Source organism: Erinaceus europaeus, chromosome 10 (genome assembly GCF_950295315.1).
Source record: "Erinaceus europaeus chromosome 10, mEriEur2.1, whole genome shotgun sequence".
In the NCBI taxonomy this organism is placed as follows: domain Eukaryota; kingdom Metazoa; phylum Chordata; class Mammalia; order Eulipotyphla; family Erinaceidae; genus Erinaceus; species Erinaceus europaeus.
Genome location: NC_080171.1, coordinates 113,331,455 through 113,618,192, shown reverse-complemented (window position 1 = coordinate 113,618,192; position 286,738 = coordinate 113,331,455). Strand labels below are relative to the sequence as shown.

General features: G+C 45.2%; 5 protein-coding genes, 2 long non-coding RNA genes, 1 other non-coding gene and 1 pseudogene across 14 annotated transcripts; 5 read left to right on the top strand and 4 right to left on the bottom strand.

The window, feature by feature from the left end:
• Positions 1 to 12,213: 12,213 nt before the first annotated feature.
• Positions 12,214 to 18,211, bottom strand: LOC103118947 (heterogeneous nuclear ribonucleoprotein A1-like). 3 transcript variants are annotated; one of them, XM_016190856.2, is made up of 3 exons: positions 18,074 to 18,211; positions 14,265 to 14,348; positions 12,214 to 13,858 (listed from the first exon to the last, which is right to left on the bottom strand). In XM_016190856.2, the coding sequence occupies exon 3, from the start codon at positions 13,503 to 13,505 to the stop codon at positions 12,594 to 12,596; it is 912 nt and encodes a 303-aa protein (XP_016046342.1). In that variant the 5' UTR covers positions 13,506 to 13,858; positions 14,265 to 14,348; positions 18,074 to 18,211; the 3' UTR covers positions 12,214 to 12,593. The 3 variants fall into 3 exon arrangements, with proteins under 3 accessions (XP_016046342.1, XP_007529242.1, XP_016046341.1); XM_007529180.3 differs by lacking the exon at positions 18,074 to 18,211 and adding an exon at positions 17,530 to 17,764; XM_016190855.2 differs by lacking the exon at positions 18,074 to 18,211 and adding an exon at positions 17,549 to 17,764.
• Positions 17,274 to 43,238, top strand: LOC132540804 (NUT family member 2G-like). The gene is made up of 12 exons (XM_060198985.1): positions 17,274 to 17,278; positions 17,395 to 17,634; positions 17,825 to 17,989; positions 32,809 to 32,903; positions 33,048 to 33,374; positions 38,538 to 39,240; positions 39,825 to 39,953; positions 40,394 to 40,533; positions 40,683 to 40,823; positions 40,920 to 41,215; positions 41,709 to 41,825; positions 42,468 to 43,238. Exons 1-12 carry the CDS (start codon positions 17,274 to 17,276, stop codon positions 43,200 to 43,202), a joined length of 3,093 nt encoding a protein of 1,030 aa, XP_060054968.1. The 3' UTR covers positions 43,203 to 43,238.
• Positions 19,884 to 19,990, top strand: LOC132541013 (U6 spliceosomal RNA). Its single transcript, XR_009552208.1, has one exon. It is a non-coding gene; the product is annotated as a U6 spliceosomal RNA (small nuclear RNA).
• Positions 43,239 to 47,998: 4,760 nt separating the features above from the next.
• On the bottom strand, positions 47,999 to 69,568 carry LOC103128982 (putative serine protease 47). Its single transcript, XM_060198984.1, has 6 exons — positions 69,513 to 69,568; positions 65,950 to 66,062; positions 64,144 to 64,306; positions 60,985 to 61,262; positions 57,979 to 58,145; positions 47,999 to 48,464 (listed from the first exon to the last, which is right to left on the bottom strand). The coding sequence occupies exons 1-6, from the start codon at positions 69,566 to 69,568 to the stop codon at positions 48,156 to 48,158; spliced, it is 1,086 nt and encodes a 361-aa protein (XP_060054967.1). The 3' UTR covers positions 47,999 to 48,155.
• A 6,564-nt stretch (positions 69,569 to 76,132) lies between these two features.
• LOC132540803 (NUT family member 2D-like) lies at positions 76,133 to 80,475 on the bottom strand. Its single transcript, XM_060198983.1, has 7 exons — positions 80,162 to 80,475; positions 79,449 to 79,577; positions 78,871 to 79,010; positions 78,581 to 78,721; positions 78,189 to 78,484; positions 77,583 to 77,699; positions 76,133 to 76,903 (listed from the first exon to the last, which is right to left on the bottom strand). The coding sequence occupies exons 1-7, from the start codon at positions 80,473 to 80,475 to the stop codon at positions 76,169 to 76,171; spliced, it is 1,872 nt and encodes a 623-aa protein (XP_060054966.1). The 3' UTR covers positions 76,133 to 76,168.
• A 5,266-nt stretch (positions 80,476 to 85,741) lies between these two features.
• Positions 85,742 to 88,936, top strand: LOC132540789 (uncharacterized). Its single transcript, XR_009551928.1, has 2 exons — positions 85,742 to 85,806; positions 87,704 to 88,936. It is a non-coding gene; the product is annotated as an uncharacterized LOC132540789 (long non-coding RNA).
• A 2,913-nt stretch (positions 88,937 to 91,849) lies between these two features.
• LOC103128980 (chromatin accessibility complex protein 1-like) lies at positions 91,850 to 92,845 on the top strand (annotated as a pseudogene).
• An 11,501-nt stretch (positions 92,846 to 104,346) lies between these two features.
• CDK20 (cyclin dependent kinase 20) lies at positions 104,347 to 112,379 on the bottom strand. Of its 3 annotated transcripts, none has more exons than XM_060200543.1 (8): positions 112,163 to 112,379; positions 111,617 to 111,730; positions 108,718 to 108,927; positions 108,410 to 108,531; positions 108,214 to 108,276; positions 106,933 to 107,056; positions 106,425 to 106,580; positions 104,347 to 105,152 (listed from the first exon to the last, which is right to left on the bottom strand). In XM_060200543.1, exons 1-8 carry the CDS (start codon positions 112,235 to 112,237, stop codon positions 104,955 to 104,957), a joined length of 1,062 nt encoding a protein of 353 aa, XP_060056526.1. In that variant the 5' UTR covers positions 112,238 to 112,379; the 3' UTR covers positions 104,347 to 104,954. The 3 variants fall into 3 exon arrangements, with proteins under 3 accessions (XP_060056526.1, XP_007539955.1, XP_060056527.1); XM_007539893.3 differs by having other exon boundaries at positions 108,739 to 108,927; XM_060200544.1 differs by lacking the exon at positions 106,933 to 107,056.
• A 117-nt stretch (positions 112,380 to 112,496) lies between these two features.
• On the top strand, positions 112,497 to 228,329 carry LOC132540939 (uncharacterized). 3 transcript variants are annotated; one of them, XR_009552146.1, is made up of 4 exons: positions 112,497 to 112,591; positions 115,898 to 116,001; positions 168,999 to 169,088; positions 228,256 to 228,329. It is a non-coding gene; the product is annotated as an uncharacterized LOC132540939 (long non-coding RNA). The 3 variants fall into 3 exon arrangements; XR_009552145.1 differs by lacking the exon at positions 228,256 to 228,329 and adding an exon at positions 203,923 to 204,083; XR_009552144.1 differs by lacking the exons at positions 168,999 to 169,088; positions 228,256 to 228,329 and adding an exon at positions 150,711 to 151,122.
• The last annotated feature ends 58,409 nt before the right edge of the window (positions 228,330 to 286,738 follow it).

Here is a 286,738-nt window from a genome sequence, read left to right as displayed (position 1 = left end):
GGATGATAACTCTGGTGAGAATGGGAGGGGGGAGGAGTGACCAAAGCACTCCAAATATCGCGGGGGAAATAGACAATGCCCTGAGGGCACAACATGGTGAAACAGGCACTTGGAGAATGTCCCTCGTAACATGTGGACTCAACCAAGTGCGCCACCACGCGGCCCCTCAAGCCTGCTTTGTTTTTTATTTAATATTTTATTTCTTTATTTTCCTTTTTTGTTGCCCTTGTTTTTATCATTGTTGTGGTTATTATTATTGTTATTGACATTGTTGCTGGATAGGACAGCGAGAAATGGAGGAGGAGAAAACAGAAAGGGCGAGAGAAAGACACCTGCAGACATGCTTCACCACTTGGGAAGCGACTCTCCTGCAGGTGGGGAGCCAGGGGCCCAAACCGGGATCCTTACGCCGGTCCTCAAGTTTTGTGCCATGTGTGCTAAGCGATGCCCTACAGCCTGACCCCGTCAAGCCTGCTTTGTCAACCTACTACTGCAGATGTTCCAAGGTTCCCTTTTTCATTTCTTCCTTTCTTTGTAAAACTGCTATTACTAAAAACAAAACAAACAAAAAATTCATTCTCCTGGAGACAGTTTTTCCATTTTTTTTTTTCACTCTTGTCTTTATCCAAGAATTTCCAGGTTTCCTAATTATTTCTGAAAGGTAATGCACTCATATATTAGGGATTGACAGTTCTTTATTTTTTATTTTATTTTATTTTACTTTTGAGAGATGCAGAGAGAGAAAGACACAGAAATACCAGAGCACTGCTCAGCTCAGACTAAATATATATAGATAATTATAGAAATTATAGTCAACCCACATTTATGACTTTTGGAGAACCACTGCAGTTTCCAATGGAGGGAATGGAGACACAGGACTCTGGTCGTGGGAGCAGTGTGGAATTATACCCGTTCTCATAATTTTGCTCGCCCCCCCTTTTGTTGTCCTTATTATTTTTTTATTGCTATAGTTATTCTTGTTATTGATGTTGTCATTGTTGGGTAGGACAGAGAGAAATGGAGAGAAGGGAAGACAGGTGGAGAAAGACACCTGCAGACCTGCTTCACCACCTGTTAAGTGACTCCCCTGCTGGTGGGGAGCCAGGGACTTTGAACCAGGATCCTTCCCCCATAACTTTGTAATTCAGTATTAAATCACTAATAAAAAATATGGTTTGTATACACACCATATGGTTTATCCTGGAGAATGTGCCATGTACACTGGAGCGGAATGTGTAGTCTGCCTTCATTTTGGTGGAATGTCTTGAATGAATCAGGTGCAAATGACTATTTATAGTCTAATTCTGGCTCTATCTATCCTTACAGATATGGCTTGGCCTATATAACACACAAAACTGAATCTGACATCTGTAGTCATTACTATGGAATTAATCTTTTATTTCTATCTATTTCCCCTTCAAATTTTATATTGTTGGGTATGTATATATTTACGACACGTTTGCATGCGAACCTTTCATCAACATATGCTCTTTCTTAGTCTCTTCTAGATTTTGCCTTGGGATCCCAGCTTCAGTTACCATTTGTATGAATGGTCTCTTCCATACTTTCAGTTTCCTAATGTCACACGTAGCAGCGTTAAAAGCAAAAATAGTGACACCTTAGTGGCTCAGGAAGTAGCACAGTAAATAACAAATTGGACTCTCAAGCAGGAAGTCTGATCACTGAAGTCATGTCAGTGATGCTCTAGTTCTTTTTTTATTATTATTAATTTCTAATTTTTATTAGTAAAAAAATCTTAAAATAAATAAAATCAAATATCCATAAGTAAATGTTGTTCACATATCCTCCCCTTAACTTTAGAGAGCAGGGAGTTTGACAAAGTTTCTTGACTACAACTCTCCTCCCAGTTAAGCAATCCTGCCTTCTAAGTAGTCCTGCATGTGTCCTGATGCAAAGGCCACACCATAGGAAGGGCCTACTCATGGATGCCTCCTGCACCTCTAGCAGCCAAAGGATGAGGAGAGCGTAACATTTCCCTCAGGAAGTCAGGCTGTTCCAGAGTGTCCCTCACTCCCCTAGAGGATCCTTGTTCATTTCAGAAGATATAATTGCAAGGGATCCTGGTATGATGCTCTAGTTCCTATCATAAATAACTCTTTAAATGCTTTTTGGCTAAAGTTTATTCCTTTCAGATTAAATGTGACCTCTGAAAGAGATTTACTCCTGTTATTGAGCCATTTGGATCTTGTATATTGTTTCTCAATTTCCCTATGACTGCCTTTTAAAAATACTTCATCTTTCAGGAGGACCTACTGGGGGTTGCACTGTTATGTGGAAAACTGAGAAATGTACAAACTATTATATTTTATTGTCAACTATAAGCCATTAATCTCCAAATAAAAAATATATTTGAATCACAGTATTGCCCAGCTCTGGCTCATGGTGGTGCTGGAGATTGAACCTGGGACTTTCGGTGCTTCAGGCCTCAAAGTCTGTTTTTTCTTTTTTTGCCTCCTTGGTTATTACTGGGACTTGGTGCATGCACAAATCCACTGCTCCTGGCAGCCATCGTTTTGCATAGTATAGAGAGAAATTGAGAATGGAGGGGAAGACAGAGAGGGAGAAAGATAGACACCTACAGACCTGCTTCACAGCTTGTGAAGCAACCCCCCACACACACCGGCAGGTGGAGAAGGGGAGGCTCAAACCGGGATCCTTGTGCTTTGTGCTGTATGCCCATGTGCTTGGCCCCTTAAAGTCTTTTGCATGACATATATATTTATACTTTTTTCCCTTAGCAGTAACCTTTTGGCTTACCGTTGACGTTATATGTAAACATCAGTCACCTTAGCTTCAATGATATACACTTCTTTTTTATTATTTATTGGCTAGAGACAGCCTGAAGAGGGAAGGAGATAGGGAGAGACACACCTACAACACGTTTCACCACTTGCAGAGCTTCCCCTTGCAGGTGGGGACCGGGGACTCCATCCCAGGTCCTTGAGCACTATTAAGTGTGCACTGAACCAGGTGCGCCAGCAGCCGGCCCCACACTCCATTCCTATCATTTGGAATTCTCACTGCAGGTATCGCAGATTACGCATCTTAAACTATCTCTATTAGCAGACTTAGTAATGGTTTCCAAAATGCTAAGATTCTAGGGGTAGTTTCACACCACACCCACCAACAAAGTGGGATGCTTCCCCGCCCGCCATATCCACTGTAGTTCTCACTTTACTTTTTGTGTAAGTTCATATGCTTTAATTAACTCTATTCCACATAAAGCTCAAGTATCTGGTAGTTGTCGTTCACCTCTTTACTAATTTCACTAAGAATAATTACATTCCAGTTTCATCCATTTTGTCCCAAAGGATTTATCTCCTTTAATTGCAGGGTTATAGTCCACTGAATATATTCCATAACTTTTTTTTTTAAGGACTCATTTATTTCATGAGAGGGAGTGAAGGAGAGAGGGAGGAAAGGGGAGAAGGGGAAGAAGGGAGAAAGAGGCAGACAAACACCAGAGCATCACTCTGGCCTACTGCGGTGCTGGGTGCTGCACATCAAAGCTGGGGCCTTGTTTTCAAGTCCAGAAATTCAATAACCCACCACACCTCCCAGGCTGCCCTGTACTTTTCTTATCTGGATGGCTGTCCATGGGCAAGAGTACGTTGATACATCTACATCCATTAATCTAATTTACACCTTTTGTGTGCGTTTGCCTTAAATTATATAGGAAATGCTAAGTTACAAATCAAGAAGCTGGGTGGTGATACACTTGGTTGAGTGTACACTTTACCTTGTACAAAGGACTTGCTGGGTTCAAGCCCCCAGTCCCCACCTGCAGGGTGGACATTTCTTTCTTTTTTTTTTTTTTTAAAGATTTTATTTGTTTATTCATGAGAAAGATAGGAGAGAGAAAGAACCAGACATCACTCTGGTACATGTGCTGCCAAGGTTTGAACTCAGGACCTCATGTTTGAGATTCCGGTGCTTCATCCACTGTGCCACCTCGTGGACCACCAGGGTGGACATTTCACAAGCAGGGAAGCAGGGCTTGTAGGTGTCTCTTTCTCCCCCTCTCAAGGATGAGGTCCCAAGTTCAATCCGCAGCAGCACATGTACCAGTGATGCCTGGTTTTCTCTCTCTCCTTTCTCATTAATAAAATTAAAAAGGAGATCAAACCAAAAGGATAACACTGCCTAATTTATTACTGGATAGAGAGAGGGAGGTTAAGGGAGGAGAGAGATACAGAGACAAGGAGACACCTGCAGCACTGCTCCACCTAATCAGGTGTGCCACTGCCTGGCCTCCACTTTTAGCCTTGTCTTTAAATAACCTTTCTCTGTTTCCTTTCTTAGAGGCAGAGAAAGAAGGAAACCATAGCACTGAATCTTCCTCAGGGCAATAAAGGCCAGGCCTGAATCTGGGTTGCACACATGACAAAGGATTATAATAACCAAGTAAGCTGCCAAGTTCATGCATTTACATGGTGCTATGGACTGAACTGAGTGTCAAATCAAATTTACTGGGTTGGGAGAATTTACAAGAGAAAGCCTTGAATGAATGGTAATTTAATTTGTATTACACCCTTACCTTTATCTGATTTAGAGGGATCCTTGAATTTTTTAAAAGATATGGGGGCAAGTGACAGTGCATGTGGCAAAGCACACACGTGGGGGATCAGGTGGTGGCACACTTGATTAAGTGCACGCATTAAAATGCACAAGGACCCAGGTTCAAGCCCCCGATCCCCACCTACAGGAGGAAGTTTCATGAGTGGTGAAGCAGGTCGGCAGGTGTCTCTTCCCCTATTTCCCCCTCCCCTCGATTTCTGGCTCTCTCCACCCAATGAATAAATAAATTTAAAACATGCATTATCAAGTGTGAGGACTTTGGTTCAAGCCCCTGGTCCCCACTTTCATGTGAGGGAGGTGGTAAGGATGGGGGGTTTCTTCACAGGTGAAGCAGTGCTTCACGCCTCTCTCCCTTCCCTCACAATTTCTGTCCCTATTTTAAAAAAGGGGGGAGCCACTGGAGTGGTGGTAGGGGGGCAGGGGATAGAGTTTATTTGATCTTTTTTTAAAAAATATTTTTATTCCCTTTTGTTACCCTTGTTGTTTTATTGTTGTAGTTATTATTGTTGTTGTTATTGATGTTGTTGTTGGATAGGACAGAAAGAAATGGAGAGAGGAGGGGAAGACAGAGGGGGAGAGGAAGGTAGACACCTGCAGACCTGCTTCACCACTTGTAAAGTGACCCCCCTACAGGTGGGGAGCGGGGGGCTTGAACTAGGATCCTTACGCTAGTCCTTGTGCTTTGCGCCACCTGTGCTTAACCCGCTGCGCTACCGCCCGACTCCCTGTTTGATAGATCTTGAGAGATCAAAGTACCACTCAGTTCTGATATGTGTTGGAGCCAGGGATTAAACCTGGGATCTTTGAGAATCTCAAACAAGTCTGATGTGCTATTGCTATATGCCTGGTCCTACGTTGAACTTTTAAGCTGCTGGAAAAGTTAAGAAATTGCTGCCCTGGGAGTCAGGCACAGCGGGTTAAGCACACGTGGCGCAAAGCACAAGAACCCACATAAGGATCCCAGTTTGAGCCCCCAGCTCCCCACCTGCAGGGGAGTCGCTTCACAGACGGTGAAGCAGGTCTGCAGGTGTCTATCTTTCTCTCCCCCTCCTCTCTACATTTCTCTGTCCTATCCAACAACGACATCAATAACAACAATAACTACAACAATAAAACAAGGGCAACAAAAGGGAATAAATAAATATTAAATAATAATAATAAAATTAAAAAAAAAAAGAAATTGCTGTCCTGGGAGTCGAGCGGTTTGAGCGAACATGGCACAAAGCGCAAGGACCGGCATAAGGATCCCAGTTCAAGCCCCCGGCTCCCCACCTGCACGGGAGTCACTTCATAGGCAGTGAAGCCAGGTCTGCAGGTGTCTTTCTCTCCCCCTCTCCATTTCTCTCTGTCCTATCTAACAACGACGACGTAAATTATAACAACAATAACAACAAGAGCAACAAGAGAGAAAAAAGGGTGGTCTGGGAGGTGGCACAGTGGTAAAGCTTTGGACTCTCAAGCATGAGGTCCTGAGTTCGATCCATGGCAGCACATGTGCCAGAGTGATGTCTGGCTCTTTCTCTCTCTTCCTATCTTCCTCATAAAAAAAAAAGAGAGAGAAAAGGGAGTCCAGCGGTAGCGCAGTGGGTTAAACGCAGGTGGCGCAAAGCCAAGGACCAGGATAAAGATCCTGGTTCGAGTCCCCGGCTCCCCATCTGCAGGGGAGTCGCTTCACAAGTGGTGAAGCAGGTCTACAGGTGTCTTTCTCTCCCCCTCTCTGTCTTACCCTCCTCTCTCCATTTCTCTATCCTATCCAACAACAAGGGCAACAAAAGGGAATACATAAATATTTAAAAAAAAAAAAAGAGAGGGAGTCCGGCGGTAGCACAGCGGGTTAAGTGCAGGTGGTGCAAAGCGCAAGGACTGGTGTAAGGATCCTGGTTTGAGCCCCAGGATCCCCACCTGTAGGAGTCGCTTCACTGGTGGTGAAGCAGGTCTGCAAGTGTCTATATTTCTCTCCCCTCCTCTCTCCATTCTTCTCTGTCCTATCCAACAATGACATCAATTACAACAATACTACAACAATAAAACAAGGGAATACTAAAAAAAAATAAAAAAAAAATGCTATCCTGTCCAAAAATAGAGGGAGAAAGGAAAAGATGGATGCTGAGAGTGGTGGATTCATAGTACTGTAACACCAAGCCCCAATAACTCTGGTGGCATTTAAAAATAGTTGGAAAACAAAATGGGAGCTCTAATCCAACATGAATGGTACCTATCAAGAGCAAAAAGAGTTAAAGGGAGATAGCTAATAGGTATACAGTCTTCCATGCCCGAGAGGCTCTGAGGTTACAGGTTTAACCCCAGCACTACCACAAACCACAGCTGAAGAGTGCTCTGCAAAAGAAAAGGGGGGAGGGCAGTTGGTGGCACACCTGGCTGAGTGCATGTTACAGTGTAAAGGGCCCAGGCTCCAGCTCCTGGCCCCCACTTGCAGGTGGAAAGCTTTGACTGGTGAAGCATTTCTGGCTGTCTCTATCCAAAAAAGATTAACAGGGAAAAATTCTAGTTCTTAGTAGAAACCAAATTTGCATTTTGACAAACCCATACCATAACATCCTCAGCTTCTCAATGACAGGGATCCTGAAGTGAAGAGTGAAAGGATCGGAGAAAAGTCACTAGAGGAGGTACATTTACTTGGCTTCCTTTGCCCGGACTGTAAATTAGCCAGTTAGACATGTGAATCCTAACGGAAAGCACTCATCCACCTGTAGGGCTTCTTTGTCTCTGATGTGGATCCTCTGACCTTGGGACAGATGTGAGCTACAGAGAAAAGGTTTCTTGGGGACTAGGGAGGCATGCTTGGTGAGGTGTGCATTAATACCTTATGCAAGAATTCAAATTCAAACCCCTGGTCCCCGCCTGCAGGAGGAAAGCTTCACAAGTGGTGAAGCAGGGCTGCAGTTATCTTCTCTGCCCTACTCCCTTCCCTCTCAATTTCTGTCCTATCAAATTAAAGATTTTTTTTTTTAATGTTTCTTACACACTTCACAGCTTCAACTGTCTTAAGCTGACCCAAATCAAGTTTTACTAATATTTTTTTTAAAACCAGGGCACACTGTCCAGCTCTGGCTTATGGTGGTGTGGGGGACTGAACCTGGACTTTGGAGCCTCAGGCATGAGAGTCTGTCTGCATAACCATTATGTTATCTACCCTCCGCCCTGCTAAAGAGATTTTAATCCTTCCCTGTAGCCGATTCCCTCCTTGGCTACCAACTAACAGGAATCCTGTTCAATGTCAAGTCTACTATTAAAAATAGGATTTGGGGCCAGGTGGTGGCGCACCTAGTTCAACACTCACATTACAGTGCACAAAGACCCAGACTGAAATCCTTTGGTCCCTACCTGCAGGGGGAAGCTTTAGTATCTAATTTCTCTTCATCTCTTTCCTCCTACCTTCTCAGTTTCCCTATCCAATAATAAAACAGAAAAAAAAAAATGACTGTTGAATGTAAAATTCCCCAATAAAGAAATTAAATATATGTAAAGATAGGATTCTGGCCTTCAGACGCTGCTCACCTAGAGTGCACGTCAGCTTCATTATGCAAGGCCCCAGGTGTGCGCTCAGTTCCCACCGCACTATTATGGTGCCTTTCCCTCTCTAAGTGAATTGGACAAGAGCAGAGAAAGCATGGTGTCAATGAGATTATAAATTTTAAGTCCCGGGGGCTAGGTGGTGGCACACCTGGTTGAGCGCACATTACTCAAGGAACCAGGTTCAAGCCCCTGGTCCCCACCTGCAGGGGGGAAAGCTTTGCAAGTAATGAAGCAGTGCTGCAGGTTTCTCTTTTCCTACTTGATTTCTGGCTTTCTGTCCAATAAATGCAAACAAAAAAAAAAAAATTAAGTCTTCCCTCCCCCCACTACTTTATTGATGGATTTTTTTTCTTGCCTCCAGGGTTCTTGCTGGGGCTCGATGCCAGCACTATGAATTCACTATTCCTAGAGGCTCTTTCCCATTTCATTGTGATTATTATAGTTGTTGGAAAGGACAAAGAAATTGAGAGGGGGAAGACAGGAGAGATAGGTAACTGCAGACCTACGTCTGTGAAGCAACCCCCCTGCAGGTGGGGAGCCGGGGCTCAAACCACGATCCTTACACTGGTACTTGTGCTTCACACCATGTGTACTTAACTTGCTGCGCTACCACCCGGACCCCAAGTTGTTTTTTTTATCGAGGGGGTTAATGCTTTACAATGCAGTCATGGACATATGCACACAATTGCATTATGGAATAAGCCCCCAGTTTTCTTCACCCCTCCCTTCCTCCCCAGCCCTTTGCTTTAGTGCAATATACCTCCATCCAGTCCATGTCTCACTTTGTGCTTTCTCCCCAGTTCTTTGCTTTGAGGCTAAGTTTTTTAACTAGTACACTCTGGTATGAACTGAGTTTCTAGCTCTGAACAAAATACTTGCCATTCGCACACAGGACTTGTCATCAGAATTTAATACTGCCGTAAGTCCTACTGTATCTGAGGCTTTCAAGACAGATGACTCACTCATTTGTTGCTCCTTCATCCTCAAGTTACTTTCCTGTGCATGAATATCTGAGTGTACACTAACACTTTCTCTGCGCATAACAGACCACCAGATTATTTGAAGATGTTTGAAGCTTTCCTCAGGCACACCTAAGGACAATTCTACTAGTCTAGATCATTTCAGTGACAATAAATCATCCTTCACAAGATGCTTTGTCTCATGTACATTGCAGAATTTACCTTAATTGATCTGCAATTGATTTACTAAAAACCTATGCTTGTCCTGAACCTTTTCTCATCTGGTGATGGAAGCCTTGCATTTTGGTCCAACATGCTTGAAAGCCAAGAAATAGATAAAACTCACAGCCAGAGTTGGGAGGTGGCTCCCTCAGTAGAGTAACCCATGTATGAGGACCTGGCCATCACACAGGAGTACTTGCGTGTGTGAGAGAGAGCTTTAAGAGCAGTTGTCTCTCCTGTTTCTCCCTATTTAATCTTTTATATTTAAAAAGGGGGGGGGGGCAAAGGCTAGGGAAGATAGCATAACGGTAACGGAAAGACCAAAGGTCCCAGGTTCAATGCCCAGTACCACCGCAGGCAAGAGCAGAATAGTGCTCTGGGCAGGAAAAAACATCACCACCCAAACTGCCAAGAGCAGTAGTTGTGCAGGCAGCAAGTCAGTCAAGTTGAGAGCCCTGGGAAAATAAAAATCAGAGCTATTCACTAGCTAAGTTGGTCAACTAACAGTTGCTCCAAATGCTGTCGGATCTGTTCAAGTTTAAGAAAGCAAGCAGGTTCTGATTCTGGGGTAAAGGTTCCAGTCATTCCCCAGCTGTTAAATCACTTAGACAGGGTGCATCTTACTTACGCTGCAAGCCATGAGCAGAGAACACATCTAGGGGATCAATCAATCAAATACCATGTTTTCAGCCCTTTCTCTCCAAGACTGCCAGAGATGTGAATAGCATAGCAAATGTTTGAAAATCATGTGGGTTCTGAAAACATAAGGCAGCTTTTTAAAAAAATTATCTTTATTGGAGACAGCCAGAAATTGAGAGGGAAGCTTTGTAAAACTTGTAAAGTTTCCCCCTGCAGTAGGGACTGGGGGCTCAAACTCTGGTTGAATGCACTGTAACATGTGCTTAATTAAGGTGAGCTACCTGACCCTGGGGAACACTGTTCTTGAATCATCAGTAAGAATGATACAGCTGCTGGTTTTCTTCAGATGTGTTCTTGAGTTAAAATCCCCTGCAACATTATTTGACCACTAAGAGTACGGTATTACTGAATTGGGATACAACATAGATGACCCCCATCATTTATTTTAAATAAAAAATATGGCCTGCAATACCTGGACAGTGCGCCTTGTTTTGTGCACAGACCATTCCAGCCCAATCCCTACCACAGGGCTTCAGTCCTATGGCACCATTCTCCCAGAAAGCTGGCTTTAAGGAGACAGAAAGTCCAGTGATTTTAGGATTTCACCTCAATTTTTTAGTATCCCATGAACAAGTTCCTAAACAAGATGGGTAATCTTGTAAAAGAAAAAGGAGATGGCCTATTGTGTATGAAGCTGTGCCTGTTGTATTACTCCAAAGTAAAAGACTTTGGGGTGGGGTTCAGGTCCTGGAACAAGATGGCACGAGGACCTAGTGGGGGTTGTATTATAGTTTTGTGGAAAACTGCGAATGTTACACATGTAAAAACTACTGTATTTCACTGTTGACTGTAAACTATTAATCCCCAAATAGAGCGGAAAAAAAACAAAGCAGCTGTGCCATCCCCCAGCCATTGGTTCACTACTAATTAATGGCCTATAGGCAATAACCCCCCTTTCTTTGTGATTCTAATTTATATTTTAATTTCTTCCCAGTCAAAGTCCTTGGGCAAAATTTCTAAGTCATGTTGAAGACATACCTTGGTACTTGTTCCAAAAAGCAAGTATCACAGCTCAGGAGAGAGCCCATCTCACATCTTCGCTTGCTCTAGTGCACACTCCCCCTTCTCTCATACCCTGGTACTGAGTACTGAGCAAGTGTAGTGCTAAGGCATTTTTTTTTTCCTTTTTGAAAACTTAAGCCAACAATTATGACTATATTGACATATAACCCTGAAGTATCTAGAAACGTGATTTAAGAACCCCCAAAGAGGGGTAAGCTGGTAAAGCACACAAGATTATCATGAGCGAGGACCTGGGCTTGAGCCCATGGTCTCCCTACCCGCAAGAAAGCAGCACTGGAACAAGTTTCTCTCTTCCTCACACTATTTGTCTTAGTCTCTATCATGGGGTTGAGGGGGTGGTGGTGGTGGAAAGCTTGTTTAAAGGGGCAGGGTAGTGATGCACTTGGTTAAGTGTGCACATTACAATGCTCAAGGACCTGGGTTCAAGCCCCACCCCCATACCCACTTGCAGGGAGAAAGCTTCACAACTTGTGAAGCAGGTCTGTAGGTGTCTCCCTCCAAATTTCTCATTGTCCTATAAAATAGTTAAAAAAAAAAAAAAAAAGTAGTAGGGCAAGGGCAATTGCTCCAGAGTGGCCCAGAGTAGTGAAATCACCCACATGGACATACACACACACTGCTCACTCTTGTCTCCCACTGAAATGACTGGTTATTGGAAAAGTCATGATGCGTTTTCGCTTTGAAAAAAAACAAAATGACACTGTGACTTTTCAGACAGGCCAGTAATATACTAGCTGCTCCTAAAAACCAAGTTTCCAAGATGTATCTATGGCACCAAGTTTTCACCAAACTTAGTGATGGGAGCACTAAGTCCATTGAGAGATCTCATTCACGGACAGATGTGGCTCAGAGCACTCCAAAAACCCCAGAGGCATAGAGTAAGGACAGGAAAGTTAACATTTACGAATGGCAAAGTGAAATAGGAAAAGAGCTTTTCCTGCTGCTCCAAGAAATACGAACTGCATGCACTACACACCAAGATAAGATGAGGCAAAGTTAAAGGACAGCTAGCACTCAATGAGCTCCGGAGAATATCAAAACCGATCAAACTCATCCAAGAACATACAAATCATCAGCCTAATAGTAAAAATCAAGGTCAGATCTTGCAGAAAAAAAAAAAAATCTGTACTTCACATGTCATGGTCAAAGAAAACTAAATTAGCAAAGCTGACACTATTTTTTAAAAGACATTTATTCAACGTTATGATCAAACTACTACATTTAGCAATCAACAGCATGGGTGCAAAAAAAAAAAAAAAAAAAAAAAAAAGGAAAAGAAAAACTACATTAAAATCTTGTTGGAATGCTTTAAACTTTCCATAGAACAGAAACTAAAATAACTACTATACTACTAGTCACAAATACAGTCCTTGAATTTTTTTCCTTACACAAGAATATTGTCTTAAAAAAAAAAACAAAAAAAAAAACACGTCTTCTTTGTAGCAGCTAGGCCCTGCCACGACTGTACTTGTCTGAGTTCACAAAGCTGTTGAAACCTGTAACTTCTTTATCATTTCTCTGGCTCTCCTCTCCTACTAAGCTGTTTTCGGGCGACTAAAACCTTCTGCCACTGCCATAGCCGGAACCGCCATAGCCACCTTGGTTTCGTGGTTTGGCAAAGTACTGGCCTCCACCACCATAAGGGCCGTAACTTCGGCCTCCAAAGCCTCCTCCTTTCATGGGTCCAAAACCTGAGGACTGGTTGTAGTAGCCAAAATCATTGTAGCTCCCACCACCTCCAAAACCATCATAGCCGAATCCATTGTAGCCATCCCCGCTGGCACCGTAGCCACGGCTGCCACCATAACCGCTAAAGTTTCCTCCTCGGCCAAAGTTGTCATTCCCACCAAAACCTCCTCCGCGGCCACCATAGAAATTTCCAGACCCACTTCGACCCCTTGGGCCAGTCATATCTTGCTTAGATAAGGCTTTTCTTACTTCACAGTGGTGGCCATTCATGGTATGGTATTTCTGAATGACTATCTTATCTACAGAATCATGGTCATAAAAGGTGACAAAAGCAAAACCTCTCTTTCTGCCACTGCCTTTGTCGGTCACGATCTCAATCACTTCAATCTTCCCATATTGTTCAAAATAATCTCGTAGGTGATGTTCTTCCGTGTCATCTCTAATGCCACCAACGAAAATCTTATTCACCATCATGTGGGCACCGGGTCTGTGAGTATCTTCTCTTGAGAGGGCCCTCTTGGGCTCCACGACTCTTCCATCCACTCTATGTGGCTTTGCATTCATAGCTGCATCTGCCTCTGCCATAGTGGCGTATGTGACAAACCCAAACCCTCGGGAGCCCTTGGTGTCTGGGTGTCTCATGACCTCACAGTCTGTGAGTGTCCCCCATTGTTCAAAATGGCTCCTCAGGCTCTCACTGGTGGTATCAAAGCTCAGATGCCCGATGAAGAGCTTCCTCAGCTGTTCTGGCTCTTTGGGAGACTGTGATTTAGACATGATGGCAAGTGAAGGAGGGACCTCAGTGATGGTTAATCAGTAGGTTAAGGAGAGACCTCAACGATGCTTATTTAGCAGCGGCGTCCACAGTTAGAAAGTTCTTCCCTGTTGTTACGGTCTTGCACATTAACATTATTTTGTGTGACTGATATAGTTGTATAAAGTGCCCGCTTGGCACTGCTGAGGTGACTAGTAACACGTCCACCTCAAGATCCTCAACAAAGAAAGTCTGTTCCAAGATCAAGTCCACACTCAACTGGTTTTCAGGATTCTCAGGAACTATCTCCTTCCAGTCCCACAAGAGTTCGTGAAGCAAAGGGGGCTGACTATACTGTGGAGATGCCAAGTGGACTCTGTAAAGTAGGGAATGATTAGTAAGAGTAACATTCCATGTTTGAAATGTGGGAAGCCCATTTAAGTGTAAAGCACAGGGTCTGTAAGACCAAATTTATCTCTGCCTCACAAGCTGACAGCAGGACAGCATCCTCTAGGGAGAGAGCGGGTCTATAGGACTACTAGTTGGTTCAGGCTTTGTACGCTAAAGGACCCAAGACTCTTGGGGCTAAGTGCCACATTCCCACAGGTATGTCTCTTCCTCAATTCTTCAAGTCTAATAAAGGTTCCAGCTATAAGATGGGTCATGTGTCCTAGATTAGATTAGAAATAAATCCCCAGAACAACCAAGGTGGCACTGGGATAATAAAAACTATTGGGTGAGTCTTGCAAAAGTTAAGGTTAAAAAAAAAATTTCAGACTCACCTTGCTCCTGGTTCTACGGGGCCCTGGGCCCATACTCTTGGTTTCCTGGATGCTCTCCCAAAGATGCTTGATGCCCGAGCAGATCTGGGGAAAGAGAAGACAAGTTAAGAGGGGGTCCTGGGAAGAGGAACTCTCCATCCAGCCTCTCACTTCAGCAGATGTTAAGAAAGGCATGAAATGTTAGCAGAGGGCATCAGCCCCTCCCCCCATTCTGTAAATAAGGCACACTGGCCAGTTTGTATCTCTGGTTGTGAAATCAACCACTCCCACTACCCAGCAGCTAGGTAAGAATGTCAGGGTGGGGAACCTAATAGGAAAAAGCCTTCCAAGCACCAGAGCACCACTTTGAGCAAGTCATGAGCTGGGGAGATAACACAAAGATCATGCTAAGGACTCTCACCCCTGAGGCCCTAGCTTCCCCCCAAGGCAGTGGTGGTGACTGAGCACAGCATGTTGGAACCTCAGGCATGAGAATCTGTTTGCATAACCATCATGCTGACTCTCCCACCCAGGACCTAGTTTCAATCCTTGCACTGCCATAAACTGAAGTTGAGCAGTAGCTCGGTTTCTGTTAAAAAAGAGACACACCAACCATGGTGAAAGAATGGAGATACTTCACAGCAGTCCACTTACAGCAGCCAAGTCCAAGACTAGGGCTCAAGAAATTTCAAACAGGACACCACAGGACTTCAGTGTGACGGGCGGGCGGAGGGGGATAGGGATACGTGGAGGTATCTCATGGAAGACATGATCTGGCTGTACTCCCCCATCCAATACTGTCAAAAAATGTTTTCTCCAATTTGAAAAGTGACCTGTCTCATGTGAATGTTTCATAAATGAGTTAGTAAAAATGGAGAAGCTTCACCAGCGGTGGGGCAGCACTCTGCTTCCTGTCTTTCTCCCTCTAGCAAAGGAACTGTGCAGGCACAAAGCCCTAGTAGCAAGATTTTTTTAAAAAACAGTACCAGGCATTATGGATCCAACTGACGTTGGTTCTATGCTATAGGCGAGCACAGAAGGCAATTAACTCAGGATGAAATGATCTGTGCTACATTTGAATGGAACCTGAAGAAATCAAGTCGAGTGAGATGATATGAGTATAAAAGCATCTTAAAAAACCACACACCTCAGAAGCTACAAAGCCTTGCCAACAAGGCCTCTGAATCTTAAAAAATTCCAGCCTTTAAAACGGTGAGAAAATTTCCGTTAGAAATTTTGCCAGTATGTGGCAACCCTAGCAAATAAAAACAGCAGTGAAAGCAGTTCTCGAAGGGAAATCTATCACTCCAAATGAGTGCCCCTGAAAGGTCAAAGTTTTGAAGCTCCCACCTTAAAAATGAGTAAGATAGAACACACATGTAATTTAAAAGGCCAAAGTTCACCTGCAAACAGCTAACCCTCAGATGTGAATCCATGAAACTAGAATGATTAAAATGACAAAAAAAAAAAAAATACTGAGGTCCACAACTCACTTCGCTGGCGCTCACCCTGCTTCTAAAGGAGGACCGCATTCCGCGGCTCTCCGGTTCTGCCTCGCAGCTGAGGAGTGACACCCTCAGCACAGCCGGGGAAAAGCAATCAAGGCCTGACTTCCTAGGAAACCACTTGTAGCTCTCCTCCCCTCAAGACAAAGACAAGAACTCTAGCGTTGTGGATAAAGGTGGCGCACACACTTCAGCAACTCAAGGCGGGCGGCTCTGGGGACAGTTACGGTTTGAGATGCCTGTACTGGCGCCCACGGTCCCTCTGTGATCTCTGGCGTCTCTCCCTGTGGACTCGAACAAATCTTTTAGCACCCTGGGAGGCGAGCGGCAGGTAGATGGCTGGACTCTCAAGCACGAGGCCCAGGTCCCATCCCCAGCAGCCCGCGTGCCAGAGCGATTGATGCTCTGGTTCTCTTCCCCCAGCACACACGCGCGCGCGCGCGCGCGCGCACACACACACACACACAATGGCCCGCGGACTAAGCGCCGCCGCCCAGCATTAAAAGACCTGAGGCCCCTCGGAGTCCTCTTTTAAAAGGCACTTTGAGGGCTGGAGCCTGGCACGAAAGAGTCGCTTCCAGCCGCGGGGTCGTCGCCCCCTCCCCCGTCCGCGTCTCTCTGCCCAGAGCACCGCTCGGCTCCGCTTGTGGCGGTGCGGCGGCCTGAACCCGAGGCCTCGAAGCCTCGGGCATGTGTCTTCTTGCATAACCACTCGGCTATCTGCCCCCGCCCTCGCTTTCCGCCTGAACTCCTAATCCTGCACACTTCGGGATCTCCGCAGGCTAAGCCCCAGAACCGGGCAAATAACGGGGCCACGTGAGGGTCTCGCCAGCCCGCGAGGCTCGGAGGTCAGCCTGGTGACGACCGAGCACAGCACTCTTGTGTGTGCCTGTGGGGATCGGCAATCACACAAAAGGGCAGGGCCGAGCGGCACCAGGACGGTTATGCCGAGGCCCTCCACACAGCCGAGGTGCCGAGTTCAATCCCTGGCAAAGGGCTCGGTCCTCTCGCTACTAAAACAAAGCAAAAAAAAAAAAAAAAGTAATAATAATAAGTGGCAATAAAGGGCCGTCACCGAGCACCTAGTGTGTCTCAGACAAGTTTATCTCTGCGCTACAGCTGATCTGAAGAGGCTCGAAAGGAGCGAGCACGGGCCCGGGCTCTCCAGACCCAACCCGCGCGGACAAACAGGCCCCGCGGCGCCGCTCTCGAGGCTGTGGGGGGCCCGGTGGGCGGCGAGTCGCCCGGCACCTCGAGGCCGCCCCGGGCGCACCTGTGCGGTCGCCACGCCAAACGCCCGGTCGGCGGCCCGGCCCCGCGGCCCCCGAACCACACGGGCCCCGCAACAGCCGCGATGGCGGAGGCCCGGCCGACCAGGCCCTCGGGGGAAACGGCGTCTGGGGCCGGCGTTGCTAGGGCCCGGCCCGGGCCGCCATCATCGGGACAGGGCTCCATGTTTCGTCCCAAGTCGGTCGGCCCTTCCCCCCCGAACCCGGGGCCCGCGGGGCGCAGCGGCGCCGCCGCCATGGCGCGAGGAGGCGGTTTTGCGCGGCCGCGTGGCCCCGCGACAGGCCTGAGGGCTTTTCAGCCCGGGAGACGCGGCCCCGTTGAGCACAAAGGCGCCGGGCCCCAGACCCCGCCTTAAGGCGCGCGATCCCAACGGAAGAGCCGAACCCCGGGCTCCACCCGCACCCCCTGCCTTCCCCCGGCGTCTCTGGGCAGCCGGCGGCGGTGGATGGGTCGCTCACCGAAAGCGCCGAGGACGATCAGGCCGCACTTACCGAAAAAGGCCGCACTTACCAAGGACGCAAGAGCGCGAAAGAACGCTATCCCACAATGCACCGGGTCTCGGGACTAAGTTACCCAGCATTCCCGGGCGCGCGAGGGTGAAGAGACCTCACCTGGGCCGACTCCCGCGAGACTACGAGGCCCGCCTTGTACCCGGAGGCGGGACTGCTCCCGCCACAAAAGACTCAAAGGCCCACAGTGCTCCGGGGCGGGAACTCCACCGAGCCGGCGGCCCGAACTCGCGGGACTAGAAAGACCTACAAGGCCCGGGGGATCCGTTACCCACAGTGCCTCGGGCTCCCGCCGACCCCCCACCCGCGCCCCCGCCCCCGCCCCGTTGGACCAGGCCCCGGGCGCCTTCGGCGGAGGGTTATGGCGCGAGCGCGGGGAGGAAGAAGGGGGCGGGGAGGCGCACGGGGCCTCGGCGGCCGACATGGTCAGCTACGCAGACGCGTGCGGGTGGGGACCAGAGCCCTAGAAGCCAGTTAACGTCGCTAGTAAGCTCTCTAGAGAGGTTCAAGCTCGGGGCTAGCTCACCCGCGCAGAGCACACTTCCCCAGGCGCAGACGCGGCTCGCCCGGTTGCTGCAGCGTCTCGTCTCCCGTCTTTGAAAAAAAAAAAAAAAGATGAAAATGGCGGCTGGGCGCGAATCCGGCGCCCCGCCCCCGCGGAGGGAAAAGTAGTCCGCGGCGCGCGGAGGGATCGCGCGGGAGGCCGCGTGGCGCCCCGTCCCCAAAGGGCCTTTTGTTCTGTGCGCGCCCCGCTCGGCGCCGCCGCCCGCAGCCTTCGTGCTGCTTTTCCCCCTTTTTCTTGACCAATTCTCGAGCTTTCTCCGCTTGCTCCCCACCCCCAGCTCGGCGATCTTCCTGTCGCCATACTTGCCGACCAGAGGCTTCTCCGCCCCAAACTTGCTGGACTTTTCTTTGTGTGAGAGCCGATTTCCCCCCACTCCTGGACGGGGGGGCTCGCAGTTCCCCAGATACTGCGTCTCCCCTCCACCTTCCCCAGGTTTCAGATGAGAAATCAACCTTTAGTGCTTTTTAAAATTTTTTCTCCTTGTGTTTTTTTACACAAATTTTATTAAAATGCATGTTCGAATTGTTTTGGATTTGTCCTGGTATCAATTTGAAAGGTTTTTGAAAGAATTCAATCTGTCATGCTTATTGTCAAATACTTTGCGAACTCTTATTCGATTATTTATTCAAATAATATAAGAACTTAGTATTTTTTAAATGTTTTATTTTATTTTAATGAGAGATACAAGGACCAGAGCCTTGCTCAGCTCTGGCTTATAGTGGTGCTGGGGTTTGAACCTGTGCGCACAGAACCTCAGGCATGAAGTCCTTTGCATAACCAGCTGTGCTGTCTCCCCAGCCCTAATAAATATATATATTTAGTAATAATGATGATAATAATGAGACAGAACCAGACATCACTCCGGTATATGTGCGGCCTGGGACAGAACTCTGGACCTCATGCTTCAGAATCCAATGCCTTAACCACTGCAGTGCCTCCCAGACCACTCTATGTTCTTTATTGCTCAAATTGTGTGGCCACTATTGATCTTTTATTGATTGTACACTTTCACCTATAAAAGTGAGCCCATGTAGTCCCTCCTCCCCTCCCTTCTTTTTCACCAGAACACTGCTCAGCTCTGGCTTCTGGTGGTGGTGAGGGTTGAACCTGGGACCTTTGCTGCCATCAGGCATGGGAGGCTTTTTACATAAGCATATAACATGTGCACTCAAACAGGTGCACCACAGCCTGGCTCCTCATAAAAATTATTTTTTGTTTACTTATTTATCCATTGGATAGAGGCAGAAATTAAGAGGGAAAGAGGAGGCAGAGACAGAGAGGGGGGAGAGGGGAAGAAGAAGGAGAGAGAAGAGACAGAAACACCTGTAATACTGACCACTCATGATGCTTTCCCCGTGCTGGAGGGGACCAGACCTTTGGACCTGGGTCCTTGTCCTCATAAGCATTATGCTACCAGCCTCTACCTAGTCACCCTTTGGTTGAACTTTTCAGTCATATAATTATTTCATTTCTCACCGTGTGTGTGTGTGTGTTTACTCTGGATAGAGATAGACAGACTGAAGAGGGAAGGGGAAGAGGGGGAGAGAAAGGAGGGGGAGGAGGGAATGATGTGTAATATATATATATCATATATATATGGGGGGGAGAGAGAGAGAATGTTAGTCCTACAGCGTGCTTCACCACTTGAGAAACTACCCTGCTGCAGCTGGGGCCTGCGGCTTGAGCCTGGGTCCTTGTGCATCGTAATGTGTGTACTCTACCAGACGCATCCCCAGCGGGTCCCTCGTTTCCTCTTTTTAAAGAAGTAGCAGTGCTCGCTTCGGCAGCACATATACTAAAATTGGAACGATACAGAGAAGATTAGCATGGCCCCTGCGCAAGGATGACACGCAAATTCGTGAAGCGTTCCATATTTAAAAAAAAAAAAAAAAAAAAAGAAGTAGCATAGTGGTTATGCAAAAGACTTTCACATCTGAGGCTCCAATGTTCAATCCCGGGTTCAATCTTCTGTACCACCATAAACCAGACCTGAGCAGTGCTCTGGTCTAAAAAATAAATTTAAGGGAGTCAGGCGGTAGCGCAGCGGGTTAAGCGCATGTGGGGCAAAGCACAAGGACCAGAGTAAGGACCCCGGTTCAGCCCCTGGCTCCCCACCTGCAGGGGAGTCACTCCACAGGTGGTGAAGCAGGTCTGCAGGTGTCTATCTTTCTCTCCCCCTCTCTGTCTTCCTCTCCTCTCTCCATTTCTCTCTGTCCTATCCAACAACAAAGGCATCAATAACAACAATAATAACTACAACAACAAGACAACAAGGGCAACAAAAAGGGAAAATAAATAAATAAATAAATTTAAAAGGATGTATTTATTTCTTAAGACAGAGATCAGAACTCCACCAGGACATATGCAGTGCTGGGTATAAACCTAGGCCTCAAATTTGCAAAGCATGCACTCTACCCCCCCAAAAAAAAAACCCAAAAAAAAAAACCTTCACAAGCAGTGAAGTAGGTCTGCAGGTGTCATTCTCCCTCTCTATCGTCCCTATTTTTTTTTTTTAATATTTTGTTTATCAATTAATGAGAAAGGAAAAGACAGAAAGAACCAGATAGCAACTGGTACATGTACTGCCGGGGATTGAACTCAGGACCTCAAGCTTGAGAGTCCAGTGCCTTATGCCACCTCCCAGGCCACTTATTTCTTTTCTTAATTATTTATTTACTGGATAGAGACAGCTGGAATTTGAGAAGGAAGGGAGTAATAGGGAGAGACCACTTATGAAGCTTTCCCCCTGCAGGTGTGGACCGGGACTTGAACCTGGGTCCTTGCTCTTGGTAACATGTGCACTTAACCAGGTGTACCACCACCCAACCTGCCCCACCCATTTCTCTTTGTATTATCCAATTAAAAAAAAAATGGAAAAAAGGCCACCAGAAGCAGTGGATTTGTAGTGCCAGCATCGAGCCCCGGCGATAACCTGAAGGCAAACAACAACAACAAAACATAGAAACATCAGGCTGAGAGGTGGTGCCATGGATAAAGCATTGTACTCTCAAGGCTGAGGTTCCAAACTCAATCACTGGCACTGCATATGCCAAAGTGATGCTCTGATTCTCTTTCCCTCCCTCCCTCTTACTTCTCCCGTTGGTTAATAAATAAATGCTTTAAAATAAAACAAAAAGGTATTCTTTCATATTTTGTCGATTTCAACTATATGGTGGATTTAGGATTTAAAGTAGAACTGATGAAATTTCAGCACTGCAGCAGAATAATGATAACATCCAGCTTACCACCTCCTCACATGCACAACAAAATATGTAAAAGCAACAGTTCCTGAAAAAAGACAGGAGTAATCTATTAATCACATATTTTTTAAAAATGGAAAAAATAAAAACTACACAAGCAAAAAAAAAAAAACTGGATGACTGAACAGTCAGCATTTTCACATGGAAAAATGATGACAGAAAAAAAATCACTGATGGAAGGATAATTAATTACTTGTTATGCCACTGGGGTGTCACAGCCCCAGTGAAGGAGGGGATAATTGTGTAAGGATACTGTTTTGGCCACTCAAAAGCTCTTATCCACATTAGAGACGCTAGCATTAGTGAGACAGGCACACAACTAGATGAAGAAAATGGAGAAAAAAAAAAATTACAGGGGTAGACAGATACCAGCATGGGTGAATGCTCTACTGCCAGAAAGTGAACTATTTTTCACCCCTACATCAGCGTGCTTAACACCATCAGCCCATCTCTGACACTAGTCAAGCACTTGTCCAGGTTTGAACCTACAGCTACTGTGAACAGCAGCAGCCCTGGTTTCACATCTGTGGAGACCTCGTTAGTGGAACTTGTGGGAGCTAAATGAGGTCCATCTGCAGCCTTCCCAGGAAAGGGTGTTCTCCACAACCGGCTGCTGTTGTTCTGTGAAGGACCTGTCCCACCACCACCCCCAGTGCACCATCAATGGGAATACTGGACGCTTTTGCTTCCAGGGTTACTGCTGGAGTTCGGTGACTGCATAATGAATCCACTGCTCCTGGAGGGCATTTTTCCCATTTTTGTTGTTCTTGTTGTTGGATAGGACAGATTGAGAGAGGAGGGGAAGATAGAGAAGGGTAAAGATACCTGCAGACCTGCTTCACTGCTGGTGAAGCGACCCCCGCCCTTCAGGTGGGGAGCAAGAGGCCTCGAACCTTGTGCCCTGTGTGCTTATCCCACTGTGCTCCCGCCTGGCCCCTGGGAGTAGTTAACTAGAGTTTTAATGTCTCTAATCAGACCTTAAACCACTCAGGCCTGGGGAAAGCTCTGTTCCTGAAAGGTGGTTTAGACAGAACTTGATCTCAGCTTCCTTACAGGTCACAAGCTCTAAGAGGATTGGGAATGGCCTCCAAGGGGGCCGGGTGGTGGTTCACCTGGTTAAGCACACATATTACCAAGCTCCAGGACTCGGGTTCCATTCCCAACTCCCCACCTGCAGCAGGTTCGCTTCATGAGCAGATCTACAGGTGTCTATCTCCCTCTCTATCTCCCCTCCTCTCTCAGTTTCCCTCTATGTAGCTAATAAAAATTAGAGAGAAAGCAAGGAAGAAAGAAAAGGAGATATGGCCACTGGGAGCAGTGGATTTGCAGTGCTGACATCGAGCTCTAGCAGTAACCTTGGTGGCAATAAAAAAAAAAAAATTTAAAGAAGAGAGAGAATGGTTTTCCAGGGAGGTATCCTTTTATATAAGGTGTCCAAAACCCTGAGAAACACCCAATCACATCTGCAACATCTCTGTTGAGACAGGGGCCTATCTGCAGTTTAAACCCATGAGCTCCCAAATGTCTCTTCTGCTGCGTGTACCCCTGGGGGGTGGGGGGAAGAGAATGCCGGATGTAGCACTTTCAGACTAGAGCTATGGGGCAGCTAAGGGGTAAGTGGTAGGTAGCCTGTGGCTGTTGCAAAAGCGCTGATACAGAGAAAGGGCTAGAGTTTAACAACACTAGAGTTTAAACTCTTTTTTAAAAAATTTTTTTTATATATTTAATTTATTTATTCCCTTTTGTTGCCCTTGTTTTATTGTTGTAGTTATTATTGTTGTCGTCGTTGTTGGATAGGACAGAGAGAAATGGAGAGAGGAGGGGAAGACAGAGAGGAGGAGAGAAAGATAGACACCTGCAGACCTGCTTCACCGCCTGTGAAGCGACTCCCCTGCAGGTGGGGAGCCGGGGTTCGAACCGGGATCCTTATGCCGGTCCTTGTGCTTTGCGCCACCTGCGCTTAGCCCGCTGCACTACAGCCCGGCTCCCTAGAGTTTAAACTCTTAAGACTCTCCAGCAATACAGCAATACTTGCTTCTAGTTGCCTCGTTTCCCTTTTTTTTGCCACCAGGGTTATTGCTGGAGCTCAGTGCCGGCACTACGAATCCACTGGTCAGTTCTGGTTTATGGTAGTGCAGGAGAGTGAATTTGGGATTTAGGGTCTTCAGGCATGAGAGTCTCTTTGCATAACCATTATGCAACCACCAACCCCCAGCCCCTCCCCTGTTGCCTCATTACCTATTCAGTCTCCACTAAAGCTCCAGTCATCAAATCAGTGGTAGATGCATGAGATTCTAAAGCAACAGAAACCCTAGATCTTAGGCAAACAATTAAACTCACCAAGGACCCAGATTCAAGTCTCCAGTTCTCATCTTGGGGGGTGGGGGAAGGATGCTCATGAGTGACCAATCAGTGCTGCAGGTCTCTCTCTCTGTGTCTCTGCAGCAACACGGATGGAACTGGAGATGACTATTCATCATGAAGAAGGGAAAAGTCAAGAAGTGAAAGACAATTACCCACATGTTACAGTGCTCAAGGACCTGGGTTTAAGCCCCCTTAAAGTCCTTAGTTCCTAATGTGAAAATTTATTCAAATTCTTGGTCAGCCAATGTACACATTTATTTTGCAGTTTGGGGAAGTATATGCATCCTCATAGGAAATGCTTTGATGAGAAACAACCATCTATGAGATCAAGATGGTTTTCTTGTCTCTGCAAACATTTAAAAGATGCTTTAATTTTAAAATGTAAAAATTTTCCCTCAAGACTCCCAAGTATCTTTTGAATTTTTACATTTTAAAATCAAGGCTGACTGAAGTTAAATAGATTTATTTATAAAGGTTTATGAATAATTATTTCTTTGTATAGTTCATGTGCTTTAAAATTTTTTTTTCCCTTTTGTTGCCCTTGTTATTTAAGGTTGTTGTGGTTATTATTACTGTTGTTGTTATTGATGTCATTGTTGGAACAGGACAGAGAGAAATTGAGAGAGGAGAGGAAGACAGAGAGGGGGAGAGAAAGACACCTGCAGACCTGCTTTACCACTTGTGAAGCAAACCCCTGCAGGTGGGAAGCCGGGAGCTTGAAGCAGGATCCTTATGCCAGATCCTTGCATTTAACCCACTGCACTACCGCCCAACCCACCCTTTTTAAAAATTTTATTTACTTATTAATGATAAAGACAGGAGGAGAGAGAAAGAACCAGATGCCACTCTGGTATATGTTGCTGGGGATTGAACTTGGGACCTCATGCTTAAGAATCCAATGCTTTATCTACTGTGCCACCTCCCAGACCACTAGCATGAGTTCTGACACAAACCTAGAATTTAAAATCTTCTGTGTTAAAATAACATTAAATAAAACAAAAAAAAAACATAAAATAAATTTTGTTTTTTTAAATAAGGATTTTATTATTATTTATTTTCCCTTTTGTTGCCCTTGTTTTATTGTTGTAATTATTATTGTTTTTGTTGATGTTGTCATTGTTGGATAGGACAGAGAAATAGAGAGAGGAGGTGTGAAGACAGAGGGGGAGAGAAAGACAGACACCTGCAGACCTGCTTCACTGCCTGTGAAGCGACTTCCCTGCAGGTGGGAAGCCGGGGACTCAAACCGGGATCCTTATGCCGGTCCTTGCACTTTGTGCCATGTGCGCTTAACCCGCTGCACTACCGTCCGACTCCCAAAATAAAATTTCTTATAGCATTGGCCTACTTTTAGTGAAAGATTATAAAAGGTTTTACTTTTATGCAATCTGCCTAGGAAACAAAGTTGTGTTTTCATTTTTCGGTTGTTTGTTTTTGATATTTGCGGAGCCTGACCCTTGTGCATGTGCAATTTCCCCAGTCCTGGGCCAATGTTTTCATTCAGAGGGAGAAAGAGAAGCAGCACAGCACTGGAGCTTACCCCAGTGTAGTGGTACTCGGGTCTGAAACAAACAACAAACATTTTCCTTTTCTGAAACAAGGATTCTATGACTTACAAAAATAGTCCCAGGGCTGGGAAAACAGCATAATGGCTATACACAAGACTTTCATGCCTGAGGCTCCAAGGTTGTAGGTTCAGTCCCCAGCACCACTCATAAGCCAGAGCTGAGCAATGCTCTGGTATTTCTCCCTGTATCTCTCATTAAAATAAAAAATAGAATGTATTTAAAAAAAAGAAAGGAAGAATGAAAAGAAGGTCTGTTGTTCAAGTTGTTCTTATCACATCTTTGAATATTATTTTGAAAAACTGAATCATTTCAACAGACAATTCCTAAAACTGTTATGTCCTAGTGTGATGCTACTCATCAAATTTCAGGTACTCAGGGCCAGGTGGCAGTGCACTTGGTGGAGTGAATATATGACCTTGCATAAGGACCTAGGTCCAAGCCCCTGGCTCTAACTCTTGGGCAGGAAGGGAAGGGGCTTCACAGGTGGTGATGCAGTGCTGCAGGTGTCTCTCTCTTTCTCTCTCTCTGCCCCTTCTCTCTCTATTTCTATCTCTATCCAGTAAATAAATACTTAATGAAAGAAAGAAAGGAAGGGAAGGAGGGGTAGGCTGAGGAGAAGTCTGAAATGGGGTTGACAATATCTAATAAAAAATTTTAAATATTTTATATCACAAACAAAAACTGTCAGCTTATTAGTGTGTGAGTGAATGTTTGTGTATAGGGGGAAGTGTGCGACGTTTCACTAGCCTTGGTTATGTTTAAGTCTGTTGTTTTCTAGTTATTGTCTTGTAGTCTGTTCTTTCCTGAAAACATGCATAATCAATTGTAGATAAAAGTACTTCATCTTCCATGAAATCCATGGGAAGAGACTGATAAATATTCTAAAACATAGCTTTTTAAAAATAATTTTTAAAATTTATTTTCCTTTTTGCTGCCCTTGTTTTTCATTGTTGTAGTTATTGTTGTTATTGATATCGTCATTGTTGAATAGGATAAATGGAGAGAGGAGGGGAAGAGAGAGGGGGGAAAGAAAGATAGACACCTGCAGACCTGCTTTACCGCCTGTGAAGTGACTCCCCTGTAGGTGGGGAGCCAGGGGCTTGAAAGGGCATCCTATGCTGGTCCTTGCGCTTTGCACCATGTGCGCTTAACCCACTGTACTATTGCCCAACTCCCTAAAACACAGTTTTTGATAACTTTAAGATCAGGACACTGAATTGGTTAAGAATTTCTAAAACTTGGGGCCAGGGGGTGGCACACTGGTTTGTGGGGCCTTAAGCCAGCCCCCCCCACCCCCCCTCCATCCTCCATTGCTGATACTATGGTCTATTTACATAATCACTGTTTTGCCCGAAAGATCCCCACCTTTGATCTATCTTCTTTCTACCTTGAGACCCGCCCTGACTGCAGGTATTAATTAATCCCACTGGTTAAAAGCTTCGCAGCAGTTGCTAAGGGAGTTTCTACCTTAGCCTGCTCTTTCCTTTTCTCCACCCCCTTTCCTAGCCATTTCCTTTTCCGACTTGCCACTTCCGGTTCTAATATCTAAAAGCTTGTCTCTGATCAATAAAGAGACATTGCGTTCCCTCTCTGCCACGAGTTCCTGGTCTCTCTCCTGCGTCCAGCCCAGGTTGGCTCCAGTAGAGTTCTCTCCAACCCAGAGAGCATGTGCCCAGGAAGAAACACTTGCGACGCAAGCCCAGCATCGGTTAAGCGCACATAGTACTAAGTGCAAGGACCCCACAAATTTCAACCTGATTGATTTACCTGGTTTGGAGTTCGACTACCTTTGATGATGTCATCAGGTATTCTGTTGGACTTTTTTGAGTTGTCTATATACTATATACTTGAGTTGTCTATATACTTGCCATTCTCATTCCATTCTTAAGATGGTTTGAATTTAAATGCACCTGCACATAAACGACATACCATTAGCCCCATTAAATAAGAATCCACACAGCCATATAAGCACTGATGATTACTGAAAATCATCAAAACAACAACGCAAACTTACAGCGTGTCCTGAATACATACAAACAAACCCTCTACATCTTTTTTTTCTTCTTTTAAATTTTTTTTATTATCTTTACTTATTTATTGGATAGAAACAACCAGAAAGTTGAGAGGAAGGGGGAGACAGAGAGGGAAAGAGACAGAGACACCTGCAGCCCTGCTTCACCACTTGCAAAGCTTTCCCCCTGCAGGTGGGGACCGCGGGCTCAAACCTGGGTCCTTGAGCATTGCAACATGTGCGCTCAACCAGGTGCGCCACCACCCGGCCCCTACATCTTTCTTTTTCTTTCTCTCTCTTCCTTCCTTCCTTCCTTCCTTCCTTCCTTCCTTCCTCTCTCTCTCTCTCTCTCTCTTTCTTTCTTTTTGCCTCCAGGGTTATCGCTGGGGCTTAGTGCCTGCACTACAAATCCACTGCTCCTGTGGCCATTTTTCTCCCTTTGTTGTTGTTGTTTTTGTTGTTGTGGTTGCTGTTATTATTATTGTTGCTGCTGCTATTGTAGTTGGATAGGGCAGAGAGAAATCAAGAGAGGAGGGGAAGACAGAGAGTGGGAGAGAACGACACCTGCAAACCTGCTTCACTGCTTGTGACACAACCCCCCTGTAGGTGAGGAGCTGGGGCTCCAACCAGAATCCTTGCGCCAGTCTGCGCTCTGCACTTTGTGCGCTTAACCTAGTGCGCTACCGCCTGGCCCCCACCATTTCCATTTTATTGGGTAGGACGGAGAAAAATCGAGAGGGGAGTGGGAGATAGAGAGGGAGAGGGAAAGACAGACACCTGCAGATGTGCTTTACCACTCATCAAGTGTCCTTCCTGCAGGTGGAGCACCAAGGGCTTGAACCCGGATCCTTGCGTTTAGTATTATTTGTGCTTAGCCAGGCGCACCACCACCCAGCCCCAGCCCTCACAGTTCAAAAACAATACATATCACACAGGTCATGAACCAAAAGTGAGGCACACAAGTATACATGCAGATTTCCAATGTATACATACAGCTAATGCTTTCAAATTCACCAATACACACTTCCAACATCCAGGGGTAAAACACACACAAACATCCCCAAATACAGAACCACAAAATCTTGAGCCTATTAGAATGATGTCTCAAAGCCTCTGTATAAACTCAACCCCGTCCTCTCTCACAAAAAAAATACACATGGGATTCACTTAACCCCAAGCATCCGCACAGACATCACCAGTCCACACATACAAAAAACACTGATCGGGACTGGGTGGTGACGCACATGGTTGAGTGCACATATTACAGTGCTCAAGGACCCGGGTTCGAGCCCCCGTCCCCACCTGCAAAGGGAAAGCTTTGCAAGTGGTGAAGCAGGGCTACAGGTATCTCTCAGTCTCTCTCCCTCTCTTATAACCCCCTACCCTCTCGATTTCTGGCTCTCTATCCAGTAAATAAAGATAATAATAATAAAAAAACACTGATCAGATTCCTAACAACTAATTACATATACAAATAAACCTCTAAGAGACAAACTTGCATAAATAGATTTCTAATATACTCCCAAGCAATAACACATAAAAAACACCACTACACATTAAGTCTATAGGCCCCAGGAGATGTACAAGTAGGCATTTGCAACATCTCATCTTCAGATATACATGACCACACCACAACTTTGTCTCCAAAAACAAGCACACAATCCTTTTTTTTTTTTTTTTAATATATATATTTTTTATGGTGGTGTAGGGGAATTGAACATGGGACTTTGGAGCTTCAAATATTAGTCTGTTTTCATACCCATTATGCTATCTACCCATGCTAAGCCACAAATGCATATACTGACAAGAGCATAACAACCTGTACCAACTCACTATAGACTGTGTTTGTCTATATATCTGTGTACACAGGCTTTTTTGGTCACCAGGGTTATTGCTGAGACTCAGTGTTGGCTCTAGAAATCCACTGCTCCCAGTGGCCTTTTCCCTTTTCTTTCTTTCCTTCCTTCCTTCCTTTCTTCTTCTATTTTATTTGATAGGACAAAGAGAAACCAAGAGGGGAGGGGATGATAGGCAGAGAGAAAGACAGACATTTGCAGACCTGCTTCATTGCTCGTCAAGTGTCTCCCCTGCAGATGGGGAGTGGGGGGCTGGAACCCAGGTTCTTGCACCTTGTAATGTGTCTGCTCAACTGGGTGTTCCACTGCCTGACCCCCAAATCATTATTTTTAATAATATCATGGCTATGTGGCACAATTCAGAAGTAACTGAAAATACACAACAAGGGGTAGACTATATATATATATAACACCAGCACAGCTCAGCTCTGGCTTATAGCAGTGTTGCAGGTTGAACCTGGGATTTCAGAGCCTCAATGTATAACCATTATGATGCTCTCTCCCCAGCCCACACTTAATGCCTTTATTTCCCTTTACGTCTGCTGACTGAAAGCAGTCATTGTTATGAAGCAATTAAAAGAGATTTGTTAGTGAGATTATTCAGAGCAGAGTTCAAACCTGGAAAGAGCCTCAGATTTCTCTGGGTGCTGATCTCATCCACTCTCAAGTTTTGTTCTCAGTAAGAAACAGTTAATAAACGTAGGGTATGTGCATAAGACTAGACACGTAATTTAAAAAAATTTTACATCTTTATTTATTGGGTAGAGACAGTCAGAAATCAAGAGGGAAGGAGGTGACAGAGAGGGAGAGAGGCAGAGAGACACCTACAACACTGCTTCACCACTTTGCAAAGCTTTCCCCTTACAGGTGGAGACTGGGGGCTCAAACCCAGGTCCTTTCACATTGCAACATTGTGCCCAACCAGGTGCACCACCACTCAGCCCTCATAATTCTTCTACCAGATATGAACTGAAGAAAAAACCTCCTGTCCTACTGCTCATCTGAGACTCCTCACTCAGGGAAACTGCTGAGTTGGTGACTGCAGAGGACTCTTATCAACAAAATGAACAAACAGTTTGCTATGAAAATGCCATGCACCAAGGCCAGCAGCCCCTTTACTATGTTGCAAACTGCTGGCATAAGGAACCACAAATAAGCTATACAGCTTTGTCTTCAGGCTTCAGAAACTCCTTAGGATAAGAAGAGATACTTCAAAGTCACAGTCACAGTCCTTGTGCTAGTCCCACAGTTGATAGGAAACTAATTTTAATGCCATCAAGGATGAGTAACAGTTTACAAAAAATTAGAACTGTACAGCACTGTGATAAGGAAAAGTATAATCATTTATTCAGTGCCACAAATATAATACCTAGAGAGAACAGAAAAGTAAGGGATGGGAGACTGGGAGATAATAAAGGATCAAGAAAATGGGGGCCCAGCAATGGCACACCTGGTAGAGAGGACATGTCACCACGTACAAGAACCCTGGTTCGAGTCTGTGAGCTCATCTGCAGGGAGGGGGGATTCGGGAGTGGTGAAGTGGTGTCTCTCTAGCTACCTCTCCCTATCATTACTCCTTCCCCATTTCTCTTTCTCTATAAAAACAGTCGGAAAAGGGAGTTGGGTGGGGGCGTCTGGACATGGCACACCCAGTGAAGTGCACATATCACTATGCGCGCGGGCCTAGGTTAGGGCCCCTACCTGTGTGTGTGGGAGGGACATTTCACAAGTGGTGAAACAGGTCTGCAGGTGTCTTTCTCCTTCTCTATCTCCCCTCCCCTCTCAACTTCTCTCTGTCCTGTCAAGCAAAGTAGAAAAGAAGAGAAAAGAAGAGAGGAGAGGAGAGGAGAGGAGAGGAGAGGAGAGGAGAGGAGAGGAGAGGAGAGGAGAGGGAAAAGTGGCTGCCGGGATCAGTGGGTTTGTAGTGCTGGCTCCAATCCCAGTGCCCTATAGGGCAATACAAATAAATAAGCCAGGTGTAAGTGTACTTTGCACACATTACCATGTGCAAGGACCCAGGTTCAAGCCCTGCTCCCCACCTGCAGTGAAGTAGATCCGCGCAGTGAAGTAGGTCTGCAGGTGTTTTCCTCTCCCCTCTCTATCTCTCCCTCTCCTTTTGGTTTTTCTCTGTCCTATCAAATAAAGATGGCCGGTAAGAGCTGTGGATTCATAGTGCCCACACCAAGACCCAGTAATAAGCCTGGTGGCAATAAAAAAGAAATTGAAAAAAAAGAAAGACTAATCAAAATGAACACACAGAACCAGACAAATAGCAATGGCTATGTATCTAAGAAGCAGATCTGGGAAAGAGCTTATAAAGTAACACAACAGGGATTATTCTCTATACTTACACAAAGGGACCCCAACATAGCAGAAATGCAGAGGTCAACTAATTTAATTGCAGAAACACAAGAAAGGTTACTTATGAAACACCCACAGAAAATCAGGGCTCGGACCATGTGCTGGCACACCTGGTGGAACATACACATTACAGTATGCAAGTTCAAGCCCCTGGTGCCCACCTGCAAGGGAAGAATTTCACCAGATGCGAAGCAGTTCTACAGAAGTGTCTCTTTCTCCCCGTCTCCCCCTCCCGATTAATTTCTCTTTGTTTCTATCCAAAATAAATTAATTAAAAAGAAGAAAAAAGAAAATCCAGAGAAAGGGAAACTATAACTATTAAAATAGTTATTATATTCTGACAACATTAGTTTTTGAATCCAAATCTAAAATTTCCCATTATACAGCTGGCAGGGATTTGACAAATTCATAACTACAAGGAGTTGATGGGCTATGCTACTAGGCAATGCCACTTGGAAGTTCATATCATTATTAAAATGTGAAAACAGAAAACGGGTTTAGTTATGTCCACAAACTGGGATTCCAATTGTCACACATATATGACCCATAACCACAAGTAATTAAGAAAATAACATACAGTACATAAAGATTTTGGTGGTAAGGAATTAAATGACTTTTATGTCCAGTCACAAAACTTACTTCTAAAGGCACTATTTAAATCAAACCGGAATATGCTGTATCCTGGACACGTAGGCTTCATAAAACTCCCTGGCATAAATAAAGCACATGTAAATGCAGATGTTGATAATTCCATTAATGGAGTATCACACCGGACCCTCATTCCTACATAATTAATATGAAGACTAAGTGGCCCGAAGAAAGTTTCAACTAACTGATGAGTAATGGACACAACTTATTCTTAACAACAAAATCTATTCACTACAGGCTGCTAATAAAAACTGAGCGGGGGAAGGGGTAAAAGGCAAAAGCTAAATTAGAATAGAATATGCACTAGGTACACGTATATTTGAAGCTTTTTGAAATTACTGTAAAATGTGTCCCTTTTAGATGATTTAAGTACTGCGGTATAAATAACTCCAAGTCAACTTGACCAGTAAGACTGTAAGATTTGTCCTAGCACTGAGCCAACAGAATAGAAACACTCAGCAGCACAAGCTAAAACAGGCAGACTCTCCGGTAGCTACTTGCTCAAGTGGAGCTAGGAGGGCGGGCTCCAGAGCTCCGTCGAGTTTACTCATCAGCTAATCAATGAAGCGAGCAGCTTCCCGCTCAAGGGGTAACGCTTGCGAATTCGTCCTCATTCCTCTCTGCCCAGCGCAGACATAGGCGTGTGTGCAGCCTCGCCTCCCCGAGCTGACACGGAGCTGACGTGCACCGGGTGCCCAGGCCCCGGTGCAGACGCCCCTCAAAGTGAGATGTGGGTGTACCCCTCACTGTCCTGGGTCTCCACACACAGACAGGGGTGGAAATAACACGCACTGTGCGCTACAGGACAAGGCACGGAAGACACTTCCGGAACCGAAAAACACGCGCTCCCACCGCCGCCATCTTTAGGGGCTCCAGCAGGAAGTCGTCATCAGCGCCCCGCCCCCGCCGGAGCCACCGTTAGGGACCCGCCCTCGAGGCTCAACCGCTTGCGCATGCGCACGTCTCCCGCGGTGAAGCGCGCGGTGGGGGACCGCAACGGATCCTGGGAGCCGTTGGAGGGCGGTGAACTCGCGCTCGCGAGCCCCGCCCCGCCTGCTCAGTGGGCGTGCGCATGCGCAGGCTGCCGCGCGGGGAGGGGCGGGGCAGGTCTGGAAGGAGGCCCGGGCGGCCTCTTGGAGAAGGCGAACAAAGAGGCGATGGTGTCCCGGATGCTCCTTGTGCTACGCGAGCACTGTGCGTGCGGCTGCGTGCATGTGTGTGTGTATGTGTAGGTGTGCATGTGTGTGTATGTGTGCATGTGTGTGTATGTGTATGTATGCGTGTGTGTATGTGTATGTGTGCATGTGTGAGTCAGGGGGTCCTCTCCAGGGTGTGTGTGTGTGTGTGTGTGTGTGTGTGTGTGTGTGGTAGGTGAGCCCAGGATTTAACAATGATAATCGTAAAAAAAATTAAGTTAAAAAAATGATGATGGGGTGCGGGTAGATAGCATAATAGTTACGCAGAAAATTTTATTCCTGAAGCTTCAAATCCCAGGTTCAATCCCCAGCACCACCATAAGCCAGAACTGAGCAGTGCTCTGGTAAGAAAGAAAGAAGGAAAGAGAAGGAAGGAAGGTAACCGTGAACCGGCAGTTGGTGCACCTACTTAAACACATCCATTACCATGCACAAGGACGCAGGTTCGGGTCCCCGCTCCCCACGAGACAATGTTGGCAGGTGTCTTTCTCCCTGTCCTCCCCCAATTTCTCCTTTTGCTGTGCAATAAATAAATAAATACAATAAATAATAAATGTTAAAAAGACACCTTTAAAAATCACAATCGTGTAACTTCATTCATTTGCCACCTAATGAAAGAGTTTTGGCTAGGGCTACCGGAATCACAATATCCTCAGATCTGTAAAGATGTTTTCATATCCTCTGAATTACATGCCTTTTGAAAAGGGCCGAACAAAAACAATGGTGAATTGAGCTGGATAGTTGTTCCACAGTGCAGTCTTGCCACCCATGGCTCTGAGAAGACTCAACCTCTTCCCAGCGCCCGAGTGAGACTCTGAGAAATAACCGAGATAACTATTGTGTCTGGAGACTGGTGGTGGTGCACCTGGCTGAGCGCACATGCTACAGTGTGCAAGGATCCGGGTTCAAGCCCCCCAGCCCCACCTGCAGGGGGAAAGCTTTACAGGTGGTGAAGCAGTGCTGCAAGCGTCTCTCTCTCTCTCCCCCTCCTTTCCTCTCTCTCTGTCTGTCTGTCTCTCATATCCCCCTTCCGTCTCAATTTCTGGCTGTCTTTATCCAGCAAATGAGTAAAGGTAATACAAGTAAAAGTTTTGTATTGAACCAAAGTAAAAGACTCTGGGATGTGCTGAGGGGTTCAGGTCCTGGAATATTGATGGCAGGGGAGAAAAACCTAGAGGGGGTTGAATATGTGGAAAACTGAGAAATTTTACACATGTACAAACTACTGTCATTTACTGTTAACTGTAAACCATTAAACGTCCAATAAATAAAAAAGTTTCCATCAATAAAAAATAAATAAAAGTAATTGTTGTGTGTCCTCATCTAGCTAATATAAGTTAGTGGTTCTTCCCTTCCTCTTTCAAATAAATAAATAAATAAGTGGGTCAACAGTGAATTTAGTGAAATAGGAGGTGGCACAGCAAATAACACATTGGACTCCCAGGCATGAGGGCCTGAGTTTGGTTCCTTACATCACACATGCCAGAATGATACTCTGGCTCCTGTCATCTCTCTATCATTAAAAAATAAATTTAAAAAGTTCATGCAACTATACTTTTTTGAGTATTTTTTTTTCAAGGACCAAAATTTTGTTCATTTTCAGTGAAAACTCACAGCCTGAAAGGAAGACATCAGTATCCCAGTTAAATGTAAATTTCAGATAAAAAGATAAATAGTGAAGAAATTTGTAGAAGATCCTGTCCCAAATATTACATGAAACTTAATTATGCTAAAAACTAACTTATTCTTCCTCTGCATTTCTCACTTTATTGGGAATCTGTTTTTTTTTTTTTTTTTTTGATACACCATGGTCCCTATTCTCTTTGATACCTTGAATTTTAAGGGATTTTAGAAGTTCATGGGCTGAGAATCAGGAATGCATAAATTAAAAGAGCATCCAGGGAGTGGGGCAGTAACGCAGCGGGTTAAGTGCAGGTGGCATAAAGCACAAGGACCGGCCTAAGGATCCCGGTTCGAGCCCTCGGCTCCCCACCTGCAGGGGAGTGGCTTCACAAGTGGTGAAGCAGGTCTGCAGGTGTCTATCTTTCTCTCCCCCTCTCTTCCCCTCCTCTCTCCATTTCTCTCTGTCCTATCCAACAACGACAACAACAATAATAATAACCACAACAACAATAAAACAAGGTCAATAAAAGGGGAAAAATGACTTCCAGGAGCAGTGGATTTGTGGTGCAGGCAAAAAAAAAAAAAGAAAAGAAAAGGAAAAAAAGCAACCATGTAAGCAGTATAAAGAAAAATTGAAAATATACTGAAATGGGGCCAGGTGATGATGCACCTGGTTAAGGGCACATTACAGTATGCAAGGACCCAGGTTCAAACCCCAGCTCCCCACCTGCAGGTAGAAAGCTTCATTCTTGCTTTTCTTAGTCTCCAGGGTTATTTCTGGGACTACAAATCCACTGCTCCTGGTAGACTTTAATGTAATTTCATTGTATTTTCTATTTTACTGGGTAGAACAGAGAGAAATTGAGAGAGGAGAGGGAGATATAGAGGGAGAGAGAAAGAGAGTCACCTGCAGACCTGATACACCAACTGTGAAGGGACCCCCTTGTAGGTGGGGAGCCAGGGGCTTGAAGCCAAATCATTGTATTTTGCATTATGTATGTTTAACCTGGTGTGCATCACCACCCAGCCCCTAAAGCTTCACTTTTTATCTCCCCTTCCTTTCTCACTTTCTGTCTCTATCCAATAATAGATAAATAAAATGTGAGAAATAGAGAAAATAATTAAAAAGCCCAAGTATACTGGAACACATATCAAATTTTACAAAGATGGGGAAAGTATTTTTAGAAAATCAAAATGATTTGCATGTGCTTTTTAGTTCTATAACATGTCTCTGAAAAGGCTGAAATGGAACAGGCAACTCTAGCTGGCATAACAGACAAGACTGGACTGATAGGAAGAAAAGTAAAAGTAGGGAACGTCACTGATGTTCCATTTGCATCATTTAACTATGAACCACAGAAGTGTCCTATAAAAATAATAACAAAAAGAAAGAAAAAGGAGTCAGGTGGTAGCGAGTGGGTTAAGCGCACATGGCGCAAAGCACAAGGACCAGCGGAAGGATCCCAGTTCGATCCCCCGGCTCCCTACCTGTAGAGGAGTTGTTTCATAGGTGGTGAAACAGGCCTGCAGGTGTCTATCTTTCTTTCCCCCTCTCTGTCTTCCCCTCCTCTCTGCATTTCTCTCTGTCCTATACAACAACGACAAAACAATAATAACTACAACAATAAAAAACTACAAGGGCAACAAAAGGGAATAAATAAATAAATATTTAAAAGAAAAAAGAAAGAACAACAACAAAGAATTAAAGTGAAGAGAACATAGGTGTGAGACCTTTCTGCTGTGACTGAAAGACAAAGTCCAAATTGACTGGAAAAGCCATGTCCACTGTGGAGATGCTGAGTAGTTTCAAAGGGAAGTCTGGCTCTTGCCTACCTGCCAGAGACCTCCCCCATGGAATGTCCCCCCACACCCACCCAGGACCACCTGCCAGTGCCCCTCCCCCACCACAGAATGTCCGAGCTCCTGCATTCTGCAGTTCAAATTCAAAACTACACAACCTCAGTTGGATGCTGAGCATCTATCTGCCTGACCTGATCAGCTTGTTCTCTGGGTCGTGGACTTGACTGTCGCTCATCGAGGAGGCTGCCAGGCAGCAGTGGTCCTTGGCTGAGCCTGCGGGGATGGCTTCAGAGGGAGGTAAGTAAGTCTCTGAGGGGTGGGAAATTGGAGGCCCTCCTGCCCTCGAGACCTTGGGCTTCCCAAGTGACACTTGTGCCGGGGACCCATGTTTGGGTGGAGGAGAGAAAGGAGAGGGCACGGGACAGCCAGGACATCTCACCTGGGAGGTCGGGAAGCCCAGGGAAACCGGACACAACACTGGGGAGCCGGTGCTGAGAAGTGGACCTGGAGGACTCCTGGGAGGGCAAGGCTGCTGTCGTGAGAAAGGAAGGCAGCAAGCACTTTGTTGCGTTCGAGAGGGGAGACAAGACACCCTAACCTGTATGTGCAGGGAGGCCTGGTACTGTCCATGATGGTGCACAGCAAGTTCAAGGCGAGTGCTGAGTCCTGTGTCCCGTCCTCAGGCAGCTGGAGCTGCCCTGAGATGTCTATCTCACTCTCTAAGGGACTTGGACGGGGGGTGAACTAGGTGTGATGGGAAAGGAGGAAGCTGGGAAAACGGTCTGTGTCAGAAATGGACGTTGTAAGGCTGCATGTGGTAGTGACACATCCTCTTCAGAACGAGGCCTGAGGGGGCTTTGATGTGAGTGCTCAAGCAGGTGCTCCCCCACTCCCCCAGCCGCGCCTGCTCCCCGAGTGGCTTCCACTGCCACAGCCAGAGCTTCTCTGCTCCTTCCAGCCACATCTCACTCTCCCGGCAGGACAGAAACTTGCATCTTGACAAAATGAGAGCAGGACAACCAAGTCAAGGGCTTGGATCCCTGAGTTGATCTGGATTATTCTCACTGCTCTGGAAACTAGTTTCTGCACACTTATTGCCCCTACCCAGCAACTAACATCGCAACCTCGGCCTGTTTTTTCCTGGATTGCTGAAATTTTGCTTAGCGTTCACATCACTGGTTCACAGTGAACACTGATGCAGATGCTTAGGCTTTTCTGGTGAAATCTGTGAGCAGGGTTTTGTTCTGTTCTTTTAAACATTTTTTATTATCTTTATTTATTTATTGGATAGAGACAGCTAGAAGTTGAGGGGAAGGGGGGAAGAAAGGGGAAAGAGACAGAGAGACACCTGCAGTACTGCTTCACCACTCCTGACGCATCCCCCGGCAAGTGGGGACGGGGGCTTGAAACCTGGTCTTTCAGTATTGCCGCATGTGCTCTCTGCCAAGCGCACCACCACCTGGGCCCTGGGGTTTCATTTTGAAAGAAAGCAGGCAAACAGTTGTCTCAGCGATGAGCACAGGAGCCGGATCCTGATAGGTAGGCAAGTCTCCAGGGAATAACTGCAGCTGGAGCTGAGAAGGCCCAATGGTGACACCAGGACAGGCGCATATTGTATCTTCCCCTTCAAGTGCCCCCACCTGAAGTCGCATCCCTGATCCCAGGACTAAAGGGACCAGGGCTCTGTCCCCGTCTGCCACATCACCTCGCACATTCCCACCTCACTTTGTCTCCACAGCAGCTCCGGTGCTGGGACCAGATGAAACCATGAACCTTGCGGCCTCTGGGACTCCATTCAGGACTCTGCCTTTTGCCCCTGCTGCCCCCCTCCACCCACCACCCTGGGAGCAGCCCCCAATCCAACTCAGGGCCCAGGCCTGCCCTGCTGGCAGTCCTCTGATGCTGATGGCCTTCCCCAGGGCACCTCTGGTGGCAGGAGAGGCTGGCCATGGCCCCCAGGGGACAGGCCCTTGCAATGTCCTGATGCATATTGGGAAAGAGGGGGAGCCGGTGGAGCCACCCCAGTTTCACACTGTGCCCCTAAAAAAGACTCCACTGCACAGCAGTGCTCCAGGGGGCCTCCCTGGGAGAGCTGACTGTCCTGTGGGCTCTGTGGCAGAGGCCACAATGCCCACTCCAGCTCTGAGGGAGACCCTGGCTGGCAAGGGAAGCTGGGCACCAGGTCTTCCACCCCGAGCTCCAGCTACACCTGCCTCTGCCCCGCTGACCCCCATCACCCTCTCAGTGAAGGCTGTGCCTCAGCCACAGGGGCCTTGCGGGATGGGTGGCCTGACCATCTGGCAGCACACAGCCCCACCCGAGGACTCCTGTCACCCCAAGAGTGTGTATGAGAACTTCCGGCGCTGGCAGCACTTCAAGTCCCTGGCCCGCAACTACCTGCCCCGGAGTCCAGACACAGAAGCACTTTCCTGTTTCCTCATGTGAGTTGCGCCCAGGAGCCCTGGGGCTCATCTGAGACTCCACATGGGGGAGCCTGGGAGGACACGCAGTGAGGGTGTGTCAGGACTCTGAAGCTGGATGGATGGCCTTGCCACCATCACCCCACCCCTGGGAGGGCACATGCTCTTACAGGAATCCCACCCCCAGTGGACCAACACTTCAAGTGCCAGGGCTCCGCTGACCTGCACCCGGCTGTTACTGTGTGTGCCCACCGCCCCAACACACCTGAGAGCATTTTCACAGCCACCTGCCAACCTGGGTGGAAGTGGGAGCCATGCCACTCGACTCAGTAACCACTGAGAAGAGTCAGTTACGTTGATGCCTGAACTGCTCCCACTGTAGAGCAGCAGCTGGTCCTAGGGGCTGCCCAGCTCCTGGGAGTCCCGAAGTCACAGGCCCAGCCTTTTCATAGGGGTTTACACCATGGCAGCTGGAGCTGGTGTCTGCCTGAGAAATGCCAACCCTGGGCAGGAGGACTGGGACAGCAGGAGGGAGGTCACAGGAAGGGACAGGGTGGTGAGACACAAGGTAGGTTATGACTCTGACTGCCTGTGGGGGCTTGCAGCCCAGTGCTTCGGTCCCTGGCCCGCCTGAAGCCCACCATGACGCTGGAGGAGGGCCTGAGGAGGGCCCTGCATGAATGGCAGGGCAAGAGCAACTTTGACCGGATGATCTTCTATGACATGGCTGCAAAGTGAGTCAGGGAGCCTGCTGTGCACAACGGGGATGAGGCTACCTCAGGGCAGAGGCTGCTGGGGGTGCCAGCTACTGAGGTTGTGGCAGGGGGCTGTGGCAGCACAGGCACCCCCCCCCCCCCCAGTCCTCCCTTGAGTGCTGGGCCCTGCTCTCCTGCTGGTCCAGACCCTCAGCTAGTCAGCTCACAAGCATCCTTGGCAGGGAGACCCAGGGGATGGACCCTCGATACCAGACTGACTGTTCATGCTCTGGCACCCGGGGGGGGGGCTGGGGTTGTCTCCCCCCATCCCCCAACCCCAGCCTCACACACACACATGAGCCTTTGATTCCTTGGTGGCTGGGCCATCATCCCTCTCCAAGGTCCCGCCTCGCTTGGCCCTCCTCCCATGTCCTTGCTGAGCCAGGCTCCCTCAGCGTGGCCCTCCTCACTCACACCAGGTTCATGGAGTTTGAGGCCGAAGAGGAGATGCAAATTCAGAAGCTGCAGTGGCTAAAGGGGCTGCGGGCTCCCCCACCCCAGGCCCCACCCAAACTGGACACTCAGGCTTCCACTGCTCAGCGGGAGGGCTACCAGCCAGGTGAGGCAGACATGCTCCCACAGTGCCAGTCATGAGCCCTCAGTGGGGTGCCCTCACCCACCATCCAGACCCGGGAGCTGCCCACCCTCGTCACCATGCTTCTGCTCCTGTTTCCCTGCTTTGGGACTCCTCCAACCTCCTTGCCAAAGCCCCCAAACCTCAAAAGATTGGGCGATTCAGTGACCTCAAGTTCCTTGTCCTGAAACCTCAACCTGGCCCTCCTAGATGCCCCCTCAGCTCTCCTGCCCCTCCTGTGCTTGGGGCTCAGGAGTCTGAGCAGCTGCACCCCTGTGAGTGTTCCCACAACACTGCCCCCATCGCTGGTTCCCTGTGGGATGGAAGCCAGGGTGACTCAAGCCCCCTTCATCCTTGCTCCCCACCCCCAGTGTGCACCCCCAGGAAGGCTGCTGGCCTCAAGGCCCGGGCAGCCCACACAAGGCCACACAAACCTCAGTGTCCCCCCAAGACCAAGGCGCCCAAGGAGATCCCTGTAGAGGCCGTGCAGGAGTATATGGCCATCATGGAGGGGCTGCTGGGCAGCCCCCACTCAGCCTCAGGGGAGCCCCAAGGAGAGCAGGAAGGGGCTGGGCAGGAGCAGCTGGAGCACAACTGGCCCTGGCCTGACCCGGCACTCCTGGACTACATGGACGCGCTGTGCTCCCAGGAGGACTTCATCACCAAGGTGGGTGGTGAAGCTCACTGTGTCTGGAGGCCATGGGGGAGGCCTGGCACCAGATCTGGGCTCTGCAGGCCAGAAATGAAGCTTGCTTCTTAGTGCCTGAGCTCTGCCTGTGTGTGTGTGTGTGTGTGTGTGTGTGTGTGTGTGTGTGTGTGCTCCTGTACATGGGAATGTGAGTGTGTGTGCACATGTGTGTATGTCTGTGCAGGATCACATGTGTCTGTGACAGGCATGTGCTCTCTCTGTGCCTTTGTGTGCGGCCTGCATTCAAGTGCATACATGCGGGTACATGTTAAAGTCTGAGACTGAATGAGTGTGTCCTGCCTTGTTGTAGATACATGTGCACCCATGGTGGCCGATGTGTGTGTGTGTGTGTCTGAAGCAGCCCTCCCATGCAGGCAGGGGGTGGGTCTCAGCAGCTCTCTCCTCAGGATCTCTGGGCCTCTAGAGACTCCTGCAGGGCCCCTCACAGCTTCTGCTTCTGCTTCTGCCCCAGGTGGAGGCGGTCATTCACCCCCGCTTCCTGACAGAGCTGCTCTCCTCAGAGCCAGAGCTGGACCTCGAAGCCCTGGCTGAGGAGCTGGAGCAGGAGGCAGGGCTCAGCCCCTCACAGGTGAGCCTGGGAGCCACGTGTCCCAGGGACTCAGGGGAGGAAGCTGCCCAGCTCACTCTGCAGATGGGGTTCTCATTCACATCACAAGGAAGGGCCCCCAGGAGAGGCAGAGTCAGAGGCTCCTCAGGTGAACTCTTGGAGGAGACCTTGAATCCAGTGAGGCAGGTGCCCTGAACAGAGTCCTGTGTGAATATGTTTCCCCTTCTGGTTCCTGGGATGAGTGCAGGACAGGGGAGTCAGTTCTGATGTTCAGAGAAAGACAATGACTCCTGGCAGGAAAGGGAGGATGAGCAGGAAGAAGTGAGGAAGGAGGGCTGTGACAGTGCCTGACCTGTCTCTCAGCGCAGTCCAGGGCATTCGCTTCTTTACCCACAAAAGCCACCCCCCACACGCACGCACTTACGCATGCGCGCGCACGCGCGCGCGCAGCGCTGCGCGCGCACGCACACACACACACACACACACACACACACACACACCACACACACACACACACACACACACACACACACACACCACACACACACACACACACACACACACACACACACACACACACACACACACACACACACACACACACACACACACACCCTGTTGCCAATCCTCCTGTGAAACTTGCCCTGTCACCTCCCTGTGCAGCTGGTGGACAAGAGACTCCTGGCCATGAAGGAGAAGGGCCGTGTGCAGGCACCTGTGAGCAACAGCAGAGCCCAGATGGCCTCACGTCCTCCCCATCCTGACACCAGCCAGGATGCCCTGAGATGTGAGCAAGGCCCCCAGGCAGGGGTCAGCGGCCGTGCCAGGGCCCCGGACATGGAGCATGAAGCTCCGGGGAGGTGCGGCCATGCACAAGCACAGCTCCCTGGGCACCGGGCCTTGGCCCTCTCCCCAGGAGGACAGGAGCCCTCTCCACCCAGAGCTGGACAGCACCCCTCCCCACACCAGGGGTGCAGAGGTCCTCTCCAGAGACCTGGCAGCCGGGACACCTGCTTTCAGGGGGAGACCACTCCTGCGGGCAGGCTGCAGGGGCCCACAGATGTGTCCAGTGAGGAGGAGGAGGAGCTCCCCAGCCTGGCCTTCCTCCTGGCCTCTCATCACAGCCTGCTGCCCTGGGGGCTGGCCCTGAGTCCTGGAGCTTGGGGGACTCCCCAGTCCCCACCCCAGAAGAGGAGGCTCCTCAACACGATGCCCCCTCCTGCTGCCAAGGCGAGGAAGCACCCTCTGTGCAGCAGCCCAGGCTCTGATGAGCAGGCGCCCCTCTCTGGGAGTGGGAGGCCTTCCCTGGCACTGGGGCTGCTTGGCCCCTCAGCCCCTAAGAAGAAGCGGTGCCTCCCTTTAGTAGCAGAGGGGATGCAGCAGCACAGCAGCCAGTAGGGAGCCCCAGGGCCCCTCCTCAGCCAGCCCTGGAGAGCCTGGGCCGCACTGGCCTGGCCTGCCTCTCAGGTCCGGGGCTCCCCTCATCACTGTGGGTCTGTGTATTCCTGGTGTGGGTGGGGAGGGAGGGAGGGAGGGAGCAGGTTAGGGAGGAGGGTGGGTGAGAGTGGGGCAGCCCCTTGTTAGCAGGGGGTCTCAGCTGTAATAAAGATGATATTGTAGGCAGTGCTCCTGGCCTGCTGTCTTTGTATTCTTGCTTCTCTGAGAAGGGTCTAAGAGGAGGAGGAGGAGGAGGAGTGATAGTGGAGTCACAAGTCTGTGGGAACAGTGAGAACAGTCACTCCCCCTAGAGGGAGAGCTGCTGGGTCAGCTGGGGAGCACTACCCACACCAGAAGCCTGAGTGTCAACCCTTTGCTACTTTGCCTTGGACACTTTCCCAGCTGACCTGTCACCCACTTTTGTCCAGTTATGTGATTTTGTTCGTTTTTTGTTCCATAAAATTTTATTTCTTTTTTATTTTATTTATTTGTTTTCCATTGTTGCCCTTGTTGTCTTTTTTTATTTTTTTTTTAGTTGTTGTTATTGGTGTCGTCAATGTTGGATAGGACAGAGAGAAATGGAGAGAGGAGGGTTGACAGAAGGGGAGAGAAAGATAAGACACCTACAGACCTGCTTCACCGCCTGTGAAGCGACTCCCCTGCAGGTGGGGAGCCCGGGGCTGGAAAAAGGTCCTTGCACTTTGTGCCACATGTGCTTAACCTGCTGTGCTACCTCCTGACTCCCTGTTTTTATTTATTTTTTTAAACATTATTTATTCCCTTTTGTTTCCCTTGTTTTATTCCATAAAGTTTTAAATTAGGTATTGGGGAGATGATATAATGGTTATGCAGAAGACTTTCAAGCCTAGGCTTCAAAGTTCCAGGTTCAATCCCTCACACCATTAGCCAGTGTTGATCAGTTCTCTGGTCTCTCTCTCTGTATTTCTCTCACTAAAACAAATATATGTGAATATGAATATATATATATGAATTTTCACCTTTGCCATGATTTACTTTCCTCTTAAACTTTTTATTTATTATTATCTTTATTTACTGGACAGAGACAGCCAGAATTCTAGAGGGGGGGGGAAGACACACAGAGAGACACCTGCAACCCTGCTTCACCACTTGCAAAGCTTTCCCCCCTGCAGGTGGGGACTGGGGACTCAAACCTGGGTCCTTGTGCATTGTAACATGTTCTCTCAACCAGGTATACCACCATCCAACCTCTCCCCAATTTCTTTTCTTTTTTTTTTTTAAAAAAAACTACTAAAATTTATTTATTTATTTATTTATTCTTTTTGTTGCCCTTTTTATTGTTGTAGTTATTATTGATGTCATTGTTGTTGGATAAGACAGAGAGAAATGGAGAGAGGAGGGGAAGACAGAGAGGGGGAGAGAAGACAGACACCTGCAGACCTGCTTCACCACCTGTGAAGCGACTCCCCTGCAGGTGGGGAGCCGGGGGCTCGAACTGGGATCCTTACGCTGGTCCTTGTGCTTAGCGCCACCTGCGCTTAACCTGCTGCGCTACCGCCCGACTCCCCCCAATTTATTTTCAAGCATTTTTATCACTTTAAAAAGAACCCACACTCTCAACTTATCTTTGTCTCCTCAAACATTATCTTCTAGTACTCCAACCCTTAATAACCCCCCTGCCCACCCCACCCCCACATAGTTTTGGTCTTGGAATCATACAGTATGTGCACCTTTGTGTGTGTCTACTCTCAGTAAGAATGACGTTTTCCAGGCTCATCCATGTTAAGACTTACCTGGAGTTTAAACCTTTGTATTCTGGAAATATATGCCAATGTATGAAACCATTCAATTGGTTAAATTCACTCATTTGGTTGTTTTTTACACTGTGACTCTTGGAGAGTCGTATATGAACGTTTGTGTACAAGTTTCTGTAGAAGATGGATGTTTTCATTTCTCATGGCTTTATACTAAATAGTAGCATTGTTTGATCATGTGAACACTGTGTGTGGACATTGAAGGAACTGCTTGGTTGGTTATGTCATGGTGCATGAAAGTTCACTCATCGCTACCTTCTAGCCAATACATGTCGTTATTTGTCTTGAATAGCTATGGTTCTAAATTGGTGTCAGACTCTGCTTTTGAATTACAGGTCCTCGTGTTGGGTTTCTTTCCTTTCTTTTGTTTTCTTTTATTTATTTTGATTGCCTATTTGTACATCTACTTTGAGCAAATATATCTACATTTAAAATTATTTTGTCTTTTATACTGGGTATGTAATAATATTTCTTTTTTTAAAATAAATGTTTTATTTAATTTTTTATTTTTTTATTTATTTTCCCTTTTGTTGCCCTTGTTTTCTGGGTTTTTTATTGTTGTTGTTATTGATGTCATCATTGTTAGATAGGACAGAGAGAAATGGAGAGAGGAGGGGAAGACAGAGAGGGGGAGAGAAAGACAGACATCTGCAGACCTGCTTCACCACCTGTGAAGCGACTCCCCTGCAGGTGGGGAGCCGGGGGCAAGAATCGGGATCCTCATGCAGGTCCTTGCGCTTTGTGCCACCTGCGCTTAACCTGCTGCGCTACTGCCCTACTCCAAATTTTTTATTTTAATGAAAAATAAAAATGAAAAGAGAGAAGGAAAAGAGAGAGAGAGAACACTGCTTATGTCTAGTTTATGGTAGTCTGGGGACTAAATCTAGAACCTCTGAGCCTCAGACGTGAAAGTCTTTTGCAGAACCATTATGCTGCCTTCCTGGTCCATAAATTTTCTTCATATATTCTGAAGAAACTTTGTTTTTGTTTTTGTTTTTTATCAGAGTCCTACTCAGCTCTGGCTTATGGTGGTGTGAGGGATTGAACTTGGGACTTGGGAGCCTCAGGCATGAGAGTCTCTTTCCATAACTATCATGCTATCTACTTCTGTCAAAAATGTTTCTTTTCAAGGATTTGATTTGCAAAACAGTCTCAAAGATTGTGTATTTTCTACTATTTATTAACAGTGTCCTTACAGTGTCAGCAGAATTGTTCAACTGGACAGGATTGTCATGAGAATAACTGTCTTGGCAGAAGCTTTAATGCTGTAGTCTCCTATACCTCCTCTCCAATTTCTCTATCTTAAAAAGTAAGCCCAGGGGAATCATACGGTAACGCAGTGGGTTAAGCTCATGTGGCGCAAAGCGCAAAGACTGGTTAGGATCCTGGTTCAAGCCCCTGGCTCCCCATCTGCAGTGGTGTTGCTTCACAGGCGGTGAAGCAGGTCTGCAGGCGTCTCTCTGTCTCTCTTCCTCTCTATCTCCCCCTTCTCTCTCAATTTCTGTCTCTATCCAATAACAAATTAATAAATAAATGACTAAAAAAATAATAATAATTCAGCCTGGAGGGGGCCGGGCGGTAGCGCAGAGGGTTAAGCACACATGGCTCAAAGTGCAAGGACCGGCGTAAGGATCCTGGTTTGAGCCCCCAGCTCCCCACCTGCAGGGGGTTGCTTCACAAGCGGTGAAGCAGGTCTGCAGGTGTCTATCTTTCTCTCTCCCTCTCTGTTTTTCCCTCCTCTCTCCATTTCTCTCTTCCCTATCCAACAACGACAGTAATAAAAACAACAACAATAAACAACAAGGACAACAAAAGGAAAAAAAATAGCCTCCTGGAGCAGTGGATTCTTAGTGCAGGCACTAAGCCCCAGCAATAACCCTGGAGGGAAAAAAAAATTCAGCCCGGATCAGTGAAGCTCTCGTTATAACAAATTAAAGAAAAGGAAAAGATGAGACCATAATGTAACTCAGTGGTAGAATATATGCTTTGCATGTACAAGGCCCTGGGCTTGTCTCTGACAATGCACACACACACACACACACACACACACACACACACACACACACACACACTCCACATCTACCTACAGTCAGTCCTCCCTTCCCCCAAGCCCCAGAAACGATAGTTCTTTGAGGCAGAGGCTTTACTCCCCTTCATTTAGACAACTAGAAAAATGTAGTTTTTGTTATGCTGGAATCCTAGTCACCAGGATTTCAGGATGTGACTGTGTATAGAGACATGTTTTGTTTTGTTTTGCTTGCCACCAGGGTGGCTAGGGCTTTATGCCTACACAAGGAATTCCCCATCACTCCCTGCGGCCGTTCCCTACCCCCATTCTCCCTTCTTTCTTTCTCTCTCTCTTTCTTTTCTATTTTCTAGGGCAGAGAGAAATTAAGAGGAGAGAAACCTGAAGCATTGCTTCACTGCTTGTGAAGCTTCCCCTGTAGGTGGGGAACTGGGGATTGAACCGGGGTCCTGGTACACGGTGATGTGTGTACCACTGCCCAACTCCTAAAGACAGGGCTTTTAAAAGAGGTGATTAAGGAAAAATTTAAAACCTTGAGTTGGGCCTTAATCTAGCTTAACTGACTATACTTATGAGAAAGAAGGAGAGAAAAAAGCCCGGCCTATAGGCAAGGAGAGAGGCTTCTGGAGAAATCAGACCTACCTACCTACCTACCTACCCTGGGGCTGGGACCTCCAGTCTACAGAACTGCATCGCCATTGTCTGAGCCACCTCACCTGTGGCACTTGTTATGCCAGCCCCCGTGAGGGACACATTGGCTGGGACAGCAGTGAGTCTTTGAGTGCAACGCAGCCCACTCTTGCCCCAGCTGGCAGCTGGCTGACTGCCTTGGCGTCCTCCCTAGACCTTCCTCCAGGCACAGGCTCCTGGTCAGGCCCATGTCCCTGCCCCAGGGGCCAGAAAACCAACCACATAGGAAGAGGCAAGAGTGAAGGAACAACAGGAGCAGCATTTTGTTTCTGTTTTGACTTTTCAGGATTGGACTGGGAGTGCAGCTTGTGGGTGAGAAAGTCACAGAAAAAGGAGACTGAGAGTTGAGGGGAGTGTGGAAGGTTCTAGCAAGAACACAGGGTACTGAGGCTGAGGGCTCTTGGGTTACCACAGGGCCTGCCCTGGGCCCCTGTGCACCATCAGCAGCAGTAGCCAGGGCCCAGAGATTGTACAGGGGCCCGGAGAACTGGCAGCCTTCATAGGGTGACCTGGAGGTGGGGTCTGAGAAGGAGTAGCTGAGAGGTTGGGAAGAGGCGTGAGCCTCTGGGTCTCGTTGATCCAGTTGGCAAAGTAGGTGACCCTGGTGAAGATGCTGGGATAGATGGGGTGCCGGCAATCCAGGCCCCAGCTGGCCAGCCCCATCAGGAACCAGGTATTGCCAATGCTGCAGACGAGGGGCCCCCCAGAATCACCCTAAAAGTGAGAAGGAGGTTAGTGTCAATAACAGAGCCAGGCCCAAGAACACCAGGAGACACTAGGGGCTCTGGAGGAGTCACTACCCAGGCCACTCCTCTGTGAGTCTCCACACCAGCTTCCTGCTGCCACCCTGCTCCCTCTCACTTCACAGGCCAAGGGCAGCATCCTGCTTCAAAAGGCAGAGTGGAGGGGGTTGGGCCTTAGCACAGTGAGTTAAGAGCACATGGAGCCAAGCGCAAAGACAGGCCTAAGGATCCCGGTTAGAGCCCCCCGGCTCCCCACTTGCAGGGGGAAGCTACTTCACAAGTGGTGAAGCAGGTCTGCAGGTGTCTTTCTCTCCCCCTCTCTCCATTTTCTCTCTGTCCTATCCAACAATAATGACATCAGTAGCAACAATAATGATAACCACAACAACGACAAAAAAAAAAATCCGGGGCGCACTAGCATGATGTGAACCAGACTTCTCTGGACAGACAACCCCACCAATATGTCCTGGAACTCTGCTTCCCCAGGCGCCCTCCCCACTAGGGAAAGAGAGAGACAGGCTGGGAGTATGGATCTATGGATCGACCTGTCAATGCCCATGTTCAGCAGGGAAGCAATTACAGAAGCCAGACCTCCCACCTTCTGCATCCCATAATGACCTTGGGGCCATACTCCCAGAGGGATAAAGAATAGGAAACCTCTCAGTGGAAGGGATGAGATACAGAGTTCTGGTGGTAGGAATTTTGTGGAGTTATACCCCTCTTATCCTATAGTTTTGTCAGTGTTTCCTTTTTACAAATAAGTTAAAATAAAATAATAATAAAAAAAAAAGAAACCCAGGTTCATTAAAAAAAAAAAAAGGGTAACAAAAGAAGAAAAAAAATAGCCTCCAGGAGCAGTGGGTTCGTGGTGCAGGCACCGAGCCCCAGCAATAACCCTAGAGGAAAAGATTTTTTAAAAAAATTTAAAAAGATGCAGAGTGGGCACCTGGGATCTAAATCTATCAATACACCCATCCGCCCTCTGCGTCTGCACCCAGAGAGTTGGCCTGGAGCAATGCACTGCCCATGGCTGACAGGGGACATCTCTCCCTACAGTGGCACCCACCTAGGTGACTCTCCCCCAGCTCTCTAAGGTAGGAGGAATTTTGGTCCCTCTCCAGGGCAGTGGTCACTGTCTAACGTTCAAGTCCTCAGCCCTGACCTACGGGGGGAAGTTTCACAAGTGATGAAGCAGGGCTTCAGATGTGTATCTTTCTCTCTCCTTCTCTATCACCCTTCTTTCTCCATTTATCTCTCCAAAAAAAAAAAAATCATGACACTAAGCCTGTGTGCCTTCCCATATAGTAGGACATGGCAGAAAAAGACTGCCAGACTGTTACAATTCAAATGTCCAACAGCCGATTCAGGCACTCCCTGAAGCAGCATATATATCTAGCAGCTGACGCCTATCTTGAGTACACAGGAGCATACAAATGAATTCCTAAAAGAAAAAGATAATTAGCAGCCCAGGAATTGGTGCAGTGGACAAAATGCAGGACTCTCAAGCATGAGTGAGATCTCAAGATCAATCCCCAGAATCACAAGTACCACAGTTGTGATGCTCTTGTTAGTCTCTCTCTCTCTCTTTAAACTTTTTAATATATCTTTTTATATTTATTTATTCCTTTTTGTTGCCCTTGTTTTTTATTGTTGTAGTTATTATTTTTGTTATTGATTTATTTATTCCTTTTTGTTGCCCTTGTTGTTTTTTTATTGTTGTAGTTATTATTATTGTTGTTATTGATGCCATCATTGTTGGACAGGACAGAAAGAAATGGAGAAAGGAGGGGAAGACAGAGAGCGGAGAGAAAGACAGACACCTGCAGACCTGCTTCACTACTTGTGAAGTGACTCCCCTGCAGGTGGGGAGCCGGGGCTTGAACCGGGATCCTTACGCTGATCTTTGCGCTTGCGCCACCTACACTTAACCTGCTGCACTACCACCTGACTCTCTCTCTTTTTTTCTTTTTTTCTTTTTTTCACCAGAGCACTGCTCAGCTCTGGCTTATAGTGGTTCAAGGGATTGAACCTGGAACTTTGGAGTCTTAGGTATGAGAGTCTGTTTGCATAACCATTATGCTGTCTACTTCTGTCTTCTTATTTCTCTTCTCTCCCTCTTTCTCTCTTTCTCTCTTTCTCTTTCCCTTTGCTCCTTCATGAATGAAGAAATAATACCACAAAAAATAAGTACATAGCTGGTGGGAATGCAAACTGGTGCAGCCCCTTTGGAAGGCTGTATAGGGAGTTATTAAACAAATAAAAATAGAGGGCCAGGCCATGGTGCATTTGGTTACACACTCACATTACAGTGCTCAAGGACCTGGGTTCAAGCCCCTGGTCCCTACCTTCAGGGGGAAAGCTTTATGAGTGGTGAAGCAGGGCTGCAGATGTCTCTCTCTCTCTCTCTCTCCCTTTCTATTTTCCCCTCTCAACTTCTGTTTCTAACCAATAATAAATAAATAAATAAAATGTTAAAATTAAAAAAATGTATTGCACCAAAGTAGAAGACTCTGGGATGGGGGGGGGGGCTAGATTCAGCTCCTGGAACATCGTGGCAAAGGAGGACCTAGAGGGGGTTGAATTGTTATGTGGAAAACTGAGAAATGTTACACATGTACAAACTACTGTGTTTTACTGCTAGCTGTAAACCACTAATACCTCCAGTAAAGAGAAAAACAAACAAACAAAAATAAAAATGGAATTACCTTATGATCCGGCAATGCCACTCTTAGACATGTAAAGACTGACTGGAAGGGACACATGCAGCCCTGTGTTCATAGCTGCACTATTCACAACAGCCAAAAAGTGGAAACAGCCTAAATGCTCATCTACAGAGGACTGGATAAGGAAGTTCTGAGACATATAGTCCATGGAATACTACTCTGTACTCAGAACAAGATGACAGTGTACCCTTCCGGACAAAACATAAACTGGAGAGGATTGTGTTCAGTGAAATCAATAAGGAGATGAAGGACAGCCATCATATGGTTTCACTCCTATGTGGAATCTAGAGCTCTGATACATATGAACTTGAAGGGGGGACCAGAAGCAAGCAAAGTATAAGACTTGTCAGAACTGTGGCGCTTATCTTTGGGAGGCGTGAAGGTGGGGATGCACAAGTTTGGTGGTGGGTGTAGTGGGGAACTATACACTGCAACCTTACAATCTTGTAACCCACTATAATCACAAACAAACAAACAAACAAAAAGAAGACAAAGTAAGTAAAAAAAATAATTCAGGACCAAACCGTGGTGCACCTGCTAACAGCACACACACTAAAGTGTGTAAGGTCTTGAGTTCAAGCTCCCAGTCCCCAACTACAGGGAAGGAGTTTCAAGAGTGGTGAAGCAGTGCTGCAGATGTCTCTCTCTTTCTCTCTTATTTTAAACATTTGATTTATTATTTATTTATTAATGAGAAAGATAGGAGGAGAGAGAGAAAGAACCAGACATCACTCTGGCACATGTGTTGCCTCATGCTTGAGAGTGTCTTAGCCACTGAGCCACCTTCCAGACCACTCTCTTCCTCTCTTTCCAGCTCCCTCTTCCATCCCAGTTTCTCTCTAACAAACAAATAAATAAATAAAATTTATTTTAAATAAATAAGTCCAAGGTGGGGGAGACAGCATAATGGTTATGCAAACAGACTCTAATGCCTGAGGCTCTGAGGTCCCAGGTTCAACTGCCATAACACCAAAAGCCAGAACTGAGCAGTGTTCTGATAAAAAATATTAATAATAGTAGTCTGGGAGGTGGAGCAATGACTAAAGCATTTACTACTTTAGTACTTTCAAGCATGATGTCTTGAGTTCAATCCCCGGCAGCACATGTACAAGAGTTATATCTGGTCTTTCTTTCTCTTCTATCTTTATCATAAATAAATAATAAAATCTTTGGGAGTCAGGTGGAAGCACAACAGATCATGCGCACATGGCGCATTGCTCAAGGACCGGCATAAAGATCCCAGTTCGAGCCCCCGGCTCTCCACCTGCAGGGGAGTCGCTTTACAAGCAGTGAAGCAGGTCTGCAGGTGTCTATCTTTCTCTCCCCCTCTCTCTGTCTTCGCCTCCTCTCTCCATTTCTCTCTGTCCTATCCAACAACAACAACATCAGTAACAACTACAACAACAATAATGACAAGGGCAACCAAAGGGAAAATAAATATAAAAAAATTTAAAATCTTTAAAAACATTAATAAAAAATAAAAGGTAATTCTCCTGAAAAATGAGAGAGAAAATAAACTTGAGGGGAAACTTCAGAGAAGAAGCTATGCAGTGACAGTAAATAAAAATATACTTAATTAGTTATCAGGAAGGTATAAAATTAAAAACACAGGGTTGGGGAAATAGCATAACGTAATAGACTTTCATGCCTGAGGCTCAAGCTCTCAGGTTCAATCCCCAGCACCATCATAAGCCAGGGCTAAACAGTGCTCTGGTTTTTCTCTGTGCCTTTCTCTATCTCTCTCACTAAAATAAAATAAATATTTAAAAAACACAATATGATAGTAGTATACATCAATTAAAATTAGTGTGATTTTAGTAGTATACATCAATTAAAATTAGTGTGATTTTAATTGTGTACTTCAGCCAAGATGTAACAAGTTATTAATAATTTAGACTGTAGTCCCAGGAAATTTTTTAAACAAAAAGCCTATACTGCTCTCTGTGAAACAGTGGAGGTGGCATTTTTGTATACCAGGACTTCTTGGAGTTTCAGAACGGGTTTACATGACTACTTTTTTTTTCTTTATTGGGGGGATTAATGGTTTACAATCGACAGTAGAATACAGTAGCGTGTACATGTGTAACATTTCTTGCTTTTATTTTAATTATCTTTATTTGTTGGATAGAAATAGAAACGGGAGTCAGGAGATAGTGCAGTGGGTTAAGTGCACTTGGCGCAAAGCACAAGGACCGGCATAAGGATCTCAGTTCCAGCTGCCAACTCCCCACCTGCAGGGGAATCGATTCTCAGGCAGTGAAGCAAGTCTGCAGGTGTCTATATTTCTCTCCCCTTCTCTGTCTCCCCCTCCTCTCTCCATTTCTCTCTCTCCTATCCAACAACGACATCAATAACAAGAGCAATAATAACTACAAAAAAAATGGCAACAAAAGGGAATAAATAAATAAATATTAAAAAAAGGAAATTGAAACCCAGAGGAGGGGGGGAAGATTGGGAGAAAGAAACAGAGAGACACCTGCAGCACTGCTTCACCACTCGCAACGCTTTCCTTATGCAGGTGGAGACTGGGGACTCGAAACTGGGTCCTTTTGTAATGTAACATGTGTGCTCAACCAGTTGCACCACCACCCAGCCCCCATTTGTAAAATGTCTTAGTTTTTTTTTAATTTTTTAAAAATATTTTATTTTCATTTTATTTATTATTGGATAGAAACAGAGAAATTGAGAGGGGAGGGATAGGTAGAGAGGGAGATAAACAGAGAAACACCTGCAGCCTTGCTTCACCACTTGTGAAGCTTTCCCCCTGCAGGTGGGGACCAGGGGCTTGAACCTGGGTCCTTGCTCACTATAATGTGTGCGCTTAACCAAGTGAGATACCACCTGGCCCCAATTTCTTAGTTTTCAACAAAACCCCTTCTAGGTCCTCCTTTGCCATCAGGTTCCGGGACCTGTAGTTTTAATTTATTCTACTGGTCTTTTAAAATACTTTATTTTGGGAGTCCGGTGGTAGTAGCGCAGCTGGTTAAACGCATGTGGCGCAAAATGCAAGGACCGGAGTAAGGATCCGGGTTGGAGCCCCTGGCTCCCCACCTGCAGGGGAGTCGCTTCACAGGCGGTGAAGCAGGTCTGCAGGTGTCTGTCTTTCTCTCCCCCTCTCTGTCTTCACCTACTCTCTCCATTTCTGTCTGCCCTATGCAACAACGACGACATCAATAATAACTACAAAAATAAAACAACAAGGGCAACAAAAGGGAATAAATAAATAGATAAATAAATAAATAAATAAATAAATAAATAAATAAATAAATACAAAGCACAAGGACCGGCGTAAGGATCCCAGTTCCAGCCCCCGGCTCCCCACCTACAGGGAAGTCGCTTCACAGGCGGTGAAGCAGGTCTGCAGGTGTCTTATCTTTCTACCTCCCTCTGTCTTCCCCACCTCTCTCCATTTCTCTCTCTCCTATCCAACAATAACAACATCAATAATAACTACAAAAAAACAAGGGCAAAAAAATATTTAAAAAACAAAATAATAAATAAAATATTTTATTTTAGTGAGAGACAGAGACTGGGGCACTGTTTACTTCTGGTTTATGGCGGTGGTGGGAATTGTTATTCTATTGTTTTTTTTTTTTTAATATGTATTTATTCCCTTTGTTGCCCTTTTTGTTTTACTGTTGTAGTTATTATTGTTGTCGGATAGGACAGAGAGAAATGGAGAGAGAAAGGGGAAGACCGCCCGACTCCCTTGTTTCTGTTTTTAACAAACTCTTATTGGGAGTCGGGCGGTAGCTCAGTGGGTTAAGCACACATGGCGCAAAGCACAAGGACCAGCATAAGGATCCCAGTTCTAGCCCCGGCTCCCCACCTGCAGGGGAGTCGCTTCACAAGTGGTGAAACAAGTCTGCAGGTGTCTGTCTTTCTCTCCCCCTGTCTTCCCCTCCTGTCTCCATTTCTCTCTGTCCTATCCAACAACGCCATCAATAACAACAATAATAACTAGAATAAAACAACAAGGGCAACAAAAGGGAATAAATAAAAGAAAAATTAAAAAAAAAACACGCTTATTGTTGCATCGACCCCTCCACTGTATCATAGCTTTACTGCCCTTGTAGTACTTAAAAAATATTTACTTCTTTGGGGGTTGGGTGGTGGCGCAGTGGGTTAAGCGCACGTGGCGCAAAGCTCAAGGACCCACGTAAGGATCCCAGTTCGAGCCCCCAGCTCCCCACCTGCAGGGGAGTCGCTTCACAAGCGGTGAAGCAGGTCTGCAGGTGTCTATCTTTCTCTCCCCCTCTCTGTCTTCCCCTCCTCTCTCGATTTCTCTCTGTCCTATCCAACAACAACAATAACAATAATAACCACAACAAGGGTACAATAACAGGGGAGTCACTTCACAGGCGGTGAAGCAGGTCTGCAGATGTCTGTCTTTATCTCCCCCTCTCTTTCTTCCCCTCCTCTCTCCATTTCTCTCTGTCCTGTCCAACAACGAACAGCATCAATAATGGTAATAATAATAACCACAACGAGGCTACAACAACAAGGGCAACAAAAGGGGAAAAAATGGCCTCCAGGGGTGGTGGATTCATGGTGCAGGCACCGAGCCCAGCAATAACCCTGGAGGAAAAAAAATATATTTACTTCTTAAAAAAGAAAAAAGGGAGGGTCGGGTGGTAGCGCAGCGGGTTAAGCGCACGTGGCACAAAGCGCAAGGACCAGAGTAAGGATCCCGGTTCAAGCCCCCAGCTCCCCACCTGCAGGGGAGTCGCTTCACAGGCGGTGAAGCAGGTCTGCAAGTGTCTGTCTTTCTCTCCTCTCTGTCTTCCCCTCCTCTCTCGATTTCTCTCTGTCCTATCCAACAATAACAATAATAACCACAACAAGGCTACAACAACAAGGGCAACAAAAAGGGGTGGGGGGAAATGGTCTCCAGGAGAAGTGAATTCATGGTGCAGGCACTGAGCCCAGCAATAACCCTGGAGGCAGAAAGAAAGAAAGAAAGAGAGAAAGAAATAAAGAACAGAAGAAAAGAAAGAAAAGAAAACATTATGTGAGTCTAGGTGGTGGCTCATCAGTCACACACATTTAGGAGTGAAGCTTTACAAGAGGTCGAGCAGTGCTGCAGGTGCCTCTGTTTTGTAAAAAAATATTTTTCTTTATTTATTATTGGATAGAGACATAGAGAAACATTGAGAGGGGATGGGGACATAGAGAGGGAAAGAGACAGAGAGACACCTGCAGCCCTACTTTACCACCCATGAAGCTTCCCCCTGCAGATGAGGACCAGGGGCTTCAACTTGGGTCCTTGTGCACTGTAATGTGAACAGTTAACCAGGTGAGCTACTGCATGGCCCGCAGCTGTCTCTCCTTTTCTTTGTCTTTCCCTCCCTCTCTCACTCTGTACAGAGAGACAGGGGGACAGGAAGAGGAAGGAGGGAAATGACTGCCAGGAATGTTGGAGTCATGCCAGTACCAAGCCCCAGTGACAAACCTGACTAAAAAAAGGAAAGGGAAGGGAAGGGAAGGGAAGGGAAGGGAAGGGAAGGGAAGGGAAGGGAAGGGAAGGGAAGGGAAGGAAAGGAAAGGAAAGGAAAGGAAAGGAAAGGAAAGGAAAGGAAAGGAAAGGAAAGGAAAGGAAAGGAAAGGAAAGGAGACGAAAGGGTAAAAACAGCGTGGCTGGGGAGACAGTATAAGGTTACACAAAACAACTTTCTTTCTTTTTTAAAAAAAAAAAATATTTATTTATTTATTCATGAGAAAGATAGGAGGAGAGAGAGAAAGAACCAGTCATCACTCTGGTACATGTGCTGCCGGGGATTGAACTCAGGACCTCAATCTTGAGAGCCCAATGCTTTATCTACTGCGTCACCTCCCAGATCACAACAAAACAACTTTGATGCCTGAGGCTCTGATCTCCCAAGTCCAATCACCAGGACCACCATAAGCCAGAGTTGAACAGGGAGTCGGGCTGTAGCTCAGCGGGTTAACTGCAGGTGGCACAAAGCACAAGGACTGGCATAAGGATCCCGGTTCGAGCCCTGGCTCCCCACCTGCAGGGGAGTCGCTTCACAGGCGGTGAAGCAGGTCTGCAGGTGTCTATCTTTCTCTCCCCCTCTCTGTCTTCCCCCCCTCTCTCCATTTCTCTCTGTCCTATCCAACAACGACGACATCAATAACTACAACAATAAAACAAGGGCAATAAAAGGGAATAAATAAATAAATATAAAAAAATTAAATTAAAAATTAAAAAAAAGAGTTTTAAACATTATTAAAATTATCATTAAAAAAAAAAAAGTCAGAGTTGAACAGTGCTCTGGCTAACATTTAAAAAGATAGATAGATGATAGATAGATAGATAGATAGATAGATGAATAAATCAGAGCAGGTGTGTGTGTGTGTGTGTGTGTGTGTGTGTGTGTGTTTGTGTGTGTGTAAACCCGAAAACTGTGCTCGTGACAGAAAGGAGGTCTGAGAGGAACATTCAGGATATTTGGTCACAGGTGTTAATATGTGATAACTCATCTAGCCATGCTCTTTTGGGTTATATGTCTTCTGTATACATGCCATATTTCAATAGTTTAAAGTATGCTTCTGAGAAATGTGCTATGTGAGGGTCCTGCCAGCATACACTTCCATGTGGGATGAGCTTAGGGGATGCTGCTGAGTGGGTCTGAGGAAAGAAGACGGAGTGAGGAAACAGGAAGTCCGGGGTCTCCACAGAGAGGCAGCATCCCCCTCCCATCCCTGGGAAACTGAGGCTCTGAGAACAGACAAGGGAAGAAGAGAAGTGGCCTCCCTCACCTGGCAGATGGCCTTTCCTGTCAAGATGTCACCGGCACACAACATCTCCTCCTGCACGATGCTGATGTCGCCTTGTCCAGACCTTTCTCCATATAAGATATTACACACTTTGTTCTCAATGATGTTCACCTTACTCTCCTGAAGAGGGAAGGGTGGGGGCAGACGAGCTGCAAGGGTAAAGAGATCGGGGACAAGCTCAAGCTAGACCCACAAGCCCAATCTCTCCTGCATCCTCCACCCCCCAAGCCCTCCTCTGGCCGCTGCCACCAAAGTGGGTGGGCTTGCAACTCAGCTTCAGCCTTCTCCTCACTCTGATGAGCTTCTCTCCTCCTCAAACCTTTTTTTTTTTCTTTTCTTTTTTTTTTTTAACTCCCCCCCCCCCCAGGGTTATTGCTGGGGCTGAGTGCCTGCACTATGAATCCACTGCTCCTGGAGGCTATTTTTTCCCTTTCTGTTGCCCTTGTTGTTTATCGTTGTTGTTATTATTGTTGTTATTGTTGCCTTCATCGTTAGATAGGACAGAGAGAAGTCGAGAGAGGAGGGGAACACAAAAAAGGAGAGAAAGGGGAGTCAGGCGGTAGCGCAGCAGGTTAAGCGCAGGTGGCACAAAGCGCAAAGACTGGCATAAGGATCCCAGTTCAAACCCCCGGCTCCCCACCTGCAGGGGAGTCGCTTCACAAGCGGTAAAACAGGTCAGCAGGTATCTGTTTTTCTCTCCCCCTCTCTGTCTTCCCCTCCTCTCTCCATTTCTGTCTGTCCTATCCAACAACGATGACAACAATAACTACAACAATAAAACAGCAAGGGCAACAAAAGGGAATAAATAAATATTATAAAAGAAAGAAAGAAAAGTAGAGAAAGATAGACACCTGTGGACCTGCTTTACTGCCTGCGAAGCAACCCCCCTTCATGTGGGGAGCCGGGGACTCAAACTGGGATCCCTAAGCCAGTCTGTGTACTTTGTGCCATGTGCGCTATTTAACTCGCTGCTCTACCACCCAGCCCCCTCCTCAAACCTTTCTAAGCCCATTTGATTTATTCTACCTCACCCAAAGAAATAGACCACTAAAAAAAGAGAGAAAGAGAGAGAGAGAAAGAAAGAAAGGAAGGAAGGAAGGAAGGAAGGAAGGAAGGAAGGAAGGAAGAAAGAAAGGAGGTCAATCCCATAAACAAATGTTATTCACTGGGCCTCAGCCACTGCTCACCAACTCACCTACCCTTCATAAACCCTTTAATCCATCTGTGTCTGACCTTCCTCCAGCATCCTTCCATTAGTCATTCTTCCACCCAGGTACCTTTATCTCCTCATGCCCCAGTCTTTCATCCAGTGCTTATTCACCCATCTCTCCCCTCATTCCTCCACTCTTTGGCAATCCATCCTCTATTGGTATACTCCCCATTACACTATTGCCACCAGGTACCATCTGCCACTCCATCCATCCACTAGGCCTCCACCCGCCCTCCCATCCACCCTCTCAGCTAGCTCCTCATCTGGCCTCTATTAGGTTTCTTTTTTTTTTTAATATTTATTTATTTATTCCCTTTTGTTGCCCTTATTGTTTTATTGTTGTGGTTATTGTTATTGTTGTTGTTGTTGGATAGGACAGATAGAATTGGAGAAAGGAGGAGAAGACAGAGAGGGGGAGAGAAAGATAGACACCTGCCGACCTGCTTCACCACCTGTGAAGCGACTCCCCTTGCAAATGGGGAGCCAGGGCTAAAACCGGGATCCTTACTCCGGTCCTTGCGCTTTACACCACCTGTGTTTAACCACTGCGCTACAACCTGACTCCCCTCTATTAGGTTTCTTTTAGGCACTGTAACACAGGAAGACATTTTCACTTTAGAGAAATGGGATAAGTGGAGTAAATACATAGATGATTTCCTCTCTAGTAAGCAAAAAGAAGCAAAGTGGGGGAGATATGACAATTGGAGGGAGTTGTTTTAGCTCACTTCATCACGGAAGCCAAGACTGTGCTTTCTTTCCACTACTCAGGCACAGGGCAGGGCAGTGGCATACCAGGTTGAAAGCACACATTATCCCTGTTCAGACACACTGTCAGCGGCAATGTGGAATCAGGATATTTGTGGTGGCCTGCAATGGCTGGGGCCCAAGCATCCACTAAAGTAGAATCAAGTTGGGGGCCAGATGGTAGCACAGAGGGTTAACCACACATGGAAAGAAGCACAAGGACCAGTGTAAGGATCCTGGTTTGAGCCCCCGGCTCCCCACCTGCAGGGAGGTCACTTCACAGGCAGTGAAACAGGTCTGCAAGTGTCTATCTTTCTCTCCCCAATCTTTGTCTTCCCCTCCTCTCTCAATTTCTCTTTGTCTTATACAACAACAGCAATAACAATAGCAACACTAGAAACAACAAGGGCAACAAAAATGGGAGAAATGGCCTCTAGGAGCAGTGGATTCATAGTGCAGGCACTGAGCCCCAGCAGTAACCCTGGAGGCAAAAAAAAAAAAAAAGTATCAAGTCACACAATCCCCAGCAATTAGAATTTTAAAACCATGGGCTGGGTGGTGGTGCACCTGGTAAAGTGCATATGTCACTATATGCAAGGACCCAGACTCAATTCCCTGGTCCCCTCTTGCAAGAAGGAAGCTTCATGAGTGTTGAAGTAGTGCTGTAGGTATGTCTCTGTCTGTCCCTCTCTCACCTTTGCATTTCTCCCTGTCTCTATCAATAACTAAACAGAATTTTAAAACAAAGTTTTTAAAAAGTCTTAGTACTGAGAACCAAAGAGCCTTAGAAAAACCCAGATTCTTGGTTTCTAAAGCCAAAGATTCACAGGCTTTTAGAGCTTTGGACTCAGGGAACTCAAACTCTAGAAACAGGAACTTTTCAGAATTAAGACATGGAATGGTCCAGCTCTCTGGAAATGAGATGCAGAGGGTCATGGGCCAGCGGCCTCTTTACCCGGGAGCTGCTCTAAATGAGCCACACCACCCTCTCCTCCAGTCCCGCCCTCTGCCCAGCTTCTCCCCCAGCCCCTCACTGTCCTCGGTGAGCATTCCCCAGCCAGTTATCCAGCAGGATGTGTCCCGGGGCAGCCGCAAGTCAGGGGTTGGGAGGCAGGCAGGGACAACGTAGGAAGTGGATTTCACAGGCAGGTACAGTTGCAACATGGCTATGTCACTCCCGAAAAAGTGGAACTTCTCAAAGTCGGGATGGATGACAATGCGGCTGACAGCCATCTTCTGGGTGTGCTGGGTGTGCTGGTAAAGCTGAGTGTCTCCCAACACCACCCAGTAGTCCATCGGGGCCTGGGATTTGCTGGAGGAGGAAGGGTGTCTGTTGCCATCATCTGAAGGTGGCTATCTCTCCCCCACACTCTCATCGGGCCACCCACGTCCCTTGGGATGCCCTCCAACCCACATGGTACCCCATCCCTAACCATCGGGAGCCTTGCTTCTTGGAGCTGGCAGCTGTTCCCCTCACCAACTCAGTACACACCCACAGTTGGAGGAAAAAAGACACGTGGGCCAGGTGCTCCTCAGTGAGGCTGTAGTAGTCTGACTTATTTAAAAAAAAATTTTTTTTTTAACTATTTATTTTTTTACCTCCAGGGTTATTGCTGGGGCTCAGTGCCTGCACCATGAATTCACTGCTCCTGGAGGCCATTTCCCCTCCTTTTGTTTTAGCCTTGTGGTTATTGTTATTGTTGTTGATGATGTCATTCATTGTTGGATAGGACAGAGAGGAATTGAGAGAGGAGGGGAAGACAGAGAGGGGGAGAGAAAGACAGACACCTGTAGACCTGCTCCACCACCTGTGAAGTGACCCCCCTGCAGGTGGGGAGCCGTGGGCTTGAACCGGGATCCTTAAGCCAGTCCCTGTGCTTTGCGCCATGTGCGCTTAACCTTCTGCTCTACCACCGACTTCTTAAATTTTTTAAAATTATCTTTATTTATTTATTGGGTAGAGATAGCCAGAAATAAAGAGGGGTGGGGGAGATCAAGAGGGAGAGAGGCAGAAAGACACCTGTAACACTGCTTCTCCTCCCGCAAAGCTTTTACCCTATAGAAGGGGACCAGGAGCTCAAACCCAGGTCCTTGTGCATTGTAACATGTGTGCTCAACCAGGTGCGCCACCACCCGGCCTCAATATTCTGACTTTTTAAAAAATATATATTTTATTATTTATTATTGAATAGAGATAGAGAGAAATTGAGAGGGGAGGGGGTTGTAAAGAGAGACGGAAAGAGACACCTGCACCTCAAGAAGCTTTCCCCCTACAGGTGGGGAACCAGGTATTCTGACTCTTCATACCTACAGGAGCACTGCAGCCATCTGAGCTCAGATCTGGCCCTTGCCAAGACTCCCCGTGGCATTCTTTCTTTCTTTCTTTCTTTCTTTCTTTCTTTCTTTCTTTCTTTCTTTCTTTCTTTCTTTCTTTTTAATATTTTATTTTATTTATTTATTCCCTTTTGTTGCCCTTGCTGTTTTATTGTTGTAGTTATTATTGTTGTTGTCGTTGTTGTTGGATAGGACAGAGAGAAACGGAGAGAGGAGGGGAAGACAGAGAGGAGGAGAGAAAGATAGACACCTGCAGACCTGCTTCACCGCCTGTGAAGCGACTCCCCTGCAGGTGGGGAGCCGGGGTTCGAACCGGGATCCTTATGCCGGTCCTTGTGCTTTGCGCCACCTGCGCTTAACCCGCTGCATTACAGCCCGACTCCCCGTGGCATACTTTCTTTTTTTTTTAATATTTTTTTAATTTATTTATTTATTCCCTTTTGTTGCCCTTGTTGTAGTTTTATTGTTGTAGATATTCTTGTTGTCATCGTTGTTGGGTAGGACAGAGAGAAATGGAGAGAGGAGGGGAAGACAGACAGGGGGAGAGAAAGACAGACACCTGCAGACCTGCTTCACCACCTGTGAAGCGACTCCCCTGCAGGTGGGGAGCCAGGGGCTCGAACCGGGATCCTTAGGCTGGTCCTTGTGCTTTGTGCCACGTGCGCTTAACCCGCTGTGCTACCGCCCGACTCCCCGTGGCATACTTTCTAATCCAAACTCATTTCCTGCCCATTTCTGTCCATGGGTGGTTTATTTATTTTGTTATAAGCCCCCCCCCCCCAAAAAAAAAAGGTTTGCTAAACAAGTAAGTGGGCAAAGCTTCTCTGGTTTTCTGGCTGCTAGGCATGATGCTTCCTCATTACTTGGTTCTGTGTCCATGGCTTGGCCACCTTCAAGGTCGTTCCCACACTCTCCATATATGAAACCTCCACACCAGCTGGGCAGCAGAACTTCCAGTCTGCATCCAAGCTCCAGCTCCCTCAGGACCCCTCTCCTTTGCTTAGAAGAACTTGCCCAGAGGAACTGGCTAGAGGAGTTAGACTCCAGAGCAGCCATGCCATGCTCCAGGTCACAGAGCCTCCACGTGCCCCATACATGCAGCCTGGTGCTGGGCAGACAGGTGCTCATGGCACCCCCTAGTACATGGTGCAAAATGCAAGGACTGGTGTAAGAATCCCGGTTCAAGCCCCTGACTCCCCACCTGCAGCGGGGGGGCGGGGTTCACTTCACAGGTGGTGAAGCAGGTCTGCAGGTATCTGTCTTTCTCTCCTCCTCTCTTGTCTTCCCCTCCTCTCTTCATTTCTCTCTGTCCTATTCAACAACAACAACATCAGTAACAACAACAGTAATAACCACAACAACAATAAAACAATAAGGGCAACAAAAGGGAAAAAATAGCCTCCAGAAGCAGTGGATTTGTGGTGCAGGCACCAAGCCCCAGCAACAACCCTGGAGGCAAAAAAAAAAAAAAAAAAGCGAAAAAAGAATCACTCGGGGCTGGCTTTGCATGTGGTTCCGTGTCCCTGTCTGAGTCTGAAGCCCAGAAATTCAGGGACATTGAGAAGCCACAGTGTGACAGCAGAAAGCCAGGCCATGCTGCATGGTGGCTGGGACAGAGACTGCCAATCTCCCTGAGCATGTCTGGGTTGGGGGAGAGGAACAGGCATGGAGGATGGGGAGGATTTGCATGGGTGAAGGGTTTGTGCATCAGAGGCAGGAAGACATACCCTCAGAGGCCAGGCATTGCCTCAAGGAAAGCCCTAAGAACCCAGCATGGGAAGATCACCCCCTTTCTTGTCTCCCCTGTCACCCCTGCCCTTGTGAGTCCATCTGCTGGGGTCCCAGAAGGGAAGACTTACTTGGCAAAACAGTGGGCGGTGGTAACTAGCCAGCGGGATCCGATGAGGACAGCTCCGCAGATATGAGAGCCCTGGTACAGCAGGCTGGCCTGCCATGGCCACTGACCCGCCTCTGCCTCCTGGCCACCGTAGATCCTCCCCATCACCATGGGTTTCCCGCACACTGTGGAGACACCCATGCCTCGCCTGTGGTCCACTTAGGTGGAACCCTGCAACTCCAGTTCCAAGGAGGCCCTCCTTCCCTTCACAGATGGGAATGCCAAGGCCAAGGGTCTAACAGACCAAATGATAGAGCTAGTTTGTCTTGGCTTTCAAGGGCTTCCTCCCAGGAGAGAGCAGCGATACACAAATCCTGAGGGGAGAAAGATCCAGGGGGCTGGTGACCACAGCTCCAGGGAGGCACATTCCCTAGTGAGTCTGGGCAATCCCAGACTCCCCTTCTGCTGGCACACACATTACCCACTCTGCAGGTCTCATAGGGCACTTGTGTTTAGGGTTCAAGGTCATGGCTCCTAAGTATCTGTGCTCCTCACTTCAGCCTGCTGTCTCAGGGAAGGAGGCTGTGGTGCTGTGTGGCCAGGGGAGAGCCACTGGCCTGCTCTAACTCAGTGCTCTCCATTTCAAAAAGAGGATAGAGGGGGCCCGGCAGTGGGTGCATCCAGTTCAGAGCACATAAAACTAAGTGCAAGGACACACACAAGGATCAGGGTTTGAGCCGCTGCTACCCATCTGTACTGGGGAAGCTTCACAAGCGGTGAAGCAGGCCTGCAGGTGCTTCTGTCTCCCTCTCTATCTCCTCCCCCCAATTTCTCTGTCTTATACAATATAATGGGAAAAGGGCCACCGGGAGCTGTGACTTCATTGTGCTGACACCAAGCCCCAATGATAACCCCGGAGGCAAAACATATAATAATAGTAATAATAATGATGACGATGATAAGAGATAGTTAAAAAGATACACAACCAGGGAGTCAGTCAGTAGCGCAGTGGGTTAAGCACACTTGGCGCAAAGCGCAAGGACCGGTATAGGGATCCCGGTTCTAGCCCCCGGCTCCCCACCTGTAGGGGAATCACTTCACAAGCGGTGAAGCAGGTCTCTTTCTCTCATCCTCTCTGTTTTCCCCTCCTCTCTCCATTTCTCTCTGCCCTATACAACAACGACACCAACAACAATAACTACAAGGGCAACAAAAGGAAATAAATAAATAAATATTAAAAAAAAAAGATAGACAACCAAGGGTCGGGCAGTAGCACAGCAGGTTAAGCGCAAGTGGCGCAAAGCACAAGGACCGCATAAGGATCCCGGTTCTAGCCCCCGGCTCCCCACCTGCAGGGGAGTGGCTTCATAAGCAGTGAAGCAGGTCTGCAGGTGGCTATCTTTCTCTCCCCCTCTCTGTCTTCCCCTCCTCTTTCCATTTCTCTCTGTCCTATCCAACAACAATGACAGCAATAATAGTAACAACAACACTAATAAACAACAAGGGCAACAAAAGGGAAAAAATGGCCTCCAAGAGCAGTGGATTTGTAGTGCAGGCACCGAGCCCCAGCAATAACCCTGGAGACAAAAAATAAAATAAAATAAAATAAAATAAAATAAAATATAAATTATAGACAACCCTCCTTCTAGAGCTCAGCTCTGGGGCGGGGGGGGGGGGGTCCTGGTGCCTGGCCTGTGCTCTGGGCTGCTGGTTTCTGCTCAGGGTCCTCATCTAGTAGACCTCCTCCCCCCTGACCCCAGGGTCAGCTACAGGGCATGGTCCTGGGGCAGTTGCCCTACAAAGACCTGAGTAGGGGTCCCAGACCCACCTGTGCTAAAGGCTTCTCTGGCTGTCAGGTGAGGAGGGGAGAGTGGAGACCAGATTAGAGACTGGAGTCCTAGGTCCCAGGCCAGGCCGTTTCCAGCCCACCCGCACTCCCACCTGCTTGTTCACCGGAACGTATGGCTCCCTTGGCCAACCGCTGAGCTTCAGGGGCCGGGGTCAGTGGGTCTGCCCTTCCTCCTCTCACCCCCGTGGTCAGGATCGTGGGCAGCAACAAGCAAACCAGCCATCCTGACGGCCCCCGGCCTCTGCAGACCTGCATCTGTGAGTCCATAGTCAGGACTGTTAACCCTCCCCAGATCCTGCACTGGCCACGCCCCCCACCCCAACCCCTACCGTGACCCTGACCTGGCCACACGCCTTGTTGATCACTCCCGGGGGTTCGGACCCTACCCAGAGCAGGGCCTTCGGCTCCTTCCACCCCTCCTTGAAACAAGCATCAGTCCATGGGGTTGCTAGACCTGCAGCAGCCTGGACCCCTCCCCAGCACAGGCTTGGAAAGGTCTGAGTGCAGTCTGGAACACAAATCAATCAACTGCCCCTACGAATCGACTAGAAAGACTCTACATGAAATAATGGGCAGGAACATGAAAAGATAATTCATACACTACAGTGACCAAGAACCCGGGTTCAAGTCTCTGGTCTCAACCTGTGAAGCAGGTCTACAAGTGTCTGTCTTTCTTTCTCTATCGCCTCCTCCCGCTTTCAGTTTCTCTCTGTCCTGTCAAATAAAAATAGAAAAAGGAAAGAAAACTGCCGCCAGAAGTATTGAATTCATTAGAGCTGGCACTGAGTGCCAGTGATAACCCTGGAGGCAAAAATAAATAACTAATAAATAAATAAATAAATCTTTTAAAAATGTCTATGTGGCCAGGAGATAGTGCAAGGAATAAAGCAATGGGCTCTGAATAGTGAGGTCCTCAATTCAATCTATGACATCAAATGTGCCAGAATAATAGTTCTATCTACTGCTTCTCTCTCAAAATAAGTAAATAATTTAAAAAAATATTTCTTTAAGAAAATTTATATCCCACAAAACATATATGGAGAGATTCATTTAGGAAATAGAAATACCAAAGGATTCATTGGTTAATGATGAGATGTAGGAAATTGTAGCTTAAATATACAATAGCACTTTATTTTTAATTAAAAGATTGGAAGTTTGGATATGTATTAAAATGGACCATAACACAATTCTAAATTAACAGATAGATAGAAAAGGCCACGTGATGTATGATTCAGTGTCCATGAAACCTATAAGAGGAGTGAATTGTGGGAATGGGTGGTGGCGCACCTAGTTGAGGACACTTGTTACAATGCTCAAGGACCTGGGTTCAAGCCCCCAGCCCCCACTTGCAGGTGGGAAGCTTCTAAATGGTGAAGCAGAGCTGCAGGTGCTCTCTGTTTTTTTTTCCTCTTGATCTCCCCCTTCCTCTCAATTTCTGGATGTCTCCATCCAATAAAAAATATGTAAAGATAGTAAAAAAAAAAAAAAAGGAATGAATTGGTTAGGATTGGGATAATGGGGGAGCGATGGCTGAGGAGAGTATATTAAGTGTGGAAACTTTTTTAGGGAGATAAAAATGTTTGAAAAGGGAAGTCTCCCCACCTACAGGGGAGTCACTTCACAAGTGGTGAAGCAGGTCTATGGGTGTCTCTTTTTCCCCCCTCTCTGTCTTCCCCTCCTCTCTCCATTTCTTCTGTCCTATCCAACAATGACGACATCAGTAACAACAACAATAATAACTACAACAGTAAAACAACAATGGCAAAAAAAGGGAATAAATTTTTTTAAACAAGTATCAACTTTATTTATTATTATTTTTTAAATTTTATTTAATTTATTTATTCCCTTTTGTTGCCCTTGTTGTTTTATTGTTGTAGTTATTATTGATGTCGTTGTTGTTAGATAGGACAGAGAGAAATGGAGAGAGGAGGGGAAGACAGAGAGGGGGAGAGAAAGACAGACACCTGAAGACCTGCTTCACCGCCTGTGAAGGGACCTGCCTGCAGGTGGGGAGCCAGGGGCTCGAACCGGGATCCTGGCGCCGGTCCTTGAGCTTAGCGCCACCTGCGCTTAACCCGCTGTGCTACAGCCCGACTCCCGGAATAAATATTTTTTAACTGTTTGAAAACAAGTTGTGCAAGCTGAACATTCTATGAACACACACACACACACACACACACACGTACACACAAATCAAAAGGGGCCAGGTGGAAGTGCACCTGATTAAGTGATCACATTACAGTGCACAAGGACACAGGTTCAAGGACAGGTCACCCACCTGCAGGGGGAAAGCTTCACAAGTGGTAAAGCAGGGCTGCAGGACTGTCTCTGTCTCTCATCCACTCTATCTCCCACTCTCCTCTCAATTTATATCCGTCCAATAGTAAATAAATAAAATTATTAAAAATAAAATAAAAGACAGGACACATGAAATAGGTGATTGGTCAGCTAGAAGAGTGTCCAAGACAAAGTAGCAAAGGGTTGACACTCAGGCTTCTGGAGTGGGCAGTGCTCCCCAGCTGACCCAGCAGCTCTCCCTCCAGGGGGAGTGACTGTTCTCACTGGTAGGGACCAGGGGCTTGAACCCAGGTCCTTGAGCACTGTAATGTGAGTGTGTAACCAAATGCACCATGGCCTGGCCCTCTATTTTTATTTGTTTAATAACTCCCTATACAGCCTTCCAAAGGGGCTGCACCAGTTTGCATTCCCACCAGCTATGTACTTATTTTTTGTGGTATTATTTCTTCATTCATGAAGGAGCAAAGGGAAAGAGAAAGAGAGAAAGAGAGAAAGAGGGAGAGAAGAGAAATAAGAAGACAGAAGTAGACAGCATAATGGTTATGCAAACAGACTCTCATACCTAAGACTCCAAAGTTCCAGGTTCAATCCCTTGAACCACTATAAGCCAGAGCTGAGCAGTGCTCTGGTGAAAAAAAGAAAAAAAGAAAAAAAGAGAGAGAGTCAGGTGGTAGTGCAGCAGGTTAAGTGTAGGTGGCGCAAGCGCAAAGATCAGCGTAAGGATCCCGGTTCAAGCCCCGGCTCCCCACCTGCAGGGGAGTCACTTCACAAGTAGTGAAGCAGGTCTGCAGGTGTCTGTCTTTCTCTCCGCTCTCTGTCTTCCCCTCCTTTCTCCATTTCTTTCTGTCCTGTCCAACAATGATGGCATCAATAACAACAATAATAATAACTACAACAATAAAAAAACAACAAGGGCAACAAAAAGGAATAAATAAATCAATAACAAAAATAATAACTACAACAATAAAAAACAAGGGCAACAAAAAGGAATAAATAAATATAAAAAGATATATTAAAAAGTTTAAAGAGAGAGAGAGAGACTAACAAGAGCATCACAACTGTGGTACTTGTGATTCTGGGGATTGATCTTGAGATCTCACTCATGCTTGAGAGTCCTGCATTTTGTCCACTGCACCAATTCCTGGGCTGCTAATTATCTTTTTCTTTTAGGAATTCATTTGTATGCTCCTGTGTACTCAAGATAGGCGTCAGCTGCTAGATATATATGCTGCTTCAGGGAGTGCCTGAATCGGCTGTTGGACATTTGAATTGTAACAGTCTGGCAGTCTTTTTCTGCCATGTCCTACTATATGGGAAGGCACACAGGCTTAGTGTCATGATTTTTTTTTTTTTGGAGAGATAAATGGAGAAAGAAGGGTGATAGAGAAGGAGAGAGAAAGATACACATCTGAAGCCCTGCTTCATCACTTGTGAAACTTCCCCCCGTAGGTCAGGGCTGAGGACTTGAACGTTAGACAGTGACCACTGCCCTGGAGAGGGACCAAAATTCCTCCTACCTTAGAGAGCTGGGGGAGAGTCACCTAGGTGGGTGCCACTGTAGGGAGAGATGTCCCCTGTCAGCCATGGGCAGTGCATTGCTCCAGGCCAACTCTCTGGGTGCAGACGCAGAGGGCGGATGGGTGTATTGATAGATTTAGATCCCAGGTGCCCACTCTGCATCTTTTTAAATTTTTTTAAAAAATCTTTTCCTCTAGGGTTATTGCTGGGGCTCGGTGCCTGCACCACGAACCCACTGCTCCTGGAGGCTATTTTTTTTCTTCTTTTGTTACCCTTTTTTTTTTTTTAATGAACCTGGGTTTCTTTTTTTTTTATTATTATTTTATTTTAACTTATTTGTAAAAAGGAAACACTGACAAAACTATAGGATAAGAGGGGTATAACTCCACAAAATTCCTACCACCAGAACTCTGTATCTCATCCCTTCCACTGAGAGGTTTCCTATTCTTTATCTCTCTGGGAGTATGGCCCCAAGGTCATTATGGGATGCAGAAGGTGGGAGGTCTGGCTTCTGTAATTGCTTCCCTGCTGAACATGGGCATTGACAGGTCGATCCATAGATCCATACTCCCAGCCTGTCTCTCTCTTTCCCTAGTGGGGAGGGCGCCTGGGGAAGCAGAGTTCCAGGACATATTGGTGGGGTTGTCTGTCCAGAGAAGTCTGGTTCACATCATGCTAGTGCGCCCCGGATTTTTTTTTTTGTCGTTGTTGTGGTTATCATTATTGTTGCTACTGATGTCATTATTGTTGGATAGGACAGAGAGAAAATGGAGAGAGGGGGAGAGAAAGACACCTGCAGACCTGCTTCACCACTTGTGAAGTAGCTTCCCCCTGCAAGTGGGGAGCCGGGGGGCTCTAACCGGGATCCTTAGGCCTGTCTTTGCGCTTGGCTCCATGTGCTCTTAACTCACTGTGCTAAGGCCCAACCCCCTCCACTCTGCCTTTTGAAGCAGGATGCTGCCCTTGGCCTGTGAAGTGAGAGGGAGCAGGGTGGCAGCAGGAAGCTGGTGTGGAGACTCACAGAGGAGTGGCCTGGGTAGTGACTCCTCCAGAGCCCCTAGTGTCTCCTGGTGTTCTTGGGCCTGGCTCTGTTATTGACACTAACCTCCTTCTCACTTTTAGGGTGATTCTGGGGGGCCCCTCGTCTGCAGCATTGGCAATACCTGGTTCCTGATGGGGCTGGCCAGCTGGGGCCTGGATTGCCGGCACCCCATCTATCCCAGCATCTTCACCAGGGTCACCTACTTTGCCAACTGGATCAACGAGACCCAGAGGCTCACGCCTCTTCCCAACCTCTCAGCTACTCCTTCTCAGACCCCACCTCCAGGTCACCCTATGAAGGCTGCCAGTTCTCCGGGCCCCTGTACAATCTCTGGGCCCTGGCTACTGCTGCTGATGGTGCACAGGGGCCCAGGGCAGGCCCTGTGGTAACCCAAGAGCCCTCAGCCTCAGTACCCTGTGTTCTTGCTAGAACCTTCCACACTCCCCTCAACTCTCAGTCTCCTTTTTCTGTGACTTTCTCACCCACAAGCTGCACTCCCAGTCCAATCCTGAAAAGTCAAAACAGAAACAAAATGCTGCTCCTGTTGTTCCTTCACTCTTGCCTCTTCCTATGTGGTTGGTTTTCTGGCCCCTGGGGCAGGGACATGGGCCTGACCAGGAGCCTGTGCCTGGAGGAAGGTCTAGGGAGGACGCCAAGGCAGTCAGCCAGCTGCCAGCTGGGGCAAGAGTGGGCTGCGTTGCACTCAAAGACTCACTGCTGTCCCAGCCAATGTGTCCCTCACGGGGGCTGGCATAACAAGTGCCACAGGTGAGGTGGCTCAGACAATGGCGATGCAGTTCTGTAGACTGGAGGTCCCAGCCCCAGGGTAGGTAGGTAGGTAGGTAGGTCTGATTTCTCCAGAAGCCTCTCTCCTTGCCTATAGGCCGGGCTTTTTTCTCTCCTTCTTTCTCATAAGTATAGTCAGTTAAGCTAGATTAAGGCCCAACTCAAGGTTTTAAATTTTTCCTTAATCACCTCTTTTAAAAGCCCTGTCTTTAGGAGTTGGGCAGTGGTACACACATCACCGTGTACCAGGACCCCGGTTCAATCCCCAGTTCCCCACCTACAGGGGAAGCTTCACAAGCAGTGAAGCAATGCTTCAGGTTTCTCTCCTCTTAATTTCTCTCTGCCCTAGAAAATAGAAAAGAAAGAGAGAGAGAAAGAAAGAAGGGAGAATGGGGGTAGGGAACGGCCGCAGGGAGTGATGGGGAATTCCTTGTGTAGGCATAAAGCCCTAGCCACCCTGGTGGCAAGCAAAACAAAACAAAACATGTCTCTATACACAGTCACATCCTGAAATCCTGGTGACTAGGATTCCAGCATAACAAAAACTACATTTTTCTAGTTGTCTAAATGAAGGGGAGTAAAGCCTCTGCCTCAAAGAACTATCGTTTCTGGGGCTTGGGGGAAGGGAGGACTGACTGTAGGTAGATGTGGAGTGTGTGTGTGTGTGTGTGTGTGTGTGTGTGTGTGTGTGTGTGTGTGCATTGTCAGAGACAAGCCCAGGGCCTTGTACATGCAAAGCATATATTCTACCACTGAGTTACATTATGGTCTCATCTTTTCCTTTTCTTTAATTTGTTATAACGAGAGCTTCACTGATCCGGGCTGAATTTTTTTTTCCCTCCAGGGTTATTGCTGGGGCTTAGTGCCTGCACTAAGAATCCACTGCTCCAGGAGGCTATTTTTTTTCCTTTTGTTGTCCTTGTTGTTTATTGTTGTTGTTTTTATTACTGTCGTTGTTGGATAGGGAAGAGAGAAATGGAGAGAGGAGGGAAAAACAGAGAGGGAGAGAGAAAGATAGACACCTGCAGACCTGCTTCACCGCTTGTGAAGCAACCCCCTGCAGGTGGGGAGCTGGGGGCTCAAACCAGGATCCTTACGCCGGTCCTTGCACTTTGAGCCATGTGTGCTTAACCCTCTGCGCTACCGCCCGGCCCCCTCCAGGCTGAATTATTATTATTTTTTTAGTCATTTATTTATTAATTTGTTATTGGATAGAGACAGAAATTGAGAGAGAAGGGGGAGATAGAGAGGAAGAGAGACAGAGAGACGCCTGCAGACCTGCTTCACCGCCTGTGAAGCAACACCACTGCAGATGGGGAGCCAGGGGCTTGAACCAGGATCCTAACCAGTCTTTGCGCTTTGCGCCACATGAGCTTAACCCACTGCGTTACCGTATGATTCCCCCGGGCTTACTTTTTAAGATAGAGAAATTGGAGAGGAGGTATAGGAGACTACAGCATTAAAGCTTCTGCCAAGACAGTTATTCTCATGACAATCCTGTCCAGTTGAACAATTCTGCTGACACTGTAAGGACACTGTTAATAAATAGTAGAAAATACACAATCTTTGAGACTGTTTTGCAAATCAAATCCTTGAAAAGAAACATTTTTGACAGAAGTAGATAGCATGATAGTTATGGAAAGAGACTCTCATGCCTGAGGCTCCCAAGTCCCAAGTTCAATCCCTCACACCACCATAAGCCAGAGCTGAGTAGGACTCTGATAAAAAACAAAAACAAAAACAAAGTTTCTTCAGAATATATGAAGAAAATTTATGGACCAGGAAGGCAGCATAATGGTTCTGCAAAAGACTTTCACGTCTGAGGCTCAGAGGTTCTAGATTTAGTCCCCAGACTACCATAAACTAGACATAAGCAGTGTTCTCTCTCTCTCTTTTCCTTCTCTCTTTTCATTTTTATTTTTCATTAAAATAAAAAATTTGGAGTAGGGCAGTAGCGCAGCAGGTTAAGCGCAGGTGGCACAAAGCGCAAGGACCTGCATGAGGATCCCGATTCTTGCCCCCGGCTCCCCACCTGCAGGGGAGTCGCTTCACAGGTGGTGAAGCAGGTCTGCAGATGTCTGTCTTTCTCTCCCCCTCTCTGTCTTCCCCTCCTCTCTCCATTTCTCTCTGTCCTATCTAACAATGATGACATCAATAACAACAACAATAAAAAACCCAGAAAACAAGGGCAACAAAAGGGAAAATAAATAAAAAAATAAAAAATTAAATAAAACATTTATTTTAAAAAAAGAAATATTATTACATACCCAGTATAAAAGACAAAATAATTTTAAATGTAGATATATTTGCTCAAAGTAGATGTACAAATAGGCAATCAAAATAAATAAAAGAAAACAAAAGAAAGGAAAGAAACCCAACACGAGGACCTGTAATTCAAAAGCAGAGTCTGACACCAATTTAGAACCATAGCTATTCAAGACAAATAACGACATGTATTGGCTAGAAGGTAGCGATGAGTGAACTTTCATGCACCATGACATAACCAACCAAGCAGTTCCTTCAATGTCCACACACAGTGTTCACATGATCAAACAATGCTACTATTTAGTATAAAGCCATGAGAAATGAAAACATCCATCTTCTACAGAAACTTGTACACAAACGTTCATATACGACTCTCCAAGAGTCACAGTGTAAAAAACAACCAAATGAGTGAATTTAACCAATTGAATGGTTTCATACATTGGCATATATTTCCAGAATACAAAGGTTTAAACTCCAGGTAAGTCTTAACATGGATGAGCCTGGAAAACGTCATTCTTACTGAGAGTAGACACACACAAAGGTGCACATACTGTATGATTCCAAGACCAAAACTATGTGGGGGTGGGGTGGGCAGGGGGGTTATTAAGGGTTGGAGTACTAGAAGATAATGTTTGAGGAGACAAAGATAAGTTGAGAGTGTGGGTTCTTTTTAAAGTGATAAAAATGCTTGAAAATAAATTGGGGGGAGTCGGGCGGTAGCGCAGCAGGTTAAGCGCAGGTGGCGCTAAGCACAAGGACCAGCGTAAGGATCCCAGTTCGAGCCCCCGGCTCCCCACCTGCAGGGGAGTCGCTTCACAGGTGGTGAAGCAGGTCTGCAGGTGTCTGTCTTCTCTCCCCCTCTCTGTCTTCCCCTCCTCTCTCCATTTCTCTCTGTCTTATCCAACAACAATGACATCAATAATAACTACAACAATAAAAAGGGCAACAAAAAGAATAAATAAATAAATAAATAAATTTTAGTAGTTTTTTTTAAAAAAAAAAAAGAAAAGAAATTGGGGAGAGGTTGGATGGTGGTATACCTGGTTGAGAGAACATGTTACAATGCACAAGGACCCAGGTTTGAGTCCCCAGTCCCCACCTGCAGGGGGGAAAGCTTTGCAAGTGGTGAAGCAGGGTTGCAGGTGTCTCTCTGTGTGTCTTCCCCCCCCCTCTAGAATTCTGGCTGTCTCTGTCCAGTAAATAAAGATAATAATAAATAAAAAGTTTAAGAGGAAAGTAAATCATGGCAAAGGTGAAAATTCATATATATATATTCATATTCACATATATTTGTTTTAGTGAGAGAAATACAGAGAGAGAGACCAGAGAACTGATCAACACTGGCTAATGGTGTGAGGGATTGAACCTGGAACTTTGAAGCCTAGGCTTGAAAGTCTTCTGCATAACCATTATATCATCTCCCCAATACCTAATTTAAAACTTTATGGAATAAAACAAGGGAAACAAAAGGGAATAAATAATGTTTAAAAAAATAAATAAAAACAGGGAGTCAGGAGGTAGCACAGCAGGTTAAGCACATGTGGCACAAAGTGCAAGGACCTTTTTCCAGCCCCGGGCTCCCCACCTGCAGGGGAGTCGCTTCACAGGCGGTGAAGCAGGTCTGTAGGTGTCTTATCTTTCTCTCCCCATCTGTCAACCCTCCTCTCTCCATTTCTCTCTGTCCTATCCAACATTGACGACACCAATAACAACAACTAAAAAAAAAATAAAAAAAGACAACAAGGGCAACAATGGAAAACAAATAAATAAAATAAAAAAGAAATAAAATTTTATGGAACAAAAAACGAACAAAATCACATAACTGGACAAAAGTGGGTGACAGGTCAGCTGGGAAAGTGTCCAAGGCAAAGTAGCAAAGGGTTGACACTCAGGCTTCTGGTGTGGGTAGTGCTCCCCAGCTGACCCAGCAGCTCTCCCTCTAGGGGGAGTGACTGTTCTCACTGTTCCCACAGACTTGTGACTCCACTATCACTCCTCCTCCTCCTCCTCCTCTTAGACCCTTCTCAGAGAAGCAAGAATACAAAGACAGCAGGCCAGGAGCACTGCCTACAATATCATCTTTATTACAGCTGAGACCCCCTGCTAACAAGGGGCTGCCCCACTCTCACCCACCCTCCTCCCTAACCTGCTCCCTCCCTCCCTCCCTCCCCACCCACACCAGGAATACACAGACCCACAGTGATGAGGGGAGCCCCGGACCTGAGAGGCAGGCCAGGCCAGTGCGGCCCAGGCTCTCCAGGGCTGGCTGAGGAGGGGCCCTGGGGCTCCCTACTGGCTGCTGTGCTGCTGCATCCCCTCTGCTACTAAAGGGAGGCACCGCTTCTTCTTAGGGGCTGAGGGGCCAAGCAGCCCCAGTGCCAGGGAAGGCCTCCCACTCCCAGAGAGGGGCGCCTGCTCATCAGAGCCTGGGCTGCTGCACAGAGGGTGCTTCCTCGCCTTGGCAGCAGGAGGGGGCATCGTGTTGAGGAGCCTCCTCTTCTGGGGTGGGGACTGGGGAGTCCCCCAAGCTCCAGGACTCAGGGCCAGCCCCCAGGGCAGCAGGCTGTGATGAGAGGCCAGGAGGAAGGCCAGGCTGGGGAGCTCCTCCTCCTCCTCACTGGACACATCTGTGGGCCCCTGCAGCCTGCCCGCAGGAGTGGTCTCCCCCTGAAAGCAGGTGTCCCGGCTGCCAGGTCTCTGGAGAGGACCTCTGCACCCCTGGTGTGGGGAGGGGTGCTGTCCAGCTCTGGGTGGAGAGGGCTCCTGTCCTCCTGGGGAGAGGGCCAAGGCCCGGTGCCCAGGGAGCTGTGCTTGTGCATGGCCGCACCTCCCCGGAGCTTCATGCTCCATGTCCGGGGCCCTGGCACGGCCGCTGACCCCTGCCTGGGGGCCTTGCTCACATCTCAGGGCATCCTGGCTGGTGTCAGGATGGGGAGGACGTGAGGCCATCTGGGCTCTGCTGTTGCTCACAGGTGCCTGCACACGGCCCTTCTCCTTCATGGCCAGGAGTCTCTTGTCCACCAGCTGCACAGGGAGGTGACAGGGCAAGTTTCACAGGAGGATTGGCAACAGGGTGTGTGTGTGTGTGTGTGTGTGTGTGTGTGTGTGTGTGTGTGTGTGTGTGTGTGTGGTGTGTGTGTGTGTGTGTGTGTGTGTGTGTGTGTGTGTGTGTGTGTGTGTGTGTGTGGTGTGTGTGTGTGTGTGTGTGTGTGTGTGTGTGTGTGGTGTGTGTGTGTGTGTGTGTGTGTGTGTGTGTGTGTGTGCGCGCGCGCGCGTGCGCGCGCGCGTGCGCGCGCATGCGTAAGTGCGTGCGTGTGGGGGGTGGCTTTTGTGGGTAAAGAAGCGAATGCCCTGGACTGCGCTGAGAGACAGGTCAGGCACTGTCACAGCCCTCCTTCCTCACTTCTTCCTGCTCATCCTCCCTTTCCTGCCAGGAGTCATTGTCTTTCTCTGAACATCAGAACTGACTCCCCTGTCCTGCACTCATCCCAGGAACCAGAAGGGGAAACATATTCACACAGGACTCTGTTCAGGGCACCTGCCTCACTGGATTCAAGGTCTCCTCCAAGAGTTCACCTGAGGAGCCTCTGACTCTGCCTCTCCTGGGGGCCCTTCCTTGTGATGTGAATGAGAACCCCATCTGCAGAGTGAGCTGGGCAGCTTCCTCCCCTGAGTCCCTGGGACACGTGGCTCCCAGGCTCACCTGTGAGGGGCTGAGCCCTGCCTCCTGCTCCAGCTCCTCAGCCAGGGCTTCGAGGTCCAGCTCTGGCTCTGAGGAGAGCAGCTCTGTCAGGAAGCGGGGGTGAATGACCGCCTCCACCTGGGGCAGAAGCAGAAGCAGAAGCTGTGAGGGGCCCTGCAGGAGTCTCTAGAGGCCCAGAGATCCTGAGGAGAGAGCTGCTGAGACCCACCCCCTGCCTGCATGGGAGGGCTGCTTCAGACACACACACACACACATCGGCCACCATGGGTGCACATGTATCTACAACAAGGCAGGACACACTCATTCAGTCTCAGACTTTAACATGTACCCGCATGTATGCACTTGAATGCAGGCCGCACACAAAGGCACAGAGAGAGCACATGCCTGTCACAGACACATGTGATCCTGCACAGACATACACACATGTGCACACACACTCACATTCCCATGTACAGGAGCACACACACACACACACACACACACACACACACACACACAGGCAGAGCTCAGGCACTAAGAAGCAAGCTTCATTCCTGGCCTGCAGAGCCCAGATCTGGTGCCAGGCCTCCCCCATGGCCTCCAGACACAGTGAGCTTCACCACCCACCTTGGTGATGAAGTCCTCCTGGGAGCACAGCGCGTCCATGTAGTCCAGGAGTGCCGGGTCAGGCCAGGGCCAGTTGTGCTCCAGCTGCTCCTGCCCAGCCCCTTCCTGCTCTCCTTGGGGCTCCCCTGAGGCTGAGTGGGGGCTGCCCAGCAGCCCCTCCATGATGGCCATATACTCCTGCACGGCCTCTACAGGGATCTCCTTGGGCGCCTTGGTCTTGGGGGGACACTGAGGTTTGTGTGGCCTTGTGTGGGCTGCCCGGGCCTTGAGGCCAGCAGCCTTCCTGGGGGTGCACACTGGGGGTGGGGAGCAAGGATGAAGGGGGCTTGAGTCACCCTGGCTTCCATCCCACAGGGAACCAGCGATGGGGGCAGTGTTGTGGGAACACTCACAGGGGTGCAGCTGCTCAGACTCCTGAGCCCCAAGCACAGGAGGGGCAGGAGAGCTGAGGGGGCATCTAGGAGGGCCAGGTTGAGGTTTCAGGACAAGGAACTTGAGGTCACTGAATCGCCCAATCTTTTGAGGTTTGGGGGCTTTGGCAAGGAGGTTGGAGGAGTCCCAAAGCAGGGAAACAGGAGCAGAAGCATGGTGACGAGGGTGGGCAGCTCCCGGGTCTGGATGGTGGGTGAGGGCACCCCACTGAGGGCTCATGACTGGCACTGTGGGAGCATGTCTGCCTCACCTGGCTGGTAGCCCTCCCGCTGGGCAGTGGAAGCCTGAGTGTCCAGTTTGGGTGGGGCCTGGGGTGGGGGAGCCCGCAGCCCCTTTAGCCACTGCAGCTTCTGAATCTGCATCTCCTCTTCGGCCTCAAACTCCATGAACCTGGTGTGAGTGAGGAGGGCCACGCTGCGGGAGCCTGGCTCAGTAAGGACATGGGAGGAGGGCCAAGCGAGGCGGGACCTTGGAGAGGGATGATGGCCCAGCCACCAAGGAATCAAAGGCTCATGTGTGTGTGTGAGGCTGGGGTTGGGGGATGGGGGGAGACAACCCCAGCCCCCCCCCCCCCGGGTGCCAGAGCATGAACAGTCAGTCTGGTATCCAGGGTCCATCCCCTGGGTCTCCCTACCAAGGATGCGTGTGAGCTGACGAGCTGAGGGTCTGGACCAGCAGGAGAGCAGGGCCCAGCACTCAAGGGAGGACTGGGGGAGGGTGCCTGTGCTGCCACAGCCCCCTGCCACAACCTCAGTAGCCGGCACCCCCAGCAGCCTCTGCCCTGAGGTAGCCTCATCCCCGTTGTGCACAGCAGGCTCCCTGACTCACTTTGCAGCCATGTCATAGAAGATCATCCGGTCAAAGTTGCTCTTGCCCTGCCATTCATGCAGGGCCCTCCTCAGGCCCTCCTCCAGCGTCATGGTGGGCTTCAGGCGGGCCAGGGACCGAAGCACTGGGCTGCAAGCCCCCACAGGCAGTCAGAGTCATAACCTACCTTGTGTCTCACCACCCTGTCCCTTCCTGTGACCTCCCTCCTGCTGTCCCAGTCCTCCTGCCCAGGGTTGGCATTTCTCAGGCAGACACCAGCTCCAGCTGCCATGGTGTAAACCCCTATGAAAAGGCTGGGCCTGTGACTTCGGGACTCCCAGGAGCTGGGCAGCCCCTAGGACCAGCTGCTGCTCTACAGTGGGAGCAGTTCAGGCATCAATGTAACTGACTCTTCTCAGTGGTTACTGAGTCGAGTGGCATGGCTCCCACTTCCACCCAGGTTGGCAGGTGGCTGTGAAAATGCTCTCGGGTGTGGTGGGGTGGTGGGCACACACAGTAACAGCCAGGTGCAGGTCAGCGGAGCCCTGGCACTTGAAGTGTTGGTCCACTGGGGGTGGGATTCCTGTAAGAGCATGTGCCCTCCCAGGAGTGGGGTGATGGTGGCAAGGCCGTCCACCCGGCTTCAGAGTCCTGACACACCCTCACTGCGTGTCCTCCCAGGCTCCCCCATGTGGAGTCTCAGATGAGCCCTAGGGCTCCTGGGCGCAACTCACATGAAGAAACAGGAAAGTGCTTCTGTGTCTGGACTCTGGGGCAGGTAGTTGCGGGCCAGGGACTTGAAGCGCTGCCAGCGCCGGAAGTTCTCATACACACTCTTGGGGTGACAGGAGTCCTTGGGTGGGGCTGTGTGATGCCAGGTGGTCAGGCCACCCACCCCGCAAGGCCCCTGTGGCTGAGGCACAGCCTTCACTGAGAGGGTGATGGGGGTCAGCGGGGCAGAGGCAGGTGCAGCTGGAGCTCGGGGTGGAAGACCTGGCGCCCAGCTTCCCTTGCCAGCCAGGGTCTCCCTCAGAGCTGGAGTGGGCATTGTGGCTTCTGCCACAGAGCCTGCAGGACACTCAGCTCTCCCAGGGAGGCCCCCTGGAGCACTGCTGTGCAGTGGAGTCTTTTTTAGGGGCACAGTGTGAAACTGGGGTGGCTCCACCGGCTCCCCCTCTTTCCCAATATGCATCAGGACATTGCAAGGGCCTGTCCCCTGGGGGCCATGGCCAGCCTCTCCTGCCACCAGAGGTGCCCTGGGGAAGGCCATCAGCATCAGAGGACTGCCAGCAGGGCAGGCCTGGGCCCTGAGTTGGATTGGGGGCTGCTCCCAGGGTGGTGGGCGGAGGGGGGCAGCAGGGGCAAAAGGCAGAGTCCTGAATGGAGTCCCAGAGGCCGCAAGGTTCACGGTCCCATCTGGTCCCAGCACCGGAGCGGCTGTGGAGACAAAGTGAGGTGGGAATGTGCGAGGTGATGTGGCAGACGGGGACAGAGCCCTGGTCCCTTTAGTCCTGGGATCAGGGATGCAACTTCAGGTGGGGGCACTTGAAGGGGAAGATACAATATGCGCCTGTCCTGGCGTCACCATTGGGCCTTCTCAGCTCCAGCTGCAGTTATTCCCTGGAGACTTGCCTACCTATCAGGATCCGGCTCCTTTGCTCATCGCTGAGACAACTGTTTGCCTGCTTTCTTTCAAAATGAAACCCCAGGGCCCAGGTGGTGGTGCGCTTGGCAGAGAGCACATGCAGCAATACTCAAAGACCAGGGTTCAAGCCCCTGTCCCCACTTCCGGGCGATGCGTCAGGAGTGGTGAAGCAGTACTGCAGGTGTCTCTCTGTCTCTTTCCCCTTTCTTCCCCCCTTCCCCTCAACTTCTAGCTGTCTCTATCCAATAAATAAATAAAGATAATAAAAAATGTTTAAAAGAACAGAACAAAACCCTGCTCACAGATTTCACCAGAAAAGCCTAAGCATCTGCATCAGTGTTCACTGTGAACCAGTGATGTGAACGCTAAGCAAAATTTCAGCAATCCAGGAAAAAACAGGCCGAGGTTGCGATGTTAGTTGCTGGGTAGGGGCAATAAGTGTGCAGAAACTAGTTTCCAGAGCAGTGAGAATAATCCAGATCAACTCAGGGATCCAAGCCCTTGACTTGGTTGTCCTGCTCTCATTTTGTCAAGATGCAAGTTTCTGTCCTGCCGGGAGAGTGAGATGTGGCTGGAAGGAGCAGAGAAGCTCTGGCTGTGGCAGTGGAAGCCACTCGGGGAGCAGGCGCGGCTGGGGGAGTGGGGGAGCACCTGCTTGAGCACTCACATCAAAGCCCCCTCAGGCCTCGTTCTGAAGAGGATGTGTCACTACCACATGCAGCCTTACAACGTCCATTTCTGACACAGACCGTTTTCCCAGCTTCCTCCTTTCCCATCACACCTAGTTCACCCCCCGTCCAAGTCCCTTAGAGAGTGAGATAGACATCTCAGGGCAGCTCCAGCTGCCTGAGGACGGGACACAGGACTCAGCACTCGCCTTGAACTTGCTGTGCACCATCATGGACAGTACCAGGCCTCCCTGCACATACAGGTTAGGGTGTCTTGTCTCCCCTCTCGAACGCAACAAAGTGCTTGCTGCCTTCCTTTCTCACGACAGCAGCCTTGCCCTCCCAGGAGTCCTCCAGGTCCACTTCTCAGCACCGGCTCCCCAGTGTTGTGTCCGGTTTCCCTGGGCTTCCCGACCTCCCAGGTGAGATGTCCTGGCTGTCCCGTGCCCTCTCCTTTCTCTCCTCCACCCAAACATGGGTCCCCGGCACAAGTGTCACTTGGGAAACCCAAGGTCTCGAGGGCAGGAGGGCCTCCAATTTCCCACCCCTCAGAGACTTACTTACCTCCCTCTGAAGCCATCCCCGCAGGCTCAGCCAAGGACCACTGCTGCCTGGCAGCCTCCTCGATGAGCGACAGTCAAGTCCACGACCCAGAGAACAAGCTGATCAGGTCAGGCAGATAGTTGGATGCAGATAGCATCCAACTGAGGTTGTGTAGTTTTGAATTTGAACTGCAGAATGCAGGAGCTCGGACATTCTGTGGTGGAGGAGGGGCACTGGCAGGTGGTCCTGGGTGGGTGTGGGGGGACATTCCATGGGGGAGGTCTCTGGCAGGTAGGCAAGAGCCAGACTTCCCTTTGAAACTACTCAGCATCTCCACAGTGGACATGGCTTTTCCAGTCAATTTGGACTTTGTCTTTCAGTCACAGCAGAAAGGTCTCACACCTATGTTCTCTTTTCTTTCTTTGTTGTTTTTCTATCTTTTTATTATTTTTGATAGGACACTTCTGTGTTTCAAAGTCAATTTATGCAAATGGAACCTCAGAGATATTCCTTACTTTTCCTTTTCTTCCTATCAGCTGAGTCTTCTCTCTTATGGAAGCTAGAGTTGCCTGTTCCATTTCAGCCTTTCTAGAGATGTGTTAGAGCACTAAAAGCACCTGCAAATCATTTTGATTTTCTAATTTTCTTAGCATATTTTCTCCATCTGTATAAAATTTGGCTTGTGTTCTAGTGCATTTGCAATGTTTTCTTTTCAAAGTTTTTTTTTTCTCTTTTTATCTTTATTTATTGGATAGAGATAGCCAGAAGAGTTAAGAGGGTGATTAAATAGGGAGAGAGACACCTGCAGTTCTGCTGTAGCACTCTTGACGGTTTTCCTCCTGATGGTGGGGACCAGGGCCTTCAACCGGGTCCTGGGCCATTGTAGCATGTGTATTCAGCCAGGTATGCCACCACCCGGCCCTGATTTTTTTCTTTCTTATTGCTAACATGAATACTCTTTTAACTTATGATTCCTTATTCTTAGTTCATGAATCCCTACAATTTCTTAAAATTAAGGTATCTGAAAGAATAGTTACCCTGGTATAGCAATAATAAAAAAAAAAAGAAAGTGAAACAAAAACTGGTGGCTGAGTGAGAAATTCAGAAAGACCAATTAGGCTTTGTTTGTTTCCCTTCGCTGGGGCTCAGTTCCAGTACGAAGAAATCTACTGCTCCTGGTGGCCCTATTTTTTGTTGTTGGATAAGACAGAGAAAATAACAGATGGGGAAGGTAGATAGGCAGAGAGCAAGATAGATACCTTCAGATCTGCTCTACTGCTTGTGAGGCGACCACCCTGAGGGTAGGAGCTCAAATGCATCTGTGTGTTGGTCCCTGTGTTTCATAGTATGTGTTTAAGTGGGTACACCACCGCCCGACCTCCAAAACCAAGTAGTTTTAGCATGGTTATGTTACATGTAATATTTAGGACATACTTTTCTGTAAAAATTTGTGTTTATCTGGGATTTACATTTACCTTGAATACTGTATTTGTTCCTGGCTGTGAGCTTTCACTGAAAATGACACCTATTGGTGATAAAGAATTTTTTTTTTGATTCTTCCAAGAAAAAAAAGGTATTGAAATAGTTGAGATGCATGAAGATTTAACAAGTCATGCTGAGAGACCTGGTTTCTTCTCCCCCTTTTTTGCTAAATTTGCTTAGGAAAATAATTGTTGAGGGCCAATGGAGCTAGCAAAACAGTTATGCCAAAATATTTTCATGTTTGAAGCTCCAGGGTTCCAAGTCCACTCCCGACCACCTTAAACCAGAGTATAGTAGTGTTCTGGGAAAGAGAGAAAAGGATAGAAAAAGTCATTGTTTAACGCTGTGTTTTCTAGTAATTTTCAAGTATTTTCCATCACTCAACCCAAAAGGGTCCATTGAATGTTTATAGGCAGTATTTCACAGTAGTCACTGGGGAGTGAGTGACCCATAGTGATATGGATTATCGCTCTCTCTACAGCACATAACAATAGTTTTTCATTTACCAATATTTTATATTTGTCAAACAGCTATTCTGTGTACACGACGTGACCTTAGGTGAGAACCATTCAGCCAATATTACCATGAAACATTTCTTTCTCCAAATTTACTGTCAGGGATAGAAAAAACAAACAAGCCAGAGACATTTCTCAGACTGTAACTTTTATTATGGGTAAGTTATAAAGCATTTTTAGCCAGTAACTTTATATGTTAATTTAAGTAAGTAACCCAGTTATTTCAGAATCTCAGGCCCCGGTCTAGGCTGAATCTTCCCCGCACCAAGGGTATAAAGACTGCACTGTGGAACAACTATCCTGCTCAGTTCCCAGCTGTTTTTGTTTACCCCTTCGCAGAAAGCATGAACAAGGAGCAAGGGCTTTTTGTTTGGTGGTAGTGCACCCAGCTGAGAGTACAAGCCACCACGTGCAGGGCAGGGATTCTGACCCCGGCTCCATCCCAGGGGGAAAAATACACAAACGGTGACACAGGGCTGCAGGTCTCTCCTTTCCCTCTCAATTCCTGTCCCATCAAAAAAAAAAAAAAAATACACACACATATATACACACATCAGGCAGAGGGAAATCAGCATAATGATTATGCAAGAACCTCTAATGCCTGAGGCTTCAAAGTCCCAGGTTCAACCCCCATCAGCTACAGTTGAACAGTGCTCTGGTTAAAAAAAAAAAAAAATCCTAAAGACATGATTCAGAGGATATGAACATATTTTTTTCCAGATTCAAGGATGTTGTGATTTCGGGAACCCCAGCCAAAACTTTTTATTAGATGGCAAGCATATCCTTTTTTAATTTAATATTCTACGGTCATCCTTTTAAAAAAAATACGTTTTTTTTTTAATTGGTGAGAGACAGAAACTGAGAGGGGGCTAAAGAGGCAGAGACACCTAAGCTTCCCCCCTGCAGGTGGGAGCAAAGGGCTTGAACCTGGGTCCCTGTGCATCGTAAGTTGCGCGCTCAACCAGGTGCGGAGCGCCGGCCTCACCTGTTACCTGTTATCTTTTTCAAATCCTGGGCTCACCCACCAAGCCCGATTTTAGGTTGGGTGTCGCTACACGCACATGCACACATACACATACACGCACATGCACACATACACACACACATGCACGCAGCCGCACGCACAGTGCTCGCGTAGCACAAGGAGCATCCGGGACACCATCGCCTCTTTGTTCGCCTTCTCCAAGAGGCCGCCCGGGCCTCCTTCCAGACCTGCCCCGCCCCTCCCCGCGCGGCAGCCTGCGCATGCGCACGCCCACTGAGCAGGCGGGGCGGGGCTCGCGAGCGCGAGTTCACCGCCCTCCAACGGCTCCCAGGATCCGTTGCGGTCCCCCACCGCGCGCTTCACCGCGGGAGACGTGCGCATGCGCAGGCGGTTGAGCCTCGAGGGCGGGTCCCTAACGGTGGCTCCGGCGGGGGCGGGGCGCTGTGACGACTTCCTGCTGGAGCCCCTAAAGATGGCGGCGGTGGGAGCGCGTGTTTTTCGGTTCCGGAAGTGTCTTCCGTGCCTTGTCCTGTAGCGCACAGTGCGTGTTATTTCCACCCCTGTCTGTGTGTGGAGACCCAGGACAGTGAGGGGTACACCCACATCTCACTTTGAGGGGCGTCTGCACCGGGGCCTGGGCATCCGGTGCACGTCAGCTCCGTGTCAGCTCGGGGAGGCGAGGCTGCACACACGCCTGTGTCTGCGCTGGGCAGAGAGGAATGAGGACGAATTCGCAAGCGTTACCCCTTGAGCGGGAAGCTGCTCGCTTCATTGATTAGCTGATGAGTAAACTCGACGGAGCTCTGGAGCCCGCCCTCCTAGCTCCACTCCTGGATTCCTTCATAACATAGTCACTACACTGTCAATGTAGCGAGTGACTTTGTGAATTAATTGGCCTGACAGACAAAAATGTGATGAATTGTAGGCATATTTTTATTTTTATTAGGCAGACAGAATTGAGAGGGGAGAGGATATACATATATATATATATATATATATATATAGAGAGAGAGAGAGAGAGAGAGAGAGAGAGACCAGAGACACCTGCAGACCTACTCTCCCACTCGTGTGGCTTTCCCCCTGCGGGTGGGGACCAGGGGCTTGAACCCAGATCCTTGTCCACTGTAATGTGTGCGCTTAGCCAGGTGAGCCACGGCCTGGCTCTTGTAAGCATAGATTGGCTACGGATAAGAAGAGTTCAGCAAAGACCAGCAAAAGCATTAGGGAAGAATCATTAGGATATATGGAATTTATGATGGACAGTAAAGGATCAGTTATTAAAAAACTTCTTGCTAGCTGAAACTGGAGATACGTAGATTTATTTATTAATGAGAATGATAGGAGAAGAGAGAAAGAACTGGACATCACACTGATACATGTGCTGTTGGGGGTTGAACTCAGGACCTCGTGCTTGAGCGTTCAGTGCTTTTATCTACTGCACAACCTCCCAGATCACGAGATATATAAATTTTTTTTTTTTCCTCCTCCAGGGTTATTGCTGGGCTCGGTGCCATGAATCCACCGCTCCTGGAGGCCATTTTCCCCCCTTTTTGTTGCCCTAGTTGTTGCAGCCATTATTGCCATTGTTGACGTTGCTTTGTTGTTGGATAGGACAGAGAAATGGAGAGAGGAGGGGAAGACAGAGAGGGGGAGAGAAAGACAGACACCTGCAGACCTGCTTCACCGCCCGTGAAGCGACTCCCCTGCAGGTGGGGATCCGGGGGCTCGAACCGGGATCCTTACGCGGGTCCCTGCGCTTTGCGCCACGTGCGCTTAACCCACTGCGCCACCGCCCGACCCCCGAGATATATAGATTTAAGTGAGTTTATTAAAGAACTAAATTTGGGGGCTGGGAAGATAGTGTAATGGTTATGGACTTTCATGCCTGAGCCCCCAAAGTGCTTGGTTCAGTCTGCAGCACTGTCATAAGTCAGAGCTGGGCAATCCTCTGGTCTTTTTCTCTCATTAACATAAAGAAAAAAAAAAAAACTAAACTAAGGAATTGAGCTGAGCCTAGGAACATTCTTCAGATAGTTCTGAAAACCTCCAGAATTGGGTCCTGGTGTAAATATTTTATAGATTGTGTGTAGTTGAGGTTGCAGCCAGCTGCAGACCTGCTTGACAGCTTTCGAGACCACCCTCTCTGTAGGTGAGGAGCCAGGGGCTCAAACCCAGATGCTTGGGTGGGTCCTTGCGCTTGGTGCTATGTAACAGGGTCGCCAGCGCCCGGCTCCCTGCAAGTGTTTTCTAAGCTATTTGTAGCTACTAGCTACTATACTTGGCACCACCGCTGTTGAGCACCTCCATTATTTTAGAAATCTCTACTAGACAGCCCTGTTCTGTGCCTGGATTGTTCGTATTTACTTGTATCTTATTTCATGAACATAGCAGGAGTAAGTCTCCATGTGGGCATGAAATTTAATGAGTATACATTCCAGGTTCTGTGCGGTATTGCGGAGATAAACAGTAACTAAAACCTAGAAATCTAGTGGCGTGTATGACTACAGAACGAATTCAGTTGTATAACAGAGGCATGGACATTCATCTTAGCAATGTAAGAAAGGAGCTGCCGAAGACCCGAGAAAGCTTTGCTGGGACGACAGGCGGCCCTTCCCCAGTCTAAAGAGAGCACGAGGGCAGGATAAGACAGCAGGCTAAGACGTGGCATGTGCGGGTAAGAGAAGTGAATCATCTTGAGCACAACCAGTGGAGCAGCGTGCACTGTGACTAAATCTGGCGAGTTTGAGAAGGGCGAGTTTGAGCAGTGTGGTAGGGAATAGAAGTCATGGTTGAAGGGCAACAAAATAAAATAAAATATATTAAAAAAAAAAAAGGGAGTCGGGCTGTAGCGCAGTGGGTTAAGCACAGGTGGCGCAAAGCACAAGGACCGGCATAAAGATCCCGGTTCGAACCCTGGCTCCCCACCTGCAGGGGAGTCGCTTCACAAGTGGTGAAGCAGGTCTGCAGGTGTCTATCTTTGTCTCCTCCTCTGTCTTCCCCTCCTCTCTCCCTTTCTCTCTGTCCTATCCAACAGTGACAACAACAACAACAATAATAACTACAACAATAAAACAAGGGCAACAAAAGAGAATAAATAAATAAATATTTAAAAAAATAAATTAAAAAGAAGAAGAAGAAGTCATGGCTGAGCACCACAGAGAGAAGTCTCTCAGGCTGCGGTAGTAAGTTGACAGGGAAAGGGAAGTGTCGAGGCATCAGTTTGGGAATAACAGTGGAGAGCTAGTCATGGCATACTATGTCCGGATTGGCATCTATCTGGGAGTAACTGGGTAGATTCTGAATGCAGTCGCAGGTGTCTCTTTTCTGAGAACTCTGTTCTCTTTGTGGTCTGAGGGGGAGAGAGTGAGTCCTGACCTAGTTGTTGGGGTCTGCTTGGCCCCGATTCAGGACCAGCAGACATTCCGTAAGCCTGAGTCGAGTTTCCCTGACGGGTCACTAACTTCCTCAGAGTGACACAGCATTTCCTGTAGGCCGTGCCTGAATTCACCTCTGCCCTCCAGCTGATGATGTGTAAAGCGCATAGGCCCCACCGATGGTGACGCCACCTCACACCACCTCTAACGTCATCTCACCCTACCTCTCCATCCCTGCCTCTACCCCCTGCCTATAAAAAATGGCCTTTTCCTCAATAAAGCGAGTCACTGCCTTGACTCCCGACTTGGTGTGGTGTCTTTTCTCAAGTCGTCGACACTCTCCCTCCCGCTCAGCCCTAGAAGGGGAGTCCGGCTGGTCCAGATCTCCACTCCTCGCGACTACCTGTCGGGGAGAACCCTAGTGACATTAGATAGAGTGTAATTCAGGTAAAACTCAGTAAATATTATATTTAGTATCTTGTGGAAAAGTAGCCAATATCCTTCCAGGCTATGGATTGATTGATTGGTGTCCTTCTCTGTGTGTCCTTCGGTTTTGCTGAATCATTCTAAATCCTGGCAACATAAAGTTTCCAGGAAGAGCTAATCTGAGTAGAATTCACCTGTATGTTACCTCTGTAGAGGACATTTTATTAATTTAAAATAAGTATCTATCTACTATTTATGAGAAAGAGAGTGTGTGAGAGAATCAGAGCATCACTCTGGCATATACATTGCTCGGGAATGAATTCAGAACTTCATACCTAAGAGTCAAACACTGGGAGTCAGGCTGTAGCGCAGTGGGTTAAGCGCAGGTGGCGCAAAGCGTAAGGACCGGCATAAGGATCTCGGTTCGAGCCCCCGGCTCCCCACCTGCAGGGGAGTCACTTCACAGGCAGTGAAGCAGGTTTGCAGGTGTCTATCTTTCTCTCCCCCTCTCTGTCTTCTCCTCCTCTCTGCATTTCTCTCTGTCCTATTTAACAATGACAACATCAATAACAACCATAATAATAATAACTACAACAACAATAAAAGCAACAAGGGCAACAAAAGGGAAAATATATATATAAAAGAGAATCAAACACTTTGCAGTCCTACCTCCTGTTCAGCATGTAAACGATTTATTATTATGTATTTATTTTTATTGCCACCAGAGTTACCGCTGGGGCTTGGTGTCAGCACTATAAATCCACTGCTCTAGGTGGTATGTCTTCATACCACTTCTAAAGCTAAAATGAATTGAATCAACTTTCTTTTTTCTTTGCCTCCAGGGTTATTGCTGGGGCTCAGTGCCTGCACTACAAATCCACTGCTCTTGGAGGCTGTTTTTTTTTTTCCTTTTGTTGCCCTTGTTGTTTATCATTGTTGTTGCTATTGCTGTTGTTATTGTTGGGTAGGACAGAGAGAAATGGAGAGAGGAGAGGAAGACAGAGAGAGGAGAGAAAGATACAGACACCTGTAGACCTGCTTCATCGCTTGTGAAGAGACTCCTGCAGGTGGAGAGCTGAGGGCTTAAACCGGGATCCTTACGCCAATCTTGCACTTCACATCATATGCGCTTAACCCACTGTGCTACTGCCCGACCCCCTCAATTTTCTTTTTAAAAATATTTTTGGGAGTCGGGCTGTAGCGCAGTGGGTTAAGCGCAGGTGGCGCAAAGCACAAGGACCGGCATAAGGATCCCGGTTCGAACCCCGGCTCCCCACCTGCAGGGGAGTTGCTTCACAGGCGGTGAAGCAGGTCTGCAGGTGTCTGTCTTTCTCTCTCCCCTCTCTGTCTTCCCCTCCTCTCTCTGTTTCTCTCTGTCCTATCCAACAACAACAATAATAACTACAACAATAAAACAAGGGCAACAAAAGGGAATAAATAAATAAAATAAATATTAAAAAATAAAAAAAATTAAAAAAAATTATTTTATTTTATTTATTTAATATTTATTTATTATTGGATAAAGTGAGAGAGAAATTGAGAGAGGAGGGGGATGGAGAGGAAAAGTGATAGAGAGTTACTTGCAGACCTACTTCATCACTTGTAAAGCTCTCCCCCTGCAGAGAGGGACCAGGGGAAGACCACCCAGACCTTTGAGCCAATTTTCTTTTTCCCTGTCTATAAACATTCTAGTCCATGTTATTAGTTCTAACATTCGATTTTAAGCACTAGCCTAAAATGGCAGCAGGCATCCTGACTCTAATCCATTGAAACATTCATCCCTGTTTCTAAACTAAGAATATGTATATATTTAAAAACTTACTCTGGGGGGCCAGGCGGTGGCACACCTGGTTAAGCACACACAGTGCACAAGGACCCAAGTTCAAGCTCCTAGTCCCCACTTGCAGGGGGAAAGCTTCACAAATGTTGAAACAGGGCTGCAGTTATCTCTCAGTCTCTTTCCCTCTCTATCTCTTCTCTTCTCAGTTTTGCCCTGTCTCTACCCAATAATAAATAAATAAATACATAAAATGTCAAAAATAATTTCTTCTGGTCATTAAATATAAGGATTTCCATATCTCTCTGATATCACTTAATTCCAAGATCCTTTTTTTTTAAATTTATTACCTTTACTTTATTTTTTGGATAGAGACAGCCAGAAATTGAGAGGGAATGGGGGATAGAGAGGGAGAGAGACAGAGAGACACCTGCTTCACCACTCGCAAAGCTTTCCCCCTGCAGGTAGGGACCGGGGGGCTTGTACCTGGGTCCTTGAGCACAGTAACGTGCGCTCAGCCAGGTGCTGGACACCACCCGGCCCCTAACTCCAAGATTCTATACATCTCTGTTTCCATGGTATCTTGGTTCAAACATTCTACACTGTAGGAGAATACTTTATTGAGCCTTTACTGGCAGCCTCGCCTTTCTTGTCGTGAACCTCTTCTCCTGAGGTTTGAACTTAACCTCTTCTCCTGAGGTTTGAACTTAACCTCTTCTCCTGAGGTTTGAACTTAACCTCTTCTCCTGAGGTTTGAACTTAACCTCTTCTCCTGAGGTTTGAACTTAACCTCTTCTCCTGAGGTTTGAACTTAACCTCTTCTCCTGAGGTTTGAACTTGGGAGCAATGGGTTTCAAAATGAAGCTGAGCTTCCTAGCCATAGGAGACCCTGTACGCATGCGCAAGGCCCTGGTGAACAACACTGCAGAAGATAAGAGGATGGCACTGTACGTCCAGAAACTGCAGAAGGGTTTAACTATTCGCCTCAGGGAAATAGATAGGGAAGCGGCAGGTTTGCAGGTGTACTTAAAAAGGCTACATAAGACCACCGGCTATTTATCTCAAACGCCAGTACACCGTGTGTGACCAGTGCAATTCTTGCTGAAGAGTTTGTGGCAAAGTTTCGATACAAAACATACCTGTGGACAACGATGGCGGCCATGGTCGTTGGCCGAGGCAAGTGCGGAGAACAGCGGCTCATGTCGTGTCGTGTCGTGTGTCGCTGCCCCTGTCCCGGGTCATCAGGAAGAAGAGCTCCCCTGAGGTTTCCAGCATCAACCGGGAGGCACTGGTGCTCACGGCCAAGGCCACGGAACTCTTTGTTCAGTGTCTAGCCAACCTGTTCCTACAGAAATGGCAGTGGAAATGAAATGAAAGCCCTCACTTCCAGGGACTTATCTGATACTGCAGAGGAATCGGAGACTTTTCAGTTTCTTGCAGATATATTACCAAAGAAGATTTTAGCTAGTAAATACCTGAAAATGCTTAAAGAGAAGAGGAAAGACAAGGTGGAGAATGGCAATGAAAGTGATGATGACGAAATAGGATCCTAACCCCCAAAAGAAGTGCTGTTAGACACACTGCATGACTCAGACCCCCCTGGATAAGCCCCATTGCTGGGATGGAAGTGCAGCACTGTGACTCCAGCCTTTTTCCTCTACAGAGACTTTCCCCTTCTTTCCTGGCTGAAGTAGTTCATCTCATGCCCCTGCACCACTTAGATCACAAAAGGAAAGTCCCCTGCCTAGCAATCCCCTCTCTGTCAGGCCCAAGCAGCAGTCCACATGTATCAGAAAAGAGCTGCCTGTGCTAGCAGCCACTGCTGGGTCACCTGCAACAGACATAGGTTGTTAGTTCTGGCTGACTTTTTTAACATTACAGATTTTGTTATCAGTTGTGTAGATTTATATATGTATATTTTGAAATGAACCCTAGTAAACAGTTAAGTCTAGTTTTAGCAAGATAGTGTATGGGCAGAATGTTACATTTGAATTGTTGTATTTCAGTAAGATTCTTTACTAGTTTTGATGCCCTCAGTTCTAACACCTGGCATATTACCAGAAGCTTTTGTGAAATTGAAAAAGCAAGCATCTCTAGCATGTTCTGCTAGAGAACATTTTCAGGTCAGTTAATTACAGGAGAAAATGCTATTTTGCATAAGTATATTTTTCTTAAAAAGAAAAAAAAATTGTATATTGACAATATCTTATAGGTTCTTAACATGCTTAGTAATTGCTTTTTAGTATCCAGAAGACAAAACCCCTTATTTCACATAGGGTAAAGTTTGCTTTTTATGTTTTTGTCTCTCAAAAAAAAAAACCTTATAATTTGTATTCAGTAAAATTGTCCTTGAATGTACAAGCTGTTAACTTTGTAACTGATCAATATACTAGTTCTGCCACTACAATATTTATCCCTACTTATCCCCATACTGTATTCCTCAGCCAGCCACTGAAGTTTTCTGCCCTTCTTGTTTATTTTAAAATAAAATGTTAAAAAAAAACATACCTGCGTTGTCTTCTCTCATAGCTGTGTGACTCAAGAAACTGGTGAAAGAAAACACAGGGACGGGAGTCGGGCGGTAGTGCAGCGGGTTAAGCACAGGTGGCCCAAAGCACAAGGACCGGTGTAAGGATCCTGGTTCAAGCCCCTGGCTCCCCACGTGCAGGGAAGTTGCTTCACAGGTGGTGAAGCAGGTCTGCAGGTGTCTTTCTCTCCCCCTCTCTGTCTTCCCCTCCTCTCTCCATTTCTCTGTCCTATCGAACAATAACGACATCAATAATAACTACAACAATAAAAAACCACAAGGGCAACAAAAGGGAATAATAATAATAAAAAAACAGGGACAAGATTTAAAAAAAAAAAAGCTACACAAAGATAGAAATGGAGTGTATATAAGAAAATCGACTATGTCTCCTATAAAAGAGAGTGATTTTTTAATTGAATTTATCATTTGAATGGTAATACATAGTGTATATAGAATTTCCATTCAAATTTTGACTGACATAAGAATAAAGGTGAGCTATTGTAGATTTCTTTCTGGTATTCTGACATATTTGCTTCAATCCTGTTATTTTCTCATTTATATTGTTTTTCAGATGGTTTTGATAACCTGGAATTTCCAGGTAAATATTAGCTGGAACATTTTAGGAAAAGAAAGTATAGATTTTTGAGTCTGTGAGAAAAATTGTTTCAAATCTAGGTTTTTGCTACATATTACATATGTGATTCTGGATTTGGAAACTTTCATCTGAAATGGAGATAATTACACCTGTTTTAAAAGATTGCTTTAAGGGTTACTTTATCCAGGGCATATTGCAGGCATCCACTACTTGGTAATAGTACTGTAATAGATTTTTTAAATTATTATTTACCACTGTGTAATAGAACTTGAGTTCTTTTCTAAGCTCATCTGCTAACAGTAGATCTTGAGGCAAGTCTGTTTCCATTCATAGACTCTAATGTTTGTAAGTTGCTTAGGTGAGAAGTGGGCATAATATCCCAAAGACCTCCTCCAGCTTTCAGTTCACTGTTGTGGAAACTCCGTAGTTCTACTTTGAAATGTTCAGCACAGAGAAAGGATTCACACTTAAGACACTCCAGGATGAGATCACCAGTTGAAGATCTACTTGCTGGGGTAAATTTTTTGTCCAGTCTTGATCATAACCAAAATCGTGCCTACAGTGTCACTTGTGATGAGTTTGAAGATTTGGGGAGGGGATGTTAATCTAGGAAAAGGAAGTCCTTCCCAACAGGGGTCTTTAAGAGACAGCAGCACATCTGGGAGTATTTGTCAAGAACAGTTCTATTCTAGTCCTACCTTCTGCACCCCAAAAAGAATTTTGGTTCATACTTCCAGAGGGGGAGAGATGTTAGGGGAAGATGACTAGGCTCTGAAACCTAGTTCCACCAGGACCCAGAGAGAGAGGAGGAAAAAAAAAAAAAGGGAAGACATCCAGAAGTAGTAATAGGTGTATGTCTGACTTAAATGGACGAGAAGGTAGGGCCATAGGAAAAAATGGGCAAAACCCATTACATATAGATAGACAGATAATTATAGAAATGATGGTCAACCCATACCTGTGACCTAGGAGAGTCACTGCAGTTTCCAGTGGAGGGATGGGGACACAGGACTCAGTTGGTGGGAATGGTGTGGAATTATTCCCCTTTATTTTCTAACTTTGTAAATCAATGACAATAATAAAAAAGGACAATTCTAGGCAATTTTTTTGCTTTGTTTTGTCACCAGGTGTGTCAATGTTGGAGTACAGTTGTGTCTGCACTGCTTCACCTTTCCCAGGAGTATTTTTCTTTTTTTTTTTTTTTCCCTCCAGGGTTATTGCTGGGCTCGGTGGCTGCACCATGAGTCCACCGCTCCTGGAGGCCATTTTTCCCCCTTTTTGTTGCCCTAGTTGTTGCAGCCTCGTTGCGGTTGACGTTGCTTTGTTGTTGGATAGGACAGAGAGAAATGGAGAGAGGAGGGGAAGACAGAGAGGGAGAGAGAAAGATAGACACCTGTAGACCTGCTTCACCGCCCGTGAAGCGACTCCCCTGCAGGTGGGGAGCCGGGGGCTCGAACCGGGATCTTACGCCGGTCCCTGCGCTTTGCGCCACGTGCGCTTAACCCACTGCGCCACCGCCCGACTCCTCCCAGGAGTATTTTTCTTTTCTTTTCTCAGACTGGAAGTTGAGAGAGAATAGTAGAGCAACAGAGAGAAGAGACACCTGCAGCACTGTCCCACCTTTTGTGAAGCTTCCCTCTTGCAGGTGAGGACAGACCTGTAAGAGCCTGAGCCCAGGCCCTCATACATGGTAACACGTGCATTTTACTGGGTGGACCACCACCCACTCCCTTGTTTAAATTTGCAGCTGCCTAAGGCAGCAGACAACAGTTAGGGCAAACAGTAGAGTAGCCGAATAATATAAGGAAAAACTGGAGAAAGAGATGCACTGGGGGGGGGGGAGGAGGGAACTGAGAAGTTTCTAGAAATCTAGATCACTAATGCCTAAGAATAATAAGGAAGAAACAAACAAAACAAAACCTCTCCCATTCTTTGCAGATTGATTCTGGATCAGGGCTCTTACTTTTCAATCCACTTAAAAAAATTTATTTATTTATTTTTCACTAGATTTTTTCTCAGTCCTGAAACTAGGTCAGTCCACTTAAGAGCTGTGACCTGTTCCTGGAGGCAGCTTGAGAGGAGGGTCCCCAAGTTTAGCCAATACCATACATTTCCCGAGAGTCACAGCTACACAAGGGAGTGGCCATGACACTTACATGTCACAACATTTTTTTTTTTTTTTTGTACCAGAGCACTGCTCAGCTCTGGCTTATGGTGGTGCGGGGGACTGAACCTGGGATTTTGGAGCCTCACAGTCTACTTGCATAATCATTATGCTATCTACCCCTTCCCCAATTACAACATTTATATGTACCTTCACTTCTTGTTTGTGCTGAGAGATCAGCCAGAGATGAACCATGACTGCCCAGAGCACTGGTCAGATGAAGAAATACTACAGAGGGGACTCTAGGTTTCAAATGATAGTCAGCCACTACATATGGGCTCTAGTTAGACCTTTATTTATTCTCCAGGAGGGCCTGGGGACAGAAGCATCAGGACCAAGTAGGAGGTTGTATTCAGTAGGAGGAAATGAGTGGCACTGTCTCAGGACATAAAACCTATAATCCTCTTCAAATTCCCTCAGCCACGGCACTGTGTCACGTTTGGCACCATACCTGTACCAGGCTGCTCCCACTTATGAAGCTGACTAAGGTCTACACAGTAGCTGTATTATGTAAGCTAAAAGTGCAGAGCAGTTGGTCTCACACTGGGAGAATCTCAAAAGAACTTGACTCCCAGAGTAAAGGAGATAAGCAACTAGGTGCCCCCTCTCTGCCAACTTGAAAGAGTAACAGAGTCAGTCATGATGTTGACCAGAACAGTGAATGGGGAGGGGCACTGAGGCAGCTGGGTATGAGAATCACAGATGGGTCAACACGACTGCAACCCAGACCTTGAAGAACATAAACTTCATGGCGAACAGGGTGGAAGCAGCTTCTGTTGCTAGGGGCAGGGATGTTTGTGCTTTAGGCCTACACACCTTGAGAACTGGTGATGTCGCCAGCAGCAGGGCTGCGGCTAGTCCAGCAACAGACTCTGGTAGCTGCGTGCTGCCCACTTTCCTTTGTTTCATACTTGTTTCTCCAACTTTCACAGTGACCCATTGGGTTGCTCCTGTTTCCTTCCAATAAAAGTCCTTCTTCCCCCCTTTGTGTTAGCCAGCTTACTGTTCCTGTTGCTTCCAATGAAGACATCTGAATGAGGTGGCTGGGCGGTGGCCCACTGTTAAGTGCACATAATAAGAAGTGCAAGGACTCGAAAAAGCTTCCAACTTGCCACCTGCAGGGGGGTTGCTTCACAAGCAGTGAAGCAGGTCTGCAGGTATCTTTCTTTCTTTCTCCCTCTCTTATCTCCCCCTTTCTCAATTTCTCTCAGTCCTGTCCAAGAAAATAGAAAAAATGGCCACAGGAGCAGTGGATTTGCAGTGCCAGCACTGAGCCCCAGCAAAATTCTGAATGACATGCCCACTAAACCAACCAGGGCTTCCATCCTTCTGGATGCTGGTCTAGGGCTCCACTGTCAGAACAGAATGGTGTCCCCTGCAGTTAAACAGCCCTCCTGCTAACAACAAGAACCATGCATCTGCATGCCTAAAGCAACAAGGAGACTAGGGAGACTAAAAAAAATCTTCTCTCTCTTTTTTTTTAAATTTCTTTATTGGGGAATTAATGTTTTACATTCAACAGTAAATACAATAGTTTGTACATGCATAACATTCCCCAGTTTCCCATATAACAATACAACCCCCACTAGGTCCTCTGAATCCTTCTTTGATCTATATTCTCCCCACTCACCCACCCCAGAGTCTTTTACTTTGGTGCAATATGCCAATTCCAGTTCAGGTTCTAGTTGCATTTTATTTTTTTATCTTGTTTTTCAACTTCTTCCTGAGAGTGAGATCATCCCACATTCATCCTTCTGTTTCTGACTTATTTCACTTAACATGAATTTTTCAAGGTCCATCCAAGATCTGCTGAAAATGGTGAAGGGTCCATTTTTAGAGCTGAGTAGTATTCCATTGTGTATATATACCACAACTTGCTCAGCCACTCATCTGTTGTTGGACACCTGGGTTGCTTCCAGGTTTTGGCTATTACAAATTGTGCTGCCAAGAACATATGTGTACTCAGATCTTTTTGGATGGGTGTGTTGGGTTCTCTTTTCTCTTTTTCTTTTCTCTCTCTCTCTCTGTCTCTCTCTCTCTCTTTGCCACCAGGTTTATCCCTGGGGCTCAGTGCCTGCACTGTGAATCCATTGCTCCAGGCAGCCCTTCCCCCCCCCCCCCCATCTTATTTGATAGGACAGACAGAAACTGAGAGGGAAAGGGGAGATAGAGAGGGAAGGAGAGGGGGGTGGGCAGTGGTGTACCTGGTTAAGTGCACATAGTATAAAGCACAAGGACCCAGGTTTGAGCCCCCAGCTCCCCACCTGTGGGGGGAAAGCTTCACAAGTGGTGAAGCAGGTCTGCAGGTATCTTCCTCTCTCCTTCTCTATCTCTCCTCCTCTCTCAATTTTTTTTCTCTCTCCTATCCAATAAAATGGGGGGGGGGTGGCCGTCAGGAGCAGTGGATTTGTAGTGCTGGCACTGAGCCCCAGTGATAACCTGGAGTAAAAAAAATGAATGAATGAGTTAAATAAATAAAAACTTGAAAAAGAGAGAGGAGGTGGGGCAGGCGGTAGCATACCTGGCTAAGTGCACACATTACAGTGCATAAGGACCTGGGTTCAAGCCCATGGTTCCCGTCTGAAATGATATAAATGGCATGTAACATCATATTCTTTTTTTTCTTTAAGAAAAACAAAGAAGGAAACCATCTGAACAGTGAGTTGGCTTGAGCCTCCAGTTGGCAAGGGGCAGGTGGGGTTAAGACCTCCCCATCCCAGTCCTACTCTTTTCAATGACATTCTGGAAAAGGTGCTGCTGGAGACACAGTGAGCCCATTTTGTAGGGCAACTGAAGGGAAAGAGAAATGCTTACAGGGCCAAGAGGGTGTTGCACCCAGTTAAGTATACACACTACCGTCTACGGCCACACCACCCTGAACACGTCTGGTTTCATCTGATCTCAGAAGTATACACATTACCATTCACAAAGACCCAGGTTCAAGCCTTTGCTCTATGCTTATAAGGGGGACACTTCTTGAGTGGTGAAAGAGGTGTCTCACTTTCTCCTCCCCTCTCTCTTTTTAAAATTTATTCAAATTTAAAAAAAACTTATTGGACAGAGAGAAATTGAAGGAGGAGGTGATAGAGAGGGAAAGAGGCAGAGAGACACCCGCAGCTCTACTTCACCACTCACGAAGCTTCCCCATTGCAGGTGGGGACCATGGGCTTGAACCCAGGTCCTTATGCACTGTAATGTGTGCACTTAGCCAGGTATGCTACTGCCTGCCCCACCTCCTCTCTCTTTTTCAAGTTTTTATTTATTTAACTCATTCATTCATTTTTTTTGACTCCAGGTTATCACTGGGGCTCAGTGCCAGCACTACAAATCCACTGCTCCTGACGGCCACCCCCCCATTTTATTGGATAGGAGAGAGAGAGAGAGAGAGAGAGAGAGAAATTGAGATAGGAGGGGAGAAAGAGAAAGAGAGAGGAAGGCGCCTGCAGACCTGCTTCACCACTTGTGAAGCTTTCCCCCCACAGGTGGGGAGCTGGGGGCTCAAACCTGGGTCCTTGAGCTTTATACTATGTGCGCTTAACCAGGTACACCACTGCCCACCCCCCTCTCCTTCCCTCTCTATCTCCCTTTCCCTCTCAGTTTCTATCTGTCCTATTAAATAAGATAGAGGTGGGGGGAAAGGGCTGCTTGGAGCAATGGATTCACAGTGCAGGCACTGAGCCCCAGGGATAAACCTGGTGGCAAAAAGAGAGAGAGAGAAAAAAAAAAGAAAAGAAAAAAAGAAACCATTACCTGGCCCATTTGTGGGACAACCCCCGCCCCAAGCAAGCAATAGCAGCTTTCAAGGACAAGAAATTTATTTTCCTTCTTCCACAAATTGATGTTCAAGGAGATCAAAGGAAGAGGTGAAGACTCAGTCCTGGTCCTTGAAGTGAAAAGCCAAGCCAGTCAGGAGCAGGTCCTGGGAGGTGAAGGGGGAGGACACACGGTGCGGTTACTCTAAGAAACAGAACACTTGTCGTGATGCAGGTGGGAACCAAACTCACCACCCACAAGGCCGTGACGGGTCGCTGGTGGTCTTTGAAGAGTGCCAGCTTCAAGCCACAGATAGTGAAAAGCAGCAGCCCTTCCTGTGGTGAACAGGCATCATGGTGAATGGCAGGAGGAAACAGGCAACATCTTGTACTTTTTGAAATAAAAACACACATGTTGGGAGTCGGGCTGTAGCGCAGCGGGTTAAGTGCAGGTGGCGCGGGGCACAAGGACCGGCATAAGGATCCCGGTTCGAACACCGGCTCCCCACCTGCAGGGGAGTCCCTTCACAGGCGGTGAAGCAGGTTTGCAGGTGTCTGTCTTTCTCTCGCCCTCTCTGTCTTCCCCTACTCTCTCCATTTCTCTCTGTCCTATCCAACAATGACGACGACAATAATAACTACAACAATAAAACAACAAGGGCAACAAAAGGGAATAAATAAATAAAATAAATATTTAAAAAAAAGAAAAAAACACACATGTTGGCGTCTCTCAGTAGCAGCTGGGATCTGGAGCACACAAGCGCTGCCTAAGATGATGTCGTGGATCTGAAAAGCAAAGCCGCCCTTTCATTTCCATCTTCGTTCAGTCTTGACCACACACAGATCTCTGTAGCTCCGAAGCACTGTGTACGACGCCTTACCTAGGAGGTGCTGTAACTAACACTCAAGGCATTATCATGTGGAGTGACAGCACCTGACAAGTGAGGCCATCCAGGGGACAGGTCTCTACCCACCACTCTAGCCTTCCTATCTGTGGTGGCTTATGGAAGAAATGGAGGTTGGGGTGAGGGTGCACCCAGTTGCCACGCTATGTGGAAGGACCTAGGTTTGAGCCCCTGCTCCCCACCTGCAGGTGTCTCTCTCTCCACTCTCAATTTCTCTCTGTCCTATCCAATAAAATAGATAAAAAAAATGGCTGCTGGGAGTAGCAGATTTATAGTGCTGGCATTGAACCCCAATGATAAACCTGGTGACAACCAGAAAGAAAGGAAGAAAAGAATGGCGGGCTAGGTGGTGGCACACCTGATTTAAGTGCACACATTACAGTGTGTGAGGACCCAGGTTCAAGGACCTGGTCCCCACCTGCAGGGGGAAAGCTTCATGAGTGGTGAAGCAGGGCTGCAGGTATCTCTCTATCTCTTCCCCTCTCTATCTCCTCCTCCACTCTCAATTTCTCTATCTAATAAAAAAAAAGGAGGAAGCGCAAGCTAGGTGAGAACTATGATATTTATGGCATCAGCCAAATACTATTGGTTTTGCCACTCCACACCTTCCTTGTTTTACGGAGTTTAGCACCAGGAGAAAAGCTTTCTCTCAAATCAGACAAGTGCTTACACTGCACTTCTTACTTCTCTTTCTTCCTCAGCTGCTAGTAAGTTCAGGGTGAATTAAAAAAAAAAAAAGTTTACTTATTTTCTTTTGTTGCCCTTGGTTTAAAATTGTTATTGTTGTTGTTGATGTTGCCATTGTTGGATAGAACAAAGAGAAATGGAGAGAGGAGGGGAAGACAGAGAGGGGGAGAGAAAGATAGACACCTGCAGACCTGCTTCTCCGCCTGTGAAGCGACTCCCCTGCAGGTAGGGATCCTGGGGGTCGAACTGGGATCCTTAGGCTGGTCCTTGTGTTTTGTGCCACATGCGCTTAACCCACTGCGCTACCACTCGACTCCCTCAGGGTGAATTATATGGTCAGTTAATGATATGAGAACAAATGAGAGAGAGAAAAAAAATCACTAAGGATCAGAGGGATGAGGAGTTTGAGACAGGAAAGAAGGTTGTGGGTTTTACTTCCTACAGAACTTTGAAGACAGTACTGATTGTAGTTTTTACTCATCCTTGTGTAGATTCAGTGCTGAGAAGAGTGTCTTTGACTCCGAGTAGACTCCGAGCTGCCGGGCCCGCCTCCCTCCAGGGCTCCGGGCGCATTACCTTGTTCACCTGGGCCACCGGGACAGGTCTTGTGCTGCCCCAGCTGCCCTGCCATCACACCTGCTGCCCCAGTGCCTCCACACCCACGTGCAATAGCCTGTTAGCCCTGTCACCTGCCCCCTGACCTTTGACTTACCCATCCCCTCAAACTTTTAAGCTGCTCTTAGCCCTTATTTTATGATTATTATTTTAAAAATAATTATACACAGCCAGAAATAGAGAGGGAAGAGGGAGATAGGGAGAGAGAGAGACACCTGTAGCTCTCTGCTTTACCACTCACAAAGCATTTCCCCTGTAGGTGGGGACCAAGGGCTTGTCCGGGTCCTTGCACATTCTAACATGTGCGATCAACTAAGTGTGCCACCAGCCGGCCCCAGCCCTTCTTGTTCTTGCGTAGTGACCCCCTGCAGGTGGGGAGCCGGGGCTCAAACCGAGATCCTTAGGCCAGTATTTGCGCTTCACACCATGTGCACTTAACTCGGTGTGCCACCACTCGGCACTCTTCCCCTCTTGTTCTTTACTTTCCCTGACCCCATTCTGTCCTCTGACATTTTGTATGATTCTTCTTTTTTTTTTTTTTAAAGATTTTATTTATGAGAAAGATAGGAAGAGAGAGACAGAAAGAACCAGACATCACTCTGGTACATGTGCTGCTGGGGACCGAACTCAGGACCCCGTGCTTGAGAGTACAGTGCTTTATCCACTGTGCCATCTGCTGGACCACACCATTTTGCTTGATTCTCACACTATACTACTGCCCCAGCCCTTGAAGCCACTCATGAATGCACTTAGTCCTCCACCTGGTCCTCATCCCTACCCTCTCACCCTGCTTCTAACTTAGACCTCTTCCTTGCCTGGTTCTGGTCTGAACTTCACCCCGATCCTGACCTTCCCTCACTCTTGCCCTGATCATCACTCACCTCACTCACATCTGTCATGCTCCCTTCCCCTTGTTCCTACCCTCACTCTCACATTTAGTAACCCTCAGCTTCTCCCTTAAGGCTGGCCCTTGCCCAGATCCTGGCCCTAAATCTGCTGCCTCCTCCCCCAAGCTGCCTGCACTGACCTTTACCTTTGCAAAGCCCTCACCATAGTTGTGGCCTTGACCCTGTACCTCATTCAGGTGTTGGTCCTGGTGACTTTTCCAATCAGTTAGTATAAAAGTGAAGACCAGGGGGGCCCGGTGGTAGCGCACTGGGTTAAGCATTCATGGAGCGAAGTGCAAGGACCAGTGTAAGGATCCTGGTTCAAGGCCCCAGCTCCTCACCTGCAGGGGGGTTGCTTCACAGGCAGTGAAGCAGGTCTGCAGGTGTCTTTCTCTCCCCCTCTCTGTCTTCCCCTCCCCTCCAGATTTATCTCTGTCCTACCCAACAACAGTAATAGTAATATTGGGAGAAATGGCCTCCAGGAGCAGTGGATTCCTAGTACTGGCACTGAGCCCCAGTGATAACCCTGGAAGCAAAAAAAAAGTTCGGGGGGCTGGGCGGTAGTGCAGCACATTAAGCACATATGGTGCAAAGCACAAGGACCAGTTCAAGAATCCTGGTTCCAGCCCTCCGCTTCCCACCTGCAGGGGGGTCGCTTCACAAGTGGTGAAGTAGGTCTGCAGGTGTCTATCTTTCTTCCCCTTTCTCTTTATTTCTCTGTCTTATCCAACAACAATAGCAATAACAACAACAAAAAAAAAAAAAAAAAAAGGAAAAAAATGACCTCCAGGAGCAGTGGATTCGTAGTGCAAGCACCGAACTTAAGCAATAACCCTGGAGGCAGAAAAAAAGTGATCAGGGTGAAGGGGTTAGGTTTGGGGTCAAAATCATGAAGATGTCAGAGTCACGTTCAAGCCAGGTTTTGGTCAGGATGATCATGAAGTTGGTGACCAGGGCCAAGGTCAATTCAAAGTCAGGGTGGGTGTTCTGCAATTGTTGCTGGAATGAGTTATCTATTACAATGAGCCAACTGCACAGTCAAGGGTGGTATTTTCATCACAAGATCTATGCCCTTCAGCACATCTGCAGGTGAGAACACACGCCAGAGCTGGATGGGACAGAGTAATGTTCCAGCTCAGGGCAGAGAAGGCAGGTTAAGTGCTAGTTTTAGACTGGGCATCAGGCTCAGTGTTCAGGTAAGGACAGGCTCAACAGCAAGGGCAGGGTGAGGCCAGGTTTAGTGTTTATGTAGGGGGGTTGGCAAGAAGGCTGGTGGACAGGATGTGGGTAGAGGATCACAGTCATGTGGAAGTGGGAAAACTGAGCTAGACTGGAGTTTAGAATCCACACATATGGTTGGAGAAATAAGAGGTCAAATTTGAAAAACATCTTTTTTAATTAAAAAAAATTTAAAATATCTTTATTTATTTATTGGGTGGAGATAGAAACTTAGAGGGAAGGGGGAGACAGAGAGGAAGAGAGACAGAGAGATACCTGCAGCCCTGCTTCACCACTTGCAAAGTTTTTCCCCTGCAGGTGGGGGCTGGGGGCTCTAACCAGGGTCCTTGTGCACTCTTAGCACGGGAGCTCAACCAGGTGCACCAACTGCCCGGCCCCGATTCTAAAAGCATCTTTAAAGATATGTCGGAGTCAGACCTCTCCCTGTCCCCATGTGGCTCCATCAGAATGGCTCCGAAGCAGGAAGGCTGTGTCTGAGGAACCAGCACACACAGGTCCTGCCCTTGGTTTGAGTGGTCTCTGCGCAGAAGCAAGCTCCCTCTTCTGACCGGCAGTGGAACAGGCAGGAAGCTGCATGTGCTGCTTCACTGGGGTCCGATGCTGTCCTGGTCTGGCTGGGAACAGGAGTGGGAGCAGGTACAGAGGGAGCAGGTACCACCTTGGAGAAGCCATGGATGGTCCAGCCAGACAAAGCAGAGGAAGAGAAGTCCTATGGTCCTGAAGGCAGGTACGAGGGTCACCTCAACCCTCTGGGATGAAGGGCCGGATCAGTTCTGGATTTAACAGCGATTCCTCGAGTGGTCGATTCACATGGAAGTCACGGACATGTGGGGGGCCGGGGTGGGCCTTGGGGGCAGGTCCTCCTGGGCGCTGGGGTATCGGCAGCTCTGAGGGGTGTGCAGGCAGGGGTGCTGTGAAGAAGTACTGGTGCAGGAGGGCCTGGTGATGTTCGGGGAGGGACACAGAAGGGACAGCAAAAGGCTATTATAACTCCTTGTCCACCTCAGCTGACCTCCCTTATGGAGTCAAGAATCTCTTTCAGAGACCCCCCTCCTTCACCTGCTGACCCACCCAATTGATGGACAACCTACAAGCCACTCAGAGGCTGGGACTCAGCAATGAGTGAGACAGACAGAGCTCTGCTTCCATGGTTTTCATGTTGTGTTGGGGGAACATGGTCAGAAAAAGAATGTGCAGTCTATTATCTTCCGTGGAAGAGCATGAATGGGAGCTGGAGGCACCACAGGACTTTCAGAAAAGATGAGGGTGGAGGGAGTGGCACTCTAGCAGACCATCGAGGCGATGGGTGAAGAAGCCGGGCCCACAGCTGGTGGTGAAGAGCCTTCTGGTCCAGGGACAAAAGTGGATGGGCCCCGGGGACAGGCCTTGGCGAGCTCAGAGGCGACAGTGTGGGGTTGTGGGACTCTGTGGACACTGCACGGATTTGGGCTTCTCCTGGGGCAGAGGTGGGAGGGCCAGAATGAGAGTGAGGGCAGCATTTCACTCATGATGGAATTCTAGGTCATGCTCCGTGAGAACTGCCACTGTCAAGGTAAAGTCAAGGTCATGCTGTCAGGAACAGAGCAGTGGTGAACACAGATGAGTGTGTTAAAGTGAAGGTGAGGGGTCTAAGTGCACAAGATGCTCTCTGAAGGGTGGCAGGGACAACAGTGCTAGATTCTAGGCCAGGCACTGTGGACATGGTGGCTGCCTGGGGGCACCTGTGGGCTGGGGAGTGCTCAGGTGGGCCTGGCGTGCCCTCAAGGGGCTGCTGACACGGGCCTAGGTGGCAGCATAAGAAACACGCTCCTGGTGCTGACAGCTATCACCCAGGTCCCCCTGCTTCCCTGCTTGCCAGCCACAGCCGCGTTCCCATGCTGCACCTCTCTCTAGGTCTCTGCTCATCATCTCTGGAAAAACCTGACCCTGTGTATAGACCTCCACGTCTCCACGAAGCCCGACGCACGTCGCAATCTGCCTTCCTGACAGACCACCCTGCCTCACCACAGCAGGGGAGACTCCACAGGGGCAGCGCAAGCACAGCACCTGCCAGAGGCCGAGTGACTCAAGGAAACACTTGAGGGGTCAGAGGCTTATGTGTCCCATGTCCCTCTGTCCCTGTGTGTTCCCGGTTCCAGTCCCTACCAGGTTCTGAGAGGCCCAGACTTCTTTGGTTCTGGGTCACGGGGAGGAAGGGCAGGGCTGTTCTACCTGGGAGGCAGCAATGCGTCTGCGAGAGGGGTAGAGGAGGAACTGGGCCAGGAGGTCCAAGGCCTGGGGAGAGGCGTCAGGCAGCACCTCGTGCAGGGGCACGGGCGCCTGCTCCTTGAAGGAGATCTTGTTGTAGTCGGGCAGCTCTGTGATCTCCTGCGAGAAGGAAACATCAGGTCGCCCTCTGCTCCTCAGTCCTCCATCACTGTACACACTGGCCTCCAGCCTGTGCCAGTCTTACACCCATCACCTCTGCCCTCACAGGAGCCCACGCAGCCCTTCACCTTCACCCCTTCATCTGAGTGTCCACTCCATGCTGGGCTTGGGGAGGGCCTTGTGTGTGCGCTGTGGTGAGTGTGAGGGACTTGGGGACAGAACCAGGCCCTTCCACCTCAGCAGGGTCAGGAGGACAGAGGTCTAGAATGGCAGCGAGGAACGGGCCCATGAGAGACAGGCGCATGCTGTTGGGTGGGTGAAGAACACTGCCCCCCCCGGGGCCCCTGCAAACCGGCCAGACTTGAGGGCTGGGGGTGCCCAGGATGCGAAGCACACAGCAAAGCTGTTCGATGTCGTTCTCCCCTGGGAAGAGGGGGGATCCATTCAACAGCTCCCCTAGGATGCAGCCCACGGCCCTGCAGACACAAACGCAGTACCTCAGAGATCTCCTATCTGTGACTGGTTTGTCTCCTCACACTAATGTCTATACCTTACGCTGTGGACACTCCCCACACCTGCTCCATCACCACCTAGCACAGAAACACATCTCCCTGTATCAGTACCCACGCCTCACACTGGATTAAACGCCCCACAAAGCAGTCCAAGTGTTGTGACACACCACGGATTTTGGGACGTCATTAGCATACAGCTGACATCAGGCTGATGGGCTTACGTAAACCAAGTTACATAACCGTGAGCCTGCCGGAAGTCGGGCTCTCTTCCTGCACTCCGCTCTTCAAGCTCCCTGCTTTCTTGTATGTTCTCTGTACCCACCAGGGCTGCTCCTCCCAGGACGTGTACTATGTGTAGCTGAAGCCTGGTAACTGACTTACAGACTAATGGGCCCAGCTAGTCCAATGCGTTACCCACTGCGCCACAGAGCCCTGGGCCCAGTTTTATATTTGCTGACAACTGCCTATTTTTCCTACCTAAATAATAGTTCTGTACCGCTGTGCCAAGACGTAAAACTTTGTTGGTTTTAAACCTGCGCCAAGTCACGCGCCCTGAGTCTTTTTTTTTTTTTTTATTACTATATCCAAGCACTTCCAGGGATACAGACGCACACTCTGGTCACACTCACAGGCCCCGTTCCCTCTGTCCATCCCTTCTTCAAAAGCTCCCAAACCTAACACTTCACTATGCGACTCCCCTCCCCTTGTTCTGCAGAAGTTCTCCAAAATTCTCTTAGGTGCTCTCTAAATTACTCGGGAAAAAGCCCCAGAGCCTTCACACAAGGGACCCAGTACTCTGGATAGCTCAGGGTCATCTTATCTTACAGGACTCGAACACCTGCACTCCAGCTGCAAGCGCCACTGCTCAGGCCACCTTCCCGACCCCATCCAGAAGCCTCCCACGGGAATAGCCACTTTGGTTAATAAATCACCTCACTCCCACTTAGCTCAAAACTGTCATGGAGGCATTGCCCTGCTCAGAGAACACCCATGCCCCCCACCCCCAGATGGAGGAAAATTCTTCAAGGCAACCCAGAGCTCTCAGTGGGTGAATGCCCCTCCCCCCAATGACTTAAAGTCTCAACCTACACCACCACCCCAGCCAGGGACAGGAGTCTCACCAAAGGTCCACACCCTGGTCATACTGGCGGGCACCATACAGCAGCTCTGGGGCTCGGTACCACCTGTGAGGGGAAGGGCAGGAGTTACAGCGAGGTCACCGGCTTGGCAGTTCACCCTATTCAGAAAGCACTGTCTGTGCAGAGCGGTTCTTCCCCAGCAAGAGGACAGGGCCCTGCGGGGAACTGGCTTTCATACCTGGTGGCCACTTGGTGTGTGTAGAGACGGCCGCCATCTGGGGAAAAGACACGGGCCAAGCCAAAGTCTGCGATCTTGAGCTGGCCTGAGGCACTGATGAGCAGGTTGGCAGGTTTCAGATCCTGGGGGCACCAGAGGTGGTCTTGGTTTTTCCAGTTGCAGAGGAGATGGGAGAACACACAGGCTATACGTCCAGGTCTGCCCAGGCCCCCACCTCTTCTAGGGCCACACCCACAGGCTCCATCCCGTGTCCGTGCCTTCTTCAAGAACTACCCCGTCCTTAGCCACCCAGTCCCCCAGTCCCACACCTGGTCAGAGCTGGTACACACCCGATGCACTATGTTGTTGGCATGACAGAAAGCGACACCCTTGAGCAACATCTGCATATAGCTCTTGACCTGAGCTTGGGCCAGTGGCCTTTGCGCATGGCGCACCACCTCAGCAAGGTCCGACAGCATGAACTCAAAGGCCAGCACAAATCCCGCACCGTGCGGGAACACAGCCTTCAGCTGGACCACCTGCGGGAGGGGGGGCAGCCCGTCAGCTTCCAACTCACAGGAAACATACCCAGGGGACCTCCAGTGCAGAGGTTTCAGGCAGGCAGAGATGTGACATGGAAGCTGAGCTCAGAATCAGGGAGTTTGGGGCAATCCCTGTTCATCTCTCCGGCAGAAGCTGGAGACCACTGTAACCCACCCATTCACATGGGAAGGAGGTCTGAGGAAGGCTCCTTAAGGCAAAGCAGCTCTCCCACCTGGCCTCCCACTGGAAAACCACTTGGACAGGTAGAGAGAAACAAGCCTCCTCCCATTCTTTAAAAAAGTTATCTTTATTTATTTATTGGATAGACAGCCAGAAATCGAGAGGGGAGGGGTAGGCAGAGAGGGAGACAGAGACACCTACAGACCTGCTTCACCACTCGCAAAGCTTTCCCCCTATAGGCGGTGACCGAGGGCTCAAACCTGGGTCCTTGTATGTGCATTGTAACATGTGTGCTTAACCAGGTGTGCCACCACCCGACCCCCCTCCATTTTTTAAAAAAATAAATAAATGTCTTTTTAAAACTATTTATTTGTTATTGGGTAGAGACAGAAAGAAACTGAAAAGGGAGGGGAAGGAAGGAATGGAGACAGAGAGATATCTGCAGCCCTGCTTCACTGCTTGTGAAGCTTTCCGCCTGAAGGTGAGGATCAGGAGCTTGAACCCTGGTCCTTGAGCAATGTAATATGTGCACTTAGCCAGGTGCGCCACTGCCTGGCCCTCTGCTCCCATTTTTTCTAGTGAGAGGCACCAGCTATCACAAATCCCCATGGCTGGGACAGCTAGACACACGCCGTACATGCTTCCAGACGCTGCAAAGCAGAAGCAAGACTGCAGGACACAAGGGACAGACAACCTACAAATGAGTGAACACATGACGGGGTATGTCTAGGTTCTGGTGAAGACAGGAAGGGAACAGAGATGGTGGGGCTGGCTACGCAAGGCCAGAGGGAGCAGATCTGGTAAGGCCAGACTCAGCAGGAAGGTGGCTGAAGGGACATGAGCACAAACAGTTCTTCAGAAGAAAGCTGTCCACTCTGTCCTACACTCGTGGAGACTAACCAGTGCTCGTCCCGGGAGAGGTGTGTTACCGGTATGTTGTATGGATAAGCAGAGGGGCTGGTGGCAGGCAGGAGGAGAGGGTAACAGTGCTTTTAGTGAGGTTTCTCCAGGTGAGAAGCTTCATGAACATTTTTTGATGGGTCTGGGGGGCAGTAGGGAGGCTGCTACAGTCATCCTGGTATGGTCACGATGGCCTAGCCTCCAGCCAAACTTGAAATGTCTTAGCACTGGATACTGACTCACCCCATGTAGGACCATGTTCTCACCTCCTTCTAGATGCTTCCACTCAACCCTCGATGGCCTGATTGGTGTATTTGCTTTTTAGGTAGCACAGGAGTTTACAGATCTGAACACAAGAATACACTAAGATAACACACAAAATTATATATATATGTGCAATATATATATATATCCCAGTGGGAGTCACTCTTAGAGTATGTTCTATCAGACTCTACAACAGATACACTCCAGATGTATGTTTTCACACAAAAGCCAGGATGTCACAGATAGTTTTTTTTAAAAAAACTGCTTCACACTTAGTTATTTATTTTGGATAGAGACAGAAAGATTGAGAAGGAAGGGGAGAAAGAGAGGCACCTACAGCACTGTTTCACCACTTGTGAAGCTTCCTCCCTGCAGACAAGGACCGGGGACTTGAACCTGGGGCCTTGTAGACTATAACGTGTGAGCTCTACCAGGTGTGCTATCACCTGGCTCTTCCCACTTATGATTTTATAATATACTTTTGATGACCAACATCTTTTTTTTAATAACTTTTCTTTTTTTATATTTATTTATTCCCTTTTGTTACCCTTGTTGTTTTATTGTTGTAATTATTGTTGTTATTGATGTCGTCGTTGCTGGATAGGACACAGAAAAATGGAGAGCAGAGGGGAAGACAGAGAGGGGGAGAGAAAGACAGACACCTGCAGACCTGCTTCACCAACTGTGAAGCGACTCCCCTGCAGGTGGGGAGGGGGGGATTCAAATCGGGATCCTTACGCAGCTTCTTGCGCTTTGAGGAGGACCAACATCTTGATGGATGTCTGAGAGGATAAGGAACAATTCAAAGTATCCCAGAACTCAGTCCTGTCATGAGAGGGAGGCCAGGTGTTGTTCCAGTCTGCACAGTCCCTCTCAGTCTCACCACATCATGAAGCAGGCCAGGTGGCCCCTGTGCCTCTCTCTGTCTGCCCTACAGCTAAGTTCTCCGGATTCCTTCAGATCAGTGTCCAGCTCAGGGAGGACCTATGGGAGGTCCCAAGGTTGGGGCATCAGAATTCTCGATCAGGCCCTGACCAAAGCCTCCCCTGACCAGCTGTGATGGCACTGGGGAGGGGGGCTGAAACCTGCCTGGTAGACTCATGATGATAATGTCTGTGAAGTGATAAACCCAACCTGCAAAACAGAATGGCTTAGCGACCATCAGTAGAAATCAGTTTCAAGAAAAAAAAAAATCAGTGAATAAGCGAACAAAGTAGAGAGAAGAGAAACATGGGTAAGAAGTGGGGGGGGGGGGTCAGGCTATCTGGGAAAGGTCCTACTGTGTGGCTGTGAGTGGAGGCTGCCCAGCCCCAGCCCCAGCCCCAGCCCCAGCCCACTCACATACTGGTTGTCCTCAATCTCCTGCAGGGCCTTGATCTCCCGCAGTGCCTGGTTGGGGATGCCATCCTCCAGCCGGCGCAGGGCCACCTTCTTCAAGGCCACGATCTCTCCAGTCTGTGCGGGAAGAATGCAGGCACTGCGGGTCACAGCCGGGAGGTGGTGAGGAACTAGGTGCGTGAAGTGGAGGGGCAGGGATTTGCTCAGGAGGAGCACTGCTGGGAGCACTGCCCTGCAGACCCCCCACCCCCAGCGGGGCAAAGTCAGGCATGCACACCTGCCTCTACGGAGCAGGGCAAAGGTGCAGACTTGGAATGGGCAGACCTCACACAGGGGTGCTGGAGATGCAGGGCAGGGTGGCACACCTGCTTAAGCGCTCATAGTACAGTGTGCAAGGACCGGGGTTCGAGCCCTTGGTCCCCACCTGCTGGGGCAAAGCTTCATGAGTGGGGAAGTGGAGCTGCAGGTGTCCCTGCCTCTCTCCCTCTGTGTCAGCCCCTCCCCTTCTCAATGTCTCGCTACCTAATCATAAAGAATAAAAGTAATTACCTCCACGTGCTTGGCCTTGAAGACTACGCCGTGCGCGCCCTCGCCAATGTGGCCCAGGATGTAGTACTGATCCATCACGTCAGGATCCAGCCCAGATCCTGCCGCCGCTGCCTAGCAACGGGCCTCCTCCGCACCACGTGACCGGGTGGCCACAGCTGGCCGGGCCTCTCCCAGCTCGCGCCGCCCGGTGGTCCTCACGTCTCACGTGCGCAGCCGCGAGCAGGGGGAAGGCTCCGGAAGCCGCGGCCTTCCGTGTGTCTGACGTCACTCCCGGCGAGACGCCTGGGCGCGGATGGGGGCGGGGCCACGCAGGCCGGGGGCGGGGCCGAGTCAGCTTGCCGAGCGGTGGGCGGGCTGGCTGCGGTTTCCACTGGGCGGCTTCCGCTCATCGCACGCAACCGGGAGGGAGCGTCTAGGGGGCCTCCCCTGGTCAGTTGGTAACAACTTAAAAAAAAAAAAAATAGAGAAATTGAGAGGGAAAGAGAAGACGGAGAAAGATTGAGAGTTAGAGATAGAGACTGTTATGCCCGGAATTTTCAGATCCTATTCCCACAGAGTGGAGGCCAGAATCACATGTAAAAGCAAAGAGCCTTTATTGAAGCCCGCTTCTTCTTCTAGCGTTTGCCCTTCTTCCGTAGCCAGTCAACAGCGTCAGGTTGAGCCTGATGTCAAGTTTCGAGACCTCCTTTGAATCTGGAGAGGTGGCAGTCGTTGACTCTGTGGGTCATAGTCTGTCTGGAGCCGCAGGGGCAGTTCGGGTCATCTCTGGCTCCCCAGCGATGGAACATAGCGGCGCACCGGCCATGGCCTGTTCGATAGCGATTGAGGAGGGCCCGATCATAACGTGCTAGGTCAAAGCCGGGTTGACGCTCGCAGGGGTCTGTGATGAGGTGTTTGTTCTTTACCTCAGCTGACTGCCAGCTCTGTTTCCAAGAGTCTGGAACAGAGAAGTTCAGTGTAGGCGTAGGGGACCAGATTGGGTGACGAGACGTCAAGCGTTGAACAGGGTGGGCGAAGATATCCGCGTATATTGGCAGGTCCGGTCGAGCGTAGACGTGGGAAATGAACTTAGATGATGCCGCATCCCGACGAATATCTGGAGGGGTGATGTTGCTGAGAACTGGCAGCCATGGGACCGGGTTGGAACGGATGGTTCCAGAAATTATCCTCACGGAGGAATATAATTTGGAAGCCCGCTTAAGCTGGGCTACAGGCACTTCCCAATGTGAGCCCCGAAGAGAGGCAGACAGATTATTATTTTTAAAAAATTTTTTAAAAAAATATTTTATTTTTATTTATTTATTCCCTTTTGTTGCCCTTGTTGTTTTATTGTTGTAGTTATTATTGTTGTTGTCGTTGTTGGATAGGACAGAGAGAAATGGAGAGAGGGAGGGGAAGACAGAGAGGAGGAGAGAAAGATAGACACCTGCAGACCTGCTTCACCGCCTGTGAAGCGACTCCCCTGCAGGTGGGGAGCCGGGGTTCGAACCGGGATCCTTATGCCAGTCCTTGTGCTTTGCGCCACCTGCGCTTTAACCCGCTGCGCTACAGCCCGACTCCCAGACAGATTATTTTTATGCACATCAGGAGGGGGGAGCTTGGGGGGGGGTCACCTAAAAGTTCAGACTTGCTTGTCATGGAGTCTTTGACCATGCAGTCCTTGACTGCAGTCCAGCAGTCTTGTCTGTTGAGAAAATTTTGGGCTTTGGGGTTGTCATGACCTTCGTTTACAGAACTATTGCTGATAAGTAAAAACACTGAGTCTGGTTTCTCAAGGATAAGCTCTGCAGCTGCAACTTGTTGGGTTACAGTATGGAGGAGCTTCAAGGACAACAGGAAGTAGCAGTGGCCCTCACAGAGACATATAGAGAGAGGCTGGGGAGACAACAGGAGAGTCCTGCAAAACACTTTTATGCCTGAGGCTGAGGTCCCAGGTTCAATCTCCAGTACCACCATCAACCAGAACTGAGCAGTGCTCTGGTCATTCTGTCTCTCTCTCTCATTAAAAATAATATAAAATATCTTGAAAAAAGTAATGAAAGAAAACTTGAGAACGTAGCATGTATGCTCAACTGGGTGTGCCAATGCTGGCTTCCCTTTTCTTCTTTTCCCTCCCCTCCCCTCTCATCCTCTTTTTTTTTCTTTCTTTTCTTTTTTTTTTTATTCACCTGCTGATCTGCTTCACCACTTGTGAAGCGACCCCCTTTGCAGGTGGGGGGGGAGGCTCAAACTGCGATCCTATGCAGGTCCTTGCGCTTTGCACCATGTGAGCTTAACCCCCTGCGTTACTGCCCGGCCCCCCTTTTCTTTTCTTTTTTCCTGGAGGGTGAGTGACAGAGAGGAGAGAACTGCAGTACTGCTCCACCACTGGCTAAGCTTCCCCTCTGCAGGTGGGGAGCCCAGGTCTGTGTGTGCGCGCTCTGCCCAGTGAGCCAACACCCAGCCTCAGAGATGGCTTTTTGAAAGTGCAAACTCTGACCCAGATACACTGTTTTCTGAGGAAACATTTTAAGGGATTTCTTTTAAAAGACTTTTTTTTTTTTTTTCCTCCAAAGCTATTGCTGGGGCGTATCCACTGCTCCTGGAGGCTAAAAATTTCCCCTTTTGTTGTCCTTGTTGTTTTATCGTTGTTTTGGTTAATATTATTCTTGTCATTGATGTCGTTGGATGGGACAGAGAAATGGAGAGAGGAGAGGAAGACAGAGGGGGAGAGAAAGACAGACCTGTTTCACTGACTGTGAAGGGACCCCCGTGAAGGGACCCCTGTGGAGGGATGGGGTCTCGAACCGGGATCCTTATGCCGGTCCTTGTGCTTGACACAGTGAGCGCTTAATCTGCTGCACTACTGCCTGACTCCCCTTTTAAGGAATTTTTAACCCAAGTGTCCCCCCCCACCCCCAGTGGTTGCCAAGGGTTGGGGAGAGGGACATGGGAAATTATTATTTAATAGGTATAGTTTCAGTATTGCAAGATGAAAAGTTCTATTAGCTGTACAGCCATGTGAAAATACTCAACATTATTTAGTTGCATACTCAGAAACCTTCTGAGTATGCAACTAATTAACCAAAAAGTTAATTCTTTTTGCCATAGTTAAAACATTTTTGAATAATTAAATGAAGAGTTTAAGGGACCCACAGGGCAAAAACAATGAGTTAATAGTTAAGAGAGGAGAAGGAATGTGGAGCTGAAAAATATTTGACTAAATAAGACTAAAATCTTTATATATGGGAGTCGGGCGGTAGCGCAGTGGGTTAAGTGCACTTGGTCCAAAGTGCAAGGACCGACATAAGGATTCTGGTTCGAGCCCCTGGCTCCCCACCTGCAGGGGAGTCGCTTCACAGGCAGTGAAGCAGGTCTGCAGGTGTCTGTCTTTCTCTCCCCCTCTCTGTCTTCCCCTCCTCTCTCCATTTCTCTCTGTCCTATCCAACAACGATGACATAAATAACAACAATAATAACTACAATAATAAAAAACAACAGGGGAACAAAAGGGAATAAATAAATATTAAAAAAATAAAATATATATTTGGAGAAAGGCATGCCTACAGATTTAAGAAGTTGAGTGAAACCAGAATGGAATGAACCTAAAGCAAGTAATACCCAATAATACCTCAATAACATCATACTCACATTTCTGGGGGAAAAAAAAACCAGTAAAAATCCTTGAAAGCATCAGAAGAGAAATCGCACACCCCTTGCTGAGTAATAGCGCCTCTAACTTGTGATTTCTCAACAGGAAATCTTAGGGGCTGGGAGAAAGTCACACAACATTTTCCCAAGCGTTACAAGAAGGGCACCGTTAACAGGATTCTGTGTCCAGTGAGAATGCTGCTCAGGAAGGTAAGTGACATGAAAACGTCCTCAGAAGAAGGGAAATTGAATGTAATCTAAAGAAGTGCTCAGGGAAGCTGCTGAGACAAGGGAAATGATAGCAGAAGGAAACTGAATGGAATAGTGGAATTGAAAGGTTCAGTATTTGGTGAGTTTAATATATTTCTCCACTTGAGTTTCTAAAAATCATAGCACTCTTTGAAATGGTTTTCAGTGTATCCACAGGTAATATTTAAAACAGGAAGTTAAGAAACTGCTTTATTTATTTATTTATTTATTTATTTTTTAAAGGGACTCAGGAGGAGTCAACCATTTGGGAATGGCTGGGCAGTGGCACACCCAGTTAAGCGCATGTAGTACTAAGCACAAGGACCTGAGCAAGGATCTGGGTTCGAGTCCTCACTCCCCACCTGCAGGGGGAACGCTCCACAAGCTGCAAAGCAGATTTGCAGGGTCTCTGTTGCTGTCTCTCCCTCTCTATCTTCCCTTCCCCTCTCAATTTCTGTCAAATCCAATAAAATGGAAAAACTGTCCACTAAGTGCAACAGATTCGGAGTGCTGGCACTGAGCCCCAGCTATAACTCTGGAGGCAAAAAAAAAAAAAAGTTTGTTTTGGGTATTCTGGGTCCATTACAAGGCTTTCCCTTGGGTGCGTTTTTAGATAAGACCCCCATGTAATGCCCAGACCCTATGTGTGTTTTTTTTTTCTTCTGGTTGAAGTGATTGCTCTGACCTTAACCTGGGAGCCCTGAAGCATTCTACCTGAGGGCCCCAACGAAAGACTGTGCCCAGGTAGATGATGTTTTATTATGGGTGGCTTCAGAGATGCTTTCTAGAAAGATTTGCAAATGACCTAACCATCACAGAATTTATAATGGAGAGAATGAATCATTGCCTTGCTTAGTATTCAAGACCTGGCCAGTTGGTGTTGAGTTACTTGGCATAGTGTATAGTCTAGGAGCGTATTTGTGACTTGGCACAACTGCCTCGTTCTACAAGTTGTGTAGCTAATGGACTCACCATCTAATCTGAACAATGACAAAATGGTGATTTCATGATTTAGGGGAAAGAAGCTGGGACAACGGCAGTTCCGGTTCACAGGTGCGAGTGGTGGTAGCTTATCTCGCGGCATGCGCGTGTCCGTGCACACCAGGAACATCGAATAGCATCACAGACTGCTCATCAGAATCATGGGTCTCATACCCTTCCGGAGGACCAGTCGAAACAGGACTTTCCTCCTGAGATGCCACATCTACTTGTGGGGTAGGGACCTTGGGGGAGTGACAGTACTTGCTGATTGAACTTGATTGAGCCGCTAGTCAGAATGGAGGTAAATAATCGCCCCCTTTGCTTCCAAACAAAACTCTGCTAGCCTCCCAAGTGGACGATGTGCCCTGGGGTGATATAGTTCCTACTGGCTTTGGCAAATTGGTCTTGACTCTGCTGCCCTCTGCTGGATCCAAGAGGTTTGCATCTGTCGCCTCTTCCTTCGCTGGACACGGGCTGCCTCTCTCTGCAGCAATCTGCTGCTCCCCATCATGTCACCTCCTTAATGAAGAAGGTGCTTATGCCTTTGCCTCACCACACAGCATAGATTCAGTTACCATCAGCTTTGTGGGTATCACTGTGGGTAGACGTGCTTTATGGTGGCTCCCTACGAAGGGCACCCATCTACCTCCTGGGCAGCTCTCATGCTGAGGCTGTATATCTTTCTAGGACGCACAGCCTTGGAGATGATTCTAACCTGAGCTAGTCTCAGTTGAGAGCGTCTGCGTCTCCGTCTCCGTCTCCGTCTCCGTCTCCTCCTCCTCCTCCTCCTCCTCCTCCTCCTCCTCCTCCTCCTCCTCCTCCTCCTCCTTCTCCTTCCTTCTACTTCTCCTTCTCCTTCCTTCTACTTCTCCTTCTTCTTTTAGGATTGAAGAGTTCTAGATTGTGTCCTGCTTTTCCCCTGTGCAGGGACAGGCCCGGTGGAGTGCACCCCTGAGTCCCTGGCCTGCAGAGTCAGAGCCTGCTGTCCACAGAGTGCACAGAGCTGGGGTTTCCAGTGGGCTCTCAGGACAGCTCCCACCCAACTTCTCAGGCCTTTACTTACAAGCCTGTTTCTTTGTTATTAATATCATTCAGCTCTGCATGGACTTCAAAAACAAAAAAACCCTCTCTTCTTGGTTTTTCTGAGGCAATCCCAAGAGGATGTCCCCATACATTAAAAAAATTATTAATAACTTGGGGAGTCGGGCGGTAGCGCAGCGGGTTAAGCACATGTGACGCAAAGCACAAGGACTGGAATAAGGATACTGGCTCGAGCCCCCAGCTCCCCACCTGCAGGGGAGTCGTTTCACAGGTGGTGAAGCAGGTCTGCAGGTGTCTATCTTTCTCTCCCTCTCTCTGTCTTCCCCTTCTCTCTCCATTTCTCTCTGTCCTATTCAACAATGATGACCACAGTAGTAACTACAACAATAAAACAACAAGGGCAACAAAAGGGAATAAATAAAGAAAAATTTACAAAAGAAAAATTTTATTAATGATATTGATTTACAAAATTATAAGATAACAGGGATATAATTCCACACTGTTCCCAGAGTTCTGTGACTCCATTCCCTTCATTGGAAGCTACAGTGGTTCTCCCAAGGTCACAGATATGGGCAGACTATTATTTCTATAACTGTCTCTATATATATTTACCAGATTTTTTCAATGGTCCCGTCTTCTTTTCCTTTCTAACTCAGACCCACATCTATTACTACTTCTGAATGTCCTTACTTTTCCCCTCCTCTCTCTCTGGATCCTGATGGAGTTGGAGTTCAGAGCCCTCTCTTCATCTTCCCTTTATCATTTCTCCCTTGCTAGGAGTATGGATCAAAATTCTTTGGCAAAGGGTAGAATCTAAACTCTGTGAGTGACCTCTCTTGAAAATTTATCATGTTATAAAGCCAAACTGAGAAGTTAAAGAAAGGACCACAACAAATCTATCACCTGTGAATTTACAGAATCTATTTAAAACAGAAGTTCAACTATTGTTTTTAAAAAATATTTATTTATTTATTCCCTTTGTTGCCCTCGTTTTATTGTTGTTGTTATTGATGTCGTCGTCGTCGTTGGATAGGACAGAGAAATGGAGAGAGGAGGGGAAGACAGAGAGGGGGAGAGAAAGATAGACATCTGCAGACCTGATTCACCACCTGTGAAGAGACTCCTCTGCAGGAGGGGAGCCAGGGGCTCGAACCGGGATCCTTATGCCAGTCCTTGTGCTTTGTGCCACCTACATTTAACCAGCTACACTACTGCCCGACTCCCTTTGTATCACTGCCTACCCCTTAGAGGTCCTGGATGGGTCAGAGGCTGCTAGAGTGACATGAACTTCCACAAAGGGCTTGCTTTGTGCCCGCTGCGTCGATAGGCATTTTATTTATCATTACTGTCTTTACATTTTTAAAATAGATTTAATAATGATTGACAAGACCGTAGGGTAAAATTCCACACAGTTCCCACCACCAGAGTTCCATATCCTATCTCCTTCATTGGAAATTCCCCTATTCTTTATCCCTCTGGGAGTATGGACCCAGGATCATTGTGGGGTGCAGAAGGTGGAAGGTCTGGCTTCTGTAATTGCTTCACCGCTGAACTTGGGCATTAGTACGTCGATCCATACTCCCAGCCTGTCTCTCTCTTTCCCTAGTGGGGCAGGACTCTGGGGAGGTGGAATTTTAGGACACATTGGTGAGGCCATTTGTCCAGGGGAGTCAGGCTGGTGTCATGGCAGCATCTGCAACTTGGTGGCTGAAAAAGAGTTAAGATATAAAGCAGAATGGGGAGTCGTGCAGTAGTACAGCGGGTTAAGTGCACGTGGCGCAAAGTGCAAGGACCAGCATTAAGGATCCCAGTTCGAGCCCCCGGCTCCCCACCTGCAGGGGTGAAACAGGTCTGCAGGTGTTTGTCTTTCTCTCCCCATCTCTGTCTTCCCCTCCTCTCTCCATTCCTCTCTGTCCTATCCAACAATGACAACATCAACAACAATAATAACTACAACAATAAAACAACAAGAGCAACAAAAGGGAATAAATAAATTTTAAAAAAAGGTACAAAGCAGAACAAGTTGTTTAATAATTAGGAACCTAAAAGTAAGAGTATAGCAGATGAGATTTTGGGGGTCTCCATTTTGGAAAAAAGCTAGTAGGCTGACATTCTTAAATTACTTTTCTTTTCTTTTTTTCTCTGCCATCATGTTCCAGGACATGAACCCTCTCCCCACCACCACCCCAGAGTCTTTTTAAAAAAAATTTCTTTATTGGGGAATTAATGTTTTACATTCAACAGTACATACAACAGTGTGTACATGCATAACATTTCCCAGTTTTCCATATAACAATACAACCCCCACTAGGTCCTCTGTCATCCTTTTTGGACCTGTATTCTCTCCTCCCACCCATCCCAGAATCTTTTACTTTGGTGCAATATGCCAATTCCAGTTCAGGTTCTACTTGTGTTTTCTCTTCTGATCTTGGTTTTCAACTTTTGCCTGAGAGTGAGATCATCCCATATTCATCCTTCTGTTTCTGACTTATTTCACTTAACATGAATTTCTCAAGGTTCATCCAAGATTGGCTAAAAATGGTGAAGTCACCATTTTTTTTATAGCTGAGTAGTATTCCATTGTGTGTATATACCACAACTTGCTCAGCCACTCATCTGTTGTTGGACACCTGGGTTGCTTCCAGGTTTTGGCTATTAAAAATTGTGCTGCTAAGAACATATGTGTACACAGATCTTTTTGGATGGATGTGTTGGGTTCCTTAGGATATATTCCCAGGAGAGGAATTGCAGGGTCATAGGGTAGGTCCATTTCTAGCCTTCTGAGAGTTCTCCAGACTGTTCTCCACAGAGGTTGGACCAATTGACATTCCCACCAGCAGTGTAGGAGGGTTCCTTTGACCCCACACCCTCTCCAGCATTTGCTGCTGTTACCTTTTCTGATGTGTGACATTCTCACAGGAGTGAAGTAGTATCTCGTTGTTGTCTTGATTTGCATTTCTCTGACAATCAGAGACTTGGAGCATTTTTTTCATGTGTTTCTCAGCCTTTTGGATCTCTTCTGTGGTGAATATTCTGTCCATGTCCTCCCCCCATTTTTGGATGGGGTTATTTGTTGTCTTGTTGTTGAGTTTAGCAAGCTCTTTATATATGTTGGTTGTTAAACTCTTCTCTGATGTATGGCATGTAAAGATCTTCTCCCATTCTGTGAGGGGTCTCTTGGCTTGGGTAGTAGTTTCTTTTGTTGTGAAGAAGCTTTTTAATTTGATATAGTCCCATAGGTTTGTGCTTGCATTAGTCTTCTTTGTAATTGGATTTCTTTCATTGAAGATGTCTTTAAAATTTATGTGGAAAAGAGTTCTGCCAATATTTTCCTCTAAGCATTTGATAGTTTCTGGTCTAACATCTAAGTCCTTGATCAACTTGGAATTGACTTTTGTATTTGGTGAAATATAGTGGTTCAGTTTCATTCTTCTGCATGTCTCAACCCATTTTTTCCAACACCATTTGTGGAAGAGACTCTGTTTTCCCCATTTAATAGTCTGGGCACCTTTGCCAAAGATTAGATGATGTCCATAGGTGTGGGGGCTTACTTCTGGGCTCTCAGTTCTATTGCACTGGTCAGTGTGTCTGTTCATGTTCCAGTACCAAGCAGTTTTGATGACAATGGCCCTATAATACAATTTGAGATCTGGGAGTGTGATGCCTCAGTTCTGTTCTTTCTTCTCAAGATTGTTTAGGCAATTCTAGGTCTTTTCTGGTTCCAGATAAACATTTGTAGCATTTTTTCTATTCTCCTAAAAAAAATGTGGTTGGGATCTTGAGGGGGATGGCATTAAATTTGTAGATGGCTCTGGGTAGTATATTCATTTTGATGATGTTAATTCTTCCAACCCTCAAACATGGAATATCTTTCTACTTCTTTGTGTCTTTTTCTATTTCCTTGAGTAGTGACTCATAATTTTCAGTATACAAGTCTTTCACATCTTTGGTTAGGTTTACTCCTAGATATTTTATTGTTTTTGTTGCTATAGTAAAAGGAATTGATTTCTGGATTTCAACGTCTTCTAACTTAGTGTTTGCATAGAGGAATGCCACTGACTTTTGAATGTTAATTTTGTAGCCTGACACATTACTGTATTGCCTGATGATTTCCAAAAGCTTCTTTCTGGATTCCTTAAGTTTTTCCATGTATACTATCATGTCATCTGCAAATAGGGAGAGGTTGACTTCTTCTCTTCCAATCTGTTTTCCTTTAATTCCTTGCTCCCGCCTGATTGCTATGGCAAGAACTTCCAACACTATGTTGAATAGTAATGGTGATAGTGGGCAGCCTTGTCTCGTACCTGATCTGAGGGAAAATGCTTCCAGTTTTTCACCATTGAGTATGATGTTGGCTGTAGGTTTGCTATATATAGACTCCACTATCTTGAGGAATTTTCCATCTATTCCCATTTTCTGTAGTGTTTTGATCATAAAGGATGTTGTATTTTGTCAAAGGCTTTCTCTGCATCTGTTGATATGACCATGTGGTTTTTGGTCTTGATGTGGTGGATCACGTTGATTCATTTATGTATATTAAACCAACCTTGCATCCCTGTCTTCAATCTTCTGGAAAACTTTTAAAAGTAGAGGTATTAGTTCTTCTTTGAAGGTTTTATAGAATTCATTTGTAAAACCATGTGGTCCAGGACTTTTATTTTTGGGGAGGTTTTTGATAACTTTCAATTTCATTAGCTGTGGTGGGCCTGTTCATGTTATCTAGTTCCTCTTTACTTAGTTTTGGAAGTTGGTAGGTATCTAGGAAATTGTCCATTTCTTACAGGTTCTCTAGCTTGGTAGCATATAGTTGTTCATAGAAGCCTCGCATAGTATGTTGAATTTCTGCGGTGTCTGTTGTGATATCTCCTCTTTCATTTACGATCCGCTTTATTTGGGCCTTCTCCCTTTTTTGTTTTGTGAGTCTGGCTAAAGGTTTGTTGATTTTGTCCACTCTTTCAAAGAACCAACATTTACTTTCATTTATCTTTTGTACAGGTTTCTTATTTTCTTTTACTTTTCTTTTTATCTTAATCATTATTGATTTTGAATAGAGATGGAGAGAAATTGTGATGGGAGGAGGAATAGTGCAGAAGAGAGGCAAAGAGAAACCTGCAGACCTGCTTCACCACTCGTGAAGCTTTTCCCCCTGCAGGTGGGGACCAGGGACTTGAACCTGCATCCTTGTGTATTGTAATGTGTGCACTTAACCAGGTGCACCACTGCCTGGCCCCCGTTTTTTTTTTTTTATTTTTATTTTCAGTGTTATTGGTTTCTGCCCTAACTTTAGTGATTTCTGTACTTCTGGTTGCTTTAGGGTTCATTTGTTCTTCTAGGTCTTTAAGATGTGCAGTCAGGCTGTTTATTTGTGCTTTTTCTTGTTTCCTAATGTGTGCTTGTATGGCTATGAATTTTCCTCTCAGTACTGCCTTAGCTGTGTCCCAAATACTTTGATAGCTTGTGTCTTCATTTTCATTTAAGTCTTGAAACATTTTGATTTCTTCCTTAATTTCCTCTTTGACCCAGTAGTTGTTATGGAGTGTACTGTTGAGCTTCCACATTTTGGGACTATTACTAATCTTTTGTTGATTGTTAAGTGTTAGTTTAATTCCACTGTGGTCTGAGAAGATACTTGGGATGATTTCAATGCTCTTGAATTGGCTGATGCTGTCTGTGGCTAACATATGGTCTATCCTTGAGAATGACCCATGTGGACTTGAGTAAAGTGTGTATTCCAGTTTCTTGGGATGAATGACTCTGAAAATGTCCTATAGTTCTAGTTTATCTATCTCCTCATTTAGCTCCTTCATGTCTTTATTGATTTTCTGTCTGGAAGATCTGTCAAGTTGAGAGAGTGGGGTGTTGAAGTCCCCTACTATGACTGTGTTGCTGTTAATATATTGCTGTAGCTCTTTCAGTAGATATTTGAAGTATTTAGATGGCTTCTCATTGGGTGCATAGATGTTAATAATTGTTAAGTCATCTTGATTGCTTGATCCTCTGAGCATTAAGTAGTGTCCATCTCTATCTTTTTATTTTTTTTTTTATTTTTTTTATTTTTTATTTAAGAAAGGATTAATTAACAAAACCATAGGGTAGGAGGGGTACAACTCCACACAATTCCCACCGCCCAATCTCCATATCCCACCCCCTCCCCCGATAGCTTTCCCATTCTCTATCCCTCTGGGAGCATGGACCCAGGGTCACTGAGGGTTGCAGAAGGTAGAAGGTCTGGCTTCTGTAATTGCTTCCTCGCTGAACATGGGCGTTGACTGGTCGGTCCATACTCCCAGTCTGCCTCTCTCTTTCCCTAGTAGGATGGGTCTCTGGGGAAGCTGAGCTCCAGGACACATTGGTGGTGTCTTCAATCCAGGGAAGTCTGGCCGGCATCCTGATGACACCTGGAACCTGGTGACTGAAAAGAGAGTTAACATACAAAGCCAAACAAATTGTTGAGCAATCATGGACCCAAAGCTTGGAAAAGTGGAGAGGTAGTATTAGGGAGGTACTCCCTGCAAACTCTAGTATACTTCTGCTTTCTTACTTTGGTGCCATACTCCAAACTCAGTCAATTTCTGCTTTGCGTTTCTACTTCTTTTTTTTTTTTTTTTACATGCATAACATTCCCCAGATTCCCATTTAGCAATACAACCCCCACTATTTAATTCATCATTTTTCATGGACCTGTATTCTCCCCACCCACCCACCCACCCCAGAGTCTTTTACTTTGGTGTAATACTCCAATTCCATTTCAGGTTCAACTTGTGTTTTCTTTTCTAATCTTGTTTTTCAACTTCGGCCTGAGAGTGAGATCATCCCATATTCATCTCTATCTTTATTAATTTTATTTATTTGAAAGTCTATCATGTCAGATATGAGAATAGCTGTTCCTGCCCTTTTTTGTGGGCCATTGGCTTGTATGATAGTTTTCCATCCTTTCACTTTGAATCTGTGTTTGCCTTGTGGAGTTAGGTGGGTTTCCTGTAGACAGCATATTGTTGGGTTATATTTTCTGATCCATCTTCCTACTCTGTGTCTTTTAATAGGTGCATTCTGGCCATTGACATTTATTGATATCAAGGACTGAAGATATTTTAACGCCATTCTTGTAGAGTTTTAGAGTGTTCTGATATATGACATATTTATGGTGGTCTGTTTATTGGAGACCTTTCAGAATGTCATTCAGGGCAGGCTTGGTGATAGTTGATTCTTTCAACTGTTACTTGTCTGAGAAAGTTTTTATGCCTCCATCTAGTTTGAACGACAGTCTAGCAGGATACAGTAGTCTTTTTTTTTTTGGTTTATATTTATTTATTTATTCCCTTTTATTGCCCTTGTTGTTTCATTGTTGTAGTTATTATTGATGTCATTGTTGGATAGGGCAGAGAGAAATAGAGAGAGGAGGGGAAGACAGAGAAGAGAGAAAGATAGACACTTGCAGACCTGCTTCACCGCTTGTGAAGTGACTCCCCTGCAGGTGGGGAGCCGGGGGCTCGAACTGGGATCCTTATGCCAGTCCTTGCGCTTTGCGCCACATGCGCTTAACCCGCTGTGCTACCGCCCGACTCCCAGGATACAGTAGTCTTGGTTGAAAGACTTTCTCATTGAGCACTTGATAGATATCTTGCCATTCTCATCTGGCCAGTAGTGTTTGTGTGGATAAGTCTGCTGCTAATATTATGGGTTTTCCTCTGTATGTGACTCTTTGTTTTTCTCTTGCAGCCTTCAGGATCCTTTCTTTATCCTTATTCTTTTCCATTCTAAATATGATGTGTCTTGGTGTCTTTAAGTCTGAATTAATTCCGTTTGGGACCCTCTGGGCTTCGTGAACCATTATGTCTTTTATGTTGTCCAGATTAGGGAAATTCTCAGCTATTATGTCCTGAAGAATGCTTTCTTCCCCTCCCTCTCTTTCTTCCTCTGGTAAGCTAATGATGTGTATATTATTTATTTTGAAGTCATCCCATAGGTCTCTGTTGTTGTTTTCAGCATCTATTAATCTCTTTTTGAGATCTCTTACTTCTTTTTTAGTTGTCTCTAATTCGACCTCAATCTTGCTAATTCTGTCTTCAGCCTCATTGATTCTATTCTCTCTGCCCTCTACTGCTTTCTGTAGTTCATCTATTTTGTTATCCTGTTCTGATACTGTTTTAGCTTGTTCAGCTAGTTGTGTTCTTAGCTCAGCTATTTCAGCTTTGAACTCTTTAATAACCTTGAGATAATTAGTGTTTTCTGCCAGAGTCTCATTGGTTGTTTCTGGATTTCTGATGACAATTCCTTCAAACTCTTTACTCACTCCTCTGATTATTTCCTTAACTAGCGTTTGGATGTTGACCTCATTATTTTGTGCTTCAACCTTTGGGGACTTTTAGCTGGACTGTTGTCCTGGTTCATTTCTCCAATATTTCTTCTTGTTGGTTTAACCATTTTATATAGTATGTTATGAGGTCTCTCTCTCAGTACTTTTCAAATTACTGATCACGCTTGCCTGGATTGACCTGTGTCCAAGAAAGGCAATCACAGGGTTCACAGTTGTGGAAATTGACAATTGTTTCAATAGTATTTTAATCCCTGAGTTGGAGCACAGTGCCTTAAAAGCCTTTTTTGTTATTTTTCTTCCCTGTAGGCTGTGGGCGCCTGAGGGCTTTTATACTATAAGAAGGCTTCTTAGTTTAATCACTGATTTCTGACCAAGAGATAAAGCAGGGTGGGGCAGAGATAATCCAATAGTTATGTAAAGAGACTCTCACAGTCCCACCGAGGTAGAGATCTTCTCCTGAGTTTCCTCGTTAGTTCTCTGTCCCCTGCTGTCAGCACAGGGTCTCCCCTCCGCTACTCCAGCTTCTGAGGGCAGCAGCAATGGAGACTCACAGTTGCATTCGGTGAGTCCGGGGGGAGTCCTCTCCTCCCTTCAGCCGTCCCTTTGTTTGTGAAAGAGACTGGAGGTGGCGTCTCGACTGGCAAACTGCCAGGCTGTTAGCAGCCGCTCCGTCTCTCCTTAGGCTTCTCTGTGTCCGTGAGCCACAGGCGTTTGCACTCGCCGGTGATTTGGTGGGTTCGGAAGTCATTCCAGTCCTGCCTTGTTGCAGTCCCAGGTGGTCTCCTTGGTATTCCTAGTTGACCCAGGAGAGGAGAGAGGCCTTAAATTACTTTTCGAAGACTAATTTATTTATGAATGAGTGAGAGGAAGAGAGTGAGGCGTAAGAGAACCACAGTGTAACTTTGCAGGCACGAAGCCCCAGTGATGACCCTGGTGGCAATTAAAAACAACCACCACCACCTTCTGGGGGCCAAGAGATAGCTTACCAGGTAGAGTGCACACTTCACTATATGTAAGCACCTAGTTTCAAGCCTCCAGCTACCACATGGGAGCACCGTGCAAAGGGGAAGCTTCTGAAGTGATGAAGCATGTGATGTGATGTCTCTCCTCCTCTCCCTCTCTCTGTCTCTCACCCTCTTTCTGTCTGTCACCCTCTCTCTGTCTCTCTCCCTCTCTCTGTCTCTCACCCTCTCTCTGTCTCTCTCCCTCTCTCTGTCTCTCACTCTCTCTGTCTCTCTCCCTCTAACCCTCTATCTGGAAAATGAAAAAAAAAAAGTACAACTGAGACTCGCAAGCCTGGGGCCCTGGTTCTACCATCGGCATCACCTGTGCCAGAGTGATGCAAAGATTCTCTTGTCTCTTTCCTCTCTTTAGTTTGTGAAATACATCTTAATTATTTATGTATTTTTGCCACCATTTTATCATGGGGACTCTGTGCCTGCATGATGGCATGGTTCCTGGCAGCCATGTTTTTCATTCTTTTTGGTAGAAGGTGAGGGGGGCAGAGGGCAGAGACAGAAAGAAGGATTGATAGCTGCAGCACTGCTCCCCTGCTCGTGAAGCTTCCTCCCTGCAGGTGGGAAGCCGTGAATGCCTCTCCAGTCTGCTCAGTTCTGTTTGTGTGTTTCCATATAAACCTTGTCTATTCCCAGATAAGTGATTGCTTTTGTTTGATGTGAGCACCACAAACCAAGTAATAAATTCCTATTTAAAATCACTATGCCTTCTTTTTTATATATTTATTTATTTTCCCTTTTGTTGCCCTTGTTGTTTTTCATTGTTGTTGTAGTTATTGTTGTTGTTATTGATGTCATCATTGTTGGATAGGACAGAGAGAAATGGAGAGAGGAAGGGAAGACAGAGACAGGGAGAGAAAGACAGACACACCTGCAGACCTGCTTCACTGCTTGTAAAGCAAATCCCCTGCAGGTGGGGAGCTGGGGGCTCCAACTGTGATCCTTACGCTGGTCCTTGTGCTCTGCGCCATGTGCGCTTAACCCGCTGCGCTACTGCTCGACTCCCATCACTGTGCCTTCTTTAGAGAAATACTTTGGGGGGCTGGGGGAGAGAACAGAATTAGAACTTGGGACTTACATGCCTGAGACCCCAAAGGACCTAGGTTCAGTTCTCAGCTCTGCCGTATTCCAGAGCTGGGCCCTGATTTTCTCTCTCCAAATAACACTTTGGGGGTTGGGCTGGGCAGTGGTGCACCGGGTTGAGCACACACCTTACTATGTGCAAGGACCAGGGTTCGAGTCCCCACTTCCCACCTGTAGGGAGGATGCTTCACAAGTGGTGAAGTAGGGCTGCAGGTGTCTCTCTCTGTTTCCTTTTCTTTTTTTTCCTATTTATTTATTTATTCCCTTTTGTTGCCCTTGTTGTTTTATTGTTGTAGTTATTATTGTTGTTGGAGAGGACAGGGAGAAATGGAGAGAGGAGGGGAAGACAGAGAGGGGGAGAGAAAGACAGACACCTGCAGACCTGCTTCACCGCCTGTGAAGCGACTCCCCTGCAGGTGGGGAGCCGGGGGCTCCGACTGGGTCCTTGCGCTTTGCGCTCCCTGCGCTTAACCCGCTGCGCTACAGCCCGGCTCCCTCTGTTTTCTTTTCTATCACCCCCCCCCCCCGTCCCTCTCCATTTTTCTCTATCTCTATCAGATAAAAACAGCAAACAAATAACTATTTAAAAAGAGATCAACACTGAAGCATATGTGTTAGATTTGGGAATGCCGTAACTCTCAAATACTGAGTGACTGATACAAGAGAAATCATGTCCTCCCTGTAATGGCTGTTGGAAAGTCTGAGATCACGGTGTCTGCAGGGCTGGTTCCCCCTAAAGTGCGTCTCTCTCTCTCTCTCTCTCTCTCTCTCTCTCTCTCGCTTTTGTTTTTGCTTCCAGGGTTATCGCTGGGGCTCTGTGCCTGCACTACAAATTCTTTGCTCCTGATGGTCATTTTTCCCCATTTTTTTTTTATTGGATAGGATAGAGAGAAATTGAGAGAAGAGGGGAAGACTGATAGACAGCTACAGACCTGCTTTATGGCTTGTGAAGTGACCCCCCTGCAGGTGGGGAGCCAGAGGCCAGAACTGGGATTGTTGTGTGGCTCCTTGTGCTTTGTGCTTCCTGTGCTTTACCTGGTGTGCTATCGCCTGGCCCCCTAAAGCCTCTCTCCTTAGCAGATGTGGTGTGTGTGTGTGTGTGTGTGTGTGTGTGTGTGGCATTTTCTGTCTTCCTACTGTGCATGCCCTAATCTCCAATCATGCTGATTAGGAAGTACTTGTAGGACCTCCTTTGAAGCCAACAGCTCTTTAATGATCTTCTCTCCCAAATGCAGTTACATGGGGGTTAGGACTTTAACATATGAATTGGAAGGGAGCAGTTCAACCCATAAGATGGTGTCACCCATAATATTCCTCACTGAGCACTCTGTTAGGATTCAAACTCCCAAGCAACCACTGTCAGACCTGCTCCCAGAATTTTTTAAAAAATTTTTTATTTGGTTATTTATTTATTCCCTTTTGTTACCCTTGTTGTTTCTTTTTATTGTTGTAGTTACTATTGTTGTCATCATTGTTGGATAGGACAGAGAGAAATGGAGAGAGGAAGAGAGAGAGACAGACACCAGCAGACCTGCTTCACCGCCTGTGAAGCGACTCCTCTGCAGGTGGGGAGCCGGGGGCTCGAACCAGGATCCTTACGCTGGTCCTTGCACTTTGCACCATGTGCGCTTAACCCGCTTGCGCTACTGCCCAACTCCCATATTTTTCTTTTTAAAAGTTTTCTTTATGATAGTGAAGAAAGAATGAGAGAGAGAGAGAGAAAATGAAAGAGGAGGGATGAAGGAGGACCAGGGCATTGCTCAGCTCTGGCACAAAGTGGTGCCAGGGATTGAATCTTTGGCCTCGGGGGCTCCAGGCATACAGGATGGCATTATGACAAACTAAGCTGTCTTCCCACCCCATCTCCGATTTTTCCCCCCTTGAAAGAGTGGCATTCTTTCCCTGTTGGAAGATTTGAATCATTTTTTAAAACCATTTTATTTTATTTTATTTTATTTTATTTATTATTCGATAGAGACAGAGAGAAATTGGGGGGGTAGAGAGGGAGAGAGACAGAGAAACACCTACAGCCCTACTTCACCACTTGTGAAACTTTCCCTCTGCAGGTGGGGACCAGGGGCTTGAACCTGGGTCCTTGTGCACTGTAATGTGTGCGCTTAACCAGGTGCACCACCACCTGGCCCCAGATTTGAATCTTGGAACTATCTATATAGGTATTGGGCCTCTATCTAAATTTCTGGCCTCTGTTCAGAAGAACGCACCAGTTCTCAAGTTGACACTAGTGCCACTCGGTTTGTTAGCACAGAAGCGACTGGGATCCACTCCGAGAGTTTCTGACCCCCTACTGGTCTGGTAAGGCCTGAGAATTTACATTTCTGACTTCCCACTCACCGGTTATTGCAGAGACTTGCCACTAGGTGGCGCAGTGGGCGCACCACCAAAAGGGCGTTGGGTTCAGCTCTGGGTGAGAGGTGGGCACCAGTGAACATGGATCTTGTCTCTCTACCTGCCCACTCACACTTCCTAGAAGGATTTTTGCCTTATTTTTTTTCAAATCTTTTTTTTTATTAGTGATTTAATAATGATGAACAAGACTGTTAAGATCACAGGGGTCCAATCTCACACAGTTCTCACTACCAGAGTTCCGTGTCCCATCCCCTCCATTGGAAGCTTCCCTATTTATTTTTTAATATTTACTTATTTATTCCCTTTTGTTGCCCTTGTTGTTTTATTGTTGTAGTTATTATTGTTGTTATTGATGTCGCCATTGTTGGATAGGACAGAGAGAAATGGAGAGAGGAGGGGAAGACAGAGGGGGAGAGAAAGAGAGACACCTGCAGACCTGCTTCACCACCTGTGAAGCGACTCCCCTGTAAGTGAGGAGCTGGGGGCTCGAACCAGGATCCTTTTTTTAATATATATATAATTTAGCTTCCAAATGACATTTCAGACTTTAAAAATGTAATAACAACATCGTAAATGAACTGATAATAATGACTAAATCAGTAAGTAATGAACTGTAGTTCATAAGAACACTTGTGGTACCCAAGTGATCAGCATATGCAGAACAGAGCAGAGGAAGGTGAAGGGGTCATACTCTTGCTTTCATCTGGTCACATTTGGTCTGTCACATTCAACAGAGCACCCATTCACTTGTGAAATTAATTTCCTAACCACTCGCCAGTCTTCACCCTTGAGTCCTCATATTCTGCAATCTGAGCCGTTTCTACTGTAGCAATGTCCTTAATGGGCAGTGAGACACACGTCAGGATCAGTGTGAGTTGGCTGGGTGAATCTCAGTCACTGTCAGTTACTGACCGGAGAAAAGGGAGGGGAATTATGTAACTAATTGGACAGAGGTATGCATATATATATGAGAAAAATGATATAATGAAATCGTAATATTGAGTCAGTGCAATGATTAAAGGCTGGTGTTATGAATATGTAAATAGAATTAAGTTAAACTAACTGTAGGAGAAACTGTATGACTAAATTCTTCAAAAATTTTGTGACAAGCCTATTTATGTGTGAAGCCAGTGAATCTGCCTATCTGTGTATGGATGTCTGTCTAGTGAATGTGGTGTAATTACATTATAAGTTAGATCTATGTTCTCCAGCAGTTTTCCAAGGGATGTGGAGAAATCAGTGATCAAAAATGCACTTCTGAGGGGCAGGGGAGACAACATAATGGTTATGCTGTCTCATAAAGGATTCCCATGCCTGAGGCTCCAAAGTCCCAGGTTCAATCCCTGTATTCCCATAAGCCAGAGCAATGTTCTTTTCTGTCTCTTTCATTAAAATAAAACAAAAAAAATTTTTTTTTTAAAAATGCACCTTTGCAGAGGGGAAAAAAACATCCAGCTCTACTAGAGGAAATAAAAGACAGAGGGAGATACATCAAATTATTTTGGTACAAGCAGATTTTCAAATACTTGAATAACAAAGAGTGCTTACCAGGAATCTTTTTATTTATTTATTTTTCTGTGTGTCTCCAGTCTGGGTGAGCCTTCCTCTGTTCCCTCACTGAGGGGTGCCCGTCAGCCCCTGCCGCAGCCAGCTCACAGAGCACCACTGACAGATGATTCTGAACCCCAGATGTTCATGTCTTACAGTCCTGGAGGCAGGAAGTCTAAGGTCAGAGTGCAGCTTGGTGGGTGCTGGCGAGGACTGTGCTTCTGCTTGCAGACCTCTCACTGTGTCCTTGTGGTGCAGAGAAAGGGCTCTCTGGTTTCTCTCATGACTTTTATGTGATTTGAAAAATACTTATATATATTTATATTTTAATTTTTATTGGGAAGTTAATGGTTTATTTATTTTTTTACATTTTATTTATTTATTATTAGAGACAGAAATTGAGAGGGGAGGAGGAGATAGAGAGGGAAAGATACAGAGAGACACCTGCAGTCCTGCTTCACGAACACTCATGAAGCTTTCCTCCTGCAGGTGGGGACCAGGGGCTTCAACCTGGGTCCTTGTGCACTGTAATGTGTGTGCTTGACCAGGTGTGCCCACCTGGCCCCTTTCATGTGACTTTTACAAGGACGGTAGGTTAGGGCTCATCTTTTTAAAAATTCCTTTATTGGGGGGATTAATGTTTTCTAGTCAACAGTATATACAATAGTTTGTACATGCATAACATAAACCCCCCACTAGATCAGTTGTATTCTTATATGGAAAACTGGGAAATGTTATGCATGTACAAACTATTGTATTTACTGCTGAATGTAAAACATTAATTCCCCAATAAAGAAATAAAAAGGGGAGTCGGGCTGTAGTGCAGCGGGCTAAACGCAGGTGGCGCAAAGCACAAGGACCGGCATAAGGATCCCGGTTCGAACCCCGGCTCCCCACCTGCAGGGGAGTTGCTTCACAGGCGGTGAAGCAGGTCTGCAGGTGTCTATCTTTCTCTCCCCCTCTCTGTCTTCCCCTCCTCTCTCCATTTCTCTCTGTCCTATCCAACAACAACAACAACAACAACAATAACTACAACAATAAGACAACAAGGGCAACAAAAGGGAATAAATAAATAAATATTAAAAAAAAACACCCACTAGATCCTCTGCCATCCTGTTCCAGGACCTGAGCCTCCCCACCCCCACCCCAGAGTCATTTACTTTGGTGCAACACACCAACTCCAGTTCAAGTTCTGCTTAGTGCTTTCCCTTAGTGCTTTTCCCTTAGTGCTTTTCCCTTTTCCCCTTGTTTTTCAACTTCTCTAGGGCCGATCTTTATCCTCTCACTCAGCCTTAACTCACCTCCCTAAGGTTCATCTCCAGATGCAGTCACAGCAGAGGTGAGGGCCTCGACATCTGGAGTCTCTCTGCCCAGATACCAGAGAGACTGACGCCACCCCCGAGATCAGGCCACGGGCTGCTTTCAGAATTCCTCTGTGGAGTCTTTCCCTATAGACTTCCACTTGGATTGTGTTGGAGATGGCTCACTCAGTAAACTGTGCACTTTACTGTGCTTGAGGAACGGGGTTCAAGCCCCTGGCTACCACATAGGAGCACTTTGAAAAGGGGAAGCTTCAGAAACAGTGGAGTAGTGCTGTGGTGCCTATTAGTGTGTTTGTCACTGTAAAAAAAAAAAAGGAAAAAATGAATACATGGGGAGCAGAGAAATTGTCTAGGCACAAAACCTCAGTAAAAAAATCTCTGGTAACATAAATAAAGAAGGAAGGAAATTCTAGGGCTAGTAAGAGCACATATCACAGGTGTCGTGGAATCATGCCAGGGCAGGGGTCCTTGCGTGACAGTGGCTTTAGACTGAGAGTTGAATTATGAGCTACTCCTTGAAAGACATTCAGAGCAGAGGAAAAGGCATATGGGAAAATTCAGGAAGGTCCCGAGTGGGGCAGCAAGAAAGACCTAAGCACACGGGATCCCCGGGGCCAAGCTGAGTATCTGTATTTCTGGATCTGAGGAATTGAAGGCTGATGAGAAACCAATGAGGTTTGAGCCCTGCCTGGCTTCAGAGTGAGGAAAAGATCACACCTGACATGCACACAGTGAGAAGCATGTCCAGGTGTGTGATGAAAGGCAGAGAAATGCGTTCAAGGGCATCTAGGAGGTCAAATCCAGAGCCTGTGTGAGATTCATGACAGTTTTTTTAAAAAAATTATTTATAAAAAGAAACACAGCCTTGAAAAAATCATGTTGAGTGAAATAAGTCAGAAACAGAAAGATGAATATGGGATGATCTCAATCTCAGGCAGAAGTTGAAAAACAAGATCAGAAAAGAAAACACAAGTAGAACCTGAAATGGAATTGGCATATTGCACCCAAGTAAAAGACTCTGGGGTGGGTGGGTGCAGAGAATACAGGTCCATGAAGGATGATAAATGACATAGTGGGGGTTGTATTGTTAAATGGGAAACTGGGGAATGTTATGCATGTACAAACTATTGTATTTACTGTTGAATGTAAAACATTAATTCCCCAATAAATAAATAAATTTAAAAAAAAAAGGAAACACAGACAAAAACCATAGGATAAGAGGGGTACAACTCCACACAATTCCCACCACCAGATCTCTATATCCCATCCCCTCCCCTCTGGAAGTATGGACTCAAGGTCATTGTGGGGTGCAGAAGGTGGGAGGCCTGGCTTCTGTAATTGCTTCCCTACTGAACATGGGTGTTGACAGGTCGATCCATACTCCCAGCCTGCCTCTGTCTTTCCCCAGTGGGGAAGGGCTCTGGGGAAACGGAGCTCCAGGACACAGTGGTGGGGTGCCTGCCCAGAGAAGTCCGCTTGGCATCATGGTAGCATCTGGAACCTGGTGGCCATGACAGCTTTAAAAATGGCTGCAGTTTCACTGCAACTGCTCTCACGGAGTGTGTGGGGGTCAGTGCTCACTCACTGTACTTGGGCTGGTAGCAAAAGGTTGTGGGACCCTGTGTGCCTTCTGCTATTAGATATAAAGGGTCCTGAGGTTCCTGCCTTTGTTACTCGATATTCATCTGCAATGCCTGGGGCTGGAAGGGAGAAAATGAGTACAAAGCGATCGCACCTGAGGTGGCCGTGTTGGAAGGAGGCCCGGGTTTCATAGGGAAGCTGTGTGTTTGAGTCCCAGAACTGGCAAACCCAGTCCTAGGGTCACGTGGGGACGTGAACCAGCAGATGTCAGTCCTGACATTTGAGTCCTAGGAGGGTGTCAGACTTCATGAGGAGACAAGGCTGCAAGATCCAAAGGCCGCCATAAAGTAGGCGCTGTTTGTTTTACCACCAGTGGGGGTGGGGGGTGTAGCATTTTCCACCTGCAACAAGGAGAGAGAGGGGGGTGATGTTGGGGGTATCCACAGAGGAGATGGGCGATGGCTGGCCATGGCGTTAGGGCGAGCAAGGTCACAGGAGTGCACAGTTACTCCCTCCATTCTAACCATGTAACGTGGCTTTCTTCCTCCTTCCCTCCCTTTCTCCCTTCCTCCCTTTCTCCCCTCCCTCCCTCTCTCCCTTCCTTCCTTCCTGCCTGCCTTCTCTCCTTCCTTCTTTCCCTCCTTCCTTCCTACCTTCCTCTTTCCTCCCTCCCTCCCTTCTTCCCTTCCTCCCATCCTTTCTCCCCTTCCTTCCTTCCTTCCTTCCTTCCTTCCTCTCTACCTTCCTTTCTCCCCTTCTTTCCTTCCTCATTTCCCCTTCCTTCCTCCCTTCCCCTTCCTTCTTTCCTTCCTTCCTTCCTTCCTTCCTTCCTTCCTTCCTTCCTTCCTTTTCTTTTTTCCCCCTATTTTATTCGACAAGACAGAGAGGAATTGAGAGGGAAGGGGTGAGAGGGAGAGAGAAAGAGAGACACTTGCAGCCCTGCTTCACTGCTCATGATCTGTCTCCACTGCAGGTGAGGAGTGAGGATTCAAACCCGGGTCCTTGCACATGGTAGTATGTGTGCTTAATCAGGTTGTGCCACCAGCCGGCCTGGCTTCTGTGGAGCATGCGGGATGTCAAGAATGATGTGAGGGGGCAGGCAGTGGCACACCAGGTAGAGTGCACACATTACCATGCCTGAGGACCCTGGCTCCATCCTTTGTTCTTCACTTGTGGGGAGAAAAGTTCATGAGTCATGGAATGGTGCTGCAGGTGTCTCTCTGTCTCTCCCCCACACCATTTCTCTCTGTCTCCATCATAAAAATAAAATCAAATAAAAGATGTGAGAAACCAGGAGTTCATTCCAGTATTGCATTAAATGGCAGACAGCTTGGGAGTCTGGAAGTGGCTCACCTGGTTAAGCGCACACATTACAGTGCACAAGGACCCAGGTTCAAGCCCCTGGTCCCCACCTGCAGGGGAAAGGTTCATGAGCAGGGCTGCAAGTGTCTCTCTGTCTCTCTCCCTATCTCCCTCTCCTCTCCCAATTTCTCTCTGTCTCTATCCAATAATAAAATAAAAATATTTTAAGAAATGGCAGACACCTTGAACATTCACTGAAAGCAGTGAGTGAAGTAACTCAGCGGACCACTGCCTAGAGCAGTGGGCGGAGGCAGCCCAGAGCTGTGGGAGAAGACTGAGGCCATTGCCAGCTGTCCTTGACGCAGTGTGGCAGGAGTCAAATCTGTCCTGCAGAGTGCAGCAGTATCAGCTTCGACATGAGAAGGTGCTCTGAGCTCCAGACAACAAACAGGTTCCTTTAGGAAGAACAATATAGCCCACTAACTTGTTTTTTCTTTTCTTTTTGAGGGGAGTGGATATTTATCCTTCATTTGTCTTTCCAAATTAGTAATGACCATTTCATTTCCTTTTTAAGAATTCATCATTTTAATAATGTTGCTCTTTGGAAATTCATGGCTGAGTTTCTAGGGGGAAGAAAGGTACATGCCTGAAAGGGCTTTGCTCCTGTTAAAAATGTGTGATTAGTGGATTACCCACAATGCTCTGCTCTGCATCTCCCCCTTAGCTCTCATTACAGCTGTTTCTTCCTCAGCAGGTTCCATAATTATACAAATGTCTTAGTCTTTCAAGTGTTTCATATGCCTTTGTTACTCACCTAAGCCTGTCCAGCTGCAGAGATGGCTCAATGCACTGATTGTGAGTTTAATTTTTTGACTTGGGTCTTTCATGTTCACTAGGGAAGATGAAAGACAGCATTTTGTGTCGCGAGTTTCCATGCTGGCAGACCCAGCTCTTATTCTTTATCATCTGTATGTGTGAGTCTCTCCTGTACGATCCTTGATTCTTAGTTGCACTTGGCTTGTAGCATCGTCATAAGCAGTTTTGCCTGCCTGAAATATTGTACTTATCATCATTGCTTCATTTAAGAACTGTCTCCGTCTCTCTCCCATCCTCTGGGTCTCATTGCCTATGCATTCCATCTGCTTCTGTGTAGTCATTCTGTAAGGAAAGATTTAGTAAAACCCATTTCTGAATCCTAATTTCCAATTATGAAAGTTGCTCATGTATAACTTTTGAAAAAGTTATACAAAACTTCCCAAGCACTATTTAGTTGTGCGCTTAAGGGAGGATAAATCAGTGATGTTGAGTGGATAAAAACGATAAACTCATTTGACAAACAACAACTAGTAATAGTTTAACAGGATTAACCACCAAGCCATGCAATGATCACTTAGAAGTGCTCAGAAATTCAGATGCCTATGGAGGTGAGCAGATCTGAGGCAGTCGGGAAGGGGGTGAAGCTGGGGTGTGTAGGAGAATAGAAGGAAGCACAAGCTATAGTTGTATCAGACTTAAAGGCGGGTCACCTTTAGAGACTGACTAGTTTTTCATCCAGTAGAATTTTCTTGTACTTTGTTGCAAAACTGATAATTCCTATTGAATATAGATTTTTGTGTGGACATATGTCCATTTCTCTGGAATATATATCCAAGCGTTTATTTGAAGTTGATGTTTAGTTTCGTAAAAACAGCTACACTGTTTTCCAGAGTGGTCATACCAATTCACATTCCCGTCAGCATGTGTGGTTGGTCCACTTCCTCTGACTCTTCACTAGCATTTGTGTTGTCAGCCTTTCCCCCATCAGTCATTCTGTGAGTTCTGTAGTGATATCCCTTTGTGGCTTGTGTGTGCATTTCCCTCATGGGTATTGAAGGGAGCTTTTCATGTGCTCACTTGCCTTCTGCATATAACCTCTAGGGATTATCTGCTTGTGTCTTTCCCAGTTTTGTTGTTGTTGTTTTATAACAGAGCATGAAGGGGTTAAAAAAAAAAGTCTTTGGGATAAATTGGAAATACTCGTGTATCACTTGGGACTGCTTGCTTCTCTTTGGGGAAAGAGAACAGACTCATGAACTAAGTCACCTGACACTAAGCATCTGATGTGCAGTCCTGCCTCCGAGCCTGGAACGTCTAAAACCAGCCATGAAGCAAGTGTGTGTATGTGTGTGTGTGTTGGTTTGCGGGGTGGTGATTTGAGGAACAAGTGTCCTCATTTCCCTTGTTGTACTGTTTACCAGGTAAAATGGCTTAGAAGCTACAGCTACTCCAATCCTTGTGACAATCAGCAAAAAATTGAATATTAACACATGGAAGTTTGTCCTTTCTTCTTCTTTCTTACCTTTCCTTTCTTTTTCTTCCTTTTCACCATACTACTTAGCTCTGGCTTTTGGCAGTGTGGGAGACTGAACCTGGGACGTTGCAGCCTCAGGCACGAGAGTCCCCTTGCCTAACCGTTCTGCTGTCTACCCCTGTTCACACACAGAAGCAAAGATTTTTATTGCAGTGGAGTAGACAATATTATTCTCACAGAATGAGAGTAGTCAGGAGAGGGACTCCGAGATACAGGACTGAGTGTCACTAAAGAAAAAGTTTGAGAGGAGTTTGAGATGACATCATTGATTGGTTGGGGCTTATATAATCAATAGTGCTCTGCATGTGTGCTTACCCAGAATGCACATAGAACTGAGGAGGGAGCATGTCCTGATTCATGCATGACCTGCTTAGAACATCTCAGAGACTAAAAGACTCTAACGACTGGATCAAGAGGTGATGGGAAATATGCTCCATGGAATACTACTTTGCAATTAAAAAAGATGATGTTGTATCCTCTGGGACAAAATGGATGGGACTGAAGGTGATTATGCTTAGTAAGGAGGTAAAAGACAACTAGTTGATGTTTTTTTTTCTCATATGTGAAATATGGAGAATTCAAACACATGAAATTGCAAAAAAAAAAAGTTGGCAAGCTGTGTCTAAAACTTTCTGAAAACTATGGTGGTTGTGGTTGGGGTGGGGAGCACTTTGGTGATGGGTGTGTCGGGAGTAAACTACACTCCTGTAACCTTATAAACCATATTAACTCGCTAATAAGATGTAATAGGTTTTTTAAAAAAAATTTGTTTTTTTAAATTTTTTTATTTAGTTTCCCTTTTGTTGCCTTGTTTTTTAATTTTTATTGTTATAGTTATTCTTGTTATTGATGTCATTGTTATTAGACAGGACAGAGAGAAATGGAGAGAGAAGGGGAAGACAGAGAGGGGGGAGAGAAAGATAAGACACCTGCAGAACTCCTTCACCACCTATGAAGCAATTCCCCTACAGGTGGGGAGCCGGGGCTTGAACCAGGATCCTTATGCCGGTCCTAATGCTTCGCGCCACGTGTGCTTAGTCTGCTGTACCGCCTGACTCCCTTAAAAAGGCATTTGAACCTTTTTCTCTTAAGAAATTTATGATGGAAGTCGGGCTGTAGTACAGCGGGCTAAACGCAGGTGGCGCAAAGCACAAAGACCGGCATAAGGATCCCGGTTTGAACCCCGGCTCCCCACCTGTAGGGGAGTCGCTTCACAGGCAGTGAAGCAGGTCTGCAGGTGTCTGTCTTTCTCTCCTCCTCTCTGTCTTCCCCTCCCTCTCTCCATTTCTCTCTGTCCTATCCAACAACAACAACAACAATAACTACAACAGTAAAAAAACAAGGGCAACAAAAGGGAAAAAATAAATAAGATAAATATTAAAAAAAATTAAAAAAAAATTTATGATGTGCTGATGAGTTTGCAATGTGCTTGATTTAATAATCATTGACTATACCCAGAGGGGGGAAAACGTCATTCTTCTATGGGATGATCTCACTCATAGACAGAAGTTGAAAAATAAGAACAGAAGAGAAAACACAAGCAGAACTTGGACTGGAGTTGGTGTATTGCACCAAAGTCAAAGTCTCTGGGGGGCTGAGGGGTGAGGGTTCAGGTCCTGAAACATGATGGCAGAGGAGGACCTAGTAGGAGTTGAATGGGAATGTGGAGAACTGAGAAATGTCACGCATGTACAAACTACTGGGCTGCACTGTTGACTGTAAACCACTAATCTCCCAGTAAAGAAATTAAAACTTGTTTGCCCTTAGCAAATGGACCCTTAAATCTAGGGCTGGTGTTTCACATGGCCGAGAAGAGTAGATGTTTCCTTCTGTTCAGATCTTCCTGTCCCTGCTGTGAAGGTCTGGGAGACAGGGGAAAGCACATAGAACCTCCAATTCCTTCTTGCCCTCCTACTACTGAAAAAATTTCCCTTTTATCCAGAATTGTTGCTCAAGTGAAATGCCCTGGGGAATCTGTGTTTTCAGGAAGCCTCTAGGTCATGCTTATCTTCTCCTGTTAGGAAAACAAGGTCTTTTCTTACTCCCCATGCAATTGGTTACTCCTCTGAAACAAAATTTCACCTAGTGACATTGAGCTCTGTGTCACTAATGCATCCATCAGCACCCCCCGCTTCAAAATGTTTTGTTGGAATATTCATGGACATCTGCATGAGGTGCTCATGCACCCTTTCCCTCTCTTTCTTTCTTTCTTTCTTTCTTTCTTTCTTTCTTTCTTTCTTTCTTTCATTCTTTCTTTCTCTCTCTCTCTCTTTCTTTCTTTCTTTTGCCTCCAGGGTTATTGCTGGGGCTCAGTGTCTGCACTACGAATCCACTGCTCCTGTGGCCATTTTTGTTGTTGCTGTTGGATAGGACAGAGAGAAATTGAGTGAGGAGGGGAAGACAGAGAGGGAGAAAGACAGACACACCTGCAGATGCTTGTGAAGCAACCCCTCTGCAGGTGGGGAGCCAGGGGTTGGAACTGGGGGCTGGAACTGGGATCCTTGCACTTAGTGCTATGTGTGCTTACCCAGGTGTGTTACCGCCCAGCACCCTCATGCGTTTTTTTCTTAAATGACCCATGTCCTGCTTGTCTCACAGAATTGAACTTTTTGCTTCATTCTTCCGTATTGCATTACACTCACTTTATAAACATAAATTTGTGGGCCCCAGTGGTGGCACACCTGGTTGACCGCATATGCTACAGTGCGCAAAGACCCAGGTTCAAGTCCCGGTCCCCACCTGCAGGGGGGAAAGCCTGTGAGTGGTGAAGCTGGTCTGCAGGCGGCTCTCTGTCTCTCTCCCTCTTTCCCCCTTGATTTCTGGTTGTTTCTATCCAATAAATGAATAAAGGTCATAAACGTGAATTCACTGGGAGAGGGACACCTTGGCTTTGCTAATACCGGAAAATGTACAGGCTTTTTAGAAAAGCATTTATAAAATAATTCATGTGAGATGACAATCAGGAATCCTGCCCCAGAAAAACAAAGATACTCTTACACCATAATCAATCCAAATCAGAAAGACTGCTCCTTACTCCAGATTAATCTGTAGTGTGGTCAGTTTTAATCATAGACTGTTAATCATGTCTACTCTAGACGGGGTCCTTGAAACTTGACCTGTCCTGCCCCCATCTGGTATTTTCACTCCCAGAGCCGGGATGGGAGAAGCAACATTAATCAGCCTCAGCTGTGAATGGTGGCGGGTTAAAGATGAATCCCCTCATCTGCTCATGACCAGCCTTGAGAGGTCTTGACGTGCTCTCTCCCTCTCTCAGCTGGTCTCTCAAGACTTTGTCGTATAGAACGCAAACAGGTTCAAGGAGGAGGTGACCAAAGATCTGTGTGAATGTCTCAGGCCACGTGGAGGCAGGGCCCTCTCCAGACACTCCTTAGCCCTGGGAATGAAGTCCCCCCCGCCCCCCATGCAGGAACCTCCCCTGGTTCAAGGTGAAGGAAAGAAGAGTTCAACACGTTTGTGTCTGAGTGATAAGGCTGCATCTCCCCAGCGCAGTCCCCTATCATTCAGATTATACACCGTGTGAGTGCTTCTGTCGCAGTTCCACAACAAAGGCGTGTACACAGGCACTCCAGCGTTGTTAGAACTCACATTTGGCTTGGCTTTACATAAGACGAACGTGGCCGGGGACCAGATTGGAGCTCACATCATCACAGATGGCGACCCTTAGCCTGAGCTGTTTCACAGAGCAGCTTCTGATTATTTAGCGACTGAGCTCTGCCATGTGACTTGACTAACTTTAGGATGAGCTGTAGGCATGAAATACATACCCAAGTCTGAAGGCTTCTAACAACAACAAAAAAATAACTCTCATTAAAGTTCTTTGTGTTCATGACATTGTCAAAAGAATATCTTGGGTATAATGGAGTAGATCAAATTTTAAATTAAATGAGTGTTGTGATATGGAGAGACAGTGAGTGAACATGTAAAATCAGAGGTGTCTTGTGCTGGCTTCCTTTGGACATGCTGCTGTAAGTTCCCTTCTCCAGTTCTCTGCCTACACTCTAACTTGTTGGGAGCCAAGGTTTTATTTTCAGATTATTGTGCAGCTCTGACTTGTGGTGGTGTAGGGGATGGGATCGCGGGCTTCGGAGCCTCAGGCATGAAACTCTTTTGCATAATCGTTATGCTGTCTCCTGCACTCTCTCCTAAACTCTATTTTGATTTTTGATTTCTTTTTCTTTTCTTTCTTTTTTAATTTTTTTTTATTGTTGTTGGATAGGACAGAGAGAAATGGAGAGAGGAGGGGAAGACAGAGAAGGGGAGAGAAAGATAGGCACCTGCACACCTGCTTCACTGCCTGTGAAGTGATACCCCTGCAGGTGGGGAGCTGGGGGCTCGAACCGGGATCCTTTTGCAGGTCCTTGCAATTGCGCCACCTGCGCTTAACCCACTGCACTACCGCCCGACTCCCTCTTTTTTAATTTTTAAAAAATATTTATTTATTTCCTTTTGTTGCCCTTGTTTTATTGCTGTAGTTATTATTGATGTCATTGTTGCTGGATAGGACAGAGAGAAATGGAGAGAGGAGGGGAAGATAGAGAAGGGGAGAAAAAGACAGACACCTGCAGACCTGCTTCACCGCCTGTGAAGCGACTCCCCTGCAGGTGGGGGGCCAGGGGCTCGAACCTGGATCCTTCCACTGGTCCTTGTTCTTTGTGCCTCGTGCGCTTCACCCACTGCGCTACTGCCCAACTCCCTTCTTTTTAAAAATTTTTGAGCATTGTTCAGCTCTGGCTTATGGTGTTGCAGGGGATTAAACCTGGGACTTTGAGGTCTCAGGCATGAGAGAGAGTCTCTTTGCATAACCATTATGCTATCTACCCCTGCCCTCTCTTTTGATTTCTACTATAGCTAACATGGATTCTTCTGGTTATCAGTGTAATCAAACATAACACACACACACACACACATACACCCCTTTAAAAAAATGAAATGATGCAAAGATGAATCTGTAACTCAAAACTCAGTCCTTCTGGTGCTTGAAAGGGCCTGGGCTGCTCCAGACATGAAAACGTCCACTGTGACCGTAAGCTTTCGCGTGCGCGAGGATGTTGTCATGTCCCACATTCGCCTCTAGCTGTTATCACTGACCCTTGTCCCTGCTTCTGTGAAATCACAGCTTAGTTGCCAGCCAGGGACTAGTCACTCCAGCACTGATAAGGATACGCTACATTTTATTTGCTCTTTGACTCTCCTCCCCACTTTTTCTATTTTAAGTACCTGTAGCTATGGCCATTTACTAAATCTGAAGAGTGAGGAATTTTAGTCAGCTCTGGGGGCTTGCTCATGTTGGCATGCTTGACAGATACCTACTTCACGTGGGTCTGACTTCACTCCGTTTCTTTTCTTTTGCCTCCAGGGTTATTGCTGGGCTCAGTGTCAGCACCATGAATCCACTGCTTCTGATGGCCATTTTTTCCCATTTTATAGGATAGGACAGATAGAAATTGAGGGAGGAGGGGAAGAGAAAGATAGACACCTGCAGACCTGCTTCACTGCTTGTGAAGCAGTCCCCCTGCGGGTGGGGAGCCGGGGGCTGGAACCAGGATCCTTGTGCTTCTTACTATGCATGCTTAACCCCATTTGCCACCTCCACGCCTCCCACTTGATTTCTCAAATGGTTTTAATATACTTGATTATGTTTTTGTAGTCAGCAAGTCAAATATTATGATCACAGGCAAGGATGACTTTCAAAAGAGACACACTTCATTCTCTCAGTTACCATCAGCAAGATTTTTCTGCAAAGAGCTAGATGGTAAATATTCCAGGTTTTATAAACTTCTGTTGTAACTACTTGGTTCTACCACTGGAGTAGGAGCAGAATTAGGGGCCATTTATAAGTGGGTGAGGATGTCCGTGTGCCAATAAAACTTTGTTTTTGTGCATTTACTAGAGACACTGAAGTTTGAATTTCTAATGATTTTTATGTGTCACTAGATATTGTTTTTCTTTTTCTACCCAGCCACTTAAAAGTGTGAAGACTGTTCTTAACTGACAGGCCATATGAAGAGTGAGTTCATATGGTGGGTTGTAACTCCTTGCTTCCTGCTCTAAATTGGCTGTGGTCAGCACCAGTAATGACCACAAATAACTTTGGTACAGTTATTAACATTCCCCCCAGTGACTACAATGGCTAAATGTTTTAGGAAAAGGATCACAATTCTTAGAAAATTTCTCCTCCACAAAGCTAGATAAATGGGGGAAAAATTAGAAAGTTTGTTTAAAAATGGAGGGCCTTGGAGGGTATGATGCTTAATGAAATAAGTCAGGTGGAGAAAAACATACATGATTTCACTTACTACAGTACAGAAACAAATTAATCCCTCCCTCAGTGAGCTCAAATATAAATAAACTTTTGAACTCTAAGATCAAATTAGTGAATCCCAGAAAGCAGGGAGGTGGGTATTTGTGATGAAAGGGGTAAATTGCAAAGGATAGATTTGGACTTTTAGTGATGAATTTAGTGTAGTATGTATAGACCTTGACTTGCAGTGATGTGTGTTTGAAAATTACATGCTGTTAAGATTCAGTATTCAAGAAAAAACTATCTAGAATCTAGAGTTAAAAAAGCTAAGCAAATCTGTCTAGAGGGCTGGGGAGATAGTGTAATGGTTATGCAAAAGACTTTCATGCCTGAGGCACTGAGGTCCTAGGTTCAATCCTTGACACCCCATAAGCCAGAGCTGAGCATTGCTCTAGTCTCTCTCCCTCTGTGTATCTTTCTCTTTCACCAAAATAAAATAAAATATATTTAGAAATCTCTTTAGGGGCCAGAGGATGGTTCACCTGGGGGAGGGCAGTCTGCACCAGTGATCGGCCTGCTTAATTTATTTACTTCGTGTGTCAAGGTTGGCAGTTGGTATGCCTCTAAGAATGTGTCCATTTCTTCTAGGTTGCCAGATTTATTTCCATATAGATGTCCATAATAGTCTTGCATGATCTAAAACAATTTTTTACGGAACACATTATGAACATCTCACAATACACTCATTAAAAAGAAAGAAATATTGTAATTTACATAAATAAGGTGCATTCTCTGTAAAGTACTGAAGGTGCTGTAAACAGACCTCAGAAAGTCCTTACAAAGCTGATACATATATATTTTTTTACTTATTTCCTTTTGTTGCCCTTGTTTTATTGTTGTAGTTATTATTGTTGTTGTTGCTGATGTCGTTGTTGTTGGATAGGACAGAGAGAAGTGGAGAGAGGAGGGGAAGACAGAGAGGGAGAGAGAAAGACAAGACACCTGCAGGCCTGCTTCACCACTTGTGAAGCAACTCCCCTGCAGGTGGGGGGCTGGGGGCTCGAACCTGGATCCTTACACCGGCCCTTGCGCCAGTCCTTGCACTTTGCACCACGTGCACTTAACCCGCTGCGCTACCGCCTGACCCCCTCAAAGCTGATATTTTTAAGAAGCACCTTTTGGTGTGCAGCTTATATTAAAGTAAAAATTCAGGCCCTCAGCAGGCCTTGAATCATCCACTCTCTCCCACACTTCAAGTCAGTCCTTACCCTTGAGAAGGAAACTATTGTGAATTTCTCTTCCTTCCGTTCTTTCTTTCTTTCTTTCTTTCTTTCTTTCTTTCTTTCTTTCTTTCTTTTTTTTTTTGTTTTTTGTTTAAGAAAGGATTAATTAACAAAACCATAAGGTAGGAGGGGTACAACTCCACACAATTCCCACCACCCAATCTCCATATCCCACCCCCTCCCCTGATCGCTTTCCCATTCTCTATCCCTCTGGGAGCATGGACCCAGGGTCATTGAGGGTTGCAGAAGGTGGAAGGTCTGGCTTCTGTAATTGCTTCCCCGCTGAACATGGGCGTTGACTGGTCGGTCCATACTCCCAGTCTGCCTCTCTCTTTCCCTAGTAGGGTGGGTCTCTGGGGAAGCTGAGCTCCAGGACACATTGGTGGGGTCTTCAGTCCAGGGAAGCCTGGCCGGCATCCTGATGACATCTGGAACCTGGTGACTGAAAAGAGAGTTAACATACGAAGCCAATCAAATTGTTGAGCAATCATGGACCCAAAGCTTGGAATAGTGGAGAGGAAGTGTTAGGGGGGTACTCACTGCAAACTCTAGTGTACTTCTGCTTTCAGGTATATATTTTGCAGTAGTTTACGGATACGTGTGAACATAGGCTCTCTCTCACAGAAACTGGTGTATATCTAGGTTTTGGGACTTTGTTAGAAAGTGAACCTCCTGAGATGGAATTAGAGTATACTATGAAAGGAAAGGTCTCACCTGAGTAATGAAGCTGAAGGGTTGTCATTCTACACGTGAAGACTCTGGACACAGTCTGAAGTGAAGCATGCTGAGGTGGCAATCGTTGCGTTGGTTAGGTTGTGATCGGCAGATGCAATATTATTTGATATGGATTGGGAGAGGCATATGGGAAAGTGGGCCCTATCCAAGGGTTCCAGGACTGAGGGAAGTAGAGACTCTATAGTGGAGATGTGAGGTTCCTGCTGTCTTAGGGTTCAAAAAGACAATCGATAGTTAATGTTATCATCACATTAATTGGTAATTGGGTTAACTTTGAAAAGTCCTTTTGTTAGGGTTTGCAGTACAGTACCCAATATCTTGTATGTAGCTGTGCTATTGGTTGCTTCTGATCTACTTGGTCTAGGCTTTTGAGAGAGTCTGCATATCAATTACACAGCCTATATATTAAAAAGATTCAGTTTGTGTTTTGAAAAACTTTGAGACATACAATTAATTTTCCCCCTCTCATATTAATTAACTAGTGATTTATATGACTACATTTTACTAGGAGTGTACATAAACACCAGTCCCACCACCAAAAGACTGTGACCCATCCCTCCCACCCACTCCCACCCCCCACTGGCCCAGGAAGTTGCATGTCTACCCCTCACCACAGGGTTTTTACTTTGGTGCCCTAGTTACAATTTGGTCAGGTCCTGCTTTTAGTTTCCCTTTCAGATCTTCTTCCTCAACTTCTGTTGATGAGTGGGATCATCCCATACTCATCTTTATCTTTCTGACTTAGCTCACTTAACATAATTCCTTCTAGCTCTGTCCAAGATGGATCAGAGAAGGTGGGTTCATTGTTCTTGATAGCTGCATAGTATTCCATTGTGTATATATAGCACAGCTTTCTCAGCCACTCATCTGTTGTTGGGCACCTGGGTTGCTTCCAGGTTTTAGCTATTATGAATTGTGCTGCTATGAACATAGGAGTACACACCTCTTTTTGGTTGGGTGTTATGGAGTCCTTGGGGTATAACCCCAGGAGAGGAATTACTGGATCATATGCAAGGTCCATGTCTAGCCTTCTGAGAGTTTTCCAGACTGCTCTCCACAGAGGCTGGACCAATTTACATTCCCACCAGCAATGTAAAAGGGTTCCTCTGTCTCCACAACCTCTCCAGCATTTGTTGCTGCTGTCCTTTTTGATGTATGCCATTCTTTCAGGAGTGAGGTGGTATCTTAGTGTTGTCTTAATTTGCATTTCTCTGACAATCAGTGACCTAGAGCAGTTTTTCATATGTTTGTTAGCCTTTTGGATCTCCTCTGTAGTGAATGTTTTGTTCATATCCTCTGCTCATTTTTGGATGGGTTCATTTGCTTTTTTGGTGCTAAGTTTGCTGAGCTCTTCATATATTTTGGTGATTAGTCTCTTGTCTGATGTATGGCATGTGAAGATCTTCTCCCATTCTGTGAGGGGTCTCTTTGTTTGTTTAATAGTTTCTTTGGATGTGCGGAAGCTTTTCAATTTGATGTAGTCCCATTGGTTTGTTTCTGCTTTAGTCTTCCTTGCAATTGGGTTTGATTCATCAAAGATGTCCTTGAGGTGTAGGTGGGAAAGTGTTTTACCAATGTTTTTCTCTAAGTATTTGATTGTTTCTGGTTCTTTTTTTCTTTTAACCAGAGCACTGCTCAGCTCTGGCTTGTGGTGGTGTGGGGGGATTGAACCTGGGACTTTGTAGTCTCAGGCATGACAGTCTCTTTGCATAACCATTATGCTTTCTTCCCTGCCCCTCAAAGGCACATTTTTGAGAATTGCTTTCTCCTTACCCCTTCCGCACACCCTGAGCACAGAGTTTTACCTCTCATTTTCCTAGCAAAACGGATACACTTCACTGTCTCCCTCCATGCATGAGACTGTAGTTTGGTTTTTTTTTTTTTTTCTTCCTTTGCTGACCTTTCTAGTGATACTGGGTTTATCCATCCGGTTTAAGAATACCTCAGGGAGGTGAGGATTTCCTTCCTCATCTCAACAGGTACCACCATGTGACATATTTTGTCAAGTGCATATAGTTTGAAACCATTGTCCTTAAGCTAGGAAGCAGTGCCACCACCACAGTATCCCTGTGTCCCTGCAGTTCACGTCCACAGCCTCCCCCAGTGCTGGACACGTCTACAACAATCCCTCTGACTGTGGGGTTCCTTCCTGTCCTAGAACTGTCTATAAATGGAGTCATATACCACATGCCTCCTGATGGCTGTGAGACCTACCCATGCTGTTGTTTGTATCAGCAGTGGAGAGTCATTTTCCTTGCTGAGGAGGAGTTCATGGTATGAATATCAGTTTTCCTATTGGTAGATATTGGGTTATTTCTTGACCCTGGAACTTTTCAGTTCAAATTTGGAAAAACGCTGATGCGAAGTTCACGGTAGAGTCACACACATACACTCAGGCCCCCTTCTAGCAAGGATCCTACTGGGAACAGACAGAAAGCGTTCGTTTTCAGTGTCTCTTTCTTTTCTGTACAACAGTGACGGGCTGGTGGAATACTCACTGGGTAGTTTGCTGCTTTGCCGTGTGTGACCTGGGTTTGAGACTGGCCTCCACCTCATTGAAGGAAGCCTCAGTGCTATGGTGTCTCCCCCCCCCCCCGTCCACCCCCATCCATATTCCTGCCTCTGTCTTAATAGATAAAAGCCAAAACAAACCAACAAGCAAACAAAAACCCTGCTCTTAATTATAATTAACTTAAAAATTGTCATTAGGGGCCAGGTGGTGGCACACAGTGCACAGGGATTCTGGTTCAAGCCCCTGGTCCCCACCTGCAGGAAGAAAGCTTCATCAGTGGTGAAGCAGTGCTACAGGTTTCTCTCTCTCTCTCTTCCCTTTTCTACCTCTCTTTCTTCTTGATTTCTCACTATCGCTATCCAAAAATAAATCAACAAAAACTATCATTAACATCGATATTTTAACTATAATAACCTCCACTTAGTAGCCATCAATGGCCAAGAGAGAGATTTTATAACCGAGAGAGTAGATTTTTTTTTATTTATTCCCTTTTGTTGCCCTTGTTGTAGTTATTATTGTTGTCGTTGTTGTTGGATAGGACAGAAATGGAGAGAGGAGGGCAAGACAGAGAGAGGGAGAGAAAGACAGACACCTGCAGACCTGCTTCACTGCCTGTGAAGTGACTCCCCTGCAGGTGGAGAGCTGGGGGCTCGAACCGGGACCCTGACGCCGGACCTTACACTGAGAGTAGATACTCTTAAGGCAGAATCTCCAAATATATAGTATATTCATTCAGTTTATGTGGATATTTTTTTCCTGAAAAAAAAAAAAGAGCCAACATTCTGTTTTCCACACAGGCTTCTAAAAACACATAGATGGTTTACAGCAAAATGTATGTTGAATAGAATTGGACAGTTTGAGAACCGAAAAATTAAAACAAGCGAAGGAGAGGGCTAGTACGTAGAGCAGAGGCAGAGCAGCGGCCGGGAGGGGCTCACTCATTCACTGATTTCCTATGCTTCTGCTTGAGGATTTTTGCTGTTCTGAGTGGCCATTCCCTCAGGATCTCTGCATTTGCTAACATCTCTCTGGCCTGCTGAGTATTCTACCTTCAGAAATAAAGGAACACCTGGCTAAAGAAGTTAAGAGAGACACACTCCGTACTACTCTGCTATCAAAAAAAAAAAAGCAATATTGTGTCCTTTATGACAAAAATGGATGGAGCTGGAGGTGATTACGCTGAGTGAAATGAAGAGATCAAAGATAACTACTGGATGGTTTCACTCATGTGGAATCCAGAGAACTGATACATATGAACTTACAAAAAAAACAAAACAAGCAAACATTTGTAAAAAATTTATTGTGGGATTAATGGTTTACTGTTGACAATACAATACAATAGCTTGTACATATATAACATTTCCCAGTTCTACACATAACAATTCAACCCCCACAGAGGTCCTCCTCTGCCATCATGTTCCAGGACCTGAACCCTCCCCTCTCCAGAGGCTTTTACTTTGGTGCAATACACCAACTCCAGTCCAAGTTCTGCTTAGTGTTTTCCCTCTGATCTTGTTTTTCGGCTTCTGTCTGTAAGTGAGATCATCCCATATCATCAAACTGTTTCTAAGATTGTAAGAACTATGGTGGTTATCTTTGGGAGATAGGAGGGTGGGGACACAACTTCTGTGGTGGGTACAGCGTGGAACTTGTAATCCACTGTTAATCACAAATAAAAATTGAGGGGAAAAATTAAGTAACATGCAGAGACACCCCCCCACCCCCGAACCCTCGGAGTCTGATGTAAGAAGAGCAACACCACCGAGCCTCATTCCCTCAGCTTTTTAATATATCACTGAGTGAGAATCTGGGGTCTCGGAAATTAAGAGGTTTTTGTTTGATGGTGCTACAGCTGCAGGAACTGTTAAAGTGCCCGGTGTTTAGTAGGTGCCTATTTACTATTTACTAGAACGAGCAGCTTTGCCCTGCCCTTGCTTCCAGTGGGCGGAGCAAATGGAAGACGCTGCAGTGATTGGAGACAGCAGCAGATGGCGCTAGAGGGACAGGCGTGCGAATCTAAAGTTGGAAAAAGCTGATTAAATAAGAGGATCTGAGATAGCTTACAAGGGCGGGGGAAGGGCTCCTGCTTAGCCATGTGCGCGACCCAGGTTGGAACCCTGGTACATTCATGGTAGTATTTCGGCCCTGAAGAAAGCCTCAGTGCTAGGTGTCTCCATTAAAAAAAAATTATATATAAAATATATAATATACTATATATTATATATAAAATATGATATTATATATATATTCAGTCAAACACAAAGTCTTGGAAAATTGAGGAAGAGCCTTAAGGACTGCTGGTCTGGGGACGAGGTGGTGTAGCCCTGGGTTAAGCACACATGTTACCGTGTGCGTTTAAGGAAGAGTTTCACGAGCTGTAAACCATGCTGTAGATGCCTCTCTTTTTCTCTCCCTCTCTCTTTCTTTCCTCTCATGCTCTCTCTGTTTCTATCCAATACTTAAAAAAAATAAAACAAATAAATATTTTCTTAAAAGATAACTTAATCTTTAAAAAAGGGGGGGGGGCGGCCGGGGGGGACTGCTGGTTTCGTAGGAAAAAGTAACACTTTCTCTAAGATTTGCTACCTCTGCCTCATCTGTCTTTCCCTCTAAACCACTGCAAGTCCTAGCATGAAAGAGTTCATTCAGTGACCAGGAAAGCAGAACTTCTCCCACTTCCCACACTTAGGCTGATCATAGCATCAGCCTTCTCCCTGGGTGTGCTGTAAAGAATGATCTGGTGTGTGGGGGAGGAGGCGGTAGTGCAGCGGGTTAAGTGCACGTGGCACAAAGCTCAAGGACCGGTGTAAGGATCCCGGTTCAAGCCCCAGGTTCCCCACTTGCAGGGGAGTCGCTTCACAGGCGGTGAAGCAGGTCTGCGGGTGTCTATCTTTCTCTCCCCCTCTCTGTCTTCCCCTCCTCTCTCCATTTCTCTCTGTCCTATCCAACAGCAGCGACATCAATAACAACAATAATACCTACAACAAGTCTACAACAAGGGCAACAAAAGGGGAAAAAAAATAGCCTCCAGGAGCAGTGGATTCAGCACCGAGCCTCAGCAAATACCCTGAAGGCAAAAAAAAAAAAAAAAGAAAGAAAAGAAAGATCTGGTACCTTTGAAGGGGGCTGTCTGGGAGAGGTCTTACCCTAGGAACTCCACCCAAGCCGTCAGGAAGGTGGAGACAGAGAGGCTGATGTCACAGAGTCTTAATGACAGAGGTGTTTAGGTCACAATCTAGTTTTTATTTCTATAGCTGGTCTCTTTGGGGACAAAATGAGGGACTAGTTTGGGACGAAGTTCTCCCATTTTGTAAAAGTGTTGCTTCATAGTGTTTTAAAACAATTTTATGTGTTTTATCCAATTGGAGAATCAAGTGTGTGTGTTCGTGTGTGTGTGTGTGTGTGTGTGTGTGTGTGTGTGTGAGGAATCTCCAGAGATAATGAGCCAACTGGATGTGTATATACAAAGAAAGAAACTCATTCCGGGGGACTGGCTCATGTGATTATGGAACTTAAACCAGCTGTGCTGTGGGCATGGCTGCCTGGAGACCAGGTGAGTGAGGGGTGACACAGACCAAGTCTGGAGGCTGCCTGCAGCACAGTCACCTCTTACTATTGGGAAGTTGTTGTTATATTTTAATTTATTATTATTTTATATTTTACCAGAGCACTGCTCAGCTCTGGTTTATTGTGGTGCAGGGACTTTGAAGCCTCAGTCATGAGAGTTTTTTGTATAACCATTTATGCTATTTCTCCCACCTGTTACGTCACTTTTTTTTGCCTCCAGGGTATTGCTGGGGCTCTGTGCCTGCACTACAAATCCACTGCTCCTGGAGGCCACTTTTCCCATTTTGTTGTCCTGGTTGTCATTATTATCATTGTTGTTACTGATATTGTTGTTGTTGGATAGGACAGAGAGAAATCGAGAGAGGAGGGGAGCAGAGAGGGGGAGAGAAAGACAGACACCTGCAAATCTGCTTAACTGCCCATGAAGCAACCCCACTACAGATGGGGAGCCAGGGGCTCAAACCAGGATCCTTACCCTGGTCCTTGTGCTTTGCGCCATGTGCGCTTAACCTGCTGTGCTACTGCCTGATCCCTGGTCACTTTGTTTTATTCAGACCTTCAGTTCACTTCACAAGGCCCACTCATATTAGAGAGGGCAATCAGCTTAATAATTTTTTTAAATATTTATTTATTGATTTATTCCCTTTTGTTACCCTTGTTTTATTGTTGTAATTGTTGTTGTTATTGATGTCATTATTGTTGGATAGGACAGAGAGAAATAGAGAGAGGAGGGGAAGACAGAGAAGGGGAGAGAAAGATAGACATCTGCAGACCTGCTTCACTGCCTGTGAAGCGACTCCCCTGCAGGTGGGGAGCTGGGGGCTCGAACCCGGATCCTTACACCGGTCCTCGCGCTTTGCCACGTGTGCTTAACCCACTGTGCTACCACCCAACTCCCTCAGCTTAATAATTTAAATGAGTCTCATCCAAAAATACCCCAGCAGAAACACTCCAACAAGTGTTTGAGCCAACATCTGGGCACCCCATCACTCAGACATGTTGACACATAAATTAACATAGTGGAGTTGGTAGGACACGGATACACACAGTGTAAGCGGCTAAGACACAGTGAAGCACAGTGAAAGACTCCCAGAGGGAAAGAAACAATAAGTAGCAGTGTGGGTATGGTATTGAGCAATATGGTGTTAAGTTGTGATAGAACGAGTGAGGAGAGCTGAAATGACCCACCTCTGGGCTTCTGTGGTTTTGTGTAGGACTGTTCCAGCTTTAGCACTCACTTGACAGAGCATCATGCGAACAGCATTTAGAATGTTAGACGATGACAGGGTCCTGAAGAAGCAGGAACTCTAATTTTCTGGTGGAAGAATGAATTGACAGGGCCACCTAATTGCAGTTGGGCATTACCTACCGTTAGATGTGTCCTTTTCTTTATGAACAAGAAGGTAACTGAAAACCATTTTTGCGAACACTCATTAAAATTCAAACTTTGTTCATAGCAACAATACTATTCACAAAATGGAGAAAGGAATCCTTGAAAAGGTCAAAAATGTCTACAACAAGAGCTAGACAAATCGATGATATTAATGAGATGGCATGTTATAGATAAATGACTGAGATCCACTTCATCCATGTATACACATCTTTGTTTTTAAAATTTCTTTATTCTATTTAATAGGACAGAGAGAAATGGAGAGGGGAAAGGATGGAAAACTATCATACAAGCCAATGGACCTTAAAAAAAGGCAGGAACAACTATTCTCATATCTGACACAATATACTTTAAAACAAGTAAAATTTAAAAAGATAGGGATGAGTATTACTTAAGGCTCAGAGGATCAGTCAATCAAGAGGTCTTAACGACGATTAACATCTATGCACCCAATGAAAGGCGATCTAAATACATCAAACATCTACTGAAAGGGCTATCTGTAGCAATAAGTTAGGAGCAACACAGTAATACTAGGGGATTTCAACACCCCTTGGATGTTAGACCAGAAACTATCAAACACTTAGATGAAAATATTGGCAGAACTCCTTTCCATCTAAATTTTAAAGGCACTCTCAATGAAATGAATCCAATTAAAAAAAAAGTTGAACAATAAACACAAAGCAGAACTTGGAATGGGTTTGGTTTATTGCACCAAAGTAAAGGACTCTGGAATAGGAGGATAGGCAGAAGTTGAAAAACAAAATCAGGAGGGAAAACTAGAAGCAGAACTTGGACTGGAGTTGGTGTATTGCACCAATGTAAAAGACTCTGGGGTGGGAGTGGAGGGGAGGGTTCAGGTCCTGGAACATGATGGCAGAGGACCTAGTGGGGGTTGTATTGTGTGGAAATGTTATGCATGTACAACCTATTATATTTTACTGTTGACAGTAAACCATTAATCCCCCAATAAAGAAGTTAAAAAAAACCAAATAAAATGGATAAAAATGCACTTTGAAAATGAGACACACAGCAGGATATCATTTATGCAAAATTCAAAGCAAACTTTTTATTGAAACCAAGCAAACATAACATCTTTTTGCAAATATGTACAAGACCAAAAGAAAATGTACCAGATCCAGGGAACTAACTGTGGAGACTGATGGTGGGGAACAGGCTCAGAGTGCCATACAGGGAGAATTTAGTTCGGATTGCCCAAACCCTCATGCTCTTTACACACAGCAGAAATAAAATGTCTAGATTTTATTCTGTGTAATGGGTCCAAAGATGAGGGAGAGCGAGTGGAACAGAGTATCTCATCCAGGGAGAACATTTTCATCCTTCAAGGTAGTTAGCAACCTACATGACTTCATCAGGGTGGAATTTAGACAGAGGAAATGCTTCTAAGCTTAAAGGAAACGAGAATGAGCAAGAACTAGCAATAAAGAAAGGATGCTGGCTTTCCCCAGAGACATTATTGGAAGCGTTCCAGGCAGATCTGTCCACATGGATAGTCGTGAATGGAAAGGGAGGTTCTGCAACAAAGTTCTTATTTTAATAAAGAAAATCATAAAGTTTTTGGTTTCCCAGTGCACATAGAAGTTGGGTTTAGAACTAGGAATACCAAAGGAGACCACTTGGGACCGAAACAAGACAGGACTAGAAAGACTACAGGAACCCACCAAATCACTGGTGAGTGCAAACACGTGTGGCTGGTGACAGAGAGGAGGCTAGGGAGAGACTAAGTGGCTGGTAACAGTCCGGCGGTTTATCAGTTGAGACACCACCTCCAGTCTGTTCCACCAACAAGGGGACAACTGAAGGGAGGAGAGGACTCCCCGGAGACTCACCAAGTGCAACTCTGAGTCTCCATTGCTACTGTCCTCAGAATTTGGAGCAGCAGCAGGGAGGGACACCAGGGGACAGAGATCTAACCAGGAAACTCAGGAGAAGACCTATACCTCGGTGCCATAGCTGTGGGGCTGTGAAAGTCTCTTTGCATAACCACTGGACTATCTCTGCCACACCCTGCCTTATCTCTTGGTCAGGAGTCAGTAATTAAGCTAAGAAGCCTACTTATAGTTTAGAAGCCCTCAGGCTCCCATAGCCTACAGAGAAGAAAAGAAAAAAAAAAAGAATCTTATAAATCATTGAGCTCCAACTCAGGGATTAAAATACTATTGAAACAACTGTTAACTCCCACCACTGTGAACCCTTTAGTTACCTTACTTAGACACAAGTCAATCCAGGAAATAGTGATCAGTAATTTGAAAAGTACTAAGAGAGGGAACTCATAACATAATATATAAAATGGGTAAACCAACAAGAAGAAATACTGGAGAAATGAACCAGGACAAGAGTCCAGCTAAAAGCCCCCCAAAGGGTGAAACACAAAATAACCAAGTTCAACATCCAAACATTAGCTAAGGAAATAATCACAGGAGTGAGTAAAGAGTTTGAAAGAACTGTAATCAGAAATACAGGAACAACAAATGAGACTCTGGAAGAAAATACTATTTCAAGGTTATTAGAGAGCTGAAAGCTGAAATCGCTGAGCTAAGAACACAACTAGCTGAACAAGCTAAAACAGTATCAGAACAGGGTAACAAAATAGATGAACTTCAGAAAACAGTAGAGGGCAGAGAGAATAGAATCAGTGAGGCTGAAGACAGAATTAGCAAGATTGAGGATGAATTAGAGACAACTAAAAAAGAAGTAAGAGATCTCAAAAAGAGATTAAGAGATGCTGAAAACAACAACAGAGACCTATGGGATGACTTCAAAAGAAACAATATACGCATTATTGGTTTACCAGAGGAAGAAAGAGAGGGAGAGGAAGAAAGCATTCTTCAGGACATAATAGCTGAAAACTTCTCTAGTCTAGACAACATCAAAGACATAAAGATTCAAGAAGCTCAGAGGGTCCCAAACAGAATTAAGCCAGACTTAAAGACACCAAGACACATATTTAGAATGGAAAGGAATAAGGATAAAGAAAGGATCCTGAAGGCTGCAAGAGAAAAACAGAGTCACCTACAGAGAAAACCCATAAGATTAGCAGCAGACTTCTCCACACAAACACTACAGGCCAGAAGAGAATGGCAGGATATCTATCAAGTGCTCAATGAGAAAGGCTTTCAACCAAGAATACTATATCCTGCTAGACTGTCATTCAGACTAGATGGAGGCATCAAAATCTCAGACAAGCAGCAGTTGAAGGAGTCAACTATCACCAAGCCTCCCCTGAAAGAAGTTATGAAAGGTCTTCTATAAACAGTCAGACCATCATAAATAGGCCATATATCAGAACACTCTAAAACTCTACAAGAATGGCGTTAAAATAAATTCAATCTTTGATATAATAAATGTCAATGGCCTGAATTCACCTATTAAAAGACACAGAGTAGGAAGATGGATCAGAAAATACAACCCAACAATATGCTGTCTACAGGAAACTCACCTAACTCAACAAGACAAACACAGACTTAAAGTGAAAGGATGGAAAACTATCATACAAGCCAATGGTCCACAAAAAAGGGCAGAAACAGCTATTCTCATATCTGACACAATAGACTTTAAAATAGATAAGATTAAAAAAGATAGGAATGGACACTACTTAATGCTCAGAGGATCAGTCAATCAAGAGGACTTAACAATTATTAACATCTATGCACCCAATGAGAAGCCGTCTAAATACATCAAACTTCTACTGAAAGAGCTACAGCAATATATTAACAGTAACACAATCATAGTAGGGGACTTCAACACCCCACTCTCTCAACTTGACAGATCATCCAGGCAGAAAATCAATAAAGACATAAGGGAGCTAAATGAAGAGATAGATAAACTAGAACTATTGGACATTTTCAGAGTGATTCATCCCAAGAAACTGGAATACACATTTTACTCAAATCCACATGGGTAATTCTCAAGGATAGACCATATGTTAGGCCACAAAGACAGCATCAGCCAATTCAAGAGCATTGAAATCATCCCAAGCATCTTCTCAGACCACAGTGGAATTAAACTAACGCTTAACAATCAACAAAAGATTAGTGACAGTCCCAAAATGTGGAAGCTCAACAGTACACTTCCTAACAACTACTGGGTCAAAGAGGAAATCAAGGAAGAAATCAAAATGTTTTGAGAGTTCAATGAAAATGAAGACACAAGCTATCAAAATATTTGGGACACAGCTAAGGCAGTACTGAGAGGGAAGTTCATAGCCATACAAGCACACATTAGGAAACAAGAAAAGGCACAAATAAACAGCCTGTTTGCACATCTTAAAGACCTAGAAGAAGAAGAACAAAGGAACCCTAAAGCAACCAGAAGGACAGAAATCCCTAAAGTTAGGGCAGAAATAAATAACATTGAGAATAGGAAAACCATACAAAAGATCAACGAAAGTAAATGTTGGTTCTTCGAAAAAGTGAACAAAATTGACAAACCTTAAGCCAGACTCACAAAACAAAAAAGGGAGAAGACCCAAATAAATCGGATACTAAATGAAAGAGGAGAAATCATAACAGATACCGCAGAAATTCAACATATCATGCGAGGCTTCTATGAACAACTATATGCCACCAAGCTAGGGAACCTGGAAGAAATGGACGATTTCCTAGATACCTACCAACTTCCAAAACTGAGTAAAGAGGAAGTGGATAACATGAACAGGCCCATCACAGCTAATGAAATTGAAACAGTTATCAAAAATCTCCCCCAAAATAAAAGTCCTGGACTAAGTGGTTAAAAAAAAAAAGAAGTTGGGTTTACAATATACTGCAGTCTACTAAGTATGTGATAACATTATGTTTTTAATAGTAAGGGACGTCATTTAATTAAAGTGACCTAGAGACATTAAGTGAGCATATGTTACTGAAAAGAAAAAAAGAAGAAGAAGCTCTGAGAGACTTGCTTGGCACAAGGTTCCACGAGCCTTTAAACTGTAGAAATGTAGTGTCTTTGAAGTGCAATAAGATAAAGCATATGCCTGTAGTTTTGAGATTTGTTCCTAACTGTGGATTTTCTTTTTCTTCTCTCTTCCATGCAGTCTCCTTCCACCTTCCCCTTCTTCCTTTCTTCTTTCTCTTTCTTCTTTCTCCTTTCCTTTTCTTCCTGCACACCCCTTTGTCCTTTCATGTCAGAATCTTCTCTACTTAAGTGCATTCTGAATCCTAGTGTGTCTGAACCTATAACAGGAAGGAGACCAGTACCTAGATATTTCTTTCAATTTATAATGTGAGACAAAGAAGGTAGATCCTTTATCAAAAAGTCCTGAAAAAAAAAAAAGCTTTCCTTATTTTCACTACAGAGGCTATTTTACTATGAAATTCACCTCTTTTGTGATTTGATCCATTTATTGATGAAAGTTAAATGAATATTCCTAGTATCTCTGAGATAGTTTAAAGAAAAATAACATACGTATATTATTATTATTTTAAAGATTTTATTTATTTATTAATGACAAAGATAGGAGAGAGAAAGAACCAGACATCACTCTGGCACATGTGCTGCCGGGGATTGAACTTGGGACCTCATGCTTGAGAGTCCAAAGCCTTATCACTGCACCACCTCCTGGACCATGTATACCTATATTATTATTTAAAAAATTATGAGAGACTGAGAGAGGAGAAAAACCAAGACACTGTTTAGTTAAGACATAAGGTGGTACTGGGATTGAACCAGTGCCTCTGGGATCCTGGGTGTGTAAATTCTGTGCTCTAACAGGCTAAGCAATCTCTCCATTCCTGTGGTGTGATTTTTTTTTTTTTATTTATAAAAAGGAAACATTGACAAAACCATAGGATAAGAGGAGTACAACTTCACACAATTACCACCAGATCTCTGTATCCCATCTTCTCCCTTGATAGCTTTCCTATTCTTTTTTTAAAAAATATTTATTTATTCTCTTTTGTTGCCCTTGTTTTATTGTTGTAGTTATTATTATTGTTGTTGTTGTTGATGTCATCATTGTTGGATAGGCCAGAGAGAGATGGAGAGAGGAGGGGAAGACAGAGAGGGGGAGAGAAAGATAGACACCTGCAGACCTGCTTCACCACTTGTGAAGTGACTCCCCTGCAGGTGGGGACCTGGGGGCTCGATCCTAGATCCTTATGCTGATCCTTGAGCTTGGTGCCATGTGCGCTTAACCCGCTGCGTTACTGCCCAACTCCCAGCTTTCCTATTCTTTAACCCTCTGGGAGTATGGACCCAAAGTCCTTGTGGGATGCAGAAGGTGGAAGGTCTGGCTTCTGTAATTGCTTCCCCGATGAACATGGGTGTTGACAGGTCGATCCATACTCCCAGCCTGTCTCTCTCTTTCCCTAGTGGGGTGGGGTTCTGGGGAATTGGAGCTCCAAGACACATTGGTGGGGTTGACTGTCTAGGGTAGTCTGGTCGGCATCATGCTAGCATCTGGAACCTGGTGGTTGAAAAGAGAGTTAACATACAAAGCCAAACAAACTGTTGAACAATCATGAACCCAAGGCTTGGAATAGTGCAGATGAAGAGTTGGTGGGGGGGGGGTCCTCCATTTTATAGATAGCTAGTAGGCATATTTTAGCTGTATTCCAAAGGGCCTTTGGCTATACTAGTTTTTTTTTTTTTTCCCTGAGCCTGAAATTTGATATGTAGGTGGATCCAAGTTATTGTCTGGGGAGATGATGTCATGACTGGAAAAGGACCAGAAAGCTGGATCAGGGAAGAGAGTAGCTCCCTAATATGGGAAAGGTGTATAAATATTATTGACTGTAAAGCCCATCAATTTGATGTGGTCTGGGGCCCATATTCAGCTTAGGAGCCTATGTGACCTCTGTATTCCTGTAGGTCTGAGCTCACACCCTGTGGTCATGAGTAGGAATGTCCCAAGCTGCCCCAATATAGACCCATCTTCCTGAGGTGCAGCATAGAGTATGTTGTCCATCCTCCCTTCGGAGGATGGGACATTCTCTACCATTGTTGATCCAAGTTGAGGGCAAGGTCCTGTGGAGGGCCCTGTGTTGTGATTTTTAACCATAGATAATTTCATGATATTTTCCATCAGCTAAATTGTCTCAATACTTCTGTTGTGGGTACATTTCATAGCATTCCATGTAAAATACCACTCAAGAATTTTGTGTATGAGTGTGAATGGAGGTTTGGATGTCACAATCCAGAGGGTACAATAGGTAGAAGAAAAACCAAAAAATAAATAGGTGGTTGGGGCCAGGTGGCGCACCTGGTTGAGCGCACATTTTACAGTGCACAAGGACCCAGGTTCAAGCCCTCTAGTCCCCACCTGCAGGGGGAGAGCTTTGTAAGTGATGAAGAAGTTTTGCAGGCGTCTCTCTGTCTCTCACCCTCTCTATCACCCCTTTCCTTCTTGATTTCTGGCTGTCTCTATCCAATAAATAAATTAAAGATAATAATAATAAAAAATAGGTGGTTATAAAAGCACAAACCTTCCTACTCATGTTTGAAAACTGAAATGCTACCCCCATTTTATTTATTTTTATTTCTTCCAAAGTTTTGTTTGCTTTTTTGTGTCTTGAAAGGGGGGGGTGGTGGAGAGAGAGAGAGAGAGACGGAGACCAACCGACTACACTACTGCTTTGTCACATGAAGTGCCTGACCAGATTCAAACCTGGGACCTCACATGTGCCAGGAATGGACTTGACCTATGGAGCCACATGGTTGCTCACACTCATTAACAAGAAAGGAAAATAAAAAAAGAAAGAAAGGGAGGAAGGAAGGAAGGAAGGAAGGAAGGGAAAAAGAAATAGTTGATGTGGCCAAGTGAGATAAAGCCCCCATTCTCACCCTACCCTCTCCTCATCCCCATGCAGGAACAGATCAGCCTGCTTCATACTTTACACTGGGGATTGGCTGAAGCGGCAGAGCAGGCACACATTCAGGACACCCAGATGGCCAACCTGAGGAGGCTAAGCACTGATGTGGGGTCCTGGGAACTCCAGTGGCTGAGGGAGCATGCAGCTCCAAAAGAAGCTTCCTGATTGGGGGCCAGGTGGTGGCGCACCTGGTTAAGTGTTCACATTCAGTACAGAAGGATCCAGGTTCAAGCCCGCTGGTCCCCACCTTCAGGGGAAAAGGTGAAACCGGGCTGCAGGTTTCCGTCTCTCTCGCTCTCTATCTCCTCCTCCCCTCTCAATTTCTCACTGTCTATATCTAATAGTAAATTAAAAAATATGTATATAAAGAAAAGTTATGTTCTTTATTAATAATAATAATAAAAAAAGAAGAAACTTCTGATCCTATCCTCCCGCCCTAGTGGGAGCGGACTACTTCTTCTAGCGTTTGCCCTTCTTCCGTAGCCAGTCAACAGCATCAGGTTGAGCCTGATGTCAAGTTTCGAGACCTCCTTTGAATCTGGAGAGGTGGCAGTCGTTGACTATGTGGGTCATAGTCTGTCTGGAGCCGCAGGGGCAGTTCGGGTCGTCTCTGGCTCCCCAGCGATGGAACATAGCGGCGCACCGGCCATGGCCTGTTCGATAGCGATTGAGGAGGGCCCAATCATAACGTGCTAGGTCAAAGCCGGGTTGACGCTTGCAGGGGTCTGTGATGAGGTGTTTGTTCTTGACCTCAGCTGACTGCCAACTCTGTTTCCAAGAGACTGGAACAGAGAAGTTCAGTGTAGGCGTAGGGGACCAGATTGGGTGACGAGACGTCAAGCGTTGGACAGAGTGGGCGAAGATATCCGCGTATATTGGCAGGTCCGGTCGAGCGTAGACGTGGGAAATGAACTTAGATGATGCCGCATCCCGACGAATATCTGGCGGGGCGATGTTGCTAAGAACTGGCAGCCATGGAACCGGGTTCCAGAAACGGATGGTTCCAGAAATTATCCTCATGGAGGAATATAATTTGGAATCGACCAAGTGGACATGGGGGCTACGGAACCATACTGTTACCTCAGAATGGAAGACTGTTACCTCAGAATGGAAGGCAACTTTATTTAAAGGGGTACCTAGTTGACTAGGAGTTTTATGTGGTTCACGATCTGGTCCACAGTGGCGGATGAGTGAAAATTTGATTACTTGGCACCTTCGCTAAGAACTACAGCTAGAGTGTTCAGATTAGCTCCAGCTCTGGCTAGAAGGGACCAAGCTTTTCAAACCTCTAGTTGTGGTCACTGGCTCCCAATAAAGGGCAACATTTCTCACCCCGACTCACTCCCCCAGCCATGGTGGGGCCACTCTTCCAAAGTACATACAGGATCCATCATTCTGGCTTGATTTATCTCCAGAAAAAGACCAGACATGATTTTATCTGCAAGATGGAGAGGAGAGGAGAAAGCATCGTTATGTCTTATACTATTCACAGGAACCAGACAGGTTTTATTTCAAATCATAATTCATTTGAGGACACAAAGAAAACTTTGACCTTAACCTATTTGGTCTGATTTTAAAAGAACAAGTATCTCCTGCTTCCTTTGAAGGTATTTTTTTAAACCTGTGCTCCCTTTGAAGGCTTTTTTTTTTTTTTTTAACTTGCTCTTCCTTTGAAGGTATTTTTTTAAAATAGACTTGGTCAAATGAGACGTTTGTTCCAGAGGGGGGAAAAATCATTTTGGAGGGCAGGATGAATTAGAAAATAATACAGCCCTGGGCTTGATTGTCAGTCCTGCAGCTTGCATCTCTTATGTAACCTTGGTCTAGTTGTATCTTATTAAGTTTCAGTTTCTTTATAAAACAAGTGTCTCCACAGTTTTGGTGTCCTTGATCTTGTCCATACTTCTGCAGGTAGTCCTTTCACCAGTGTACTGACTTCAAACCTTTTTCAGTTCAGTGAAATTTCCTGAGAAACTTGGTCAGCTTTCCCCACACCCCACCCCCAGTCATGGGCATATGGGAAATCAGCTGATTCTATGGGAGGTCCTGGTTAAGAATTATTCTCAAAGTCCTTCAGTTAGAACTCTGATATGAATTTATTTTTTTTCTTGGATCCTGGATACTGATATCAGTTCTAAAAGTTATCTCCTGTGGTCCAGGAGGTGGTGCAGTAGATAGAGCATTGGACTCTCAAGCATGAGGTCTGCAGTTCAGTCCCCAGCAGCACATATACCAAAGTAATGTCTGGTTCTTCCTCTCTCTCCTCCTGTCTGTCTCATTAATAAATAAATAAAATCTTAAAAAAAAAAAAAAGAACTCTTGCATCCATTCCTGTTCCTTGTTGTGTGCCTTACCTGTCAGACTCTAGGGATATTTCTGTGTGTGGAGACACAAATTCATTGGAATTTCCCACTTTAAAAAATGTTTTGAAGGTCAGGTGGTGGCGTACCTGGTTAAGCACAGGCATTACAGTGCACAAGGACTCAGATTCAAACCCTTGGTCCCTACCTGCAGAGGGACAGCTTCACACATGGTGAAGCAGGGCTGCAGGTATCTCTCTGTCTTTTCCCTTCTTAATCTCTTCTCCTCTCAATTTATCTGTTTCTCTCCAATAATAAATAATTAAAAGTACTTTTAAGAATGTTTTAACTAACATAGAGAATTTATTTAGAACTTATACTCAAGCAGCATAGGCTTCAGCTGATGCACGTCATTCTCTGTGACCATATTTGTTGATGTATAGTACAGACTATCCTAAGGCAAGTGGAGAAACTCAAAAGGGTATTGATGGGGTTGGAAGAAATAAGACTGTTTTTGTTCACAGATATTATGATTGTCTATGTAAAAAAATCCCAGAAAGCCAAAAAACTAAAATGCCAAGCCCCTGGAAATAAATGATCACAACAAGGTTTAAGGATACAAGTTTGCATATAAAAGTCAGTGTCTTTCCTACTACCAGCAGTTGGTAAATAGAATTTGAAATTAAATGCACAGCATCATTTAAAAAAACATTTGAAATGATGGCTATATTAATTAATTTGATTGAGGTCACATGAGAAATGTATAGTCTTTTTTTCCCCCCCTCCAGGGTTATTGCTGGGGCTCGGTGCCTGCACCACGAATCCACTGCTCCTGGAGACCATTTTTTCCCCTTTTGTTGCCCTTGTTGTTTTATCATTGTTGTGGTTACTATTATTGTTGTTGCTGTCTTTGGATAGGACAGAGAGAAATGGAGAGAGGAGGGGAAGACAGAGGGGGGAGAGAAAGATTTACACCTGCAGACCTGCTTCACCACCTGTGAAGCGACTCCCCTGCAGGTGGGGAGCCGGGGCCTCCAACCGGGATCCTTACACCGGTCCTTGGGCTTTGTGCCACGTGTGCTTAACCCACTGCGCTTACACACAACTCCCGAGAAATGTATGCTCTTAACATCAAGCTGTGCAACTCACATATGTACAATTTGTCTTTGTTAATTGTAACTGAATAATGTTGGGGAAGATACAACAACATTGGTATTAGTATCAAAAAAGAAAAATAATACTTTAACATAAATCTAATAAAAATATCCACAAAATACATGAAGGTAAATCACAAATCTCCTATGAAGAAATTGGGAGAATAAGGGGCTGGGTGGTGGTGCACCTGGTTAAACGCGTGCATGACAGGTTCCCCGCCCGCAGGGGAAAAGCTTCACAAGTGGTGACAGAGCTGCAGGTGTCTCTCTGTTTCTCATCCTCTCTCTCTCCTTTAATTTTGTTATTTGAATATTTATTTTCCCTTTTGTTGTCCTTGTTTTTATTTTTATTCTTATAGTTATTGTTATTGATGCTGTCGTTGTTGGATAGGACAGAGAGAAATGGAGAGAGGAGGGGAAGACAGAGAGGGGGAGAGACAGATAGACACCTGCAGACCTGCTTCATTGCTTGTGAAGGGACTTCCCTACAGGTGGCGAGCCGGGGGCTCGAACTGGGATCCTTGAGCCGGTCCTAGCGCTTTGCACCACATGCGCTTAACCCGCAGTGCTATCGCCGACTCCCTCTCTTCCTCTCTTATCTCCTCCTACCCTCTCAATTTCTCTCTGTCTCTATCCAATCATAAATAAACAAAAATATTAAAGTAAAAGACACTGAAGAATAAGTAAATGGAACAAATTCATGTTCATGGACAGCAAGTTCCAATATTGCTAAAGATGCCAGTTCCTTACAACTTTATCTATAGATTCAACATAATTCCAATTTAAAAGCATTCCAGTTGCACAAAAGCAAAGATCTTGGGAGGGGGTAGGGGCTGGGGTGGAGAGGATGTTGGGGTCCTCCAGCATGATGGAGCAAAAGGACCTGGGCCTGGGATGATGGGAATGTTTTGCAGAGGCCAGTCAAGGGGATATGTAATCGCACCCAGGTGTCAGCGACTGTAAGGCAAACCATCACCCCCCCCCCCAGCAATTAAAATGAATTCCAGGGGGGTCAGACAGTAGCACACCAGCTTAAGTGCACACACTATGGTGCACAGGATCTGGGTTCAAGGCCCTGGTCCCCACCTGCAGGGGGAAAGCTTCACAAGTGGTGAAATCAAGCTGCAGGTGTCTCTCTGTCTCTCTCCCTCTCTTTCTTTTCCCTCTCATTTTCTCTCTGCCTTTATCTAATAATAAATACAATTAAAAAAATTCCAGAAAACTACTTTGTAATTGCCCCAAACCAAACCAAAAGAAACAAAAAACACCAACTCTGATTTTAAATGGACAGATTCAGAGTGACCAAAACAGCAGTAAAGTACCAAATCTTAGGACTGATTTTACTTCAACTTCAAGTCTTATTCTGAAACTCCAGTAATAAAGGCAGTGTGATGTGGGTGAAAGATAAGACACAGAGGTAGGTGAAATAGAACAGAGCACTGACAAATATAGTCACACAAATGGAATAGCTGACCTGTAACAAAGGAGCCACATTGAACTGAATGGAGAAAAGGAAAGACGAGTCCTCTGAACAAAAGGTTTTGGAGCTAGTGGAGTTTTAGATTCCAAAAATTAACGTAAGCACCGACATTACACTGCTCACAAAAATTAACTCAAAATGGACCATAGACCTTACCTGTAAAACACATAACTATAAAGCTTGTAAAAAAATAGCATACAGTTATATATGATCTTGGACTTAGCAGTGTGCATGAATATATTACACCAAGGGCATGATCCATGAAAGAAAAAAAATTGCTAAGCAGGGTTTTATTAAAATAGAAGTTTTCTCATCTGTGAAAAGATTGAGACACAAGTCACTGAGTGGGAGAAAATCTTTGCAAAACACACATATGATAAAAGACTGTTGTCCAGAATATACATGAAAACCACAATGAGAGACAAACAACCTAGTTAAAAATGAACAAGGCTAGTGGGGGTTGTATTGTTATATGGAAAACTGGGAAATGTTATGCATGTACAAACTATTGTATTTACTGCTGAATGTAAAACATGAATTCCCCAATAAAGAAATTTAAAAAAATACACTCAAAGGAAAGAAAAAAAATGGACAAGACATTCGAACAGACACCAAAGAAGAAGGAGCCTGGCAGTGGGCACCCAGTTAAGTGCACATAGTACTAAACTCAAGGACCTGTGCAAGGATCTTAGTTCGAGTCTCTGGGTCCCCAACTGCGGGGGGTGTGGGGGAGGTCATTTCACAAGTGAAGCAGGTCTCTGCAGGTGTCTTTCTCTCTCCCTCTTTATCTCCTCCTCTCTCAATTTCTGTCCTATCCAATAAAATGGAAAAAAATGGCCAACAGGAGCAGTGGATTCATAGTGTAGGCACTGAGCCCGTGGAGAAAAAAAAATAATATACTGACAAATTTAAATGCTGGTAAGGATCAATAGGTAATTCAAAAGATGCTCAATAGCGCTAATCATCAGGGAAATGCCAGTCAAAACCATGGTGAGATAGTACCTCTCATCCTTAGAAAGGATACTACCCAAAAGACAATAGATAGCAAATGCTGACGGGGCTATGGAGAAAAGGAATCATGGTGCACTGCTGGGGAGGATGTAACTTGGTGCAGCTGAAAGAATATGGAAGAATACAGAAGTTCCTCAAATAATTGAAATGAAATTACCATGTGATACGGTCACCTCAGTTTGGGGCACTGACCCATTGAAAATGAAGTCATTACCCTGAAAAGATAGCTACAAAGCATTATGTACAATAAAGTACTTTCCCCCCAAAAGACAGGACTAACCTAAGTGTCCATCAATGGTTCAATGAATAAAGAAGTTTGAGATCACGCACGCACGCTCGCACGCGTGCTAATATAAGCCCATTATAAAAATAAGGGCATCCTAAACTGGTGGGCAGGCACCTGCTTTGCCTTGCCCTTGACCCAGGTTCAAGTCTTTAGCCTCCATGACTCGGGGGGGGGGGAATCTTGGTGCTGTGGTGTCTCTCCCTTGCTCTCTATTAAAAAATAATTAAAAAAAATTATTTGCTAGAGACAGCAAGAAATTTACAGGAAGGGAAGATCGAGAAGGAGACAGACACCTACAGCACTGTTCACCGCTTGTGAAGCTTTCTACCTACAGGTGAGGTCCAGGGGTTTGAACCCAGGTCCTTGTGCATTGTGTAGCATGTGCACTCAACCAGGTGCACCACCAGTGACCCTGGGATTTTTTTCTTTCACCAGAGCAACAATCAGATCTGGTCATGGTGATGCAGGGGATTGAATCTGGGACCTCAGAACCACAGGCATGAGAGTCTGTTTGCAGAACCATTATGCTGTCTACCCCCCACCCCTCCCTTGCTCTCTGCCTCTCCTTTTCTTTTTATTCATTTTATTTTTTTATTTATAAAAAGGAAGTATTGACAAAGCCATAGGATAAGAGGGTTACAAGTCTACACATTTCCCACCACCAGACTCTGTATCCCATCCCCTCCCCTGATAGCATTCCTATTCTTTTTTTTAATATCCTTTATTTTATTTATTTATTTATCCCCTTTTTGTTGCCCTTGTTGTTTTTATTGTTGTAGTTATTATTGTTATTGATGTCGTCATTGTTGAATAAGATAGAAATGGAGAGAGGAGGGGAGAATAGAGAGGGGGAGAGAAAAACACCTGCAGAACTGCTTCACCACCTGTGAAGCGACTCCCCTGCAGGTGGGGAGCCGGGGCTCGAACCGGTATCCTTAGACTAGTCCTTGCGCTTTGCTCCATGTGCGCTTAACCTGTTGTGCTACCGCCTGACTCCCCTGCTATCCTATTCTTTATCCCTCTGGGAGTATGGACCCAGGGTCATTGTGGGATGCAGAAGGTGGAAGGTCTGGCTTCTGTAATTGCTTCCCAGCTGAACATGGGTGTTGACAGGTCAATCCATACTTCTAGCTGCCTCTCTCTTTTCCTACTGGGGCAGGCCTCTGGGGAAGCGGAGCTCCAGGACACATTGGTGGGGTTGTCTGTCCAGAGAAGTCTGGTCGGCATCTGGAACCTGGTGGTTCAAAGAGAGTTAAAAGCCAAACAATGTGTTGACCAATCATGAACCTAAAAGCTGGAATGGTGCAGATGAAGAGTTTGGGGGTCCTCCACTTTGTAGATAGCTACTAGGCATATTTTAGTTATATTCCAAATTGCCTGTGGCTATATTAGTGTTTTTTTCCTTTTTCTTTTTTCCCCTGAGCCTGAAATCTGCTATGCAGGCGCATCCAAGTTATTGTCTGGGGAGATGACGTCATGGCTGGAAAATACCTCTCCCTTTCTACCTGAACGAGTTTACTGGAATGTGAAGTCCTTATGACAATCATAAAAAATAAAAAAATAAAATAAAATTTTGCCATTTAGCATATAGATGGACCTTACAAATATTATGCTAAATGGAATAAGTCAGAAAAAGACAAACATCATATGACCTGACCAAAATGTGGAATCTTAAACCAACCAACAAAAACAGAACGAACAGAAAATGTGATCCAGTTGTTTATGGTTACCAAAGAGGTAGATGGGAGAGAAAGGGTGAAAAAGAGGAAGGTAGTCGAAGGCATAAAAGTTCACTGAAAATACAGTAATTGCTTGGGTATGGGTGTTGGCATACCTGGTTGAGCACACACATTACCGTGTGTAAGAACCCAGGTTCAAACCCCCAACCCCCACCTGGAGGGGGAAAGCTTCACAAGCAGTGAAGCAGTTCTGTAGGTGTCTCTCTCTTTCTATCTCCCCCTCCCCTTGCAATTTGTCTCTATCTATATCCAAATAAACAGATAAAGCTGTGTTTGTTTTTTTTTTTAAAGACAGTAATTACTAGACATGTAATGTACAGCATGAGAGTTAGTTTGCACTGCTGGACAGTGTAAGCTGTATGGTATGCAGGGCAATTATTGAGAGAGTATCAAGAGACAAAATTCTACACAACGAGAGTCTTTCTTGATTTTTGCACTGATGACAGGTGCAAAGTCACCTGACAATCTCAGAGCATTGATAGAAAGTTTAAAGTTGGCCTTCATAAAGAGGAGGTAAAATAATTTTTTGGGAGAGGTGGTCCTATTGGAGTGTCTCCAGACTATTTTCTTCAAGTGAAAACAGGGCACAGGGGGAGGGGAAGGTAATGTTTTGGAAAGCCTCTCATTCAAATTATAAAAATCTTTGACATTCTGGGGAACACTAAGAACAAGAACGAAAATACATATTTCTGAGGCAATTTGTGTCAAAATTAACAGTAATCACTCAGGAATGGAATTTAAAATTTCTCGGCTGATTCTTGAGAGGCAGAGTCAACAATCCTGCAAAAGGTTGGGTCATGGGTAATTTAGGCTTCTGAGCCAGTCTGTCACATCTGTTCACCTCTGGTTTATCGTAGGAAACATCTTAGCCTGCTACCACCTGTCTAGAAGAGAAAGGGTTAGACGTTCGTTGCTCATGGGAATGGACATTGCCTGAATTGTCCAGTAGAGCCGTGAATTTCTTAAAAAGCTCTGGGTCAATATGCCGATTAACTCGAGCCTTTGTATGACATGAATGCTAGTTTATCAACTGTGATTTGTTATAATGGAACAGGGAGGTGGCATCTTAGGAAATATTTTTGAATCTGTGTACTTAAAAGGAAGCAGAAATCAATAATTACAGATGGACATCTTTTGTGATCTGAATGACCCAAATCAACCATTTCCTCCTTAGTATCAACATTAAGTTCACTCCCCTCCCTACTTCTTTCTGCTTTGACATTGGGCTTTTAGCTTAAACGTCTCCCCCTGGCAAGAACAGGGCAGCATTAGGGAGATGAAAGCTTCCAAGCGACAGATGCTCTGGATGAGGACTATTCTCAGATGAATGAGTTCAGTCCCGTGTGCCCAGGAAGTATTGAAAAAGTGCAAATTTTGACCTCTTTTAAATAAAAAGTATTTATTTTTAATTTACTGTTATTTTTGAATATTTTAAAATGTTATTTATTTATTTTGGACGGAGACAGAGAAGTTGAGAGGGAAGGGAAGATAGAGAGGGAGGGGGAGAGAGATAAAAGACTTCCTGCAGCACTATTTCATTGCTTGTGTGAAGCTTCTCCTCTGCAGGTGGGGACCAGGGCCTTGAACCATGGACCTTGCACTTTGTCACACGTGGGCTCTACCAGGTGCATCACTACTTGCCCTCTCCTTTATTGCACCAGGGTTTATATTCCTGGCAGCTACTTTCCCCCCTCCCTTTGTCTCTTTCTCCCTCTTTCCTTCTGTCTATCTTGCTCCTTTCCTTTCTTCCTTCTTCCTTTCTTCCTTCTTTCTTTCTTTCTTTCTTTCTTTCTTTCTTTCTTTCTTTCTCCCTTTCTCTCTTTCATTCTTTCATTCATTCATTCTTTCTTTCTCTATTCCTTTCTTTCTATAAAAGGTGAAAAACCGAGACAAAGAGATTTTTTTTTTTCCTTTTCTCGAGCACTGCTCAGCTCTGGCATGTAGTGGTATGAGGGATTGAACATGAGACTTAGGAGCCTCAGGCATGAGAGTCTCTTTGCATAAGCATTATGCTTTCTACCCTGTTCATGGGAGACAGAGCACTGTTTTACCACTTCTGAAGCTTCCCTCCTGCAGGTGAGGACTGGCAGCTTGTAAACCCAGGTCCTTGCACATAGTATGCTGTACCAGGTGAGCTACCATTCAGCCCCTTCAGCCTCTTTTTAGACACTTACTCTTGTGTGTGTGTGTGTGGTGTATAAAGAAATCTGTGCACTGTGCCGCGACTCTTCTTCTTCAGTCCTTCCCTTGTCCCAATGGCTATGAAGAGAGGCTGCACAAACACAGATAGGACAGGGGTCCCGTCTTCCAGCCAGAACAGAGAAAAGAACATAGAGGAGAGAAAACCTAACCATAAGCCGTTGCGCAGAGACACCCATTACACCGCCCCTTAGCCCAAACACAGAAATACAGCAAGGTGGTAAACACACTGAAGGCGCAGTCATAAGGAATAAAATTAAAGGAAGGATGTTCCCTCTGCTTGGAGTACAGGGCCAAGAGGAGGGAGTGTGAAGTCTGGGAGGGTTCTGCCCCACAGGGGGCACTGGTGAGTTACAGCAGATGGTTCTTGGTTCCATCTCTAATTGCTGTAAATGAATAAGAGTGTTTTACCCTTTAAAATGTTAAATTCTGTCTTGTAACCACCATATGGACCCTTGTCATGTGCATAGCTATCTGTCACTGGAGCAATGACTTATTTATGATATCGCAAAAATATTTGCATAGTGAATAAAGAATTGGTACTAGTAGAAATTCTAGAGTTCTGTTTCTGGAAATGTCTGCTTGGTATCCAGGAGCTTCACTTTACATCCTTGAAACTCACAAAGGCAAGGTTTGTTATAGTGCAGAGTTTAGAGTAGACATTTTCTTTTTTTTTTCTTTTTTTTTTTTAATTTTATTTTCTATCAGCTTCGTGACTATATTTTGTGCTGATTCACCCCCTCCACACACACACACACCAGCATTTTTGCAAACATTAAAATGAACCTTTCTTGTAATTATCAAAGCTCATGCCATCTGCTTATCCAAGCAACTTTGTACTCTTGTTACTCTGGAAGTCAGTGACTATTGTTTGAGTTTGTACTCTGACCCCTATGGAAGGGTGCTAGGTTCTTACCAAGAAAGCTATCTATTTATCATTCAATATTTGTTGTTACACATTTGTTGTCTTTTTTTTTTTAATGTGTGTGTGCTCTTTCCCTTGAAGATAGGTGTATTCAAGAAGGGGGGTATTCAAAAAAAAAGGGGGGTCTTCCTGGCTCAGATCCATAGCAGGGGTGACTGTTGTTATGAGCACTACATTAGAAAATTAAAGTGAGCACTGGGTCACCCAAGAAAGCAAATAAAATTTGACCTGCTTTTGCCAACATGGTGCAGACGGAGTTGTCCCCAAACTGACCCAACACTCCCTTTTTGCCCATTTGATGAATGGAGGAGTGACTTCAACTCATTGTCCTTTTGTAGGCTCTGACCTGGGCTGTTTTTACTCACTGACTGACTACAGCTGTAGCTGTGTTCTGTTACTGCATTTATTTGCATAATTGGGTTTCTCTGTTTCTCTTTGAGGACAAGGTAAAAACAGGAAGGAAAAGGAATCACACCAAATGCTGAGTTTTTCTCAACTCAGTCAGGAAGATCTTTTCAGGCACAGAGCAGATTTTTTTTTCAAACTTTCATTTTAGTAACATGGATTTATAATATTACACAGCTGAAATGTTATATAGTAACATTTAACACTGAATAAATTTTATATAAATAAATTTAATAACATTTAATAAATGTTATATAGCAACATTTATTAACATTTAACACTATATTCTGATGTCTCTTGTTTTCTTCATTGATGGCCACCTCCAAAAATCTAATTTCCATCTACCATCATACATTTGGTTCCTTGACACATTTTGCTTTGCCTCTTTTCCTTCTGTGAGCTGCCATTCTACTTTGCCTGAGTCTAAGATTTGTCAGAATCAACGAGTGTATTTTGTTTTATTTATCATCTATGCTTGAATCAAATTGTGCTATATTTGCCTTTCTCTGATTTATTTTACTTAGCATAATACCTTCAAAGTATAGTACTCATGTTGTTATAAATGGCAGAATGCAATTATTCTTTCTTTTTTTTTTTCAGGAATTTTAAGTTTTATTCAGGAAAATTGAGAACATTCACACACTGGAGTACATGTGGGGAGAGAGAGAGAGAGAGGAAGAGAGAGAGAGAGAGAGACCCTGAAAGTCCTTAAGCATATGATGTCAGGCTCACCTAGGTAGAGAGAGCAAGCCATGCCCATAGGTCTAACTTCTTCTTCTTCTAGCGTTTGCCCTTCTTCCGTAGCCAGTCAACAGCGTCAGATTGAGCCTGATGTCAAGTTTCGAGACCTCCTTTGAGTCTGGAGAGGTGGCAGTCGTTGACTATGTGGGTCATAGTCTGTCTGGAGCCGCAGGGGCAGTTCGGGTCGTCTCTGGCTCCCCAGCGATGGAACATAGCGGAGCACCGGCCATGGCCTGTTGGATAGCGATTGAGGAGGGCCCAATCATAATGTGCTAGGTCAAAGCCGGGTTGACACTCGCAGGGGTCTGGGATGAGGTGTTTGTTCTGGACCTCAGCTTACTGCCAGCTCTGTTTCCAAGAGACTGGAACAGAGAAGTTCAGTGTAGGCGTAGGGGACCAGATTGGGTGATGAGACGTCAAGCGTTGGACAGGGTGGTCGAAGATATCCGCGTATATCGGCAGGTCCGGTCGAGCGTAGACGTGGGAAATGAACTTAGATGATGCCGCATCCCGACGAATATCTGGCGGGGCGATGTTGCTAAGAACTGGCAGCCATGGAACCGGGGTGGAACGGATGGTTCCAGAAATGATCCTCATGGAGGAATATAATTTGGAATCGACCAAGTGGACATGGGGGCTACGGAACCATACTGGGGCACAGTATTCTGCAGTGGAATAGCATAATGCCAGAGATGATCGTAGTGTGGAAGCACTCGCGCCCCATGAGGAGCTGGCCAGTCTTGCAATGATGTGATTCCTCGCGCCCACCTTTGCTGCAGTTTTTATGAGATGTTTGTAAAATGACAGAGTGCGATCGAGAATAATGCCAAGATAGACTGGCTGGGCTTCATGCCGGATTCTCGTATCGCCAAGCTGCACATTAAGCTCACGCGAGGCCGAGGCATGGTGTAGATGGAAAACAGATGATACCGTTTTTTGCAGTGCTAGGGATTAGTCGCCATTTTTTACAGTAATCAGATATCAGAGACATGTCTTTCGTGAGTGTTTCCTCAAGGATGTCAAACTTTGATGCCTGAGTTGCACAGCAGATGTCATCAGCGTAGATGAACTTCCTTGAAGAAGTTTCTGGGAGGTCATTGATGTAAATACTAAATAGCGTAGGAGCCAGAACAGAGCCCTGGGGGACTTATAAACATCCAAGCCCCACCTTCACCTCCTTTCTAAGCCAGACCTGTTACCACCCCCACTTCCTGTGCAACAATTTCCTTCCCTCAGGCACACAGGTGTGCCTGGGGAACATGTCTTCTGGCATGGCGCAGCAGTATCTGTGTTCCCCTAAATGCTTCCTATTATTGTGACCTTACCATTTCTCCCTCTGGGAATATGGACCCAAAATTCTCCCTGGGGTCCTGAAGGGCATAGTTTTGTGATTCTGTAACTACTTCGTGCTGAGATGGGCTGTAGTCTGGTCAATCCATACTGCTAGATAGACCTGTTCTGTCACTAATCTTTCTCTGGTAGGGTAGGGTTCTGGAGAGATGAAGTTTCTGGATACTTTGCCATGTAGTTGAGAATGCCATCTTTCTTTTGTAGCTGAGTAGTACTCCCCTAGGGACATCTAGCTTTGAGTCTGATGTGAATGATGAATAGAACTCTTTCATTGACTAGGTTGAGAACAGGGCAGTTATGGGAAAGGAATAACCCCTTGGGCATATCTAGAAAATAATATTCAGATGAGATTGAGTGTGTTCAGGGTGGTATGGCTGTAGGCGAAAATAATATTCAGAACTTGTAGGGAAAGATGGCTGCAGTCTCTACCAAGACCCAGTGACAAGAATATGAGAAAACTGAAGTGGCAGGCAGCCCACAAGGAGAAGGGAATGGAGAAATCATGACCTGTAGCTGAGAAGTGATGATCAGAGAGGTAACGGGGGCAGCAGTGAACCACAGCAGCCAGCACAGATGGTGTGTGTGTGTGATTTGGAGTGGAGAGGACTCCCCAGGCAGGTGGAAGGAAACTGCTTCAAACTCAAGCGCAAGTCCACAGAGATGTGGCACATGATGTAGCCAAATGACTGAAGTGACAGGAACCTGAAGTATCTCTGGCCACCTGAGCTGCTCCCTCCTGAACAGCCACACCCAGAAAGGTGGAGGGCAGAAGGTGGAGGACAGAGGGGTCCTGCCCAGTCCTTGCTGGGAGCAGGCAGCTTCCAGGGGAGGTAGTGGGAAGGCAGATGCAGGGCTCCATTTCAGAGATTAGAACTGCCTCATGAAGCCAACAAAGTGGAACTTCTCAGACCCCTGTTTTCTCTTAAACCTCAAGAAGGGGACAATGAAACTAAGTACAGAAATAGGAATCCAGCTTAAGTAACACTGAGAGAACACTTCTTTTCTTTTTCTTTCTATTTTATTTGATAGGACAGAGAGAAATTGAGAGGGGAGGGCAAGATAGAAAGGGAGAGAAAAAGACACCTGCAACACTGCTTCACTGCTTGTGAAGTATTTCTCCTGCAGGTGAGGAACAGGGCCTTGAACCAAGGTCCTTGTGCATGGTAAAGTGTGCACTCAACTGGGTGTGCCACCAACCACAGACGCTTTTTTGTCGTTGTTGATTTAATAATGATCCGCAAGACCAGAGGATAAGAAGAGTACAATTCTACACAATTCCCACCTCTAGAGTTCTGTATCCCCTCCCCTCCATTGGAAGCTTCCCTAATCTTTGTCCCCCTGGGAGCATAGACCCAGAATCTTTATGGGGTACAGAAGGTAGAAAGTCTGGCTTCTGTAATTGCTTCTCTACTGGACATGGGTATTGGTAAGTTGATCCATGCTCCCAGGGCTGTTTCTTTTTCTTTTCTTTTTTTTTTCCTCCAGGGTTATTGCTGGGCTCAGTGCCTGCACCATGAATCCACTGCTCCCAGAGGCCATTTCCCCCCCTTTTGTTGCCCTTGTTGTTGTAGCCTTGTTGTGGTTATTATTGTTGTTGTTGATGTCGTTTGTTGTTGGATAGGACAGAGAGAAATGGAGAGAGGAGGGGAAGACAGAGAGGGGGAGAGAAAGATACCTGCAGTCCTGCTTCATCGCCTGAGAAGCAACTCCCCTATAGGTGGGGAGCCGGGAGCTTAGAACTGGGATCGTTACGCAGGCCCTTGTGGTTTGCACCACGTGCAGTTAACCTGCTGCGCCACCGCCTGACCCCCTCCCAGGCTGTTTCTGTCTTTCCCTAGTGGGGTAGGGCTCTGGAGAGGGGGGTTCCAAAACACATTGGTGAGGTCATCTGTCCAGTGAAGTCATGTTGGCATCATGGTTGCACCTGCAACTTGATGACTGAAAAAGCATTAAGATATAAAGCAGAACAAATTGTTTAATAATCAGGAATCTAAAGGCAAGACTTTAGCAGATGAGATTTGGGGTCTCTGTTTTGGAAAAAGCTATATCGTCTATTTTAGGTATATTCCAAGGGGCCATGACTTTACTGATTTTTTTCAAGGACACCTCTAGTGCCAGACCTTAGTATCATAGAAGCAGGATGGTTAAAAGCAAAGGATCCAGAATCCCTGTGAGAATAAGACAAGAGCAGACCTCACATGCAGCGTGGAGAGCAGGAAAATGGGTCAAGATAAGCCAGTGTTTCTTCCGGTGTGTCCACCAGCAAGGCCTGTTTCCCAAAAGCATTTAATGAGAAAACCTTAGAGGATACAGTTATGTTGATATATGTTCTTTGAAGAGTCAAGCACGCTGAAGACTACTGTGATTAACAGCAGAAATGATGAAACCAGTACTGTTTTTCTTTCAGTTGCCATGGGAGCTCACTGAACCGAGAACTAGCCAAGTGGGGCCTGGGTTCATGTACAGTTTAACTGCCATCTTATCTTTAATGTTTGCAAAATAATCTCCGTGGTCAGTGGCCTTCAACCTCCTTTGTTCTGGACCATCCATAAGAAACATTTTCTATCACACACGCGTTTGTATTACTAAATTTTTTTCATTAAAAAAGAAAACACTCTTATTACATATGGCCCATTTAAATGTTTTCTCCTTCCTTCCTTCCTTTCTTTTTGCCCTCCAGGGTTATTGCTGTGGCTATTATGAATCCACTGCTCTGTTTTTTCTTTTTTCTTTTTTTTTACTGGTAGGACAGAGAGAAATTAAGAGAAGAGGAGGAGATAGAGAGGGAGAGAGAAAGATAGACACCTGCAGACCTGTTTCACTGCTTGTGAAACAACCCCCCTGCATGTGTGGAGTTGGGGGCTTGAACCCAGATCCTTGCTGGAATCCTTGGTACTATTGTGTGCACCTAACTGAGTGCCACTGCTCGGCCCCAACCACAAATATCCTTAAGCACACATTGAAATACAGAATATGGTTCCATGAGCATTTACAAAATAACCTACTCAGAAGAGCCATTTCAGATCGAGCTCCTGATAAACCAGAAAAAAGAAAAAAAAAGAAAAAAACACCTGAAAAATCAACAAAATACAACTAGGATCTAGAAACTCACTAAGCCACAGCCACCAAGTTTCAGGCTCTACTACTATTTTATCCTGACTTCCCTAGGCAGATGACCTCACAAGTGTGTCCCAGAACCTCACCTTTCCAGAGTCCTTCCCCACCAGGGAAAGATAGAAATGGGCTGGGGGTATGGATCAATCTGCTAACTTCCATGTCCAGCAGACAAACAATTACAGAAGGCAAACTTCCTACCTTCTGAATGCAGTGCATTAAATTGCTTGGCCATCCTGATGCCATTCCTTCCACCTTCTGCATCCTAAAACGAATTTTGGTCCATAGTCCTAGAGGGGACAATGTTAGGGAAAGATGACTAGAGGGCTTGCAGGGCTCTGAGCTCCAATTCCATCAGGACCCAGAGAGAGAAGAGGGGGGAAAAAGAGAGGAAAAGAGAAAGAAAGAAAGGAAGAAAGGAAGGAAGGAAGAAATAAAGAAAGGGGAAAAGAAAGGAAGAAAGAAGGAAAGAAGGGAATAAAGAAAGAAAGAAGGAAAGAAAGAGACTCTCAGAAGTAGTAGATATGACTTAGAAAGGAAGAGAAGGCAAAGGGACATATATACTAGTCAACCCATATCTGTGATCTTGGGAGAACTAATGCAGATTCCACTGGAGGAAATGGGGACACAGAACCCTGGTGGTGGAAATTATACCCCTATTATCTTATAATTCTGTAAATCAATATGAAATCACTAATAAAAAATACTCAGAAATGACTTTAAAGTTTTTTTTATTTATAAAATGAAAATATTAACAGGACTATAGGATAAGAGGGGTACATTTCCACATATCATGGTAGGGTCTGGAACCTGGTGGCTGAAAAAGAGTTAAGATATAAAGCAGAACAAGTTGTTGACTAGTCATGAACCTAAAGGCAAGAATATTGCAGTTGAAGATTTGGGGTCACCATTTTGGAAGCTAGTAGGTCTATTTTAGGTATATTCCAAGGGGCCCATGACTTTACTAGTTTTTGCCTGAGCCTGACATCTAATATGCAGGTGGACCCAGGTTATTGTCTGGGGAGATGGTGTCATAGCTGGAAAAAGGACTAGAAAGCTGGATCAGGGAAGAGAGTAGCTCTCCCGCCGGTTTGATCTGGGGCCCATATTCAGCACAGGAGCCTGTGTAGCCTCTGCATCCCTGTAGGTCTGAGTTCGCAGTCTGTGGTCACGACTAGGAACATTCCAGGCTGCACTAATTTCAGCACTCATCTTCCTTGGGTAGTAGGTAGAGTATGTTATTCAACCTCTCTTCAAGGAATGGAACATTCCCTACCATTGTTGATCCACACTGAGGACAAGGTCCTATAGGGACCCACAAAGGGGTCCATTATTCCTGATGAAGATGACCAATGACAGTGGCAAGAGAGATCTGTTAGAGGTCTAGGCCCATCATGTCTGTGTGGGAATCCCAGGACTCTCTGACTATGGCCCCAGGTGATGGGGTGACCTGGTAGCAACTAAAGTGTGCTGATCTCTTTCCCTTATCCAGCTTTTGTAGTCCTTACTTTGTCTGACAAGGTTAGCTCTGGAGTGATTGAGGGATGTGTAATGGGAGGTAGGTGAGGAGGGTATCTAGGTCTAAATAGAAACTGTTTCATTAGGTACTTTAAGGTATAAGGTATCCTTTTAGGTCTTTCTACTTGCTTGCTTCATTTATTGACTCACTGCAAACTAGTATGCACCTTTGCTTTAAGGTATATGTATTTCTCCTAACTTATGGATGCATGTATATATGCCCTATTTCATGGGCCCTGGTCTAAAAGCTTAGACTAGGGAGAACAGAAGCAACTGGTGGCGGGAGAACAGGAATGACTTTTTAAAAAAATATTTATTTTATTTATTTATTCCCTTTTGTTGCCCTTGTTGTTGTTATTATTGTTGTTGTCGTTGTTGGATAGGACAGAGAGAAATGGAGAGAGGAGGGGAAGACAGAGAGGAGGAGAGAAAGATAGACACCTGCAGACCTGCTTCACCGCCTGTGAAGCGACTCCCCTGCAGGTGGGGAGCCGGGGTTCGAACCGGGATCCTTATGCCGGTCCTTGTGCTTTGTGCCACCTACGCTTAACCCGCTGCGCTACAGCCCGACTTCCAGGAATGACTTTTAAGAAAGCAGGCTTGAACAGAGGAATTGGAGCACAAGAATGAATTGTAAATGCTGAATACATTTAAAAGTAGACTTACAGTTTTCCAACAAAATATCAAAGTTGTGAAAAAAAAAGAAAAGGAGAAGTAGCAGAAAAGATAGAAAGTATTTAGATTCACTACCTCATCATCTTGTATAACAGGTGAAATAAAAATATTTCCAAAGCTGATAACTAAAGGATGAAGGAGGAATTTCTCTACAGGTATGTGAGTAAACAGAAGGATAGCTGTGAACCATAATCAAGACAAACATGCAGTAGGAAGGAGGAATGCTAACTAGGGCAGCTGGGAAGTGAGAGGAGAGCCTCGATTGCTCCAGTGTCCATGCAAACACACCTGTGTCTTGTCAGTGATGTTCTAACAAACAGTGTGTTGAGTAATTAAATACAGTTTTTTTATTCATTTATTTTCCCTTTTGTTGCCCTTGTTTTTTATTGTTGTTGTAGTTATTATTGTTGTTATTGATGTCATCATTGTTAGATAGGACAGAGAGAAATGGAGAGAGGAGGGGAAGACAGAGAGGGGGAGAGAAAGACAGACACCTGCAGACCTGCTTCACCGCCTGTGAAGCGACTCCCCTGCAGGTGGGGAGCCAGGGGCTCCAACCCGGATTCTTACATGGTCCTTGTGCTTCGCGCTACGTGCACTTAACCCGCTGAGCTACAGCTGGACTCCCTTAAATATAGTTATAATGGGAAAACTGTAATTAAAATTAAAAAAATTCCAGGTTACCCAAAGCACCACAAATAACATTAATGCATCCAAGACAGAAAAAAAGGAAAATGGAAGTCATACAGGAGAGGCCGTTCTTTATTTATTTATTTATAGAAAGGAAACACTGACAAAATGATAGGATAAGAGGGGTATTTCCACACAATTCCCACCACCAGAACTCTGTATCCCATCACTTCCCTGATAGCTTTCCTATTCTTTATCCCTCTGGGAGTATGGCCCCAAGGTCCTTGTGGGGTACAGAAGGTGGAAGGTCTGGCTTCTGTAATTGCTTCCTGGCTGATCCATACTCCCAGCCTGCTTCTCTCTTTCCCTAGTAGGGTGGGTCTCTGGGGTAGTAGAGCTCCAGGACACTTTGGTGAGGGAGAGACCATTCTTTTAAAAGAGCAGTACACAAGAAAGCTTATCATAAAACATCAGGATAGAGCTGACACCAAAGATATTTGCCATATTGTTTAGTGTTAGCAAAACAAATTAATTCTCTTAACATCTCAGACCAATAGAAGGAAAATTAGACATCCACATGCCAAAGAATGAATTGGGGGGGGGGGAAGGAATGAATTTGGACCCTTTACCCCATATACAAAATTTAGTTCAAAATGGATCAAGCAGTAAGGCATAATAGTTTAAAAAAAAAAAGATTTTTAGAAGAAAACATAGGGGAAAAAAATCCACAAAAATGGACATGTTGGGGGGTGGGGCGGTAGCGTACAGGGTTAAACGCCCATAGTGCGGAGCAAGGGCCGGTGCAAGGATACAGGTTTGAGCCCCTGGCTCTCCACCTGCAGGGGAAATATGGCCTACAGGAGCAGAGGATTCGTAGTCCCTGGAGGAAAAAAAAAAAGGACATGTTAATGATATCTTGAATAAAATAACAAAATCTCTTGCAACTAAAGAAAATATGTAAATTCATTATATCAAAATCCAAAAAAAAAAAAAAAAGCAAGAAACATACAAACTTGTATGCATCAAATAACTCAAGGGAGAAGGCAACTTAGGAAATGAGAAAAAATATTTGCAGCTCATATATATGAGAAGTGAGTAATACCCAAAGTATATAAAGAGCTCTACAATTCAACAGCAACACAATCCAATTTTAATAATGTTAAAGAGGGACCAAGGAGAGGGGCTGGGTGGTGGTGCACCTGGTTGAGCGCACATGTTACAGTGCACAAGGACCTGGGTTCGAGTCCATGGCCCCCACCTACAGGGGAAAGCTTCACAAGTGGTGAAGCAGGGCTGCAGGTGTCTCTGTCTCTCTCCCTCTCTATCTCTCCCTTCCCTCTCGATTTCTGGCTGCCTCTATCCAAATAAATAAAGATAATTTAAAAAAATTAAAAAAAAAAAGAGAGACCAAGGAGGTGGTTGAGCATGGAGAGAGAAAGATAGACACCTGAAGACCTGCAAGGACCCCCCCCCCGCTGCAGATGGGGAGCCAGAGGCTTGAACCTGTATCCTTGCATTTCGCACTATGTGCACTTAACCCAGTCTCTCTCCTCTCTGCCTTTCCTGCTCTCATCTCTCTCTCTCTCTCTCTCTCTCTCTCTCTCGCTGCTGTGTAAAAAAAAGAAGAAGAGGGAGTGGGGAAGAGGGAGTGGGGAAGAGGGAGAGGAAGGGGGGGAGGAGGAGGAGGGAAATAAGAACGGCAAGATAGCTCACCTGGACAGCATACCTGCTTCGACATGACTACAACCCAAGTTTGAGAGGGAAGCTTCAGTGCTGTGGCATCTTTCCCTCTCTACCTCTGTCCCTTTCTTTCCATCTAAGAAAGTTAGACCTAGAGTGAGGAAGCCCTAATAATATATAAAAAAATAACGACTGAAAAAAATATATTAAAGTCAAATAAATTTATAAGAAAAAGTGAAAGAAAATAAAAGATGAATATGACCAAAGATGTTGAGATAAGATTTGATAAAATTAGACGAAAACAGATAAACATTTATTCCTCAAAAACTCTTAGAAAAGAATGAAGAGTATTTTCTTTTTCTTTTTTTTTATATTTATTCCCTTTTGTTGTCCTTGTTATTTTATGGTTGTAGTTATTATTGATGTTGTTGTTGGACAGGACAGAGAAATGGAGAGAGGAGGGGAAGACAGAGAGGGGGAGATAAGGATAGACACCTGCACACCTGCTTCACCGCCTGTGAAGGGAATCCCCTGTAGGTGGGGAGCCGGGGGCTTGAACCAGGATCCTTACGCTTAACCCACTGCACTACCGCCTGACTCCCAAGAGTATTTTCTTAACGGTTGGCACAACATTCAATATCAAGTTTAACGAAATGACTGAAAGCTTATGAATAAGTGAGAAATAAGGCAAAATGATGACCATATCCTACCCTTGTTTTATAATACAAGATGATGAGAGACTTTTCAATAAGGATATATATATATAAAAGACTGATGGTAACATGAAAAAGTCAGTGTTGGCCTGGGGGAGACAGCATAATGGTTTTTTTGCAAAAGGACTTTCATGCCTGAGGTTCTGAGGTCCCAGGTACAGTCCCCAGCCGGTGGATAAGCCCAAGCTGAGCAGTGTTCTGGTCTTTTTCACTCAAAATAAAATAAAATGTCTAAGAAAGAAAAAAAAAAAAAGCAATGGTTTGAATTCTAATTACAAATACAACTCATGATATAGTTTTCTTTTTTAAAAAAAGTTATTTCGTTTATTTTATATGAGATAGGAAGTTTCAAATGTGAGAAAAAGGGACAGAGACCCCTTTGGTACAGTGCCAGGGATTCAACTGGGAGCTTCAGGAATGCAAGTCCTGCACTCTCCCAGCTGAGCGAGTTCCTTGGCTTCTTGATGTATTTCTCTTAGGAAAGAAAAGCAATTCAATTTCTTCCTGACTTTGCTCAAACATAAGCCTAGTAACAACCATCTACTCAGATTTAAGGTGTTTTCCTAGTTCCTAGATGTGGTCACTGTTCTAATTTCCTACTTCAGTCCTTCTGGGCTCTTTGAGTAGAAGGTCGGTTTCTGGTCAGGGGCAGAAATGACCTGAAACATCTTATCATGGTGCACAGCAGAAAAGTAAAACTGTGTCAAAAAGACTCAGGAGTCATCTTGAAGACCAACAATGAAGCAATACAGATAGAAGCACTACAAATGTGGTTTAGACACTTTAATTATAATAGCACTAAATACATAACAATATGAAATAGTTAAACACACCAAGCTCTCTATTACCTTAAAAAAAAAAAGGCAAAAGAATGAAAAGTCATTAGTCACCATTGGAAGACTCTAAACAGGAGAAAGAAGGTCAGATTTTCAATTGTTTATCTTACTTTCATGATATTTGATGATTGAATAATCTCTGTCTGCCTCACAACCAGTGACTGATTATTCACAGATTCTGCTCTGGCTATTGGTGGGGGTGAAGCTCAAATTTGCATTGGACTTGCACGTGAGAAGAAAATTTGAGCTTCACCCCCACCAATAGCCAGAGCTGAGTGGTGCTCTGAAGAAGACAAAAAAAAAAAAAAAGCGGGGGGTGGGTGGGTGGGTGGTGTTTCCTGTTCAGTTGATAAAAACAAAATGAAGTATTAAAAATACATCAACAATTTGATGACAGGAAAAAAGTTAGGTCTGATCTAATTTTTAGTTTATCCAATTAAGATTCTTGTCTAAGTTTGAATTGAGGGTTTAAAATAATTCATTTTTTTCTAGCAAAGAGAACAAAAACAAAGCAATGAGGCTACATCAAGTTGAAAATCTCCTGTACAACACAGGGAACTATCATCAAAACAGAAAGCATCCTATAGAATGAGAAATCTTTGCACACAACACATCAGATAAAGGACCAATGGTCAAAATACATGAAGAACTCTGCAGAAAAACCAATCAGCCAAACAAACAACCTCACTAAAAAAAATGGAGAGAGGACATGAGCAGAATCTTCACCAAAGAGATCCAGATGGCCAACAGACATATGAAAAAAATGCCCAAAGTCATTGATTATCACAGAAATGCAAATAAAGACAACGAGGAGATACCACTCTCTACTTGTGAGAGTGTCAGACATCAGAAAGGAGAGGAATGGCAGTGTTGGAGAGGTGGGGGTGGGAGGGTGGTGGGTGGTGGGTGGACCCCTTCTACACTGCTTTCGGGACTGCAAATGAATCCTACCTCTGTAAAATAGTCTGGAGATTTTTCAGCGATGCTGAGGAGTTATTCTGATGCAGTCTCCGCCCCCAGGTTTTGCTACACCCACGAAATCCTAGCAGTGCCCCCTTCAACCAATCCTGGCCCTACATGTCACCCCTGGTTGTCGCCCAATAAAAAGCCCCCTCACCCCCCCCCCCCTGGGCTCTCAGCTCTACCTCTCTGAGATCTCGCCCCCTGCTCTTCCCCCATGGTCAGGTAGTGGGGACGGCCATTGCCCGCTGGCCCCACGTGGTCTGAACCAACCCCCCCCCCATCCTATAATAAAGATTTGTGTACCCCTTTGCTCTGGACGTCCACTCTCTTCTCGGCGGTGAAGCCCGACACCAGACCACCACAACAACACTTCAGGACACTAGAAATGTATCTACTCTACGACCTAGCAATTTCTTGGTGACATTTTCAAAGGAAACAAGAACACCTCTCTGAGGAGATCGAGGTGCACCAATGTTAATTGCAGCACGATCTGTAACAGCCCAAATCGGAAAGCAACCCAGATGCCCAATGAGAGATAAGTGGCTAAGAAAATTGGGGTATTTTTATTGTACATGATGGAATCATACTCACTTTTTAAAACTGATGAAATCCTATTAGGTGAGACAAGCCACAAAGAGAAGGACAAATAATGGATGATCTCACCTACAGGTAGAACTTGAGAGACAAGGACAGAAAGGGGAACATAAAGTGAAACTGGACTGCGTGTGGTGTACTGCACCAAAGCAAAGGACTCTGGGGAAGGCGGGCAAGGGAGGGAATGGAGAGGCTGTGCAGGTCTTGATGTAAGAAAATGAAAAAGGATCTAAGTTAGGGATGACAGTGTGCTGCAGACACCTATCACAGGAGATGAGGAATTGTTCCCGCATGTCGACAACTCTACTGTCATCCATTAATCTTGCAATAAAAGGATAAAAAAAAGAATTGATTTTTTTCATATTTATTTATTCCCTTTTGTTGCCCTTGTTGCTTTTTTATTGTTGTAGTTATTATTATTGTTGTTGTTGATGATGATGTCATCATTGTTGGCTAGGACAGAGAGAAATGGAGAGAGGAGGGGAAGACAGAGAGGGGGAGAGAAAGATAGACACTTGCAGACCTGCTTCACCGTCTGTGAAGTGACTCCCCAGCTGGTGGGGAGCCAGGGACTCGACCCAGGATCCTTATGCTGGTACTTGCGCTTTGCGCCATGTATGCTTAACCCACTGTGCTACCGCCCGATTCCCCAAAGAACTGATTTTGAAACAGATTTCTTCAGTTACTGGGAGACGGACCAGAACACTGCTCTGCATATCTGATACCAGAGATTGGACAGGAGTCCCTCACATATAAACCCTCTATACTTTATTGTTGACCTATTTCACAGGCCACAAGAATTAATTTCATAGTTATTTTTTAAAAACTGATGAACTATACTGAAAATAAGTGGATTCTACATGAGACTGTTGTCATCATCATCATCATCATCATTATTATTTAGCCTCCAGGCTTATCACTGGGGCTGGGTGTCTGCACTATGAATCCACTGCTCCTGGAGGCCATTTTCTCCCCTTTTGTTGCCCTTGTTGTTTATCATTGTTGTTGTTATTATTATTGCTGTTGTTATTATTGGATAGGATAGAGAGAAATTGAGAGAAGAGAGGAAGACAGAAGGGGATAGAAAGGCAGATCCCTCTGCAGGTGGGGAGCTGGGGGCTTGAACTGGGATCCTTATGCCAGTCCCTGCATTTTGCTCCATTTGCGCTTAACCCGCTGTGCTACTGCCCGGCCCCCAGTATTATTATTTTTTAATGTATGGGAGATTGAACCCAGTGGCTCACACATGCAGATTCTAAAAATAGAGGAAAGCTGAGCTTGAGATGCAGAAGCCCGGTGTGAAGAGACAGCTCACTAAATCACTGAGCTTTGGACTTCTCCTCTGAAGAGATGATTCACTAGCAGCAGGTGGGTCCTAGTGCGTCAGTTCTTTTCCGTGAAGGACAGTTTATATCCTGGCTCTCAACCTCAGCTACATGGGGAGGGGGAGGGCTGGGAGACACTAGGAAGTCGTGGTACCCACTCACCCCTCAGAGTGTGAGGGGAGTGTCTGGGGATGAAATGTCATTCCCCCATCTCCCACATCTGCTTAAAATAGGAAAAGAGCCAGTGAACTAGTTCACTTGGAGGGGTAGATCGCATCATGGTTGTGCAAAGAGACTCTCCTGCCTGAGGCTCTGAGCTTCTAGGTTCAATCGGCCGCACCACCATAAGCTAGAGTTTTTCTGGTAAACAAACAAACAAAACTCACTTGGGTGGTGTGCTGCTTTGCTATGTGCATGACCCAGGTTCAAGCATAGCCCCTACTATATTGAAAGAAGCTTTTTAAAAATTATCTTTATTTAATAGAGATAACCAGAAATGGAGGGGGAAGAGGGTAATAGAGAGGGAGAGAGACAGAGAGACACCTATGGGACTGGGGGCTCAAATATAGGTCCTTGCGCATTGTAACATAGGCATTCAACCAACCAGGGGCGCCACCACCCATCCCTCCCTCCCTCTATCTGACAACAACTGAAAAAAATAATAAATAGGGAAAGTGCATAATAGTTATGCAAAAAGGCTTTCATGCCTGAGGCACCAAGGGTCTTTGATTCAGTTCTCAGCAGTATGAAAAAGCTGGAGCTGAGAAGTTCTCTGGGAAAGACAGGCAGAGGGTGAGGGAAAGAGAGGGTGAGGGAAAGTGAGAGGGGGAGGGAGAGGGAGAGGGAGAGGGTAAGAGAGAGAGAGAGGATAGAAGGAAGGAAAGAAGAAAAGGAAAGGGGGGAAAGGATGGAAATGAGAGCTGGAGTGTATCAACCTATGAACTTGGTAGCAAAGATTTCGCTGGTGAAGTCACATGAACTGTCTGTCTGTCCTGAAGGAAGCAGTCACTGTGGAGCTGAACCAGCACTCTACACCAGTGGCCCTGCGGCCCTGTGCCCTTCATTCACACAGGCTCATAGTTTGATCTTGTTTCTACCACTTGTTTTTTCTCCAGTCTTTCTGCTAAAAAATAGCCACACAGGTTTTGCTTCCTTTTTTTTTTCATTTAATGAAGTAAAAAAAAAAAAAAAAGGATGCTTTCATGAGGCAGCAAAGGCATAAAAAAATAAATTAAAAAAAACTGGAGTTGTTGTATGTTAGGCACACATAGATACCTGTTTATGGAAAAAGAACAAAAGATGTATTGCCTTCTATCTCTCTAAAAATAGTAAGCAGTTAAGATTGGAAATACAGGCGGGAGCCAGAAAGGAGGCACGTGGCTGGGGACACAGGTGCCTTGAGTCACTTTCATTTTGAAATGGAACTGAGCAGGGTTTAGAGAGGGAGGAGGTGGAGAAACAAAGAAACAAAACAAGCACCTCGACAAGCTGTGATTTACCCACTTCTATGTTTTTAACGACTAAGCAAATGATTTAGGAAACTGTCGAGGTCTTTCAGTCTCACAGCTTGGACATGCTTCTAAATTGAATTTCCAGTGAGATGCTCTAAAATAAATAAGGACTGTGAGCCCCTATATCACTCGCAAAAGAGTCACCATAGCTTCCCCTGCTGTGATGGCGTTTCTCCTCTCCCTGTCTCTCTGGAATAAAAAAGTTGGCTCTAGGAGAGGTGAAATCATACCTGTATGCAAACTCAGCTCTTAAAGAAATACAGGGGAGTTGGGTGGTGACGCAGCGGGTTAAGCACACAAGTGGCGCAAAGCACAAGGACCGGCATAAGGATCCTGATTCAAGCCCCTGGCTCCCCACCTGCCGGGGAGTCGCTTCACAGGCGGTGAAGCAGGTCTGCAGGTGTCTGTCTTTCTCTCCCCCTCTCTGTCTTCCCCTCCTCTCTCCATTTCTCTCTGTCCTATCCAACAACGATGACACCAGTAACAACAACAATAATAAGTACAACAATAAAAAAACAAGGGCAACAAAAGGGAATAAATAAATAAATATTAAAAAAAAAAAAAGACAATCTGGGAAGGTAACAGAGGAGTTATGCAGATTTCCTGAGGCACTAATGGTGCCAGGTTCAATCTCCAGCACTACCATCAACTAGATCTGAGTAATGCTCTATTACATAAACAAATAAATTAAATAAACTGGGCAAGAGAAAATGAGTTGGAAGGACATCAGTGGTAAAAAAGGCAGGAGGAAGTTTGAGAAAAACCGCTAAGTCAAGGTTGATAGGTTGGATAAGGTGTTTGGAATTGGTAGGTTGGCTTCCATATTTTCATTTTATTGTCACTGGGATTATTGCAGGTGCTCAGAGCCTGGACAATGAATATACTGTTCCCAGTGGCCATTCTCCCCATTTTATTCTTCCTTTTTCCTTACATTTGATAGGATAGAAGGAAACCGTGAGAACAAGGAGAGTAGTAGAGGGAAAGAGAGAGATACCTGCAGCATTGTTTTTGCCACTTGTGAAGCTTCCTCCTATAGGCAGGGCCAGGGGATTTGAAGTTGGGTCCTTGTGCAGGGTAATGTGTGTGCTCAACTCGGAGACTTGGAGGTTTCCACATGGAGTGACATGTGGAAATGCTCAAGCCAGGGCCCTCAGGAACTGTGGAGTGAGGTTGAGGGGAGATGAAAGAAATGGAATTGTGAAGCAGTTTTGGAAACATGGCTCCAAAGGAAACTTCAATGCTGCAATCTCTTTCACTCGCTCGCTCTCTGCTTCTGTATTTTAAATTCCTGAAGATAGTGGAGTCTGTATATAGCAAACCTACAGCCAACATCATATTCAATGGTGAAAACCTGGAAGCACTTCCCCTAAGATCAGGTACTAGACAGGGCTGCCACTATCACCATTACTGTTCAACATAATGTTGGAAGTTCTTGCCATAGCAATCAGGCAGAAGCAAGGAATTAAAGGGATACATATTGGAAGAGAGAAAATCAAACTCTCCCTGTTTGCAGATGACATGACAGTATACATAGAAAAAACTAAAGAATCCAGCAAGAAGCTTTTGGAAATCACCAAGCAATACAGTAAGGTGTCAGGCTACAAAATTAACATACAAAAGTCAGTGGCATTCCTTTATGCAAACAGTAAGAAGAAGAAGAAATCCAGAAATCAGTTCCTTTTACTATAGCAACAAAACCAATAAAATATCTAGGAATAAACCTAACCAAAGAAGTGAAAGACTTGCATACTGAAAATTATGAGTCACTACTCAAGGAAACAGAAAAAGACACAAAGAAGTGGAAAGATATTCCATGTTCGTGGATTAGAAGAATTAACACCTCTCAGGCAGAAGTTGAAAAACAAGAGCAGAAAAGAAAACAGAAGTAGAACCCGAAATTGAATTGGCATATCGCACCAAAGTAAAGGACTCTGGGGTGGGTGGGGAGAATACAGGTCCATGAAGGATGATAAATGACATAGTGGGGGTTGTATTGTTAAATGGGAAACTGGGGAATGTTATGCATGTACAAACTATTGTATTTACTGTTGCATGTAAAATATTAATTCCCCAATAAAGAAATTAAAAAAAAAAGAATTAACATCATTAAAATGAATGTACTACCCAGAGCCATATACAAATTTAATGCTATCCCCATCACATTTTTTAGGAGAATAGAAAAAAAAATGCTACAAATCTTTATCTGGAACCAGAAAAGACCTAGAATTTCCAAAGCAATTTTGAGAAGAAAGAACAGAACTGGAGGCATCACACTCCGAGATCTCAAATTGTATTATAGGGCCATTGTCATCAAAACTGCTTGGTACTGGAACATGAATAGACACACTGACCAGTGGAATAGAATTGAGAGTCCAGAAGTAAGCCCCCACACCTATGGACATCTGATCTTTGACAAAGGTGCCCAGGCTATTAAATGGGGGAAAGATGAGTCTCTTCAACTAATGGTGTTGGAAAAAAATGGGTTGAAACATGCAGAAGAATGAAACTGAACCATTACATTTCACCAAATACAAAAGTCGATTCCAAGTGGATCAAGCACTTGGATGTTAGACCAGAAACTATCAGATACTTAGAAGAAATTATTGGGAGAACTCATTTCCATATAAATTTTAAAGACATATTCAATGAAACAAATCCAATTACAAAGAAGACAAAGGCAAGAATAAACCAATGGAACTACATCAAATTACAAAGCTTCTTCATAGGGGGTTGGGTGCTAACCCCGCTAGGGTTAAGTGCACATGGCAGGACGCACAAGGACCAGCATAAGGATCCTGGTTCAAGCCCCGGATCCCCACCTGCAGGGGGGTCACTTCATAAGTGGTGAAGCAGGTCTGCAGGTGTCTATCTTTCTCTCACCCTCTCTGTCTTCCCCTCCTCTCTCTATTTCTCTATGTTCTATCCAACAACAACGACATTAATAACAACAATAATAATAGCCACAACAACGATAAAACAACAGGGCAACAAAAGGGAAAAAATAGCCTCCAGGAGCAGTGGATTCATGGTGCAGGCACTGAGGCCCAGCAATAACCCTGGAGGCAAAAAAACAAAACAAAAAAAACCTTCTGCATAGCAAAAGAGACTAATACTCAAACAAAGAGATCCATCACAGAATGGGAGAAGATCTTTAAATGCCATATATCAGACAAGAGGCTGATAACCAAAATATATAAAGAGCTTGCCAAACTCAACAACAAGACAACAAATGACCAAGTCCAAAAATGAGGAGAGGACATGGACAGACTATTCACCACAGAAAAGATCCAAAAGGCTAAGAAACACATGAAAAAAATGCTCCAAGTCTTTGATTGTCAGAGAAATGCAAATAAAGACAACAATGAGATACCACTTCACTCCTGTGAGAATGTCATACATCAGAAAAAAGAGTGTATCATCATTATTTATGTGTGGGGGTAGAGAGCATAATGGGTATGCAAAAAGGCTTTCATGTCTGAGGCTCTGAAGTCCAGGCTTCAGTCCCTTGAACCACCATAAGCCAGAGCTGATCAGTGCTCTGGTTAAAGTTAAAAAAATAAAGGAAAACAGAAGTAACCCCAAGAAAGTGAGGCACAGTGGTTATACCAAAAGACTCTCATGCCTGAATCTTTGTAGCCCCAGGTTCATTCCCTGGCACCTGTAGAAGCCAGAGCTGAGGAGTGCTCTGGTTAAAATTGTTTTAAAAAGTAGATTTGAGGAAGAAGTAGTCCCAAGAAAAATGAGCCTTTAGTACAAAAGAGGAATTTTATTATAAGCCCAATAAACATTCCAGTTTAGATGGATATTGCATTAGTTTTTGTTTTAAGATATAATCATAAAAGTGGTCTGTAGGGAAATTGTGAGAATGTGGTAGAGCTTGGCAGGGCTTGACCTGAGGGGTAGGCATTCATCCTATCAGTCTCTCTCTCCACTGAGAGGTCAAGCAAGGAGGGACACAAGAGCCCCCCAAGGTTTGCCTTGTCTTGTCATGTTGGTATGTTCCCTCCCCCCCGCCCCCGACCTCTGAGAAGAATTGGTTTGCCCCTTGCTAGTTTCACACCCCGCTTTCTCCCCGCCTCCTATGCTAAGGATGGGCAGAGTCCCAGCAGCAGCAGCGAGAGAGGATGATGGAGAAAAGCACATGGTGTGGTGATTTGCCCGTTCGTGAATAAAGATTAAACTGCGTTCTCAGCCCAGCTGTGTGTCTCTGGTCGTCTCTGTTACCCACCTGTGAAGCCAGCCCGGATAAAACAACATTGTCAGACTCCCTGCCTCACAAAGCACCCTGCATTTTTCTGCCTCCAGGAGCCCGACATTCCTTAAAACATTAAGCCAGCTCCCCCTGCTCCACCCTGCATTCCTTGATACTATGGCCCGCCTTTTTATTATCTACATGTCAATCTTCTGCTTTGTCTTACAAATGACTTAAGGTCTCCTCCCTAATTCCTGCAGGGGATTATTAATCCTACAGTTAAACCACCCCCAGCAACAGTTGCTAAGGAAGTCCCTACCTTTCCCAGCCCCTTTACCTTTCTCCGCCCCTTTCCTAACCATGTATGGTATTGTCAAGCCACTTCCAGGTCCAACTTGCCTCTTCTGTGGTCTGGCCTTCGAGGAGCACTCGGGCAGACCGGGTGGCTGACACTGGCCATGGCCATTGTGGTTTGCACCACGTGGCTTAACCAGGTGTGCTACCACCTGATTCTGGGGCACTCGGATGAATAAAGATTTGAATTGCCTCACCACCACGAGCTTGGTTCCTGGGTCATCTCTCTCTCACGCTGGCTAGCCCGACAGTGGTCTGGGAGGTGGTGCAGTGATAAAGCTTTGGACTCTCAAGCAAGAGGTCCTGAGTTCGATCCCCGGCAGCACATGTGTCAGAGTGCTGTCTGGTTCTTTCTCTCTCCTCCTATCTTTCTCATTAATAAATAAATAAAATATTTTTTTAAAGATATAATCATAAAAACCAAACTTATTAAAAAGTAAATAATTGCTAAAATAAAATAGATCAACAGATGACATAGCAGAATGGACCCAGCTAAAGACAGAATTGATAAAGGACTGACATTTTCCCATAGAGGGTGTGGCAAACAGAACTCTGGTGGTGGGGACTGTATGGAATTATACCCTTATTATCTTCCCATTTAGTAAATCAATATTAAATTGCTAATGAAAGATAAAATTAAATTAAAGAGAAGAAAAACAGGAACTGGGAACCAGCTCAGAGTTGGTTTGCAGGCATCATCATCTCTTTACTTATTCCAAAGATTGATGTCTGCTTCCTCTCCTTCCTTCTTTCCATCCTTCTTTCCTTCCTCTCCCTTTCTCTCTCTCTCTCTCTCTCCTTTCTTTTTTCTTATTGCTACCAGTGTTAATTGTACCTGCATGATGAATCCACCACTTCTGGCGGCCATTCTTTCTTTTAATTTTTTTTCTTCTTTATTTGATAGGACAGAAATCAAGGGGGTATGTGGAGACAGAGAGATACCTTTAGTACTTGTTTCACTGCTCAAGAAGCTTCCCCCTTATAAGTGGGGAGCAAGGGCTCAAACCCGGGTCTTTGTATATGGTAATGTGTGTACTTAACCAGGTGAACAGGGAAGTTCTAATTCTCAATCTATTTGTAGGTTTCCAGAAAGCAAGGCTTCTAGAAATACTACTACTACTAATGATAATAATAAATCTGTCAAGAGTTCTGTGTTTTCTTATAACTCTGGCCAATGGCAAACATTTCCCAGTTGCTTTCAGACCTGGAAAGATATTTTCCAAGGGCACCAGTTAAGAGTCTATCAATAGTCTGGCCTTAGGACATTACTCCCATTCTCCCCCTCAGAATTGTAAACAATGTACTTCAGAGAAAGAGAACAATCTTGCAGAAACTGCTAGCCTAAGATATTCCTTTCTGTCAAAGTTTTTAAAGGACCAGTGACTTTTTTACTATAACACTACAGCGTGTCAAGCCTTTTTTTTTTTTAAAAAATTATTTATTCCCTTTTGTTGCCCTTGTTTTATTGTTGTAGTTGTTATTGTTGTTGTTGTTGGATAGGACAGAGAGAAATGGAGAGAGGAGGGGAAGACAGAGAGGGGGAGAGAAAGATAGACACCTGCAGACCTGCTTCACTGCCTGTGAAGTGACTCCCCTGCAGGTGGGGAGCCGGGGGCTTGAACCAGGATCCTTACACCGGTCCTTGAACTTTGCGCCACTTATGCTTAACCCACTGTGCTACCGCCCGGCTCCTGTCAAGCCTTTTTAAAACCCTTGTCTGTTTCACTAATCTACCTCAAAGGGACCAAACCAGAAAGTTTGACTCTGAGTCACCAGGTAAAGTGGAAGGGATGAAGTTTGAACTTAAAAACAAGGAAATTGATAAGAGGTGTATATTCCTCTACCCAATTCTTATAAATTTCCCAGATTTCAGAGCCTTTATATCTTTATTTTAATGAGAGAGAAATACAGGAAGAAAGACCAGAGCACTGCTCTGACCTGTCTTATGGTGGTGCAGAGGATTGAATCTGGGACCTGGGAGCCTCAGGCATGAGAGTTTGTTTTCATAACCATTATGCTATCTACCCCACAAGCCTTTACATCTTTAGACCTTTCTACCCAGGATGAGAATGAAGTAACCTCTTTGGAGAAAACTAGTGAGCTCTGAGATGCTAACCGGGGGTTACTGCTGTATATTATTGCTGCCTGAGACCACCTTCTATATACAGTAACAAAGATCCCAGATGACAGAAAGATCTAGCTTGCTGCCCCGTGCTCTTCCTTCCGTTTCCTTGCAGAAATACCAAGCAACTTTCAGGCATGTTACTCCCAAATATTAAACAACATTCAAATGTAGGGGGAGGAAAAAAAAAACAACTCTTTTTCTTTTCACTTAGATTCTGTGATGTCTGCTCACAAATCAAACTGATAAAATACATTTGTAAAAGGAAAAAAACCAGAACTCTTTTACTTGTGTAATGTTCATCTATAAGGGGGAACTCAGTGATGATTAAATCAAAGGGATGGTTAGAATTTGGGGCTTATATACCATCTACAAAAGAAGTGACAAGACCAAGGACAAGGGGTGTGGGCTTCCAGGGGAGCTTACTTGTAGAATGGTAAATAGATGAGGGGGGGATAAGAGAAGATAAGGGATGTTTTAGTAAATTCTGTTTGTGCAGGCTCAACTTGCACTGACCTTCCTTCTGCAGTGCAAGTTGCTGGTTGCAGTAAGAATCTCCTTCTGCACAGGAGAGGGCAGGGGCATCTGTACAGAAAGGCAGAAAGGGGGGAAAATAGAGGCTTTTCCCAGAACTTATTACTTCTCAGTTGGCTTCTGTTCAAAATAATTCTTATATCAAAGTGACCTCTGCTGTATTAGAATATATGGTATATTCTAATCTTTTCACCAGGTTAACCAGATACTTAAAAAGAAAGCAGAGAATAAAACTGTCGTTCAGAACAAAGAAAGAGATACAATCAAAGACACCAGATATGAACAGTAAAAGACAACTTAATGAAAACCCTGCAATTAATTTGTCAGGGATAAGGGCTGGTGAAATAACTCACTTGGGTAATGAACTGCTTTGCCATGGGCACAACCCAGGTTAAAGGCTGGCCCCCATAGCATTGAAGGAAGCTTCGGCTCTGTGATCTCTCTCTCTCTTTCTCCTTTTGTCTCTGTGTAAAAAAATTTCACAGGGATAGTAAAAGACAAGAATCTGAACTTCTGGGGACATGACCATGGAGTAACAGTAATAGAAAAATTATGCTCAGAAACAATCAGATAAAGCAATGAAAAACCATCTGGAATATTACAACATTGCAACCAAAAGTTTTGGAGAAATCATGGAGTCACAGGGGCCTATACTTCATGGAATGGAAGCTTTGGTAAATTCTATAAAGATAATTTGAGTCAGGAGTTGGGCGGACGTGCAGCGGGTTAAGCGCAGGTGGTGGTGCAAAGTGCAAGGACCCGGTGTAAGGATCCTGGTTCAAGCCCTCCCCCCCCCAGCTCCCCACCTGCAGGGGAGTCACTTCACAGGCAGTGAAGCAGGTCTGCAGGTGTCTCTCTTTCTCTCCCCCTCTCTGTCTTCCCCTCCTCTCTTGATTTCTCTCTGTCCTATCCAACAACAACAGCAACAACAATAATAATAATGATGACAACAAGGGCAACAAAATGGGAAAAATGGCTTCCAGGAGCAGTGGATTCGTAGTGCAGGCACTGAGCCCCAGCGATAACCCTGGAGGCAAAAAAAAAAAAAAAAAAAAAAGATAGTTTGAGTCAGGAGTCAACACCAGGAAGCCAGAGCCATTTTGAGTTACAGGGAAGAACTCACAGGCTCTGCTTGAGAAGCTGAAGAAGAGCAGGGCAGTTATCTGAAGGAAAAGCTGTGTACCCTGCTCAAATGGTAGAATCAGGCTGCCAGAGTCCAGAATAAAGTCTGAAATATGGCACTAAAACTCACTGCCTAAACCCACACAAATGAATCTGAAAGATTCTCCTTTCTCCCTGCCCCCCCAATGATAGATATCTATATCTATATCTATATCTATATCTATATCTATATCTATATCTATATCTATATCTATATCTATCTATCTATCAATCATCTATCTATCTATACACACACATACATACACACACACACCACATTTAAGCAAAATATGGAAGAACAAAAGGATTTGGAAAATATGCCTGAGTCGGCCAGGGGTATGGATCAACCTGTCAACGCCCATGTTCAGTGGAGAAGCAATTACAGAAGCCAGAACTCCTACATTCTTCTCCCCAAAAACAACCTTGATCCAGACTCCCGGGGGGGGGGGGGGAGAAGTGATAGGATGAAGATAAAAGGGCTCTGAACTCCAGCTCCATCAGCACCCAGAGAGAGAGAAGGCAAAGGGGAGGGACATATGGAGGTAGCTACGATGTCATGAGTGGCTTGGAGGGGAAGTGGGACTGAATCAGAAAAGAAAGGGGCAACTATGTATAAATGTGGACAGATAGTTGTAGAGATGATGATTAGCCCATGTCTACAACCTTAGGGGAACTGTGGTGGATTGCAGTGGGGAGAGTGAAGATTCAGAACTCTGGTGGTGGGAATGGTGTGGGTTCAAACCCCCGTCGACATATGGTTCTGTAATCTAAAAATAAATAAATAAATAAATAAATAAATGAAAAAAAAAAAAAAGAAACTATGTCTGAGTCTAAGTTCAGAAAACTTATTATGAAGGCAATTCAAGACTCCAACCATAACTTATAAACACAGACTCAGGGTCTCAGAGAACATTTCACCAAAGAGCTATAAAATCCACAAAGACAAGTTCAGACGGAGATACATGAGGTGAAGGATGCTCTGGGGGGGAGTTAGAGTTTATATAAGAGGCCAAGTAAATAGAACAATTCAGTCAGAGGAGAAAATATCAGCACTAGAAGATAAAACCGCCTTGCACTCAGAGAGTGGAGAGCAGGGGCTTGAACCCATGAACACCACCACCTAATGACTGCTAGTTATCTGACACCCTTCTTTCATGTTTTTTTTCTATTTGTCAGAGTTTGTTGTCACTACTACTACTACTATTTGTTTACGTAGGAATTCACTTTAGGCCTGTAAAAGTGTGTATTTAGTACACATGGCCACAAAGGTTCCTGCCCTGTTAACACAGAAGTCAGCCAGTCATTGGACTAAGAGGATCTTAAATGCCATGAGCCAATTAGTCTTCTAGTCCAGCCTTCCCTGCAGGGTCTGTGTGCATTGGGGCCTGCTTTTAATGTTCCAGCAGACGTTTCCTCAGCTCTTCCCTAGTCTTCACTGGTTCTTGTGAAATGTCTTGAGGTCAAGCAGAGGTGAGACACTAAAGGATTTTTAAGTTGTTCTTGGGTTTGCACATGGTTCTGGTTTTGTATGTGACCGTCCAGAATTTAAGGGTTGTGTTGGGAGTTTTCAAAGTCCCTGTAAACATCCCACTGACTAACCTTTCATTTTTCATTTGTTTTAGTCATCTTCTCGTTCACCCCAACTTTTATCCAGCTTTGGAAACTATAATGCTAAATAGTCACTGGATTTGTGAAAATTACCCAGAGGAGGGAGTCGGGCTGTAGCGCAGCGGGCTAAGCACAGGTGGCGCAAAGCACAAGGACCGGCATAAGGATCCCTGTTCGAACCCCGGCTCCCCACCTGCAGGGGAGTCACTTCACAGGCGGTGAAGCAGGTCTGCAGGTGTCTATCTTTCTCTCCTCCTCTCTGTCTTCCCCTCCCTCTCTCCATTTCTCTCTGTCCTATCCAACAACGACAACAACAATAATAACTACAACAATAAAACAACAAGGGCAACAAAAGGGAATAAATAAATAAATATAAAAAAAAAGAAGTTCTTTAAAAAAGAAAGAAAGAAAGAAAATTACCCAGAGGAAAAAGCTTTCTTGCAGTAAACAAGTTTTGATGCAGGTTGAATCATGTTAAACCCTGTTTGGGGGATTTCCAAGGATCTGACAGGCAGGTGAAATAATGTAAAGTTTCTACAAATGGAGTTTTTTTTTTTTTGGGGGGGATTCCAAAACACTCTGGCCTCCTCCACTGTCTGCTGGGATGTCAGTTTTCATAATTTCTGTGTTTGTCAGACTGTTGGCTTTTAAAGCTACAGTAGAGTCAGAAGAGCAGGTATAGAGGACAGGGCAGGATCTCACTGAACTTACTAAAGTTCAGTCATTTTTCTTGAATGAATTCTCTAGTTGTTGAAAGCCTTTGATTAAATTTTGAGAGCTATGGAGAAGTTGATTTCAATTACCTTTTGCAGGTGCTCTCACTGTTTTTATAGAGAGGAATGGGTTTTTCAAGGTCATTTTCTTGTCATTTTGCAAGTATCTTCAGTTTTAATTTTTAAAAGCATACACATAATGATAATAATCATTATCTTGCAGAGTAGCAGTAAGAATTAGATAAAGAGATGGTCATAAAGCCTCCAGTACAATCTCTGGATTATATTATTGGAAAAAAATAAAAGAAATGTATGTAGGTCCACACTGGTGAGTACATCTACATATGAATACAACTATATATCTGATTTACTAGCAGTCTTGAGATATTTCTCCCTGTGACAATTTCTGTTTATAAAATGAATTTTTTAGTTATGGAGATCTGATTATGGGTTTTATTTTATTTTTCTTTCTGTATTTCTTGCCTCTAGGATTATCCCTGGGACTCTGTGCCAGCACTGCAAATCCACTGCTCCCATTTGCTGAGGGAGAAAGAGAGATGCCTGTAGACCTCCTTCATTGCTTGTGAAATGTCCCCATCGTAGCTGGGGAGCAGGGGCTCGAACCCTGGTCCTTGTGCATAGTACTAAGTGTGTTTAACTGAGTGCACCACCACCTGGCTCTCTATTTGGTTTCATTTTTATTGTATATCAATCTCTGAATTGAAATGACACATGCAAAAACATTATCAAATAACTTAAAGCATAGTTTCCTTTTTAAAATTTTATTTATCTGTTATTGGATAGAGACAGGGAGAAATTGAGAGGGGAGGAGGAAGTAGAGAGGGAGAGAGACAGAGAAACACCTGTAGCTCTACTTCACCACTTGTGAAGCTTTCCCCCCTGCAGGTGGTGACCAGGGGCTTGAACCCGTGTCTTTGCACATTATAATGTATGCGACTAATTAGGTGTGCCACTGCCTGGCCCCCAGTATAGTCTTCAACACATAGGCGCAACCTCTCATCTCACCCTGACTAGTGTTTAGGAGACACATCAGGATCATCTTGGGGTTTTAAAATAAGGCACAGAGGTTGGTGGTGATTCATCTGGTAGAACACACATTATTACAGTGTGCAAGGATCCAGGTTCAAGCCCCTGGTCCCCACCTGTGGGGTTGGATGGGGGGGAAATCTTCACAAATGGTGAAACAATGCTGCAGGTGTGTATTTCTCCCTCTCTATCTATCCCTTCCCTCTCAGTTTCTCTCTGTCTCTATCAATCAATCAATCGATAGGTATTTAGAAAATTAGGGCAGTGATTTGTATTCTAACATTGAATGTAACTTTGTGAGTGGTGTGTGCAGTGTGTTTGTGTGTGGTCTAAGAGTATGAGATGTGTGAGTATATTTTGTTAAATCAGTGGACATATGTGTGTGAAGGTGTGTGAAGGTGTGGGACATGTATAAATGTGAGTGTGTGAGTGTGAGAGAATGTATGTGAGTGTGGGTAGTGTGTGTACGAATGTGTGTCATGTTTGAGCAAGTGTGCGGTATACTCTAGTATGTATGGTGTGTGCACATATATGCATGCATGTGGTGTGTGACTGTGTGCACATGTGTGAGTGTGTGCATGGCTGTGCCCATAACCTGTATCAACTTCACAAGTCTGCAGCTTGAACTGCAACACTTCCATTCTTGTTTTTGTTTTTGTTTTTTGTTTTACCAGAGCACTGCTCAACTCTGGTTTATGGCGATGCAAGGGATTGAGCCTGGGACTTCAGAGCCTCAGGCATGAGAGTCTCTTTGCATAACCATTATGCTATCTACCCCCTTCCCCCCAACATTTCTGTTCTGGATGTTTCATAGGTACATAATTTCTCTCAAAATCTTCTTGGTTCACTCTACCTTGGGAGATGAAGTCATTCATTCATTCATTCATTCATTACCAGAGCACTTCTCAGCTCTGACTTATGGTGGTGCGGTGGTGGGAGTTGGAAGGGTGGGGGTTGAAACTGGGACTTTGGAGCCTCAGGCATAAGAGTGTCTTTGTATAACCATCATGCTCTCTACCCCTCACCAAGCCATTTTCTTTTTCTTTTTTTTTATTCCCTTTTGTTGCCCTTGTTGTTTTATTGTTGTAGTTATTATTGTCGTTTTTGTTGGATAGGACAGAGAGAAATGGAGAGAGGAGGGGAAGACAGAGAGGAGGAGAGAAAGATAGACACCTGCAGACCTGCTTCACTGCTTGCGAAGCGACTCCCCTGCAGGTGTGGAGCCGGGGGCTCGAACCGGGATCCTTACACTGGTCTTTGCGCCACGCCACGTGCACTTAACCTGCTGTGCTACCGCCCGACTCCCCTAAGCCATTTCCTTTAAGTGCATATGAGGGATCTGTCCAGTCAAAGCCAGAATGGGTCGTTGCTTGAGCCGGCTTTCCCTCCTCGCACAGTGATGGCCGCCTGCAGTTTGAGAGTCGCTTGAGAGTCCCTTCTTTGATAAATGGCCTGTTGTCTCCTGCACTTGGCAAGTGCATGTTCCTAAATTCCTGAAGGAGGGGAGCCCAGCCAGGCAAAGATGTGCCCCCAGGCACGATCTCCGTCTAGAAAGACTGGTATATCCGTGTTCCTGTTTATTAAACAGTTTGTTTAATTTGTTGCCTGATATTTTGTGTTTTAATTGTCATTTTATTTAGTCTGCTTTGTGGGTTGTTTCAGTCCAAAGAGGAAATCTGGCCTTTATTATACCATCTCAAACAGGCTTAGAGGGTTGTTTTCTTAATTATTGAGGTGCAATTGACATATAGCATTAGCTTTGAGAGCACAACAGTGATTTGATCTACTTGCTATCCCACCCCATACATAGTTACAAAATTTGAGTGATAAGAACTTTTTAAAAAGATTTTCTTTTTTTCTAAATTTTTATTTCCTTTTGTTGCCCTTGTTTTATTGTTGTAGTTATTGATGTCTTTGTTGTTGGATAGGACAGAGAGAAATAGAAAGAGGAGGGGAAGACAGAGGGGGAGAGAAAGATAGACACCTGCAGACCTGCTTCACTGCCTGTGAAGCGACTCCCCTGGAGGTGGGGAGCCGGAGGCTTTAACCAGTATCCTTATGCCGGTCCTTTCGCTTTGTGCCACCTGTGCTTAACCCTCTGCACTACTGCCCAACTCCCAATAAGAACTTTTAAGGTGGTAGCCCGGGAGGTGGCACAGTGGATAAAGCACTGGACTCTCAAGCATGAGGTCGTGAGTTCGATCCCCGGCAGCACATATACCAGAGTGATGTCTGGTTCTTTCTCCTCCTATCTTTCTCACAAATAAATAAATAAAATCTTTAAAAAAAAAAAAAACAACTTTTTTTTTTACTGGATTCCAAAGTTTTTTTTTTTAAATTTATTTATAAAAAGGAAACACTGACTAAACCATAGGATAAGAGGGGTACAACTTCACACAATTCCCACCACCAGAACTCTGGCACCCCCAACTCTTCATCTGCACTATTCCAGCCTTTAGGTCCATGATTGGTCAATAATTTGTTTGGCTTTATATGTTAACTCTCTTTTCAACCACCAGGTTCCAGATGCCAGCATGATGCCGACCAGACTTCCCTGGGCAGACAACCCCACCAATGTGTCCTGGAGCTCCACTTCCCCAGAGCCCCACCCCACTAGGGAAAGAGAATAAAAAGAACTTTTAAGGTGGTTGGGAGGCGAGGTGGGGGTGGCGCTGTGGACAGAGCACTGGAGTCTCAAACATGAGGTCCCAGAGTTATGCCCCTATAGCACATATATACCAGAGTGATGTTTGGTTCTTTTTCTCTCTCTCCTCCTCTTTCATAAATAAATAAGTCAAAATATTAAAAAAAAAACATACCTGGTGAGCCCACATTTGAAAATGCAGAACACATTTTTAAAGAGATAACTTAAAAATATTTTATAGATTTTGCATTTATTTTAGATAGAGCCAGAGAGAAATTGAGAGAAAAGAGAGATGTAGAGATAGAGATAGATAGATAGATAGATAGAGACCTGAAGCATTGCTTCACTGCTTGTGAAGCTTCCCCCCTGAAGGTGGAGACCAGGGACTTGAACATGGATTTTTGCGTATGGTGGAAGGACCCTTAAAGAGAAAAAAACTTTGTTTTTAACATTTCTTTGTTGGGGGATTACTGGCTTATAGTTGACAGTAAAATACAATAGTTTATACGTGTGTAACATCTCATCTCTCAGTTTTCCACATAACAATTCAACCCCCACGAGGTCCTCCTCTGCCATCATGTTCCAGGACCTGAGCCTTTCCCCCTACCCCAGAGTCTTTTAATTTGGTGCAATACACCACACGAGAAAAAACTTTTAAGATTTACCCTTAGCAATTTTAAAATATGTAGTGTTTACTATTATTTGTTGTAAACAAAATGTGGCTCCATTTAAGGTTAAACAAAAGAGGTTTATTCATAAAAATCACTGTAAATGTGAGAGGGAGAAGTCTAGTTAAGAAAATAGGCAAACGTTCAAAGGCCGCAACTAAGCTACCCAAGATCACCACGTGCAGAGATCAGGATCTATTTGCAGCCACAGGGACAGGAGAGGGCCATGATGAAGGTGATCCCATCAAGAGAGCATCTGCTGCAAGTCCTTGCTGATACATATTCCCTGGCGAGTGTGTTCCACCTCAGGCTGACGTCATTCATATGCTAATTGCCCCAAATTCCTGTGGGGGGGTCACAATTATTTTTATTTATTTTTTATTTTAAAAATATTTATTTATTCCCTTTTGTTGCCCTTGTTGTTTTTTTATTGTTGTCGTTGTTGTTGGATAGGGCAGAGAGAAATAGAGAGAGGAGGGGAAGACAGAGAGGGGGAGACAAAGATAGACACCTGCAGACCTGCTTCACCACTTGTGAAGCGTGGGGAGCCGGGGGCTCAAACCAGAATCCTTTTGCCGGTCCTTGCGCTTTGCACCTCATCCCTTAACCCGCTGTGCTACCACCTGACTCCCTAAACTTTAAAAAAAAATTTTATTTATAAAATGGAAATATTGATAAGACCATAGGATAAGAGGGGTACAACTTCACACAATTCCCACCACCAGAACTCCGTATCCTATCCCCTCCCCTGATAGCTTTCCTAGTCTTTACCCTTCTGGGAATATGGGCCCAGGATCGTTGTGGGGTGCAGAAGATGGAAGGTCTGGCTTCTGTAATTGCTTCCCCACTGAACATGGGTGTTGACAGGTAGATCCATACTCCCAGCCTACCTCTCTCTTTCCCTAGTGGGGCAGGGGTCTGGGCAAGTGGAGCTCCAGGACACATGGTGGGACTGTCTGCCCAGGAAAGTCAGGTTGGCATCATGGTATCATCTGGAACCAGGTGGCTGAAAAAGAGTTAAGATATAAAGGAGAGGGGGTTGGGTGGTGGCGTAGTGGGTTAAGTGCATGTGGAGGCAAAGCGCAGGGACCGGCTAAGGATCCCAGTTCGAGCCCCCGGCTCCCCACCTGTCCCTTCACAGGCGGTGAAGCAGGTCTGCAGGTGTCTATTTTTCTCTCTCCCTCTCTGTCTTCCCCTCCTCTCTCCATTTCTCTCTGTCCTATCCAACAACGAACAACATCAACAGTGGCAATAATAATAACCACAAGGAGGCTACAACAAGGGCAACAAAAAGGGGGGAAAATGGCCTCCAGGAGCGGTGGATTCATGGTGTAGGCACCGAGCCCAGCAATAACCCTGGAGGGAAAAAAAATTAAAAAAAAAAGATATAAAGGAGAACATTGTTGACTAATCATGAAGCTAAAGGCAAGGGTATTGCAGATGAAGATTTGGGGTCTCCGTTTTGGAAAAATCTAGTAGGTCTATTTTAGGTATACTAGTTTTTGCCTGAGCCTGACATCTAATATGTAGGTGGACCCAGGTTATTGTCTGGGGAAAACTCTTTATTTATTTATTTATTTATTTATTTATTTATTTTGTATTTTTCTTTTCCTCCAGGGTTACTGCTGGGGCTCAGTGCCTGCACCATGAATTCACTGCCCCTGGAGGCTATTTTTCCCCTTTTGTTGCCTTTTGTTGTATTATCGTTATTGTGGTTATTATTGTTGTTCTTATTGATGTCATTGTTGTTGGATAGGACGGAGAGAAATGGAGAGAGGAGGGGAAGACAGAGAGGGGGACAGAAAGACAGACACCTGCAGACCTGCTTCACCGCCTGTGAAGTGACCCCCCTGCAGGTGAGGAGCCGGGGGCTCGAACCAGGATCCTTACGCTGGTCCCTGTGCTTTGCACCATGTGCACATAACCTGCTGTGCTACCGCCCTACCTCACCTCTTTTATTTTTTTAGTTATGATAGGTACTCACGCTCAGGTAAGTACTAGTGGCTGACCTCAAGTGCCCCGATGGCAAGGTGTAAAGTGTTTGACTTTCCATGGCTCCTTGCTCAGTTGTTAGTTGTGTGGCGCACGTTTTTGCTGGCATCTGTCTGCTCGTTCAGTCACATGTCTCTGTTCCTCAGTTTCCTATTCTCCAGAGAAAGTCTCCTTTGCCTTCCATCCCTGATGTGTGCGCTCTAACCTTTAATGAAGTCCCTAGGTATCAGTGCCCCTGTTATCCAAAAATGTAAATAATACAGCTATGGACATAGGGAGCAGATATCCCTTTGAATTAGTGGTTCTGTGTCCTTTGGACATATGCCTGGGAGTGGTACTGATGGATCATAAGGTATTTGTGTTTTTATTTATTTAAGGGACTCTGCATATTGTTTTCCAGAGGACAACATTAGTTTGCATCCCCACAACAGTATGACAGAGTTCCTTTACTCAACACCCTCACCAGCATTTGCTGTTACCTGTTTTGTTGATGTAGGGAAGGGAGAGAGAGGCAAAAGGCTTGCAGCGCACGCAGTGAATAATAATAATAGTAATCATTATTATTTACCTCCAGGGTTATAGCTGGGGCTCTGTGTGAGTACCATGAGTCCACTGATCCTGGTGGTCTCTCCCCCCTTTTATTGGAGAGGACAGAGAGAAATTAAGGGAGGAGGGGGGAGATAGAGAGGAAGAGAAAGATAGACACCTGCAGACCTGCTTTACCGCTTGTGAAGAGACTCTCCTGCAGGTGGGGAGGTGGGGCTTGAACCCAGATCCTTGCGGTTAGTACTATGTGAGCTTAACTGGGTGTGCCACTACCTGGCACCCTAAGTTGTATTTGTATTATCTTTATTTATTTGATAGAGACAGCCAGAAGATGATAGAGAGGGAGAGAGACAGAGAGACAGAGAGACACCTGCAACACTGCTTCATCATTTGTGAAGATTTCCCCCTAAAGGCAGGGACTGACTGGGGGCTTGAACCTGGATCCTTGCACATTGTAACATGTGTGTTCAACCAGGTGCACCACTGCCAGGCCCTTTATATGCTGAATTACACACAAACATGTGGATGTAAAGTAATACCTCTAAGATCTTATAATTTTGGTATAATGTGCGCTTCACTGGGTGTGCCACCACCGTGACCCCCTCCCCAGTCTTATAATTTTGTAAACCGTTGTTAGATCGCGACTAGATACAGGCTCTGCATTCCAGCTGTCTTCTCTTTCCTTGGCTTGCAGTGCTCCAGCTGTGTTTCAGACAAAGCTGTTGTGATTTTTCCTGACCTCTTTCATGTTTCTGATTGTTTTGCTTTTTGAAAGTGTTGACCCTCGGTGATCAGTCTTCTCCAGGGGCTCTTGCTTTGATAAAAATATGCCGTTTTGTTGTCTTTCTAAAGAGGAGGTCATCTGGGTGTCTTTACTCTCCCTCCATCTTGCCAAAGCTCTCTCTCCAAACATTTCGTCAGAACTGTTTCTAAGTACAAACACAAACAAAAATAACACAAAGCATAGAAAAGACTCTCCTGGGAGTCGGGTGGTAGCGCAGCGGGTTAAACGCATGTGGTGCAAAGCGCAAGGACTGGCTTAAGGATCCCAGTTCAAGCCCTGGCTCCCCACCTGCCAGGGAGTCGCTTCACAGGTGGTGAAGCAGGTCTGCAGGTGTCTGTCTGTCTCTCTTCCTCTCTGTCTTCTCCTTCTCTCTCAATTTCTCTCTGTCTCTATCCAATAACAAACAAACAAATAAATAAAGTTTAAAAATTTTTTAAAAAGATAAAAAAAATACCCTCCCATATCTATCACCAACTTCTCTTGCTAGGTTTATTCTTAGATATTTTATTGTTTTTGCTTCTAAAGTGAATGGGACTGATTTCTGGATTTCTTTGTCTTCTGACTTACTGTCTGCAGTAATTTGTAGGTTAATTTTGTAGCCTGACACCTTACTATATTATAGCTTAATAATTTCCAGGAGCTTCCTGCTGGGTTCTTTAGGTTTTTCTGGGTATACTATCATATCATCCGCAAATAGTGACAGGTGACAATTTGACTTCTTCTTCTTTTTTTTTTTTTTTTTGCCTCCAGGGTTATCGCTGGGGCTCAGTGCCTGCACTACGAATCCACTGCTCCTGGAAGCCATTTTCCCCATTTTGTTGCCCTTGTTGTTGCACTTGTTGTAGTTGTTATTGTGATAGCTGTTGTTGTTGTTGGATAGGACAGAGAGAAATGGAGAGAGGAGAAGATGGAGAGGGAAAGAAAAAGAGAGACACCTGCAGACCTGCTTCACCGCTTGAGAAGTTTGACTTCTTGCAGTTTGTATCCCCTTTGTTTCCTGGCTCTTGCTTGATGGCTGTGGCAAGAATTCCCAACTCTCTCTTGAATAATAATGATGATAGTGGTAACTTTCTCATCATTGAGTGTGGTAGTGGCTGTAGGTTTGCTGGACATGGACCTCACTAGAGTAAGGGATTTTCCATCTATTGCCATATTTTAACCATAAAGGGATGCTGGATTTTATCAAAGGCTTTTTATGCACCTATTGAGATAATCACTTGGTTTTGGTTTTTCTTTTATTGATGTCATGGATCACATTAATCGACTTACATATATTGAACCAGCCTTGCATCTCTGGGATAAATGCCACTTGGTTGTAATGTTCAATCTTTTGAATAGTCTGATGTATCTGGTTGGCTAGAAATTTGTTCAATATTTTAGCATCTATGTTATCAGAGATATTGGTCTGTAGTTTTCCCCTTTCTTTTCAGGAAGGGAATATTCCTATGTCTTTAATCATTTGGAAGAGTTTTAAAAGTAGAGTTATTAACTCTTTCTTAAAGGTTTTATAGAATTCATTTGTAAAACCATCTGGTCCAGGACTTTTATTGCTGGGAAAGTTCTTGATAACTGTTTCAATTTCTTTGGTTGTGATTGGTCTATTCATGTCTTCTAGTTCCTCTTGGTTCAGTTTTGCAAAGTTATATGTTTCTAGAAACTCTCTCATTTCTTCCAAGTTCTCTAGCTTGGTGGCAGATAGTTGTTCATAGAAGCCTCACATGATATTTTAGATTTATGCACCATCAAAATTAATATTGTACTAATCTATTTTATTTATTCCCCCTTCCCCACACAGCGAGGTTATAACTGGGACTTGGTGACAGCACTATGAATCCACCACTCCCAGGGGCCATTTTTCTTTTTTCTATTTTTAAATTTTTTTTCTTTATTTATTGAGTAGAGACAGTCAGAAATCAAGGGGGAAGTGTGTGATAGAGAGGGAGAGATAGAGACACCTGCAGCCCTGCTTCATCATTTGCAAAGCTTTCCCCCTTCAGTTGGGACTGGGGGATCAAACCTGGGTCCTTGCACATTATAACATGTATGCTCAACCAGGCATGCCACCACCTGGTCACTACGCTACCACCCTATTTTTTCATTCTAATTTTTATTAGACAGGACAGAGAGAAATTGATAAGCCAGGGAAATAAAGAGAGGAAGAGAAAGATAGATACCTGCAAACCTGCTTCACGACTCCTGAAGCAGCTGCCCTGCAGGTGGGGAGCAGGGGCTCAAACTCATCCCTTGCGTGTGGTAATGTGTGCTCTTAGCCAAATGTACTACCACCCAGCTGCCCACTTACAAATTTAATGCAGTCCACATCAAGGTCTCACCAATTTTTTTTTTAAAGAAGAGACTAGAACAAAAGCTGTAAACATTTATCTGGAACCAGAACATAACCTAGAATTGCCAAAAACAATCTTGAGAAAAAAAAAAACAGAACTGGAGGTATCACACTTTCAAATCTCAAACTATATTATAAGGCCATTGGAATCAAAACTGCTTAGTATTAGAACAAAAATAGACACATTGCCCAGTGGAATGTAATTGAGAACCCGGAAATAACCACCCACACCTATGGACAGCTACTCTTTGACAAAGGTGCCCAAACTATTAAATGGAGAAAGAAGAGTCTCTTCAATAAGGGGTGTTAGGAAAATTGGGTTGAAATGTGCAAAAGGATGAAACTAAACCACTGCATTTTACCAAACACAAAAGTAGATTCCAAATGGATCAGATCAAGGACTTGGATGTTAGACCAGAAACTATCAAATACTTAGAGGAAAATATTGGCAGAACTCTTTTTCCATCTAACCTTTATAGGCATCTTCAATGACACAAATACAACTGCAAGGAAAAGTAAAGCAAAAATAAACCAATGGGACTACATCAAATTAAAAAGCTCCTGTACAGCAAAAGAAACCACCACTCAAACAGACTCCTTACAGAATGGGAGAAGATCTTTACATGCTATACATCAAACAAGAGGGTAATAACCAAAAAAATATAAAGAGTTCCCCAAACTCAGCAACAAGAAAACAAATTACCCCATCCAAAAATGGGGAGAGGATATGAACAGAATATTCAGCAAAGAAGAGATCCAAAAGGCCAAAAGACATATGAAAAAATGCTCCAAGTTATTGATTGTCAGAGAGATGCAAATAAAGACAATAGTGAGATACCACGTCACTCCTGTGAGAATGTCATATGTCAGAAAAGGCAACAACAACAAATGTTGGAGAGGTTGTGGGGACTAAGGGACCTTCCTGCACTGCTGATGGGAATGTAAATTGGTCCAACCCCTGTGAAGAGCAGTCTGGAGAATCCTTACAAAGCTAGAAATGGACCTACCCTATGACCCTGCAATTTCTTTCCTGGGAACCCAACACACCCATCCAAAAAGATTTGTGTACACTTACGTTCATAGCAGCACAATTTGTAATAGCCAAAACCTGGAAGCAACCCAGATGTCCAGCAACAGATGAGTGGCTGAGTAAGTTGTGGTCTATACACACAATAAAATACTACTCAGCTATTAAAAATGGTGCATTCACCTTCTTCACTTGATTTTGGATGGAGCTTGAAGGAATCATGTTAAGTGAGATAAGCCAGAAAGAGAAGGATGAATATGGGATGATCTTACAGAAGTTGAAAAAGAAGAACAGAATGAGAAACACAAAGCAAAACGTGGACTGAGTTTGGTGTACTGCACCGAAGTAAAAGACTCTGGGGTTGTGTGTGTGTGTGTGTGTGTGGGGGGGTGCTTTCAGATCCTGGTACACAATAGTGAAAGAGGATGCTTCTTGTAGGACTATAACTCTTGCCTTTTGATGTGGATGCAAGGGCAGCATGAAGGTGAGAAGTTGTTAATTTCCAATTTCTCTGGCTTTTCTCTGAGCTTCTTATTTATTCATTTCCCTCCAGGGTCATTGCTGGGCTCAGTGCCTGCACCATGAATCCACCACTCCTGGAGGCCATTTTCCCCCCCTTTTATTGCCCTTGTTGTTGTAGCCTCATTGTGGTTATTATTATTGCCATTGTTGATGTTGTTCATTGTTGGGTAGGACAGAGAGAAATGGAGAGAGGAGGGGAAGACAGAGAGGAGGAGAGAAAGACAGACACCTGCAGACCTGCTTCACCGCCTGGGAAGCGACTCCCCTGCAGGTGGGGAGCCGGGGACTTGAACCGGGATCCTTATGCCGGTCCTTGCGCTTTGCGCTTAACCTACTGCGCCACCGCCTGACCCCCTCTGAGCTTCTTAATGTTTCTCAAATGTAAACTATCTTTAAAGACTGTCACATTCATCAGTATGATTAAAAAGTCATTTATATTCTTGCTTCTTAAGGAATGCTCTGTGTATTTCTCTTCCTGTCAACCCATGTTTCATCTTGTGTCGTTGTTCATAGTGTTCTCATGGTGTCATTTCAGGAACAGGGGATTTGTGTTGGCATACCTGGTTATATTGAAGAGGAACAAACCTAACTCATTTAGTAGTTAATGATATATCTTATCAGGTCTCGTAATAAATGAAGGGATTAGTTCTTAATTATAAGCTTTACTGACTACTCTTGCAAAATATTAATTCAGCATAAAACTGTCATTTTAGAGTATTAGTTCTTTTCTGAATTCTCCCCAGGGTGAAGATGTAGTTACCTTCTGTTGTACACCTGGAGTGACCCCCAAATGCCAGTGAGCTGCTTAGGAAAAACACAGCAAGACCAAAATAGGATAAACTCACTTCTCAGACTTGCTAATGCCTGTGACCTAAAACACCCCTTCTCTCATCTAGTCCTCAAACCACAAGGTTCCAGGGGCAGGATTATATACTGAAGTGAGGAACTGAGAAATGCCCCATGATTGACTCACAGTCTCAACTAAGTGAGACCTCACACTGCCGTGGTCCTGCGCAAACATGTTCCCACACCTGCCCACCAGATTCCTACAGGCGCTTCCGCCATGCCATCTTCAAAGCAGCTTCCCAAGCCATTCCTCGTGGGAGACGTGCTAACTATACGCCTTGTCTTGATACTGAATGCGAGCAACTACTAAAGCAGTATGATGAGTCAGGTGACCCAGATGTGGCTGACCATCTCATTGCCTCCCTGGATGCAGCACGCCAAGCCCGCTGGCAACAACTCACGGAAAGTCTGAACTTCACCCACTCAAGTAGGAAGGCCTGGAAGCTTCTTCACAGACTGGGTGCCGGTAGCCAACCCCCTCCCGTCTCCCATCCTCCCGTATCTCCAAACTCAGTGGCCAGTCACCTAACTCAAGTTGGACGTGCTAAGATCAACCCAGTCTGGAAAAGAGAAATTTCCCATGAGTGGTCATCCCACTTCCGGTTATCTTGTCCATCTCCAAAACTTTCTCCCTTTACACTGTCTGAACTGGAAGACGCTTTGAAGAGGGTTAAACCGGGAACAGCTGCTGGCTATGATAACATCACCCCAGAACTCATTCTTAACCTGGGCCCCGTGGCAAAGAAGTGGCTTGCTTCATTCCTGTCCCACATCTTGGAATCTGAGTCTATGCCCAAAGTTTGGCGTCGTGTGAAGATTATAGCGGTTTTGAAACCAAAGAAAGACCCAACACTGGCCGCCAGCTATAGATCAATTTCTCTCCTCTCCGTGTGTTACAGACTCCTTGAGAGGCTGCTTCTATCATGTATTTCTCATCTTACAGAGAAATTCCTATCACCCGCCCAGGCTGGTTTCCGCCCAGGAAGATCTACCTGCGAACAAGCCCTGGCCCTCTCAACTTACATTGAAAATGGATTCCAGAAGAATTTAAAGACGGGTGCTGTCTTTGTTGATCTCACAGCAGCCTATGACACGGTCTGGCACCGTGGTCTCCTGGTCAAGATCTCAAGATGCCTGCCTCCATTGGGTGGCCAACACTATATCGTTTCTTCTCCAAAACAGAAGATTCCGGGTACATCTGGGTGACAAGTCTAGCAGATGGAGACTTGTCTCAAGTGGCCTCCCCCAGGGCTCTGTTCTGGCTCCTACGCTATTTAATATTTACATCAATGACCTCCCAGAAACTTCTTCAAGGAAGTTCATCTACGCCAATGACATCTGCTGTGCAACTCAGGCATCAAAGTTCGACATCCTCGAGGAAACACTCACAAAAGACATGTCTCTTATATCTGATTACTATAAAAAATGGCGACTAATTCCTAGCACTGCTAAAACGGTATCATCTGTTTTCCATCTACACCATGCCTCGGCCTCACGTGAGCTTAATGTGCAGCTTGGCGATACGAGAATCCGGCATGAAGCCCAGCCAGTCTATCTTGGCGTTACTCTCGATCGCACTCTGTCATTTCACAAACATCTCATAAAAACTGCAGCAAAGGTGGGCGCGAGGAATCACATCATTGCAAGACTGGCCAGCTCCTCATGGGGCGCGAGCGCTTCCACACTACGATCATCATCTCTGGCATTATGCTATTCCACTGCAGAATACTGTGCCCCAGTATGGTTCCGTAGCCCTCATGTCCACTTGGTCGATTCCAAATTATATTCCTCCATGAGGATCATTTCTGGAACCATCCGTTCCACCCCGGTTCCATGGCTGCCAGTTCTTAGCAACATCGCCCCGCCAGATATTCGTCGGGATGCGGCATCATCTAAGTTCATTTCCCACGTCTACGCTCGACCGGACCTGCCAATATACGCGGATATCTTCACCCACCCTGTCCAACGCTTGACATCTCGTCACCCAATCTGGTCCCCTACGCCTACACTGAACTTCTCTGTTCCAGTCTCTTGGAAACAGAGCTGGCAGTCAGCTGAGGTAAAGAACAAACACCTCATCACAGACCCCTGCGAGCGTCAACCCGGCTTTGACCTAGCACGTTATGATTGGGCCCTCCTCAATCGCTATCGAAAAGGCCATGGCCGGTGTGCCGCTATGTTCCATCGCTGGGGAGCCAGAGACGACCCGAACTGCCCCTGCGGCTCCAGACAGACTATGGCCCACATAGTCAACGACTGCCACCTCTCCAGATTCAAAGGAGGTCTCGAAACTTTACATCAGGCTCAACCTGATGCTGTTGACTGGCTACGGAAGAAGGGCAAACGCTAGAAGAAGAAGAAGCGACTTTTCTCTGAGCCAGGTGGGAGGACCCATCTGACTGAACCATGTAGCTGAGGCGCCAGTTAGAAGGTAGGCGCATGGGAGCAGAGGCAGGGTGTTTATTGAATTGAAGCAGCTGACAAAAGCCAGATTCTCAGAACCTTGTCTACAAATCTGTTATTCACAATCAAGAGGCCCCACATTTTATTAACATACAGCTGCATGTTGTCAAAGTTGTATTTCTTGAACTTTGCCAGTTTTGATCAGTTCACCCCATGTTTAATCCTCTCTGTTTTATCCTCTCATAAAAAAATTAAAACAAGAGAAAATTTTAATGATTTAGACATTTCTTAAATGTGAAGATCTTAAGTTAAATATATGAAAAAGTCAATAATTTACTCAAACAATTTAGACATTTATTTGGAAACTGGCATCATCAGTGCCTATGCTTGTCATCTTTTATGATGAATGTGCCTTCTCACTTTCAAAACGTACCAGTCTGCCAAAGGGAAGCTAGAATGCCTGGGAGAGAGGCATTTTCTTTTTTACTTAGTCATGTGTAAACATTTTCAAAACTAGGTCTATATCCCTCCCGCTCTCCCTACTTTCCTTCCTTCCTTCCTTCCTTCCTTCCTTTCTTTCTTTCTTTTTTTTTGTCACCAGTGTTTTTCCTAGGGTTCAGTGCCTGCACAATGGCTTAATTATTCCTGGAGAGTGTTTTATTTTTTTCATCTTTCTTTTGACAGAAGGTGAGAAATACAGAGATAAATATATAGGGAGAGACAGAGGAAGGAAAAACACTTGCAGCACTGCTCCACTTCTCATGAAGTTCCCCTCCCTGCAGGTGGGGCCAAGGAATTGAACCTGGGTCCTCATGCATTTGGATTTGTACACTCTACCAGGTGTGACACCCTCCAGCTCCTGCATATACATTAATTAAAAAATTTTAAAAATATTTATTTATTTTCCCTTTTGTTGCCCTTGTTATTTAACATTGTTGTGGTTACATTAATTTTTTTAAAGAAGATAATTTTAATAAACCTGGGACTCAAGTCCATGGTTTCACTCCCCCCCTTCCATATTCTGTTTTGCTTTGATCTTTAACTAGGGCACTGTTCTGCTATAACTTTGGGATGGGGGAGGATTTGGGGGCTTCCAGCATAAGAATCTCTGCATAACCATTATGAGACCTCCCCCACCCTCTCATATTTATGTACATTAAAAAATGCTCTGCTGGGGAGTCGGGCTGTAGCGCAGCGGGTTAAGCGCAGGTGGCGCAAAGCACAAGGACCGGCATGAGGATACCGGTTCGAACCCCGGCTCCCCAACTGCAGGGGAGTCGCTTCACAGGCGGTGAAGCAGGTCTGCAGGTGTCTGTCTTTCTCTCCCCCTCTCTGTCTTCCCCTCCCCTCTCCGTTTCTCTCTGTCCTATCCAACAACGACGACAACAACAATAATAACTACAACAATAAAACAACAAGGGCAACAAAAGGGAATAAATAAATAAAAGAAAAAAATATAAAAAAAAGAAAAAAAATGCTCTGTTGGTGGCTGAGGTAACTTTGTGAGGGCACTGGAGAACTAGAATCCTCACGCAAGATGAGCTCGCACATAAGAATCACAAAACGTGAGAAAGTCCAGCGGTATGAGATAGCGTCCAAAGGCCCAAGTCTGCTCCTAGATTGTGCATAACATAATTATCGCTGTCATTTCTGCTAACCACAGTCTCAAATAGACACAAAATACATCACATGTGAGGACAGGAATTCTAGAACAACCTGAGAAAAACCACTAAACGTTCACATTAATACAGGAGAAGACAATAGTCATGGAATAAGAACATCCCAATTTAAAACATACCAGTATGACAAAAGAACAGTCGACTATGGGGAAAAAAAAAAGCAAACATTGTGGTAATAAAAAGTCTCAGAATATGAATAAAGAGAGGACATGTCGAGGAAGCAGGAAGTTAAATAAACTAGAAATGAAAACTGAAAAATGTTCTAGAACAGAATGGCAATGAAGAAATATAACTTAGAAAAAATAATTGAGTGAGATTTATATTTAAAGAAATAAGTATAAGGCCTGGGGAGGCCTGGGAGGTGGCACATCTGGTTGAGCACACATGTAACCAAGCACAAAGACCTGGGTTCGAGCCTCTGCTTCCCACCTGCAGGGGGGGTACTTCATGAGCGTTGAAGCAGTGCTGCAGGTGTCTTTCTTTCTCCCTTTCTATCTCTCCATCTGCTCTCAATTTCTCTCTGTTATATATATATATATATGAAATATCAGAAGTAAAGAATAAAGTAATATTAGTCAAAATTCTGAAGAAAAGTGGAATCAGTGAAATCTGCTAGATAACAAATAGATTGACAAATAGATAAATTGTAGACGGATGGTAGAACCAGAGAGAGTGAAATAGATAACTAGATAGATAGATAGATAGATAGATAAATAGTAAGTGTATGATAGGAAGGATGGAAGGAAGGAGATAAAGTGGATAAGTCCACAAAGGAATCTATCTGAGAACTGGAAACACAAAGGAAGTGTAGCTTACACATGTCTCTACTTGGCTCAGGTCAGATAGAAACTGTGACTACAAACAGACATGCTGGAAACCTGGCACAGAACTATAAATGTCAGTAATGGTTGAGAAAGACAAAACAAGGGGCCATTATTTCTTACTTTATTCACGATTAGTTCTAGCTGCTCAAACAACTGCTTGAAAATGCTGGTTATTTTGATAAATATATAAAACCACAGAACTAGTGGGGAATATATCCACTTTTATACTGAGTCTGTGTTCCCTGAAAAATGTAATTCCTAAGACACTCCCCCAAACAAATTCTAGCTTTTCTACAGTTTTGCCTCAGTTTGTTGACAAGAGATATAAAGGAGACTTATGAGCCATTGACTGATGAGGTATAGAGACTAGAAATCCCACAGTCTGTGTCTGCAGGCCAGAGACCCAGGAAGGTTCTGATAAAACATGGTGAGTCTGAGGGTCTGAGACCAGGAGACTGAGTAATTAAATTGTAGACTGAGGGCAGAACAGACTGTAGCTCAGCAGAGAGGTAGGAAGAGTCAAAATCTTTCTTCTTCTCCTCCTTCTCCTTCTCCTTCTCCTTCTCCTTCTCCTTCTCCTTCTCCTTCTCCTTCTTCTTCTTTTTTCCTACATTTATTGGATAGAGACAGCCAGAAATCAAGAGGGTGATAGAGAGGGAGAGAAACAGAGAGACACCTGCAGCCCTGCTTCACCACTCGTAAAACTTTCCCTCTGCAGGTGGGGACCAGGAGCTTGAACCCGGGTTCTTGCACATTGTAATGTGAGCACTTAACCAGGTATACCACTGCCTGGCCCCCACAAAATCTTTCTTCTACCACCTTTTGCTCTATTCAAGTCCTCAAAGGATTGAGACCCATTCACATGGGGGTAGGAGTGGAAGTGGGCTGAGGGAGGAAGAACTATCTTCTTCCACTGATACGAACATTCATCTTATCCAGAAACACCAAAATATAATACGTGATCTGGACACCCGTGACCAGTCAAGGTAATCCAGAAAATTACCCACCATAAAAATGAATGCTGTAAAGATGATAATTAAATTCCCCATTTGGGGAAGCTATAATTTCCCACCATGAGAAGAAATGAGTCTTTGAATTAAATATATATATATTTTTTCTACCGAATGTTAAATAATCATAGTAGTGGTAGTAAAATTCCAGAACTTTAAAGATAACTGCTGAAAGATAGCAGAAAGGGGGGGGGGGCTCATCACATGTAAATAAAAACAAAGCCAGTTATCTGTCATCTGGGAAAGGGTGGGGTGTGCAAAGTACTGCACAGTAACAGATGGGCTGCACAAAACACAGACACTCTGTGAAGAGGCTTCTTTCTGTAGTTTCTATGAAAGGGAGCTATCCTGACCATCAATCCTAGTTCTTAGTAATTACCCAAGAGAAATGAAGATAGATGTGTACAGCAAAACTTTTACATGAATGATCACAGGAACTATATTTATAATCATCAAAAATGGGGAACTGCCGGTGTCTTTTAATAGGGGAAGTGACAAGGTGTTATCCATCCACAAGATGGAACACTATTCAGCAATAATAAAATGAATATTAATTCATGTAACAACACGGGCAAATCTCTGAGGTGTCTTGTGCAGTGAGAGAAATCAACCTTGAAATATTACTTACTATATGATGATTTCTTTTTCTTTCTTTTTTTTCTTTTTTTCTCATCAGAGTTATCACTGGTGCTTGGTGTCTGCACGATTCCACTGTTTCTAGTGGCCGTTTTTTTCTCTTCCTTCATTTCTTTCTTTCTTTCTTTAAATATTTATTTATTCCCTTTTGTTGCCCTTGTTGCTCTATTGTTGTAGTTATTATTCTTGTTATTGATGTCGTTGCTTTTGGATAGGACAGAGAGAAACAGAGCGAGGAGGGGAAGACAGAGAGGGTGAGAGGAAGATAAACACCTGCAGACCTGCTTCACCACCTGTGAAGCAACCCCCCTGCAGGTGGAGAGCTGGGGGCTCGAACCAGAATCCTTATGCCAGTCCTTACGCTTTGCGCCACCTGCACTTAACCTGCTGCACTACCACCCGACTTTTCTTTCTTGGAGAGAAAGAGGGAGAGAGGGAGAGAGAGAGCGAGAGAGGGAGAGAGAGAGAGGAATGGAAGGAGACATACCTGCAGCACTGCTCTACCACTTATAAATCCTGTCTCTGCAGGTGGGGACTGGAGACTTGAACCAGGGTCCTCATGCATGTTGATGTGTGTGCTTCACTAGCTGTGCCACCACCTGATGGCCATATGATGACTCTTATGTGACACTATGGAACAAGCAGAACCATAGAGACAAACAAGAGACCATTGTTGCTGTGACAAGAACCCTGGGGGCTGTGTAGGCAGTGACACTGTCCCGTGCTCTGACTGTGGACGTGCTGGCACAAGTCTACAAAGGACTCTGGGTCCCCAAGTACCATTTGGCAAATTTAACTTCTTTTAAAAGTGGCTGCACTTTGAGTGTCTGGCAAAGAAAGGACAACACTGCATGCTCTAAGTGGAGATGAGTAATTGATACGCTCCTCCTTAGTGGCCAGAAGTCACAGGTCAACAGATAGCTAATTAATACCGAGAGCCGGCCTGGGTCAGAGTGGGTGGAGTCTTCTGAAAATGACGTTTTTTATGTTTTGTTTTGTTTTAATGTTTATTTTTTATCAGTGATTTAATATTGAGTTACAAATTATGAAATAACAGAGGGGGATTATGATTTCTTTTTTTAATATTTATTTTCCCTTTTTGTTGTCCTTGTTTTTTTATTGTTGTAGTTATTGATGTCGTTGTTGGATAGCACAGAGAGAGGAGGGGAGAGCACAGAGAGTCCTCGTGCTTTGCACCACCTGCGCTTAACCCACTGCACTATCACCCAACCCCCGGATTATGATTTTTTAAAGATGCAGTGCACCAAGGACAGGCTGTGGATAAAAAATAGTCACTGGATCTTCTCAGGTTCTCAATGAGAGGCTGTAATTTAAAGTGACATTTGTAATGAAAATTCACTATAAGGTGAATGAGTTCCTATAAATGAAATAAAGGCCTATTTACGTCCAGGAATGTTATGGAGAGTGGAGGAGATAACATAATAGTATTGCAAAAGACTTTTATGCCTGAGGCTCCAGGTTCAGCACCTCCCCAACTCCCCTCACCCCACACCCCCAATTTAGAAAATGAACTCTGGGGGTCGGGCACTAGCACAGAGGGTTAAGCGCACGTGGCAGGAAGCGCAAGGACCACGGTTCCAGCACACACACACCTCCCACCCCCCACCCCCGGCTCCCCACCTGCAGGGGGGTCGCTTCATAGGCGGTGAGGCTGGTCTGCAGGTGTCTGTCTTTCTCTCCCCCCCCCGTCTCCCCCATCTCTCTCCATTTCTCTCTGATCTAACAACAACATCAATAACAACAACAACAACAATAACTACAACAATAAAAAACAACAAGGGCAACAAAAGGGAAAATAAATAAATAAAAAAGAAAATGAAGCCCGTTTCTCATGTCTCCAATTTGAGCCCAGGCGGACGGACCTGGATGTCCCTGAGTGAAGGGATGTTTAAAGTCAAGAAGACAAGCAGTGACTCCTAGTCTCATTTTATTATCATTGCTTCTAATGCGATGCTGAGAGGAAACTCAGTGTCTTCCCATGAGCCAGATGCTGGGTGCTCCCCCCACACCCCAACCCTTCTCTCTTTTCTCATTTCTTCTTCCTTTTCTGCTGGCACAGTCTAGATGCTTCCTTCTCTGTGGCCTGATAACCATTTACATGCACTGATGGGCCTGATTTCTGAGACAAGTACACTTCTGAGGACAAGTCACTTTTACTATTCCAAAAGACATCCACAAATATCTATTTGTATCCTTATAAAAAATCTTGGTTCAGGTCCTGATGACAGGACATGATGGCCAAGAAGGACCTAGAGAGTTTAGGTTGTTATGTGGAAAACTTAGAAATGACTATAAACCATTAACCCCTCCAATAAAGAAACATTTAAAAATATTTTTAATATTTATTTATTCGATAGAGACAGAGAGAAGCTGAGACGGACGTGGAGATAGAGAGACACTTGCAGCCGTGCTTCAGTGCTCGAGAAGCTTCTCTCCTACAGGTGGGGACTAGGGCTCAAATTGGGTCCTTGTGCATCATAACACATATGCTCAGCATGCGAACACCCAGCCCCTCTTTTTGTCCTCTTATTACTAAGATTATTGCTGGGGCTTGGTGCTTGCACAACTCCACTGTTCCCAGCAGCCTTATTTATTTATTTATTTATTTATTTATTTATTTATTCCTTTTTTGTTGCTCTTGTTTTATTGTTGTAGTTGTTGTTATTGTTGTTGTCACTGTTGGATGGGACAGAGAGAAATGGAGAGAGGAGGGGAAGACAGAGGAGGGAGAGAAAGACAGACACCTGCAGACCTGCTTCATCACTTGTGAAGCGACTCCCCTGCAGGTGGGGAGCCAGGGGCTTGAGCTGGGATCATGATGCCGGTCCTTGTGCTTCGCACCATGTGCTTAACCTGCTGCGCTACCGCCTGACTCCCCCCCTTTTTTTAAAGAGAGGGAGAGGAAGGGAGAAAGAGAGTTTGAGAAGACGAGAGATACCTGCAGCACTGCTCCAGTATTTGTGAGGCTTCCCATCTGTGGGTGGGGGCTAAAGGCTTGAACCCAGGTCCTTGCACATGGTGATGTGCTCTCTACAGAGTAAGCCACCACCTGAGCCTGAATTCTTCATTCTGTAGATAGAGAGAGAGAAGACAGATAGGCACACAGAAAGAGGATAGAAACCACAATGCCATTCTGCCATCGACAGAGCTGCCCACAGCCATTCGTATGGTGTCGAGGCTTGAACTCAGGGACTCCTGCACAGGAAGGCATGTGCTCTACTGAGTGAGCTATGCTCCATCCTTTCCCCCTCAGTGTTCTTGTTTTATTTGCTTTGGAGATGCAGAATTCACTGACTTAAGTCAGAATGACCCTGGTTACTATGGAAAGAAGGAAAGAAATTATCTTTGTACTATTTGAAAAGGCCAAATCTAGCTGAAATTTAGTTCTTGCACTTAGTCAAGTGTATATTTTCAAAGTTAAAAGTTCTGGAAGGGGGCCATGGAGAAAAGCATAATGGTTATGGAAAAAGCCTTTGGTGCCTGAGGCAGTATAGGTCTCAGGTTCAACCCGCAACACCACCATAAACCAGAGCTGTGCAGTGCTCTGGAAAAAAAAACCCAAAAATAATAGGATGAATTTTTGGAACAAGGTTTTCACTGAACACCCCTCTTCACAGTGGGAAGAAAAGAGACAAAGCCACCTCAGACACTGTCCGTGGGGATGACAGCGGGCCCAGGATGGACAAATGGGACGGGCGGGCCTTCTGTGTTCAGGCACACTGTTCTTCTTCTTCTAGCGTTTGCCCTTCTTCCGTAGCCAGTCAACAGCGGCAGGTTGAAAGCTGGCAGGAGCTGCTTGTTGCTGGCTTTGAAAGTGACTGGGATCCATGTGGATTCAGTGGGCTAGGAAGGATCGTCAGTTTCCCCAATGAATGGGTACTCACGGGATGCACCACCAGAAGGTCGATCCAATGCAACCCAAACAAGTGCAGTCGTGATGCTCTCACCACCAGTAGCGGGTGAGAGGCATTGACAGTATGTCAGAGAAGCTCCTGGAGGGACGGAACCCTGACCTGGTTCCTGGTTGTCGCTGCTCGGGGTGAGCCCCAGCAGCACCTGGCATAGCTCAGGAGCTTGGCGGCAACTGGCGGGGTGCCCGGTACGCCTCGGGAACCGGAAACCTCACCTCAGAGCCCTTGCAGGAGCCAGGGCATCAGGAAACATTCTTCTTCTTCTTTTTCTTCTTCTTCTTTTTTTTTTCCCTCCAGGGTTATTGTTGGGCTCGGTGCCTGCACCATGAATCCACCGCTCCTGGAGGCCATTTTTCCCCCTTTTGTTGCCCTTGTTGTTGTAGCCTCGTTGCGGTTATTATTGCCATTGTTGATGTTGCTTTGTTGTTGGATAGGACAGAGAGAAATGGAGAAAGGAGGGGAAGACAGAGAGAGGGGGGGAGAGAAAGATAGACACCTGCAGACCTGCTTCACCGCCTGTGAAGCGACTCCCCTGCAGGTGGGGAGCCGGGGGCTCGAACCGGGAGTCTTACGCCGGTCCCTGCGCTTAGCGCCATGTACGCTTAACCCGCTGCGCCACCGCCCGACGCCCAGGAACCATTCTTTTCTGAGCTAATCCGAACCCTCCTGCCCCTATTTGTAGTAATCATAGGGAGTAGATCCCAGGAGAGGGCCAGTTCCACGGCACATGGATGGCCCTGTCTGACTGTCTTATGGGAGGCCCGCTAGTTCTTGGCAAAGCTCAAGACTCACCCAAAGGAGAAGGCAAATGGAAAGCAGAGTGGGGGCAGGAAGGGAGATAGGGGCCACCAGGCAGCTACAACAAAGCCCGTCCATGATACCCTTTTAGGCCATCGCTGGGGCTGTAGTTCTATAGCCAATGTCTGCTCTGCCCATGGCAGGCTCCCCATTCTCACACCCACCCTCAGCTCCTTCCTTCTGGCTGAGCACAGAGGAAGGCAGGAGAATGTGTATCAGCTGGAGGGGTCTCAGGAATTTCTAGAGCAAGTTTCATTTACCTAGGGGGTGGGGAACTGACAGGGATGGCCAGTTTGGGGTGGGTGGGTCTCCGAGATGGCCAAAGAATGGGATGTGTAAGGAATAGCACTATGACTCAAGCATCGAAGCAACCAGGTGTGGCAATCTGCCCAGCCCCCCCCCCCCCCAGAAGCTCCAGGGGAAGAAGGAGGCAGGCCTGGGGTAGGGGTGGGGGGTGTAGTGTGTGGCAGAATCCCGAAAGAGGCAGTGGGTCTTAGCACAAGTTGCTCCTGTGTGCAGACTGGAGTGCGACCTTGTGGGTCATTTACACAGCCCGGTGTCTCTTTAGATATTTTCAAAAATTTTTTCATCAATACAAAGTATTATTATTATTAAAAATATTTATTCCCTTTTGTTGCTCTTATTGTTTTATTGTTGTAGTTATTATTGTTGTTGATGTCATCATTGTTGGATAGGACAGAAAGAAATGGAGAGAGGAGGTGAAGACAGAGGGGGAGAGAAAGACAGACACCTGCAGACTTGCTTCACCTGCAGGTGGGGAGCCAAGGGCTCAAACTGGGATCCTTGCACCAGTCCTTGTGCTTTGCGCCATGTGCATTTAATCTGCTGCGCTACCGCCCGACTCCCTTATTTTTATTTTTATTTATAAAATGGAAACATTGACAAGACCATAGGATAAGAGGGGTACAACTTCACACAATTCCCACCACCAGAACTCCGTATCCCATTCCCTCCCTTGGTAGCTTTCCTTTTTTTTTTTTTTTAATCCCTCCAGGAGTATGGACCCAGGGTCATTGTGGGGTGCAGAAGGTGGAAGGTCTGGCTTCTGTAATTGCTTCCCCGCTGAACATGGGCGTTGGCATGCCCATCCATACTCCCAGCCAGTCTCTCTCTTTCCCTAGAGGGGCAGGGTTCTGCAGTTTTATGTATGTATCTGTCGTCTGTTGACATCCTCTCCCTTCTCAACTTCTCTTTGTTCTATCAGATAAGAAAAAAATATTCAAATAAAAAAATAATTCAAAAAAAATGCAAAGTTGGGTCAGGTGGTGGCATACCTGGTTAAATGTACACAGTACAGTTTGCAAGGACACAGGTTCAAGTCTCTGGTCCCCACCTGCAGGGGGAAAGCTTCACAAAAGGTGACACAGGGCTGCAGGTGATTCTCTGTCTCTCTCCCTCTCTATCTCCTCCTTCTCCTCTCAATTTCTCTCTGTCTTTATCCAATAATAAAATTTAAAAAAGAATGCAAAGTCTTTATAACTAAGTATGAAGAATCATCTTTTTTTTAAAATTTATTTCTTTATTGGGGAATTAATGTTTTACATTCAACAGTAAATACAATAGTTTGTACATGCATAACGAGAATTATCTTTTAATTTAGTGGCAGTGCTTGTCACCATAAAGTCTTACTTGCCTCATGAGAATTTGAGAGAGAAAACCATCTTTTCATTATAAAATAATCAGCATTCTTTTATTTCCTTGGAAATGAAACATTGCAACAAAAGATAATATTTAAATCAAAACCTGTGCAATTTGAAGCTTCTCAACACCACTGTTCTCTTATTGCATGTGTTGCTGTACACCATAAAGCAATAGTAATAAGAAAGAACTCAGCATACACTATTTAATCTGACAAGAATAGATACTACAGACTTTGCCAAAAGGCACACAAAGTCTTGAGTAATTATTTTTAGTGGTGTTTAGGGAGTTGAGAAATATAAGAACAGGAGTATATTGTGATCAGTTCCTCAAGAGGTGCTGAGGTGCTAAGAAGTCATGCCCTTGATGCAGAGAAAAAGGAAAGTCTGTCTGCTTAATCAACAGAAATCTTCATGGAGCCTTTAGGAGGTCAACATGGCATTTGAGAAAGAACCTTAGCAGGAAACCTCTACAGTTTCCTCTTTTTTTTGGGGGGGGGGTGGGGTAGGGAGAGCTGAAATCAGTGATGATACTAATTAAGTCTGCCTTCTTGCTCTGTAATTTCTAGGGCCTGGTTGGTGGCATACCTGGTGGAATGCTCATGGTCCTTGCAATAGCCCAGGCTCCAAGATCACCATCTGCAGACAGGAAGCTTTACAAGTGATAGAGCAGGGCTGCAGGTGTTTCTCTGTCTTTCTCCCTCTTTTTTCTTTTCTTTACTTCTTTCTTTTTGCTTCCAGTGCTATCACTGGGGCTCGGTGCCAGCACTATGAATCTGCTGCCTTTGGTGGACAACTTTTTCATTTTATTGGATTTGACAGAGAGAAATTGAGAGGGAAAGGGAAGATAGAGTGGGAGAGAGAAAGACACCTGCAGACCTGCTTTGCTGCTTGTAAAGCGTCCTCCCTGCAGGTAGGGGTGGGGCTTGAACCGGATCCTTGCACAGGTCCTTGTGCTTAATAACATGTGCACATAACAGGGTGTGCCACCACCTGCCCTTCCATCTTCTTTTCCCCTCTCAGTTTCTCTCTGTCCTATCAAATAAAAAAGCAAGAGGGGAGGGGGGCACACAGTGCACAAGGACCCAGGTTCAAGCCTCCTCTCCCCACCTGCAGGGAGAGAGCTTTGAATGTGGTGAAAGCAGGGCTGCAGGTGTCTCTCTGTCTCTCTATCATCCCCTTCCCTCTCAATTTCTGGCTGTCTCTACCCAATAAATAAATAAAGATAATAAAAATTATTTTTAAAAATGAACGGAGGGGAAAGGCCACAAGGAGTGGTAGAGTCACTGTTCAGACCCCAAACCCCATCAATAATCATCTCTGGTGGTAATAAAAAATTTAATTTTTTACCCAAAACTAGCTATGACTTAATAAAGTATCAGAGGAAATGAGAAACAGCTAGTCCTGCTATGAGCCCACCCTCTGGGCGAGCTGGGGAGGGAAACGGAGACCCCTTCAGATCTCTTTATCTAGGCTGCAGGTCTGCTTCTTAGCCTGGTGGTTCGGCCTTTCTGACATCTCCTAGGAAGCAAATATTCCAGGATTTTTTACATGGGTATTGCAGAGACAACCTAGATGTTAAGAACTGAGTTTAGAAACTTTTGTCTCCACATAACTAGAACTCCATCCTGGTCTTGCCAATTACTTGAAATCGTGACAGATGTGGCATTTTCTTTGAAAGCCAGACAAGCTTTGTGGAGACTTTTCTTGCATCTTGGCTTGCTGACACGCTGTGTATCAGGTGACCAGTTTATAGAAAGAGAAAAAAAACCTTTTTTCCCCTTCATTTTTCTTCTTATTGTGGGGGATTAATGTCGACAGTAAAATATAGCAGTTTTCTGATACTGAATTTTTAATTTCTAAAGACTTTGACTATTAAAAATATTCATTAACTTTTAGAGGAAAGTTTTAAAATTTTGACATTGCAACATATAACAAGGTCTATCCTACTTCATTACTTTATATATTCAAGAAAAAAAAACAGCAGAGTTATGAAATCCACCTGAGATTAGCCAGACATAATATTAAAATCACCTCTGTAGTCTCAGATGTTTACCAGAGAGACCTAGAACTCCCATCTGGCTATAATAAGAATAACATTTATAAAACTACTAAAGGAATTGAAACTTTTATATGAAATAAGGAAACTGAAAGCCAACTTAGGGAAAAAGTCTGGCATGCTCAGGAATGAATGTTTTTTCCAGTTTTAATATTGGTTTGGAAGTCTACATATGAGGGCATACATACATAGTTTGCCTTCATAAGTGAATTTCTCCCAAGTGTTGAAGCAGGGCTGTAGGTGTCTTTCTTACTCCCCTTCAGATTCCCCCTCTTCTCTCAGTTTCTGTGCATTTAACCAGGTGCACCACCACCCAGCTCCCATCTCCTCTCAATTTCTGTCTACAAAAAAAAAAAAAATTAAAAAAGAAATTTCCCATACTGCCCATAACATCCTTTATGTTATAATGAATACTTCTCAGGCTGATAATTTTGTAGGAGTCTGTATCTAGTCAAATTTACATTGTGTTTATTTCCTTAGGTGATAAAGGCAGGGGGAACAGGATAAAAGGGAAATCTAAAGAAGGAGATGGCAGTGTGGCTCCCAAGTAGGTGAGTCCATATTTAAAAAGTGTACTTTTGGGCTAGTTATCTACTATCTCTGGGACCTGGCTAATCATAGGAGAGCAAACATGTCCCGGATGTCCTAACTCTGGAATAAAGAACAAGAAAGGGTGGCAAATATATTTGGGTCATTAGAGTATGTGTTGTAATATGAACAAAGTTCAGGAAGACAGAATTGTCACTGAGCGCGCATTACAGACTCGGTCCTGTGTGCATATGCTATCCCTCACTGCCTTCTGACCTTTTCCTGTTTTTTTTTTTTTATTTTTAAAAATATTTATTTATTTTCCTTTTTTGTTACCCTTGTTTTTATCATTGTTGTGGTTATTATTATTGTTGCCATTGCTGTAGTTGTTGTTGAATAGGACAGAGAGAAATGGAGAGAGAAGGGGAAAACAGAGAGGGGGGAGAGAAAGATAGACACCTGCAGACCTGCTTCACAGCGTGTGAAGCGACTCCCCTGTAGGTGAAGCCGGGGGCTCGAACTGGGATTCTTACACTTCACACCATGTAAGCTTAACCCACTGCGCTACAGCCTGACCCCTGTCTGGTTTTTCTGACACTAAAGGATTTTCATCTAAGAACCTGTTGCATAAACACTCATGGAAAAGGGCAATTTGAAGTCTTAAGAGCTTATATTGAAGGAACATATACTCTGAGCATCAAAAAGTTTGAGACATTCAATCAATTTTCCCCTCTCATATTAATTAAATAGTGATTTATGAGACTACACGTTAATAGGAGTGTACATCAACATCATTCCCACCACCAAAAGTCTGTGTCCCGTTCCCCCCTCCCCCATCCCGCCCTGGTAAGCTGGACATCTACCCTCACCCTCCTCCCACAGATTTTTACTTTGGTGCCATACTCCAAACTCAGATTCTGCTTTAAGTTTCCCTTTCTGTTCTTCTTTCTCAACTTCTGTTTATGAAAAATGGCCTCCAGGAGCAGTGGATTTGTGGTGTAGGCACTGAGCCCCAACAATAACCCAATTGCAAGGAAGAATTATGGTCCATACTCCCAGAGGGTTAAAAAATAGGGAAGCTTCCAATGGAAGAGATGGGACATGGAACTCTGGTGAGGGGAACTTTGTGGAATTGTACTCCTCTTATCCCACAATTTTATCAGTCATTTTTAAATCACTAATAAAATAAAAATGAAAGAACTGGTCCCTAGCAACCCCTGATGCAAGAGACTGTGGAAACATACAGATCAGTCCTGTTAAAACACTCATAAGACCCACTCATATAAACCAGTCTATTTTATCATACTGGGACAATAAAAGTATGTTTGTATTTTATGGCTATTCAAAAAGCATTCTCTCACAGCCCCATTGGGTACAGCAATTGTTTGGTTATAAAGAAACTAAAGGCTAATTTGTGTGGACAAGAATGAAAGAAACAAAGACTATAGAGGCTTCAAAGGAGAAAGAAAACTGTAACAATCACCAGTATCCTCAGAGGGTTTTCAGGAACAAGCGATAACATAGGCCAGCTAGAGAGCCATAAGTTTAACAGAAGATATCAGAAAAGTCACACTGGGTTAGTATATTTGATAATATTAAAATTATGGACTTCTGGCCTCCAGAGTACATAATCACAGGAGTGGAGAGACAAGCACAGAACAGCAGGAAATAGTTATTTCCAGTGAAATACTCGTATCCGGAATATACAGAGAAAATCTGCAAACAGTTAAGAAAAAATATAGAAAATCAATAGGAAAATGGGTTAATGGTTTGAAAAGACATATTACAAAAAGGTACAGTTCAAATTAGTATATGAAAAATGTCTAAGCTCAAGAAAAACCAATTTAAAAGCATGATGGTCTGCCATCTAGTAGAATGGCTAAAAGTACCAACAAAAACACATATACTCCAAGTATTAATGAGTCTGTAAAACAACTGAATTTTTACATACTGCTCAGAGGAGTGGCTGTTGATTATAAAAAATCCTTTTAAGCCAAAACCTGGAAGCAACCCAGGTGTCCAACAACAGATGAGTGGCTGAGCAAGTTGTGGTATATATACACAATGGAATACTACTCAGCTGTAAAAAATGGTGACTTCACCGTTTTCAGCTGATCTTGGAAGGACCTTGAAAAATTCATGTTAAGTGAAATAAGTCAGAAACAGAAGGATGAATATGGGATGATCTCACTCTCAGGTCGAAGTTGAAAAACAAGATCAGAAAGAAAACATAAGTAGAACCTGAACTGGAATTGGCGTATCGCACCAAAGTAAAAGACTCTGGGGTGGGTGGGTGGGGAGAGTACAGGTCCAAGAAGAATTCAGAGGACCTAGTGGAGGTTGTATTGTTATATGGGAAACTGGGGAATATTATACATGTACAAACTATTGTACTTACTGTTGAGTTTTAGAGTGTTTTGATATATGTTCTATTTGTGGTGGTCTGGTTGTTTATAGGAAACCTTTCAGAACTTCTTTCAAGGCAGGCTTGGTGATGGTTGCTTCCTTCAACTGTTGCTTGTCTGAGAAGGTTTTGATGCTTCCATCTAGTCTGAATGACAATCTAGCAGGATATAGTATTCTTGGCTGAAAGCCTTTCTCATTGAGCACTCGACAGATATCTTGCCATTCTCTTCTGGCCTGTAGTGTTTGTATGGAGAAGTCTGCTGCTAATCTTATGGGTTTTCCTTTGTAGGTGACTCTTTGTTTTTCTCTTGCAGCCTTGAGGATCCTTTCTTTATCCTTATTCCTTTCCAATCTAAGTATGACATGTCTTGGTGTCTTTAGGTCTGGGTTAATTCTGTTTGGGACCCTCTGGGTTTCTTGAATCTTTATGTCTTTGGTGTTGTCTAGACTAGAGAAATTTTCAGCTATTATGGCCTGGAGAACGCTTTCTTCCTCCCCTTCTCTTTCTTCCTCTGGTAAGCCAATAATGTGTATATTGTTTCTTTTGAAGTCATCCCATAGGACTCTGTTGTTGTTTTCAGCATCTCTTAATCTCTTTTTGAGATCTCTTACTTCTTTTTTAGTTGTCTCTAATTCATCCTCAATCTTGCTAATTCTGTCTTCAGCCTCATTGATTCTATTCTCTCTGCCCTCTACTGCTTTCTGGAGTTCATCTATTTTGTTGCCCTGCTCTGATACTGTTTTAGCTTGTTCAGCTAGTTGCCTTCTTAGCTCAGCAATTTCAGCTTTCAGCTCTCTAATAACCATGAGATTATTAGAATTTTCTTCCATATTCTCATTTGTTGTTCCTGCAGTTCTGATTACAATTTTTTCAAATTCTTTACTCACTCCTGTTATTATTTCCTTAGCTAATGTTTGGATGTTGAACTCGTTGTTTTGTGCTTCGCCCTCTGGAGGACTTTTAGCTGGACTCTTGTTCTGGTTCGAGTCTCCATTATTTTTTCTTGTTGTTTTAACCATTTTATATAAGTTAACAGTTTTTTCAATCCCTGAGTTGGAGTTCAGTGGTGTAAAAGCCTTTTTTTTTTTTCCCCTGTAGGCTATGGTAGCCTGAGGGCTTTTAAACTATCAATAGGCTTCTTGGCTTAATCAATGACTCCTGACCAAGAGATAAAGCAGGGTGTGGCAGAGATAATCCAGTGGTTATGCAAAGAGACTTTCACAGCCCTTCAGCTATGCCACCGAGGTATAGGTCTTCTCCTGAGTTTCCCGGTTAGATCTCTGTGCCCTGGTGTCCCTCCCTGTTGCTGCTCCAGATTCTGAGGGTAGTAGCAATGGAGACTCAGAGTTGTACTTGGTGAGTCTCTGGGGAGTCCTTTCCTCCCTTCAGCTGTCCCCTTGTTGGTGGAGCAGACTGGAGGTGGTGTTTCCACTGATAAACTGTTGAACTGTTAGCAGTCACTTAATCTCTCCTTAGGCCCCTCTCTCCTCTCTGTCACCAGCCACGCGTGTTTGTACTCACGGGTGATTTACTGGGTTCCTGTGGTCATTCTAGTCCTGTCTTGTTTCGGTCCGGGTGGTCTCCTTTGGTATTCCTAGTTGATCCGGGAGAGGAGAGGAGAGGAGAGAAAGCAATCTGCTGCTCGTAGCTCCGCCTCCGGAAGTCGAATCGTCTGTACTTACTGTTGAATGTAAAACATTCATTCTCCAATAAAAAAAAAAAGAAAATTAAAAAAAAAAACTAAAAAAAAAATCCTTTTGGAAAAGCATTCAGAACAGTTGCTAATCTGAATCTACAAATACTCTATGACTCAATAATTCTAACAGGCATACACTTAGATAGTCACCAAAAGACATATGTAAGAATGATCACAGCAGAACGATCCATAAAATGGACACCGAAAGCAGACATACTAGACATAAAAGAAACTATATTCCTCATGTACAGAAATCCTCTAAAAGTATTAGTGAAAATAGAATTCATCAATATATGAAAAGAATCACACACCAAGATCAAATAAGGTTTCTTCTCAGGACAAAGGTTTAGCTCCATATTTTTTTTTTTAAAAAAAAGTCAGTGTAACTCTATTTCATCAGCAGAATAAAGGAGAAATTTCACGTGATCTTATCTATTGATACAAAAAATGCATAAAAAAACATTCATTCATACTATAAACTCTTAGAAAACAAGGATTAGAAGGAAACTTCTTCAATTTGATGTATAAGCCTACAAACAGTTTGCAGCTAACATGTATGTGGAGGTGAAGACTGAAGATTCCCCTGTGATTGGGAACAAGACTAGTGTGTCCACTCCACTACTAATATTACAGTAATGTAAGAAGTTAGAACCAGATCAAAAGGCAAAGAAGGGAAGCAAAAGTCCTACAGTTAGTTACACAGAGGCTTGTTACTTGCTTCATACTGTGTGTGCTTAATCGGTGGGTCACCACCTGGCCCCAACGCTTGTTATTTGCAATAGTTTTGTTCTGTAAAATCTCCAGGAACCCTGAGATAGTAAATACTATTGCTAACTATTGGAACAATTTAAACAGCTGAACAAAACAAACAAAAAAACAAAAAAAAAAAAAAAGGGCATAATCCAGATGACAAAAAGAACTCTGCCCTTGCTCAATCTCACCGGGAGGTATTCAACCATGAGAATGAATAATCCCCCCTCCAAGGTAATTTGAGTCTCAAGAAAGAAGCAGGCCCATTCTTGAGCCCAAGACAGAAATTTATTGTGGGCAACTCACATGCAGGGGTCTGGGCACCAGAGAAGGTGAATGGCTCTCCAGTCTGAGAGGTTTATATCGATCATCACACAGTGGGTTTGTTAGATCCTAGCAAAAGAATGCCTTCGTTTAATATCTAACTAGCAGGAAGTAAGTGTCAGAGCACTGATTCTAACAGCCCCGAAGTATGTTATATGTGTCTTTGTTTCACCAAGATTAATGGCTCTGTTTGTGACTTCAAGAACACATGCATGCTTTATTAATGATTACAATACATGCTGATTTTATTCTTGGCTTGGATTATTGTCGGTCATGGCGATGATGGTGCTGCTTATAAGAAAACTCCAGTTGTTCCTGTAGAGCTGGGAATATATAAACCAAGAGACTGCTCTTGGTTACTATTCTGCACTTGTTTGCAAATGATCATGAAAACCTTGGGTGTATTATTTTGGGAGCTACGAATGAAATTGAGTTGAGTAAGTGAAACTGCAAATACAGAGCTCAAGCATCAAGGATCTGGGTTCAAGCCCCTGGTCCCCACCTGCAGGGGGGCAGGTCACAGAGGTAAAACAGTGCTGCAGGTGTGTCTGTCTCTTCTTCCTTTCAATTTCTGTCTTTAACGAATAAATAAATTAAAATTAAAATATCTTTTAAAAGACTTAAAAAAAAAGAAGGGTGGTAGGAGGAGATTTCTGTGGTGGTGGCACATTTCTGTTTCTTGGTCTAGGGATCTGTGAATCTGAGCATAGCTGAAAAAAAATAATAAAATTACTGGTACTGAAACTAGAGATTGGTCTGGGGAGATGGAGCCCTTCCTTTGTGGAATCTGATGTTATCTGTGGGTAGATAGGGTCAAACTAAGTTGAATGCAATTGAATCCTCAGGCACTGTGTTGGCATCTGATGATTATTTGTTGGTGTGGGGAAGCCTCCACACCTGCTCACTTGGAAATTGGTCCCAGGACATCAGTTTTCCACACTAACATATAAGTTCCCAGTATCACTTATTGATCTAGACAGATATACACAATCTTTTGTTTTGTAAAAAGTTATTCCTATCATAAATACATTTCCCCTTTGTTTCCTTTTCCTTCCTCCTTCCCCCTTTCTTCTTTTTCTTCCTTATAGCTCTGTTCAGTTCTGGCTTAACACATAGTGCTGGGGCTTGAACCTGGGAACCTCAGAGCCTCAGGCATGGAAGTCTTTCACATATCCACTGTGCTATCTTTCCAGTCCCACAAATTTCCTAGTATTGCCCATTCAGGAGTGGGGGGTTCTTTAAACGCACTTCCTTCTTCATATGTACATGCAAGCTCCTAAAATCATTTTTAAGTGTTTCTATTTTTTTTTCATTTTGCCTAAAAGGATTAATATTTCACACACAAAATATTTTTTTATCTTGTTTCTTTCATGTATAGTTTAGAAATGCTTTCATGACTCATGCTATAAAACTCCAGGATTCCTTCCAAGGGTTGCATTCTATTCAGGAAAAGTTTACTGCACCATTTATCCAAGCATTGCCCAACCAAGAGATGACTATTTAGTCTTCAGGAACTTCACCACATGGTATTTGCAGGATGGTGCTGCTGTGAATATCCTTATGTTTCCATATATATGTTAGCATTATTTATTTACTTAGTATTTTTTATTTTTCCATTTTGTTGCCCTTGTTTATCATTGTTGTTGTTGTTGCCCTTTTTTTTTATTGTTGTTGTAGTTATTGATGTTGTTGTTGGATAGGACAGAGAGAAATGGAGAGAGGAGGGGAAGACAGAGAAGGGGAGAGAAAGATAGACACCTGCAGACCTGCTTCACCACTTGTGAAGCGACTCCCCTGCAGGTGGGGAGCTGGGTCTGTGCTGATAACAGCTAGTCCAGGGTGCCTGCCTTCATGCACTGATGCCCTTTGTCCTAAAAACCTCCAGTGGAGTCAAGGAGCTGAAAACATGGCCCCACTGGCATCTATTTTGAAGTGATGAGCTTCACAAGTAAGACCCTGCTCACTGGAGCAAGGTGAAGCCTAACAAGCAACTCTTTGTAAATCTGCTCATGCCCTAAGAAGTCTACCAGTCAACCATATCCAAATGCCACTTCCTCCTTACTTGTTTGCCCCAGTCATATGTATGTAATCTATCCCAAGACAGGAATGGCAGACTTGACACTGTCTACCTCCTGGTGTCAGTAGAGCACCTGCTTTTTTGTTTTCCTCTTCTTCAAAAGCCAATGCAAGTCTTTGCTCAAGTAAGGACTATGTGTTTTTCATCTTTGCCCCTTGTGTGTTTTCTTTCATCTTGGTCATTTAAAGAGTAAAACGTTTGGGATCCAGTTTGATGTAAAACATGGGAGCAAAAGAGGGAGAAGGAGAAAGAAAGAAAAAGGTCACCCTATGGTTGACAGCTACATAGAGAATCTATTGTTACAAGCAAACATGGGAAGTAATCATATCAGAGTTGGGTGATGTGAAATCCTCCCTTGCTTGATAAACAGTTGTTTGATAGAGTGTAATGAAGTAATCCACAGTTCTCTGTGATCCTAGACCTCTTTATCTTGTTCCACTGATTCAGTGACATCAGTGCCATTCTAATTATTAGAGTTTTATAATAACTATTGAAAACTATAGAACTCATTCACCTTTTTCGGGTCAATTCCTTTTTTCTTTTTACTTTTTTTTGGGGGGGGAATGAATAATTACAATACAGTTATTGACACATGGATGCAGTTTCTTTTCCTTCTGTGATAGGTGTCTGCAAAACCCCCTCACCTTGAGTTTAGCTCATTTTCCACATCGTAACCAAACCCAGTCCCACACCCCATACCCCACCCATGCCCTCCTTCCTCAGAGTCCCATGCTTTGGTGCAATAATTTCCAAGATCAGACGAGATCAAGTGTGTTCAGGGTGGTATGGCCGTAGACAGTGCGATAATTTCCAAGGTTTTTTTTTTTCCCCTCTCTCTCTCTCTTTAAGATTGATTTTACTTATTCAGAGAGAGGAGGGGAGGTATAGAGGGAGAGGGAGAGAGAAAGAGAGGAAACCAGTGTATCACTCTGGCACATGTGATACTAGGGATTGAACTCTGGACCTCATGCTTGAAAGTCCAGAATTCTACCACTGTGCTATCTCCTGGGCCATCCTATCTACTTTTTTTTTTTTTCAAACTTTAACCAAGTTTTTCCTAAGAAACTTTTATTTAAATATTTTATTGCTAAATTTACAAATAATAGGTTTCACATCCAAAAAAGAGGACATGAATTTCCATCTTAGAGCCAACATGATGTCTAAGAGCACAGCGATTTCTTAGCTACATGATTTAAGTTCAAACCCAGGCCATAAAATTCCTTATTTTGTCATCTTAGAGTGACATCAAACCTCTCTGTGTCTCCACTCTCACAGATGTGAAGAGTATCCATTTCACAAGATGGTTGTGAAAATTTGAGAATAGATGGTAGCCAGTGGTTAGAATAATGCTGAGTATCTCCTTAATAGATGTTAATATTTCTTATTTATTTTTTTCTCTTTTCCTTTCCTCACTAATACTTTGTAGAGTTCTTTGTGTTGGCTCCACACAAGAAGAATAGAAGGATAAAATAAGTTGACAGACAGGAAGCATACAGTATTGCCCATGGTAAATACTCAATTATACAATTTTTTTTTGTTTGTCTTTTTTTTTTCTTTCTTTTTTTTTAATTGGGGAATTAATGTTTTACATTCAACAGTAAGTACAATAGTTTCTACATGCATAACATTCCCCAGTTTCCCATATAACAATACAACCCCCACTAGGTCCTCTGAATCCTTCTTGGATCTGTATTCTCCCCACCCACCCACCCCAGAGTCTTTTATTTTGGTGCAATATGCCAATTCCATTTCAGGTTTCAGAGAGAGAGAGAGAGAGAGAGAGAGGCAGGGATGCCAGTCCCTGTTCAGGGTGCCATTTTGCCGGACTAGCTTCGTGGGCGGGAGACAGACGACCAGGGACTCATGGCTGAGCTGGGAAGCAGTTCAATCTTTATTGACGAGTGGGGATGCAGTTCGACAATCTAATCTCTCTTCATTAGAAAGCTCTGTCTTTTATGCCTCCGGAGGCAGAAGAGTCAGGCCCGAAGAGGATGTATGTAGGATAGGGGGTGGGGAGAAGGAAAAAGCATGCAAAACAATGAGGATTAAACCAGTGCCCTGGAGGCAGGGCGTTGCTTAGCTAACAGTGTTATGTAAATAGAATACAGTGTTAAGCAGGGGGGATTAAACCAATGAAACAGAAGGGATCTTAGAAGCAGAATTTAGAAGCAGACCAACACAGGGAGAAGCTCAGAGATACCTCTGTCGTACCTTTTGCAAAGCTGTGTGAGAAGCCCTGTTCAGGGACCATCCCTGGCCATGCCCATGCAGGCCCTGAGGAGGGCGCAACACTAAACCAGAGAGCTGGCCCGCCTACAGAGAACCTGCACTCAAGTGAGCATCACAAAGGCTGGTGGAAGCAATACAATGAAATAATCTGATGCAGAACTGAGACCACCAAAGGGCAGGGCAGGGCAGGGCAGGGCAGGGCAGGGCAGGGCAGGGCAGGGCAGTAGAGCGTGGCATTGGCACTTCGGCGGTGGGAATGGTATGAGGACACACAACCTAAGAGAAGTGAACTTGCACACCTAGAGCACTCACACCCTTACATTATGTTATGCTGATTTTAAGAAAGTAATCTGGGAACTCCAAAGAAGAAGATTATTAATACCCTCTGGAAAGAGGCATTTATCCTACACCTGTTCATTGAGAGCAGCTATGTAGTCAGCAGGGCCCTGAGACTCGAGAGTAAACAAAACCAAATAATACAAACAAACAAACAAAAACAGTCTCAGTGGGAAAGTTTTAAATGGAAAAGAATCAACTGCAGAAGGACATGTAAAGCAGTGATGGAGAGACAGATCTATGTGGAGAGTGACAAGGTCTTACCAGGGGGAAGAATTTCACTGCAGGGGGTTAATCAGAGCTTTGCAGATGTAGTTCTGTCTGGGGGGATGGGGGGATGCTGAAAGATAGAAATGAGAGAGCCAGCTGGTGCAAGCAGGCTTCTTGGGGAGAACATTCTGGAAGATGCCACATGTATGGTAATATGAAACCACAAAACAACCAGTATATTTTAAGAATTACAAGTGCTTCATGGTTTTTGAATTGATAAACTATGGGAAGGAAAGCAGGCAGCAGAGGGTCCCACGTTGAGGATAGACTCACACACAGGTGAAAGAATGTGGCAAAGGACCTCAGCTGGGGGAGAGGGGGAGGGGGAGGAACAAAGCTCTTAGAGAGTTTGAACCAGGTGATGACCACATTGCTTGGAAGGATGCAACACATGCAATTGTAACAATCATGTCAAAGGGTCCTCAGAGGCCTGGGACATGAGCCCAAGTCGTCCAACGTTGAAGGTCCCCTCCTCAAAGCCCCCCCCAAACCCCTATAAAAGTGAGAGAAGCCTGATGCTCAGTTCAGAATCTTGTTCCAGGTAGGGAATGGGAAGGGGGTGGGGCAGGGGTGGTCTTGGATGCGCCTCCTGACTGGTGCCAGTGTCTGAGTTTTAGAAACATCAGTCTGTAAAAACTTGCATTCTAGAATAGGTAGCACAATGGAGTTGTGCAGCCTGAGAACAGAGCAGGAACAAGGTAACAGAATGTCCAGGAATTGGTCACACTAGGCTTCTCCCATCTTGGCCAAAGTCGGAGGATGGCATCCCCATGTTTCCTGGTAGACACAGCTGCAGACTCAGCAGAGCTGGGAGGTGAGTCGTCAGCTGACAACTCCCAGGTCCCTCAGTGCCTGTGCCAAGGTCCACTCATGCCTTTCTTTCTTTCTTTCTTTCTTTCTTTCTTTCTTTCTTTCTTTCTTTCTTTCTTTCTTTCTTTTCTTTCTATCTATCTATCTATCTATCTATCTTTATTTCTTCCTTCCTTCCTTTCTTTTTCTTTCTTTCCTTATTTTAAAAAATTTTTTATTTATTCCATTTTGTTGCCCTTGTTTTACTGTTGTAGTTTTTTATTGTTGTTGTTGATGATGTCATCATTGTTGGATAGGACAGAGAGAAATGGAGAGAGGAGGGGAAGACAGAGAGGGGAAAAGAAAGACAGACACCTGCAGACCTGCTTCACCACCTATGAAGTGACTCCCCTGCAGGGGGGGAACTGGGGGCTGGAACTGGGATCCTTCTGCCAGTCCTTGTGCTTTGCACCACACCACAGATTTTTATAGGAAGTTGTAGACCTGGAGAGCCAGGGTGAACAATGGGTAGGTGAGGGCTACAGGCAGGCTGCTATGCAGAATATTTCTCCCCAGGCTCTCTGAACAGTCTCTCCGCAGCTGGAGGAAAGCCACAAATATTTGTCTGCTTGCATAGCTCAGGCCTGTGAAAATCAGACCCAAGAAACAGGCTCTTTATTCCTGCTCCAGAATGTTGCTTGAACCTTGACCTCTGGTGCGTTTCAGCTCAATTTTCAATCTGTTCTCCATTATCTCCCTTCATGGGCTTATTCAGACTTTGCTAGAAATTTGACTCCTGCCTTGAGCCCTCTCTTACAGTGGTGAGTGTGCTGTACTGAACTTCACCAAATGATGACCCATCCTTTTACCATCAACCTGTGAATGCTCTGCTGTTTCTTTTTTTTTTTTGGGGGGGGGGGCCTCCTCTGTCCCCAGAAGGCAAAACCTACCTGGGCCCCTCCACACAACATGCATGTAGCCAAACTCTGTCCCCACCCACTGGGATCTTGTGCTCCTTGAGAAAAGAGCATTTCCCACTGTTTTGGGATTTTTGATTATACACGCATCTGTGCCTGTGAGGCCAAGCTCTGTGCCCCATGCTGTCCCTGCCAGCTGTTTCCTATCTTCTGGGTTTAACTGGAGAGCTGCTTCTTCCTCCCACAATGCATAGTGAGTTAGTGTTCCCTAGTCCCTGGCATGGACCTGTTTAACCAGGGCTAGAGACACATGGGAAATGCAGGGGTGATCCAGTCCAACTCTGTTAGACAATGAGAGAGCCAGTGGGATATGGAGAGAGAACTGTGTCTTCAGAGAAACTCTACAGGGTGTTCCTGCACTGGGGTGACTTTCCCCAACCAAGGACAACTGGCAGAAAGGTGCCACTGATGGATGTGTTTGTATGCCATTTCTGGGGTGGACTAGATTAGTTTAGGAGGGAGGCCCCATCTTCACTACCATATCAGTGCTAAACCAGAAGAGGTTGTCGAATGCAAGGCTAGCCACTTCCCTAAGATCCCAGAGTTGGAGGATACCAAATGGATCCAAGATGGTGCCTGCAATGTCTCCTACTCAACTCTGAGTTACATTATGCCATCTTTGTAATAAAATCTCTCCATGTCACCACCAAGTTGCAGATGCTATAATGATGTCAACCTGACTTCCCTGGTCAGATGATCCCACCAATGTGTCCTGGAGCCCCACCTCTCCAGAGCCCTGCCCCACTAGAGAAAAAGAGAGAGACAGGCTGGAATTATGAATCCACCTGCCAACGCCCATGTTCAGTGGAGAAACAATTACAGAAGCCAGATCTTCCACCTTCTGCACCCCACAATGATCCTGGGTCCATGCTCCTGGATAAAGAATAGAAAAGCTTTAAATGGAGGGAGGATGGGATCCAGAACTCTGGTAGTGGGAACTGTGTGGAATTGGACCCCTCTTATCCTATGGTCTTGTCAATACTTCCATTTTATAAACAAGTAAGTAAATAAAAAGATAAAAAATAATCTCTCTGTACCGCTTAGGAGGTGTCCCACCATGCATCTGATACTACGAGAGTTCCTAAAGGGATATATAAAGACGCAAAGTAGGAGGGCCCCATATTTCAATAAAACTCCACCTTTTCTAGGAAGTCCTCTCCTACTCCAGCCCTCTAATGAATAGTAACTATCCCACCTTTCCCAAGAAAACCCTTCCTCACCCAGACAGAATCTATATAGTCTGGCCCTCTTGAATAGGGTAACCTGCTGTTCACCCTAGAATCTACACACATCTCTGTGTCTGTCCCTTCACTTTATCCTTTTTTAGTATTTTTCTCGCCTTCTTTCCAATATATTCCCTTTCATTCATATATATATATATATATATATATATATATATATATATATATATGGCTAGCTTTCCCCCAGCTTTTTTTTTAAAAAGTTGATTTTTAAAAAATTTATTTTTATTTATTTATTATTGGGTAGAGACAGAGAGAAATTGAGAGGAGAGGAGGGAGAGAGTGAGAGAGACAGAAAGATACCCACAGCCCTGCATCACCACTTGTGAAGCTTTCCCCCTGCAGATGAGAACCAGAAGCTTGAACCTGGGTCCTCACACACTATAGTGTGTGTGCTTAACTAAGTGCACCACCATCTGGGTCCCCTCCCTGTCTTTTTCAATCAATCCGACCGTCATAATCCATACCCAGATCTGCCCGCCCTCTCTCTAAGTGTGTTTTCTCACCTTTATCTCTTCCTTCCCTCCCCTAGAATGCTGTCTGTCACTTACTGGTATTTTGCCCCTGAATTATTTCTGGACTCTGACAAGAAGCTGCACATAGGTTTGAGGTGTACTTTCTCTCACTCCCCAAGACTCTGCTCCCAATCATCTCTTAGAATGAACCAACCAGGACTCCCATCCGACAACACTTCGACATGAGCTGAAGGGTCTATGGCAAAAGTCAGGGAATCAATTACATGGGTAAAAATAAAATGTTTGTTTTCACTGAATTCAAATTACAGTTAGATTTCCTTCTACTGGGAGTGGGTGTCACACACCACAGCAGCATCAGTTCTACTGTGTGACTTTATCAGGAGCAGAGTCTCAGTTGTTTCCTATAACCTCAAATTACTGTCTCTCCTCATCACTGTTTCATGATGGCAAGGACTTCAGACTTGCCACTGAGATAGGGCAAAACCCCTGGTGCTGTCTGGTGCAACAGATGTCGCACACCAGGCAGGAAGGGCAAGTTCCGTCTCTCTTGAGCAATCTCAAAGTGAAGTGCTCTTCAATCAGATCAGGTCTTCTTCTCCCAGTAAGGGCCATTTTTCAAATTTATGAAGATGGCAGAGGGCAAGAAGGCTAGGAATCTCTCCTTCATATGACCACTGTCTGTCCTTTTAGTTCTAAGTCCCTAGTGGGTCTCAAATACCTTTCCCTCCCTAAGAAGTGACAGGGCCATCAGGAAAGGGATGGGGACCTGAGACTCTGAACTGTCATTGTTATTTCCAGACTCACATAACAACTGCTGGTGTTAAAAGTGGTTGGTTGGTGCTGCTTTTTAGATAGAAGCAGAAAGGCGCGGTGGCGGGAGGGGGGATTAAAAAGACCACAGCATTAAAGCTACTTCAATGTCTTGGGGGCCTAGCTTGAACCTGGGTGATGCACATGGCAAGGATGGTGTTAGGTTTTACCTAGTTCCTCAGTCTTTGGCTGTCCCCTCCCATAAGTCCAAACCCAGTTCTTTGGGGACTTATTTTCTTCCACCAAGACCTGTTTATAGCATTAAGATAGCATCTTACTCCATCACAAATTGATTTCTCATCCCCTAACCATGAGTTTTCATACAATAAACTTTTCCTTGTAGTGTGTGTGTGTGTGAAATATATTCTGAGAAGAGGCCTATAGCACCTCTCATAGATGCTCCCATCCCCTTGTCCTGATCCTCTCCAGCTGGCTGGGAGTATCCTGTGTAACCAAGAAGACCTTTAGTCTGTGTGAAATTGAAGCATTTTACCCTGAGAGTCGAACCAAGGATGAGGGTGGAGTTCTGTTGTAGAAGACTGCTGCTTCTCTCCCCTCCCCTCTTGGGTAGGTTCCTGCCAGAAACCAGCTCCAGGCTCCATGAGCAAGGACTCCTCATAAAACCCCTCTCTGCTTGCTCCCCTATCTGCAACCCCTCTCTGGCTTTCCCACCTATCCTGTGAGCACCTCCCAAATAAAGAAAGCCACCTGCTGTCTAGAGAAGGCAGGTTTAGTGTGCAGGTGACACAGAGGTTTGGGGTCCCTGGCAGGTAATGCACCCAGGTCAGTATTTCTCCACCTGTGGTGCTTAACCTGAAATCTATAACTTTCCCTGGGTGACACCAAAGCAGTATTTCTCCACCTGGAGAGGGGAAGAGAATAGCTTGGACAGTGACAGGTTCTGCCTAGGAACATAAGGTTTATGTCGTGATTTCAACGATAATCTTTTATTTTAAATGGAACACCTTGTGATTCAGCAATACCACTCCCAGACATGTATCCAAAGGACATGAAAACTCTTGAAAAGATATGTGCACCTCTGTTCATAGCTTTGCTCTTTAAAATAACCACAATATAGAAGCCATCTAAATGCCCACTGACACACAGCTAGATATGGGGTCCACTCAGTGGACTACTGCCACACCCCACTCAAATATAGAACGATGGGTCTGACAGGGTCAGCACCCAGGAAAACTCTCTTTGAAGAAGAAGAATTCTGGGAGTGGGTCTTGGCATCCTGAGCAGATGTAAATTGGAAACTCTGATTATTGTTTTCATTATGTACAGCCCCAGTATGGTTCCGTAGCCCCCATGTCCACTTGGTCGATTCCAAATTATACTCCTCCATGAGGATAATTTCTGGAACCATCCGTTCCACCCCGGTTCCATGGCTGCCAGTTCTTAGCAACATCGCCCCGCCAGATATTCGTCGGGATGTGGCATCATCTAAGTTCATTTCCCACGTCTACGCTCGACCGGACCTGCCAATATACGCGGATATCTTCGCCCACCCTGTCCAATGCTTGACGTCTCGTCACCCAATCTGGTCCCCTACGCCTACACTGAACTTCTCTGTTCCAGACTCTTGGAAACAGAGTTGGCAGTCAGCTGAGGTCAAGAACAAACACCTCATCACAGACCCCTGCAAGCATCAACCCGGCTTTGACCTAGCACGTTATGATTGGGCCCTCCTCAATCGCTATCGAACAGGCCATGGCCGGTGCGCTGCTATGTTCCATCGCTGGGGAGCCAGAGACGACCCGAACTGCCCCTGCGGCTCCAGACAGACTATGACCCACATAGTCAACGACTGCCACCTCTCCAGATTCAAAGGAGGTCTCGAAACTTTACATCAGGCTCAACCTGATGCTGTTGACTGGCTACGGAAGAAGGGCAAACGCTAGAAGAAGAATTATGTACATGGTAATGATGCCATGTAATCGGGGATGAACAGCCCCTGTTCCCAGATTAGATACAGATGAACAGGAAATGAGGTGGACGAAGTTATGGGTCATCAAATACATAAAGTTTTATGAAAAATTCTTAATAATACTTACTCACCTCCTCTTATGAAATATGTTCAAACTGTAGGTAAAATACTATCTGCTAAGCCTATTACTCAGAAATGCATCACCCCATGAAGTACGACATTTCTGTGTAAAACTGCAAGGCCATCTAATCAAGAAATGAGCTTTGTTCCAGATATTGTTTATGTAAGACTGAAGGATATATAAACTCTCACTTGCTAAATAAAAATTGCGTTCAGATTCACCCTCCAAAAGAGTGTGGTGTATTCTATTCTCCCCTGCGCCGACTCCTGACCCACCTGGTGGTAGCCTTTAGAGTTCCCTGATCCTTCCTGATGCTCTTCCACTGTAGCGGTCCATCGCAGACTACTACTCTACCTTTAAAAAAAAGAGTGGTCCAAGAGGTGGTGCAGTGGACAAAGCATTGGACTCTCAAGCATGAGGTCCTGAGTTCAATCCCCAGCAGCACATGTACCAGAGTGATGTCTGGTTCTTTCTCTCTCTCCCCCTATCTTTCTCACTAATAAATAAAAAAAAAATTTTTTTTTAAAAAGATGATATTGTACTGCTTAAAACAAAGTGAGTGGATTTGGAGGTGATAATGCTAAGTTTATAAGTAAAGAAATAAAAGAAGTTTCATTCTATGTTTAGATAATTAAAATAAATGCACCAGCAAAAAAAAAAAAAAACAACCTACCAAAATGTCTCATAGTTTTTGCCAAAAAGGATTATAGTGGTTATGAGAAGTCAGGGGCACAGGTAGTTTGGTGGCAGACCCAGTGAGTTGAACATACACACACTTAAGTGTGAAACTGTGTGAAACCTAAAATAATAAAGTTTAGGGGTGAGGTGATGGTGTGCTTGGTTAAGTGTACAAACATTACCATGTTCAATAACCTGGGTTTGAGTCCTTGCTCTCGACCTGCAGAGGGGAAGCTTTATGAGTGGTGAAGCAGGCCTGCAGGTCTCTCTTTCTTTCTCCCTCTCTGTTTCCCCCTTCCCTCTCAAATTCTCTTTGTCCCATCCAAAAAATAAATAAATGGCTACCAGGAGCAGTGGATTCAAGTGCTGGCCCTGAGCCTTAGCAATAACCCTGGTGGCAGTTAAATAAGATAAAATTATTTATTCTGTGGAAGTGAGGGTGGCATATTTAGTGCTAGGGATCAAAGCTGCAGCCTCATACATGCGAGTTCTGCATTCTATGTGCTGAGTCATCTCACTGGCAAGCAGTGATTATCATTCAAAAATGTATCATGTGTCCAATCATATACTGGTTCCCTGTGGATTTATGCCCTCAAGAGAGTTCAGCACCATTTCTGTATATACATTTATGATGAGCTGCTAGCAAGCAGCTTTCTTGAAAAGCAACGCTACTGAAGACGTCATTCAAGTCCATAATAGAGACCTTGAAAGGAGGCCCTGATGTCACTTGCATTTGATCAACATGAACTGGGGACCGCAGGCAACTGATGGGAATCTTGCAGTGTTCTCCAGGACTTATCTACAGTGGATTGAAAGAGCCATGAGCTGATGCGTCTCTAAAAGGCTTCTCCTGACTGTTACGGTAATCTATTAATAATCCAGATGCCTGGAGCCAGTGTGGGTGAAGAAAGAGTTCTTATGTGTGGGCCAGGAGTTCAGATCAGCTCTGAGAATCTCTGGGCCCTGAATTGAGTTTAGTTTCAGTCTATATACCTTTTCTGCAAATGCAAAAGCAAACAGGGTTACAAAAGCAGTTATTGTCAGCCAGCAGGCAAGAAACACAAAGCAGCACACGGCAATTAGCTATAGACATAATTAGGCACATTCTATAAAACATTTCTTAGACTTTCAACTTTACTTATCTGCTGTCCACTCAAGAAAGTTCAGCCTGACCTTCATGGTCTCTGCTTTGTTATCACTTGCTCACCTGGTGAAGGCCAGCCTGCACCACTCTAATAAGCACCTGCACCATCTCAAACCTTGGACCACACTCAGTCCTTCTACACAGTCTTTTTTTTTTAACCCTTTTTATATTTTCAGTCCTTAGGCATTCGAGTCTCTTTGCATAACCAAATATGCTATCTATCCCCCCCACCCATCAGAATGAGATTTCTTTTTTTTAGAGATCTCCTAGCTACAGACAAAGCAGAGAGCCACTGTAAAAACAAACAGCATGGGAGATGGGAAAACTTAGAAAAGAATTATTTGGTTCTCTATTTTAAAAAAATATTTACTTATTTATTTATTTCCTTTTGTTGCCCTTGTTGTTTTATTGTTGCAGTTATTATTGTTGTTGTTGGATAGGACAGAGAGAAATGGAAAGAGGAGAGGAAGACAGAGAGGGCGAAAGACACCTGCAGACCTGCTTCACTGCCTGAAGCGACTCCCCTGCAGGTGAGGAGTCAGGGCTCGAACTAGGATCCTTACACCAGTCCCTGCACTTAGTGCCACATGCACTTAACCCGCTGCGCTACCACAATAACGCCAACATTTATCTGAGCTTGTATGGTTCACTGAATACTTTCACTTAATTTGTCTCATCTGATTGTATTTTACGTATGACTAATTGCATCAGCTAGGATAGAAACCATTGGTTAAGATGGGCATGGAATCCTCCAGATACTATTTCCTTCTCTTAATACGTAAAAATGCAAGAAAGGAAAATTAATCAGGAAAAAAAAAGAAAGAATATGGAAGCTTAAATGTCAAACCAGAAAATATGTGCAGCTAAATGAACCCATCCTTAGGAGTGAGAAGCTGAAAGGGAGACCAAGGCTTTCAGACCAGGGCCGAGGACATGGGTCAGCAAGCTGATGGTTATTATCGTAATCGTCGCTGTTGTTGTGTAACAAAGAAACCAATCAAAATCTGTTTAGGCTTTGCAGATCACAGATCAGGAAGGAAGGATGGGTCCCCACTTGCAGGAGGAAAGCTTTGTAAGTGGTAAAGCTGTGCTGTTGGAGTCTCTCTTTCTCCTCTATCTCCCCCTTCCCTTTCTACTTCTGGTTGTCTATCAAAGAAAGATACTTTAAAAAAGAAGGAAGGGGGAGCCGGCGGTAGTGCAGCGGGTTAAGCGCAGGTGGCGCCAAGCGCAAGGACCAGCGTAAGGATCCTGGTTCGAGCCCCCGGCTCCCCACTTGCAGGGGAGTCACTTCACAGGCGGTGAAGCAGGTCTGCAGGTGTCTGTCTTTCTCTCCCTCTCTCTGTCTTCCCCTCCTCTCTCCATTTCTCTCTGTCCTATCCAACAACAAGAGCATCAAAACAACAATAATAACTACAACAATAAAACAACAAGGGTAACAAAAGGGAATAAATAAATATTTTTAAAAAAGAAGAAGGGTGGAATCAGAGCTTACTTACTTTATTTATTTTTTTTGAAAAAAAAAACACCTATTGACATGCCAAGCATATCTCTGAACATGGAGAAACAGCAACCAGTCAGCAGGGCTGCTCCCAGGGGCTTTCCTTCTGATGATGAGGCAACAACTTCACGGCACAGATTTGAGACTGAAGACATCGGACATGAGTGCTTATGGCCACTCTCAGGGCTGGCAGTGAGCAAAGTGCACACAGTGGCTGGGAATAAGTGGTGGCTTGGTAGGTTGGGGAGTCAGGTCCAGAATTCCAGTGTATTTGAAGGTGGAGAGAGTGAGACTTTCTGATGCAGTTGGGGGTGGAGGTGGGTGTTCTGAGGAAGAGGAAACTCCAATATTTGTTGTTCAGCTTCTGGAAAGATGGAGAAGACATCCGCTGAGTATGAGGAGCCTGTGTAGGCCATTTCAAGGTGTCTGGCAGGGTGACATCAAAGACCTGGACTTGCTTTTTGGGAAAGTTAGGTTTGGGGCATGTATCAGCTGGCCAGATAGTGAGAGCACTGCTATGAACTGAAGCAGAGAGGCATCTGACTAAAAAGTGTGGGTGGTCACAAGGAGGTAGGGAGCCTCAAACGAGCTCACCTAGGGACAAGAGAAGGTGGAGAACAGTAGACATTGAGTCCCAGAGTACCTGATAGAGACTGGACAGGATAAAGAGGACCAAGAATGAGGGTGTCCACAGGCCAAGAGGAAAGAGTTCTGATGGTCAGTACAGAGGAGGAACTTGACCATAGGGACTGACTGGTGAATATGAATGATCAGTGGGTGAAAGCCAGGTAGGAATGATGGCAAGACACATTCCAGACACCAAGTTGCAGATGCTACCATGATTCCAGCCTGACTTCTCTGGGTAGACAACCTCACCGGAGTGTCCTAGAACCTCACCTCTCCAGAGCCCTGCCCAACTAGGGGAAGACAGAAACAGGCTGGGGGTATGGATCCACCTGCCAACGTCCATGTTCAGTGGAGAAGCAATTACAGAAGCCAGAACTCCTACATTCTTCTCCCCCAAAACAACCTTGATCCAGACTCCCAGTGGGGAAGAAGTGATAGGAGGAAGAAGATAAGAGGGCTCTGAACCCCAGCTCCATCAGCAACTGGAGAGAGAGGAGGAAAAGGAGAGGGACATCTGGAGGTAGTAATGGTGTCATGAGTGGCTTGGAGGGGAAGATAGGACTGGGCCTGGGAGAGAAAGGGGGCAATTATGTACAAATGTAAACAGTTGTAGAGATGATGGTTGGCCCATGTCTACAACCTTAGGGGAACTGTGGTGGATGGCAGTGGGGAGACCTGAAGATTCAGAACTCTGGTGGTGGGAATGGTGTGAAATAAATACCATTGTTGACATGTAATTTTGTAAATCAATATTAAATTATTAATAATAATTTTAAAAAGGAATGATGGCAAGGGTGTCCAAATAGGTGATGTGGCATGCTTCCTGCGGCAAGGAGGAAGCCAGCAACTGGTGGGGAGGGAGGGGATGGACGACTGTGACTGTTGGATGAGAGTTCAGACCTGGCACGTACAAGAGGAGACACCCTGACTGGCAGCACAGAAGGTACCAAAAGAGAAAACTTGGTAACTGGTGATGCGGCCCAAGAGAGTGAGAGGTTACGTTGTTCTCTGGACGTGGGAACTTGGAGCTCTCTTCTGGATTACTCGTCCTCAGAGAAATAAGCAGTGAGGATGTCAGCCAGCAGTCAGGATGGGCATGTTGGAAGTCTTTCCACATATGGGAAGCAGCCACTCCATGGAGTTGCGGTCATGACTTTAACAAAAGACTGGTGGGCTGGAGCAGAGCAAGAGATGACTAGCTGGGCAGAGGGGTGTCAGACAGGAGTAACATGAGGGGGAGCAGGGAGCAAAAGTGATGGCAGGACTCCAAGTAGGTGAGAAGTAACATCACAGAGCTGCTTCCATGAGCGTCTGGGTGTGGATCAAGCAACTAGGAGAGGACATCAGGCCATCTCTGCCTGAAAAGAGGGAGAGCGAAGAATTTCTAAGTTCTTGGAAAATCCTGGGGAAGGTTTTGACTGCACAAGCACTACAGCCCACGTGGCTTAAACAATACCCTTTCATAGTCCTGGTGACTGGAAGTCTGATGCTTTTTTTTTTCTTTGTTTCTTTCCTAATTTATTTATTCCTTCCTTTCTTTTTTTCTCTTTCTTTCTCTGCCTTCCTTCCTTCTTTTCAATGTTATTTAATTTATTTTTTTCTTGATGCCTCTCTCCTTAGTATGTAACACTTTCTTCTCCCTATGGCCTTACATGGTGTGTGTGTGTGTGTGTGTGTGTGTGTGTGTGTGTGTGTGTGTGTGTGTGCTCTAATCTCCTCTGGTAACAAAAACACCAGTCTTGTTGGATTATGACCTACCCCAATGATCTCATTTTAATTTAAACACCTCTTTAAAGACCCTACCTGAGGGGCAGAGCCAAGATGGCAGTGTGACTATAACTCCCGACTTTCTCTCTACAAAGTAGTGGCTTAAGCGCTGGGAATATAGAGTGAGGGCAGGATTTGCAGGTCAGTGGTTGAGAGAACACACAGCAGGAGTCAAGGAGACCAAGGAGGAGAGCAGCAGATTGCATATAAGCTGGAGCAGGTTACAGAAAGGATACGTATATTCCAGACCCTGAGCCGAGGAGCTGTCTACCAGGTTCCAGATGCTACCATGATGCCAACTGGACTTCCCTGGGCAGACAACCCCACCAATGTGTCCTGGAGCCCCACCTCCCCAGAGCCCTGCCCCATTAAGGAAAGAGAGAGACAGGCTGAGAGTATGGATGGACCTGTCAATGCCCATGCTCAACGGGGAAGCAATTACAGAAACCAGACCTTCCACCTTCTGCACCCCATAATGAATGATCCTGGGTCCGTGCTCCCAGAGGAAAGCTATCAAGGGAAGGTATTGGATGTGGAGCTCTGGGGGTGGGAATTGTATGGATTTGTACTCCTCTTATTCTATGGTTTTGTTAATATTTTCATTTTATTAAAAAAATAAAAAGACCCTACCTCTAAATAAAGTGGCATTCTAAGGTCCTAGGGGTCAGGAAACAAAGACCTGGCTTTAGGAGGAACACAGTTAAGCCCATACAAAGTTTCCAAGGAAGGTAATATTAAAATTAAATGTCCACAACATTGGTGATTATACATTCCCAGGCTGAGGGCTCATGGCCAGGACTGTTCTTCAACTCTGCCAAGTTAGAAACATAATTCTGTAAATTCTTGGTCTCCCGAGGAAGCCTGTGCAACTAGACTGACAGAGGCTGTGAACTCATAGCCAGGCAAAAGGCCAGCCAGTTTGAACTTCTGTGTGGAGAAATGAATTGCAGATCCAGGCAGTGGCGCACCCAGTTAAACGCACACAGAAACTAAGTTCAAGGACCCGTGCAAGGACCCGGGTTTGAGCCCCTAGCTCCCCACCTGCAGGGGGATCCCTTCACAGTTGGTAAAGCAGGTCTGCAGGTGTCTTTCTCTCTCCTCTCTATCTACCCCTCCTCTCTCAATTTCTCTGTCCTATCCAACAAAACGGAAAAAACTAGCCCCCAGGAACAGTGGGTTTGTAGTGCCCTAGTGATAACCCAGGAGAAAGAAAAAGAAACAGAAATGAATTCCAGACAAACAGTCATGCTCACCTTGGCAGTCAGCCTGTTTTCTCCCTTTGGGGAAAAACGTGAGGTACTTTGTTCCCCTCCGAGGGTGAATAATAAGGATAATCAGACAATGTTTTTTAAGTCTGTGGGGCACAACCATTCATTCACCCTGAATTGGTTTAGTAGATTAACAACCACCAGCTCTCACAGAAATGACAAAAGAAAATGGGTGAGAAGAGAAGGGGAATGAATGAGCTGAGATGCATCACCTACTGTCAGGTAAGCGCTGTCTCATCCACATTTCCCTGCAGTGGTTTCTGTGTTCTGTGTATATGCATTGTGTGTGTGTGTATGTGTGTGTGTGTGTGTGTGTGTGTGTGTGTATGAAGGAGCAGCCATGGAAAACGCATTTCTTCCTGGGCAGGCAGTAGTGCAATCAGTTAAGTACTAAGCGCAAGGATCCAGGTTTGAGGTCCCTGCTCCCCACCTGCAGGGCAAACGCCTCACAAGTGCTGGAGCGGGTCTGCAGGTGTCTCTCTCCCCCTCCTCTCTCAATTTCTCTGTTGTGTTGAGTAAAATGAAAAATAAAAGGCATGTCTTTCTTTCTTGTGACTTGTGTTAGATGATAATAGTTTGTCATTCCTTTAAACCCATCAACTTTAAAGCCAGATCCTTATGCCTTAGTGTGCTTTCTCTATTTCAGGAATGGGGTGTTAAAGGAATGCAGTCTTTTGTCTTATCCAGGGACCAAATGTTTAGAACTCTTGGTTGTGAAGAAAAGAAGGAGGAGGAAGAGAAGGAGGAGGGAGAGGAGGAAGAGGAGAAGGAAACGAGTAGGCAGTCAAAGGAATAGGTAGGACACTATAAGGGTAGACCAGAACACTGCTCTCCCAAAATGTGGAGATACGGGATCATGTTTACTGAAGGCATGTAGATTATTATTATTTTTTTTTGACATTGGATTATAGCCAGCAGACTCAGGGAAAGTTTAAAAAGCCTCTCCTTTAATTGCCTGGAAGAATTTCAATGAGGGCCTCTATCAAGAAGTGAATGATTGCCAGAGATTGATTTGGGTGGCAGACAAACATTTGTTAATCAAACATTGTTTTTCCCATTTTCCTGTGAATTATCTTCCTCTCTTTTGAAGTCCCAGACTTTGCCCCCTTCTCCTTGGCTCAGGGTGTAGCATTTAAACTTCAATTGCTAGACTGGCTTTGTGTCTCTTTCCCTCCCTCCCTCCTTCCCTCCTTCCCTTTCTTTCTTCCTTCCTTTTTAAATAATTTTATTTATTTATCATTGAATAGAGACAGAGAGAAATTGAGAAGGGAGGGGAAGATAGAGGAGGAGCTAGAGAGGGAGAGAGACAGAGAGACCCCTGCAGCCCTGCTTCACAACTTGTGAAACTTTCCTCCTGCAGGTGGGGACTGGGGGCTTGAACCTGGGCCCTTGAAAACTATAATGTGAGTGCTTAACCAGGCGCTTAACCACCGCCTGGCCCCCCTATGTGTCTCTTTCTTTTATAGGGCCCCTTGGTGTACAAAATTAAATGTATTTTCCTCCTGCAAATCTGTTTTATGGTGATTTAATTATACCCATCAAAGAGCCTGGAAAGCAAGAAGGGAAATTTCTATTCCTACAAAAGGGAATGGATTGTCTTTCCGAGTGTGGGCAGAGCCAGGAGGGAGGCCCAAGCTTCTGCTTCTCTTTCACAGACCTTCATTTGTCCCTTAGAATCTGCATCTTCCAGTTTCCCAAACCATGAGCTCAGATAGCATCGCAAATTCCCCCCCCAGGTTAGCTGTCCTATAAGCATTCTGGGCAGGGTCAGCAGGGGCTTCATATGGTCCACCATTTCCTACAGTGCTCAGGTCCCGGCTGGGATGTCCTTTTCACATGCAGTTAAGTAGCCACATCTCTCCTGGCTGCTCTAACTCCAATTATTCCTCTCCTTGGGCCAGGCTTAGCTTAGATCACCCTCTAGCCACAAAGACAGTTAGCAAAGTCTCCATGGTGTGGTCCTAGATAAGTGTGTTAGTGTATGAATTGCTCAGGTCCATTAGGCTTAAGATAACATAGATGAGGACTGTGGAAGCATCAAAGAAGTAGATTCTAGGGCTGGGGAGATAACATAATGGTAATAGAAAGGATTCTCATGACTGAGGCTTTGAAGTCCCGGGTTCAGTCCCCAGCAGCACTATAAGCCAGCGATGAGTAGTGATTTAGTAAAAAGAGGGAGGAGGAGGAGTAGAATAGAGGATTCTAGTAAAATATTTACCTAGGAAAAATTATAATAGTGATCCAGGAGGTGGCGCAGTGGATAAAGCATTGGACTCTCAAGCATAAGGTCCTGAGTTCAATCCCCAGCAGCACATGTACCAGAGTGATGTCTGGTTCTTTCTCCTCCTATCTTTCTCATAAATAAATAAAATCTTTAAAAAATTATAATAGATTGTAATGGCAGATAAAGCAATGGTTTGTGGTATATGTAGAGTGTGAGAATGAGTGCATGGAAGCCCTGTTAAATGAGATTGGCAAGCCACAAGAGAGTTCTCAGGCAAATGCAAGCAACAGACCATTGGACTGACATGCCCTGCCTACAACTGGAAATAATGTTGCTTCTCAGCTCAGTGCAAAGGCAGAGAAGAGGACACAGGGGGATGCTGGCTGTGTCTCTGGGGATGTGCTCCTGTGTCTCTCCGTGAACTGCAGGCGCTTTCTTTTGTGCCAGAGCGGGAGAACGTTCCAGCATGTCACAACACTACCTAAGACCCAGGAAGTGGGCCCCAGAGAGAGAAAGTGGGTAACACTATGAACCAACGGGTGCAGTCAGATCTCCTCAGGGGAGTTCAAGCAGAGTAAAGAGAGGAATGTGAACTGTGGGTGGTGGCCCAGCACCCCAGTGTTGGACAGTGTAGTAGACTGTCAAACAGACGGGCTTCACTGTCCCAGATCCTCAGATGCTTGTGTGTGAAGGATCTCGGCATAGGAAAATGAGAAGCCAAGGTTAAGGGGCCAGGTATGGTTACAACACAGCTGGTGGTAAGAATCCACCTCCTCCGAGGGAATCTGTATGTGTTCTTCTCTGCACACACAAATGCACATCTTGAACCACTTACTCTTGTTTCCGGAGTTACCAGAGTAACCCTGTACCCACTCGGCTTCTGGCAGCACAGACCACACAGACTGGAAAATGGCTCTTTTGCTGCCTAACTGCTGACACGTTCCTATCCAAAGGCTACTACTGTGTTACTTCAGGGCATTAGAAATGCATGTTGGGGTTGGAATTCAGGAAAGATCTTTTTTTCTCTCTCTCTCCCTCCCTCCCTCCCTTCCTCCCTTCCTTCCTCCCTTCCTTCCTTCCTTTCTTCTTTCTTTCCATCTGCTTTCTTAATGACTGCTTCTGCATTTTTGCCCAAATGGGGCTCCTGGCTTCTAGCAACCTCATGAAACTGGAGTAGGCAGGCTGGATTCACGAGACTCAGGAAACCAGAGGCAGAGAGGTCCAGAGGCTGGGAGGCTGTGGATGCCGGTTCTGCTACCTTTCCGGGCACATGAAAGGCTGAGGTCATCGCACACCGGTTAGTGGTGCAGAAATGCAGCCTTCCAGACTTGGAGGCCAAGCGTCTGTCTCACATGGAAACGTTTTGGAAGCCAGGTTTTAATCAGTGACATTAGATAAATCACTGCTTCTCGCAGGCTGGAGAATTCCAGTGGGAACCTGTTTAGATTTGCTTTAAAATGTAAAGTATTCTGAGTCTGTCCCATGTATTCAGGTCAAGCTGTTATTAGTCAGTTTCTTTTTATTATTCTACCAAAAAAAAAAAAAGTAAAGCAGGAGTCGGGTGGTAGGGCAGCGGGTTAAGTGCAGGTGGTGCAAAGCGCAAGGACCAGTGTAAGGATCCTGGTTTGAGGCCCGGTTCCCCACCTGCAGGGGAGTCACTTCACAGGTGGTGAAGCGGGTCTGCAGGTGTCTGTCTTTCTCTCCCCCTCTCTGTCTTCCCCTCCTCTCTCCATTTCTCTCTGTCCTATACAACAACGACATCAATAACAACAATAAAACAAGGGCAACAAAAGGGAATAAATAAATAAATAAATAAATAAATATTTTAAAAAGTAAAGCACAAAGTTTTTCTTGTGGAATGAGAACACTCTAAAAAGCTAACCTGAATGATAGAGCTAACCCAGGCTTGGTGAGAATAACCACAAATGGAACCAATTCCTAAGAAAGAAATAAAATACTTAAACTTTGGCAAAGTTATGTATGAAAACAGACACCTTCTATAGCTGCTTGGCATTCAGCCATTCGGTCATGGAAGGTGCAGCTCGCCTCCCACAGCTGTTAGGTCTGTCCCTGTCATGAGAGAGCAGGCCTTGACGCAAGATTCAGTGTGAGCCACTGTGCTCTTTATTGTTTTTCCCAAATCATCTTGAGGAGATAGTAGTTGACAGGACAGTTGTTGACACATGAGTACAATTCCTTCCTTCCTTCCTTTCATTCTTGTGTGTGTGTGTGTGTGTGTGTGTGTGTGTGTGTGTGTGTGTGTGTGTGTGTGTTTTGCCTCCAGGGGCTTGGTGCAGGCAATATGAATTCACTGCTCCTGGAGGTCACTTATTTTATTGGCTAGGACAGAGAGAAATCAAGAGAGGAGGGAGAGAGCCAGAGAGACACCTGCAGACCTGCTTCACCGCTTTCGAAGCAACCCCCCTGCAGGTGGGGAGCTGGGGGCAGCAACCAGGATCCTTGGGTGGGTCCTTGCGCTTGGTACTTACTATCTGCTCTTAACCTAGTGCGATACTGCCTGAGCCCGAGTATAATTGCTTATCTCCCTCACAATAGGTGCCTGCAAAACACTCTCACCCACAACTTATGTCCGTTTCTGCCATTGTGCACTAGGATCCCAACACTCTCTCTACCTTCTCCCTTCCTCTCCTCTGCCAGAGCCCTTTGCTTTGGTGCTAGTTTAAGTTTCCCCTTGTGTTTCCCCTTTCTGTCCTTATTTCTTAAGTTCCACCTCTAAGTGAAATCATCTAGTACTGGCCCTTCTCCTTTTAACTTCTCTCACTTTACATAACTCCTTTGAAGTTCATCCAAGATGGGATAAAAGAATTGAAGGCATCACTTTTAACAGTGGAGTAGTATTCCATTGTGTATGATACCAAGCTGCTGGGCTAGCTTCACGGGCAGGAGACAGACAACCAGGGACTCATGGCTGAGCTGGGACACAGTTCAATCTTTATTGATAAGCGGGGATGCAGTGCAGTCAATCAAATCTCCATTCATTAGAAAATCCTGTCCTGTATATCTCCTGAGGCGGAAGTGTCAGGAAGAGGAAGTACATAGGGGGTGGGGAGAAGGAAAAAGCCCACGTATCAAGCTTGCATCTAACCAGTGGGGATTAAACCAATGCCCTGTAGGCAGGGCAGGTCTCAGGTAAAGCAGTGATTATGTAAATAGACTACAGTGTTAAGCAATGCAAGAGAACCTAACATGATGATCAAAACAGAAGGGGTCTTAGAAGCAGAATTAGAAGCAGACCGACAATACCACGGTTTTCTTAGTCAGTTATCTGTCGTTGGACATCTATGTTCCATCCATGTTCTAGTTATTATGAATTGTGCTGTAATAAACATAGGTATACATTAATTTCTTCATATACTTTTTTGTTTGTATGTTCTGGACAAATTCCAGGGAGAAAATTTCTGGATCATAAGGTAGGTCCATTTCTTGTGTTATGAGAAATCTCCATACTGTTTTTCACAAGGATTGGTCTAATTTACATTCCCACCAGCAGTGTAGAAGGATTCTTTTTCTTGAACATTCTCTCCAATACATGTTTCTGTCCTTTTTAATGTGGGACATTCTCACAGGTGTTAAGTGGTATCACATTGTCTTTATCTGCATTTCTCTGGAAAAAAAATCAGTGACTGCAAACATTTTTTTCCTATGCGTGTTAGCCCTTTGGATTTCTTCCTAGGGGAAGAGTGTCTGTGTCCTCTCCCCACTATTTAATGGGATTTTAGTTTTCTTATTGCTGAATTTAAGGAGCTCTTCATGTGTTTTGGTTAATAGTCCTTTATCTGGTGTATGTCATATACGATCCTCCATTCTGTAGTGTGTCATTCTGTTTTGGTGATAGTTCCATTTGCTGTGCAAAAACTTTGCAGTTTGATGTAGTCACAATGGTTTATTTTTGGTTTTGTTTACCTCACTGTTGAAGAGACACTGTGCTGGGCATGTATCCTGCCAAGAAGATAGCTCTAGTGCACTGTGGCTGCAGGACTAGGGCAAAGGTACCTTGAGAACAGTGACTCCTACTCTGTGAGCTTCCAGGTCCGATGAGGATGGGCCTTGAGCATTTACACACAGTCATAGCAATCTCATATTACCACCTTTAGTGTCTCTCTCTCTCTCTATATATATATATATATATACACACACACACACATATATATTATAAACAAGCATATATATATATGTATATATATATATATATATATATATATATATATATATATATATATATATATATATATATATGTTTCACTGCTTGTGAAGCCTTCCCAGAAGGTAGGGACCAGGAGCTTGAACCTGCATCCTTACACACTGTAATGTATGTGTTCAACCAGGTCCGCCATCACCTGGCCCCTCATTTTAATGCCTTTGTAATAATTGCTTACTTGGATCTTGAAGAAGTGAGTCCCTAATCTCACTGGAATTCAAAAGCTGGAACCTGGAGCTTTCAGGGAGTTTACTCATTGTGTTAGAGCAGAGGATATGTATATCTGAGGCCCCAGAAGTTCCAAGTTCAATCCCTGACACCACCCAAGATAGAACTGAGCAGTGCTCTGGTATGTGTGTGTGTGTGTGTGTGTGTGTGTTTTTCTCACAGTTGGGACTGTCACTGAGAGAACTGGCATATAGCTTGTCTATGTAACCTGGGCTTCTTTTCACAGCTGACATCTGGTCTCAAGAAAAAATGAGTAGTCCTGGGGCCGGGTGGTGGCACACCTGATTGACCGTCCATGTTCCAGTCCACAAGAACCTAGGTTCGAGCAGGGGGAAGCTTTTTGAGTGGTGAAGCAGTGCTGCAGGTGTCTCTCCCTCTCCTCTTCCCCCTTCCCTCTCAATTTCTGACTGTCTCCATCCAATAAATCAAAAATTTTAACAAGAAAGAAAAAAAAAAAGAGTAGTTCACAAAGGCAGAGAGACTGTGGCATGGAATTTCTGCCTTGTCTCCCTTGAAAGGCTTTATTAATGCTCACACTATGCTGTTTGTGTGGGACTCCTGGGAGTAGCCAGGATTCCCAGGTGTGATCAGACACCATCATGCCATGGTCTCAGCACAGTCACCTGAGAGAGCTGGGGGGACAGAAGGCGTTGTTCTAGCAGCTGGGGAAGTACCACAGTGCCCCTCTCAGAATAATGTTTTAATGAATAAAGAAAGTATTGGGGGTACGGCGGTGGCGCAGTGGGTTGAACACACGTGGCGCAAAGCGCAAAGACCGGCGTAAGGATCTCGGTTAGAGCCCCTGGCTCCCCACTTGCAAGGGAGTCGCTTCACAGGCGGTGGAGCAGGTCTGCAGGTGTCTGTCTTTCTCTCGCCCTCTCTGTCTTCCCCTCCTGTCTCCATTTCTCTCTGTCCTATCCAACAACGAACAACATCAACAATGGTAATAATAATAACCACAACGAGGCTACAACAACAAGGGCAACAAAAGGGGGGAAAAATGGCCTCCAGGAGCGGTGGATTCATGGTGCAGGCACCGAGCCCAGCAATAACCCTGGAGGAAAAAAAAAAAAAAAAGAAAGTATTTAGAATCATGAAGGGAAGCAATTACATTGGAATCCAATTTTAAAACAGGATTTGTGGAATAGTGATATATATATATATATGTACTTCTTTAGTTATACATTAGAAAACACGATCTAATGGCAGGTCTAATTGCCACTAATTCCCTTCAAGGTGGTGATGAACTTGAGTATTTTAAGAAATCTACCACCACTTAACCATCCACAGATCTGCAGCTCCTCGTGGGGTGAAATCACGGGTGAGCAAAGCCCAGGGCTTATGATTTACACTGAGACCTGGATTTTCTTTTTGTTTGTAAAGTATATTGAAATATATACAAGTATAAATTAATTTAAGGAGAACTGACATTTTTTGTTTTTTCATTTTGACCCCAGAACAGAATATATCATTCCCTGCATCATATTCAAATGTAGTTTTGTCTCTTAAGTAATTCTTCATATATTTTTATAGATTCTTTGTTAATATTATTTCTAAATCAATTTTATGTGACTGTTACAGCAGAGATTTTCCTCCAGTGTATTTTTTTTTCTTTTTTATTTAAGAAAGGATAAATTAACAAAACCATAGGGTAGGAAGGGATACAACTCCACACAATTCTCACCACCCAATCTCCATATCCCACCCCCTCCCCTGATAGCTTTCCCATTCTCTATCCCTCTGGGAGCATGGACCCAGGGTCATTGTGGGTTGCAGAAGGTGGAAGGTCTGGCTTCTGTAATTGCTTCCACTGAACATGGGCGTTGACTGGTCGGTCCATACTCCCAGTCTGCCTCTCTCTTTCCCTAGTAGGGTGGGTCTCTGGGGAAGCAGAGCTCCAGGACATATTGGTGGGGTTCTTCAGTCCAGGGAAGCCTGGCCGGCATCCTGATGACATCTGGAACCTGGTGACTGAAAAGAGAGTTAACATACGAAGCCAGACAAATTGTTGAGCACCTCCAGTGTATTTTTAAAAATTATTTATTTGTGAGGAAGATAGGAGGAGAGAGAGAAAAAACAACAACAACAACAAAAAACCAGACACCACTCTGGCACATGTGCTGCTGGGGATTGAACTCAGGACCTCATGCTTGAGAGTCCAATGCTTTATCCACTGTGCAACCTCCCGGATTTCTTCAGTGAATTTTCTTTGTTTAAGATTTATTATAGTGACTGGGATGTGGCCTAGTAGATAAAGCACTGAACTGTCGGGTGTGAGGCTATGAGCTCAAACTCCAGTATCGCATGCCACACGGATACTCTAGTTCTCTCGCTCTAACCCATACATATATCTTTTTAAAGAGAGATTTATTTTATTTATTTCATGTGAGGTGGAGAAAGAGTTGAGGGGGAGAGAGAGAGAGACAGAGACAGAGATTAAAGCTACAGCACCATCCTGGTAGATGTAGCACTGAGGCTCAGGCACACTTGTCAGCTCTGTCAGTGAATCATTCTGCTGGTTGCTTCCAAATGATCACAATGTAGAATAACTTTTATTTTATTTTTCCCACCAGGCTTATCATTGGGGCTCAGTGCCTGAATGACCCCATCACTCCTAGTGGCCTTTTTTCTTTTTCTTGTTTAGCACAGAGAATGAGAAACAGAGAGGAAGAGAGAGGGAGACGGAGAACAGAGACATCTGCAGCGCTGCTCTGCTGCTTGTGTGACACTCCCTTCCTCACAGGTGGGAGCTGGGGGTTTCAGCCTGTACCATTGAGCATAGTGATGTGTGAGCTCCATGGGGTGAGCTAGAATCCAGACCCTCTATTGATTTTTCTTTCCGTTTATTTTTATTAGTGATTTGCAAAATGACAAAATAACAGGGATGCAATTCCACACTGCTCCCACCACCAGAGTTCTGTGTCCATATTCCCTCGGAAACTGCAGTGGTTTTCCCAAGGTCACAGATATTTGTTGATTATTTCTATAATTGTCTATCTATCTATCATCTATCTGTGTTGGTCATTATGCCTGGTCCCCTGCATTGCTTAACGCTGTGGTCTATTTACATAATCATTGTGTTGCCTGAGACCCACCTTGCCTGCAGGGTATTGGTTTAATCCCCACTGGTTAGAACCTTCGAAACAGCTGCTCTGGAAGCTTGCTACCTTCAAGCTCTTTTTTTCTCTTCACCCCTTCTCTTAGCCATTTCCTTTTCCAATCTGCCACTTCCGTTTCAAAAGATATAAATGCGTTTTCTCTGATCAATAAAGAAATTGCGTTCCCACTCAGTCACGAGTTCCTGGTTCCTCTCCCGCGTCGCTGAGTAAGCAGCAGCCCAGGTTGGCTCCTGTCGAGTTCTCTCCCCCAAGACGCAACCCGACATATCTGCCCATTTTTTTCTTTGATTTTTTTTTTTATTTATTAATGAGAAAAATAGGAGGAGAGAGAGAGGAAAACTAGACATCACTCTGGTACATGTGTAGCTGGGGATTGAACTCAGAACCTCATGCTTGAAAGTCCAATGCTTTATCCACTGCGCCACCTCCCAGACCACCATGTGTACATCCTCTTTCTTGTGCTCTGACAGTTGACCCAAGGATTCTCCCAGAGGATCTAATCTCTCTGCTAGTTTTGTTCCTGCTCTACCTTTGACAGAATCCACGTTGTTTTTTTTCTCTTGCCACCGTGGACTTCAAGATTTTTAAATAAATCCTATAAACAATTCAGTTTTCCTCTGAGAAGGAAGCCTCACGGGAGAAAGAAGTCACACTCTGGGTCAAGCAACAGACAGCAGAACATTCACCTGAGTGCTCAGTCCTGTGGGACTTTCTCTACCTCAGTCTGCACCTGCCGACTTGCTCCTAGTGAACAAATAGTGGAGGTGATGATGTTGCTGGGTCAGAGTAAGATTCCTCTTCCCCCTAAAGGACCTTCTTTGCTCTGGCCTCCCCTTAAACTATGGGGAGTGTCTGAGGATCTTCACCAACGTGAAGCTTCTCTGAGGTGGGAAGAGCCAGGGGAAGAGCACAGCAGTAGCGTGCAGGACAGAAGCCCTGGCTCCCTTGAAGTAGTGTAGAAAAATAATTGCAAATATTTGCAGCAGGTTTTCAGGACATCTATCACCCTCCATCTTCTGGTGTTTTATGGCCCTGAAAGCATTAAGCCTTTAACGCCTCTGTCCATCTCATGGTCCTTGCATACCCAACTGAATCATTTGCCAATCTTTCTTTGTGGACTACTTTACTATTAAAAAAAAAAAAGAAATAAAGAAAGGAAGAAAGGAAGGAAGAAGGAAGGAAGGAAGAAAGAAAAGAAGAGAAGAGAAAAGAAAAGAGAAAAGAAAAAAAGAGAAGAGAAAATAAAATAAAATAAAGAAACTGCTGAGATTCGGGGCCCAGAACATGTAGCATGAGCTAATTTATTAGCATGAGCTAGTTTATTGGGTCGGTGCCAATAAACTCTGTTTTCCTGCACCCCAGGTGCCGTGCATGGCTTTTGTGCAGATTCCCTGCTCACACCCTGCGAATGATGCAGATGTCTGACCCAGAGATGTGAAGACAGCATAAAGGTGCAGTATGCGGTCATCAAGATTTGGTGATTTGGTCATTTGTTAGGCAGCAATGGGTAATATGCCAAGGTAGTTAATATAACAGCCTTCACTAAAGCCAGCTATAGTTTTTGGAGGGACCGAATGACCAGGAGACAGTTCAGCCAGAAGAATGCCCATTACACGATGCACCTGCTTCTGGGCCAAGTCCCCGGTGCCACAAAGCACCTTGCCCGGTAATTCACAGACAGTGGAGCAGTGCTGTGAGAGCTTTCCTCCTCTCTGTTGTTCTCTCCCTTTCTGTCTCTACCTGAAATAAAAAACTGGGGGAGAGCAGGTGGTGGCGCACCTGGTTGAGCAAATATTACAGTGCACGAGGACCCAGGTGATGGCAGGTTTAGGTGTTAGTGATGCCATGTAAATGTGTATCAGTTGTTCAGTTACAACTACAATAACACCACCAACAACAACAAAAATCTTGAGAGATAATGAAAAGCGAGAAATGTTTAAAAACTATTTGACCCCCCCCACCTACCCAAAAGGATCATTAGACAGAAGAAACTAAACACAGGTGAATGCTGCAGAAGAAGATGATACGGATTTCAGTCTAAGGTTCTCTAATAAAAATTGATTTATTTTACATTAAACTCTTGACAGGCTATCAAATTAAACAAGGAAATAAATCGAAAGGCTCTGAGCTAAATGTGCATTGTGGACTGACACAGAGTGTGTGTGGTGGGGGTGCATATGACGTTGAAGAGGAAACAACACTTAAAAGCAACCCACAGAGCCATTGTGAGTCAGCCTTCCGGAATAACTCAGGAGCCTTCTTGCCAAGATAAGTGTCAAGGTAGTTGGATGAAAACGGAGCCCTCATCCACAGTATAAAAAGAAGCCCAGGTCACAGAAGGGAGAACTCTAGGGCACAAATCACAGAAGAAAGATAAGCTAGGGTTCTCCCCGATCCACACCCCCCCCCCATCTCCCTCACATACAATGAAAGTGCGTTTTCATTCATTCTAAGGAGAGAGAGTGGTTTGGCCATGTCTCCAGACCTGTGAGGGCCTGAGCATCTGGCAGGGAGGATGAATCCTGGGGAGTAGGGGGTAGGGGGGTCCTGTAAGTCAAACAGCCTTGTTCTCTTGTACTGTTGAGGGACAGGAATCTAGAGGGCACTGCCCAGGAAATGGGAGTGGTGACAGGTGTGGCTTGGAAAGGTGGAGGCGGAGCTTGTGTGTTCTAAGCGAGATCTATGGGCATGGACTCCTTCTCTCTGCCTAGGTCACCCTGTCAGTCAGCTGTTTTTCCACGTTTTCTTGGCCCTGGGTGAGCACCCCATCAACATGTGAGCTCTGAGGGGCTTCTCTTTCTTTCTATATTCTTCTCAGTCTCTGCCTAGATGAGCACCCATGGGGTAAGGGGGCTCCTCTCCTCTCTCTCGGCCTAACATATAAATGTCCTCAGTTTTCCCAAATAAAGTTTAAAATTCTTGAAAGTCATGCTCTCTCCTCAATTCTTTGTTGAGATTATGTGTGACGAACTTTTAAATGTCGGGGAAATAGTCAATTCCCCCTAATACCGTCCCCAACTCAGTTTATGCCTCATTTTCAAATCCCTTCAGGACCTGATCATTGACAAGACAAGAAAGAGGGTGGGGAAGTATAATGGTTATATAAAGAAAACCTTCATACCTGAGGCTTCAAAATTCCAGTTACAATACCCTGAACTACCATAACCTAGATCTGAGCAAAGCTCTGGTACCTCTCCCTCTCTCTCTCTCTCTCTCTCTCTCTCTCTCTCCCTATATATATATATATACCATTAAAATTAAAAGAAACTGAAAAACACAAGTAGAACCTGAAATGGAATTGGCATATCACACCAAAGTAAAAGACTCGTGGGGGTGGGTGGGTGGGGAGAATACAGGTCCAAGAAGGATGACAGAGGACCTAGTGGGGGTTGTATTGTTATATGGGAAACTGGGGAATGTTATGCATGTACAAACTATTGTATTTACTGTTGAATGTAAAACATTAATCCCCAATAAAGAAATAAATAATAAAATAAAAAAATAAATAAATAAGAATCAATTAAAAAATTAAAGAAAAAATTAAAAGAAACTATAGTAAAAATTTTTTTCCTCATGATTAGTAGTAGGTAACAAGGTTGTAAGCTCCCTGGGTACAGTTTCACACTACACCCACCACCAGAGTTCTGTGCCCCCCACCCTTCCACCTCCCAAAGACAATCAATCACCAGAGTCCTCACAAAGTTGTAGAAACAGTTTGTTTACTTTTTTTTTTTCTTTTGAAAGTTCACCTGTATCAGATCTTTAGAACCTACATGTGAGTGAAACTATCTGGTCTTTCATTGCTTTGCTTATGTCACTAAACATAATCACCTCTGGTTCCATTCATTTTGTCCCAGAAGAAACAATATTATCAGGACTGGGTGGTGGCGCACCTGGTTGAGCGCACATGTTGCAATGTGCAAGGTCCAGGTTCAAGCCCCCGGTCCCCACCTGTAGGGGGAAAGCTTTGTGAGTGGAAAAGCAGGGCTGCAGGTGTCTTTCTGTCTCTTTCCCTCTCTGTCTGTCCCTTCTGCTCAATTTCTGACTGTCTCTATCCAATAAATAAAGATAATAAAAAAATTTTTTAAAGAAACAATATTATCCTTTTTGATTGCAAAGTAGTATTGCATAGAGTATAATCTCTTTATTTTTTAATATAAGTTTTATTTATCTTAATGACAGATGGAGAGAGATGGAGAGCACAGCTCAGTTGTGGCTTATGGTGGTGCTGAGGATTGAACCTGGGACTTCAGAGCCTCAGGCATAAGAGTCTTTTGCAGAACTATTATGCTGTCTCCCAGCCATGGAGTTTATATCTCATAGCTTCTTTAGCCAGTCTTCTGTCCATAAGCTTTTAGGCTGCTTCTGCTCTTCGGCTATTGTGAGTAAAGCAGCTATGGACACAGGCATGTGTAAGTCCCTTCTAACTAATGTTTGTGTGTCCTTTGGGTAAATGCCCAAGAGCGGTATTGCTGGATCATAAGGTGATTCCATTTTTATTTGTTTAAGGATTTTCCCCATACAGAGGGGCTGTGCCAGTTTGCATTGCTACCTGCAGTGTAACAGAGTCCTTAACAAAGAAGATGTTCATTGTAAGGGAGAGAAACCTACAAGATGTAGGATACTTCAGAACCCAGGCTAACCATCCCCAGCCCCATAAGGCTCTTGGGGAAAGAGTTGTCAGCAAAGCCTCAAACAGGATATGCTTGATAACTGTAAGCCTTCTTTCTGCCTGCCTGCATGCTCTGAAAAACTTTTGTCCACATGCCAACCTCCCCATTTTCACAATTACAGCACACTCTCATAATTAGTTTGATGACAGATTCTGGCTTCAGTCGAGAGTCTTGTCACCTTCAATATTAATTGCATCAGATAGCGTGGTAACTGGATCCAGAGGTTATCACCGTGGCAGTAATTTACAAGCTGAGACACTACATACAGCACTGGCCAAGGAACTCGAATTTAGCCTTCTCTACTTACTGGCATCTCTTGGTTTAATCCCTTGTGTGTTTATGTGATTCATAGAACGTTACTTTGTACATGAGATGCCCAAGACATGAATTCCAGCAATTAAGCAGCCGTGACAAGTAACGCTTTCTCTCTTTTTACAGAGCAACATATTTTTCAGAATTTACATTCATAAAACTGCATAGTTTACATGTTCTGGCTGGCTCGGAATATAAAACGTTAGCTTTCCTTAATCAGGACGGATACATACTATTCTAGCTCAAGATATTTCGAGCATCCAGATCACTTTCTCATGATTACTCCACATTATGAATGTCTGACATGGTGAGTGAAAACAGTGACAGCCATGAGTCAGAAGTATCTCACTAATATAAATGCTTTGAAATATCAAATGATAGAAAAACTTCTTCCCTGAACTGAAAGGCCCTGTGTTAGGCAAGATTCCTCTTGAAGCTCCAAACAAGTGTATTTGTGGAGAGACACAAAATGAAGTAAAATGGGATGTGAGGGCGATCTGGCTACGGCATCTGTCACCCCATTGATCGCCAGGGTTGATTCAGCTGATCTGGTGGGTGTTCCATGTGCACCCCTCTCAAAGCTGCGCACTTGGTCGAAGAGGACCAAGTCGATCCCTGGAAGCACATGTACCAGAGTGATATCTGGTTCTTTCTCTTTCTCCTCCTATCTTTCTAATAAGCAAATCTTAAAAATAAATAAATAAATAAATAAAATAACTCACTTGGATAATGTGCTGCTTTGCCATGTGCATGTTTTCAAGACCAAATCCCACTGCTTTAAAGGAAGCTTTGGTACTGTGACTCCTTCTCTCTCTCTCTCTCTCTCTCTCTCTCTCTCTCCCCTCCCACCTACCCTGTGCCTTCTCTGCCTCACCCTCTCTATCTAAAACAAACCAAACAGAAAAGTATTGCAATGATGTGGCCCAGAGTTATTTGATGACTGTCTACACAGCTACATACACGCACATACTATTAATGTGTTGAGTTGCCTGCCTCTGTGTCAGCTTTATCCCGGGGGGAAGTCACTCCTCCATCTGCCTGGAAGGGACTCCTCCTAACACAGACCCTCAGTAATCCAGATTGTGAAGGAGCAAGCCCCCCAAGTTGATTCAATTAGGAATCCCTCATATAGAAATCTAGGTGATTTTAGAGATGAAAAGCAACTTATAGAGAATAAGATAGTGGAATTTCCCCTTTGCATCCCCAGACCAGAATGTCAAGGTTTTATGGTCAAAGATATGTTGAAACTTCCTTTTGTTATCACTAACCCACATTCTCTCTGCTTCTGTAAGAAAAACGCTTGCTTCCCGATGTCATGTAACCCTAGCTCCCCGGTGCCGCAAATGATTTTTGGAATGAAGATAGCTATAGAAAGGTATTCATGTAACCCCCTTGAAGCCCCCCCCCACTCCTGTTCCCTTTAAAAAGAGACGAGCTCCCAGCATCTGGGTCTCTTTCCCAAACAAGGGGGCCACTATTGGCACTCCGGCTTGGGGGGGGGGAGGGCTCAGGCCCCTGAGGTCCCTGTGTGTGTGTCAGCTTCTGTGTCTGTTCTGTGTCTATACATGTGTAAGTTTGTGATAATGGCTATTCTATGTGCTTGTGTGAATAAATACCTCATCTTCCTCTATTTCTTGCATCGGCCTCAGTTTGTCTCAGTTTGTAATGGGTACAGTCTGAAGCAAAGCACTTAACACAGATCACACTCAAAGCCAAGAGCTTGTTGGACCTTAGGTCTCTTTCATTCTTGCTCTGTCTCACTAGCTATGAATCTTTACCTCATTGCACAAACTTTCAGTATTTCTGATCTGCCCAGTCCCTGCCAGAGTTTTTTAACACAGAATATGACCTTATTGGGAGTCAGGCTGTAGTGCAGCGGGTTAAGCGCAGGTGGCGCAAAGCACAAGGACCAGCATAAGGATCCCGGTTCGAACCCCGGCTCCCCACCTGCAGGGGAGTCACTTCACAGGCGGTGAAGCAGGTCTGCAGGTGTCTGTCTTTCTCTCCTCCTCTCTGTCTTCCGCTCCTCTCTCCATTTCTCTCTGTCCTATCCAACAACGACAACAACAATAATAACTACAACAATAAAACAACAAGGGCAACAAAAGGGAATAAATAAATAAAATAAATATTTTAAAAAATTTAAAAAAAAAGAATATGACCTTATTACTTCTCTAAAATATGTTAGAAAAAAATTTTTTTTTTTTCTTTGCTTCCAGGGTTATTGCTGGGGCTTGGTGCCTGCACTACCAATCCACTGTTCCTGGTGGCCGTATTTTTTCCATTGTTGTTGGTGGTGGTAGTGTTGCTGTTACTGTTGTTGTTGCTATTGTCGCCGTGGGATAGGACAGAGAGAAATCTAGAGAGAAGAGGAAGACAGAGAGGGGGAGATAAAAACACCTGCAGACCTGCTTCACCATTTACGAAACGACCTCCATGCAAGCAGGGAGCAGGGATCGACCCTTAGGCTTTGCACTATGTGAGCCTAACCCGGTATGTTCCTTTCTGGTTTTTTTCCAACAGGGTTGTCACTAGGGTTTAGTGCGTCCACCACAGCTCCACTGTCCCTGAGGGCATTTCTTTTTCTTTTCTTCTCCTCTTCTCTTCTTTCCTCTTTGAGAGAGGGAGAGAGAGAGAGACAGGAAGGAGAAGAGAAAGAGGGAGAGGAGACAGCTACAGCATTGCTCCACCACTCTTGAAGCTTTTCCCATGCAGGTGGGGGCTGGGGGTTTGAACTCAGGCCCTTGCACATAGTACCTTGTATGCTCTACCAGGTGTGCCATTACTTGGCTTCCAGAAAAACACTTTTAACCCAGTGGGTGTGCACCAGGGCGGAATGGGCAAGAATGACCAGTCGTGCTTACTCTGAGCTGTCTGTCTCCTAGGAGGTTTCCCTCTCCCCACCTGAAGCCTGTGTCCTCTGCTCCCGTAAGGGCCCCTAGTCATACCTGCTACCTGACCCCAGGAGAACAGGACAGGGTGTCAGTGACCCCAGTGTGAAAGAGGACAGAGGAGGTGGCGTGGAGCTGAGTGTTGGGTTTGCATATGAAGCTGTGCTTTCGAGCAACCTGGAGCCAGGTACCCTTTCCCTCTGTAGCTGGGGGCCAGGGGCTTGAACCTGGGCCCTTGTGCATGAATACGTGCACTGAACCAGATATGCCAGCACCTGGCTCAGCTACACATGGAAGATCTGTTATAAGTACTCACACCCGATGTCATTGCCAAGTTTGCCTTTATTTGTTATGAAGTGCAATCATAACACTCTGAGGCACTTGCTTTATTTTCTTCCTTTTTGAAATGAAGTGCTTAGACAGAACTCGGGATCTAAAGTACCTCAGAGGGAGTCGGGCAGCAGCGCAGTGGGTCAAGCAAAGAGCAAGGACCTGCATACGATCCAAGTTCGAGTCCCCGGCTCTCAAAAGGGAATAAATAAATAAAATAAAAAGTGAAAATAAAGTACCTCTGGGTTACTTCCTCTACTCAACCTTTTTTTTTTCTATTTCTTCTTTTTTTTTTTTTTTTTAACCAGAGAACTGCTTAGCTCTGGTTTATGGTGGTGGTGGAGGGGAGGGATTAAACCTGGGACTTTGGAGCCTCAGGGATGAGAATCACTTTGCATAACCATTATGCTGTCTACCCCTGCCCTTCTTTTTTTTTTTTTTAATGAGAGAGAAAAGAGAGCTGGTGATGAGGAGGCTGTGCAGACACTTAATCACAGGCTATAAGAAACCACAGTCACGGGAGTCAGGCGGTAGCGCAGCAGGTTAAGCACAAGTGGCACAAAGCACAAGTATGCTGGTTCGAGCCCCCGGCTCCCCACCTGCAGGGGAGTCGCTTCCCAGGCGGTGAAGCAGGTCTGCAGGTGTCTGTCTTTCTCTCCGCTCTCTGTCTTCCCCTCCTCTCTCTATTTCTCTCTGTCCTATCTAACAATGACGACGTCAATAACAATAATAAAACAACATGGGCAACAAAAGGGAATAAATAAATAGATATTAAAAGAAAAAAAGAATTGCACAAGGACAGTGCTATCTTCTCTAAAAAAAAAAAAAAAGAAAGAAACTGTACTTACGGGACAACTGCTGTCTTATAAATCATGACTGCCCCCAATAAAGTGATCTGAAGAATAATAACAATCTGCAAAGAGAGAGAGAGAGAGAGCACAAAGCACTGCTCTGTCATTCGTGGAGTTTCCCTGGCGCCATGTTCCTTAGTCTGCTGTGGTGTTGGGGCTCGAACCCCAGGGTCTGCCACATGCAACATGTGCTTCGCTGCTGAGCCACACCCCCCTTGTCCCTGTCCTTTTTACTCCCCAGGCAGTTTAGGCAAGAGTCAGACCTCAGGGAGAGGTCAGGGACCAGGTTTCCTCTCCCCCCCAACACCTGCATCCCAAATTTGGAAAAAGTCAGGCTTAAAAAAAAAAAAAAGCAGGGACCTTAAATCTCACAGCACAGTACCCAAGTGAGCTATATTGTCGCCAGCTTATCTAAAGGCCTCATCAAGGACCCTCTCTCACCTGACAGAATGTCACACCCTCCCAAACTTGCCTTCCTGCCCAACCTGCCTTTGCAACTTTGTACCCTTCCGATGTCACACGGAGGCATCCTGCACTCTCCTGCATTATCCTGCACTAAATCCCAGATGTCACATAAAGCAGTGCTGACTGCCAGTTAAATGGCTTCTCTAGCAATGCTATTGCTTCATTGTTTTCCTTTGTTGGCTGCAAACAAGTTTCCTTGGAATCATGCCTTGATCTATGGCAGAATGTGATCCCTTCATTTTGAAAATCTTACAGCAGCGATAAAAAAAAAAAAAAAAAAAAAGCTTGAATGAACAGAACAGGGTTCTTGCATTCCACATACTGAAAGCTGAGCTCTGCACTCAATTTTCTAGTTTCCAGAATTCAGATGTGCTTATGAATACACATGAGCATTCTAGCGAAATGTCACTCTCAGGACAAATCATCTTTGCTGGCCCCTCCCCAGTGTGTGTCCTCACCTAACAAGCCTTCCTGGAGGAAGGACTCACAAAGTGCTCTGATAACTCAGAGAACAAGGTGTGTGTGAGCAGCCTCTGCTCTGGGCACAAGAGCCGCTACCCAGGCCAGACTGGGTGTATCCGTGCAGTTGTGCCACAAACACCCCATTCACACCCAAGCCCACCCCCACCGCCCACCGCCTTCTCCTCAGTGACTCCAGGTTGCATGGGTCCTGGTGGGCACTGGTGACTCCCCAGCTTGACTCAGTCCAGTGGAGCGGCCCCACCAGGTGGACCCCTCCTGCATTCTCTGCAAGTCACCTTCTCTCCTCATGGTTTCTTTGTTCTTCCCTCTGTACCATAAATCCCCGTTGTCCGATGAGGTTTGGGGACAGGGGACACTTTATCCACATCATCCTGTAGAGGAGAAGAGAATTTTGTCTCCTGACCATGCTACGCCTGCTAGTTGGTGCCTGCAAAGGTATGGGATGAGAAATGGGGCAACAAGAGCAAAGCAGGGCTCATTAACACATGTGGCTCTAGCTGGGAGTGCCTCAGAGGAATGGTTACAGCCTGGCAGCATGCTGGCATCTTCAAAAAGAGCAGTGGACTCCTAGAGAAGCAACTAGATGGAGGGAAAGACTGTGAACTAGGGAAGGTAGATATATGGTGACATGTGAAATGAATTTGTGTGTGTCTGTGTCCCCTTCCCAGTCATTAAACACCGGGGGGGCAGGCTTAGATAGCATAATGGTTTTGCAACGAGACTCTCATGCTCCAGAGTCCCAGGTTCAATCCCCTGCACCACCATAATCCAGAGCTGAGCAATGCTCTGGTAAAACAAACAAACAAAAACAGAGAGGGTGAGTTTAAGGCCCTCTGTTTCTCAGATGTGTTGTTTTCGACGGGTTATGTTGTTTTCACCGGGCTGGCTTCACGGGCAGGTAACAGATGACCAGGGATTCATGGTTGAGCTGTAGGCAGTATCTCTTTATTCATGCAGGACGCAGCACAATCTAAGACGAGCTAAGCTAAACTCAAGGTACTCTAAAACTCACAATGCTGTCTTTATATATACTTGCCAAGTAGGGTGGAAACAGGATGTGACATAGAGAGGGTGGAGAGAAAAGTGACTGGTGAAAATCAGAGTGTGACAAGGAGAGGATCAGGGTGTGACAAGGAGAGGGGGTGGAGCAAAAACATATCATGAAACAGTGGGGATTGAACCAATGCCCTGGAGGGAGGTGCTTGTTAACAGCGGTTATGTAAATAGAATCAAGTGGTTATGTAAATAGAATAGTGTTAAGCAGGGGGGATTTAAACCAAATGAAACAGAAGGGGTCTCATGCATACCAACACAGATGTCGCTGCTTTTAATCAGATATGGAGGCTCTGAGACTTCCTGCCTCTGTCATTCTCAATTGCCTCCAACTCAAAGCAATCCTCCTGCCGAGAGGGGCCTGTGTGGGTGGCGTAGTCTAGTACCCCAACTCCCACAGTTGGGCTGGATTTTCTTTGTCAGTGTCCCCAGCTGTGAAAACACCCCTCAGAGATGACCACCTGCTACATCCTTGAGTCATTCATGGGGATCACTTGGGTCCATGAAAGACTCTTGACTGGCTGTCACCTCTGCTCAGAGGTCCCCTCTGGAGAACCCCACATTGTTACTGAGGCTGTTGAAGGAAAATCAAGGTAGGCAGCAAGAATTCCTCTTTCCTTAGGGCTGCCATTTTGTGGCCCAGGAGGTGGTACAGTGGTTAGAGTTTTGGACTTCGAGCATGAGGTTCAGTTTTATCTCTGGCATTCTATGTGCCAGAGTGACTCTTTAACCCTCTTACGCCTTTTATTTTATAAGTAAATAAATAAATAAATAAATATCTTTTAAAAATGAATAAAATGAATAAAAGATCATCTCTCCCCTCCACTCAGGGTAATGACACTGCATTCCTTTTCCCAAACCAGCCACATCCTTGTGAGCCATTAAGGGTCACATGTGTTAATAATTCTGTTTCTTGTACTCCCTCAGTACAAAGCGCATCTCAGGTAGTCTTCACTGTATTTTCTTTAATGTCCTGCAATGGGGGAAGGGTGGGGAAGGGCGGTGTGGGACACCAGGTTGAGCACACACTTTACAATGCACAGGGATCCAGGTTCAAGCCCCCAGTTCCTACCTGCAAAGAGGAAGTTTCACAAGTGGTGAAGCAGGGCTGCAGTGCTCTCTCTCTCTCTCTCTCTCTCTGTCTCCCCTCCAGTCATCCCCCTACCCCATTCCCTCTTGATTTCTCTGTCTCTATCAATAAAAGGAGAAGGAGGAGAAGGAAGAGGAGGAGGATGAGAAACAGTGCAGGAATTGAGTTCTGTTGATAATCCTGGTGGCAATAAAAATAATCACACTAAAAAAAAAAGTCCTGCAACAGGAGAAAAAGTCCCCTTGATTCTTATGAAAATGATACTTTTAAAAGGTGTTTCTCCCTTGCACTCAGGGAGAAAGTAATTTCAGAATTTTCAACTCCAAAGTTTTACTGGGCAAGTGCCTCCATAAATAAACCTCCTTTCAGAGTCTGGGTCTCTGAGCAGCAAACAGATGTCGGGTTTTGTTTGTCACCCAGTTTTGCTAGGGCTTCTTGCCTGGAAGATCCCACTGCTCCCAGAAAATGGTATTGCCCCCCCCTTTTTTTTACATATAGAGAATGAGAGATAGAAAAAGGGTGGAGAGAAAGAGAGAGAGAAGATAGCATAATGGTTATGCAAAGAGACTCTCATGCCTGAGACTCCAAAGTCCCAGGTTCAGTCCCCTGCACCATCGTCAGCCAGAGCTGAGTAGTGCTCTGGTCAAAATGAATAAGTAAATATTAAAAAGATAAGCAGTTGTAAAGAGAACCACTGAAGAGAGAGAGAGAAAGAGAGAGAGAAGAGCTACCTCAGCTGCTTCACCACTAGTGAAGTTTCTCTTTTGCATGGTGCTCCCATGTGGTGGTGGGGGGGGGTCTCAAACATGGCCTGTGCTCCACCAGGCGAGCTGTCTCCTACCCCAATAGGCCTGTTTTTTTCAGTCACAGTGCCACATCCTTGTCATGCCCCCTCTGTAGTGTAAAGCTCCCCCACTCTTGCACACACACACATGCACACACACACACATGCACACACACACACACGCACACACACACACACACACACACACACCCCTCCCTCTAACTCAGTCCTTAGAGCTTAGAAACTGATGCTTTTGATGTTCAAAGGACAGTCATCCTAAAACCTCCATCCCACACACTCTTCTACTTGAGGCCCTTCTGAGTCTACCAGGCAGGAATCAGCCGTGATCACCCCTGATGGGGAGAAACAAGGGCTTGCAGAGGTGTTAGGCACATATGCAGAGGCCAATGGCAAGCCAGTATGTGGTTCCCATCTCCCTCCACCTGCTGCCCTACCACCCTACACCCAATTTCTCCCCAAGGCTTAGTGTGATCAGCCCAGCTCAAGATGGCTGTGACTGGGAGACACATCTGATGGCACCAGATCTCCTCGCTCACCCCAAAAAGTACCCCTTTCAGAGCCTCCATCACTGACCCACAATGCTGTAGATATCTTGGGGGAAGGGGTGGGGGGTGCAACCAGATAAGCACACATAGTACTAAGTGCAAGGATCTGTGCAAATTGAGTTTGAGCCCCTGGATCCCCATCAGCAGAGGGGAAGCTTCACAAGCGGTGAAGCAGGTCTGCAAGTGTCTCTTTTTCTCTCTCCTTCTCCGTGTCCCCCTCCTCTCTCAATTTCTCTCTGTCCTATCCAATAAAATGGAAAAAAATAGCCACTGGGAGTGGTAGATTCATAGTGCTGGCACTGAGCCCCAGCAATAACCCTGAAGGCAAAAAATAAAAAGAAAGGAAGAAAGAAATCTTTTACAGGTCATTTACTTTGATTGGTTTATATACTGAAGTTTGTTCTCACTGATGGAAATCAATTCTAGGGTGCTGGGTAGCGCAGTGGGTTAAGTGCACAAGGTGTGAAGCACAAGGACTGGTGTAAGGATCCCGGTTGGAGCCCCTGGATCCCCACCTGCAGGAGGGTCGCTTCACAAGCAGTGAAGCAGGTCTGCAGGTGTCTTTATTTCCTCCTCTCTGTCTTCTCCTCTCTCCATTTCTCTCTGTCCTATCCAATAACAACAGCAATAACAACAAGGGCAACAAAAGGGAAAAAATGGCCTCCAAGAGCAGTGGATTTGTAGTGTAGGCACTGAGCCCCAGCAATAACCCTGGAGGCAAAAAAAAAAAAAATCACTTCTAGGGCGTGGTCTTTACAGGGCAATGTTTCATCTCTGCAAGATGATAGTGTCACTAGAGGGCCCAATTAAGGCTTGTACACTTAATATACAATTGAAATAAAACACTGTAGCACTTGGAACTTAGTTGGGGGTGGTGGTGAAAGGGCAGGACTTATGTTAAATTGGCCAAAGTGAGAACAGGAGAGCAAAAAATTGCTTAAATCCATTCTATCTGGGCAATGAAAGGCTGTGGGCCAGGGAATGAAGTTCATCACACGTGGAGCAAAGTGCAAGGACCAAAGTAAGGATCCCGATTCGAGGCCCCGGCTCCCCACCTATAGGGGAGTCACTTCATAAGCGGTGAAGCAGGTCTGCTGGTGTCTGTCTCCCCCCTCTCTGTCTTCCCCTCCTCTCTCCATTTCTCTCTGTCCTATCCAACAATGACGACAACAGCAATAACAACAAGGCAACAAATGGGAATAAATAAATAAATATTAAAAAAAAAACACATGTACTGGCTAATAAAGAACCAGCGCCTTGTCAATGAAAATGGGGTCTTCTGGGGTGCTGGCAAGAAATGCAGAGTTCTAGGCCCCACTTCAGACCCTGCTGGAACAATTCTTCATGCTACCAGGATACCCTGGGTGTTCTGTATACAGACTATACAGTGTGGAATGTCAGCTAAAGAGAGCTAAGAAGGTCATGAAGGGAAGGTCAGAGGTCACAGGTCAACTCTGTGTTATCAGAGAATCCCCCGGCCTAAGAGCCACCTGCAGAGCTAAGAAAAACTGTGGGGTAGAGCTGGGCAGCAGTGCACCTAATTGAGTGCATACACTACCATGCTCAAGGACCCAGGTTCAAGCCTCAGTCCCCACCTATAGGAGGAAAGCTTTAGGAACACTGAAGCAGTGCTACAGGTCTCTCTCTTTCTCTCTCTCCCTCGCTACCCTCCCCCACCACAATTTCTCTGTCACTGTTGAAAAGAAAAGAAGAAAAGAAAAAGAAAGAAAAGGGCCACTGGAAGCAGCGGAGGGCAGCATGAAGGCACCGGGGCCCAGTGATTTTCTCTGGTGGCAAAGAAACAAAAAGCAAACAACCTGTGATCAAGTTAATGAACTGAGTGGTTTCACCTTCTGGTAAGTTCCAGGTCAAAAGACATAGGCATGGTGTAAGGATCTCAGTTTGAGCCCCCGGCTCCCCACTTGCAGGGGAGTAGTTATTATTGTTGTTGGATAGGACAGAAATGGAGAGAGGAGGGAGTTGGCAGTAGTGCAGTGGGTTAAGCACACGTGGTGCAAAGCACAAGGACTGGTGTAAGGATCTCAGTCTGAGCCCCCGACTCCCCACTTGCAGGTCTGCTGGTGTCTCTCTTTCTCTCCCCCTCTCTGTCTTCCCCTCCTCTCTCCATTTCTCTCTGTCCTATCCAACATCAATAACAACAACAATAAAACAACAAGGGCAACAAAATGGGAAATGAATAAATAAATAAATAAATATTATTGTCTTTAAGAAAAGAAAGAAATGGAGAGAGGAGGGGAAGACAGAGAGGGGGAGAGAAAGACACCTGCAGACCTGCTTCACTGCCTGTGAAGCGACTCACCTGCAGGTGGGGAGCTGGGAGTCGGGGGCTCATACCAGGATCCTTACTCAGGTCCTTGCACTTTGCACCAGCCATGTGCATTTAACCCTCTGTGCTACCTCCCGACCCCACACCTCTTAAGCTCCAACTCAGGGATTAAAATAACATTGAAACGACTGTCAGTTTCTACAACTGTGAACCCTTTAATTACATTACTTAGACACAAGTCAATCCAGGCAAGAGTGATCAGTAATTTGAAAAGTACTGAGAAAGGAACCTCATAACATACTATATAGAATGGTTAAACCAACAAGAAGAAATATTGGAGAAATGAACCAGGAAAAGAGTCCAGCTAAAAGCCTCCCAAAGGTTGAAGCACAAAATGAGGTCAACATCCAAACACTAGTTAAGGAAATAACCCTGGAGGCAGAAAAATTTTTTAAATTTTTTAAAAAATGGTGGATTGGGGCGGAGGGTAGATAGCTTAATGGTTATGCAAATAGACTCTCATGCCTGAGACTCCAAAGTCCCAAGTTTAATCCCCCCCCCCCACTACCCTAAACCAGAGCTGAACAGTGCTCTGGTAAAAAAAGAAAAAAAAAAGGTGTATTGTGGCCTGGGAGATGGCACCATGGGTGAGGCATTGAATGTGAGGACCTGCAACCATCAGCAACAGACGTGCCAGCTGCAGGCATAAGGTTTGGGCCACCCTCAGAACCATATGGCCTCAGCCTAGTGATTCTGGGTCTGGAAATGAGTTCCTTTCTGAAAGGTGTGAAACAAGAACAGCTGAGTGGATAAGTGATTCTACAACTGAAACAAAATAGGGGCCAGTTTGGGGCTCCTCAACCCCCACTTCCACACTCCGTGCTTCTAAATGGGGAAGCCAATAGCTACCAAGTTTCCTTTCAAGGCAAATATGGGTTGTTCCTAAGGATTGTCCATGCCCAGAACCCCTGCCAGTGAACAGCACGGGGCCCTGCTGGGTGGTGGTTAGGAGCATGTGATAGGGGTCCCCTGCAACTTCTTAAGTCTTTTGCTTACATGCCAGAGAACATTGACCAAGCGCATCCTGGGAGCCCCTCTCCAATCACACACATCTCTGGTGTGCTGATGGCATGGGCTAGTCTGTGCACAAGCTGACTGTGTGACTTTACTCCTTCATCCCATAGCACTAACCACCCCAGAGAGTCAGCCTGCAGCCCCACTGCTTAAAATGATTCCTTGATGTCCAAACATTATGTAGAAGACTTTCATGCCTGAGGCTCTGAGTCCCCAGGTTCAATCCCCAGCACCACCAGTAATCAGAGCTGAGTCATATATATAGATTTGTCTCCAGGGTTATTGCTGGGGCCTGGTGCCTGCACTACGAATCCACTGCTCCTGATGGCCATCTTTTCTCCTGTGGGAACTAGTGCAAAACACACTCTGTCTATGCCTTAAAACAAAGACTAAGAAACCGAGAGTCATGAGCAAAGCAAAAGTTTTACTTATATATAAGGGTGCAAGGGTGTAAGCCAGCAAGCACCCCAAAGGCCATCTGCAGAGCCTTTTTATACATCACTGGACATGGGAACAACCTGTCCTCTTCCCCTTTGGCGAGAGGGAATTGGCTCACAGTCTAACCACGTTCAGGAAAAGGGATGGGAGCAGATATTAGGTGGGAGCTGGGGGTCTACTATAGTGGGAAAGGAAGTGCAAGGAAGGGGATTCTGGCCAGGACAATGTGGCTCTACTGGGAAAGACAGATTGAGGAAGGGGCTTTTGGCCAGGAAGTCTGAGTTTACAATGTGGCTATAATGGGAATGGAGATTGAGGAAGGGGCTGGGAAGTCAAAGCTAATTTTGAAGAAAAACAAGGCATGGTTGTAGTCACAGAGACATGTAAAGTCAGGGGTCTGTAGTCAGACTGGATTGGTAGACATCAATGAAAAGGCTACAACCAACTGGGCTATTTCTCACACTTCCATTGTTGTTGCTATTATTATTGTTCTGTTGTTTCTGTTATTGTTGTTGCTGACCTTGCTGTTGTTGGATAGGACAGAGAGAAATTGAGAAAGGAGAAGACAGAGAGGGGGAGAGAAAGATAGACACCTGCAGACCTGCTTCACTGCTTGTGAAGTGACTCTCCTGCAGGTGGGGAGACTGGGGCTCAAACCAGGGTCCTTGTACTTTACACTATGTGTGCCTAACCCAGTGCACTACTGCCTGGCCCCCATAAAATATTTTTTTAATTCCATAACTGGGGGGAGACTATCTTAAAAGTCCTTATGGAGGAGTTGGGGGCAGGGGTGGAGGTAGTGTGTAACTTTTTCAAACATAATCCTTTCAGTCAACCCCTGCAGGGCTTCAGATGTGATGTGCTATTAGTGTTGTCACCAAGACAAATTGTAAAATTCAGGGAATCATTAAAATCTAATGTTTATGACTGTTGTCATGATCTATTCAACTCTAACTGTTGATGCTGTAAAATTAAATTTAAAATTCAAATGTGCATTAACTTCAATATGATAACTAATCACTTAATAATTAGAAAATGCTTTTCTGTGTGGCTGTCTGATCTAGTCTAGGACAAACAGTTATTTCTAAGTGTCTTTCTGGCATCCTTTCTTCTCCTTTTCAGTAATGTGGTACACTTACTGAGAAAGAATTGTGCCCTGGGACCTTCAAACCTGCCTCTTTCTCTTTGTGATGACTGTGGCAGGCTGTACTGTTTCCCCAAAGACTAATACAACATCCTCATCCTATGTATGCTGCTTCTGTTTCTCCTCCTCTTCCTCCTCCTCCTTTTTTTTTTTTCTTCAAAGGTACACTGCTAAGCTCTGGCTCAGAGTGGTGCCAGGGATCGAATCTGGGGACTCTCATGCTCAGACATGGAAATCTGTTTAATAAACTGCTGTGCTATGTCCCCAGGCCAAGTCCTCTGTATAAATGTCTGCGGCCAGCTGGTCACTCCTCTGCAGAGGGGGAATCTCAGTCCCTAGTGACAAGGGTTTTAGAAAGCAGATGATCCTGGATCAACAGGGACTGTTGGCTACTGGACCATGAGTCTGACTAGGTTTGGCATTTCAACCAGGGGAGCATTCTGAAAGAAATTTCAGGCCATAAAAAGAAATGGAGCTCTGGGCGGGGGGGGGGGGGGGTAGATAGCATAATGGTTATGCAAAGAGACTCTCATGCCTGAGGCTCTGAGGTCCCAGGTTCAATCCCCTGCACCACCATAAACCTGAGCTGAGTAGTGCTCTGGTTAAAAAAAAAAAAAAAAGGAAAGAAAGAAAGAAAAAAGAAATGGGCTCCATCCAGGTTCTTCTGTGGGTCCATTGTGGTTCTTTTCTTGTCTGTACTTGGTGATGTTTTCACATCTTTATTTTTTTTAATACTCTTTTAAAAATATTTTTATTTATTTGTTATTGGATAGAGACAGAGAGAAATTGAGAAGAGAAGGAGGAGATAAAGATGGGAGAGAGACAGAGAGACACCTGCAGCCCTGCTTCATCATTCCTGAAGCTTTCTCCTTGCAGGTGGGGACCAAGGGCTCGAACCTAGGTCCTTGTGCACTGTAATGTGTGCACTTAACCAGGTAAACCACTACCTGGCCCTTTTTTCATATCTTCAAAAGTTTGTTGACTATCTTGGAAAACTAATGAGGGGTGAGGGGGGGACACTTGATGGCAGGAAGAGACTGCCCTGCTCAGTGTTGCATAATTCTTAAAGCTAGATGACAAAGGACTTATAAAGAATCTACCTTCGTCATGTAAACCAACAAGTCCCACTGGACCCCTAGACATGCTTATCATACTTTTACAAACCTAGCCACTACTGCATTTCCCTAACTCACCCCAGAGCCCAGTACTGGATAACTAGGAAACACCCCACAGCTCAGAGGCCCCTGAAGTTATTCCATCTAGTTACTCCATGCTGTTTACCTTTTCATACCTTTCCTGTTCCTATTAGATACCAATAAAGGTCAGCCCACACTGCCCCAGTGTGTGGTGTGTGTGTGCAGAGGTGTGACCGGAGAAGCCCTTCCTCATCCCAGACACTTATAGTCTGCCCTTCCCTGGGGGCTGGTCAGCGTCCGCACTCAGGGCCACCTGAATGATGACATGGTGGTAGCTTCCAAGATCAGCTTTTCTTTTATATTTATTTATTTTTTATTAATGATTTAACAGTGACTTATAAGTTGTGGTGATGTATCTAGTGGGTCACTGTACTCTGGTAATCAAGAGAAGGACATGTAGTCCGGGAGGTGGTGCAGTGGTAAAGCTTTGGACTCTCAAGCATGAGGTCCTGAGTTCGATCCCCGGCAGCACAAGTGCCAGGGTGGTGTCTGGTTCTTTCTCTCTCCTACTGTCTTTCTCATAAATAAATAAAATCTTTAAAAAAGAGAGAGGGAGAGAAGGACACGTTTCTTGCAGCCTCCTTATTTGTTTCTCCATTCTAAATCAGCCCTTTATGCGGGGGGGGGGGGGGGGGGTTTGCCATGCTAGTCTGTCTCTATGCAATCCACCTGTGTTCCTCACTCCATCTTTGATCTCCATGGCTTCCGTACTTCCCAACTTTTAGATTTTTATTTTATTTTTTAAATGTATTTATTAATGAGAAAGATAGGAAGGGAGAGAGAAGGAAACAGACATCACACTGGTACACATGCTCCTGGGGACTGAACTCAGGACCTCATGCTTGAGAGTACAGTGCTTTATCCACTGCGCCACCTCCCGGATCACCTTCCCAACCTTTAGAACTAATTTCACTGTCATATCTAAGTGACTTTAGTGATGAGCTAAAAACCAGCCAGGAAATTCACACTTTGTAGCATTCATAATCTAATTCAGTAGTTTTTTAAATTTATTTTTATTTTGTTGTTGTTGCTGCTGCTGTTGATAGAGGCAGAGGGACAGAGAGAGACTGAAAGAGACCACAGCACCAAAGCTTCCTTCAGTGTGGTGGAGGCTGGGCTTGAACCCAGGCCACACACTGTCCAAGTGAAGTCACTATTTTGCCAGCTGTAATTTAATAATTCTTATTGTGAGCTATTTCCCAAACAAGCAAGGACTACTACAGTAGACTCCTATAAACAGCTTAATCTGTAATAATAAGTAACTAATAATAATCTTTAGTAATAATAAATCTGTAGTAAAAAGTAGATAATAATCTGTAGTAATCTGTTGAGATAAGATATCACAGGGTTCCCACCTGCAGGGGGAAAGCTTTGCGAGTGGTGAAGCAGGGCTGCAGGTGTCTCTCTGTCTCTCTCCCTCTATCACCTCCTTCCCTCTTGATTTCTGGCTGTCTCTATCCAATAAATAAATAAAGATAATAAAAAACAAACAAGAAAGATATCACAGGGTTGTAGTAACTCTGATCTAACCATCAGTGTTGGGAAATCCCCCAAAATACTCAAAAGTATTAAATTGCTCTAGTATCTGAAGCATGTTCTTTTGGAAATTTTGACAACTCTTGCTGAAAGTCCAAATACTCTAAACAGACAACACAGAATGTTCATACCTAGTGCTTGGCACAGAAACAGTCACAAAATACAGGAGTTATTTCTTTTTAATATAACCTAAAATTTTTGCTTCATGTCTGAGTCATCTTTTTTTAATTATGATCTTTATTTATTTATTGGATGGAGACAGCCAGAAATTTAGAGGGAAGAGGTTGATAGTGTGTGAAAGAGACAGAGAGATGGGAGTCAGGCAGTGGCTCAGTGGGTTAAACACACGTGGTGCAAAGTGCAAGGACCAGCGAAAGAATCCAGGTTTAAGCCTCTGGCTCCCCACTTGCAGGGGTGTCACTTCACAAGCGGTGAAGCAGGTCTGCAGGTGTCTATCTTTCTCTCCTCCTCTCTGTCTTCCCCTCCTCTCTCCATTTCTCTCTGTCCTATCCAAAAACGACATCAGTAACAATAATAATAACTACAACAATAAAACAACAAGGGCAACAAAAGGGAATAAATAAATAATAAAAGAGACAGAGAGACACCTGCAGCTCTGTTTCACTACCTGTGAAGCTTTCCCCTTGTAGGTGGTGACTGGGGGCTTGAACCCAGATCTTGTGCGTTGTAAATCTGAGTCATCTTTTTGAACAGCAGTCTCGCTGTCTTGCAGCAATATTCTCAGAGATGATTTACCTCTTTGTCAACTTTATTTCACAGTAGGGAATGTAAAGTTAGATGGGAGGAATGTACTTGGCGCATAGAAAATTAAGAGATGGTTCGAGATCTAAACAAGAATGGATCTGCTTAGGTGCCTTCTGATCACCGTGCGACAGTTTCTCACATTAAGATCCTCACCACCCACCACCCCACCACCATTATGTGAACAGGCAGGCCAGGCATCCAAGCAAGTAGATGCTTTTTGCCCTGAATCCTTATTTTAAGAATGATACAATTTCACCGATGTATAGGGGAAGCACTGGAATCCCAACCTGCAAATAATTTTCATTATAGGGGGTAGATAGCATAATGGTTATGCAAAGAGACTTTCATGCCTGAGGTCCCAGGTTCAACCCCCACCCCACCTCCCCACCAGCATCAGCCAGAATTTATTAGTGCTCTGGTTTAAAAAAAAAAAAATTCTAAATTTTAACTAACTTCTAGAGAATCTTTGGATATCAAGAGAGAAGTTACCCTTTGCTCTTGTGAACTATTTCAACTAGAAGATGAACTCCTGTAACTCTGTACATTTATTTATTTGACCCCAGAATCGCTTCCCCCCTCAGTTTTTTCTTTTTTTCCCCTCCCCCTTCTTGCAGTATCTCTCAGAATCAACATCTCAAAGATTCAAGGGCTGTGTGTCAGCAAACATTGGCTGTCCAGTCACATCTGCGATTCTCCAGCCTCCCAGAACTGTTCTGGTTCACTTTTTTTTCTTTAGACATTATTTCCCTCTCCCTCTCCTGACCTCCCCAGACTCCTTCAAATGCCTCAGGCACATTTAGCCTTAATTAAATCCTAATAAGACCTTCTGCTTTCAGGGCTAGAAACTTCACTCAGCGATATCCCTTCTTCCATTATAGCCTTTCATCCTGTAAGCTGATTTTCAAAAAATATTAGCTAATTGACTCATCCTATTAGTTCTCCGCACTTAGAAAAAATGAAACGAGGAAAACTTGATTGATGGGTCCATCTAATCATTGTCCCTTATTTTTTCTAATTTTGAAGATCTCCTGGGTTGAGAGTTCAGATTCATCAACTCTCAGCTTGGCCTCTGATCCCAATTCTGGAGGCAATGTTAATATGTAACCAGTAGTTTGCTATGGAAACTATGGAAATTAATATACAAAAAAAACTTTATTTAAATGATTTCTCATGCATACAACCAGTAAAACAGGAGCCAGGAGGTTATACATGTTCCATTGAAGTGATGCCACTCCTCTTCCTACAAGAAGGGAAAGGAACTGTGGAAACAGTTCAGCCAATGAGAGATGCCATAGACCAACCAATGACAAGCCACCACACATCAGACTCGTCCACTTTCTTCCAATAAGCTATTTGGTTACAATGGCACCTCTAAAATAGTAGATTCAACGTGGTGTTCTAGCCACAGAGAAATAGCGAGCTGGTAGAGGGTAGGGCTTTAATTCGTGAGGCCCCAGAGGTTCCATTCTGGGCATTTCCATGTACTGGAGTAGGGTTCTGGCTTCTCACGCTTTTATATGAAATTCTCTTACGACATCATGTGAGATAAATAAAGCAAGTCTGTTGTTCTAAAAAGAAATAGTGTCTGGCCATCAAACTGCACCTTCCAAACTGCCTTTGTGTTTTTTCAAATAAGCCTATTTTCGGAGGTGGGGAGATAATGTAATGGTTATACAAAAAGACTTTCATGCCTGAGGCACCAAAAATCCAAGATTCAGTCCTAAGCACTACCATAAACCAGAGCTGAGCAGTGTTCTTGTTAAGAACAAATAAGAATAGAAAATAAAAAACAACTAATAAGCCCATTTTGAGGGCTAAGCAGCTGGTCTGGTCTTTTGTTTGCAAATCAGGATGCCACTGTTGTCCCTTAAAAGTATAATTCTAAAAAAGAAAAGAAAGTATGGTTCTGTTAAGTATTTTGCTTCTGACCATACCCATTTACAAACTGAGGCTGACACAAGAAATAGAGGAAGTTGAGGTATTTATTCACACAAGCACATAGAATAGTCATTATTACAAACTTACACATGTACAGACACAGAACAGACACAAAACACTGGGACCTCAGGAGACCTGAGGGGTCCCCCCCCCCAAGCCGGAGTGCCAACAGTGGCCCCGTTGTTTGGGAGAGAGACCCAGATGCAGGGAGCTCATCTCCTTTTAAAGGGAATGGGAGTGGGGGGCTTCAAGGGGGTCACATGAATAAATTCCTAGAATAAACATTCCAAAACTACCATGCAGCACCAGGAAGCAAACGGACAGGTTAGTGATAACCATAATGGCTCAAAGGTTACAAGACAGATGGGTTTCAGTAACAGTCTTAGTTAATCAGAAATTCTCTGCTGTCTTTCGGTAGGGAAAGGGGGAGATTCTTTCATTATCTAGTCCTCTAAAGGTTTGCTCTTAATCACTAAAATCACCTAGCTTTCTAAATGAGGGATTCCTGATTGAATCAACTTGGGAAACTTATTCCTTTACAATTCCTATGGGCCCCTACTAGCACCAGGTAGAGCAAGCACATTAGCATACAAAGGTCCCAGGTTCAAGTTTCCAGTTCCTACCTGCAGGTTGGAAACTTCACCAACAGTGGAACAGGGCTACAGGTGTCTCACCTCTCCCCCCCACAGTTTATCTCTGTTGAGAGAGAGAGAGAGAGAGAGAGAAAGCAAGCTTTCAGGGAATGGTAGAGTTGTGTGTAGGCATGCAGACTCAGTAATTACCCTGGTGGCAATAAACAAATAAATGAAAAAGGAAAGACTGGTCCGAGAGATGGCGCCGTGGATAAAGGATTGGACTCTGAAGCATGAGGTCCTGAGTTCAATCCCTGGCAGCACATGCACCAGTGATGTCTGCTTCTTTCTCTCTCTCCTCCTCTCCCTTTTATTAAGAAATAAATCCTTTTGTGGGTCAAGCCAGGTCCCCTGCATTGCTTAACGCTGTGGTCTATTTACATAATCATAGTGTTGCCTGAGACCCGCCCTGCCTGCAGGGTATTGGTTTAATCCCCACTGGTTAGAACCTTCGAGAAACAGCTGCTATGGAAGCTTGCTACATTCGAGCTCTTTTTTTCTCTCCACCCCCTCTCGTAGCCATTTCCTTTTCTGACCAGCCACTTCCATTTCAAAAGATATAAATGCGTTTCTCTGATCAATAAAGAATTTGCATTGTGTTCCCACTCAGCCAAGTGTTCCAGAGTCTCTCTCTCCACGGCGCTAGCCCGGCACCCTTTAAGAAGAAGGAGGATGGGGAGCCGGGTGGTGGCGCAGAAGGTTAAGCGCACATAGTGGAAAGT

What these genes read in the sequence shown, in the direction of transcription:
- LOC132540803 (XM_060198983.1), bottom strand. Translation starts at nt 80,475, where the DNA reads ATGCCCACTCCAGCTCTGAGGGAGACCCTGGCTGGCAAGGGAAGCTGG. An exon ending in AGGAGGACTTCATCACCAAG is followed by an intron (nt 77,700 to 78,188) that starts GTGGGTGGTGAA and finishes CTTCTGCCCCAG; the next exon opens with GTGGAGGCGGTCATTCACCC. An exon ending in CAGGGCTCAGCCCCTCACAG is followed by an intron (nt 76,904 to 77,582) that starts GTGAGCCTGGGA and finishes CTCCCTGTGCAG; the next exon opens with CTGGTGGACAAGAGACTCCT.
- LOC103128982 (XM_060198984.1), bottom strand. Translation starts at nt 69,568, where the DNA reads ATGGCAGAAAAAGACTGCCAGACTGTTACAATTCAAATGTCCAACAGC. An exon ending in ATGTCCAACAGCCGATTCAG is followed by an intron (nt 66,063 to 69,512) that starts GCACTCCCTGAA and finishes GTGAACAAGCAG; the next exon opens with GTGGGAGTGCGGGTGGGCTG. An exon ending in CAGAGAAGCCTTTAGCACAG is followed by an intron (nt 64,307 to 65,949) that starts GTGGGTCTGGGA and finishes GTGTCTCCACAG; the next exon opens with TGTGCGGGAAACCCATGGTG.
- CDK20 (XM_060200543.1), bottom strand. Translation starts at nt 112,237, where the DNA reads ATGGATCAGTACTACATCCTGGGCCACATTGGCGAGGGCGCGCACGGC. An exon ending in AGATTGAGGACAACCAGTAT is followed by an intron (nt 108,928 to 111,616) that starts GTGAGTGGGCTG and finishes CCCCTCCCGCAG; the next exon opens with GTGGTCCAGCTGAAGGCTGT. An exon ending in ACACACCAAGTGGCCACCAG is followed by an intron (nt 108,277 to 108,409) that starts GTATGAAAGCCA and finishes TTCCCCTCACAG; the next exon opens with GTGGTACCGAGCCCCAGAGC.
- LOC132540804 (XM_060198985.1), top strand. An exon ending in CCTTGTGCTACGCGAGCACT is followed by an intron (nt 33,375 to 38,537) that starts GTGCGTGCGGCT and finishes TTGTCTCCACAG; the next exon opens with CAGCTCCGGTGCTGGGACCA. An exon ending in CAGGGCTCAGCCCCTCACAG is followed by an intron (nt 41,826 to 42,467) that starts GTGAGCCTGGGA and finishes CTCCCTGTGCAG; the next exon opens with CTGGTGGACAAGAGACTCCT.
- LOC103118947 (XM_016190856.2), bottom strand. Translation starts at nt 13,505, where the DNA reads ATGTCTAAATCACAGTCTCCCAAAGAGCCAGAACAGCTGAGGAAGCTC.